The following is a 284,623-nucleotide window of genomic DNA, read 5'->3' as shown; positions in this document are numbered from 1 at the left end:
ACACCGACCGGTTTGCTTTGTTTCGTTTCACCTGGCAATCAGAAAACAGCCTTAGGCGCAATTTGGGATTAGATCCCTAAAGCTTAGAAGCAATATCTTGGGGTGTGTTCCTATAGCTGTTCTCACCTGTGCTCAGCCTTTTCCAGTTTTTCTTCCATGCCAAGACATCAATTGGACAACCCTACTGGCATTGTTGTCCTGCCAGCAGTGACTGAGGGCTAGGTGCTGAGAGATACGGAGTTAGTTTAGTACTAAATGAGCATGCATCCCTGAGGGTCTGGCATCCAGCAGATATCCTAAGTGTTTGCAGGGCTGAGCTGGATCGCATGGGTGCATCCATGAGGGTTCTGCCAGTGGTATTGTGAACCCTTCAGGAATTTTGCATGCCAGTTGTTAGACACAGCCATTGTTACAAATTAAATTATAGTGGCACCTGGATGGCTCGGTTGGTTAAGCATCCTACTCTCAATTTTGGCTCAGGTCATGATCTCACGGTTCAGGGGATCGAGCCCTGCATTGGGCTCCGTGCTGACAGCACAGAGCCTGCTTGGGATTCTCTCCCTCTCTCTCTCTCTCTCTCTCTCTGCCCCTCACTCAGGTGCATGCACGCACGTTATCTCTCTCACAAAATAAATAAATAAAACAAAGGTGATGAGGAGAAGCATTCCAGAATGAAAAGCAATGAGAACACTGACAAAAATGGTCAAAATTGACTTCTGCAGGACTCTAGAAATTAGCCAAAGGCTTGCAACGGCACAAGGAGTAGTTATTAAAGAAAAACAGCCGAATCTCAGTAAAAACTTTGAGCTTTGTGGCATTTTCACTTGCTGTATTCCTACTCTTCTCTACCTGCCCCCCAACCTCCATGGGAGCCTTAAAAACCAGTGGCCTCACAACCAGAGTAGCTGTGAAAACGAGCAGCCTAAAAGCTGCAGGAGGGAACAGGTGTGAAGGTCCCCCCAAAACTGCATCTCCAGAGAACTGACAGTGTTGGACCCATCAGACAGCTCCCTAGAAAGACACCATTCTCAAGAATGGTCTTTATTTGCTATGACTCAGGACTCCCTTAGTGCAAACACCCCTTTCCCCAGTTTGTTGAAAATAATCAATAGTAACTGTTGAGCATCGAGCTTCCTGAGCCGATGATACCTGTTGGCTGATCAAAAACTTGAAAATTTAGAGAACGAGGTATCACTGGGGGCTTCTAAAAGCTCTGATATATTCCTGGAAATCTAGAAAGTTATGTGCATATGCAAAGGCTGTGCACACGCCCAGGAAAGACATGAGAAGGCCTGAATCTCTCCCTGGCTGATCTTGAGGCTCTGTGCAAGCAGGAAGTGGAGGCTGGGGTGGAATTTCAAGCTGGAGAGCATTGAAGTCATGGCTTGATACACACACAGAGACTCTTAGCATAATTGAGGAGACATATTCGTTCAGGGCATCTAAGGAAATCTTCAGGTAATCATTAGCTGACCGTGAAGCTAGCTGAACAGAGACTTCAGTGGCCACACACAAAAAATACAGACTACAGAATCAGTCCAGGAAAGTCACGAAACAAACAGATGGTGGCAGCAGCAGTTGTTGAAACAAAAACAAACAGCGACAACAAAACAAATTCTGGGGAAGGGAGGTATTAGGAAAAACGGGTTTCCAGAGTCGCCATATTACGTGATTTTAAAGGTCCAGTTAAAAAGAAAGAAAGAGAGAAAGGAACAATGGCAAGACACAGAAGGGGACAGGAAAGTATGCTCCATACCCAAGATGAAAAAGCAGTAAGTAAAAACTTCCCATGAGGAGGCTGAAAAGGTGGGCTTGACAGACAAAACATATAAAACAAGAAAAACCTATTAAAATTAATTTTGAAATAAATCAGCTGTCACAAATATGTTCAAGGAACTAAAGGAAGCCGTGTCTAAGTAATTAAAAGTTGATTGAAAGACGTTAAAGAAGACCTGACTAAATAGAAGATATTCCATGTTCATGGATCAGAAGATTTAATTTTTTTTAATGTTTATTTCTTTATTTTGAGAGAGACAGAGCGTGAACAGGGAAGGGGCAGAGAGAGACGGAGACAGAATCCCAAGCAGGCTCCACACTCAGCATGGAGCCCAATGTGGGCTCAAACCCACCAACCGTGAGATCATGACCTGATTCGAAATCAAAAGTCACACACTTAGGGACGCCTGGGCGGCTCAGTCGGTTAAATGGCCGACCTCAGCTCAGGTCATGATCTCACAGCTCCTGAGTTCCAGCCCCGCATCCGGCTCTGTGCTGATAGCTCAGAGCCTGGAGCCTGCTTTGGATTCTGTCTCCTTCTCTCTGCCCCTCCTCCGCTTGTGCTCTGTCTCTCTGTGTCTCTCAAAAAGTGAATAAAAATGTTAAAAAGCATTAAAAAAATTTAAAGAGTTGCACGCTTAAATGACTGTACCACCCAGGTGCCCCAGATTTAATATTGTTAAGAAGGCGGGACACCTGGGTGGTAGAGCCTGTTGGGTGTTCGACTCTTGATTTCAGCTCAGGCCATGATCCCAGGGTTGTGGGATCGAGCCCTGCATCAGTCTCCATGCTGAGTATGGAGCCTGCTTGGGATTCTTTCTCTCCCTCTGCCCCTCTCCTCCACTCATGCTCTCTTCCTCTCTCTCTCTCAAAATAAAAAATAAAATCTTTAAAAAAATATTTGTTAAGAAGGCAACACTCCCCAGTTGACCTACAGATTCAGTGCAATCCCCATCCAATTCCAGCTGGCTTCTTTGCAGAAATTGAAAAGCTTATCCTAATATTCATATTGAAATTCAAGGGACCCAGAATAGTTAAAACAATCTTGAAAAAAACAGCAAAGTTGGAGGACTCATCCTTCCTGATTACAAAGGTCGAGTAATCAAAGTAATGTGATGTTGGCATAAGAACAGACATACAGAGCAAATAATAGAACTGAGAGTCCGTAAGTAAACCTAAATGTTTGTAGTCGATTGCTACTCAGGAAGGGCGCCAATACAACTCAGTGGGGAATACTGGTTTCTCACCAGGCAGTGCTGAAACATTCCACGTGGAAAGCATTAGTATGAGCCCCTTCCTCGTGCCATATACAGAAATTAGCTCGAAGCAAATAGAAGACCTGCTTCTAAGAGGCAAAACTATAAAACTCTCAGAAGAAAATATAGGCATATATCCTCATGATCTTGGCGATGGTTTTGTACCCACGGACACCAAAAGCACAAGTAACAGTAACACCAAAATGATAAGCTGGGCTTCATCAAAATTAAAAACTTTTGTGCTTCAAAGAACACCATTGAGAAAGTGAAAAGAGAACTCATAGAATAGGAGAAAATATCTGTGAAGCATGTATCTGATAAAGTACTTGTCTTTGGAATATATAAAGAACCCTTACAATTCAATGATAAGAGGAGAAATAAATCCAGTCAGAAGTGGGTAAAGGCAGGGTGCCTGGGTGGCTCAGTTTGTTGAGCAACTGACTTTGGCTCAGGTCATGATCTCGCTGCTTGTGGGTTCAAACCTTGCATTGGGCTCTGTACTGACAGCTCAGAGCCTGGAACCTGCTTCGCATTCTGTGTCTCCCTCTCTGTCTGCCCCTCGCCTGCTCACGCTCTGTCTCTCTCTCTCTCTCTCAAAAAGAAATAAACATTTAAAAAAAAAAAAAGCAGGCAAAGGATATGAATAGACATTGCTCCCAAGATATACAGGATGTACAATAAACAAATGGGAAGATGCTCAAAATCATTTGGCATCAGGGAAATGCAAATTAACACCACTTCACTCATTAGATGGCTCTAATCAAAAAGACGGATAACCCTAAGTGTTGGTGAGAATGTATAGAAATTGGAAAACCCTGCATCGCTGATGGGAATATAAAATGGTGCAGCTGCTCTGGAAAATACTCTGACAGTTCCTCAAAATGTTAAACATGGAGTTACCATATGATCCAGTAATTACACTCCTGGATAGAGATCTAATATAATTGAAGACACGTGTCCACAAACATCCTCATTAATCAATGTTCACAGCAGCACTATTCACAACAGCTAAACGGTGGAAACAACCCAAATGCCCATCAACTGACGGGTGGATTAACAGAATACGGTGTATCCTTGTAATGGAATATTATTCAGCAATAAAGGAGTGAGGTACTGATATAGCTACAATGTGGATGAACCTTGAAAACCTAGTGCTAAGTGAAAGAAGCCAGTCATAAAAGATCATCTATTGTATATTCCCATTTTTATCAAATATCCAGAATAAGCAAATCCATAGAAACAGAAAGTAGGTTCGTGATTGCCTAGGGCCAGGGAGTGGCAGGAAGAAATGGGGAATGGCCACAGTCAATTCTCGTGATTTTGCTACCTTTTACTGTTGTCTATGCTTTGAGCTTGGTTCCATATGTTGTAGCTGTAGAAGGGAAACACTATATGGCAGTGCAGCGTTGAACACTTCTTCCCAACTCCAATTTCAAGGGTATCACGTCTGTGGCTTGAAATAAACCATGGCGTAAGTATTTACACCACGGAAATGGGCAAATGATACTAATCAGGGCTGTTTTCCTCCTGGAGGGCCACTTGTCACGCATGCTAATGGTCTTGCCATAGGGTCCTCTCTACAGCGTCTTTATGATTACCCCCTTGCTGGCTTGAATCCTTTACGTGATTGACCTGCTTTCATCCAGCCTTAGGCAAATAAGGAGACCATGCAGATTATAAGTGGGGCTCTCCCTAGTTCTCTGCCTTCAACACAGCCCGCATACCTCATCCCTGACTGTGTGAAGTCCTCACCTTGCATTGCCTTCTAGATCCTCTGTCCAAAGTTGGATGAGTCAAAGACAGCTCACACCTGTGTTTCCCTTTCAGCGTCCCAAGCCACCTCCCATTTTAGGAGCTGCACCCAATATTGTAAAAATGAATGGATCAATCGATCGATCGATCGAAATAAGAAATGCTGAGGAAGAGCTCAAATATATGCTATAGTTTAAGTCTAACAAATTAACCCTTTTCATATACAAAATTTGTAATACGAGGGGCGCCTGGGTGGCGCAGTCGGTTAAGCGTCCGACTTCAGCCAGGTCACGATCTCGCGGTCCGTGAGTTCGAGCCCCACGTCAGGCTCTGGGCTGATGGCTCGGAGCCTGGAGCCTGTTTCCGATTCTGTGTCTCCCTCTCTCTCTGCCCCTCCCCCGTTCATGCTCTGTCTCTCTCTGTCCCAAAAAAAATAAATAAACGTTGAAAAAAAAATTTTTTTTTTTTTAAATTTGTAATACGAGATAACAATGCCATCCACTAGATCGTGGCGACATTTATAAAAAGCACACAACTGACAGGGAGATTCAGGAACATGATACCACTTTAAAATCATATTACAAACATTTTTCCAAGCTCATCAGTATTTATGCCTTTGTTCAGAAGTGAGTTTTCTTTAACGGTGAGTTAAATTTAAAAAAAAATCATTCTCTATGTGTCAGGCACTGCTCTAAACACTTTATAAGTAATAACTCTTTAAACTTTATCAAATTTTAGAATATTTTACCATCCCTGAACTCTGTACCCATTAGCAGTCACTTCCCATTTCTCCCCTCCTCCAGCCCCTGGTAACCACTAATCTCCTTTTTGTCGCTATGGATTTACATAATCTGGATCTTTCCTTTGAATGGAATCACCCAGGGGCGCCTGGGTGGCTCTGTCGGTTAAGCATCCAACTCTTGGTTTCTGCTCGGGTCGTGATCTCACGGCTCATGGGATCAAGCTCCACATCAGGCTCTGCACGGAGCCTGCTTGGGATTTTCTCTCTTCTTCTGTCTCTCTCTGCCCCTCTGCCGTGTGCGCTCACTCTCTCTCAAAATAAATCAACTTTTTTAAATGGAATCATACAGGGGCGCCTGGGTGGCGCAGTCGGTTAAGCGTCCGACTTCAGCCAGGTCACGATCTCGCGGTCCGGGAGTTCGAGCCCCGCGTCGGGCTCTGGGCTGATGGCTCGGAGCCTGGAGCCTGTTTCCGATTCTGTGTCTCCCTCTCTCTCTGCCCCTCCCCCGTTCATGCTCTGTCTCTGTCTGTCCCAAAAATAAATAAACATTGGAAAAAAAAATAAATAAAAATAAATGGAATCATACAATATGTGGCTTTCTGTGACTGACATAAACTATTGTTCCCGTTTTACCGATGAGGAACCTGAAATACACAGAGGTCAGGTACTTCGGCCAAGGTCATGTGGCCGAGGTAGGATCCAAACCCAGGCAGCCTGGCTCCAGAGTCCTCGCTAAGTCTCAAAATCAAAATGAATAATGCCAAAAGCATACATTGAAGGCCTTCTGTGAACACCAGGTGTGGGTATTCTATACTCCCTGAAAGCAGGAAGTTGCTTAATAGAATACATTTGTCCAAAGGGAAAGACAGAACCTCCTCCTGGGATGAACACGTTAGGCTGCCCAGCAGCGAATGCCTTACCGTGTGGAGAAATGAGAAAGTCCCACGATGTGAATCTTGCTGGCAGGAAGGCTTAGGGGCCAGACATGGCCCTGGCATCCTTCCGGGTCCTTGGTGGTGCCAGCAACTTCATCCCCCCTGGCCCACATTTCCCAAGGTGGGGCCTGGTGACTTAACATCGCACGGCCCCCTTTGGTGGCTGCTTATGTCCTGAGCCCAAGTCCGGAGCCCAGACCCAGCTCTTCTGTGGCTGTTCACTGCCCTCCACTCACTTCTCGGCCCCATGCAGGCTCCACGAGGATCAGAAGATCCTCGAAGCCACTTCCAGCTCCTGCAAAGGCCCTGGGCCTCTCCTCCTTATGGGTGCAGCCAGCTCTTTGAGCGCTGCTCCTGAACCAAACCCTCAGGTATCCACGGAGCATCAAATGAGTATCAGTCACTGTTTGGGGCCCTGGAGATACCGTCGTGGACCAGACAAACACAGTCCTTGTGCTCTTGGCGCTCGCACTCTGTCGGGGACAGAAATCACGTAGCTGATCAGACGATTAATTGTCAGCGCACTGTGGTCAGAGTGAGAGGTGGTGAAGACTAGGTATGCAAAGCAGCCTGATCCAGTCCTGGGAATCGAGGAGGGCTTCTGCGAGGAGGTGATACTTGAGCGGCAATCCCAAGGATGAACAGAAGGTAGTTTATTAAGGGAGGAGGGAGATAGAGCTCCAGACGGAGGGAGGACCATGGGTTTTAATGTTTGATCTCCGGTGTGTCAGAGGGGAAGTTGTCACTATCTGGTGGACGGGGAGATAGATTTTGAGGAGGGAAGGGAAGACTCTGGTGTAGACCATGAGGGGTATGGGAATGCCGTGGGAAAATGGCAGGGTCAGGCCCTGATTCCTCCCATTTCTTCCCCCATTTCTGACCACAGGGCACACACACACACACACACGCACGCACGCACACGCACAGTCATGCTTTCTTGGGACACTCAGTTCACTCCTTCTGTGTGTGTGTCTTTTACCTGATTTAGGCTCTGGACATTCCTGAAACACAGGGCGGCTCCCTCCTCAGCGCCCCCTGCTTTGGGCTGTGGCTTCTGCCTGGAATGCACCCCCCATCCCTGCTTTCTGGCTCCCAGATATCCTCAGAGGCGCCTCCCTGGCCACCCAACCTTGTCACTGTGTGACCCCTACTCAAGGTCATTATTCCATGGAGCACTTTTCACTCTCTCTTTCACGTATACATGTTCATCGGTGTATCGCCCGTCACCCTCCACCAGAACGGAAGTCCCCGTATCCCTGCCACTAGGAGGCACTGGTGGGATCTCCATAAGCCACTGTTGAGTGGCTGTGGGTCCGTGGCGTGCCAGAACCCAAGCCTGTCCCCCGAGGCCCCTCTCAGTCTGCCGGGTGGGCCAGCCAGAGGCAGGGCCCAGGTGGCAACATTCACTCCTGCTGGCGGCTTTTTCAGGAAAATCTGACGCAGGATTAGCTTTCCTCCCCTCCCCCAGCCAGACACAGAGCCTATGGTTGACTCCTTCTGTCTCTCCCATGTGCACTCTGTCCCCGTCTGACCACCACTGCCCAGCTGGGTCCCTGGGCTGCTCTCCAGAGACGTAACGCGGGACTTCCCCAGCTTCCCTTGGGGTCACTGCCACTCTCCCTCCCCCGGTCCCCGACCGCCGTCCACCTTGCACAGTGCCATCTTCCTGGATAAAGGTCTAAGGGTCACTCCTCTCCTTAAAGGCATCCCGCGGGCTTTTGTCCTTCAGGCCTTCCGATGCCCTGGGCCAGGAGCCATCCCACAGCCTCCCTAGGCCTCCCCTCCCTCACACCAAACCTGTCACCTCGGAGCCTTTACACCTGCTGTTCCCTTTATCCAGAAGGCCCTTCCTTCTTGCTGCTTTCTGCAACCCCCTCCATCCATCCTCTCCTGATTCCTCCCCGGCCCCCTCCCGTCGCCTCCAGTAGCCCCTCGCTACGGCAGAGCACCCCGCCCAGTGTAGTAATGGGTGGTGTGTGTGCACCCTGGGGCCTCTTCAGGGCAGGGCACGTGTTCTGTTCACATCCGCTCCTCACTGATCACTCCACGGGGATTTTCACAAATCCAAGCGGTGACTGTGATGTGTCCGGTCGTCTTCCAGGCACAGGAATAAACGAGGTGAGCTTCGGGCTCTTGGGAAGGTGGTGTTCTAGGACAAGGAGAGCCAAGACCGCCGTGGAAAGCCCTGCCTCGCTCAGCTTCCCCGCCAGTCATGGGGCCCTTGCCCCAAGCCTACGAACCGCGGCTTCCTGCGCCAGCTCCCACCAGGCCAGCCCGTGTGGTGGGGAGTTTCACCAAGGCAGTGCTGACAGGGGGACCCAGGCGGGCTTGCCCGCACCCATCAGCCCGTGCAACGCCACCCTCTGACTGTGCGTAGGCGCTGGGCCACAAAGGGAGTTCAGGAAGCAGGGCCTGGGAACTTTGAGTCAGAGGGAATCCTAGGGGAGGCTCCTGCGGCCACGTCTCCCCCTCTTGCAATGCCACCCTATCCCATTTGAGGTTCCCCGGGGTGTGTCCCAGCAAGGGACAGCCAGAAGGAGGAATTTCCCTTTTTTTTTTTTTCCTGTCTGCCTCCAAGTAAACACTTCATGTGACCCCAGAGACGACCAGTCAGGGATTGACTCCTCCAGCAGCCGCCCAGAACCTGAGATCAAAGTCACCTGGGTAACCCTTAGGCTGCCGTTTGTGGTTGGTGTCTGATCCTTCCCGCGGCTCCTGCCCAGGTGACTTCCTGCCCCTCCCTTCACCTCACCTGTTTGTGCTCGAAGCCGGTCAGGGTGGTTCCTGCCAACAAGATCCGCCGGAACGCGTGGTTCTTTCTCTAATGCTCGATGGATTTATTATTTAATAGCAGAGGGACGTACGGCTATTGTTTTAATTGCAGGGTTTTATTAGAAACAAGCCTTTCCACTGCTCCTTGTATAGCCGGTTTCAATCATGAACCACGGCTCTTTTAGGATGGCATGCGTGTGTCCCTCTTTTGGACTTTCGGGGACAAGCCACACACAATTCCAGGCTCTGCTCAGGATGCTGTGTCCCGAGTGATATGCAGGCTCTTCCGGTGTGTGGGGTTTTTGTTTTTCAGTATTCACTAGAGTAACCCTCTGGGACGGGCGCTGTGCCCATTTTACAGATGTGTTCTCCCCGAGGATGCTAACGTGTGGGACAGTATTTGATCAGCAGCAGGGCTCCCAGGGAAGTTAACCTCCCGCCAGGGACTTGGGCCCACAGCCATAGTCTCCCTCCTCGTTCCTGTTTCCTGTTGGGGGACACTGGCCCTGTCCCATCTGCTCACCTCTTCGCCTGAAACGCTGCCTGAGCACAGGTAAGGTTCATCCCAGCTCAGGCGGGCTGGTGGAGACCCCAAGGAAGGAAGGAGAGCCAAGGGGGCCTAAGCTGTAGGGACCCACACCAGGTCTGTCCTCGGTCTTGAGAAGGTGAAACACCTCAACTAGCTCTTTAGCTGGAGAATGGGGGCTTTCTTGCCCCTGGGAGGTACGAGGCACAGGTGTGTGGGACATCCCTGGCCACCCCTAAAACCATCCTCTGTCCTCCTCTGCTTGTGCTGAGATTTCTTGGGTCTTACCCGGCCACACCCGACTCCTTTGAGAACAAACCATCTGGGACTTTCTTCTTTTTGAAATGGCTGAGGAATATAAACCATGTAAGCTCATGACTGCTCTGGGGAAATCCCATGGTAAACTTCTTTATACTTCAAAGAAGCATTTCAGGGAAACGACATGGGGCCTCCTGAGCTGTTTACATGGAGGCTCGGTGAGAGAGCCGGTGGGTGGCCAGTGGCCGTGTCTGTAGAGGCTGTCCTGGCTGGCAGGAGGCCTGGCCAGGGACCCGGGGGTCCAGCGGGGCTGGCTGCTGGGTGGCCAGAAGGCCCTGATGGCCCTGGACAGGCCCGGAGCACAGACACTCCAATAGAGAGGGCTGACTATGGAAAATTACATCGCAGGAAGGCTGGATGGGAAAGGGAGGCATAGGGCAGGAGAGATCTCCAGCCAGAAGAGAGACCAAAAGGCCTTAAAAGGCAGGAAAGGGGACGAGACAAACGTGACCAGACCTGGGAGTGACCATGTTGACAAGGGAAAATGCCATGTTGCCATGTTAAGGAAAAGGAGGCAGCATGATCTCATATTCATATGCATATTCAAATTTGTGTTCATACATATTCATAAGAACTAGAAGGAAATCACCAAAACATTGGAATACTAAGGCGGTTATCTCTAAACGGTAGGACTGTGGATGTTTCTTTTCTTTTTCTTTCTTTCTTTTTTTTTTTTTTGGTGGGGCGTGGAGAGGGTATTTTCTCACTGTTCTATAATGAGCCTGAATTATCTTGTTGGGAAAGGGGAAAGGTTTTGTTTTTTTGTTTGTTTTGTTTTGTTTTACCTTTGCGTGTTTATTTTTGTTTTTAAGCTGGTGGATGGCACAGACTCAACTCAGAGCAATATCATGTCAAGGACAGAGACTAAGTCACCAGCATAGCACCCGCATTGTCACCACAATTAGAGAATCATGAGGAATTTTTTTTTTTAATATGCTTTACATCGTGGAAAATATTCCAGATGGCACGAAAACGATAATATCCATTTCTAAACATTTATATTCATGGTGCTAGGGCGCCGCTGCTCCTGGCCAAGCCAGTCCGTGTTTTATTTTACACCTTGGACTCTGGGTGCTTGATTATGCACTGTTATCCCCACCAACTCCGAATCTGCTGCCTGCTGGGAGGTGTTAAAAAAAGCCCTTTTTTAGCGAGATAATTGAATCGGCTGAGGGAAGTGGAGTGTTTTATTTTTGGTGGGGATGTTTGGCTACATTCCATGTATTTCTTTAAATTTTACTTGAAAGATTGTTGCTGTTGGGATGGTGGATAGCTTTTCGATTTGCCACTCTGCATTGTTTCTGAGCAAGGTACAGACCCATGGAGAGGATATTCTATTTGTCGCGTCTTTATTCAAATCTGGGTGGATGTGTCTGTGTTCAGAAGGGAGCTGGAGCCAGCAGCTGGCTTGTTTGGGGACAAGACGATTTGGGAATGCGATTTGGGAATATCTAAGTGGAATCTGCACCTTTCCACAAGTCAGAGGGTCCACGTCTCCAGACGACAGCACATCTTATATAAATAGGTGCTGGCTCCTTTACATAAGAATGGGGAAGAGCTGGCTGGTCGCTGCTTTTCTCTGTATTAATTACAATTATCAGTGAACCGAGTGAGTTCATGGGATGTTTTGGCAATGGGTAACTTCGCTTTAGTCCTGCTAATAAGATCCAGCCAAGGGAATCTTTGAAGACCCTGGGCTCTGAGCAAGCAGGCGTTTTCAAATTATTATTATTATGGCCAAATATACATAACATAAAATGTATCACTTTAACTATTCGTAAGTTACAGCTCGGAGGCATTAAGTACCTTCACACTGCTGTGCAACCATCACCACCGAACGTCTCTGGAAACTTTTCGCCTCCCCAAACTGAATCTCCCCCCAGCCCCCCGCAGCCACCATTTCACTTTCTGTCTGAATTCGACTATTCTAGGTGCCATAACATAAGTGGAATCATATAACATTTGTCATTTCGTGAGTGGCTTCTTTCATCTAGCATGATGTCCTCGAGGCTGGTTCATATGAGAGCAGGTGTCAGAATTTCTTTCCTTTTTAAGGCTGGATAGTATTCCAAGGTACGGATAGATTACATCTTGTTTCTCCATTCATTCGTTGATGGACCCCTGGGTTGTTTCTACCCTCTGGCTGTTGAGAATAAGGCTGCTAGGAGCATGGGCTTACATTACTTGCCCACACCCCTGCTCTCAGTCCTCGTGGGTGTATATCCAGAGGTGGAATTGCTGAGCGAGCCTGCTTTTTAATAGAAATAGAAATAAGGCCAATTATAAAAGTCCTCTGGCTCCTGATTCTAGGTGTCAGCAACACCTGCCTCCTGGAGGGGCCCCAGGAAGTTTGGAAAAGGCAGCAGCACTAAACCCGAGAATATAGGTTTGAGCTGGTCGGGTCTTGAGAAGCATGGAGCCCAAAGCTTCTCTTTGTGGATGAAGAATCGGCACTGAGTCCAAACCAGTTTTTTTAGACTTTAAAAAAAATTTTCTTTAATGTTTATTTATTTTTGAGAGAGAGAGAGAGAGAGAGAGAGAGAGCGTGCGGGAGGGGCGGAGAGAGAGGGAGACGTAGAATCAGAAGCAGGCTCCAGGCTCTGAGCCGTCAGCACAGAGCCCGATGCAGGGCTCATACTCACGGACCAAGAGATCATGACCTGAGCTGAAGCTGGACACTTAACTGGCTGAGCCACCCAGGTGCCCCTAGAATTTTTTTTATAAGTTTATTTATTTATTTTGAGAGAGAGAGAGAGAGGGAGCATGAGAGGAGAAGGAAAGAGAGAAACCCAAGCAGGCTCCTCACTCTCTGCATAGAGCCTGATGTGGGGCTCAAACTCATGAACTTCAAGAGCCTGACCTGAGCCAAAACCAAGAGTTGGACACTTCACCGCCTGAGCCACCCAGGCGCCCCTGGATCGAATCCAGTCTTGCAGTGACACAGTCCCTCCGTCCTGGTCGTGAAGCTTGGGCCCTTGTCCTCTTGGGGATAAAGAAAAAGGAGGAAACCCACAACTCTGGAGTAGGAGTTGCAGGCGGAATTTTCTGCTGGGTCAGGAACTGCCTGCTCCTCATGACAAGCTCATATGCGGATGCATATGCTTCTTTTCAGGACAAACAGGGAATTTCAAGAGGCAACACACAGACTCACCACACCCAAAGCAACAGGCAATATAAAGCATTAAAAGGCGTGGTTGAGTAAGTCCTGGAGATAAGCCATTGCCCATCAGCGATCTCCTTCCCACGGACGTAAGCCCGAGGCTCTGTTCATTAAACAGCCACCTGAGACGCTGCTTTGGCAACAGCTGTGGGGGATGCCAGAGGTGGTTGTAGTGGCCATTTATCATTCCTTCTGGCTGGCCGGCATGGCTGTGGGAGGCTGATGATCATTCTCCCAGCCTCCTTTGAAGCTAGGGCCCTGCCGTGTGACTGTGCTCCACCAATCAGGGGTGCCTGATGCCAATCAGGAATGCATGGGTGCCTAGCCACAGGCTAGAAATGGAAGCGAATACCAGGCATATCCACCCTGAAGGAGGGTGGCCAAAACTGCATATAACGCCTAGACAGAGGGAATCAGAGGGATTGCGATTTGTTTCTAGCGGTGGTGTCTCCATTAAACCTGTCCTGCGGTGTGCTTGGGCCTTGTTCCTGCCCGTGTAGGCTCCAATCCGGGTTCTCCAGCCTTCCCGGGGAGGCTGTGAGTTAGCCATTATCTTTAATGCGTCCCTTTTCTGCCCAAACCAATTAGAGTTAGTTCCTGGGGTTGTGACTAAGAACCCAGATTGATTCATCAGATTACTGGTTATCAGTTAGAATTAGGTTCAGCTGTGAGTATTGGTGACCACCCCCCCCCACCCCGCCCCCTCTCCCCAAATAAGAGAGCCCTTAAACAAGTCACAAGTTTATTCCTTTCTCATTTAAAAGTCTGGGTGAACAGTCTTGGCAACACAAAGGTCTCAGGTGTCCTGGTTCCCTCCAGCTTCCCACGCTGTCATCCCTAGCGTGTGGCCCCATCCTCATGGTCCAAGACAGCAGCTGGAACGCCAGCCAGCACATCCGCACTCCAGGTTGCAAAATGGAAGACAGGACGAAGAAGAAGGGGCAAAGAGTTTACAAGAGCTATCTTTTAAGGAAAGTTCCTGGAAGCTTAAAACTCATGTGCCCTTCTGGAATTCTATGGTGGCGATGGTTGCACGACTTGGTGAATTATATTGAAAAATCGCTGAATTCCCTTTAAAAGGGTGAATTTTATGCTATGTGAATTATATCTCAATTAGGAAGAAAAACTCATTGCTCTGAATGTAGACACATTGCCATGCCTGGGCGCATGGGAGCCTGGGAAATGTAGGCTTTTTTTCTAGCTGGCCATGTAGCCAGCTAAGAATTGGAGCTTTCATTTAGTGGGGAAGCCAGTCCCTGCCGTAGTGAGGGAACACAGAAGAGGGTGCTCAGTTTAGATTTTATCCCTCAACACTCCTATGCTACCCAGAGTCCTGGAATCAGTGCCTTTGTTTTCAAAAAGGGACATCTCCTGGGGGTGCCTGAGTGGCTCAGTTGGTTGAGCGACTGTCTTGATCTTGGCTCAGGTCTCGATCTCACTGTTTGGGGGATCAAGCCCCACATTGGGTTCTGCACTTATGATGCAGAGCCTGCTTTGGATTCTCTCTCTCTCTCTCTCTCTCTCTCTCTCTCTGCCCCTCTCCCCGGCTGTCTGTCTGTCTCCCCCTCAAAATAGATAAACTTCAAAAAAAAGGTGAGAGGGGGTACATCTCCTGGATTCTTATAACTAAGAGTGGGGATTTTTAGCATCCAGAACCCTGACTAGAGAACATGGCCCCAGATGGGATACAAAAGTGAAGGAGGAGATTCATCACTGACAGAGGGCTTACAGGATATGCTCATTTCAAGAGGGCTTCTGTGGACCACTCTTGGGGTTTAGGCATCAGAAGTCAGTGGGATCCCCAGACCAGAAGAAGCAACAGCACCACCAGGGAATGTGTTAGAAATGCACATTTTTAGGGGCGCCTGGGTGGCGCAGTCGGTTAAGCGTCCGACTTCAGCCAGGTCATGATCTCGCGGTCCGTGAGTTCGAGCCCCGCGTCAGGCTCTGGGCTGATGGCTCAGAGCCTGGGGCCTGTTTCCGATTCTGTGTCTCCCTCTCTCTCTGCCCCTCCCCCGTTCATGCTCTGTCTCTCTCTATCCCAAAAATAAATAAACGTTGAAAAAAAAAATTAAAAAAAAAAAAAAAAGAAATGCACATTTTTAGGGGTGCCTGGGTGGCTCAGTCGGTTAAGCGTCCGACTTCAGCTCAGGTCATGATCTTGTGGTCAGCGGGTTCAAGCCCTGCGTTGGGCTCCGTGTTGACAGCTCAGAGCCTGGAGCCTGCTTCGGATTCTGTATCTCCCTCTCTCTCTGCCCCTCCCCCACTCGCGCTCTGTCTCTGTCTCTATCTGTCTCTCAAAACTAAATAAACATTAAAAAAAAAAAAAAAAGAAAGAAATGCACATGTTTAGGCCCCAGCCTGGACTTCGTGAAACAGAAACCGGGGGTGGAGCCCGGTATCTGTGTCTAAAGCAGCCTCCCCAGGGGGATCGGATGCTGAAGTTTGAGAACCACGTTCTAAAGTGCACATACTGGGACACGGCAGCTCAGCCTCTCAGGGAGCTGTCCTCCCCGGGTTACATTTTGTTCGCTAGCGTGATTCCCAGCACCTGGAACGGCCCTGGGCACATAGTAGGAGTTGAATAATCATTTGCTGCATGAATGAATGAGATGTTCTTGGCTCTCGTAAAGGAAACAATTCGTTGAAACTCTTTTCTGCGTTTGCCTTTGCTGTGGGAATGTTGTTCACCACCCCTTAGTCCCTATCCCTATAATGCACTCCACACGAGACATTCATTTTCAAATTTAGGGCAGCAAGAGCTTGCTTCCCATGAGAAATGGATATTGGTTTCAGTGGGGGTCCCATCAGGATCCAGATGGCACACTCAAAATATCATCATTTTAGGAGGGCTTATTTACAATGGAGCTATTTCCAAAGGTGTGGCTAACCACAGCCATGTTGTTATCAACCCCCCCCCGCCCCCCCCCCCCCCCCCCCCCGGCCGGAAGGAGTGGGGAAGGAGCGGGTTACCAGAACCCAGAAGAGGAGAAAGCGAGGTACAGAAGGATGATCTTCAGTTGAGGGAATAGCCAGCCCAAGGCAATTTGACCTTGAAGGGATGAGGCCCTGGGGTGGCGGGGGAGATGAATAACCCAACCTTAATCTCCAGGCTTCCTCTTACCTCGTGCCAGAGCTTTGCATGGGTTAAACCCAACAAGAAGCTGGAGGCCACCGGAACCTGTTAGTATAGTCCCTGCAGCTCTTCCTGGGACAAAGAACGGTGTGGAGAAGGGTTCAGGGTGGATCTGAAGTGACAAAGGGGAGATGTCTGCCACAGACGTGTTTCCTTCCCTGACAGTAAAAAGGACACAACAGATCTTATCTTCCTTTTCGCTTTGCCCACTAGGAAGCTCTGAAGCAAATAGGAGGTTAAAGCAACTCTGTCAGCCTTTGACTTGCCTTTTGACTTCTTCTGTCCCTGGTTGTCCCTCCTTTTTTCATTTAACTGGCCCTGGTTCCTTCTTCCTATCTAGGCTGTGATTACTTTGTTGAATATTTTCCTTTTGTAAGCCATCTCAACTCTTGTGGGAGGAACCCTGGCATAGAGCAATTTTTTTTAAATTAAAAATAAAATTTATCAAACGGCTACCCCGTGCCAGGCATTGTAATAAGTGCTAACAGCATGTAGAAAAATAGATGAGATGCAGCCCTCTGTCCTCAAGGAACCCCAGTATACATAATGAGAAAGACTCCAAAACGAGGGAGAATAGCGTTGGAGTCATACAGAGGGGGATGTACTTGCTTCAGCCTCTCTAAAGGTGGATGGAATCACAGGTCTCTTTTGTCTGCTAAGAGGTGAGCACAGACAGGGCTTCGGGCTCTGCATGTGTGATCGAGTCCAGCTCACTCTCAAATCATCCAGGAGGAGCGTAGGAAAACCCAGAATGCACCACTCCCTTGGCACTAGGCCCCATGGGAAGGCTTCCCGCTCACCCCTTTTGGCTTCATGCCTCGTCCCCGGTGATGATATCAGCGAGGAGGAACCACTGAGGTCCATGGCACCCAGCTCCTCCTCAACTACATCCTGGCGTCACACTGGCCAACAGGATGTTCTGAGATGATGGAAATGTTCTATATCTTCGTGATCCAATATGGTAGCCATCGGCCACATGTTGGGCCTTTGAAACGTGGCTAGTGTGGCTGAGGAAGTAATTTCTCTGCAATTGTGGTAAAATACACATAACATAAAGGCCGCCATTTTCTGGCACCTGAGTGGCTCAGTCAGTCAAGTGGCGACTCATGATTTCAGTTCAGGTCATGCTGTCACGGTTCATGGGTTTGAGCCCTGTGTCGGGCTCTGCACTGGAGGAGTGGAGTCTACTCGGGATTCCGTGTCTCCTTCTCTCTCTCTGCCCCTCCCCCACTTGCGCACGCTCTCTCTCAAAAGTACATATTTTTTTAAGTCGCCATTTTAATAATTTTGAAGTACATCAAGTACATTCATACTGTTGTGCAGCCATCACCACCATCTATCACCAGGCCTTTTTCATCTTCCCAAACTGAAAGTCTGTGCCCACGAGATGCTAACTCCCAATTCCCTCCTCCCCCAATGCCCAGCAACCACCATCCTATTTCGCTCAGCACGGTGACCTCCAGTTTCGTCCATGCTGTAGCAGGTGTCGGAATTTCCTTCCTCTTTAAGCTTGAGTAATATTCCATCGTGCGGATACACTACATCTCATTATCCATTCATCGGCCAACGGGCACCTGGTGAAAGGGAACCCCTGCGCACTTTCAGGAGGACGTAAGCTGGTGTAGCCACCGTGGAAAACGATATGGAGGCTCCTCGGAAAATAAAAAACGGGATTTCCAGATGATCTAGCAATTCTGCTTCTGGGTATTTACCCGAAGGAAATGAAATCACTATCTGGGAGAGCTATCTGGATGGAGAGAGCGTTGTGGACACTCAGGCACAAAGTGATGGACTGAGGCCTCACCACCTCAGGTGGGGATGAGGAGAAATGATAGGATACATTTCAACCAGGTACAACCCAGAGAACATGTTTGGATGTGGGACAGAGGACACACACAGGTGACCTCTGAGATTCTGGCTTGTGCTGTACAGATGCTTTAACCATGGCCCTGGCCTCTGGTCTACATATATTAACTCCTTTTTTTTTTTTTTTTAAGTTTATTTACTTATTTTGAGAGAAAGAGAGAGAGAGAGAGAGAAGCAGAGAGAAAAGGGAGACAGAGAATCCCAAGCAGGCTCCACGCTGCCAGCACAGAGCCTGACATGGGGCTCGATCCCACGAACCGTGAGATCATGACCTGAGCCGAAATCAAGAGTTGGACGCTTAACTGACTGAGCCATCCAGGAGCCCCATGTATTAACTCATTCAATTTTTCACATCAACCCAACAAGGTAGGTACTATTCCAACCTTGATTTTTCAGACAAGGAAACAGAAGCACAGAGAAAGTAAGTAATTCGCCCAGCAAGGACACATCCCAGCAGTCTGGTTCTGGAAGACTGTGGAGTCTTTAAGTTAATCCACGACATTGATTGCAATAAAAATCTGGCTAAGAAAAAGTAAAAACAAAAACAAAAACAAAACAAAACAAAACAAAAAAACAACCCAACACCCGTACCTTCTGGGTCAAACAGGCACAATGCCTGCCACGTTCCCGGTGGCTGGATTAAATGCCCACTGTAAATGGCCAACAAATGTTGATTGACAGATTGGATGAATGAACGAATGAATAGGAGAGATAAGGAGGCAGGTGTTCGAAATACAATACAATTTAGGTTATTTACGAGGTACCAAGCTAGCCTAGGGGTAGCAGGCAAAAAAAAGACGAGTTTAGGGGCTCCTGGGTGGCTCACCTGGCTAAGCGTCTGACTTTGGCTCTGGTCATGATCTCACGCGGTTCAGTAGTTCGAGTCCCGCACCAGGCTCTCCGCTGTCAGCGCAAAGCCCACTTCAATCCTGTCTCCCTCTCGCTCTCTGCCCCTCCCTCAGCCAAACACTATCTCTCTGTCTCTCTCAAAAATAAATAAACATTTAAAAAAAGATGAGTTTAATTTGGGGTGTGTTTTGAGGACAGAGCAAGCACAGGAGGCAAGTGTTAGGGGCTGGTGTGGGGTGAGCTCAGGGCACTCGTTAGTACCTAGAGAGGGCAACTGGGGAGCAGAGAGGAGAGCTGGGGCCAGGTCATGAGGTTAGGAAAGCCAGGTCGAGGGTTTGGACTCTGTCTAGTCCCTGTTGGGGACGCGTGAAGAGACTTTTTCACTGAACTTTGCGCTCGGGACATTTGTTTGAAACATGGACAGCAGAGTATAAGGACAGTCCCCGTACCCGTCACCAGCTTTAGCAAACCTTCAACTCAAGGCCAGTCTGGTCTCACCTCCACCTGTTCCTTTCTCCTCCTATATTATTACGGAGCAAATTCCAGACATCCTACTTTTTCATTTGCAAATATTTCATTCTGCATCTCCAAAAGATAAAGGAACCCTTTTAATTTTTTATTTATGTTTAAGTTTATTTATTTTAAGAGAGAGAGAAAGAGGGCATGCACGTGTGGGGTGGGAGGAGAGCAGAGGGGGAGAAAGGGAGAGGGAGAGGGAAAGACAGAATCCCAAGTAGGCTCCACACGGTCAGTGCAGAGCCCAACGTGGGGCTCAATCCCACAACCATGAGATCATGACCTGAGCCAAAATCAAGAGTCAGACCCTCGGGGCGCCTGGGTGGCTGAGTCAGTTGAGTGTTTGACTTCAGCTCGGGTCGTGAGCTCACAGTCTGGGAGTTCGAGCCCCGTGTCGGGCTCTGTGCTGACAGCTCAGAGCCTGGAACCTGCTTCGGATTCTGGGTCTCCCTCTCTCTCTGCCCCTCCCCTGCTTGCGCTCTCTTTCTTGCTCTCTCTCAAAAATAAATAAAAAATAAAAAAAATAAATAAAAAGTCAGACCCTCAACCAACTGAGCCACCCAGGTGCCCCATTTTATTTTTTTTAATCAGCAATACCACCATTACCAAAAACAGTCAACAATTCCTTAACATCTTCAAATATTCAGTTCCACCAGAGGTTCTGAACGTAGAAATAATATGGTCTGATTGACGTCTCATGAAGATGGCAGGAAGGCGAATAAGAGGAGGTGGGGAGATGGGCTAGGAGGCTGTCGTCCCCCCCCCCCCCCACCACCAAGGAAGAGCTGACGTGGCCTGGGCTTGGCTGAGCAGTAGAGGCGATGGGAAGGCGCAGGTGTGAGAAGCACCGTGGGTACAGTACCCCCTCTGTGATGTGGAAACTGATAGGATGTAGAAGGGTTGGCATGAGAAAGAAGAGGTGGAGCCCGGGACCATCTGACCTTCCAGACCTTTCCAGAGCACCACGGCACATGCACCCACACCTTCCTGCCCCCTTACCTTTGCTCACGCCCGTTCCTCTGCTTAAAAATCCTTTCCTGCTCTCCTCAGCCTCGTGAAATCCTGCTCATCTCTCTTGGTCCAGAGTTTCCTTGTGATCAAAGCTCTTGCACAGTGTGTCATCCACGTCTTTTATTTTCTGTTCTGGTGCTTTCCTGTCTGGGGCCTGTTGACCCTAGAGAGACTGCCCCTCCCAGGATTAGCCAAATCCTAGAAGTAGTAAACCACTGGAATGTACCTTTCATATGCAGACCTACCCTCTAGAGCCCACACTCCACTCCCCTTCTCCCACTCTGGGCCATTACCCCCCTGCCCTGATCCCCCAGGGCCAGGGACCAGCCAGCTAGGGCCAGCCTGTCTGCCCCAGAGCCCACTGGGATTATTCCAACTAGCCAGTCCCAACCCTACGTGGCCTGTTCACCCTGCTTCTCCTGCCTTGGCCATTCCTTCCCACCCAAAAACACAATAAAAGCTCTTACGGGTGTTTTCTCCCTGTTACCTCCGCCTCCTGACCTACGCTGGTGCTTCCTCACGTGGCCCCGCATGGCACGCATGTGAGTGACACGTTAATTTTGCGATGGCGCTCGTCTCCGGATCTGCTGGCCTCACCACACCTCGTATTTTCTATCAGGACTTAAAGCACACAGTTTTGAGCCGGAGCGTGTGGCGCATGGATGGCTCACAGGTTTTCGGGAAAATCCTTTGCCCGGCCTGCAGAACCCTCCTGTCGCTTGGGCGCCCGCTTTTCTATCTCCAAGTTTCGGTGAGGACATCACTGTGCATCTACAACTTCAAAGACATGTTGGTGATGAAAACCTGAGATTTGGGGAGTTTCAACTGCCCCTAACTTCGTTCAGTGCAAACCCAGTTCTGCCACCATCTGGCTTTGCGATGCTGGGTCTGTCACTTAACTTCTGAGAGCCTCAGCTTCCTCATCTATAAACAGATGGGCCCTCGGTCTTTGGATCACCGTAAGGATTAATGCGATATTGTGTGAACTGTGTTCACACAGCTGGTGCTCAAGAAATGCTGAGAGCCATACTTGCTGGGATTCCCGGTGCCCGTGTTTAAACACCCGGCGTGGTCAGAGCCTCGGATATGCCCACTGAGCCCCTGACACACGAGGAGACGGTGGCTGCCATCCAAGGAGAAGCTGGCAGGGACAAGGGCTCGCGTCCCCGGGGCTGGCCGCTCAACCCTGCCTCTTGGTGTGAACACAGCAATTACTGACGTGATTGCAGTAGAATTTTCACCTAATTACAGCAAAACATGAACATCCACCCCTTGGAGACAAAACCCACAATTAACCGGGGGTGGGGGGGGGAGGGGGGAGGGGCGCCAGTCAGTCCCGCACTCGCCGTTCTGTAAGGCGCTTGGACCTGGAGGGGAGAGCCCCCTTCCCCCCACAGTTCTTAATTGACCACTAAACATTCATCTCTGGGAAGGTCCCCTAATCAAGAGGCCCAGAAAGTCACTGATGGCCTAGCTCAAGGAAGGGTGATAAGGGGACCATGAATGTGGCCCCCGCCACTCCCCCAGACGTTCTGGGGGACTCAATTTGGGCTTTTGGGACCTGCCTTCTCTTGCCCCTTCTCGGCTGAAAGGCAGTAGTGATTTCAGAGCCTTCAAAGACAGCTCTTGGCTAAATTATCTGTGCTTAGCAAAGAACAGATGTGACCCAAAGGAAGATCTGGCCTTTGCCTTCAGCTCCCGGGAGGTTATCTCTAAGTCCCGGTATGTCCTGGCTGATAAGAGCCTCTGTTTACCTGGGGACCTTGTGCAATGCCAGACAGCGAACTATGTGATTTATGGTGGAGGCCTGGAGCCACACAGTTTGACCTCTGGGGAGGCTGGTAGCTGAGGTCAGCCATATGGGGAGTCAACCATGTCTATGTGACGGAGCCCCAGTAAAAACTCTGGACGGCAAGACTGGGGCAAGGGCTTTCCCGGTCGGAGATACTCCACTCACATCATCACATGTTTCTTATTGGGAGATGTTAGTATCTCCCGCACTTCCCTTGGGGGGGGGAGGAGGGACAGCAGGAAGACCCACATGTGGAGCCCTCTGCCCTCAGAATCTCTTGCAATGGGTATCCTTCACTGTAATGAAATAAAGTGTAAAATAAAATAAGAATAATCTTGAGTTCGACAGGCTCTCAGTGAGTTCTGTGAGTCCTGGGAAACTACCAAGCCTGAGGGTGGTCTTGGGGACCTCTGAACTTTGCAGTTGGTGCCGGAAGTGAAAATGGTCTTGGGACCCCCCCCTCCATGCCCGGTTTTGCATCCCACATTCCCAGTGACTCTCCTTTCCAAAGGGAAGGCAGGCCAGTGAGGAGCTGGGTGAGGCTCTTGCCTGTGATAAATGGGAAGAGACCAGGCCCGCGTGGGGAGCAGCCCAAGGAAGGCTGGGGTGCAGTACCTTCTTTTCATTGAGGATCTGAAATAAAATGTCCGGGGGGGATACTGCCCAGGTGTGACAGTCCTCAACGTCCTTCCCCACCCTCCTCCTCCTTCCTGGCAGATCCTACTTTTTTTTTTTTTTTTTTTTTTGGTTTATTTATTTTAGAAAGAGAGCAAGCAGGAGAGGGGCAGAGAGAGAGAGGGAGGGAGAGAGAGAGAGGGGGATAGAGAGAATCCCAAACAGGTTCCCCACAGCCAACATAGAGCCTGATGCAGGGCTCGAATTCATGAATCATGAAATCGTGACCTGCGCCGAAATCAAGAGTTGGACGCTTAACCAACTGAGCTAACCAGGCGCCCCAGATCTCACTTTTTATTCAGATATTTATCTGATTCTGGAAGGCCAGGGGAAGGGGCGAGGGGAGCCTCACGCCGCTCACAACTCCATGGGCGGATCCTGATCGGCACCTGCCAGTCATAATAATTTCGGTGCCTCAGCCTTCGTGGGGCTCAAGTGTGGCCGTGTGGTATAATCCTGTTCAATGAGGTGTCTGCTCCCAAGGGATCTTCAGAAGGAAAAATAGACTCTCTGTGGAAGTTCACGTGTCTGGATGTGACACGGAATAGCACAGATATCTTGAAACCACTCAGGGAGGCCTCCTGAGGCCCAGGCGACACTCTGGACAGGCCGTCCCTCCAGAGGCCTGGCGACGTGAGATAACAAATTTCCTCACGGTTGAACCCAGCCTGAGTCCGGGTTTTCATCTCCTTCCGGCAGAAATCATCTTAGGGGCGCCTGGGTGGTTCAGTCGGTTAAGCATCCGGCTCCGGATTTCAGCTCAGGGTCACGATCTCATGGCTTGCGAGTGCGAGCCACGCATCTGGCTCTGTGCTGGGCCTGCTCGGGCTTCTCTCTCTCTGCCCCTGCCCCGCTCGTGCTCCTGCTCCCTCTCCCTCAAAAATAAAGAAATAAACTTAATAAATAAAAAAAGAAATCATCTGGTATGCCAGGCACCGGCAGGTGGAGTGGACATAATCATCCCTCCTTTGTCGTGGGGGAGGCTGAGGGGAGTGCCTTCGGTGAGGACGTTAAGTAACATAAAACACACTGGGGCCTGCTCCAGCAGCTAACGGGGCGCCTGTGACCACTTGAGGACCGTGTGAGTGACCATGAACGGAGGCTCTTCATTCCCAGCTTACCATCCCGAGGGAGTCAGGGGGCATCCTGTGCGATGGGTTGGGGAGCATTCCTGGCTTCTCCCATTGGTCCTGAGTTGGAAAGGGCGGGGAAGGGGTGGGCAGGGAAGGCTGCCCATGCCGTGGGTCAGGGTTCTATTTTAACGTATGGTCTGGCCATTGTTGGTCTGCATTTATATTCAGGGGTGATTCACACCTGCTTCAGTGTTGGTTTGATTCAGGGGCTTGGCATTTCTTTCTTCCCTTTTTTTTAAAATGTTTATTTATTTAATTTTAATGCTTTTTGGTGTTTTTTCCTTAATTTTTTCAAGTTTATTTATTAAGAGAGAGAGGGTGAGCCGTGGAGGGGCAGAGAGAGGTGGGGGGGGAGACAGAGGATTTGAAGCAGGCTCTGTGACAGCAGAGAGCCGGATGTGGGGCTCGAGCCCATGAACCACGATATCACGACCTGAGCCGAAGTCGGGCGCTTAACCTACTGAGCCACCCAGGTGCCCCTTGGCATTTCTTTCTATCTCTTTCGTCTCCCTTGCAGAGTGTAGGCTCCCCTCAATATACGTAAAGACCACCAACAAACACCCGGTCTGTGGCTTCCTCCCCATGTCTGGTGAGGGGCTGGGGAGGCTGCCTCCGGAGTCTTTCCCCCCAAAGCCCCCAGCCAATGGCACACCAAGGGCAGGGCAGGGGGAGCAGACCACCCCAAGCACAGGCAACAAGGAGGTGCATTTTCTGCTGAGCATTTAAAATCGTAAACTCAGCCCGAAATTTGCATGCCTTTTATTATCATTTAGTGTCAGCAATTCTAAACACTAGTGGTAAAATACTCCTCTGGAAAAGAAATTACTGGGTTTAAGTTTTAGACACTAGCTGCAGTCAGTGTTGGGTTTTAATAATATATATGTAAATTTAAATTCAAACGTGCACCTTTTTATTCCTCAAGCTTTAAGAAGCATCGCATTCAGCATGACAGTTAATTTAGAGACCTTGCAGTCAGGCGCCCAGGCCCCGTCATGCGTGGACCCACTTCGTTCCCGGGTCGGTGTTACTGGAACTGACTTTGGGTGCGATTTATGTCTCTCACTCCTGTGAGACAACCACATCTTCCAGAGATAGTGACTGCGAAGACAAGACTCTGAAAGTGAATTTCTTGGGCTCTGTCCTTTCGCACGACCCTCAGGGAATTTTCATCTGGGTTTAAGATTTAAAAGCGTGAGGGGCGCCTGGGTGGTGCAGTCGGTTAAGCGCCCGACTTCAGCCAGGTCACGATCTCGCGGTCCGTGAGTTCGAGCCCCGCGTCAGGCTCTGGGCTGATGGCTCAGAGCCTGGAGCCTGTTTCCGATTCTGTGTCTCCCTCTCTCTCTGACCCTCCCCCATTCATGCTCTGTCTCTCTCTGTCCCAAAAATAAATAAACGTTGAAAAAAAAATTAAAAAAAAAAAGATTTAAAAGCATGAAACAAAGCAAAAACAACAGGTGTGATGTTTTGATTCAGTGTAACTTAAAAAAAAATTTTTTTTTAACGTTTATTTTTATTTTTGAGAGACAGAGAGACAGAGAACACGAGACGGGGAGGGGCAGAGAGAGAGAGAGAGAGACACAGAATCAGAAGCAGGCTCCAGGCTCTGAGCTATCAGCATAAAACCTGATGTGGGACTTGAACTCACGACTGAGATCATGACCTGAGCCAAAGTCAACCAACTCAACTGAGTGAGCCACCTAGGCACCTGGATTAAATGTAACTTCTAATTCCTATGTGAAATATTCTAGTGAATTTGAACAATATCTTTACCAATAAAAATGTATTCTTCTTTCCTAAAATTTTGATTGTTTTAAAACTGAAGAACAAATCTAGGCAATAATCATTTTTGCAGTTACTCCTGAAAACAATGTGGTCTTATAGAGGAGTATTAAAAGTAATCTAACCTGTGTCCTGTATGTTGGGCCCACCATGGCCCAGGATTAATGGCCAGAGGGCTGAGATCTTCCTCTCTTCCTTTCTTTCTAAGTTTATTTATTTAGTGTGTGTGTGTGTGTGTGTGTGTGTGTGTGAGAGAGAGAGAGAGAGAGCAAGTGACCATGAGCCAGGGAAGGGCAGAGAGAGAGGGAAAGAGAGAATCCCAAGCAGGCTCTGTACTGTCCTCACAGAGCCCAACTTGGGGCTTGAACTCACGAACCCTGAGATCATGACCTGAGCTGAAACCAAGAGTCAGACGCTCAACCTACTGAGCCACCCAGGCGCCCCATTTCTTTTTTTCTTTTCTTTTCTTTTCTTTTCTTTTCTTTTCTTTTCTTTTCTTTTCTTTTCTTTTCTTCCTTCCTTCCTTCCTTCCTTCCTTCCTTCCTTCCTTCCTTTTTCTTTCTTTCTTTCTTTCTTTCTTCCTTCCTTCCTTCCTTCCTTCCTTCCTTCCTTCCTTCCTTTCTTTCTTTCTTTCTTAGAAGGCTCCACTCCCAACATGGGGCTCGAACCCATGACCCTGAGATCATGTCTCACTCTCCACGGACTGAGTCATCCAGGCACCCATGGGATTATTCTTTCTTACTTTTTTAGTTTTCATGTCGAGCCAGAGAGAGACAGAAGAGGAAGGCACATCCCTCAAAACACAGGGGCCGTCTGGTGCTTGCCAGGGGCTGGTGGAAGGCGACAGGGGTGAGGGCGGGCATTGGGTGGCGCAATTGCTTAAAGGGTATGGGGTCTTCCTCAGGGTGATGGCAATGTTTTGAAAGTAAACGGAGGTGACCCAACACCACTGAATGTGCTTTGATTTTCCCCAAACGCGTCCATTCCAGGTTGCCCTCCTCCTGTCCCTGCCCACGCCTTTCTCCACCCCTACCCTGACCGCTTGGGATCATTTCCACATCTTCACCCCTGCCTGCCCGCGTGGCCCCCACCCACCGAGAGCCCTAATTGCCACCCTTGAGAGGGTGGGAGCTAGGCTTCCTGCTGGCGGAACCTTCCTTCCTGGAGCCTCAGGCCCCACTCCCGGGGTGTGGGGGAAGGGGCACACCCAGACCACGGTGGGGGGGGGGCGGGGCTTAGGGGCCAGCGATGTCCCATATCCTCCAATAGGACCGGGGAGAGAACAAAAATCTCCATTGACTGAAACCTGATAAACAAGCCCAGCCCTGCGTGGACGATGAGGGCCGTGTGCCTAGGAAACCCAGGGACATTCTTCTGTTTTGCCCTTGGCCCAGAGATAAAGGCTCCTAATCTCTGTTCTTGAAGAAAAATGTTCACGTGAGAGCTTTAGGAGGAAGGCAGGAGCCCGGGACTAAATTGTGCTTTCTCAGAAGCTTCTGAGCGCAGGAGGCCCCGGCACCCTGCAGGAGTGGAGGGGAACCCCAAACCCAGCGCCAGAGGCCAGAAAGGGGGGAAGGGTAGCAGTGGTTCCAGGGAAGCCTCGATGCTGACCCTGTCAGGGCCGACTCCTCCCTGCAATGAGGAGATGCGGGGAGGTGGGGGCAAGCCCTGGGACCCCTGTGCCAAACACGGGCCCGGCAGGTCAAGGTGGGGATGCCTGCTGTGTGAGCCACCCGACACTCCATCTCGTTGGAGCCTCATGGCCCAGGCCCCACCAGTCCTTGCCTGGAGCCACCCTGCCTCCTGCTTGCTTGCTGGGGTGGGCTCAATAGTGTCCCCCGAACCCCAGTCTGAGGTTCACATCCACCCAGAACCTCAGACTGGGACCTTCTTTGGAAACAGGGTCTTTGCAAATGTCCTTGGTTAAGGATCTCCTGCTGAAATCATCCTGGGTTGAGGGGGGCCCTACTTCCAATGACTGGTGACCTCATAAGAAGAGGAGCGGGCGCAGAGAGACACAGGGAAGAGGCATTCGAAGACAGAAAGGAACGCCAAGGAACGTCTGGGGCCGTCAGAAGCTGGAAGGTGCAAGGGAGGATCTTCACCTAGAGCCTTCAAACCCACGGCCCTGCCGACACCTTGAGTTTGGACTCCTGGCCCCCAGAATAGGAGAATTTATTCCTGCTGTTTGTCAGAGCAGCCCCAGGAAACTACACGCTTACCATCTCGCCCCCATGTGTGCCCCTCGCAGCTGGAGAGAAGTTTCAGGTCAGATTGAGTTCCTCCCCCTTCCCACAGCGTCAGGCCATCAGGCGCCCAGTCGCCCGGCCTCTACCTACCTCCCCACTCTCCTCCCTCACTGGGCTCCACCCACGAACCGTCACTTCCTTGAAAACTTTCATTTCTGGAAACTTCTGTTCCCAGAAAACCTGCCCGAGCTTGTTCTCACCTCAGCAGCCTCATGTTTACTGTGCCTTCTTCCCGGAACGCCCTTCCCCTGGACCAGGGGTGACTTCGCCCTGGGGGGGGAGCATTTGGGGCTGTCCGGAGCCATTTTTAGTTTTCACGCTGGGGGAGGGCGGCTGAGGAGACGCTCACTGGCGTCCAGGGAGTAGAAGCCAAGGAGGCTGCTTGCCACCTCACCCCCCCTCTCCGCCCCCCCAGGGCACAAGACGGCCCCCTGCAGCAATGAATTATCCTGGCCAAAATGTCCACAGTGCTGAGGACCAGAAACCCGGTTCTAGATCTTTCCATAACCCTCGTCTTTCAGGCTGCAGCTCGAATGCCACTTCCTCAAAGAGGCGGTGCCCCCCAACCATCCTCTTTGTACAAGGGGTCACCTCCTGCCCCCCCTTGTCACATCACACGGCTTCACTTTCTTCACGGCCGCTGCCATCATGCGAAACCATCTTGCTTGTTAATTTGTACTTCTTGTCTGTCTCCTCTGCGAAGCCATCCCGGCAGATTTTCACAGCCACTACAGATGGAAATTTTTTACTGTCTAGCCGCCTCCCCACCTCCTCTCACCCCACAACCCCCAGGGAGTCGTTAATTGAAGGTTTGTTCCTCTCCACTTAGGCAACAGATATTTTGTTCCCCTCTCCCGGGTCTTTGTGAGGAGGTGAGCCCTGCCGGCCTGGACCTGTCTGAACAATCATCGCTCCATGCGGTTTTACTGGCACTTTCTAGTCTTGCCAAGGCCTGGAGGGCAGCGGCGGAGTCTGACAGCCTGGCCTCACGCGGAACAGGCTGTTCTCCCTGAACGTACCTCACCGATTGGGTGTTTCCTTCTGGTCCGGACACGCAGCCCTAGACCCGGGACAGGCCGAGACCAAGGTCCCAGCACAGACCTTCACCTCCACATGCTTCAGGAACGACAGGAAGGGGGCCGCGATGGGCTGAACCAGGTGCCCCGCCCCCCCGAAATTCACATGCAGAAGTCCCAAACCTCACTCCCTGAGAATGGAGCTGTTTTGTAGTTAGGGTCTTTAAACAGGTGACTAAGTTAAAGAAGGTTGTACGTGCGGGTCCCAATCCATTATGATTCGCGTCCTTCTAGGAAGAGGGGATTAGGGAACAGACACGCACAGAGGGATGACCACGTGAGGACACAGGGAGAAGACCACATCTACAGGCTGAGGAGAAAGGCCTAGAAGGAACCAAACCTGCTGTCACCTTGGTCTCTGACTTCTAACCCCCGGAACTGTGAGAAAATTAACTTCTGTGGGGGTTGTGGCAGCCAGAGCAAGCCGATGCTTTCCAGGCTCTAACCCCTGGCCACTCGTGTTAGCAGGTGGCCCACGCTTCCAAAGTTTCCTTCCCCATCAGTAAAACAGACATAAGTCTGCACTCGCATTGCAGAGCTGATATGAAGAGCAAATGAGATACAGCTAACATTTCTCGAGCACTGAATGTGCACCTCACGTTTGCTCGTGATCTATGCGCATTTACGCTGCTTAGTCCTCACACATCTCTCCGAAAGTGGTTCTGCGAAACCCGTGTTGCGGTTCCAGGAAACGGAGGTCCCACATGATCAAGTAACTTGCCCCAGACCACACGTCTGGTAAGTATGGTGGTACGATTTGAACCCGGGTTTGCCCGACTCCAGAACCCGGGGACTTAACCGTAATGGAGATGATGTGCCTGGCGCAGGGGTGCCCAGTAATCGTTAGTTCAGACCTTCTTGACAGCAGGGTGAGTTTTGTAAGGTCTCTGATTGATGTTGTAACTTTAAGCACTGTGAAAGGATCGAAGATCGCATCTGTAACTTAGAACATTCAAGTCTACAAACGTTTTCTGAGCACCTACTGTGTCCTTAGCAGTGTTTTAGGTGCTGTGGGGAGAGACTTTGCCCTGAAAGCTTATCATTTATTCCTGAAAAGGGGCGTATTCTTTTTCTGCAAGGTAGGAGATCATGTCTGTATTAGTTAGCTATTGCTACATAACAAAAATTACCTCAAAACTTAGTTTTGGGGTTGATTTCTGTGGCTCAGGAATTTCAAGAGGGAAAGTGGGGATGACTCATCTTTGTTTTCCGGGTTTTTTTTTTCCCTTTAATATATTTTTTTTATTGTGGTAAAATACACAGAATGTAAAATTTATCATTTTAAGTGTGCCATTCGAACACATGCATGATGTTGTACGGTCATCACCACTCTCAAAGTCCAGAACTTTTTCATCATCCCAAACAGAAACTTTGCCCTCATCAACAACAATTTCCTGTCCTCCCCGTACCCCGTTATCTTTGCTTCTTAATGTCTGCGTCCTCAGCTGGAATTCTGGAAGGCTAGAAGGCTGAGGCCAGAATCATGTCATTCATTCACATGTCTGACAGTTGATACTGGCCAGAGCACCTACACGTGGCCTCTCCTTGTGGCTTAGGCTTTCTCAAAAGATGGTGGCTGGATTCCAAAGGTAAGGACTGAGAGAGAGAAAGAGAGAGAGAGTCAGGAAGAAGCCATATCCTTTTTATGACCTCATCCCAGAGATCACTTGGCATCACTCTGGTTGTGGTCCATTGGATGGGGCAACCAGAAGGTCCAGACTCACGGGAAGGCACACAGACTCCACTTCTCAGGGAGAGGCAAGTCAGTCGATTTTTTTTAACAAGAGTACGTAGGATGGATAAATGTACTGGTGAGGCCATCATTGGAAAACACAACCTGCCGCCCATGAGGAGGCTGAATACAAATACATAAGTGCTGAGAGATTTCCAAGTATAGATACGACCATGGAGGGAAATGGCGGACCATACAGGAGGCGAGTTTTGGGCTTGACGCTAAACAGCAATAGAAGATTGTCCGTGGTGCAGGAAAGATAGCAAAGACAGTCAACACAGGCTGGGGAAGAGCTGGAGCCTTGGCTCCTCCTGTCTGAAAGTCGTGCCCTGTGCCAAAAGGTTGAGCTCCCCTGGGACTCAACAAAACGATGCCTGTGGCCAATAGCCACACCTGCAGTAGGAGGCAAAACAATGGGCCCAGCAGCCAGCGAGCACGGAGATGAGTTTAGACTCTAATAAGGGTGGTTCAACGAACCAGTGAAGAGTGATTGGATGGAGGAGTGGTCGATGATGCCGGGACAGTGCGTGAGGTTATTGTGAAGGAGAGAACGAGACTTCTTAGCTCTCACTTCACGGCATCGAAATACATTCCAGATGGATTAAAGAACTCAATTAAAAATCTGGAGCCGTAATGGAACTGAACACACTTAGGAAAATGTTTATTTGATCCTGGAGAGGGGAAGGCCTCAATGAATCATCAATGGGGGAAGCAGCTAATGAGGAATCTTCTCTAGAGCACTGCTTATAAAAAGAAAAAAAAAAGGGGGGGGGGGAACGTTTTGAATCCAAAGGTGGAGAGTTGGTTAAATAAGTTATTGGAAACAAAAATAAGTTATTGGATACATTTGCATGTTGAAACATCATGTGATCATTAAGGACCCCATTCTTAGATAATATTTAAGGAGATACACGCACACGCACACACACACACACACACACACACACACACACACAGAGTGAGAGAATAGAAAGTATATACTGGTCTCAGCCCCCCAGTTTCTGGCACTGAACCTCTACTTTATTGAGAACCCCGGGAGCATCTCTGGTCTAATATTTGTCTTTGACCATGTCCCCGACCCAGGGCTCCTAACCCCCTTGCAAATTCCTAACTGATGAGAGCACTGGAGTACTTTTCTGCTCTAACGAGGTGACTCTGGGTGGGCTGGTCACCAGAAAAACCAAGTCATGATGAGAAGCTTGGACTTTTCAGCCCCTCCCCCTCCGCTTCTCCGGAGAGAGGAGAGGAACCAGAAATGGAGTTAATAATTGATCATGCTTGCATGAGGAAGCCTCCACGAAATCCCAACGGTATGGGCTCGGGGAGCTTCGAGGCCCCGGGGAGAATGACATACCCAACTCCACACGGACAGAAGCTCCCAGACCTCGCCTTTAATAATATAATAATATCCATATCCTTTAACAAACTGGTAAATGTAAGTAAGTGTTCCCCCGAGTTCTGTGAGCCACTCTCGCAAATTAATTGAACTCAAGGAGGGGGGGGACGCTGGGATCTCCGATCCGGAGCAGTTGGTCAGAAGCACAGGCCACAGGCAATCTGGATTTGACACAGGCATCTGAAGTGGGGACGGGGGCCGTCTTGCAGACTTAAGGGTGGAGCCCTTAACCTTGCGGGATCTGACACCATCTCCAGGTAGGTAGTGTTGGGATTGAGTTAAATTGCAGGACGCCCACCTGGTGTCATGGGGAGTTGCTTGGCATGGGGATAAACCTCTACACATCTGGTGACCAGAAGTGTCAGCAACGCGGCGTTTTCTGCGAGCAGGAGAGGAGACCCACAGGTAAAAGACATAACATAGTAGAGAAGCAGGGACGCTTCTCCACACAGCAAGGAAAAAACTAGGTTTTTCCTCCACGTGAGGAAAATGCGTATGCTGTGTGTAAGTGGGGAAAGTGGGCTGCAGAATCTTTTAATTATATCACGCTGAGTGCTGCTATAATTTTAGCGATGGCCAAGGTGCGAATCCTTACTATGTATTCGGCACGGTGCTAGATGTTTTATTCGCATTACATCATCGAAAATTTCCAAGTGGCCCTATGAGATGCAGTTAATATTCCCATTTTGCAGGTCGGAAGACTGAGACATAGAGAAGTTCATCCGTTTGCCTGAGGGGACAGTTAAGCAGGGGAGCTGGGCTTATAACCCAGGTCTACCTTTCCTGGTGGAAAATCCCTCTGAGCCTGTGAAGTTCCAATTTTGTAAGAAACCAACCCCTCAAAAATGAATGGAGCAGAGGGATACTAGAAGGATAAAGCCCGAATGTTAGTTCTGGTTATGTGTGGGTGGTGAGATGATTTTCCAAGCTTTCTACAAATGTATGTTACTTTTAGAGTAAAGCAAATTAAAAAAAAAAAAATAGAGAAGAATGGGTTTATGCTCTCTGGAAGTCCACACTGGCATGTTTTAAAGCCTTCTCTCTTGGGGTCTCCAAGAGGCTTTTTAACCGCGAGGTCTGGGGGGGTCCCCATGAAGACACACACCTGCGAATGGCGGGAGCGTTGAGGGACTCCTGGAGACACCCCCAAAACCCCGCGTAGCCAATGGCTGCAGCCGAACTTTAATGAAAGCATTTTCTGGGATGAATCGCCACTGCCCTAAGGACCCGGTGCGACAGGACAACGCTGGTCTTTATTTTTAAGGAGCGCCTCTCAAGGCGGTCCCCTGACCCACTCTTGGGTCACCAGAAAGACCACCAGGTGGCGTCCCGGAGCCTGGCTTGACACCTGGTCCGAGCGAGCTTTGACCCTGGTTGCCTTGGATACCGCTGGGCGGGGGCGGAGCCAAAGTGGATCTGCGAAGGAGACGGTGAGCCTCACCTGCCTGCCCCCCACCGGGCCAGTTTTCATTCCTCACCGCATAGCCCCCATTCCTGTCACCCCACGCCACCCCAGGCCTCGGTTTAAAAGGTGGAGACGGCGGAAGGGTGAGAAACAAAAAGAGAAACTTTCAACACTGCTCTTTTTTTTTTTTTTTTTTTTTTTTTTTTTAATTATGGAGTGGCTCAAATTTCCGGAAGACTGACTATAGGGACGAAACTAAACACTCGTGCGTCCCCCCGCTACACACACCCAGAATTAATATATGTTAACATTGTTGCTCTGCAGGTTTCCAATTCTTATTTTAAGAAATCCCCTTCGCATCCTGGTGGATTTCATTCTCTCTCTTGAAGCAACCTCTCAGCCCTGAGGTTGGCCTGTGTCCTTCCCGTCCGTGCTTTCATACCTTTACTGTCTTGGTTAAGCAGCCGTGAACAATAGAGTATTGCATGTTGTGTCTTCAGATGTACACTTTCACACTGTCCACAGCTTACAAATTGCTTTTTTTTAACCTGACATCCTGTTGAGATTTATTCTTGATAGGTGTTCGTTTTAAAGTCCTTTATTTTAAATTTTTTTTAACATTTATTTATTTTTGAGACAGAGAGAGACAGAGCATGAATGGGGGAGGGGCAGAGAGAGAGGGAGACACAGAATCGGAAGCAGGCTCCAGGCTCTGAGCCATCAGCCCAGAGCCGGACGCGGGGCTCGAACTCACGGACCGTGAGATCGTGACCTGAGCTGAAGACGGAGGCTTAACCGACTGAGCCACCCAGGCGCCCCTTAAAGTCCTTTATTTTAATATTCCGTTTTGGTTGTTAAAAAGTATAGTCATTTCACAATGAGATACCACCTCGAACCTGTCCGAATGGCTAACAGGAACAACTCAGGCAACACCACGTTGGTGAGGATGCGGAGAAGAGGGAACCCTTCTGCGCTGCTGGTGGGAATGCAGACTGGTGCAGCTACTCTGGAAAACAGGATGGAGGTTCCTCAAAGGATTAAAAATGGAACTACCCTCCGACCTGGTAATTGCACTACTAGGTATTTATCCAAAGGATACAAAAATGCTGATTCAAAGGGGCACATGCACCCCAATGCTTACGGCAGTATTATCTACGAGGGAGCAGTACTCCGTACAAAGTATTGAAAGAGCCCGAACGTCCACCGCTTGATGAATGGATAAAGATGTGGTATATACACACAATGGAGTATTACTCCGATCAAAAAGAATGAAATCTTGCCATTTGCAACAACGTGGATGGACCTAGAGGGTATTTTGCCAAGTGAACTAAGTCAGAGGAAGAGACATATTATATGATTTCACTCATATGCAGAATTTAAGAAACGAAACAGATGAACACAGGGAAAGGGAGGGGAAAATAAGATAAAAACAGAGAGGGAGGCAAACCATATGAGACCCTTAAACAAAGAGAAAAAACTGAGGGTCGATGGAGGGGCGGTGCGTGGGGGATGGGCTAAATGGGCGATGGGCGTTAAGGAGGGCACTTGTTGGGATGAGCACTGGGTGTTATATGTAAGTGACAGATCACTGGGTTCTGCTCCTGAAACCAAGACTACAATACATGGTAACTAGCTTAGATTAAAAAAAAAAAAGAACTATGGTCATTTATACTGCTACTAATTTTTTGCTATTACGCTCAGTGCTGCAATGAACACCTTTGCACCTTGCTTCTGGTTCCCCACGTGAGAGATTCTCTCTGGAATGTGTCTAGAAACACAAGTTCTGGGGTATGTGGTGTGAGCAACCTCCAGTCCCCAGGGATTGCCAATTGTTCAAGCGAATGAGGCAGTTTCTACAGCCCCCAGTAGGGGGCGAGTCCCTGTTTCCCCACATCTTCGCCTGCACTGAGCGATGTCACCCTTTCACTTTTTCAGCCCAATGTATTCTTGCCTGCCCTTCTGGGCAGCGAGAGGTGGTTCTTTGCTGTAATGGTGGCTGATCTCTGAACCGAATCCCCAATGGGCATTTTTTTATGTTTTGCAATTTCTCCTTGTGTGCACACCAGTGGGGGAGCAGGATCGGCTCCCACCCCGGGGGCTATCGGTTTTCTGTAAGTGTTCATAGTGCCATCAGAATAAATGCCCTTGACCACAGCCCTTGTCACCTGTGTGTCCTCTCCCTCCCAAACCGTCTCCTTCCTCGCTGCATTCTGAAGCTGCCTACTCCAGGCCAAGTCTACAGACCAGGGGTGGCTTCGTGGGTGAGTGACTGTCAAGGAATGTCATTGAAAAAAAATTTGCCTGCTGAGTGACCCATGGGCTGGACCAGGGTACTCAGAGGCCCCTCACCCCCTGCCCTGTCCTTGGAATGTGGGTTCCACTTGCCTTTCCTGTTCTCAGAAGCTGCTCTGAGGTCATAGTCTTGAGACAGTGATGTGGGGTTGAGAACACCTGCACGGTATACACGACTGAACACAGTTAAGGCTTCTTTATAAACCTCTAAGACTTGTCAGGCAGCCTAGGGACACGTGCTACCCAAGACAACCTCGTACGTGGGTTCCCTTTGCTTATTAAAACTGTCACCTAGGGGCGCCTGGGTGGCTCAGTCGGTTAAGCCTCTGACTTTGGCTCAGGTCGTGATCTCACAGTTCGTGGGTTTGAGCCTCGCATCGGGTTCTGTGCTGACAGCTCCGAGCCTGGAGCCTTCTTCGGATTCTGTGTCTCCCTCTCTCTGTTCCTCCCTTGCTTATGCTCTGTCTCTGTCTCTCAAAAATAAATAAAACTTAATAAAAGAAAATAAAACAAAAAGCAACTGCCCCCTACCTCCTTGGAGTAGCCTGCCTCTTCCTTTGGTCTCTCTCTGCTTCCAAGTATAGGGGCTGACTTCACATCACACCAGGGGAGCTCCCAGGAGGGTTGTGAACCAACAACAGCCTGTGCAGTTGGCCCCACGCTCAGAGGAGTCCCATGTTTGGTTTAATACTCCGTTCTCACCATTTTGAAACTCCTTGTTGTTTTTTTTTAATGTTTTATTTATTTTCGAGAGAGAACCCGTGTGCATGCGAGTGGGGGAGGGGCAGAGAGGCGGGAGTGGGGTGGAACAGAGGATCTGAATGGGCTCTGTGCTGACAGCTTTGAGCCTGATGTGGGGCTCAAACTCCCGAACCACGAGATCACGACCTGAGCCGAAGTTGGACGCTCAGCCAACTGAGCCACCCAGGTGCCCCCATTTTGAAACTCTTTATAATTTTATCTTTGAACTTGTGTTTGTTGAGTGAGGTTTCATGGGGCTTTGAAGCATGCCCGTGAACAAAAGAGGTTCCAGAAACAAGTGCGCTTGTGGTTGTTTGACACCAGTTTGCTTAAGAGCTGGTGCTCCAACAGACCCACAGTGCAGGGCAGTTCCTTGGGATCCAAAGCTAGGGCATGATAAGCATGTGACACAAAATACTTAATAAGTGGGGATCCAGGGGCGCCTGGGTGGCGCAGTCGGTTAAGCGTCCGACTTCAGCCAGGTCACGATCTCGCGGTCTGTGCGTTCGAGCCCCGCATCGGGCTCTGGGCTGATGGCTCAGAGCCTGGAGCCTGTTTCCGATTCTGTGTCTCCCTCCCTCTCTGCCCCTCCCCCATTCATGCTCTGTCTCTCTCTGTCCCAAAAATAAATAAACGTTGAAAAAAAAAAAATAAGTGGGGATCCTGACAGTCTAGAGAGGCCACGCTTTCTATTCACATCGGAGCTTGCTTCACATGCAGAAGGTGGGCAATGGTGGTTTAAGAATCATGAACCACCAAGGAACCCTATCACCTGTTCCTTCCTGTGTGACTTCCCATGTTAGCCACCCACCTGTCTTGCAAATGATGGCATCGAAGGAAAGAGAAAGATCAGGCAACCTCAAGTCCTTTTCCTTTCAATCCTTACTCATCCGTGAGCTGGAGGTAGATTTTTGAGTTTTACTTAGAAAGATGTTAAGTAGCAAATGAAAATCGCTTCTCGGCCTTTTGGCTAAGATCAAGTGAAGTAGCAAATGAAAAACACCATGGTCTCTATGGTCAAGAGAGAGACCATGGAAGGAAGAAAAAAGCTTTGTATTTTAGTTTTTTTTTTAATGTTTATTTTTGAGAGAGAGAGACAGAGACAGAGTACGAGCAGGGGAAGGAGCAGAGAGAGAGGGAGACACAGAATCCGAAGCAGGTTCCTGGCTCTGAGCTGTCAGCACAGAGCCCGATGTGGGACGCAAACTTGTGAACTGCAATATCATGACCTGAGCCAAAGCCGGATGCTCAACGGACGGAGCCACCCAGGCGCCCCTGTATTTTAGTATTTTTTAGCAACATTTCCCAAACGTCCACCCTGCCTTTCTTGTTCTCATTTCTGTTCGTTCTTATCACGTTCTCACATTCTGTGTATTTTACTTATGCTCGTTTGTCTATTGTCTGTCTCTCCTCTTTAGAATGTACATTCCGTGAGGGCAGGTTTTTGGTTTTGTTCACTGATCTGTATCCCCAGGGCTTAGAAGTACTATCGGGCATGTGGTCGTTGCTCACAGACCTCTATTGTGTAACCGAATCAACGCATTAAGTGAATACCTAACTAGGTATATAAAAAACCAAACCCACTTGTCTTGGCGATTCCACTCTGGGTAGGTACCCAAAAGAGTCGAAAGCAGGGACTGAAACAGATATTTGTATACCCATGTTCCCAGCAGCATTATTTACAAGAGCCAAAAGGTGGAAACAATTCAAACATCCATCACAAATGATCGCATACCCAAAATGCAGTATACCCACACAGTGGAATGTTATTCTGCCTTAAAAAGGAGGAAAATTCTGACACGTTACAGCACGGATGTACCTTGAGGGCGGTGTGCCGAGTGCCATAAGTCAGTTACAAAAGGGCAATTTGGGGCGCCTGGGTGGCTCAGTCGGTTAAGCGACCGACTTCGGCTCAGGCCATGATCTCACAGTTCACAGGTTCGAGCCCCGCGTCGGGCTCTGTGCTGACAGCTTGTTACGCCCAGAATTCGTGATCCCCAAAGACCGCCAGGGAGCCGAGTCCGACGTAAAAGCAAAAGAGCCTTTATTCGAGCTAGCTCAAGGTCAATCCCCTACCTGCACCGACGCAGGGGTGAGATAGCAGGGAGAGAGAGCGAGTTTCAAAAGGACAAAGGTTTTATTGGGGCCTAGGGGCAGTTGGTGAGGTAATGGCTGTGGCCTCAGCCAATTGGCTGGGGGAAGGGTCTGAGTCCTGTTAGGCAGGTGGGGGGGGAGGTGGTTACTCAAGGGGAGGAGGCGTGGTCAAGGTGAAGGACACAGAACAAGAGGGAGTTGGCCGGCGTAGGCCTGCCCTTTGAAGCTCAGAGCCCGGAGCCTGCTTGGATTCTGGGTCTCCCGCCCTCTCTGCTCCTCCCCTCCCCCTCGAAAATAAACAGTAAAAAAATTTTTGAGAAGGGCAAATATTGTATGATTCCCCTTAGATGAGGTTCCCAGAGGAGTCAGATCCACAGAGACAGAAAGTAGGATGGCGAGTGCCAGGGCCTGGAGGAAAGGGGTTGGAGGGTTGTTTGGTGGGGACAGAGTTTGGGAAGATGGAAAGGTTCTGCTGGATGGACAGTGGTGATGGTTGCCTGACAATGTGAACATACTTAATGCCACTGAACTGTACTCTTAATAAATGGCGAAAATGGGAAATTTTATGCTGGGTGTATTTTACCATGGTAGAAAATCACCATCACACACACACACACACACACACACACACACACACACACCACTTGTATTGAAATTAGGTGGGACATGTATCACGCTGAGGGAAACACAGGTCCAGATGGCAGCCGTGAACTTGGGTGGACCAGGAAGCACATCGGCATAACCTGCTCCCTGCAAGGTGCCCCGCCCTCCCCACCCGCCCCCCTGCCGAGTGCAGAGTGTTGCAGAAGCCACCAAGCCCCCTCCCTGGCAGCCCTTCAGGGCAGAGGCGTGAGGTCCACAGCCTCTCCCTCCTTGGGGGGCTCTGAACTCATTCTCTCTCTCCATCCGATCAATTGCACCACCACCACCAAAGGACAAAACAAGGGGGAAATCATCCACACCACCCTCTGCTCCGTTCTACGTTCCCTCCGGTTTCTGTTCACCTGCAGGCGCATGTTTATAGGTTCCGGTCGGCACAGATAGAGCTTTGGATTCTGCTTGTTTTAAGCGTTGTGGGCACTTTTTTTTAAATATATTGCTGCGGTCCTCGTGGTTGTTATTTTTAAGAGCTGCGTAACATCCCATCTGGTAGATGTACCATAATTGATTTTGCCGTTCTCCTTTTGGACGTGTGGCCCGTTTTCAGTCATCCACAGCTTTAAGGAGTGGCCTGGCCAGCTGAGCACTTCAGTGCATCGAGATTTTAAGTCTCAAACCAGCTTGGGAAGGTGCTCCCTGGCCACACCCCAGAGGGTCTCCAAGAACCCCATGAGACAGAGCAGGAGCTCAAATTGCTATGGTTGACACAGGACTGGAACCAGTAGAAGGCCCCAAAAGGCAGGCAGAGGGCAACAGACACAGGTGCCTATATGGGCCACCAAACTTTTGCAAGGATAAGTTCAAGTTTGGGGCACCTTGAGACTAACCTCAAGTTCAATGATTTGCCAGAATGACTCAGAGAACTCAGCAAAGCCATGACACTCATGATTATGGTTTATGGCAGCAAAAGGATACATATTAAGGTCAGCCAAGGGCAGAGGCTCCTGGGGCAAGGTCCAAGAGAATTAATTCCAGCTGTCCCCTCCCAGTGGAGTCAAGGAGAGTGCTAACATCTCCCAGCAACGACATGTGGCAACATACACGGAGTACTGCCCACCAAAGAAGCCCCTCCAGGCTTTGGTGTCCAGGGACTTTATTGGGGCTCCAACACACGGACGTGATAGACTCCCCAGGTGGTTGACGGGCAGTCTCCAGCCCCTCCAGAGGCTGAACTGACACTGTGTGGCCAAGTCTAAATCACATTGTTACACTTTCTGGCGTGGTCTGAGGCCCCCAGGTAAAGAAACACACTCTTCTAAGACAGGACATTCCAAGGGCTTAGACCTTGTTCCTGGAAGCAAGAGCAAAGCAACTCAGAGTGATCAACCTCACTCAGAGTGAGAAATACAGGTTAAAACTAGAAGGAAAAAAAAAAATACTTCCCACCTCTCAGGTTAGCAAAGATAAAAGATGGCACATCATTACTTAGGCCGTAGGAAAGTCTACAGTGGTTGGTGGTGATGGAGGGTGGCCAGTGGGGGTCCTGCGGGACCAGCCAATAGGGTGTTGTTGGCTTCGTGCAGGATAGAACTCAAACATAAGCAGAGAGAGAGTGAGAGCAGAGTTTATGGAAGGCGTAGAGAGAACGCAGAAATAGACAGAGCATCTGGAAGACTCAGAAAGGAAAAGAGACAGAGTCTTGCCTTTGCTTGGGGTCTGGGGTTTTTATTGAGGACTGTGGTCCAGTGTGTGTGTCTTCTCAGGCATCCAGGAACTGGTCAAAACAAAAATGAGTGTTGAGGTGTCCTCTATAAGCCACTTATGCCCTGGAGTCAGGAGTCTTGGTGAGTCAGTGCTCTGGGAAAAGGTACATGAGGACCTTGCCCAGTCACTCCTCAGATGTTATACATTGTGCTGGAAAACTCCAAAGAAATCATTAACTCCTTGACCTTTACAAGGAAGACACATTGTCTGTACCACACATACACGTGTGGGTGCCCATCACGGGAGAATCCGAAGCAGGGAAAGGAGGAAAAAAGGCAGTCCTCCGTGAAATCCCTCCAGTTTCTCTGTCTCAGCGGGGTGGTCAGCCATGGGATGGCTGATGCCCCCTTCGGAAGGCAATCTGGCAACATCTAGGAAGCCAAAACATGCACATGCCTTCGAGGCATCAGTTCCATTGGTGAGAAATTTGTCCCACGGGAGAACTCTACCGAGTACCCAAGACCTGGATACAAGGGTATTTGTCGCAACATTGTTGATAATAGCAAAAGACATTATGTAGCACCCACAAGCTGAAATGCTTTGCAGCTCTTTATTGTCTCAACAAATCTTACTTAAGCACCTATGGGGACCAGGCATTCTTTGAGGGGCTGAGAGCTAAAACAAACTCCCTCCTCTCACAGCATTAAGCTCCCAGTTGGAGGAGACAGAGGATTTGGGGTTTTTTTTTAAAACGTTTTTAATATTCAGATGGTGAAATGTGCTGAGAAGAAAATAAAGCAAGATAAAAAGCAGATAGTGACGGGGTTGTGTGTCTGCTATTTTACTGGTTAAGGAAGGTGCCTTAAATGACATTTGGGGAGGGAGATGAAGGAAGTAGGAGTGGACAGTGCAGATACTTGAGGGAAGAGTTCCATGCAGGGGGTAGAGCACGTGCAAAGGCCCTGGGGTAGAGGTGTCCTTGGTACCCTAGAGGAACAGCTAAGTGGCCCAAGTGATTTGAGGAGCAAGTGAAGAATGGGGAGACATTGAGAAGGGCACTGGGGGCAGCAGATCACCAAGGGCCTGGTCAAGTCTAGGATTTCATCCCAGGAGGGCACTGATCCCAGATAAGGTAACCCATTTATGCAAAAAAACAGCTTTACTGAGGTATAATTCATGACCATGCAATTCACTTATTTAAAATGTATAATTTTAAAGGTGTTGGCATGCTATTTATTTGGTACATTATTAATTTTCAAAATTTTTTTTAACTTTTATTCATTTTTGAGAAACAGAGCGCGAGTGGGGGAGGGGCAGAGAGAGAGGGAGACACAGAATCCGAAGCAGGCTCCGGGCTCCGAGCTGTCAGGGCAGAGCCCGACGCGGGGCTCAAACTCAAGACGCGAGATCAGGACCTGAGCCGAAGTCAGACGCTTAACTAACTGACTGAGCCACCCCGGCGCCCTTAGTACATTATTAATTTTCACAAGTGTGGCAAAACAGACACGACATAAAATCTGCCCCGTTAATCATATTCATGTGCACACCGATCAGGGACATTTGTTGCATTCTTGATATCGTACACCCGTCACCACTATCCATGTCCCAAAGCTTTTCATCCCCCCGAACAGAAACCCTGCACCCATTCAGCAACAACTCCCCTACTGCTGTGCCCAACACGGCCCCTGGGAGCCCCTATTCTACCGCCGTCTGCAAATTCATCTACTCTCGAGATTGCACAGGGAAGGGAAATCATACACTGTTTCTCTTTCTGTGTCTGCCTTCTCTCACTTGGCAGAATGTTTCCGAGGCTCTCCCACAGTGTGGCATGAATCAGAACGTTATTCCAAGACTTCCATTTTTAAAAGGACATCTGGCTGCCATGTGAGCTGCTGTGTGACAGAGCCTGGGGAAGACAGAGGCAGGGGAGGGGTGGAAGCAGGGAGACCGGTAAGGACGTGACTGCTGCCTGGCGGCTCAGTCGGGTAAGCGGTTAAGCGTGCGCCTCTGGGTTTCCCCTCAGGTCACGATCTCACAGTTCACGAGTTCGAGCCCTGCGTCGGGCTCTGTGCTGTCAGTGCAGAGCCTGTGTGGGATTCTCTCTCTCTCTCTCTCTCTCTCTCTCTCTCTCTCAAAATAAATAAATAAACTTTAAAAATGAAAAAAGTGATTGCTGTCCTCCAGGAGGGAGGGGACAGAGACCCGCAATGGGGTGCAGGGATGGGGGAGAGTGAGAAGGGTCAGGTGCAGGATGAGTTGTGAAGGTGGGGCTTGTGCCCGGCTGGCTTAGTTGGTAGAGCACACGACTCTTGGTCTCTGGGTTGTGAGTTCAAGCCCCACCTTGGGCATGGAGCCTACTTTAAAAAAAAAAAAAAAAAAGAATTTTCCTTGAAGGCGGAGCCAGCAGGATGAGCAGGTCGATTAGACCTGGGCTGAGAGAGAAGGGGTAGAGATGATGAAGCCTCAGTCACCTCATAAGGTGGGGACAAAGAGTGCCAACTGTGGAGCCCAACTGGCTGGGTTCCAATCCAGCTCCATCGCTCCCTCGCTGTGTGTCTATGGGCCAGTTCCTTGACTTCTCTGTGCCCCACTTTCCCCATCTGAAAAAGCTAGATAACAGCAGTTCCCACTTCATGAGGCTGAAGGATTCAATGAGCTGACATCTCTTTTTGAAATGTCATTTATTTTTTATTGAGATAAAAATAGACATGTAACGAATTAACATTTTTAAAACTCTCAGACTAGCATTTGAGTCACACAAAACACTCTGCATGTGTATTTGTTAAGTAAAAATAAATTAAAAAATAAATCCCTTGTCAAAGGTGGCTTGGCACTTTGATTAGCTGAGCCTAATCAGTCCTCAGAATCAGAGAGGGCGTCTTGAGGGTGGCTGGAAACAGCCAGGGGGTCTCTGGGAAGAGCGAAAGAGTGGGGTCTTTCAGCCAGGTGATCCAGCTCTGAGTCCACTGGGGATGGTCAAACGGATGCAGAAGCCACACATCACACCCCCAAACTAGGCTGCTGTCCATGAACAGACTAAGGATGGACAGATACCACACTCTGCTTTATTCAGGGCGTGGCTCACAAACAGCACCCAAGACAAGGGGCGCAGAGTAAAACGTGAACCTCTCTCTGAAAACTTTTTTTATGAGTTTATTTATTTATTTATTTTGAGAGAGAGAGAGAGAGAGAGAGAGAAAAAAACCACAAGCACAGAGGAACCGACAGAGGGAGAGAGAGGGAATCCCAAGCAGGCTCCGCACTGTCAGCACAGAGCTCAATGCAGGGCTTGAACTCATGACCCGTGAGATCACGACCTGAGCGGAAATCAAGAGTCGGACGCTCAACCGACTGAGCCTCCCAGGCACCCCAATGGGGAACCTCTTAATGGAGATGGATGCTTTTTATTGGGTTGGGGGTTGAACCGTATCCCCCCAAAAGATATGCTAATGTCCTAGCGCCCACCCTCCGTACCTGTTCGTGTGACATTTGGAAGTAGGGTCTTTGCAGATGTAATTAACATGTAAGTTTAAGATGAGGTCATATTGGAGCAGGGTGGGCTCTAATCCAGTGCTGGTGTCCTTAGAAGAGAAGACAGCACACACACACACACACATATATTATAGATACATGTAAAGTAAAAATAGGTGTGTTTGTGTGAAACTACAAACTTCCATGGGGCACCTGGGAGGCTCAGTTGATGGGCGGCCGACTACAGGTCAGGTCATGATCTTGTGGTCTGTGAGTTCGAGCCCCGAGTTGGACTCTGTCCTGAGCACTCAGAGCCTGGAGCCTGCTTCAGATTCTGTGTCTCCCTCATTCTCTGCCCCTCCCCTGCTTGCTGGCTCACTCTCGCTCTCTCTCAAAAAAAATAAACAATAAAAAAAATTTAGAAAAAAGAAACTATAAACTTCCATATGAAAAAAAACAGAGGTTTTAAAAAATATTTTATTTATTTATTTTTAAGTTTATTTATTTATTTTGAGAGAGAGAAAGAGATCACACACACACAAGAGAGCAGGGGAGGGGCAGAGAGAGAGAGAGGGAGAGAGAGAGAATCCCAAGCAGGCTCCACACCGTCAGCACAGAGCCCGACGTGGGACTCAGTCTCACGAACTGTGAGATCATGACCTGAGCTGAAACCAAGAGTCAGACACTTAACCAGGTCGGTTAATCCACACTTGAACCAGGTCAGTTCACCTGGCTGGGCAGTGGTGGTGGAGAGGAGGGATATAAACTCACCAAGGCCTAGGATGGATGGACTCTGAGGTGTTGGGGGGGAGGGGGAGGCGTCGGCCATGACTCTTGGTGACAGGCTGGATGGTGGCTCCATTCCTAAGGAGGGGACAGAACTGGAACCAGACCCAGTTTAAGGGGGACAAGCTCAAGGGGACAATTTGGACAGTTAAATGTGTAATTCCATCGAGATGTGCCACACCAGCTGTGCAGGGCACAGCCAGGTCCGAGAAGGAAGACGCTCAGCCCGTGACTATCAGCTTCTGGGTGTCTAGTCCGTGCTCGTGATTCAGGGAGTCCCTACTTGTGAGTTTGCCTGCTTGCTACTTTGATCTGTCACCCCCTCCCCGCCCCCAACCCTCACAGCGTCTTGCAGTCGTTCACAGACGTCCCAAGAGGGTGAAAAATTGAAGTCTCCCGATGTCCTCATTCGGACAGATGGAACAAGGGGGCTCTGTCTTTTCGCTGCAGCTGGCACTGTTCATAAGGTCCCTCTCAAGGTCTGTGTCATGCCACCGTTTTTTGCATATCTGTGCTTTTTTGTTGGTGACTAGGCTCTTTCAGATGGCCCCACGCATACAGTGCCAAGGTGTTCCCAAGTGCAAGAAACCTGTGGGGCACAGTATGGAGAAAATACGTGTGTTGGTTAGATAATCTTCATTCAGGCAGGAGATACAGTGCGGTCGGTCCCAAGTTCACTGTTAATGAGCCAACAACAGACATGAAACACGGTGTCTTTAAACAGAAACCCACACACAATGAGGTTATGTATTGATCGGTTGGTGAAAATGTGATCCGAGGCTGGAAGGAAGCTCACCTTGTATTTTCCCTGAGAGCAGGGGTTTGGTATCTGCTAATTCAGTGTGCAGTTTCTGTATCGAACATAAGGACCACGAGTCATGGGAATTGACCGTAACCGGTGTCATGGGGCAGGGGTGGGGTGTGCGAGGATATCGAAGACGGTGCCCAGCCCGGTGCAGGAAGAGAGCCTCCAAAGGAGATGCAGAAGAGTAGCTCTAATGAGGCGGGGGCGACTTTGCCAGCTGGGCAAAGAGAACCTTCTGGCGTCTCTCTGGCCAAGAGGACAGGTGAGAAGGGACTGAGATGCCCCCGACTCTAGTGATGCTGAGAAAGTGGGACTCTTCAGAGAGTGGAAGATAGGAGGGAGTAAGTTTAATGTTTGTTTATTTATTTTGAGAAAGAGACAGAGACACATGGCATGAGTGGAGGAGGGGTAGAGAGACCCAGAATCCAAAACACGCTCCAGGCTCCTAGCTGGCAGCACAGAGCCCGACACGGGGCTCGAACTCACGAGCCGTGAGATCATGACCTGAGCCGAAGTCGGAGGCTTAACCGACTAAGCCACCCAGGCGCCCCTGGGAGGAAGTAAGTTTAGATCTTTTGGGGAGTTTGGCTGCAAAAGGAAGACAGAAAGCTGGTGTTAGCTAGAAGGGGTGAGGGGCCCAGGGAGGGCTTTATGGGTTTTGTTTTGGGGAGGATCTTGTGGACACAGGGAAAGTGGTGGGGAGAAGGCTGGGTGGGGAGCAGTCCTGGGTGGGGTGCAGACTCAGCAGAGCAGATATAGCGGAGGGCGGGGCAGGTGAAGGCAGTCTGTGTGTTTGGGGGAGGGGCACTGGGCGTTTCTGGTTGAAGGTTTTACCACCTCTGTGAAGTGGGAGGCAAGGTCCCTGGCTGAGTGGGAGGGAACAGGAATCAGAGGCGGAGTTTAAAATAGTTATTGCAGAGTGTAGGGGAGTGACAAGACCCCAGGGTCCCCCGAAGTGCAGCGGGCCCTCGTGGATGGCCATACAGCAAATACCCTTGAGTCTGGATGACAGTCCAGCTCCCCAGATCCTGCCCCCCTGCCCCCCCCCCCCCCCCCCCCCCCGCACAGCAGTTCAGGACCCGACCCAGAGAGAGCACACGGCTTTTGCTCCGGAAGCCCCTACTCCCACCCCCACCCCCAAATCAGCTGGCCAGAGACCAGCATCACTGAGTGGTAGTGTATAAGAATCCGAATTTGAAGAGACGCCAGTCTACAAGCCACCAAAATCCCAGCCCAGGGAACAGAAAACAACTGTGGGATGTGTTTTCAAGGTCCAGGGCTGCAGGCAAGTGGCTTTGAAAGGAACTTTGTGGTCAGCTCTTTCTGATTTGGAAGGCGGGCCGGGAAGCTGGCCTTGGTCCCACGGTGCAGGTGGAAGGGAACCAGAGTGCTGTCGTCTCCACTGCGGGTGCCATCTGTGCCTGAGAGCAGTTCTCCCCACGTGGCTGGCTGTGTTTCTGAGAATGAGCCAGGGGATGAAGCATCTCTGCCGTGGAGCCCACAGGAGACCCACATATATGAAGCAAGCAGACAAAAAAAGGCAGTTCAAAATAGATTCTGTCTATGGCAGTAAATGATTAAGTGCCAGAATGGAAAAGAATGGCCAGAATGAGCCGTTTTCAAGGCCCCCTGAGGGAATGTGCATGTGGAGAACCGTGAGCCCAGAAGGCAGAAGCGAGAGCCAGCAGAGAAGGATCAAGAGGCCTTTTCTGGAGCTTTCTCTGCCTCTGGTTGGGGCGATATTGGGGGAGCTGAACGTCTGTCCGGGGTTGGTCTTAGTGCTGAGATCATGCCCAGCATTCATGGGAAGCCCACCTCCCAGGACTTCGTGCCTGACGGGGGTCCAAGAGCCGTCCGTGGTCCTAGGAACAGTCTGCCTTTCCCCAAGGGGTCCTAACTCAGAACAGTGATTAATTGGGAGATTTCAGGATCCATGTGGGCCACTGGGTGGGGGGGGGGGGGGTTGCAGGCGAACCGCCACCTTAGTGGGGAAGCTTGTGTATATGGACCGGTCCCTTTGGTGCAGGCCACCAACTCTGTCTCCCAGGATGGACAGAAGGCAGACCCGTGGGAATCACTCGGAAGAAAGACCTTCCTAGGAAAACACAGTGACACAGGTGGCAGAACTTTGCAAAGCACTGCAGGAGAATAACCACGGTGGTTTCTGAGAAAACCGTTTTTGTACAAATCAAGCACGACCACAGACAACGAAGGGAAAAACAGATACATCGGACCACCACAAAACTAAAACTTCTGTGTGCCAGAGTGAAAAGACGACCCACGGAATGGGGGGAAATATTTGCAAACCGTTCATCTGATAAGGGGTTAGTATCCAGAATACATAAAGAACTCCTATACCTCAGTAACCACAAGGGCCAAACCCCCAAACGATCCGATTAAAAATGGACAAGGGACATGAACAGACACTACTCCAAAGAAGACACACAAATGACGGATGCTCAATGTCACTAATCATAGGGAAATGCAAATCAAAACCACAATGAGGGGGTGCCTGGGTGGCTCAGTCGGTTAAGTGTCCAACTTCGGCTCAGGTCATGATCTCATAGTTTGTGAGTTCGAGCCCCGCCTCGGGCTCTGTGCTGACAGCTCAGAGCCTGGAGCCTGCTTCGGATTCTGTGTCTCCCTTTCTCTCTGCCCTTCCCCCCCCCCCACTTGCGCTCTGTGTCTCTCAAAAATAATAAACAAAAAACCCACAATGAGATACTATGTCCAACCCACTAGGAAGGCTACTAAATCAAACACACACACACACACACACACACACACACACACACACACACACACCAGAAAATGACAACTGTTGGCGAGGATGGGGAAAAATTAGAATTCTAGTACACTGTTCATGGGAATGTGGAATGGTGCAGCCGTTGTGGAAAACAGTATGATGGTTCCTCAAAAAATTGAAAATAGAATGGCCACATATGATCCAGGAACTCTACTTCTAGGAATATACTGAAAAAAATTGAAAGCAGGGGCCCCGGGGGCATATTTGTGCACCTGTGTTCATAGCAACACTATTCACGAGGGCTATAGCCTGGAAGCAAGGCAAGCATCCATCCACCAATTAACCCATAAGCAGAGTGTGGCCTATCCATACAACGGGCTATTATTCAGCCTGAAAGGGGAAGGACATCCTGGCACCTGCTCCAGCAGGAGGGACCTTGGGGGCATTATGCTAAGTGAAAAGGGCAGTCACAAAAAGACAAATGTTGTATTATTTCACCTATATGAGGTACCTGGAGAAGTCAGAATCCTAAAGATGGACAGAAGAATGGATGGTGGTTGGTACGGGCTCAGGGGAGGGAAGACTGGGGAGTTATATTTTAACAGGTGCTTTTCAGGTTTCCAAGAGTTATGGGGATGGACAGTGGTGATGGCTGCACAGCCGTGTGAGTGTGGTCAATACCCCTGAACTGTGCTCTTTTATTTTTAAGTTTATTTATTCATTGGTGGCATGGGGGATGGGGTGGGGGGGGGCGCGGGGAGAGTGAGAGAGAGAATCCCAAGCAGGCTCCGCACTGTCAGCACAGAGCCCCATGTGGGGCTCGATCTCATAAACTGCAAGATCATGACCTGAGCTGAAATCAAGAGTCGGACGCTTAACTGACTGAGCCACCCAGGTGCCCCTTAATTTTATTTTACAGAGAGAGCACGTGCATGAGCTGGGGAGAGGGGCAGAGGGAAAGGGAAAGAGAGAGAGAGAGAGAGAGCCCCTGAACTGTGCTCTTAAAAATGATTAAGGGACACCTGGGTGGCTCCTCGGTTGAGTGGTGACTTTTGAGTTTGGCTCAGGTCGTGATGTCAAGGTTTGTGAGAACGAGGCCTGAGTCGGGCTCTGTGCTAATAGCACAGAGCCTGCTTGAGATTCTCTCTCTGTCTCTCTCTCTGTCCCTCCCCCTCTCACACTTTCTCTCTCTCTCTCTCTCTCAAAATACATAAATAAATGTAAAAAAAAATGGTTAAGATGGTACATTTTATAGTCTGTGTGTTTTAAGGCAATATAAAAATTTAAAAAAAATTTAAATTGAAAACAAAGCCAAAGGGACGCCTGGGTGGCTCAGTCGGTTAAGCGGCCGACTTCAGCTCAGGCCATGATCTCGCGGTCCGTGAGTTCGAGCCCCGCGTCGGGCTCTGTGCTGACAGCTCAGAGCCTGGAGCCTGTTTCCGATTCTGTGTCTCCCTCTCTCTGACCCTCCCCCGTTCATGCTCTGTCTCTCTCTGTCTCAAAAATAAATAAACGTTAAAAAAAATTAAAAAAAAAAAAGAAAAGAAAAGAAAGCCAAAAAGCTATCAAACTAAAAAAAAAAAAAAAAAAAAAAAAAAAAATTAAGCACAAGATTCCCTTCATAAATGTGGAGGAAATCTGGAAATCTCCCAACCCAAAAGTCAGGGAGTGGCTCCAGGGGCAGACAGGAGCAGCGACCCCGATTTCTCAGGAGACAGGAACCCTTTCTCTGAGAAGGAGGGAAAAAACAGAGGAGTCCCATCCTCTTTTCCTGGGTCAAACATCTGAGTCAACAGTGTTCCTGTCCCTTTGCTCCAAAACAAAACGAGCTGCGCGGGGCAGGATTGCTTTCTGCCCCAGACGCTGGCCAGGTGGGCCTTGTCAGCGGCACTGTCTGCACCCAGCAGGGACAGGTTAGCACATTTCACTAGCTCTTCCCTCCCTTCTGCCTCCCGCTCGTCAGCTTGGCTCACCCTGCGTCCTAGGGCACAGCCCAGCACTTGTCTTTGTCCTTGGCCCTGGGCTTGAGAAGCTGAAAGAAACGTTCTGCTTAAATCGCAGGAAATTCGATCCGGCCAAGCACCTTCCCCAGATTCAGCCATTTATCTTGTTTCGTGTGCAAATGTCATATGCATTGTCTCAAGACAAAAACAGCAAGAGGTGGCCATTGGGAGGGTCCATCTGACACTGGCCCACGTGGATGCCAGGGCTGGGGTCCGTGCTATATGGACTCAGTTTAGGGTGGATAAAAGTGGGAAATCCAGGGGCGCCTGGGTGGCTCAGGCGGTTAAGTGTCCACTTCGGCTCAGGTCATGATCTCGCTGCTCGTGAGCTCGAGCCCCACATCGGGCTGTGTGCTGTCGGCACAGATCTTCTGTCCCCCTCTCTCTGCCTATCCCCTGCTTACATGCTCACTCTCTCACAAATAAACAGACATTAAAAAAAGTCATTTAAAAAATGAGAAATCCACAGGAGGCAACACCCTGCTTCCTGGACCCCCTGGGGGCCAGGAGTACCCAGGAGCCCCTGGGAGCAGCCCTTTCCTGGAGGGCTCACAAACCCCTTTTGGACAGACCCTAGGGATAAGCAGATAGCAGAGCACCTGCACACACCCTGCACACAGGTCAAACTGCCTCTCTTCTCTCCTCAGCACCACGTGCTCCCCGGGCCATCATCAAGTCCGCCCTGAAAGATCACTAAGTTCCGAGATGTGTCTTTAAGCCCAGCACGCCGGTTTCTGTGACATCATGGCTGGTGGTGAAGAGCCAGACTCTAGAGTCTGTGACTGAGTTTAAACCCTGGCCCCGTGACATCAGGCAGATCATCTCACCTGTGTGGGGCAGAGTGTCCTCATCTGTAAGATGGGGATATATTTCTTTTAATATGTATTTATTTCCGAGAGAGAGAGAGAGAGAGAGAGAGAGAGAGAGAGAGAATCCAAAGCAGGCTCCAGGTTCTGAGCTGTCAGCACAAAGCCGGATATGGGGCTCGAGCCCATGGACCACAAGATCATGACCTGAGCCAGAGTCGGAGGCTTAACTGACAGAGCCACCCACGCCCCCCTTGTAAGATGGGGGATGTTAATGGAATATTCCTTCCTGGCGGGGGGAGGGTCTGTTGTGATATTTAATGGTTTAATTTACATACAAAGCTCTTAAAATGATGCCTGGTGTAGAGTAATGTCTACAGGATGCTATTATGGTTGCATTCTGATAAGTGGAGAGACAGACCTCCCCCAAAAGTAAACCAACACCTAAGAGAATTTCAAAGGCATCATGTTCATGGAGAAAACCAAACAGGGGAGGAAGACCTGAATTTGAGAACAGAATAACACAAAGATCGGGGTGTTTCCAAGCACTGCAGGAGAAAAACCGTGGTGGTTTCCAACAGAGTGGCTTTTTAAAAATTAAAATTTAATTACCCAAATAATACACATAATGCTTTCTCCACATGAAAATTTGAGACATTGCACGTAAGACTTGTCTGAAGTAGTTCCAGAGGGGGTGGGGCACCCCAGTCACCTATTTTAATTTTTTTTTAATGTTTTAGTATTTGTTTTTGAGAGACAGAGACAGAGACAGAGACAGAGACAGAGAGACAGAGTATGCAAGGGGGAGGGGCAGAGAGAGAGGAAGACACAGAATCAAACTCACAAGTGGTGAGATCATGACCTGAGCCAAAGTCAGATGCTTAACCCACTGAGCCACCCAGGCACCCCCCACCCCCCGGACAAGTCACCTATTTTTATTGGTTTCTGCCAACATCTTTCTGCCTCTCTGGAGTATGTGCTTGTTCACGGTAAAGAGAAAGCTTACCCCAGCCAAGTACAGAGGGATTTGTAAGTTCTCTGACGTGCTAATTAGATAGGTCCTTTTGAGTTCCTCAAAAAGACCACACTGAGACCTTCCTCCTGGCGGGGGGGGGGGGGGACCCTGCCATTCCCGGACAGAACCCCTTCCCAGCATGGCTATTTCTGGCTTTCTTTGAAAAGAGTCCCAATGACAAGGCAAAAAGGCTTTTCTTTGCCATCCTCCGTGACTGCAAACCTAACACCTAAACCAAAGCATGAGCTCAGCGTGGAGGCAGTAAGGTCCAGGGATCCACTTTTCCTGATTAGACAGAGCGTGCAGTTGCCAGCCAGAAGTTACGGATTCCAGGCTTGGGGCCGGGCTGGCTTCAGAGTCTGCAGGGCCCCCAGAGCAATCAGCCCCTGGGATGGTGACCAAGAGTGCATTTCCGGTCCCCAGACCATGTGTGTGGATGGGCCAGCACAGAGACAGGCCCAGAACAGGGGACCTCCTTCTCCCCCGTTCCTGTGCCTGTTTCTGAGGACAGATCCCAACCTCTCAGGCTTGGTTTTGGTTTCAAGTGTTAGCAGAGGGAGAGTGGGCACTCCAGGAAAGAGACTTACTCTGGCGTGTTACTTCTTAGCCCAGCCACGGTGACGACCGACTCTGTCTCCCCAAAAGTCATCAACGTTCTTCTTTCCAGCTGCAGAGGTGATGGGCTCTGATCTCTTCCCCAGATGGGGAGAGTCCTGGGGTATCAGAGAGGACCACTCAGTCCCATCCTCTTGCTTTCACATAAGGAAACTGAGGCCGCCATGGATACCACGGCTCTTCCTGTAGCATCGGGATGTAAGGGAACAGAATGCCTCAAGAGACAGCACAAGGTCACGGGTTAAGTGCACAGTCCCTGGGCTCAGACTTCCCAGATTCAGCTTCTGCTTGGCCACTTACCAACTTCAGGATACCAAATGGCCATTTAATGCCCATTTAATAGCCATTTACCTTGAGGCAGTTCATTTATAATACGAAGATAAAAAATGGAAGCCGTTTCATACAATAGATGCCCAGTATCTGACGTGTGGTCAAGCACTCAATAAATTCTAGACATTATTGTTATTAATGTTGACATCTTTAACTGAGGCCTCTTTGTGAATTAGAAATAACTTATAATCGGTGGGCGGAAATGAGGGCATTCCTTTGCTATCTGTGGCCAGGTCTGTAAATCCGAAGTATTGCTTCCTTCAAGCTGCCACTAACATCCCATCGTGCCTGGAGGTAGCATATAAATTTAAAAAGTCTATTTGAGGGGCGCCTGGGTGGTGCAGTCAGTTAAGCATCCAACTTAAGCTCGGGTCATGATCTTGCGGTTCGTGGGTTCGAGCCCTGCATCGGGCTCTGTGCTGATGGCTCAGAGCCTGGAGCCTGGAGCCTGCTTTGGATTCTGTGTCTCCATCTCTCTCTGCCCCTCCCCCACTTGCGCATGCTCTCTCTCTCTCTCTGTCTCTCTCTCTCTAAAATAAATAAACATTAAAAAAATAGTTCTAAGTCTCTTTGTGATAACCACCTCTAACCACAGATGCTTTGAATTCTCTAGAAGAGGCTAGTTGATTTCCTTAATTAAAATATTCCGTATATATCCCATAAAAACCTCAAACCCGGGGGTGTTTGGCTGGGTCAGTCAGTAGAGACTCCTGATCTCGGGGTTGTGAGTTCGAGCCCCACATTGGGCATAGAGTTTACTTAAAGCTAAAAAATAAATAAATAAATAAAACCCCAAATCCCTTCAGACACCACTAGGATGGCCATAACTTAAAAAACAAACAAACAAGCAGGTGTTGGCAAGGATATGGAAATAGGAACCCTCATGCGTTGCTGGTGGAAACGAAACATGGCCCTACCACTGTGGAAAACAGTATGGCAGCTCCTCAAAAAGATAAACATAGAATTACCCTATGACTCAGCAACTCCACTTCTAGGTATATAACCGAAAGAATTGACAACAGATACTCAAACCCCTGTGTGTTTTTTTAATTTTTTTTTAATTTTTTTTTAACATTTATTTATTTTTGAGACAGGGAGAGACAGAGCATGAACAGGGGAGGGGCAGAGAGAGGGAGACACAGAATATGAAGCAGGCTCCAGGCTCTGAGCTGTCAGCCCAGAGCCTGATGCGGGGCTCGAACTCACGGACCACGAGATCATGACCTGAGCCGAAGTTGGCCGCCTAACTGACTGAGCCACCCAGGTGCCCCTTTGTTTTTTTAATTTTTTAATGTTTGTTTTTGAGAGAGAGAGAGAGGCAGAGCACAAGCGGGGGGAGGCACAGAGAGAGAGAGAGAGAGAGAGAGAGAGAGAGAGAGAGAGATGGAGACACAGAATCTGAAGCAGGCTCCAGGCTCTGAGCTGTGAGACCTGGCGGTTGACAGGACAAACAGGGGGAGGTTATCGGGAGCAATGTCTTGGGGAGCAACGGTATGGGGGTTCATTCTGGGGTGACGAACACGTTTTGGAACTAGATAGAGGCAGTGGGTGGTGGTTGTACAACATTGCGAGCGCCTGATGCCGCTGAATTGTTCACTTTAAAATGGTTAATGTCGGGGCGCCTGGGTGGCTTGGTCGGTTAAGCGTCGGACTTCGGCTCAGGTCATGATATCACGGTCCGTGAGTTCAAGCCCCGCGTCGGGCTCTGTGCTGACAGCTCAGAGCCTGGAGCCTGTTTCACATTCTGTGTCTCCCTCTCTCTCTGCCCCTCCCCTGTTCATGCTCTGTCTCTCTCTGTCTCAAAAATAAATAAACGTTAAAAAAAATTAAAAAAAATAAAATGGTTAATGTCAAGTAAATTGCACCTGGTAAACACAAGCCTCGGGCACACACACCTGTAACTCATCTATAAGCAACTTTCAGGCAGAAGGCGGATCAGGGCCCCAGGCACTGATTTAGGTTGGGCTACATCGCCAGTGAAAAACAAGAGAAAAAAAAAAAAAAACCCTTTAGGGGGTCTCTGTGTCTCTCAGAACCTGGCAGTTTCAACCACAAAGCCTTCTCCTCCCAGGTGGGTTTATCCAGAAAAATGTTACCAGGAAAGCGTTTGCAAGCCCAGACCAGGACAGGAATGGCCTCGTTGAAGAAGAGGGTAAGTAAGAATTCTCCAATATTTTAGTTGTGGGGGGAGGCGGGGAGGAGAAAGGATAAACCCAGGGTTAAAGGTCCCTGGAGCTGTGGCTCATGCAGAGATTTGAGGACGGTGCCCAGGGTCAGGTGACCTGATTTTCCAAGCCTCCCTCAGCACCTCTGGGCCTCTCTCCTGGCTCCCAAAAGGCGCCTTGTGCCTATAGGCTGTTCCTGGAGGGCTTTTTTGCAGTCTGCCTGTCTAGGGTGGGAGTTTTCAGTGAGCAGGCTGGGACCCTCTCCTCCTGGGACCCTCTCCTCCACCTGCCCCACCAAACCCAGCCTCCTCCTCCCTTATTATTATTATTGTTGTTGTTGTTGTTATTTATCATTATGGAACCCTCAGTCTGATTTATTACAAGATCTTTAGTTTCTCCAGAGCTAAGCCTGTCTAAGCAGGACTGTGCTTCTCAACCAGGGGTGATGTCCTGTCTAGAGACATTAGTTGTTGTCACAACTTGGGGGATGGGGTGCTATGGGCGTCTAGCGGGCGGAGGCAGAGTTAAACATCCTACAAGGCACAGGACGGCCTCCACAATAAAGAATGATCTTTCCCGAAATGTCAGCGGTGCCGAGGTGCAGAAACCCTGCGGTGGGCTAGTGGCTGTGTATGTTGGCAGAGAGGATCCAGGTCTCCCGGTTCTCCAACCCTGGTACACTTTGAACCATTTTAAAGGGAGAGTGTTCTGCTTCTTGTTTTTTTTTAATGTTTCTTTTTGAAAGACAGAGCATGATCAGGGGAAGTGCAGAGAAGGGGGGGTGGGGTGGACAGGGATCCGAAGCAGGCTCCGTGCTGACAGCAGCCAGCCGGATGCAGGGTTTGAACTCATGAACCCTGAGCTCATGCCCTGAGCCTAAGGAAGTCAGACGCTCCACCAACTGAGCCACCCAGGCTCCCCTCAAAAGAAGAGTCTCGGTCGGGACCCCTGAGAATGTACTCACAGAATCTTACGGCTCCGCAAATACTCTGTTTGAAAAGCCATGACTTCAGAATCTAAACTTTTAGTCAATGAAAATCTATCAATTGTAAAGTACCATTAGAATAGAGGCTGGGTGTCGCAACTGCTAAAAGTAATTGTGTAAGAGACCGAAAAGGGGCCCCAGGGAAGTTTCTGTGGCGATGGAAGTGTTCCACATCTTGATCTGGGGAGTATATGCTGGAAAAAAAATAATTCATCAAATATATGCCTCTCCATTAAAAACCAGCAGCGAAGGAAATGATAGTTGCAGAATAGGATGGGAACTGAATAAGCGTGATCGGGTAGAAATGGTGAGAATTCTTGAGATCTCCAGGACGCTCTGAAATTCCAAGGACTGCCTCCCGTTGGAAGAAGTGGCTCTGGGTTCCACCCACTCCCTGCTCCTCCCCCAGCCCTGCAGGACTCAGTGGGCTCATCCATAGATGGGGTGAATGACATCTACCTCGCTGAATCGCTGTGAGGACTAGCCCATGAGAGGGGATGTGGGAGGCGGGAGATCATGGTTTAGGGGAGGAACAGGGACTGGGATCTGGCTGCTGCGTCCCTGACCCCAGCTCCCTGACTTGACAGCTGTGTGACCAGTGCACCTAACACTCAGAGCTTTGGTTTTCTTGTGGGTAAAACAGAGTTAGCAGTACCCCCTCCCTCATGCGAATGAATAACTTGGCAATCAATATAACCAATTAACAATGTCAAGTGCGGGGCGCCTGGGTGGCGCGGTCGGTTAAGCGTCCGACTTCAGCCAGGTCACGATCTCGCGGTCCGTGAGTTCGAGCCCCGCGTCGGGCTCTGGGCTGATGGCTCAGAGCCTGGAGCCTGTTTCCGATTCTGTGTCTCCCTCTCTCTCTGCCCCTCCCCCGTTCATGCTCTGTCTCTCTCTGTCCCAAAAATAAATAAACGTTGAAAAAAAAAAACAAAAAACAAAAAAAAACAATGTCAAGTGCTTTTCCAAGTGCTTTCTGAGAGTGAGGGCGGCTATCAAGGCCATGAGCCACCCCCCCGCTGGCATTCACGTGCTCCTCCTGACCCTGGAGAGACCTGCCCTTCCTTCCAGCAGCTTCTGCCTTTTGTGTGGGGCACAGAGGCAGACGGGCAGAGGACGGACAGAGACAACACGAACAGGATGGGGGCAGGGAATTGACAACAGAGAAATGCCATAGGCGCAGATATGTGGAGACATAGCAACGTGTCACCAACGTACGAGCCAAGCTGTCGAAGAACTGAGCTTGGAACTTGAGCTCTGAAACTGGGGGTTCCTGTCCTCGTTCTGCCTTTTACAACCGGGTCTCCAAGCCGGACTCGAGGTACCCGTGTGTAAGATGGGCGTCATGGTCGTGCCTCTCTCAGAAGCCTGTCTTGAGGATTCTACCATGCAACCCACATCACGTTTTTATCAGAAAGATTCTGCGTGTGCAGCTCGGGCTGAGATACAGAGCTGTGAGCCCGACACTCTGAAAGATGAAATTTGTGATGCTTTTCTCCCTCCGTCAACCAGAATATCCGTTTATCACCCCAGATTGGAGCTGACCATGCACCTGTGGGGGGGGGAGACATGGCTGCATCCCGGCTGGGAGGAACCTGGAGAATATTACAGTTGTGTTACTGCTCTAGACAAACACTGTGTCCTCATGTAATAGAACTTGGGACTTTGGGCACAGGTGGAGAAATGACACAATGAGCGGGTAGGCATCGCACGCAGGCTCCCGCACACCCCCCTTCCCCGCCTGCCCTTCGTGTCCTGGAGGCTGACAAATGTTTGTCTTAGTGGGATTTTCAGGGACAGACTTCCCGGGAGAGAACACTCAAGTGGCAATTCTGAGCCTGTAATCCAGGGACTCAAATAGGACATCAAATTATATAAATCACCAACAGCCCCTGCTCCCTTCCAGCCCCTGTCGCCTGGTCCCGGCACCCGGAGCTCTGGCCCCCCGTCACGCTGCAGGTGGCTCAGGGCCCAGAGACAAGCAGCCCGGATCTGCTCCCATGGCCTCACTCACAAGGGAGCGCCTTCTGAACTAAAGAACCCCATCCCACCCTGTTCTGAGCTCTGTGATTTTAACGCCACGCAAAGACACTCCAGCTGCCGGAGTCTTTGCCTGGGAATCCCCCAGAAGTGCTCTGCTGGGAGGAAACCCTCTCACGGAGGCGGGTCTAGGGAGCTGCCAGCTGGGGCTCTGGGTCCCCATCTGAGCTCAGGCATGCAAGCCCGGTTGCTCCTTTCTCCTGGGCACATTAGTCACCAGATCTAATCTCGGGTCTTGCCTGGCTTCACACTGATGACTTCCTCCCTGAGGCATCTTTGATGTACCTGCTTCTCTTGCCAGAACTCTAAGATCCCTGAGAGGCTTAGCTGGCTTCCAACCCAAGGACAACCTCCGCATTATCCCTGCGTCTCCTCGTGCGCCTGGGCACAGCTGTCCACTCCTTTCTGTTCTCACTGTGCATGAATCAAGCGACCGGACGCTGTGAGCTGAGCCATTGGGACCGGTTACTAAGTTGGCATTTGCGGTGACACGGCCACGGGTCCCGACAGGGACAGAGCTGGGGAGAGTGTGGCAGGTCACAAGTGACATCTCCACTAGGAGGTTAAAAAAATAAAGCAAAAAGCAGCCTACAAATGCATGGGGTTTTTTTTGTTTTTTTTTGTTTTTTTCTGCATGGACTGTCGCAGCTGCCCGGCTGCCTGTGACTGGATGGGTGTCTTTGTCCGTGGGGTCCAGTGGAGGGTTTGATCTGCCTGGATTGCAATGCTGGGACAAGAAGGCAGCAAAAAAAAAAAAAAAAAAAGCATCAGGGACTTGGCATTAATGCTAGAAAAGGAGAATTTCACTACAAAACAAGACAGTTAAAAAGTGAGATTACCCTGGATGGACCTTGAAGACATTATGCTGAGGGAAATAAGCCAGACACGGAAGTATGTATACCATGTGACTCTACTTGTATGAGGTCCCTGGAGCAGTGCAATGCGTAGGGACAAGGTAGAAAAGAGGTTCCCGGGGCCTGGGGGAGGGAGTGGGGGAGGGGGCCCGTGTTTAATGGGTTGCGGAGGTGAGATGAGAAAGCTCGGGAGATGGGCGGTGGGGACTAGCTGCCCAAGGTGAATGTACCGCTGTGAAGGCCACAGAACTGGAGCCTTAGAACCGGTTAAAATGGTAAACTTCATGTGATCTATATTTTACCTCAATAGAAAAATGATTAAGGCAAAAATAAAACTGGACATGAGCAGGGTATGCAGTAGAGTCAGGATCCTGACCCCGCTTATCATCCAATAAAGGGAAATTTCGCGTCATGAGTCTGGGGGAGCGGGGAGCCACTTGATGGGTCCTGAGGCAAGAAGAGACGTCAGAGGGCACCTGCCACTCTGTTCCAGCCACCTCTGTTCCAGGAGGGCAGAGGCCGGCTCGGCGTCGTTGAGTGCCTAATTTTCAACAACTGGAAATCCTGATTTTTAGGTGAAGTGAGGTGGGAGTGAGTTCAAAAGGTTTAAAAAATACTTTGTAATCTAACACCATGTAGGCCATTAACTAAAACCCATTTGCTGGTTAAAAAAAGAATGTCCGTTGAGGCTTGACCCCTAGATAGGAGCTTGAACTGAAGTTAGGAAGTTATGAATTCTTTTTACTTCTCACAGTATATTTTGTCTACTCTGTTTGAAAATGACACCAAGTTGTCCTCTGTCACAGTTGTTCTTGCAGTGTGTCTGGGGAGGTCTGGTGCTTTCTGCCTGTGTTTTGGGACCTCACCTGCTGTCTCTCTGTCTCTGCGGGGACTCGCCTGTCCTGTGCATGCAGGTGTGAGGATGATCCATTTAGACCTGGCTCAGCCTGAGCTCTGGGCCCATCCCAGTGTACCACGTGTGGCCTTTGCCCCATCACTGAAAGCAGGAATGCATGCATTGATGGATGCATGGATGGATGGATGGATGCATGGATGCATGGATGGATGCATGGATGCATGGATGGATGAATGGGTGGATGCACGGATGGACAGACAGATGGGTGGATGGACGGATGGATGGATGGATGCGTGGATGCATGGGTGGACGCATGCATGGTTGGATGCATAGATGGGTGCATGGAGATGCACGATGCATGGTTGGGTGCATGGGTGGATGCATGCATGCATGCCTGCATGAATGAAGAGGATAAAAGTCCTTTCCCTGCCCATGTGGTGGCAGTCACCTGGGCTCCCAAATAGCCTCATTCTACTCCTGGACCTCTCTCCTCCCTCTGTCTGTACCCACAACCAGATCTTCCCTGCAATTCCCTTCCCCCACGTTCTCTCCTCCCTCCTCTGGCTCCTTAGTCCCCCTGCACAGAACCCCTTCACCCTCCTTAGGCTTTACCCCAAATCAAATGGCTTCATGCATCTCGGGTTCTGCAAACTGAGGCTGGGAAATAGAGGTGTGCCCGATTTGTCCTGCCGGAGCATCAGACATACAGGACGGCCAGCTCATCTATGGAAGAGGAAAGATTTTGAGCTTGAAACCAATGGAATTAGCCATGATAGAAAATAGCAGTTGATAATGAAGCACTAGTAAAAAAAAAAAATGATAAAAAATGAAAAGGCCAATGAGTTGGGGAAGCACTTGCCACAAGCATGACCCACAAAAACTACATGACCTTTGCGGAGCTGGGGGGCTCAGTCAGTTAAGCGTCTGGCTCTTCATTTCAGCCCCACGTCAGGCTCCATGCTGAGTGTGGCGACTGCTTAAGATTCTCTCTTTGCTTCTGTCCCTCCCCACAACTTGTGCACACATTCTCTCTCTAAAGAGAAAAAAAAGAAAAGAAAAAAATTAATTTTTTAAATTTTTTAATTTTATTTTGAGAGAGACAGAGACAGCACAAGTGGGGGAGGGGCAACGAGAGAAGGAGAGAGAATCCCAAGCAGGCTCTGTGCTGCCAGTGCAGAGCCCAACGTGGGGCTTGAACTCATGAAACTGTGAGGTCGTGACCTGAGCCAAAACCAAGAGTCCTAAACTTAACCAACTGAGCCACCCACATATCCCCCCAAAATAGTTTTTCTTAAAAAAAAACATGATATAACCTTAATATAACAGGATATCACACAAATCAAGATGAAAAATACTAAGACATAAAGAAAGTTATAAAAATGTATACGTAGATAATGAATACACACACACAGGATGATGCATACAAACAATAAGATGCCACGCTTTGTCTATTCATTTAACAAAAGAAACAATGATAATATCTAATGAAGGTCTAAGGCAGGAAAACAGTCTTGCACACTGCTGCTGGGGTATAAGTTCGTATACACTTTCCAAAACCTACTTGGCAAATGGGGTAAGACTCTTCAATTAAAAAAAAAAAAAAGTGTGTGTGTGTGCATACTGGGGCACTTGGGTGGCTCAGTTGGTCAAGCGTCGACTTCGGCTTGGGTCATGATTTCGCAGTTCATGAGTTTGAGCCCCCCCATCGATCTCTGTGCTGACAGCTCAGGGCCTGGAGCCTGCTTCACATTCTGTGTCTCCCTCTCTCTCTGCCCCTCCCCCGTGCATACTCTGTCTCTCTCTCTCTCTCTCTCTCAAAAATAAACATTAAAAAAATTAAAAATCTATATATACATATTCCTATATTTTTTGGTCCGTCAGCATGCATGTGTATACAGAAAAACACAGAGAACGAACAGGTGAACATTTATGGTGGGTTTTCTTTGTTGTTAGTGTTGTTTGCAATGAGAACTTTTAAGACCTGCTCCCTTAGAAACTTCCCAATGCGCAATACAGTATTGTTAACTGTAGTTGCCACGCTATGCATTATACCCCCATGACTTACTTGTTTTATAACTAGAAGTTTGTTATAAGCTTTATAGACTACAAAAGTCATTTTATAACCGAAAGCTTGTTATAAAATTTTATAACTGGAAGGTTGTTGCTCCTGTCACTGTCCTTCCTGCCCCCGTCCCCTGCCCTTTGGCAATCAGCAGTCTGTTCTCTGTACCTCTGAGCTAGGTTTTTGTCTTTCTTAGATTCCACGTATAACTGAGATCATACAGTATGTATCTCTGTCTGACCTATTTCCCTAGGGATGATGACCTCGGGCTCCATCCATGTTGCCACAAATGGCACGATTTCATTCTTTTTGAATGGCTGAATGATACCCTATTGTGTATATACACCACCTCTTCTTTATCCATCCATCTGTTGATGGACACTTAGCTTGTTTCCATGTCTTGGCTGTTGCGAATGATCAACAGTGAACATGGGGGTACAGATCTCTTTTCGAGTTAGTGTTTTCAGTTGCTTTGGATAAATCCCTAGAGCTGGAATCGCAGGATCATAGGGTAGTCCTAATTTTTTTTTATTTTTTTGAGAAAACTTCACACAGTTTTCCAGAGTGGCTGCACCAATTGACGTTCCCAGCAGTGCACGAGGGTTCACTTTTCTCCACATCCTCACCAACACTTGTTATTTCTTGTCTTTTTGATGACAGCCATCCTAACAGGTGTGAGGTGATATCTCACTGTGGTTTTGATTTGCATTTCCAGTGGTGAGTGATGTTGAGTGAGAGTGATCTTTTCATGTACCTGTTGGCCATCTGGATATCTTCTTTGGAAAAATGTGTATTCAGATCCTCTGCTCATTTTTTAAAATTTTTTTAAAAAAGTATCTCTTTATTTTGAAAGAGATAGAGCACAAACAGGGAAGGGGCAGAGAGAGAGAGGGAGAGGGAGAGAGAATTCCAAGCAGGCTCTGCATTGTCGGTGCAGAGCCCGACTCAGGGCTTGAACTCACGAACTGTGAGATCATGACCTGAGCCGAAATCAAGAGTCAGAAGTTCAGCTGACTGAGCCCCCCAGGCGCCCCCATTTTTGCTTTTGTTGCCATTGCTTTGGGTGTCATGGGTCCAAAAAATCGTTGCCGAGACTGATGTCCAGGGGCTTGCCATCTATGTTTTCTTCCAGGAGTTTTATCACTTCAGGTGTTTGCATTTGAGTCTTTAATTATTCTGAGTTAATTTTTGTGTGTGGCATAAGATAGGGGTCCAGTTTTGTTCTTTTGCTGGTAACTGTTCAGCTTTCCCAACACCATTTATTGAAGAGACTGTCCTTTTCCCAGTGCATATTCTTGGGTCCTTTGTCATAAATTGATTGACCATATGTGTGTGTCTTTATTTCTGGGCTCTCTACTCTGTTCCGTTGATCCATGTATCTGTTTTTATGTCAGTGCCATACTGTTTTGATTATATAGCTTTGTGGTATAGTTTGAAATCAGGGAGTGTGATGCCTTCTTTCTCAAGATTGCTTTGGCTGTTTAGGGTCTTTTGTGATTCCATAGCCATTTTAGGATTGTTTGTTGTATTTCTGGGAAAAACGCCATGGGAATTTTGAGCGGGATTGCGCCGAATCTGTGTTTATGAATATGTTTTTAAACATATATTAGCAAAATGAATTAAACATATATTAGCAGAATGAATTAAACATATTAGCAAAATTAATTAAACATATTAGCAAAATTAATGAAACATATATTAGCAATATTAATTAACCATATACTGGCAATATTAATTAAACATATATTAGCAAAATTAATTAAACATATATTAGCAATATTAATGAACCATATAGTAGCGATATTAATGAAACATATATTAGCAAAATGAATTAAACATATTTAGCAATATTAATTAAACATATTAGCAAAATTAATGAAACATATATTAGCAATATTAATGAAACATATATTCACAAAATAATGAAACATATTAGCAAAATGAATTAAATGTATATTAGCAATATTAATTAGACATATTAGCAAAATTAATGAAACATATATTAGCAAATTAATTAATTCTTCCACTCCATGAGCACCGTCTCAGTCATTTGTGTCTTCCTTAATTTCTTCCATCAGCGTCTTACGTTTTCACTCTGTAGGTCCTTCATCTCTTTGGTTGAATTTACTCCTAGGTGTTTTACTCTTTGTGATGCAATTGTCTATAGTGGTTTTATCTAGTTGAAGGAATTATAATTATTTTTCTTTTTATGTTTTCCCAGAATTCCCCCCACCAGTCTCCTCAGTAATTAGAAACATATTTTTTAAAGAAAGGGGAGAGAGGGGCACCTGGGTGGCTCAGTTAAGCACCTGACTTCGGCTCAGGTCATGATCTCACAGTGCGTGCGTTCGAGCCCCGCATCCGGGCTCTGTGCTGACAGCTCAGAGCCTGGAGCCTGCTTGGGATTCTGTGTCTCCCTGTCTCTCTGCCCCTCCCCTTCTCACACACACTCTCTCTCTCTCAAAAATAAACATTAAAAAATGTTTAAAGAAAGGAAGGGGAGAGAAAAGAAGGACTATACAAATGTAGGCATGCATAGACACACTTTCATTTACACACCCAGACCAGGACCACAGGGGGAAGGGGAGAGCTGAGGACGAATCGTCCCAAATAATATTGCCCCAAACGCGAAGGTTTACAACTGTGGATACAGCTAGTTCTGTGATTCCGGACAAGTTACTTAATCCCTCAGAGACTTGGTTTCTTTACCTGTAAAATGGGTGAATAACACCAGCACTTCTAAGCTTGTGGCGAAGATCTGAAGTTGTGCCCTCCAGTAGGATAGCCACTAGCCCCATATTGCTATTTAAAGGTAGAGATATTAAAAATAAATTTCAGTTGCACTGGCCACATTTCATGAGCTTAGTAGCCACGTGTGGCTGGTGGCTACTGTGCTGGGCCCCACGGATACAGAACGCGCCCATCACGGCAGAGGGTCTATCGCATGGTGCCCACCTAAGGCACATACTGGGTCCCGCCCATGTACGACCCAAGAAGTCCAGCTGTGATTGTGATTCTTTGGGAACTCTCACAGCTAGGGCCACTGCAGGGGGGAGGGAAGCGAGAAGAGAGCCTCTTGCTAACTTGGAAAAAAGAAGAGGAGAAACGAGACCGGAGTTTTGGCTGATGAGGAGGAGAGAGTGAAGGTCATGACTTCAGCTCCCCTCCGGAACTGCTCCGCTCAGATCCGAGCCTCGCTTCAGCAGAAAGAGACCTCAGTGAAAACTCGGCGTGTTTCTCCCTTCCCAGGAGACACAGGCCACTTCCCACGAGGAGGCTATGCCTCGAACTCTGTGCTTAGCTTCCCCTCTCAGCAGGGGCAAGGGGAAGAGCTTTCTCTTGATTATGCATCAAATTTCTGAACATGGAAAATGTTGCTGTGATAAACCAAGCAACTGTGTGTGTGTGTGTGGCCAGTTCTTTGGGAAGCTACGGAGAGAGAGAACCAGAATTATTTTGCCTTCAGCTGTATCATCTTTGTTAAAATCGGACTTTGTTGCAATCCATAAAGGGTAAGCCTGGGGCAAGGCGTCTGGAAGTACTACATTCAGCATCTCACCCTTTAATGCTTCTCAAATGAGCGAGATAGGTCACCTCCTGTGGAGCTCCATCCAGTTGCCTGATGAGGGTCAAAAACAAGAACGATCTGGAACCTTCACAAGAAGTCTGGTCCCCCGGATACACGAGGCGGGGATGGGGGATGCAGGGAGCAGAGTTTCTGGTTTCTTGTTGCATACAGATATCAGCCCGGCATGTGAAATTCCATTTCAGCACCTTAAGAGGCCCTCTGCCAAGCACATCTATTTCCATCTCGCAGCCGCGATCACACTGGCTGAGTGGGTGTGAAGAGCTGAGCATCAGGACTTTCCAAGCGAACCCCCAGGGCTATTCTCTCCTCCCAGCCCTCGCCTCTGGCTCCCATCATTGGGGCTGCAAGGCAATCCATCCCTCCATTCAGGACCTTTTGCACTGTCCATGGGCATCATGGGGTTGACCTTTCCCGGAAGGGTTGGACCATTCATGTGCAATTAGCAGTAGATATTTCTTGGGGACCTTGGGGAGCTCCCTCTTTGTGTGTACCCAGAAATGCCATCGAGGTGGCAGAGAGAGGAGTATGATGCTCTTTGTCTGTAAGAGCCCAGTGCAGATGCTCTAAGTGGGTTATCAAGGGTCTCTCAGGAGGAGTGAAGCTGGACAGCTCAGGGGAACGGTACCGAACGGGGCTTCTCACATCTCTAGGTCACTGGTTAGCCTTGGGTCCTGGGGCAGACAGCCAAAGGGCACCCCTTTCCACCTCTGCATAGGAGAAGCCAGGAGTCCTGGTTCATCCCTGACCAGTGAGCACCAAAGAGCACCTAGACAGCTTAAAATCTGGTCCCCCCGGTGGACGTCACATGGCATTTACTGACCACGATCTTCAACAAGACTCCATCAGAGACTGCAAAATGGCTCCCACAGACCAAGATTGTCTTGCAGAGTGTTTTGATTGGCTCACGCTGACTTTGGAAAAAAAAAAAAAAAAGATTGTTACTAACTGCCAATACTGAGAATTTTGGAGATTTCGTGTGAAAAAAAGATCTGCATTTTCCGATGCTCTTGAAAAATCAGAATATCTGCCTACACTGAGCCCATGTTAAGGACCAACAAGAGACCTTGAGCTGAGCTTCAGGAGCGGCTGCCCTCGTACAGTTAGCCACGGTGCCCACTGGCCTCTCCCCCAGGCCACATCTGCTGAGGCCCATGAACACTGAAATGTTCCATTCCTGCTCAGAAACTGCAATTATTCCAGAAAGGTGTTCTGACAGGGAGGACTCCTCGGGGCCCCAGGCCCCGAAACCCACTACAGCTGTCCCCAATGTTTATGCGGTGCTTTCCCACACATGACCTGAGCTGACCCTCCTTAAGCAGGACATGGTAATTACCTGCCAGCAGCAGATCGTTTGGGCCTGATAAATATGCCAACATAATGATGTGAAATTCCTGCAGAAGGAACTTCCCCCTGAGGGGTGGAGCACAGTGATCCGGCCTGGGTAATTTGGGAACTTCTTGTTTCTATGTTAGGAAGACAAACGGAACTGTAGAGTTGAGGGACTGGGTGACAGGAGAGAGCTGCGGGCGGAGAGGGGCAAAACAGAGGCGGCTGCTGGAGGGCAGGGGCGGAGGCCAGCATGGTCCAGCCAGGGACTCGGTACCGTGGGCAGTGGCGACCCCTGGTGGACGTGCCAAAGAATGCGCCCCCTGTCTCTGAAATCTACAAACAGCAAAAATGATGGAAAGCTGGGTAGGTACCAGGTCCCAGCCAACGTGCAAAACGTGTGATTCTAGATATCTCTCACGACAACCCCACGATCACTGCCATTATTATCATTATCCCTTTTCTTTAAAACAATTTTTTAATGTTTATTTATTTTTGACAGAGAGAGAGAGAGAGAGAGAGAGAGAGAGACAGTGCAAGCAGGGGAGGGGCAGAGAGGGAGTCACAGAATCTGAAGCAGGCTCCAGGCTCTGAGCTGTCAGCACAGAGCCTGACGTGGGGCTCGAACTCACAGACTGCGAGATCATGACCTGAGCTGAAGTTGGACACTTAGCCAACCGAGTAACCCATGCACCCCTATCATCATCCCTTTTCAAAGTTGAGGAAACCTTTGTACTAAGAGGTAAAGTAACATTTTTTTTAAGTTTATTTATTTTGAGAGAGAGGGCAAGAGCACACAAATGGGGGAGGGGAGGCAGAGAGAGAATCCCGAGCAGGCTCCACGCTGTCAGCGCAGAGCCCGATGAGGGGTTCCATCCGACGAACCATGAGATCATGACCTGAGCTGAAATCAAGAGTCAGACGCTTAGACTGAGCCACCCAGGCGCCCCAAGTAAAGTAACTTCTCGGCCAGGATTAGAGCTGAGGCAGCCTGGTCTTGGGTGCACCACTGACCTACTTGAAAAACCAAAGCAGATCCAACCATTCCACCTCTGGCTACACACCCAAAAGAATTAAAAGCAAAACTCAAACATACTTGTACACCCGTGTTTATAGACCATTATTCACCGTAGCCGAAAGGTGGAAACAGTCATCAATGGATGAGTGGATAAACAAAACGTGGTCCATCCATACGATGCAATATGATCCAGCCTTAAAAAAGAAGGAATCTGGGAGGGCCTGGGTGGCTCTGTCAGTTAAGCGCCCGACTAGGGCTCAGGTCATGATCTTACGATTCGTGAGTTCAAGCACCACATAGGGCACTCTGCTGTTGGCCCAGAGCGTGCTTCGGATCCTCTGTCCCCCTCTCTCTCTGCTCTCTCTCCCTCTCCCTCTCTCTCTCTCTCTCTCTCTCTCTCTCAAAATAAATAAATAAACTTAAAAAAAATTCTGAATACCTGCTACCACGTGGGTGAGCCTTGAGGACATTCTGCTGGATAAGCCAGTTACAAAAAGAAATTCTGTATGATTGCGTTTATATGAGGTACCTAGAGTTGTTAAATTCATAGAGACAGAGAGTAGAAAGTGGTTGCAGGGCTGGTGGAGGGCAATGGGGGTCAGTGTTTAACAGGGACACGGTCTCAGTTTGGGAAGATGGAAAGTTCTGGAGCCGGACGGTGGTGATGGCTGCACCACTGTGAGATATGTGTTCCATGCCCCTGAGCCGTTCGCTTAAAAATCATGAAGGTGGTCAATTTCATATTATATGCATTTGTCACAAATTTTAAAAAGGAAAAAAAAATTAGGATCACCTCTCTCTCCTGGGCCTCTGTCCCTGCCCTCGGCCCCACAGGGGAGGAAGGGGGCGTCTCCTTCAGGAGAGAACCGGCCCTCCCTCTACCCACTTACCTCTCTCAAACCTCCATCACCGTGCCTCAGTCTCACTTGCTGGGTCAGTGGACACACGCTGACCAGGACTTTCACAGTGTCACGCTTCCTTTCTTGACCCTGGCCTCTGGACCTTCTGTGTCACCCTACCTCCCTCTCTTCTGAGTGACTGGCTTTTCAGCCAAAATTGTTTGTTTTCTCTTACTTTACTGAGCAAGTATCACATGCCCAGCCTCTGTCTTCTTTCTCCCTCCCTCAACCTTCCTTGTCCCACGACCTACATAAAGGGAAAGGCTTTTGTTGCCAGGCTGTCTTTTAAAAGGTAGGTTTTAGGGGCCCCTGGGTGGCTCAGTCGGTTAAGCGTCCAACTTCGGCTTGGGTCACGATCTCAGGGTTTGTGGGTTCGAGCCCCGTGTCGGGCTCTGTGCTGACAGCTTGCAGCCTGGAGCCTGCTTCGGATTGTGTCTCCCTGTCTCTCTGCCCCTCCCCCACTTCTCTTCTCTCTCAAAAATAAACAAGCAAACATTTAAAAATAAAGAAAATGTAGGTTTTTTTTTTTCAACGTTTATTTATTTTTGGGACAGAGAGAGACAGAGCATGAACGGGGGAGGGGCAGAGAGAGAGAGAGACACAGAATCGGAAACAGGCTCCAGGCTCTGAGCCATCAGCCCAGAGGCCGACGCGGGGCTCGAACTCACGGACCGCGAGATCGTGACCTGGCTGAAGTCGGACGCTTAACCGACTGCGCCACCCAGGCGCCCCAAGAAAATGTAGGTTTTATCATTCGGGTGTGGGGAGGCCAACCGACTGGGAGAGGATTGCTGTTGTGGAGAGAGTTCATCCCTCGCAGTTCCCAGGAGGAGGGGGTGTCCCCCACCAGGCCACAGCCTGCCAAGCCCAGTCACATGGGGAGGCCCCGAGGTCGGGAGGCAGAAGGAGAGGGGAAGATATGGACAAGAGCCTTTACTGTGGTTTTTGAGAAGGAACAGGTATGGCAGAGGGAGCCTGGATCAGCCGGTTTGAATAATTCCAGCGGGCTCTGGGCCATAGGGGCTGTCTCTAGTTGGTGGGCACCTGGCCCTGGGGGATTAGGGCAGGGGGCTCGTGGCCCAGAGCCCCATAGAGTAGGCGTGGGGGCGGGGGCTCTGGATCGGCTGGTTTGCCTGTGAAAAATGTTACTGCAGACCCGTTGTTTACCATCCCTGGGGATCATCGTCTCTGGAAAGGCAGTGCTTCCCGTATTAGCAAGGCCCCCAGGACGTCAAAGCATCAGGAAAAAACGTAAAATAAGAACGTAGTGAATACAGGTCCCAGTCAAAGGTCATGTTCTAGGCAAGCCTGGGTGGCCGGCCGCCGGCTTCAGGCAGCCCTCTCCCCCGAGCAGAGATCCTACTCTCCCGTGATCCCAGGCTCAGGCTCAGGGAAGCTCAGGCTCAGAAGCCTCCGCCCTGGCTTGTGACCAGAGTCCCACCAATGAAACAGCTTCTCCCTGCTACCACCTTCTCGTCCTCCCCCTCCCCTGAGAGCGGAGGGCCCTTCCAGCCACGTGTGCCTGGGGTTCCACGGCTCCTCTGAGCAGGGAGACGGGGAGACGATCACTGAGCAGTTCCCCAGGCAGCAGGGACCCGGCCCTGGTCCCCGATGCATTCATGACTGAAGAGAATCCACTCTTCACAGCTCCTCTCAACTCCAGCCCCCTAACTTACAGCTTCACGCGAGAACTCTCTGCGGAGTCTATGAAAACACCTCCTCCGTCTTGCCTGCTTCCACTCCAGTCTTGCCTATTCTGGCCTTCACATGCTCCTTCTCAACCTGATTGCGAAGGCCCCCCACGCCGGTGGATTGAGAACCACGTGCAAAGGGCAGCTAGCTACCTTTATTTTGCAAAACAGTAAGGACTAATCGAAATGCCAATTTCTGTCTCGTTCCCGCTGCTGGAGCCAAAAACGGGAGCCGGTCACATGTTTTCCCCATCCTTCACACCCACCCGGAGGCCCGCCTGCCTCTGGGTTCTGACCTTTGCTGGCCTTCCTCCCTCTGTCACTCCCTCGCTGGGATTCCTGGGGGCAGCTCCCGGCTAAACCACTTGCACCCCGTCCTTGTCTCAGGGTCCACCTTGGGGGGTACCCAAATAAAGACGACAGGAGAAAGGTAGAGACCACAGAGGGACATTGAGTGAAAAGGTCTGGCAGGCGGGAGCGTGCCGTTCCTTCCGTCTGTTCCGTTGACGTTCATTGCCCCCTACTCTGTGCTGTCGCTCGAAAGGCTTGAGTTGGCACGTTGAAGCCACACTGTTTAGACTCCAATCCCAGCTCTGCTCCCTCCTGCTGAGTGACCTACCTTGGTTTCCTCATTGCAAAGAGAGGGACAATACCAGCACCTCCTTTTTTAAAATTGCCTTTCTAATTTTTTTGTAAGTTTATTTATTTATTTTGAGGGCTAGAAAGAGAGAGCGCGTGCAGGGGAGGAGCAGGGAGAGAGGGAGAGAGAAAAAGAATCCCAAGTGGGCTCCACACTATCCGTGCACAGCCCGACGTGGGGCTCCAAGTCATGAACCGTGAGGTCATGACCTGAGCTAAAGTCAGACACCCAACTGACCGAGCCACCCGGGCGCCCCAACGGCACCTCCTTTTATGGAGGGTTGCAAAAGTTCATGCAGCTGAAGCGCTCAGAACAGTGCCGGTTAGCAAGAGAAACAGCCGATTAAAGGTAGCGGTTATTACCGTAGCTGGAGGATAGTGACTGCTTCTCTGGGCCTCAGTGGGCTCATCTATAGAATGGGTATATTCAGTGGCCTGGGAATGGACAGAGAGTCGGTGTAGTACCAGCTCTGCCTCCGAGCAGTTGTTAAGGAGTCGCTTCATGGGGCGCCTGGGTGGCGCAGTCGGTTAAGCGTCCGGCTTCAGCCAGGTCACGATCTCACGGTCCGTGAGTTCGAGCCCCGCGTCAGGCTCTGGGCTGATGGCTCGGAGCCTGGAGCCTATTTCCGATTCTGTGTCTCCCTCTCTCTCTGTCCCTCCCCCGTTCATGCTCTGTCTCTCTCTGTCCCAAAAATAAATAAAAACGTTGAAAAAAAAATTTTTTAAAAAAAGGAGTCGCTTCATTGCTTACATGGTAATGGCTCAACCGTATTCAGCAATGGATCCGCGATGTCTTGCACAGTACAGGAAGATAACATAAACCGGAAGTGGAAAAGGAAACCGGAAAACAGAGGCCTAAAACGGACCTAAGGAGGAGGATAACACAGAACTGGATGTAACGTAATCTCTATTCCCCCAGAGTTCAGCTCCAGGTAGAATTTCTCTCGGATTTACTCGCTCTGCCCTTCAGAATCACTGTGCCCCGCGTGTGAACAAGAGGGCAGCGAACCTCTCATTTACATAGAGCATCTGTCTTTTCAAGCGAATCCTAGACGGAAGACGTTCTCCTATTCCTGTTTTCCCAGCCATGTCCTTGTCACCTTTCCGGGCATTCAAGACTCACCAATGTCCTAATACAATCCGCTTTTTCATGGAGCCCCAACCAACCAGTGTGGGCGGCTTTTGGCAAGTCAACGCCCGCTCCTCTGGGGTTCTGTTGCTTGGGGGCACTAACTTCCACGCTCTCCATGGGGGATTTTTCCAGCCACTACTGTGGTGACCAGATTCACCACTGCTCTGCTCTCAACAGGGTGGCCACAGGGCCCACCTACAGGGTGAGGGGAAAATATTCTCTGGGTTGAAGTTACAGACGTTAGAACAATAATTGTTAATCAAAGGGGACTGTAGTGGCCCTTGGGCAGCGATGTCAACCCTCATCCCCCCCAGAAATAACATCTTATTGTACTCTTTTTTAAATTATTTTTTTATTTGATTTATTTTTTAAATTTACATCCAAGTTAGTTAGCATATGTTGCAACAATGATCTCAGGAGTAGATTCCTTAAAGCCCCTTCCCCATTTAGCCCATCCCCCCTCCCACAACCCCTCCAGGAACCCTCAGTTTGTTCTCCATATTTAAGAGTCTCTTCTGTTCTGTCCGCCTCCCTGGTTTTATATTATTTTTGTTTCCCTTCCCTTATGTTCCTTTGTTTTGTCTCTTAAAGTCCTCATATGAGTGAAGTTATATGATTTTTGTCTTTCTCTGACTAATTTCACTTAGCATAATACCCTCCAGTTCCATCCACGTAGTTGCAAATGGCAAGATTTCATTCTTTTTGATTGCCGAGTAATACTCCATTGTATATATAGACCACATCTTCTTTATCCAGTCATCCATCGATGGACATTTGGGCTCTTTCCATCCTTTGGCTATTGTCGATAGTGCTGCTATAAACATTGGGGTGCATGTGCCCTTTTGAAACAGCACACCTGTATCCCTTAGATAGATGCCTAGTAGTGTAATTGCTGGCTCGTAGGGTAGTTCTATATTTTTAATTTTTTGAGGAGCCTCCATACTGTTTTCCGGAGTGGCTGCACCAGTTTGCATTCCCACCAGCAGTGCCAAAGAAATCCTCTTTTTCCGCATCCTCACCAACATCTGTTGTTGCCTGAGTTGTTATTGTTAGCCATTCTGACAGGTATGAGGTGATATCTCACTGTGGTTTTGAGTTGTATTTCCCTGATGATGAGTGATGTTCAACATTTTTTCATGTGTCGGTCGGCCACCGGGATGTCTTCTTTGGACAAGTGTCTATTCATGTCTTTTGCCCATTTCTTCACTGGATTATTTGTTTTTTGGGTGTTGAGTTTGATACGTTCTTTGTAGATTTTGGATACTAACCCTTTATCTGATATGTCGTTTGCAAATGTTTTCTCCCATTCCATTGGTTGCCTGTTAGTTTTGCTGATTGTTTCCTTTGCTATTCAGAAGTTTGTATTTTGATGAGATTCCAATAGTTCATTTTTTGCTTTTGTTTCCCTTGCCTGCAGAGACATATTGAGTAAGAAGTTGCTGCAGCCAAGGTCAAAGAGGTTTTTGCCTGCTTTCTCCTCGAGGATTTTGATGGCTTCCTGTCTTATGTTTAGGTCTTTCATCCATTTTGAGTTGATTTTTGTGTCTGGTGTAAGAAAGTGGTCCAGGTTCATTTTTCTGCATGTCACTGTCCAGTTTTCCCAGCACCACTTGCTAAAGAGACTGTCTTTATTCCATTGGATATTCTTTCCTGCTTTGTCAAAGATTAGTTGGCCATACGTTTGTGGGTCCATTTCTGGATTCTCTATTCTGTTCCATTGAACTGAGTGTCTGTTTTTGTGCCAGTGTCATACTGTCTTGATGATTACAGCTTTGTAATACAGTGTGAAGTCCGAGATTGTGATGCCTCCTGCTTTGGTTTTCTTTTTCAAGATTGCTTTGTCTATTCAGAGTCTTTTCTGGTTCCATACAAATTTTAGGATTGTTTGTTCTAGTTCTGTGAAGAATGGTGGTGTTATTTTGATAGGTATTGCATTGAATATGTAGATTTCTTTGCGCAGTATTGACATTTTAACAATATTTGTTCTTTCTATCCAGGATTATGGAATATTTTTCCATTTTTTTGTGTGTCTTCTTCAATTTTTTTCGTAAGCTTTCTATAGTTTTCTGTGTATAGCTTTTTCACCTGTTTGATTGGATTTATTCCTAGGTATTTTATGGTTTTTGGTGCAATTGTAAATGGGATTGATTCCTTGATTTCTCTTTCTGTTGCTTCATTGTTGGTGTATAGGAATGCAACCAATTTCTGTGCATTGATTTTATACCCTGCAACTTTGCTGAATTCATGGATCAGTTCTAGCAGTTTTTTGGTGAAATCTTTTGGGTTTTCCATATAGAGTATCATGTCATCTGCAAAGAGTGAAAGCTTGACTGCCTCCTGGCCAATTTGGATGCGTTTTATTTCTTTGTGTTGTCTGATTGCTGAGGCTAAGACTTCCAATAGTATGTTGAATAACAGTGGCAAGAGTGGACATCTCTGTCTTGTTCCTGACTTTAGGGGAAAGCTCTCAGTTTTTCCCCATTGAAGATGATATTAGTGGTGGGTCTTTCCCCAAAAGATATGGCTTTTATGATCTCGAGGTATGATCCTTCTATCCCTACTTTCTTGATGCTGTTTATCAAGAAAGGATGCTGTATTTTGTCAAATGTTTTCTCTGCATCTATTGAGAGGATCATGTGGTTCTTGTCTTTTCTTTTATTGATGTGATGAATCACACTGATAGTTTTGCAGATATTGAACCAGCCCTGCATCCCAGGTATAAATCCCACTTGGTTGTGGTGAATAATTTTTTTAAATGTATTTTTGGATCTGGTTGGGTAATATCTTGTTGAGGATTTTTGCATCCATGTTCATCAGGGAAATTGGTCTATAGTTCTCCATTTTAGTGGGGTCTTTGTCTGGTTTTGGAATGAAGGTAATGCTGGCTTCATAGAAAAAAATTTGGAAGTTTTCCTTCCATTTCTATTTTTTGGAACATCTTCAAGAGAATAGATGTTAACTCTTCCTTAAATGTTTGGTAGAATTCCCCTAGAAAGCCATCTGGCCCTGGAGTCTTGTTTTTTGGGAGATTTTTGATTACTAATTTGATTTCCTTACTGGTTATGGGTCTGTTCAAATTTTCTATTTCTTCCTGTTTCAGTTTTGGTAGTTTATATGTTTCTAGAAATTTGTCCATTTCTTCCAGATTGCCCATTTTATTGGCATATAATTGCTCATAATATTCTCTTATTATTGTTTTTATTTCTGCTGTGTTGGTTGTGATCTCTCCTCCTTCATTCTTGATTTTATTTATTTGGGTCCTTTCCTTTTTCTTTTTGATCAAACTGGCTAGTGGTTTATCAATTTTGTTTATCAGTTTTGAAACCAGCTTCTGGTTTCATTGATGTGTTCTACTGGGTTTTTTTTTTGTTTTGTTTTTTTTTTTTTTGGTTTTGGGGGGGTTTTTTGGTTTTGTTTGTTTTTTGTTTTTGTTTTTGTTTTTGTTTTTGTTTTGATAGCATTGATTTCTGCTCTAATCTTTATTATTTCCTGTCTTCTGCTCGTTTGGGGTTTTATTTGCTGTTCTTTTTCCAGCTCTTTAAGGTGTAAGGTTAGGTTGTGTATCTGAGACCTTTCTTCCTTCTTCAGGAAGGCCTGGCTTGCTCTATACTTTCCTCTTATGACTGCCTTTGCTGCGTCCCAGAGGTTTTAGACTGTGGTGTTATCATTTTCATTGGCTTCCATGTACTTTTTAATTTCCTTTTTAACTTCTTGGTTAACCAATTCATTCTTTAGTAGGGTGTTCTTTAGTCTCCAAGTATTCGTTACCTTTCCTAATTTTTTTTTTCTTGTGGTTGATTTCAAGTTTCATAGCGTTGTGGTCTGAGAATATGCATGGTATGATCTTGATCTTTTTGTACTTGTCGAGGGCTGATTTGTGTCCCAGTATGTGATCTATTCGGGAGAAAATTCCATGTGCACCAGAGAAGAATGTATATTCTGCTCCTTTAGGATGAAATGTTCTGAATATACCTGTTAAGTCCATCCAGTCCAGTGTGTCATTCAAAGCCATTGTTTCCTTGTTGATTTTCTGTTTAGATGTCCATTGCTGTAAGTGAGGTGTTGAAGTCCCCTACTATTATGGTACTATTATCAATGAGTTTCTTTATATTTGTGATGAATTGATTTATATATTTGGGTGCTTTCACATTTGGAGCATGAAAGTTTACAATTTTTAGGTCTTCTTGGTGGATAGACCCCTTAATTATGATATAATGGTCTTCTTTATCTCTTGTTACAGCCTGTATTTTAAAGCCTAAATTGTCTGATGTAAGTATGGCAACTCTGGCTTTCTTTTGTCGACCATTAGCATGATGGATGGTTCTCCATCCCCTTACTCTCAATCTGAAGGTGTATTTAGTTTTAAAGTGGGTCTCTTGTAAACAGCATATAGATGGATCTTGTTTTCTTATCCATTCTGTTACCCTATGTCTTTTGATTGGAGCATTTAGTCCATTGATGTTTAGAGTGAATACTGAAAGATATGAATTTATTGCCATTATGTTTCTTGTAGAGTTGGAGTTTCTGGTGGTGTTCTCTGGTCCTTTCTTGTCTTTGTTGCTTTTGGTCTTTTTTTTTTTTTTCCTCATCTTTTCTCTCCTCAGAGAGTCCCCCTTAAAATTTCTTGCAGGCTGGTTTAGTGGTCACGAACTCCTTTAATTTTGGTTTGTCTGGGAAACTTTTAATCTCTCCTTTTATTTTGAATGACAGCCTTGCTTGCTAAAGAATTCTTGGCTGCATATTTTTCTGATTCAGCACATCGAATATATCCTACCACTCCCTTCTGGCCTACCAAGTTTCTGTGGATAAGTCTGCTGCAAACCTGATCTGTCTTCCCTTGTAGGTTAAGGACCTTTTTTCCCTTGCTGCTTTCATGATTCTTTCCTTGCCTGAGTATTTTGTGAATTTGACTATGATATGCCTTGTTGATGGTCGGTTTTTGTTGAATCTAATGGGAGTCCTCTGTGCTTCCTGGATTTTGATGTCTGTGACTTTCCCCAGGTTAGGAGTTTTCCACTATGATTTACTCATATAACCCTTCTACCCTTTTTTCTTTCTCTTCATCTTCTGGGACCCCTATGATTCTGATGTTGTTCCTTTTTTTGCCTTAGTCTCCCTCTTTTTTCCTGCTTCATTATTTTCCATAAGTTTGTTCTCTATATCACTGATTCACCGATCTGTCTCATCCATCCTTGCTGCCATGGCATGCATTCGAGATTGCAGCTCAGCTATAGCATTTTTTATTTCATCCTGACTAGCTTTTACTTCTTTTATCTCCGCAGAAAGGGATTCTAATCTATCTTTGACCCCAGCTAGTATTCTTATTATTGTGATTCTAAATTCTGGTTCAGACATCTTGCTTGTATCTGTGTTGATTAAGTCTCTGGCTGTCGTTTCTTCCTGCTCTTTCTTTTGGGGTGAATTCCTTCGTTTTGTCATTTTGAAGGAAGAAAAGGAATTAATAAGGTCAAAAGAATTAAAATTAAAAAATTAAAAACACCACACACACACACACACACACACACACACACACACACACATCAAATAAATGATGCTAGATCCTAGGTGTGTTTTGGTCTGGATGTTGAAAGGAGCTTGATAGATTAGAGAAAAAGGGGGGAGGGAAGGAAAACATTTGAAAATTTGAAAAAATTAATACAATGAAATAGAATAAAATGAGATGATGGAAGTAAAATATAATTTTAAAAATTCACAAAAATGTGGGGCACCTGGGTGGCTCAGTTGGTTAAGTGTCCGACTTCAGCTCAGGTCATGATCCCATGGTTCATGGGTTCGAGCCCCACATAGGGCTCTGTGCTGACAGTTCAGAGCCTGGACCCTGCTTTGGATTCTGTGTCTTCCTTTCTCTCTGCTCCTTCCCCACTCACACTCTGTCTCTCTCTCTCAAAAATAAATAAACATTAAACAATTTTTTTAATTTACAAAAACATAACAAGTATAGTAGAAAAAAATTAAATAAAAATATTTTTAATAAAAATTGAAAATAAATTTTTTTCTCTTTCTGTATTCAAAAAAAAGAAAAGAAATGAAAAAGAAAAAAAAAGAAAATTGAATAGATGGACCAATGAACAGACTGAAATACGATTGAAATTATATCGTTTTCTCCTAGAAGTCAAACTCTGAAGCACTTTATAGTCTGTAAACTAAGCAGGTGGAGAGACTTGTGTTCCTGAAGAGTGAGGTTGGCCCAGTTGGGCGGGGCTTAGTGTAACAGCTCCATTCTCCACTAGATGGAGCTGCTTGGCTTGCTGGGGTGGATTGTTGTGGTGCTTGTGGGTGCGTATGCGCATGCGTGGGAGTGGTGAAAATGGCGTCACCCAGCTACCCAGTCTGTAGTATCAGAACTCTGTTCTCCCCCATCAGCAATCGTGCAGCCGTCCTTTCTCTCTGGCTTCCATCCACTCCCCGCTTTTACACTGTCCGTGACCAAGCCATCAGGTTGCCAGGTGGCACCTCCCTCCTGAGTTTTATCTCAGATGCGGCTGTGTTTCCTGACCCCTCACTTCTGAGGGACTGCGGCTTTGACCCGCTCTGCCCCTCTGAAAGAGGGTCTCACCGAGCAATGGCCAGTGCTGGCCACACCCAGGAACATCTGTAGGACCGAAACCCAAAGACTGCGGCCAGGTGCCAGCCCGCCCCAGAGAAAGTTCACGTGATCGTGTAGCGGCAGTGTTTCGGGGACTATGGAAAATCACAACACGCATCTGGCACCAGGCTTCAACCCCGATGACCTTGTTCCAGCACCAGCGAATGTGGTTGATCTCCGGGGTCTGCTGTGAGGTTTGCCTGTGGGGTGGCTGCACAGCCTTTACCCGATTTCCTCCCAGCAGGGGAACCACCTCTCCCCATGTGGCCTAAAGACCCCTGGTCCCCACTCTGCTCCTGAGGATTCACCCTTCTCACCAGAGCACCGCCGGGTATTGAGCTGTGGAGTTTCAGACTCTGCACTCCCCCTGTTTATAGAGTCTTAATGGAATTTAAACCCTCTCCTTTCTCCCTTTTTTCTTCAGTCCCTGCAGTTGTTTCCACTTTTCCACCTTCTCTCCAGCTGCTTTTGTGTGTGTGGGGGGGTTGCTTTTCCCGTATTCTATCCAACCCCCGTCCCTGTCCTCTCTCCACAAGCAAAAAACAGCTCCCTCCCCTCCGTGCCTTCTCTCTCCCCCAGTTCACCTCTCTGCACCGCATACTTGCTGAGTTCTGTGGTTCAAGTTGCGCAGATTGTTGTGTTAATCCTCAGATCAGTTTTCTAGTGTGCAGGATGGTTTAATGATTATCTGTAATTATTTTTTTAATGTCTATTTATTTTTGAGAGAGAGAATGGGGGAGGGGCAGAGAGGCAGAGAGAGAGGGAGACACAGAAGCTGAAGCCGACTCCAGGCGGTCAGCATAGAGCCTGATGTGGGGCTCGAACTCACGAACCGCAAGATCATGACCTGAGCCGATGTCAGATGTTTAACTGACTGAGCCACCCAGGCCCCGCCCCCCACCATGAAGGAGGTTCTTAACAGCCTTGGTCCAAACCAAGTCCTTAAGGAACCCTTCACGGCACCCTCTCTCTTCCAGCCCTTTCTGCACTCCCGTGTGCATCATGGAGGCTTCTTTGAGACCCAGGGGGAGCTTTGCAAAGCTTCAGTTTTTAGAAACACATGTTTGTATACTACCCACGTGGTTAATTACCACCATCGGCCTCAAGGGGTTATTAATACTTAGAACCAGATGTAACATTTCATAAATAAATCTTTTACAACTCACAGGTGGCAGATACATGCACATAACAGATCACTGTTTGCACTGAGGCTCGGTGAGATACACAGCACACGTGGCATCCTGTCTCCCCTCAGATCCGAAATGACTGCTTTCTGTGCACACGTGCTGAATCTCAGTTATTCACACTTGCGTGGGTTTTTTTTCCTTTTCTCAATGATTCTGAGACATTTGAACATTTGTTCGGCGGATATTACGATGAATAAGGAGAGAAAATACCTTACTCTTTTTGTGGAATTAAGTTTCAAACGAGGTGGGAGGGGGGTAGAAAGAACATGCAGAACGTCCATAGACCTAGAAATATGGATTTCCATATATATATTTTTTAACAGATTGATGTTCTTGATGACCTTATGTTGACTTGTCTATGTTGTCAGATGTTATGGACAAAAGGGCATCGTATGGAGGAAAGAGTAATGTGGTATTTTTTACAAAATCACGTGAATTTGGTATTTGGAATCCTATATCCTATCCTTAGGAGCCTCTTTTTAGCATGGACTTGGCTCCCAAAACTATGACATTTAGCCCCAGATTGGGGTTTCAGTCCAGATCTATCCACTGGAAATAGAGTGTGGTGAGAGAAGTCAGTAAAAAGAAGAGACCACGGGGAGGAGAGTGGGGGGATGCTGAGCCAGCGGAACTGTCTGGAAGCTGAGCAGCCCCATGTGAAGAGCGAGGCTTCTTCCCCCACAGAGCGGCCGAGGCTTGGAATGTCCGGAGCTTTCTCTATGGGCACCACCGAATCCGTGTCCTTGGGAGAGGCCGGTGTGGGTGAGATGGAGAACAGCAGGATGGGGACCCCCCAAATCCCATCCACAAGACTCACGGACAGCAGCAGCAGGGACCAGTCATTGCTTGTGGTCAGCAGAGCGTGTGTCCAGAGCGGCCAGGTGGTCACCAGGCCCCGGCCTAAGGACCTCGCGGCAGTGACAATGCTCCCAGCCCCACACCCTGCTGGGCGACACCCACAACGCATGACCCAGCGTCGAGGGAACATAAGGCAAGCTGAGGGCCAAGCACAAGCTAGCACGACCCCCTCCCCCCAGGTGGGACATATGTGATGCGCCTCAGGCACTCCTGGCTGCCCCAGAACAAAGGAAAGGACGGAAAACAAATGGTTAAACTGACAGTCTCCATCAGTTTACAAATCAGAAACTCCCTACTGTCTTAATGCTAATGCTTTGCTGGAGGGAAAAACAACCTTAGCTGGACACTACTAGCCCTCCTGTGATCTGTAAACCCTCTCTAGCATATGGAAACCCCTTTAAGAAACTTCCTCTTGACTGTATCTCCTCCACCCCCACAGGATATAACCAGTCACTCTGCACAGCCCCGGCGCAGCTCTTTCTGCCCACGGGTCCTGTTCCCGTGCTTTCATAAAATCCCTTTTTTGCACCAAAGATGTCTTCAAGAATTCTTTCTTGGCTGTCGGCTCCAGACCCCACGAACCCCACCATCACCCCCAAACCCCATCAACAGCACCCACAAAGATGGAGCGCCAGGAGCTTGGCCCACTACAAAGTCACAGGGAAAGGTCCCCGGGACCACCCTCACTTTGGACACCAATTACGAGTCTGAGTGGCTCCCCGAAACCACCCTCAGCTTCTAGATCATTCTCTAGAAGGGTTCACAGGACTCACCGAGAGCTGTCGTACTCACGGTTAGGGTTTATTCTGGCCAAGGAGACAGACTGAAGTCCCCCAAGGGAAATTTCCAAATCTGAGCTTCCACTGTCCCCACTAGGCAGGTTCTCTGAGCCCCACTCTGGACCAGGCCTCAGCCTTGACCTGTGAGAACTGCAAACTTCCCGCACCATCCGTACCGTCAGCCCCCTACCCTCCTCACCCGTTCCCCCTCCCCCTTTCCCTGCCCTGAGAGACTTGGTTTCTAACACTCCCGGGCATGTCCCTAGGATACCAGTGCCCCCCACCCCTTCAAGCTCCCGCCTGGCAAACCTCCAGACTGACAAGGAATTTGCTGCTTGGGGTACACCCTGGGCGAACACCCATCTTACCCCACGGCCATAAAACAGCCCCCACCCACCTTTTGTCATCTTGTGCTTCCAACTTCAGTGACCAGGGTGTCTGACAGGTATGTGATGAGCTAGACAGGTAGGTGGTCCAGGAGACAGAGTCTGAAGAAGGGGCTGGTGAGGCTGCTGGCCCTGGAGAATCAGTGTGCCCTGTGTTGACACGTGTCAGCGAGATGAAACCATCCATCCAATATATCCCATTCACATGAAGTCCGAAAACTCAGCTATGATGTTAGACAGCAGGACAGCGATTATCTTTGGGAGGAGAAAAGAGAGAAGTGGCCAGGAGAGGGGTTGGCCGGTCACAGAGATGTGATCACTTTGCGATTCTTTCAGTAAGTTGTACACGGGACCTGCACACTTCACGTACGCATGGATGTTATGGTTGACTCTTTGTAAAATTTTGTGTAAAAATGAAATCGAGTACTGGGTGTAAAAATAGTGTTAAAGGTTAAAACATCTGTAAACCTTCTTTTTTGAAGGCTTTTGCTTCTAATTTTTTTTTTAAACATTTATTCATTTTTGAGAGAGAGAGAGAGAGAGACAGAGTGCAAGCAGAGGAGAGTCAGAGAGAGAGGGAGACACAGAATCTGAAGCAAGCTCTGGGCTCTGAGCTGTCAGCACAGAGCCCATGTGGGGCTCGAACTCATGAACTGTGACCCGAGCCAAAGTCAGATGCCTAACCGACTGGTCCACCCAGGCGCCCCCCTCCCCACCTTTTCTAATTTATTTAAGTAATCTCTACACCCCACAGGGGGCTCGAACTCACAACCCTACGATCAAGAGTCGCATGCTGGAATCTGGAAACGACCACACCACAAAGAATACCAGTTCATCCTCTTTAAGAACGACAGGCCATTTTGGGAGAGAGGCCCCGTCATCGACCTGCCCCAGGAGTCCTGGCTGAGGCCCCAGAGGTGAGTACGCCCAGCTCACACCACACAGGATCGATGGACCATCCCAGCTGAGGCCCGACCGAATTGCTGACCCACAGAACTGTTAGCAAGGAAAGTGGTTGGAGTTTGAAGCTACTAAGTTTTGGAGTGACTTTTAAAACACTTCCAGCCAGGGCGCCTGGGTGGCTCAGTGGGTTAGGCGTCTGACTATGGCTCAGGTCATGATCTCACAGTTTGTGAGTTCAAGCCCCCCGTCAGGCTCTGTGCTGACAGCCTGGAGCCTGCCTTGGATTCTGTGTCTCCCTCCCCCACTCACACTCCATCTCTTTCTCTCTCGATAATAAATAAGCATTTACAACTTTTCTAAAGAGCCACAGCAAACTCAGAACCCCCAGTGATTTTAGGATAAGGTGCGTTTTGTGGTCTTCACACACCTGTCCTTTCTGTGTGGACCACTCCACCCCCCCCGCCCCCCACAAAGTCTGCCACGCTCCAACAACCTTGCCTGGCTAGCCCCCTACACGTTTTTCAGATCTCAGGTTCAATGCCATATGCTCCACAAACCCCCACCGTTCTTTCCATCAAAAGGCATCTTCTCTAGTTTGCTGTCACTTGTCATGTTTATGCACCTATTTGATGGTTGAAAGTCTGTCTCCCCAGCCAGCCACTGAGCTCTGGGAAGGGAGGCTCCTCGTCTGTGTTGTCTGCCCCTGCATCCCCACCGCTGAGGAAAAAAAAAGCGTGTTGTATGCAGTTGGCGCTCCTCAGATAAATTTAAAAGAATGAATGCCAAATAGTTTGAAGACTCATTCTGCCCATCGAGTAGGGGAGTTTGATTTAATCTTCATCGTGGGTTTTACTTCTTTTTGATTGTGTTAGAATACACAAAGCCACAAAATTTACCTTCGTAACCATTGCTAAGTGTACAATAAGTACATTCCCACGGAGTGCAGCTGCCACGGCCATCCGGCCCCATAAGTCATTCGTCTCATAAATCTGATACTCTGTCCCCGTTCAACACTAGCTCCCAGTCTGGCAACGACCGTTCTGTTCCACCGTCTGTCTTTATGATTTTGACTATTCTAAGTACCTCTTATAGGTAGAATCATACAATGTTTGTCTTTCGGTGCCTGGCTTATTTCACTTTGCATGATGTCCTCAAACTTCGTCAGAGCTGTAGCATACTGCAGATTTTCTTTCTTTCTTTCTTTTTTTATTTTATTTTTTTTAAAAATTTTTTTTTCAACGTTTATTTATTTTTGGGATAGAGAGAGACAGAGCATGAACGGGGGAGGGGCAGAGAGAGAGGGAGACACAGAATGGGAAACAGGCTCCAGGCTCTGAGCATCAGCCCAGAGCCTGACGCGGGGCTCGAACTCACGGACCGCGAGATCGTGACCTGGCTGAAGTCGGACGCTTAACCGACTGCGCCACCCAGGCGCCCCTCTTTCTTTCTTTTTTTAATGTTTATTTATTTTTTTGAAGGAGAGAGAGACAGAGCGCGAGCGGGGGAGGGGCCGAGAGAGAGGGAGACACGGAATCCGAAGCAGGCTCCAGGCTCCGAGCTGTCGGCACAGAGCCCGACGCGGGGCTCGGACTCACAAGCTGTGAGATGGTGACCTGAGCCGAAGTCGGATGCCCAGTCGACTGAGCCCCCCAGGCGCCCTGAATTTCCTTCCTTTTTAAGGCTGAATAATATTGCATTGTATAAATAGACCACATTTTGCTTATCCGTTCATTGGTTGATGGACGCTTGGGCTGCCTCCGTGTTTAACTTTTGTCCACATGGTGTGCAAACATCTGCTATGAACATAGGTGTATAAACATCTCTTCGAGACCTTCATCTTGGTTTTGGTCTGTCAGGAACTACCGGAACATGAAGTCACAGAAATGGGAAACTCATGGACGTTTAATTTCAGTTCAGAAAGTGTAACCTGCTTATTCCTAACGTCGGTTTAGAAGAGAGTCTTATGGAATGTTTTTAAACTTTATTCTGCAAATGGCCAAACATGCGCGAAAGTAGAGAGAATAATCTAACTGCTGTGCACCTGTCACCCATAATTATTTTTCTAGTAGTGTCCTATTCCCACTGCCCCTCCCCCCCTTTTTTTTTGCTGGCAGTAAAGCAAATCCAAGACAGAATATGTCATTTCACCCGTCAGCATGCATATAATGTCCTTCTAATAATACCCAATATCCTTAGAAGTCCCTGAATACAAATCACGAAACCTCAGTGTTATCTGTATGGAAAATTGCAGCCCTGAAATTTTGCACAAATCCATATAATATTCAGGAACAGCCCTTAAACCGCCCTGTAGTTATGGGATTGCTTTAAAATCTTTATCTAAATGGAGCGCAAAAAACCAGACAGCTCGACCATTATTAAAAGATTAGCGTATTTGCCTCACATCTACATGTGTGTATTAGTTTCATTTTCCCAAACTGAGTAAAAGAACTAAAGATTTCAGTATTGCCATTACCTATTTATTTCCACTTATAACTGAACTCACTTTCTCTAAATGCGTAGGGTATGTGTTGTCCAAGTGTTCAATTGTTCTCATTGGACTTCCACGGCACTGCTGAGTATGTTTGGTTCCCTGAATTTAATTTTCTTCTGTCGGCATCACCGTCTTTATTTGGGCAGCAACCGTGAATGGTTAGTAAAGTCTCAACTCCCTTAAGAAGCAAAACCAGCAAGAAAATTCACTGTGTCCCAGTTTTCTAGACAGCATACTGCAAGATCGCACCCGGGTGCTTAATAATTTAGCCTTTTGGACAAAGTTCTCGTTAGAATAGGTCAAAAACATGAATAATTCAGACATTTGCCCATCATACTGCTCAGTTGTGCTGATGCTGGCCAAAAAACACCTTCAGCACTTACAAAGAGGCTCTAGGTGACTAGATCAGGTGACTGGGTCACGATGACACCACATTTGGTTAATGTGAATCCCGGGTCAGATCCAGTTGGTATTAAACTACAGACAGAGCCTGTCACATTCTGCAGGTCCTTGAAGTCTTCAGTGTTTCCTGCAAGTGAGAGTTCCTGCTGGGACATGATGCTCTTTGTCTCTCGTTCTCCCTGTCTCTCCCTCTCTCCCTGTCTCTCTCTCCCGCCCTCTCTCTCCGACACATACCCAGGTCAGTCTTTCCTTCCTCAAACCTCAACACATCTTCATTCTCAGCAGATGGCTTGCTCTCTCCCTACCTGAGTAAATAGAAGCCATCAGAAGAGAGCTTTACTGCCCTCCCCCGGCACCTGCCCCCCCCCCCCAGACACACCTGCCTTCCTGCCTCACCTTTAAGATGAACCAGGTGGCTCTCCAGGTGCATACCGGACCCCGTCCCCTCCCACCCAGTCATGGACATCTCTTCATTTACCGCCCCCTCCCTCTCCTCCATCACCGAATTTTCACCCAAACATGCTGTTAGTGATCTTATCTTGAAATTTTTTTTTAATGTTTATTTCTTTTTGAGAGGGAGGGAGGGAGGGGCAGAGAGAGAGGGAGACCCAGAATCCGAAGCAGGCGCCAGGCTCCGAGCTGTCAGCACAGAGCCCGACGCGGAGCTCGAACCCATGAACCGTGAGATCATGACCTGAGCCCAAGTTGGCTGCTTAACCACCCAGGCGCCCCTTGATCTTATCTTTAAAAGTAATTCTCCATATGGACGGCAGATAAGCTGTCTTATTCGGGTTGCTATAACAGAATGCCACAGACCGGGGGGCTTAAACAACAGAAACTCCTTTCTCCCGGTTGTGGAGGCCAGAAGTCCCAGATCAAGACGCGGGCAGACCTCGTGCCTGTGGAGAGCCCTCTTCCCGGACCGCAGCCAGTGCCTGCTCTCTGCACCCCTGCAAGGCAGAAGGGGGCAGGGGAGCGCTCTGGGGTCTCTTTTATAGGGGCGTTACCCCAGTCATGGGGGCCCCACCCTCACGATCTCATCAATGGCCTCTTGAAGGCCCCACCTCCAAATACCGTGGGGATTCAGTTTCAACATTTGAATTTGAGGAGAGAGACAAACACTCAGTCCACAGCGCAAGCACATGAAAAGATGGGTAAGGTCACTAGTTACTAGAGAGATGCAGATTCAAACCACAACAAGATGCCACTACGTGCCAAGGAGTGTGTCCCAAAGGTGAAAAGACCAGCCACGGGGCGCCTGGGTGGCTCAGTCAGTTGAGCATCTGACTCTTGATCTTGGCTCAGGCCATGATCTCAGGGTTTGTGAGTTCGAGCCCTGCTTAAGCTGCCCATGAGAGCAGGTGGGACCAGCCCCATGGCTCCCACACCTGAGGACTTCTCACCAAGAACTTCCTGAGCGCATTTCACCAAAAATCTGTCCTTGATGTTTTTGCCATCTGGCCAACTCTGTGGTTTATTTGGTCAATTTTTATTTTATCTTATCGATTGTTGACCAAGAGCAAAACAATATTAGGAGAGCCCCAAACTTCTCGGGCACGTATGAAATGTTAGAGGAGAAAAGAAACAAAATGCTTTAGAAGGCTGATTTTTTCATGAACAAGAAATGTGAGCATCTCCGTGTCAACTTACTGTTGGGCTGGAGGTAATGTTTAATGGAGACCAAGTGAGTTAATTAAAAAGAAATCGCAACTAAACCCGACATAATGAGAGAGGGGCCGCGACTCTTCCTCCAGGGAACACACTCTTCTTATCAGTCTCTTTTTCCCTGTGATGCTCTGGGGAGCTTCCTTGGATTGGCCGGACATCGTCCCGGGGAATCACGTCTCCAGGAAAACGAGCCTATAAGACACTTCAAAGAGGGGGCATTGTCATCCAAAGGTGGTAGAGACCTCGGAGGTCAGAGTCAGGTTCAAATTGAGGAGACCATTCTAAGCCTCAAGAGTCCCTTACATGTTCTTATCTAGGCGTGGCCTTGAATAGACAGACAATCAGAAGGCTTGGGAGCCCACCCTCCCCTGACTTTCCCAGCTGTCTGACCTTGGGGTAGTCACCCAAGCTCTTAGACCGTCAGCTTGTTCCTTTACTTGATACATTTTTAGGGAGTTCCTATTATGTGCCTGCTACTAAGAATGTTATCAGTTAACTGATTGGCTAACTAATTAAATAGCTATTAGTGGGGGCGCCTGGGTGGCTCAGTCGGGTGAGCGGCTGACTTCGGCCCAGGTCTGATCTGACGATTTGTAGGTTCAAGCCCCGCCTTGGGTTCTGTGCTGACAGCTCAGAGCCTGGAGCCTGCTTCGGATTCTGTTTCCCTTTCTCTGCCCTTCCCCTGCTCGCACGCTGTCTCTGTCTCTGTTTCTGTCTCTCTCTCAAAAATAAATAAACATTGGGGCGCCTGGGTGGCGCAGTCGGTTGAGCGTCCGACTTCAGCCAGGTCACGATCTCGCGGTTCGTGAGTTCGAGCCCCGCGTCAGGCTCTGGGCTGATGGCTCAGAGCCTGGAGCCTGTTTCCGATTCTGTGTCTCCCTCTCTCTCTGCCCCTCCCCCGTTCATGCTCTGTCTCTCTCTGTCCCAAAAATAAATAAATGTTGAAAAACAAATTAAAAAATAAATAAATAAATAAATAAACATTAAAAAAAAAAAAAGGACTCAAAACTGTGCACTTTCTGCCTATACCTCTCCTCTGAGCTCCAGGGGCACACATCGAACTAGATGCCTCCACATGGATGTTTCCCTTCAACCTGGCCAAACTCCCACAGACCAAGCTGCCTCCCTGGGCGCCCTGCCTCTGTGCGGGGTAACACCAGCACGCCCGGAGCCATCGCTGACGCCTGTGTCCCTCCCTGCCCTCGGCCACGACCAAACTCAGGCTGCTTAACCCCCTAACACCTCTCAAATCTCATTCCTCTTCAGTTCCACGCCCGCCCCTGCTCCAAGCTTTCCTCTCTCCCCTGGACGACAACGGTCATCTTCTCACTCGTCCCCAGTACCGCTCTGGCCCCTGCCAATCCTTCTCCACGCAGCAGCCAGAGGCACTGTTTGAAAATACAAATCTGATTCAGTCGCTCCCTCCATAGGATCTTTCAGTGGATCCCTTTTGCTCTGAACGCCAACTTCTTTTTTAAATTTTTTCAACGTTTTTTATTTATTTTTTGGGACAGAGAGAGACAGAGCATGAACGGGGGAGGGGCAGAGAGAGAGGGAGACACAGAATCGGAAACAGGCTCCAGGCTCCGAGCCGTCAGCCCAGAGCCCGACGCGAGGCTCGAACTCACGGAATGCGAGATCGTGACCTGGCTGAAGTCGGACGCTTAACCGACTGCGCCACCCAGGCGCCCCTCTGAATGCCAACTTCTTAACGTGGCCAACAAAGTCTTGCAAATAATTCCTCATTTTGTAAGTATTCATTCATTAGTGATCAGCATGATTATATTTTGCAGGTCCAGGCACTGGGGTATGGACTTTTGAGGGACGTCCATAGAAATTCTGCCAACCGCACCAACCACTGCACGGGACGTTAGATGAAATTAACTGGGCAATTACTCAATTTCTCATTGTTTAAAAGCCAGCATCTGACACAATGTCTGGCGTGTAGAAGGCATCCAACAGATACTGGCTAAACAAATGAGTATTACAAGATACTTCGGGGAATGCACCCTAAAGAAAAAAAAAAGGACGGACTCACAGATTTTGCTATGGGGATGTTCATCCGTGCACTTCTTTTTTTTTTTAATGGTTACTTTGTTTTTTGAGAGAGGAAGAGAGTGCACAGGTAGAGACAGAGAGAGAGGGAGAGAGAGAATCCCAAGCAGGCTCTGCGCTGTGAGGGCAGAGCCCGATGTGGGACTCAAACTCACAAACCGTGAGATCACAACTTGAGCTGAAGTCGGATGCTTCGCCAACCGAGCCAATCAGGTGCCCCGTGCACTTCTTATAATAGTAAAAATATGAAAAAACCTAGAGGTCCAATAATTGGGGTTGATGACATCAGAGCCCCCCGCCCCGTGCAGGAGAGTTATACACAGCCACTACAAATCAGGGTATATAGATTTATACTCATTGACAGGGGGAAATGTTTACAGTGCATTAAGTGAAAAAGCAAGTTGTTGAGGTCATTATATATATATATATATATATATATATATATATATATATATATGCTCAACTTCCCAAACAGCTGCCAGCTCCCCAACTTGCAATGATGCTTCAGGACCACCTATCGTGACCCTCTCCCAGGGCAGGGGGAGGTAAGGGAATGGATTGGGGTGATGATTCACCTATGCCAGAGAAGCTGTCATTCTTTGTCTAGTGGGCTTGAAAGCAAACCTAAACCCTTTTCTTTCTAGGGGGAAGAAGCGGTTGTGGAAACCCAGAAGCCTGGCTGTCTTGGGAATTTTTCAGCTGACACCAAGGAAAATTCTAAGGATGAGTCCAGGCCCTGCCACTTAAGTAGCTAATTGACCCGGAGTGTCTCTTAACCTCCCCTTCTCCTGCTGGGGATAGTAATATTTCACAGAGTTGTTGGGACGACTAATGACGTGACATGATATTGGCAAATCAGGCAATGTTGAACAAACGTAAGTCATGAGCAGGGTCAGCTCTGTGGGTGCGATCTGCACTTGGAAGGACCTTATGCTCGCTTTCTTTTTATTTTTTTTAAGTTTATTTATTTTGAGAGGTAGAGAGAAAGCGCAAGTGGGGGAGGGGCAGAGAGAGAGAAGAGAGCGAAAATCCCAAGCAGGCTCCATACCAGCAGCCCCGACGTGGGGCTGGAACCCACGAACTGTGAGATCATGACCTGAGCGGAAGTCAGACGCTTAACCGATTGAGCCCTCCAGGCTCCCCGGGAAGGGCCCCACGCTTGATTTAATGCTCTGCTGCTGCCATATTGAAATTCTTAATTTGTGAACAAGGAGCCTTGCATTTAATTTTTCTACCGGGTCCCACAGATTATGGAGCTGGTGTTGGTTACAAACCTCGTTTCGTGGCCACACCCACAGGAGGTCACAGGGATGCATCCTACCCAAGGTTTCATAAAAACTCTAAACCCAGTGGAGGTCAATCCTTACAGGCCCAGACTGTGTCCTCTGAGAAACTACCATACCTTGTTACTCATTTTGTTGTGAAACCTGCAAGCTGTCCTTTCCATTCACCCCTAAGACGTTGTGAGGTTTTTTGTTAGCAAATAGCAGTATCTTCTCACTAAGGAGCTTATTCTAAGCTCCTGGGTGAAAACCTATTTAATAAATGTTTTCCAAGTCTCTTTGGGTGGGTAAAGGAAAGCCTTCACCAGAGAAACATCTCACTTGTAAATAAACTCCAGCAACTAGATGTCTCCCCATATCACTGTACAGATGCATCAGCGAGGTATTAAAATTCAGATTTGGGGGAGGGGGGGTTCTTATCTTGCCAGCCAGAAGTTGCTTTCCCGTGATCCTAGCTTTTTCATCCCTGACATCTCAGCTCTTCGTGTTTTCAAATAATTTGCTGCAGTCTTGTAAGACATTTGAGACTCTTTTGGGATAGGTGGGGAACAACAAAGCATGATGGGTGGTTTTAACCGTCCATTATTTAAGTAAGACTTGAGACTCCCACCAGGTCCACCTTATGACTGTCATTGTCCCTCAGGGGAACCCAGGCCCTCTAGTCTCCACTGCTGGAGTCTTTGATGCGAGTCAATGGCAAGCCCTGGGGATTGAGAGTAAACAGGACACACCCAGTCCCTACCTTCCAGGAGCTTCTGTTTTTGGAGAGGAGATGGACACTGAGCAAGCAAAAGAAACTAGATCATGGTAAATGCTCTGGAGAAAAAACACAAGGTGATGAGACTGATGGGTAGACAGGGAGGCCTCTCTGTGATGGGGCTATAGGGGAGGAAGTAACTTTCCCTCTAATCTCTTATGTTCTGGTACTGGGACATGCTAATTAAACCAACGAAAGACAGATTAACAGGAAAAAAAAAAAGGCACAGTATGATTTTACTTACATGGTGTTCGCAGCAAAGAAGCGAAACTCAAAAGGACAACTAGACCTAGGAGCTTATATATTTTGGAGCGATAAATTTTGGAGAAGTGGCTAAACCAAGGAAAGGGGATTCGGGCTCCTGGGAGTGATAAACCATGGGGAAGTGACTAGGAGATACATGGGGGACTAATGGAAGAGAAGGGGTATTTTAGAAAGGTCTGTTTATGCAGACTTCTCCGGGCATCAACTCTCCATCCCCAGAGATGGGTTGCTCTCCATTCCTGGTACAGGGAAGGAACTTTCCTCTCGGGAAATTTATGCCCTACTTTTAGACAGATAAGCAGAGATCAGAGACCTCCTCTTGTGTTCATTGTTCGTCAACTGCCTTCGGCTCAAAATAGTTCAAGCGGCATATTTTGGGGTGGCAGAGTCTGAGCCCCTTAGGGCCTGAATGGCTTCTCTTTCTGAGTTGTGAGGTCATTTCCCTCAGTCACAGGGCACAGTCACCTAATGGTTCCTGTTAAGCTTCTCTTTCTCAGCCCTGCTGTGGACACAGGAGGCACCACAGCTGAGTGTCTGGGCCTCACTCACTGATGTCCCGAAAGCCCTGTGATCAATCAGCCCAAAGGACAGAGAGAGGTCACAGCTGGCCAATGCCTGGTCCCACAGCCTTCACCCGCCACACTTAAGGGCCAAGATCACAGAGCAGGACCCTCCACTCTTCCATGCTCAACCATTTATTAAAAGTCAACTTTTGGGGCACCTGGTGACTCAATCAATTAAGCGTCCAACTTTGGCTCAAGTCATGATCTCACGGTTCATGAGTTTGAGCCCCACGTCGGAGTCTGTGCTGACAGCTCAGAGCCTGGAACCTGCTTCGGATCTGTGCCTCCCTCTCTCTCTCTGCCCCTCCCTCCCTCTCTCTGTCTCTCTGTCTCTCTCAAAAAATATAAAATAAACATTAAAAAAATTTGTTTTAAGTCAACTTTCTGTGGAAGTAAAACACCCACACAGAAAATACTAAATTTTCATAAAAATGTAACCAGCACCAGGGCACCTGGGGGGCTCGGTCGGATAAGCATCGGACTTTGGCTCAGGTCATGATCTCGTGGTTCGTGAGTTCGGTCCCTGCATTGGGCTCTGCACTGGCAGCGTAGAGCCTGCTTGGGATTCTCTCTCTCTCTCTCTCTCTCTGCCCTCCCCCCCACTCTCTCTCTCAAAATAAATCAAATCAATAAACTTAACAATAAATAAATAAAACAATATCAACACAGCAGAACCTCCTCACCCCCAGTCCCTGCCCTCCCCTCAAGGGTAACTACTGTCCCTTCTAGCACCTTAGATGAGCTTTACCCAGAATATCTTTGTTTTGAAAAGGCTGTAAAGCAAATAACAGCAACAATGGCCACCATTTATTGTTGGCTAACTCTGTGCCTTGCCCAATGTCAAGTGCTTCACCTGTATTCCCTGTCATTAATCCTATAGAGTAGGTTGTATTATTTTTATTTATTTTTTTTTAATTTATTTTGAGGGGGGGAGAGGCAGAGAGAGACAGGGAGCCAGACTCCAAAGCAGGCTCCACGCTGTCAGTGCAGAGCCCGACACGGGGCTTGAACTCATGAACCAACTCATGAACCAACTCATGAACCATGGGATTGTGACCTGGGCTGAAACCAAGAGTCAAACACTTAACCGACTGAGCTACCCGGGCGCCCCCAGCTTCCTTCGTTTTAATTTTTGCTTCCAACTTAGGACCGACCAGAGGAAGCCAAGTATGTCCCCTCACACCGTCACATAGGATGGTCAGCTTTCCCAGGCCAACAGCCTCCTCTCAGGACATATGTGAACCCTCTCTTTTTTCCGCCATAAAGCTTTCCCGCTCCTCTGCGTGCCTTTGAGTCTCTGCTGAATTCAAGGGCTCACTCCCTTGCTCGGGGAGGCTCTGGATTAATAGCCTTTGCCTGTTCTCATTTGGTTGGTCTTCACTTGCATCCACACTGGGGATACAGAGTTGAGCAAACACAGACCTTCAACCTGACGAACTGCATGATCATGACCTGAGCTAAAACCAAGAGTCAGACACTCAACCAACTGAGCCACCCAGGTGCCCCAAAACTCTGCCCCCATTAAACATCTACCCCCTCTCCCCTGTCCCTCACTCTCTGGTACCCACCATTCTTTCTGTCCCTGTGTATTTAATGACTCGAGGGACTTCATAAAAAGGGAGCCATAGGGGCGCCTGGGTGGCGCAGTCGGTTAAGCGTCCGACTTCAACCAGGTCACGATCTCGCGGTCCGTGAGTTCGAGCCCCACGTCGGGCTCTGGGCTGATGGCTCAGAGCCTGGAGCCTGTTTCCGATTCTGTGTCTCCCTCTCTCTCTGCCCCTCCCCCGTTCATGCTCTGTCTCTCTCTGTCCCAAAAATAAATAAACGTTGAAAAAAAAAATTAAAAAAAAAAAAAAAGGGAGCCATACAATATTTGTTCTTTTGCATGAACCAACGTTTTGACCCCCAGATTGCACACACTGGAATTCACATATAATCATGGCTGCCTCGTTGATTCAGAGGATATGTTTACTGGGTCTTTCTTATCTTTACTCCCTATCAGAAAAGTAGCATGAAAATCTAAAGTGTCTTGGTTTAACCTGTATGCTATTTTCATTTAAATGGGAAGATTTTTAAAAATGTTTTTTTATCTGTATGGACAATTGTAAGCCCTTCCACGGAAAGAAACGACTCAGCGAGTTTCTATGGCAACTTAATGTCAGCAACCTACATTCTTGAGACTGATTTTCAGAAACTGCTTTCTTAGGGCTGGGCAAGTTGATGCTGGCTGGTAATCCTGTTTTCAAGCTCTTTTCTCCGATTTCATTTATCCATTCATCAAATAATTACTGAGCACCTAACTAGGTCAGGGACTGTACCAGGCATTGGGGCATATCATGCGGGCAAGACAGAAATAGTGCCGACTTGATGTTTGGTAATTTAAGAAATGCTGTGGGTGTTCCTGAGAGAAAGTTCTCATTGACGACACCAGCAATGCTGGGAGTACGTAGGGGGGTATATTTGGGGACAAACTAAAGGTGACTATCCTGACGGTATTTCCCAGGGAAGAGTCTAACGATCCTGAATTGTCTTCTTCGAAGCCACTGACTATTTCTGATTGCAACATGGGATTGGTTTTTGACTTTAAAAAAACTTGAATTCAGGGGTGCCTGGGTGGCTCAGTCAGTTGAGCATCTTGACTCTTGATTTCAGCTCAAGTCATGATCCCAGGCCCGTGGGATCAAGCCCCACGTCAGGCTCCTGGCTGAGCGTGGAGTCTGCTTGAGATTCTCTCCCTCCCTCTGCCCCTCTCCCCCACTCATGTACTCTAAAATAAAAATTTTTACTTAAAAAAAAATTTGAATTCAGGGGCGCCTGAGTGGCTCAGTCGGTTGAGTGCCCAACCCAACTTCGGCTCAGGTCATGATCTCACAGTTTGTGAGTTCGAGCCCCACCTCGGGCTCTGTGCTGACAGCTCGGAGCCTGGAGCCTGCTTCGGATTCTGTGTCTCCCTCTCTCTCTGCCCACCCCCCCCCCCCCCACCGCTCGCACTCTGTCTCTCTCCGTTCTCCAAAATGAATAAATGTTAAAAAAAATTTTTTTTTAATTTGAATTCAGCCTTAAAACATAAGGAAATCCTGGCATATGTCACTACAGGGATGAACCCACGGATGAAACTTGAGGATATTATGCTAAGGAAATAAGCCAGTCACAAAAAGACAAATGAGGCAAGATCCCACTTACAAGAGGTGTCTAAAGTAGTCTAACTCCCAGAGACAGGAAGGAGAACGGTGGTCGCCAGGGTGTTGGGAGGGGGAAGGGGGACTTCTTGTTCAATGGGCATAGAGGTCAGTTTTACAGGAGGAAAAAGTTCTAGAGATCTCTTGTACAACTGTGAGCATATAGTTAACACTACTCTACCGTACGTATCCTTAAAAACAGCTCAAAGGGCAAATATTATATTACGTATTTTTTACCACGATTAAAGAAAAGAGTCTAACACAGTGCTGGCTACATAGGGATTCAACAAATATTTGCTAAATGCTAAAAACAAACAAAAAAAAAAAACCAAACAAAAAACAAAAAGCAGGGGCGCCTGGGTGGCTCAGTCGGTTGAGTGTCCGACTTTGGCTCAGGCCACGATCTCACGGTTCGTGAGTTCGAGCCCCACGTCAGGCTCTGTGCTGACAGCTCAGAGCCTGGAGCCTGCTTCAGATTCTGTGTCTCCCTTTCTCTCTCTGTCCCTCCCCTGCTCATGCTCTGTCCCTCTCTCTCAAAAATAAAATAAACATTAAAAAAAAAAAAAAACCAAAAGCAAAAAAACCTTGAGGGAGGTCTCAAATGCCGGCCTCATGTTTTTCCTGCAATTTTAGATCTGGGGTTTGGGAATGGTTGGGTGCTTTCCTCCATTTTGCCTTTTTAGTGTGTGCAATGTAGGAGAGAGATGGGAAATATCAGAGTCAAGACTTTTTTGGAAAGTCGTCCATCCAGTGCCATTTGCTGTGATGGACGAGTCTACTGTGTCCATCTGACCCTGACTTGTGTCCATCTGACCCTGACTTGTGTCCATCTGACCCTGACTTGGGGTCAACCCTGGACCGAAGTCAGCCTCGCACGTCCACAGCCTCAGAGGTTAAGAGCAGACCTGCCTCAAACGGCAGCCACTGTCACCCGGGGAGCCCTTTCCAGTTTACAGAGCGCCTCCGTTTGCGTTCACCTCGTTTCAGCCACCGTGTCCTCTTTGCCAGGCTTCTGGCGTCTTCTCCACACCGCCAGTGGGGTTCGTTTGCAGAACTGAAACCCTAGTTAAGGTTTGTTGAGGTTTGTTCTTCAATATTGGCTGTTCCCACCCACATTCCCTTGTGATATAAATAGAAAAAAAAAAAGAGGTTTAATTAGTAAGGCAAGACATTTGAGCTACGTCTACTTGATCCTTGAAAAGGAAATCTAAGAGGTTCTTACTATCACTTTTTCGATCCTATATAAGATAGGTCAGTAAGGCAGCAAAAGCACATCTGTTTTTTGCTCCTTCGACTCTTTTCCCTGATTCTTCTTGGGGGAAAGTCTAAAACGGTAAGTAGCTGGTGGACCTTCGAGACCCCAGACTTTTCTTTCCTAATGCGTTCCTATTAGGCTGGTGCAGGCTGTGCTCGGATGTCTCTTTCCCCGTGGGCTTGACTCCTGGAAGGATTTTGACCTCTGGCAGTTGGCTGTTTCGTGACTCTGATTCGCATCCTTCGGGATAGATGGCACCTTTTCCACCAAAGGTCTCCAAGGAGGCCAAGCTGTGAGAGGAATTGGTAGCACTGTATTTTCAGGCTGGTCTAGGACACTGCCACTGCCCTTGTAACGTGATTTACTTCTGAACGTTTTGTAGACGGCTACATGAATGGTTGACTGTGCAAATACAGTTTTTACAAGAAAACGGTATCGAGTCGTTCTTTAAGTTGTATTGTTTAAAATTTTGTCTTTGAAGAACATTCAGGAGAAGGCACGGAGACAAAGGGGGCTGGGATCCTTCCCGCTTCTGGTTTTTACGGGGGTGTTCTGTCCCATCACTTAACACCACGGCACGCTTATCACGTTTTAAACCTTCCCCACAAAGACAGTTTCAGGGGCCTGGGAAGGGGTCGTGCTCCTGGACGTGCGTGCTCCCGCTTGCCATTTACCACGTCTCATGTGTTCTGTGTGAACAGGTGGAAAATGAACATCACAGACGTCCTTAGTGCTGACGACATTGCCGCAGCCCTGCAGGAGTGCCAAGGTAAAAAGGACAGTGAGGCAGGGGTGCGTATTTCCCACGTAGTCACGCCTCCAGCGAAACCACGGAAATTAAAAATGTGAACATTTGAAAATTCGTGGGATCGGAGAATAAAACGGTCCTCAACCAAAGAACTAAAATTATAGAGATACGAGAGCTGAGCATACGGTTACATTTCCGTAAGGCCAAAGGAATGTACTAAAAGTGAAAAAAAAAAAAAAAAAGAAGAAGAAGAAGCCTGTGGATGCCTGTTGGAACCCAGTGACTGCGTTTCGCCCCACCAGTTAGACCAGTGACTCTTGGCCACACAGCCTGTAGAAAGGGAGGGGGGGGGCGGCCCAGAGGAGAGGGACAAGAGATGGGTAAAAGCAAGTGGAGGGAGGTAAGGTGGGGAGGGACACAGGAGATGCCATCACCAAGCTGCCCAGTCTTGGCTGCCTCGAAATCTTGCACCAGTCATAGCCCCCTCTTTGTCTTTGTTTTTTTATCTATTTGTTTGTTTGTTCCAAGTCTTTATTTCAATTCTAGTCAGTTAACATAGGCTTTGTCTTTTGGTAAAAGTGGAGAGCAGAGCGTCCTTGTAGCTCAATGGTGGCCCGAGGAGGGTTTTTGATGACCTATGTTTTCAGCACCTTGGCCCCGATACAGAAGGTGATCCGCTGAGCCTGAGAATAACCCTCTCTCTGTTCTTCAGACCCAGATACTTTTGAACCCCAAAAATTCTTCCAGACATCGGGCCTCTCCAAGATGTCGGCCAGTCAGGTGAAGGATGTTTTTCGGTTCATAGACAATGACCAGAGTGGGTATCTGGATGAAGAAGAGCTTAAGTAAGTTTTGTCCTAAAGAGAGAGAGAGAGAGAGAGAGAGAGAGAGTGGTGTGTGTGTGTGTGTGTGTGTGTGTGTGTGTGTGTGCAGGGGAGGGGCAGAGAAAGAGGGAGGGAGAGAGAACCCCAAGCGAGCTCCATACAGTCAACACACAACCCAACGAGGGGCTCGAACTCATGAACCCATGAAACTGTGACCTGAGCCGAAATCAAGAGTCAGATGCTTAACCGACTGAGCCCCCCAGGCGCCCCTGGAAAGAAGAAGAAGAAGAAAGAAAAACTTTTAAAAACAAAATGCCCACTGTTAGTTTCTACAAGGAAGGCGAGTTTGGCTTGCAGAGACTTTTGAATATCGCAGTTGCTGGGAACGGATGATTGGCTTCAAGAGGAAAAGAGAGGGTTAGCACAGACGTGTGTGGTCTTTCAGAAAAGTTCCATAATCTTTATTGCCCTGCAGGTTTTTCCTCCAGAAGTTTGAGAGCAGCGCTAGAGAGCTGACAGAGTCAGAAACCAAGTCCTTGATGGCGGCTGCGGATAATGACGGTGACGGGAAAATCGGGGCTGACGGTACGTTCACACCTGTACACGGCACAAAAGAACTTAGCTCCTGAAGCAACCCGGGGGGTTGGGCCATGGGATCGGGCAGATGTGGTTAGTTAAAATCTCTCTTTCTTAACCTTGCTGCACTTCAGTCTTGTCATCTGTAAAATGGGCCTAATGTGAGGATACAAATGATATATGTAGAGACTAGCGTGATGCCTGGGGATGTATCGTAGAAGCTGGTCCTGTGAGTCACTCACTGTCTATGACCCAATAAATAGCCTTCACTTGACCAGGGGACTAGCTATTGCCTGGCTAATGATTTGCAAGATGCCCAATGCAAATTGGAAATAATATAAGGAATTGCCACTGCTGGGATTTGAGCCCCTCTGAATAAGGGAAGGATTGACATTCTCAAGTGTGTCTCATGTCAAAATGTCTATTTTTTTAATGTTTATTTAGTTTTAATGTTTAGTCATTACTAAGAGACAGAGAAAGAGCATGAACACGGGAGGGGCAGAGGGGGAGACACAGAATCCGAAACAGGCTCCAGGCTCCGAGCTGTCAGCACAGAGCCTGACGCGGGGCTCAGACTCACCAACCGCGAGATCATGACCTGAGCTGACGTCAGACGCTTAACCGACTGAGCCACCCAGGCGCCCCCAAAATGTCTATTGACTTGCACAGGAAAGCCTCTTAGCTTTCAGAGGGTTAAACAAACACATTTTCTTGGACAGTAGCCCAAGTGGACAATATTAGAGAATAGATCAAACGTCATGTACAGGGTCTTCTGTGTGCAGAGCCCTATATTCAGAGTTTAGTATAACTACATGGCTGGAGGATTATTTTAATCCGATTCAGTCATGTTGCTTACACGCTTCTTAGCTACATTGTGCATGCCAACTCGGGAGAATTTATGCCTGGTCTTTATGGCGGTACTAATTGGAAATTAAAAACTGCTACTTTGGATTCTCATTTTAAAAACCTGTCCAAATGATACCACTATAACTTACTATGCAGGAGTTAATGTAGCTTCTATAGATAGTTCAGCACAAGAGTTTAGGTAAAAGAAGATGGATTTATTTAAATGTAACCACGGAAAAATTCCAAATAGGCGAAGCGTACCAAGAACTATAAAGCAAATCTCCGGTTTTCGACTCCAACCAGTAGCAGCGACTCATCATTATTGTTACCATCATCATTGTCGTCTTTCTTTTAGTAACCTAAGCTCTTGAGGGTAAGGTTCGGGTTCAACAGAGAAAACGGAGAAAAGGGAGTTCAAAGGCCCACTCTATGAATTGCTTCCTACGTCTGCAGAAAGGAGGAAGAAAAGGAAGAAAACCCTCCTTCTCTATCTTAAAGTAGCCAGACAGAAAGTTGAACGGCCCTAGATTGCGACAGGCCATTATACCAAATCCATGCGTCGTCAGAGAGAAATGGCTGGGCTGACAAATTCTTTTTTTTTTTTTTTTTTAAGTTCACTTATTTATTTTGAGAGAGACAAAGCCAGCACAAGCAGGGGAGGGGCAGAGAGAGAGGGAGAATCTCAAGCAGGCTCCACACTGTCATCTCAGAGCGGGATGTGGGACTCGAACCCGTGAAACCGTGAGATCATCACCTGAGCCAAAATCAAGAGTCGGATGTTTAATCGGCTGAGCCACCCAGGTGCCCCTGGGCTGACAAGTTCTCATACAAGGGGCTCTGCTACAGAGCTAAAGATGTTTGTTAGATTATGCAGGAAGATGGGACGCTCTAGACCTCCCGCACCTGCAGTCAGTGACACGTTTTTCCCCCTCCTTTTGTGCCCTTGAGTGGGGTGCCAAGCCCACCATCTGACAACCTCCTCTTCTGAGCTCTCACTGGCCACACGGCCTGTCTGTAAAATACCAAGCCATCTCCACTGACGTTTTCTCACCCTCTTCTGTTCTAGAATTCCAGGAAATGGTGCATTCTTAAAAGCCGCAGGCTGTGGAGATAGAGACAATCAGCCAGAAGGCCTCCAAAGCCCCTAGAAATGGGAAACCCACTACCTGCCCCTAATTTATGTATTCATTCCCCCGGATGTGCTTCTCCAATTTGCCCCCTGTTTTAGCGAGGTAACAAGGCAGTCACTCGTGAATTTTCGGTGGTCAGTACGCCCTGATGACTCCTGTAAGGCCCTTGGCAGACGATGCCTTTAAAATTCACCCAATAAAGATACGTTTCTCATCATCTGCTGATGTGTGGGTGTGTGTGTGTGTGTGTGTGTGGTGGGTTTTTTTGTTTGTTTTTGTTTTGTTTTGTTTTATTTTTTTGTTTTTTCTCAGCAAGGTAGGGGGATGAAAACAATCTGGGGACCGAGGCTTTTAGAAAGATTTCTGGTCCCATCAAGCCCTCAGCAAGTCACAATGGAGTGGACCAGCCATCAGAGAAAATAGGTTGGGTGGCCGGGGGGGGGGGGTCACAAATGGCACTGTCAGGGCAGGATTTGGGTCAGGGAGTTATCAGAGTCTGAAATTAATACGAAGAGATTTATAAAGAGCGTAAAATCACTCTTGCTTATGTGTTTTCTGCTGCTGGTGTTAGATCACCATAAGACAGCCTTAAAAGCAAATGGGACAGGACAGAAAACCATTGTGCGACTGCAGTGGCCCCAAAGCCAAGGAGACTTGCTGAGCCGGCGGGCACAAGCAGACCCGTTTTCAAGCCTGCCTTTGTCTGTTCTTAGAAAAGCAAGGTATCTGAGACCCGCCCACTCTGACCCAGCCCCCTGCCACCTGCTCCTTGTCTTTCGCAGTCACTACTTTCCTGGCTGACCCTGGGAGCTGAGGACTTCAAGACGGGGGAGCTGAGGCGTTTTCCTGGGAGCCTGCTGAAAGGCTCCCACTTTTCACTGCACCCCCCAAGCTCATAAGGCCCTGGGCTCTCCTGGATTGCTTCCATCACACCACGCAGCTTAGCGAGTTTTGAATCCGTTTTCTCAAGGGCCGCGTTAGGGCAGCTTTTCAAAGTGTGAGGTGTATACGAGGGGGCCTCTAGGTGACTTGAGGGGGCCAGGGGTCAACATTTGTAGTTTCATAACTACGTATTTATTTGCATATGCATTCGGAAAAAAATTCAACCGGCACAAGCACGTGATTTCTATAGCGCTGCGTTAGACTGAGGCTAAAGGGAACATCAGAGATTTCAAAGTGCATCAATTGGAAGAACAATCAAGGAATATTAGAGGTGGTATCTTGAGGGACAAAGCCCTTAAATGGCACTCCTGTTCCCTCTTCACGCCCCAGCCTTCCTGGCAGGAATCTGGCGGGTGAGGCTCTCCCCACCTCAGCTTCCCAGCTTCCCCTCCGTGTGTGCAAATGTCTCCCAGGTGCATCGGGGAATCGCTCAAAAGAGAGACATCAAGAGGGCCTTTTCGACCAATACTGATAAACCGCGGAGCTTTGATTCTTCAAACGATCCACATGGTGCCTTCTTCTCCATGCGACCCCTTCTTTTATTTCACTTGGCTCCATTAACCTTTCCCAGCTAATGGTTCTCTATCCCAGCTACAACTCTAAATACCTCAGAGTGAGCCTGCGACACTCTTCCAGGAGGCTCTGGCCACCATGCGCCTCCGAGAAGCCAGGTACATGATGATGCTTTAAAATAAAGGTTATGAGCTATTAGCTGACTAAGCAATCCATCACCCGCTGGAGCTGTGAAGGCAACATCTCCCTAATCTAGGTGAAGATCCTGGGTTTCTCTTATTTCTTTTCTCTCCCTCAGGAGGGCGTCTGTCTAGGGATAATGACTGGAGGGGCTATATGGAGCACCCAGGGGCCACTGTGCACTGGGTCATGGGGAAGACCCTCAGAAGACGGATGTCTACGGAAGGAAAATTGCCACACATTTTCCACAGATAGAATTATGGTTGGTTATTCATGAATTTTATTCATTCAACTGTTTCAAAGTGACAAGTTCAATTATGCTTTGCCCAATGCAGATACATTGCTCTTCCCTTGTTCCAACTCAGTTTTAGGAGCTTAATTTCAGAGTCGCCATCAAATAGATAGTAAGTAGCAATCATGAGGAGCCATCTCTCTGTATTTAACAACCAAAAAGCGTTGGGTGGTACGCTTAAATAAAACAATCTGGTCTTTACTCGTATCAATTTTTAATTATGTTGTTTGGATTTTGATTAATTACATTGTTGGGAGGAACTCCATCTCTGAATTCAGGTAACAACTCTGGGCATTTGAATGTATTTGTTAATTAGTGATTTTTATTTTCTGAGTTAAAATTTTTTTTAATTTTTATTTATTTTTGAGAGAGAGAGAGAGAGAGAGAGAGCGAGAGAGAGCGGGGGAGGGGCAGAGAGAGAGGGAAACAGAGAGACACAGAATCGGAAGCAGGCTCCAGGCTCTGAGCTGTCAGCACGGAGCCTGATGCGGGGCTCGAACCCACAAACTGTGAGATCATGACCCGAGCCGAAGTCAGATGCCCAACTGACTGAGCCACCAGGCACCCCCAAAGCAATTCATTTTAAAATGAGTCATATTTAATATGCACCTCACCAAAGAAGAGAGAAACGGTACATAGCGAAATGTTAACACTGGTTATCTCCAGCTGGAAGGATTATGCAACAATGCGATAAGACTGAAGCCTTTTAAGAAACGGAGCATAGTAACTAGAGAAATGAAAAACAGATGTAGAATTCACCCAATTTTTGTCACTGAGCCAAAGTAACAAATTTTGATTTTAAAAAACTTTCACGCCAGAGATGTACCCCACACGCGAATGAATGAAAGCCCTGCATACTATTCTGTTCCTGAAATTTCTACTCATTCCTTTGGACTCATTTGTATTTTTACATACTGAGGAAAGATTTTAAATATAGCATACCCGGAGTCGAATCGAAAGTGGAAAAAAAATCCTAAAATTGTAACAATCCAGAAAAGAAATTGACAAGTACGTAAAAAACTTTATTTTTGTGCTTGCTTTCTCGATTTTTAACTAATTTGCAGATGACCACCAACCTACCTCAAGAGAGTAGTAGGATGACGTATTTCGACTTTGAAATGAGTGCATGACAGGTTACAGAAGACCGTTTTTCCTAATTGCTTCTAAAATAGGGCTGCGAAAGTGGTTTTAATTTGGACTATTTTTTTTTTAATGTTTACTCATTTTTGAGAGACAGAGACAGAGCACGAATGGGGGAGGGGCAGAGAGAGAGGGAGACAGAATCCGAAGCAGTCTCCAGGCTCCAGGCTCCAAGCTGTCAGCACAGAGCCTGATGCGGGGCTTGAACTCACGAACCTCCAGATGGCCGAAGTCAGTCACCCAACTGACTGAGCTGCCCAGGTGCCCCTAATTTGGACTACTTTTAACTGTAATTTTGACTTACACTTTGGTGGCGTAGTTTATCATTTGATGGAACATGATCTGAAAGCCAGTCCCCTGAGAGTGCTTAATTGTTGAGGCTAACGATAAGAATTGCCAAAACACTTCAAACATTATTGGGTGTTTTGCTGCAGCATCTGGACATTACAAAATATATTCATTTTTAAGTACACAGGTTTTCACCAAAGTTATCCCCAGCTCAGAAACAAAGCATAGGAAAACAGCAAGGATGTGAAGGCATCGTCTGTTTGTTCAGGTTTGCAAAGCACAGAGTTCGTTCTGTGTGATGCTGCAGTTTGCTTTTGTGTAATGAGCACTCGGGAATCCATTTTCAAGCAAAAACCTATCTTACGTCTCTCCCGCTAATGCGAAGGCATAGTGTTACTTTGCAAACACTTAAGACAACCGATGAAATTGGAATCGCCAGGCTCGTTTCCACCTGGCCTGTGAACTTAGTCACTGGGAGGATTGCTCTTCTTACATGAGGTTTAAACTGGCTTCAAAAAGAGTCCGCTTGGGGCCCCTGGGTGGCGCAGTCGGTTAAGCCAGGTCACGATCTCGCGGTCCGTGAGTTCGAGCCCCGCGTCGGGCTCTGGGCTGACGGCTCAGAGCCTGGAGCCTGTTTCCGATTCTGTGTCTCCCTCTCTCTCTGCCCCTTCCCCGTTCATGCTCTGTCTCTCTCTGTCCCAAAAATAAATAAATGTTGAAAAAAAAATTAAAAAAAAAAAAAGAGTCCGCTTTTCCCGGTAAGGAGCAGATGCTGAATCCCTAGGAGTGCTACAATGAAGGTAAATAAATGGATTCACATCCTTAAATTATTTTTAAATTGTGAAACATTTCAAACATGAAGATGGGAATACGCGACAGCATGATCCGCCTGTGAGCCTCCCCCCTCCCTCGCTTTTTCAAGCGAAGAGGCAGCCATGGTATTTAGGCTCCAGAAGTCAGCACGGGTGGTCATTTATCCGCTGGCCCCTCTCCGTGGTGTGGGGTCTTCCTTTAGCTCCCAGCTCCGGGTGTGTCTTTCCTGCTGTGACAAACTTTACCAGCTTTTCCTGGAGGAGTCCCTGCGGGCATCCCAGCCGGAGGCAGGGAGAGACTGATGCAAGTTCCAGTCTGTTCTCTCGGGGGCCAGCTTGTCCTCGCTCTCCACCATTCTCCCTACCCAGCTTCCTGGCTGCAGACTCCAAACTTCAGCGTCCACGGAGGCAGTCGCCTTACAGAGACTGTTTAACCGGCTCTCGCTAGCACCTGTAGAAGAGACAGGCCTATACAGGTAGTTCCTGCTCCTCAAAAGTTCACGTTACGCCGCCTCCCTTTTACAATAAGACCTGCATTAGTACGTGGTTTCACTAAGTGAAAGAAAGCCAAAGTCGCTTTCGCTTTGACAAAGAAAGGGGAAACCCAAAAAGAGCGTTCTGCGTTGGTTTTGCCGAGAGAGCTATTACAGAGGCAGGACGGATCTTCTGGATACTTCAGCTCAAAGTCTGGACCCTTTAGCAGCCTCTCCCCGTGTCCCTCGCTCCCTAATCCCTGGCTACCACCGTTCTACTCCCTTTCTATGAGGTTTTGTTTGTTTTCTAAGATTCCATATGTAAACGATGGCATGCAGTGTTTGGTTTATTTCACTTAGCATCATGTCCTTCTGGTTCGTCCATGTTGTCCTAAACCACAGGATTTCCTTTCTTTCTCACGGTGGAATAATGTTCTATCGTATGCACCTGTGCCACATTTTGTCTATTCATTCTTCCGTTGGGTTGTTTCTCTACCTTGGCTATTGAGAATAATGTCACAATGAAGACGGAGTGTAGAGATCTCTAGATAAGGATTTCATTTTCCCTGGATATGTTCCCAGAAGTGGGATCGCTGGTTCATATGGTAGTTCTATTTTTAATTTTTCCCAGTACCCTCCAAACTGTTTTCCATAGTGGCTGCACCAATTTACGTTCCCATCATCAGTGTACAAGGGTTCCCTTTTCTCCGTGTTCTGGACAGCTTTTTAAAAATTTTTTGTCCTTTAGAAAAACCGACCTTGGGGTGCCTGGGTGGCTCAGTCAGGTGAGCGTCCGACTTCAGCTCAGGTCATGATCTCACTGTCCGTGAGTCTGAGCCCCGCGTGGGGCTCTGCGCTGACAGCTCAGAGCCTGGAGCCTGTTTCAGATTCTGTGTCTCCCTCTCTCTCTGCCCCTCCCCTGCTCATGGTCTCTGTCTCTGTCTCTCTCTCTCTCTCTGTCAAAAATAAATAAACATTAAAAAAAAAAAAAAAAGAAAAGAAAAGAAAAACTGACCTAACAGGTGTGAGGTGACATCTCTTTGCGGTTTGGATTTGCATTTGCCTGATGATTGATTACTGATGTCGTGCATGTTTTCACGTACCTTTGACCTTTTTCTTTGGACAAATGTCTATTTGGACAAATGTCTATTTGGACACGTCTTGGCCCATTTTTCAATTGGGTTGTTTGAGTCTTTTTGTATTGAGTTGCATGAGTTCCTTGATATTTTTCAGATTCACCCTTATCAGATATGTGGTTTGCAGGTATTTTCTCCACTTGTTTGCTTTTGCTCTGGTTGCTTTTGCTTTCGGTGTCAAATCTAAAAAATCATTGCTGAGACCAATGTCAAGGCGCTTAACCTCTTTTTCTTCTAGGAGTTTTACTGTTCCAGTCTTTACATCCAAGTTAAGTCTTTAATTTTGCATTCAAGTTTTATTTTTTTTAATTTTTTTTAACGTTTATTTATTTTTGAGACAGAGAGAGACAGAGCATGAATGGGGGAGGGTCAGAGAGAGAGGGGGACACAGAATCTGAAACAGGCTCCAGGCTCTGAGCAGTCAGCACAGAGCCCGACATGGGGCTCGAACTCACATACCGCGAGATCATGACCTGAGCCGAAGTCGGACGCTCAACCGACTGAGCCACCTAGGCGCCCCTGCATTCAAGTTTTAACCCATTTTGAGTTGATTTTTGTGTCTGATATTAAATAGATCTAGTTTAATTCTTTTGTGTGGGGCTGTCCTGCTTCCCCATCACTGTTTACTGGAGAGACTGTACTATCCCCATCGTATATTCCTGGCTCCTTTGCTGCAAATTAATTGACCATATATGGGTTTATGTCTGGGCTCTCTGTTCTGTTCCATTTGATCCATGTGTGTTTCATGCCAATACTAGACTGTTTTGATTACTACAGCTTTTTAAAATCGTTTGAAAAAAACTTTGGAATACAGTTTAAATTCTCTAATTGGTCTGTTCAGATTTGCTATTTCTTCATCATTTAGTCTTAGGTTATACGTTTCTAGCAACTTTTCCATTTCTTTTTCTTTTTTTTTTTTCATTTATTTTTGAGAGACAGAGCATGAGTGGGGAGGGGCAGAGAGAGAAGGAGACAGAATCCAAAGCAGGCTCCAGGCTCTGAGCTGCCAGCACAGAGCCCGACACGGGGCTCAAACCCATGAACTGTGAGATCATGACCTGAGCCGAAGTTGGATGCTTAACTGACTGAGCCACCCAGGCGTCCCTTTATTTCCATTTTTATTTCTCCTTTGACCCAGTGGTTCCTCAGGAGCATGTTGTTTAATCACCTATTTGGGAATTTTCCAGTCTTCTTGTAGCTGATTTCTCCTTTCAATGTCCTTTGTGGTCAGAGAAGATGCTTGATAGGATTTTAACCTTTTTAATTTTGTTAAGATTTGTTTTGTGCTCTGGGGCGCCTGGGTGGCTCAGTTGGTTAAGCATCTGAGTCTTGATTTTGGGTCAGGTCATGATCCCGAGGTTTGTGAGGTTGAGCCCCGACTTGGGCTCTGTGCTGACAGCATGTGGCCTGCTTCGGATTCTGGGTCTCCCTCTCTTTGTCTCTCCTCTGTGTGTGCCTCTCTGTCTCTCTCTCTCTCAAAATAAACATTAAAAAGAAAACTTGTTTTGTGCTCTAACGTGATCTATCATGTTAGAAAATGTGTGGGCTTGCGAAGAATGAGAATTCTGCTCTTGGGTGGCATGGTCTATAAATGTTTGTTGGAGATATTTGCTTTAACTTGTGTTTTATGTCCGATCTTTCCTTCTTGATCCTCTGGAGGGGGGATGAGTGAACTCAAAGACGGGCAGTGGAATTCATCCAGAGGAACCAGCTCTCTCTCTGAGCCGAGCCCAGGAGTATAGCCACTGGAGGGCGCCCTTGGCCTATGTTTGCTATGGTGCTGTGGGGCTCATGTGTCTGTTGGCTATCAGAACCAGGTAATTTGGGGGCCTATCTCTTGGGGAGTGCCTGTAAATGTTGGGGCACCATATGTGTGGATAAGCTCCTTCCAGAGAGATACCGGGAGACGTGGTTTTATTCTCGAAGTGAACCAGAGGGAGAAATCCGGTGTGTTACCAACCAGCTATTTTGGGCTCCAGGAAGGATTGCAGCCAGCCCCTAAATGTGTGCTAAATTAGAAGCCAGACCCTCAGGCAGCAGCTTGCAAAGTAACAGCCAAATCCCTTCCAGGGAAAGACTGATAGGCATTTTGCCTGCTCCCCCTGCACTGAGCTTTGGGGGGATAGTCTTGGTGAGTGCTTCCGGGCTCATTAAGATCTGCTTCTTTGTTTCTTATAGTCCTGTTGGTCTAGTAACAGCATGGGCTTTCAAAGTTAGATGTTTTGGGGGTAGGGCTGCAGATGGGAGTCTTAAAAGTTGGGGTGCTAAATGTGCAGTCCAAACCCAGGAAGAGGCTAGGAGTTGAGGGTTCTGTCCGAACTGTGCCGGGGTGGGGGATGTAGCTGGCGAGAGTGTGTCTCAGCCTTTCCTACCCATTTTGACTTGGATATTTCCTCTTTCGACTGGTGTGTGGGAGTCACTCGGCTGGTTACTGGGTTTCTTCTCTCAGAAGGAATTGCTCTGTGTAGCTGTATATTCAGTGTTGTGGGAGGAGAGACGTTCAGGGGCCTCTATGTGGGTTCCTCTCTGTGAGTTCCCCAATTATTTGTGCAAAAGGTCTAATCTTTTTAATGTTTATTTGAGAGAGAGAGAGAGAGAATGAATGAGCTGGGGAGGGGCAGAGAGAGGGAGACACAGAATCCAAAGCAGGCTCCAGGCTCAAAGCTGTCAGCACAGAGCCCGATGTGGGGCTTGAACTCACAAACTATGAGATCATGACCTGAGCCGAAGTCGGATGCTTAACTGACTGAGCCACCCAGGTGCCCCCAAAAGATGTAATCTTCTATTTCTGTAACTGAACTTAGTTTGGACTCCCCATCGTGCAGGTGATAGAATAACCCAGAATTAAGTCAGGCAGTTTGGCCTCCTTCTCTCCCTTCGACCACTAAGTCCTCCTCGTTCCTCTCTAGTCTTGTGGCCTTGACCTACCCCTCTAGATCCACTTGACCTACCCCTCAAGGCCACAGCTACTTCCACTTGGTCCTGACCTTAAGGCCTCTCGGGTCTGGCTTTCTCTGGATTCTGTATATTAGTATTTGGGTACGTCCTGCGCCAAGTACAGCCTACTGCCTGGACGCTCATGAGGATATGGTACAGCCGCAGCACCATGCTTGACGCAGAGGGAAACTCCAAGGCTTGCTACCTCCTCGCTTCACAAGGAAGCAAGGACACACCCTCTCCACTCTGCGGTCTCCAAACATACCTAGGTGTGCATCCTCCCCATTCCACCCCCCTGGCACCCAGGTCTGCCCTCCCGACAGTGAGAGAGGGGGCTGCCAAGGTCTACGCTGTTTTGCTCCCTTGCCTTTTGAAACTGAGAAAGCACTTTGATTTCTGGAGTTTTGTTGGTTTCCTTTTGGTTTTGTATCCTTTCTTTCCCGTGGCAATGATTTCAATGAGTTGAATGCGTGCAGAGGAGGCAAAGCATACAAGGAAGTAGAAGTGTGCTGGGAAGAAAGCTTGACTAACACTGTTAAGTGCCCTCGTGCCACATTTATACAGTCTTTGTACTTTACAAGGTGCTCTCGTTTGTATCGTCCAGTGTTATTCTGCAGTAACCCTGTGAGGCAGGTACCGACCTTATTTTGCCAAGGAGGAAACGGAGATTAAAGAAGTGAGGAGTCAAAGGTCATTCAGCTGGGAAACGGCGAAACCCAGAACTAAAATTCAGGGCTTCCAACTTAAGCCCTGGGCTCTTTCTTTTTTTTTTTTTTAATTTTTTTTTTCAACGTTTTTTTTTATTTATTTTTGGGACAGAGAGAGACAGAGCATGAACGGGGGAGGGGCAGAGAGAGAGAGGGAGACACAGAATCGGAAACAGGCTCCAGGCTCCGAGCCACCAGCCCAGAGCCCGACGCGGGGCTCGAACTCACGGACCGCGAGATCGCGACCTGGCTGAAGTCGGCCGCTTAACCGACTGCGCCACCCAGGCGCCCCAGCCCTGGGCTCCTTCTACTACTTTTCCCAGAAGTATGTACTCAGAGACAAAGGAGGGACTTCTTTCACCTGGAGTATTCAAGGTATTCCTCAAGTCGCAGGGACCTAGGCAGGTGCTTTAGGGTCTCTAAGGGAGATGGGAATGATGGGAAGCAAGTAGAAAAAAAGGTGCTTTTAGGCCTCAGTCATACCCCTGGGGCTCTCATTCAACCATGGAAGCCCTGCATCTAGTTTATGTATTAGAAGTCCCCAGAGACTTGGGGGGACAAAAGGAGGGAGGAAGGGGGTTCTACTATCAAATACTCATAAATTATTGCTTTAGTACCAAAACACTATTATCTAATGGAGAATTTCATCCACTGGAGTAAGCTAGTTGGGAAAGTCTTTCAAGATCAAGTAATGATAACCATTTTGTTGAATAATGATGAAGTGCTGAGTACTATTGGCAAATCCATAGTCGCACTGACTTCTCAAAGCAAAATTCCTATCAGTTAAGCATTTACTATCAGTCATTTTATTTTGTAATTATTTTTTAAAAAGCGTGAGCGAGCAAGGGAGGGGCAGAGAGAGTGAGAGAGGGCGCATCTTAAGCAGTCTCCACACTCAGCAGCGAGCCCCACACGGGGCTCCATCCCCGGACCCTGGGATCATGACCTGAGCGAAATCAAGAGTCCCGGTGCTCAACGGACTGTGCCACCCAGGCGCCCCGTTAGACATTTTACAAATACGAACTAGAGCCTGGAGAAAGGCTAGGTGATCGGTCCAAGGTTTCACACCCTGCGAGCGACGGGGCTAGGATTAAGTACCCAGATCTATCTCACGTCCAAATTCCGATGCATCTCGCTCCTAAACATGAAGATCTATTCTTCCAGACTGAATAAGAGGTCCCGTTTCTAAACTTCATCTGTGACAAATGAAACGACCTTAAAGCAAGGTCTTGAACTTGCAAAGCGGTCCGCTGCGCGGGTTTGAACTCCACATGCCAGAAGCTAGAAGTAACGAGCTGTTCCAATCATGTCCCAGTGCAGAGCTCAAAAGCAGGGGAGTCCTCAAAGCTAAGGCAGGGCGATGCCCTGTTGGCCAAGGTCCGGGATCAGGCACTCCGCGGAGAAGGCCGCGTTCTGGTCCTGCTTGGACCGCACACACTACGCCTCGCGGAGCCCGGCGCCTTCACATCTTCCAAGCCTGAGCCTGGGGAATCTTCCAGGCTCGCAATCTTCCAAGCCTGCGCCTGGGGAATTGGGGTGAGCGCAAACCCCGTCGGGTTGGTTTGACCCAGCGGTCACCTGCGGTCTCTCAAACGGAGATTAAGAAAACCCAGAAATGCCAGGACGGACCCTGTAGATGATGGAAGTGGGCCAGTCGCCCCAGCTGAATGCCCGTCCGCCCCTACACGTGTTTCTTTCACCGCAGAAGCTTCCTTTGCGCCTTCACCTACTTCTAGAAAACTATGCCGGTTCTATTTTTTCTTCAACTACGCGGCCCTCGCCTTCCGCCAGGGCAGACATCTGGGCGCAGTTTCGCCTTCATCTTAACTCAAAAAGAGAGAAACACCTGCCCAGCAAACAAGGGGGAACCAACCCTCGCGGGCGCTCGCCAGAAGGGGCCGTTGGGCGGCGGGTTCTTTTTCCGGGCCGGCGGCGACCACTTCCGGGGCGGCCGCGAGCGAGGCGGAAGTGCGGTCTCCTCGGGGCGGCTGTCGCTGGGCGGGCAGAGGGAGGCTCCCGAGGCTGGGGGGCCGGGCCGGGATGGCGGCAGCGGCGGCCGGGGCCGGGGCCGGGGCGGCCCAGGAGAAGCAGTTCCCGCCGGCGCTGCTGAGCTTCTTCATCTACAACCCGCGCTTCGGGCCGCGTGAGGGCGAGGTACGCGGAGCCGGACCGCGCGTCGGTGTCAGCCGGCGGCCGGAGGAGGGCCCGAGGGCGGGGGCGGCAGGCCGGCGGCGGCCCCGGGAGCCGAGGGGCGCGCCCGGGAGGCGACCCCGGCCGGCACCTGTCACCGCGCTCCTGGAGCGGCTTTTATTGAGGCTGCTTTTGTGCCAAGTGTACGCCCGAGCCGGGGAGTAAACGGGGACCGGACCACGCCGGCAGGGTCTCTTCCGAGTCCTGGATCTAAGCCCGTGTGTCGAATGAAGCTTCAGCAAGCTCGTCACTCCACACGGGTTGAGGCTCTGTTTTTTGCATCATTCCTGGGTGACTAAAATTGAGCTAATGTTTTTGTTACCCCCCCCCCCCCGAAGCGTGGATCGAGAGTGGTGGACTTGTAAACCCGAAAATAACGCAGGCTTGGAGGGCCCTTGGAAAGTTCTTTTCCGAATTGATACTTAAATTCCAGGGGTGGGTTTTGTTTATTTTACAGGTGGGGATGGTGACTTCCTCCAAGGATGTCCGGTTCCGCTGGCAGCAAAATCACGGTAGCTTTAAAGGCTGTCAGTCTCAGTGCCCGTGAACCTGCTGAGTTTGACTCGCCTGGAGGCGTACGTCTGCGCACGTGCGCACACGCTCATTTCTTACAATCGTTGGTTTACAAATGAGCAGGAGGCAAGAAACCGTAAGATCGAGTTTTCAGAATAATTGCCTGAGTGCTCCTTCAGATGACATGTGACTTACTGATTATCACAATTGCCTTCCAGGCTCATGAGCGTTATTTACATAGTGAGGAAAAGATAATTCTGGATTCACTGAAAAGGGTTTTTGTTTTGGTTTTTTGTTAGCACGTGTGACGTCAGACGTTGACTTTGAACCGCTTTTTCAACAGCTGAGATGGGAAAAAATGCTGATACTAATGTGGCGATTCTGTCTCTTCATACTTTAGGAGGAAAATAAAATTTTGTTTTATTACCCAAACGAAGTAGAAAAGAATGAAAAAATTAGAAACGTCGGATTATGTGAAGCTATTGTACAGTTTACCAGGTAATACCTTTTAAAGTGCTTTTGCAGAGCTTAGCGAGTTCTTACAACTTCTACGACTTGGAGAACTGTGCCCAATTATCCTTTTTTTATTACTCTTTTTAGGACCTTTAGTCCATCAAAACCTGCAAAATCTTTACATACGCAGAAGAACAGACAGTTCTTCAATGAGCCCGAAGAAAATTTCTGGATGGTCATGGTATTTACATACACAGTATATCTCTTTGATCTCTTTGAATTTGTGCGGTGAAGTTATGGGTGATCTTTGCTTTGCTCTTAGGACTTGAGGAAAGTCCTCTAGCTGCTGCTGCAAAGTAGGATTACAGTAGGGTGGGTTGCCGTTTTAAGGTCAGACTTCTATTCAGTGTATTTGTTCTTGGGGCTGTTTTCGGAAGGTGTGTTTCTGGTGTTGTGACCTGCTCAAATTTTTTAACTTAAGGGAAGATTAAAAATGTATATGATTGGTTCATTGTGTAACTTCGTTTTATCAAAATTGCATAGGTTGTTCGGAATCCTATCATTGAAAAGCAAAGTAAAGATGGGAAACCAATTGTTGAATATCAAGAGGAGGAGTTGCTGGTAACGTGTCCTTTTTTATTTCTTATTTTTTGAAAGTTTGTTACTGAATATATTGAGTGACTTGGTCAGATTTAAGCCGGGTCACTTTTATGGAAGCTTCTCAGGATACGCATAGTGAAGCTTTATGTTTATCGCTTACGTTAGCACAATTTTATAAAAATGTACATCCCGTCTCACCAGTGCCTCCTAGTCATATGTTCAAGGCCCTCCTAAAATTACTGCTTCATAACTGAATTCAAATACCTTTTATTTTCAGCACACAACTGTTGTGGGACTGAGTCTGTAAGCATTATATTGCTTTGCCAAGAGTCTTTGTACATTTGTTATACAGCGGACTTTTTTTCCCCTAAAATTGACATCTATGTCTTTGTTTGCAGGACAAGGTTTATAGTTCAGTACTACAACAGTGCTACAGCATGTACAAGGTAAGCATGATGCTCTTTCTGAATGGAGTCTAGCCAGTTACCTGTTTCCAGGGATTGTTTAAAAATCTTAATTCTTTAGATGACTGCCTGGTGCCTATGTATCTGTTTTAGGGGAGGAAACAATGGGGCCTTTGAAACAGGGTTGAGGTTTATGTATATACTTATTCATTGAGTAGTCCGTCTTTCTTTGTTCCCAGCCTTGTACTAGCAATGTGTCCCCATTGGTAAACAAGAAACTCCATGTTCTTGAGGGAAGAGACATTCTGGTGATAGAATTTATATAAATGAAACTTAAGTATGAGTTGAGGTTAAAAAAAAAAATGTCCTAAATGATTAGGTGATAACATGGAAATGATATCACTTAATAGTGTGTTGATTTTTTGTGATTTATTTTATAACTCAGGCTTTCTCCTGTACATGTTTTCCCCTTTTAAAAAGAACGGGATGGGGGGGGGGGGATTAAATAAGCCGAATTAGTCAACGTAAAAGGAAAAGAAGAATTTGTTATCTTGGGAAATTGAAGGGCATAAGAAATTGACTTTTTAAAAAATCTTTTACATCATTAGCTTTTTAATGGTACTTTTCTGAGGGCCATGGAAGATGGAGGTGTCAAGCTCCTAAAAGAAAGATTAGAGAAATTCTTCCATCGGGTAAGTACTTGGAATTTTATTTATAATCTTAGTAGTCTTCAAACAGACCCTTAGAAATACACATACATAAGTTCATTACTCATTGACAAAAAAAACTTAGGACTTGAAAGTGGCAGAGAGCCTAAGATCTTTAGTGGCAAAACCAGACCAGTGAGGAAACTTTTTAGATGTGCACTCTTGAATCTCTCTGTCAGCTCTGTGCGGGATCAGAGCATCCTGCCATTTGTGTGCACCCCCACAGCATCCTGGAGACACCCTGTGACTTCATCCTTGCTCTGCCTGGGTTGGCCAGTGTGGGCTTACTGCATGGTGATTGGTTAATTAGCAGAATTTAAACTCTTTGCCTGAGTTGTACATTCTTATGGATTGATGAAACAATACTCTGTTTAGTGAGTAGTAATCTGTGTTGACTCAAGGTAAAATTTTTGGCTATGACACAGACTTTATCCCATTAGTGGTTTTTTTTTTTTTTTTAAGTTTATTAATTTTCAGAGAGAGCATGAGGCGGGGAGGGACAGAGAGGGAGAAAGCGAAACCCAAGCAGGCTCTGCACTGTCAGCACAGAGTGCCGTGTGGGGCTTGAACGCATGAACCGTGAGATCGTGACCTGAGCCAAAAACAAGAGCCAGATGCTTAACCAACTGAGCCACCCAGGCGCCCCCCCCAATAGTGGTTTTTAATGTGATTTTTTCCCTCCCAAATGATGAATGAGTGTCCCTAGTTGCCACTCTGTTTTACGGTAAGTTACATTTTATATACTCTACCTCTGGTAAAAATCAGTTTATTTTAGTGGAATAATTCTCAGTTTTTTTCCCTAAATTATCTTTGATCTGTTTTTTTTTTTTTCTTTTTTTACATTTGTTTATTTTAGAGAGAGAGAGCGCGCGCGTGTGAGCAGGGGAGGGGCAGAGAGAGGGAGACACAGAGTCTGAAGCAGGCTCCAGGCTCTGAGCTGCCAGGACACAGCCCGACGCCGGGCTTGAACTCCCGGACCATAAGATCATGACCTAAGCCGAAGTCAGCTGCTTAATCGACTGAGCCACCCAGGCACCCCTGTTTCTTCACTTTACTGACCATAATTATTTACCCTCCTGCTGCCTCCTGATTCCTGTTCTTGCCTTCTTTACCCTCCTGTCCATCAACAACTGACTACCTGTCCTTTCAACGTTATTTTGGTAGGAGGTGGCAGTGTCTGTCCGCGACGTCACTGTTGACATCCCTAATAAGGTTGATATAACTTGAGGAGCGCTAGCGTAAGGAGTTAGCGCTTCAAAGAGACAAGACACAATCCTGAACAAACATTAACTAGTTATGTTTGAGCTTAATGTCGTGAAATTGGTACTGACTGCACATCTAGTTAGCTGTGGCTCACCCCCTTACTGGTCTTCTCGGCGCAGTAGTATGTAATCGTATCATAAATTGACTAATTACCCTGAACTGTCAGTGCTCTATTCCGTGTACTCTAAGTTTGACGCCTTTTTTTTTTCCTACAGTACTTGCAAACGTTGCATTTGCAGTCATGTGATCTCCTCGACATTTTTGGTGGAATCAGCTTCTTCCCCTTGGATAAAATGACTTATTTGAAAATCCAATCCTTTATTAATAGAATGGAGGAAAGCCTGAGTATAGTCAAATACACCGCCTTCCTCTATAACGATCAGCTGATCTGGTATGTATGCTCCTGAGGCTTGGCCTGTAAAAGAAGAAAATCTTTGAGGATCATAAAAACCGCAGTGACTGGGTTGATAGCAGGCTATTGGACTGGAACAGATAGCAAGGGGGCAAGGGCAAGGTGGGAAGCGTCTTTATAGATCCTGTCAAAATAAAGCAGTGATGACTTAAACCAAAAGTAGGGTGATTTGGGTTAAAACGACCAAGCAGGGGAGCTTAAAACTGGCGCCATGCAAGGTGGAGAAAACGTTTCTGCCGAGCTGAGTTTAAGAAGCCCGTTTTTATTTTGGCGTTCTTCCAAAAACGTCTTTAAAGAAACCGTATAGTAAATGCGGAAAGCATACTTTTCAGACTTTGTTTTAAAGAAGCTAGATGAAAAAAAAAATCCCCGAGAAGTTAAATGTGTTATAAAACCAGGAAGTTACCCACTAGCAACAAACTGTGCAACCTGTAGTGAGAACAAAAACATAATTTCTTTGAGAATGTTAATCCTGGAGAAGAAAAGATAAACTGTAACTAATGCTTTCAACTGCGGCAAGACAGCTCCAGCAAAGCCACGCCAACGTGCATGCGACTGCATAGACCTGCAGGGGGTGTGGAGCCGGCTGTTCATCTGTGTCTGAGATGGGCTGCTGGGGTTCGGGAGCTCTTCGGGTGCTCGCACGCATTCAGTTTTCATGTTTGCTTGTACTAATACCCCCCTTTCTTCAGTTAGGGCTGCGGCCACGTTTGAGCGCTAAACCCGAGTTCAGCTAACAGGGCAGTAACGGTTCCCTGAAACTTTCCACGGTTCCCCGAAACCCGTCCTCTCCCTGCCAAGGTCTTGTAGCCTCATTTTAGGGAGAGAAATTGACTGGAAGAAGTTAAACACATTGTTTATTAAACACATTGATGAGTTTTGATGTAGAGTTTGTTTTCTCCTATGAAAAACAACAAAAGGCCTCTTCTTTTTTGTTTAACAAATTATTTAGCAGGGAACCTGATGCTGTATTAGCTGGCCCTGTTCTAGGTGCTTTTTATGATATGCATGCTGTAGTAGTGAAATGAAATTCTTAATGCTGCCGTGAGAAGGTGAAGGGGAGTTACTTACCTGGGGTTGGAGGGCGTCAGGTCTGGAGAGGGAGTAGCTTTCCAAAGGCAGAAATTAACAGGGAGATGCTGGGAAGGGTGCACGCGGCCACGGTGACGAGATTGAGGGACAAGCTGGAATTGAACAGCAGTCCGTAGCCTTGGTGCCCTTGGCAGAGGAAGGGCAGCTCAGATTCCAGTCGCCAGGCACAGCAGAAGGCCTGACATGGGTATGAGCTCGGGAGGTGAGAAAGGGTTCAGGCCTAGAGCAAGAGGATCCCTTCAAGGTCAGTAGCTCCTGTTGAGAGGCTGTGGGGCCAGCCTGACGAGCAAGCCTGGCTGCGTTCCAGAAACCTAAGCTCACAGGGCTAAATGTTACCCAGCTCCTGGGATCCTCTTGGTATCTTTGTCTTTGTGAAGGATGTCCCGACACCCCCTGGGGTTAAGCAGTGCCCAGCTCTGGTGGTCATACAGAGCTGCTTTGTGGTCCCACGCTAATATGCTGGCAGGGCAGACAGAGCTGGTCCCAGACAGTCACCACAAGAAGGAGCTTCAAGGAAAACAGCACATTTTGAGAAGCGGCTGTTAATCACAAAGCTAGTGTATGAAAATACCTATGAAGTATTTCGTATTTCGTGAGCAGAATATGTATTTGCTCTTATTGCTTACCGTAGATATACATATGTTTTTTAGTTTTGAATGGTTTGTTTTGTCAAGTGGAGCCCAGTGGTGGTGTTGCTGTGTTTAATGTTTTGTTTTTTTCATCATAAGTATACTATTTAATCCCTACACCCCTATTCCTGCCTACCCCCACCTGCCTCCCCTTTGGGAACCATCAGTTTGTTCTCTATAGTTGAGAGTCTGTTTTTTGGTTTGTTTCTCTCTCTCTCTCTCTCTCTCTTTTTTATCTTTTGCTCATTAGTTTCTTAAACTCCACATATGAGTGAAGTCCTATGGTATTTGTCTTTCTCTGACTTATTTCACTTAGCACTGCTCTTGATATTGTTGCAGATGGGAGTATCTCATTTTTTCATGGCTGAATAATGTTTCATTGTATATATACACCATATCTTTTTTTTTAATGTCACTTATTGTCAAATTGGCTAACATACAGCATGTACGGTGTGCTCTCGGTTTTGAGGGTATATTTCCATGATTCATCGCTTACGTATAACACCCTGTGTTCATCTTAAGAAGGGTACACCACATCTTCTTGATCCATTTATCTGTTTATGGGCACTTGGGTTGCCTCTGTAGTCTGACTGTTGAAAATAATGCTGCCATAAACATAGGGGTGCATGTATCCCTTTGAATTAGCGTTTTTGTATATTTTGGGCAAATACCCAGTAGTGTAGTTGCTGGATCATAGGGCGGTTCTATTTTCAATATTTTGAGGAACCTCCATGCTGGTTTCCACTCGGAGGAATCTTGATAATATTTTCCACAGTGGCTGTACCAGTTTGCATTCCAGCCAACAGTGGAAGAAAGTTCCCCTTTCTCCACATCCTCACCAATAGCTGTTGTGTCTTGGGTTGTCGAATGTCGAATTTAGCCATTCTGACAGGAATGAGGTGATCTCCCATTGTAGTTTTGGTGCGCATTTCCCTCATGATGAGTGATGATGAGCATCTTTTCAGGTGTCTGATGGCCATCTGGATGTCTTTGGTGAAATGTCTATCCGTGTCTTCTGCCCATTTTTTGATTGGGTTATTTGTTCTTTGGGTGTTGAGTTGTATCAGTTCTTTATTTATTTTGGATATTAACCCTTTATTGGATTTGCAAGTATCTTCTACCATTCCAGTTTGCCTTTCAGTTTTGTCGATTGTTTCCTTTGCTGTGCAGAAACTTTATTTTGATGAGTCCCAGATGGTTTATTTTTTTATTTCTCTTGCCTCGGGAGAGAAAATGTTGGTACAGCCGATGTCAGAGACGTTACTGCCTGTGCTCCCCTCAAGGGTTTTTATGGTTTCAGGTCTCACATTTAGGTCTTTAATCCATTTTGAGTTTATTTTTGTGTATGGTGTGAGAATGTGGTCCGGTTTCATTCTTCTGCATGTCACTGTCCAGTTTTTCCAATACCCATTTGTTGAAGAGACTTTGCCCCGTTGGATATTCATTCCTCCTTTGTCAAAGATTAATTGACTGCATAATTGTGGGTGTATTTTGGAGTTTTCTGTTCTATTCCATTGATCTGTATGTCTGTTTTTTTTTTTTAATATGAAATTTATTGTCAAATTGGTTTCCATACAACACCCAGTGCTCATCCCAACAGGTGCCCTCCTCAATGCCCATCACCCACCCTCCCCGCCCTCCCACCGCCGATCAACCCTCAGTTTATTCTCAGTTTTTAAGAGTGTCCTATGGTTTGGTTCTCTCCCTCTCTAACTTTTGTTTTCCTTCCCCTCCCCTATGGTCTTCTGCTAAGTTTCTCAGGATCCACATACGAGTGAAACCATATGGTATCTGTCTTTCTCTGTATGGCTTATTTCACTTAGCATCACACTCTCCAGTTCCATCCACGTTGCTACAAAAGGCCACATTTCATTCTTTCTCACTGCCACATAGTAGTCCATTGTATACATAAACCACAATTTCTTTATCCATTCCTTAGTTGATGGACATTTAGGCTCTTTCCATAATTTGGCTATTGTTGAAAGTGCTGCTATAAACATTGGAGTACCAGTGCCCCTGTGCATTAGCACTCCTGTATCCCTTGGGTAAATTCCTAGCAGTGCTACTGCTGGGTCATAGGGTAGATCTATTTTTAATTTTTTGAGGAACCTCCACACTGTCTTCCAGAGCAGCTGAACCAGTTTGCATTCCCACCAGCAGTGCAAGAGGGTTCCCGTTTCTCCACTTCCTCGCCAGCATCTATAGTCTCCTGATTTGTTCATTTTGGCCACTCTGACTGGCGTGAGGTGGTATCTCAGTGTGGTTTTGATTTGTATTTCCCTTATGAGGAGCGACGTTGAGCATCTTTTCATGTGCCTGTTGGCCATCCGGATGTCTTCTTTAGAGAAGTGTCTATTCACGTTTTCTGCCCATTTCTTCACTGGATTATTTGTTTTTCGGGTGAGAAGTTTGGTGAGTTCTTTACAGATTTTGGATACTAGTCCTTTGTCCGATATGTCATTTGCAAATATATTTTCCCATTCCATTGGTTCCCTTTTAGTTTTGTTGATTGTTTCCTTTGCAGAAGCTTTTTATCTTGATGAGGTCCCAATATTTCGTTTTTGCTTTTAATTCCCTTGCCTTTGGAGATGTGTCAAGTAAGAAATTGCTGCGGCTGAGGTCAGAGAGGTTTTTTCCTGCTTTCTCCTCTAGGGTTTTGATGGTTTCCTGTCTCACATTCAGGTCCTTTATCTATTTTAAGTTCATTTTTGTGAATGGTGTGAGAAAGTGGTCTAGTTTCAACCTTCTGCATGTTGCTGTCCACTTCTCCCAGCACCATTTGTCTCTTTTTATGCCAGTACTATACTGTCTTAATTACTGCTTTATAATGTAATTGGAAATCCGGAATTACTTTTTTCAAGATTGCTTTGGCTATTCAAGGTTTTCTGTGATTCCATACAGATTTTAGGATTGTTACAGTTCTGTGAAAAATACTGTTGGTATTTTCACAGAGGTTGCATTCAGTGTGTAAATTGCTTTAAGGTAGTGTAGACCTTTTAACGATATTCTTCAAAATGTCTATTTGTGTTGTCTTGAATTTCTTTCATCAGTGTTTTATAGTTTTCATAGTATAGGTCTTTCACCTCTTTGGTTAAGTTTATTCCTAAATATTTTATTATTTTTAGTGCAGTGTAAATAGGATTGTTTTCTTAATTTCACCTTCTGCTTCGTTACTAGTGTATGGAAATGCGACAGATTTGTGTGCATTGATTTTGTATGCAAGTGTACTGAATTTATTTGTCGGTTCTAGCAGTTTTTTGGTGGAGTCTTTAGAGGTTTTTATACAGAGTATCGTGTCATTTGCAAATCGTGACAGGTTTACTTCCTCCTTACCAATTTGGATGCCTTTTTATTTTTTCTGTTGTCTGATTACTGTGGCTAGGACTTCTAGTTCGATGTTGAGTAAAAGTGGTGAGGATAGGCATCCTTGTCTTGGTCCTGATCTTTGGGGAAAAGCCCTCAATGTTTCCCCTTTTAACTGTGGTGTTTGCTGTGAGTTTTTCATATATGGCCTTTATTATGTTGAGGTATATTCCTTCTAGGCCTACTTTGCAGAGGGTTTTTGTCATGAATGGATATTGTACTTTGTCGAAATTTTTTTTTGCATCTATTGAAATGATTATATGGGTTTTATCCTTTCTCTTATTGATGTGCTGCGTCACATTGATTGTTTCGTGAACATCGAACCACCCTTGCATTCTGAGAATAAATCCCATTTGATCGCGGCATATGATTTTTTTAATGTATTGATGGTTTTGGTTTGCTACTTACTGTATTGTTTTGAAATTAACTGATTGAGAGTAGAAATATCTGTCTGTTCCAGGACATGGCCAGAACCTGGTACACTGTATGTGCTCAGTAAATGTTGGTTGTGAGCTCAAAGCAAATGGTTAGTAGAAAATCTCTTCTGTTTGAACTGTGTTGCATTTCATGGATGGATTTGGTTTTACAGGGGCCATGATAGCATTCGACATTACTGCTCTTTGGTAGGAAGTCATTCGGCTTTCTTGTCCAGAGTTCTTGGCCTGTTTTGTTTTATTTTGCTTTTTCTTGGCCTGGTTTTTTTTTTATTAAAAAAGATTTTTTTTTTTCAACGTTTATTTATTTTTGGGACAGAGAGAGACAGAGCATGAACAGGGGAGGGGCAGAGAGAGAGAGGGAGACACAGAATCGGAAACAGGCTCCAGGCTCTGAGCCATCAGCCCAGAGCCCGACGCGGGGCTCGAACTCACGGACCGCGAGATCGTGACCTGGCTGAAGTCGGACGCTTAACCGACTGCGCCACTCAGGCGCCCCAAGATTTTTTTAATGTGTATTTATTATTGAGAGACAGAGAGACCCAGAGTGTGAGCAGGGGAGGGGTAGAAAGAGGGGGAGACACAGAATCTGAATTAGGCTCCAGGCTCTGAGCTGTCAGCACAGAGCCTGACATGGGGCTCTAATTCAAAAACTGCAAGATCATGACCCTAGCTGAAGTCGGTCGTCTGACCAACTGAGCCACCCAGGCACCCCCCCTTGGCCTATTTTTTGAGAGTATTTTCTTTTTAGTGAACGGATTTAGTTTCCCGAGGTTAATGCTTTTATGAATAACTGCTTTAGATACTTAAGTTAATCAAAGTTGAGCATAATCTGGACTAGATTATTTTACATTTAATACACGACAGTAATGTAGTCCGTATCGTAGACTAAACTGATCCTGATGGAAAGGATTTTGCATTGCACACAAGTGGATCAGTTGACATTTAAGCTGAAGAAAAGTTTGTGTTTTTTTGTTTGTTTTGTTTGTTTTTTTTTAAGAAAAAAAATTATAATGGGATGCCTGAGTGGCTCAGTTGGTTAAGTGTCCACCTCTTGATTTTGGCTCAGGTCATGATCTCACGGTTCGTGAGATCAAGCCCTGTGTTGGGCTCATTGCTGACAGCATTGAGCCTGCTTGGGATTCTCTCTCTCCCTCTCTCTCTTTGATCTTCTCCCACTCATGTTCTCTTTGTCTCTCTCTCAAACAGACTTTAATTTTTTTTAATTATTCATATTAAATAACTATATTTGAGAGACTTTGAAGGAACACCTTTATGTCTGAACATGAGCGGTCTGTTTCCTGTTTGATGTGAGCCATTGATAGAATCCTGAATCATTTGGACCTGCCAGTGCAGGAATTTTTTGCTTTATGTATTATCTGTTTGCTTATTTGTGTTAAGGAAGGAACTTTTTGATTTTTTTTAACTGTTATTTTTTTTCCTAAAAACTGTTCCCCAGTAGTAACATCCTCTATAATTATAATGCATTATTACTTCATTTATTTTTGTATCTGTATTTGTACGTTGCGTTTTATTTCTTAGGGGAGCAGAAGAAGGGCTGGGTGGCAAACACTGGAGAGAGGGTTGCTAACGGAGATCCTACCACTAGGACAGGCCTTAGTGCAGGCAAAGCAGGAATTGTCTGCTTCGGGTTTTGTGCTTGGGACAGCTGGCTGCAACTTAGTATTTTTCTTTTTAAGTTTTCAATCCAGAAAACCACCACCAAAGTATTTAGTGCCTAGCATTGAGTCTTAAGTGATAAAAACCAAGCCCTAACGTGGCACACATAGGAAGCAGTTAAGTAGTGTTTTCTTCCATTTCTTCTTACAGGGTTTTTTCTACTTTGTGCCCTGTGGTCTAGAATAGCACCATCCAGAATGAATAGGGGTCAAGCCACGTGTATTATTTTAAGTTTCCCAGTAGCTATGTTGAAAAAAAAAAAAAAAAAGACTGGTGAAATTAATATTTTAGCCCAGTATTTCTAAGGTTATTTATTTCAACTTGTAAAAACATAAATTATTAATGACTTTTTTTTTTTTTTTTTTTTGGTGCTAAATCTTAAAACTCTAGCATGTATTTTAGCACTTACCGCAACCAGCCACATTTCAAGTGTTCAGTGGTCAGATGGGCCCAGTAGCTGCTGTTACTGGCAGTGCTAGAAATGGCCCAGAACGTAGTACTTCACGTGATGATCTCTTCTACTTGACCGTCGACGACCCTGCCCCACCAGCACTTCTGACTCCTGTCTTGAAAGGATAGTAACATCCAGAATCTGTTTTGTTTTCCTTTTTCTCTTTCTCTCTCCTTACCTGAGTTTTTTTTGTTTTTCTGCAAAACGAAAGAGTAGGTGACTTCACACGTTTGATTTGGAAATTTGGTCTGCCTCGTTTGGCTGCGTGAGAGTTGGAGAGTTAGGGTTGTCCTAGGACAAACCTTAAAGGTTCTGCTTGGTGGAAAACAGAACAAACCTGCTTAAGGGGCCAGAGCCCCCTTACACTTTCAGCTGTGGACCAGACCTTGTGAAAATTGAACCTGGAAAGAAGAGGGTGGCATAGGAAGAGGAAAAGGTGAGACAGCCTCGGAACAGTCTCAGTAAGGGAACAGCATGTATTTGCCAGGACAAGCCAGATTTTTCTAACAGATGGTCTTTCTGGGAAAAGCAGAGCAAGCCTCTGGAATGTGCTGTAGAGGCTTGATTTATATAGAGTTGGATCTTAGCGCAGGATTTTTTTTTTTTTTTTTTTTTCTGTTCTCTTGAAGAGAAAAAACCCCAGACAGACTCCTCATCGTCTGTTTATACCCCTACCTAGACACATGATTTCAGACAGGGTCTGATGCCTGCTAGTGTCTCCGCACCCGTTTCCGCATGCTTATTCTCGCCTCATGTCAGATGAGAGCTGCCTGAAAGTTTCTTTCTCTTGCTCCTTTCTGCCTACACGGAAATCATAGAATTAAAATCCTCGTATGTTTCTGAGACCCGGCGGGAGCACATCCCCCGTCTACAGCATGCCAGTATTTGCCGGGAGGCTGGGCGATGGCATATGCATTTCCGCACAGTCTAGAAAGCGGAGGGAAATCGGCGGCCCAGAGTGGAGCGTTGTGGTCGTTCATGCTCCCTGAAGAATCCTCCATGGGATTCAAGGAGAGAATCAAGTCCCATCAAATCAGACTGGTGGCTTTTTGTTAAAATGGCACGTAGAGGGGTGCCTGGGTGGCGCAGTCGGTTAAGCGTCCGACTTCAGCCAGGTCACGATCTCGCGGTCCGTGAGTTCGAGCCCCGCGTCGGGCTCTGGGCTGATGGCTCAGAGCCTGGAGCCTGTTTCCGATTCTGTGTCTCCCTCTCTCTCTGCCCCTCGCCCGTTCATGCTCTGTCTCTCTCTGTCCCAAAAATAAATAAACGTTGAAAAAAAAAATTAAAAAAAAAAAAAAAATGGCACGTAGAGTACAAGATGGCGCAATAGTAGCCTTCGCCAGGTCAGGATCACTGCCGGGGCCAGACTAGTTGAGTCCATTCCCTTCTGGAACTTGACAAAGAGACGGCGGCATCTTGATAAAATGGAAACGAGGAAAAGAGGCGCTCTGTTACAATCAGAGCCATAGGACGACGGAAGACCAGTTCCAGGCTTTTAACACCGTGCTTTTCTGATGTTTCAGGAGTGGGTTAGAGCAAGATGACATGAGAATTTTATACAAATACCTCACCACATCTCTATTTCCAAGGCATATTGAACCTGAGGTATGGCCGGGTACTAGTCTCTCTCCCCCGCCCCCCCAACCCACCCCCGTCTCTATGTGTGTGTATCCTGTATGTATACATGCACACACCCCTGCACACCTGTGCGCCCGGGCTGGGGGGCTGGGGAGGAGGGCGGAGTAACGCGGTGGTGGGTGGGGCAGTTCTGATCTGTATTTCACGTTGCTGGTATGATAAGTATTTGGTTGTGTTTTCGTTAGCCCAGAAAACCACATATGCCACCTCTTGGTTTTGTTAGGTTCAAATGCAATAGAAAGGTCTGTTCTTAAGAGGAACAATTCATCGAGCAGAGCAAAAGCTGGGATTTTAGGTAGGGTTCTGGGAACTTGAAAACGCCCAGGATCTTTGACAGAACAAAGGTTAATCCTGTAGCCTTGTCATTACAAACGTGAGGTGTCATTGAGTGGATGTTCTGTTGCCTGCCTGGCTTCTCCACTGTGGTGCCGTACTTCCCAGTTTTATGCAGAGACCAGTAAGTAATGCTGCAGCCTTCTCCCCAGAGTGCCCTTCTGCAGCTCTCCTCGGGTTGAAGATGAAAAATACTTGAAGCCCAGAAACCATTTTGGCTCAGGTGCAGATGTGTGCTTGCCCTCTCCTCGCCCTCCCTCTGTTTAAGACTGTGAGTTAAACAACAGGAAGAAAATGACTTTGGTAGGAAATTGATAGGCCCCTGGGGGGCTCAGTCGGTTCAGCGTCCCACTCAATATCCGCTCAGGTCTCGATCTCAGAGTCGTGAGTTCTAGCCCCGTGTTGTGAAGCTTACTTAAGAAAAAAAGGAAAAGAAGAAGAAATTGAAAGGAAGGTTCCGAGAAGGACCTAGTCCTGTACTTAGTCCCTTTCCAGGCGGTTTGAGTGCAGTGACTCGTGTTTCTTGAGAACGTACCACATACCAGACACTGAACCGAGCGACCAGCAAACGTGAACGATCTCCTGTCGTCCTGAGGCCCATCTTACACGTCGGATACTCCGGCTGAGGGGGCTTCGGTGATGTGCCCGGGGTCACTAGCTAGGAAGTGGCAGGGCCAGGACTTGATCTCAGGGTCTGCCTGATGCTAAATTACCTGCTTACATGCACACCGTCGGGAGGCTTTTCCACGTGTGACCGTGCCACTGCTGCAACAGGGAACTCTGTTTGGTGCTTGATGATAAGTCCAAGGAGCCAGGCTTACAAAATAGGAAGCCACAATATACTACGTGGCAACGTGAGTGTGGATGCATGAGGTCTTGTCTCATGACCACCGCACGTGGGAGAGTTGGAGCTATGTTTTTACTGTTGCATTTAGAATGTTTTTCAATCTTTGGGGAGGGGACCTCTATGCTAAAACTTTATATAGACTGAAAGAATGTCAAAACTTTTTAGAGTAACAGGTTTTAGCTAACACGACTTGGAATTTTTTTCCTTTTCCTATGTGTGTTGAAAGCAGTACATCTTCAGAGAAAGAATGTCAGGAGTGTGCTCCATGCTCCACATCCAGATCCACGAGGGGGCGTGACGTCCTGGCCGAGGCAGGGGCTTTGATGTCACAGAGGCTTGCGGTCAATGCCTGGCTCTGCCATGTAGGACCTGTGTGCGTTGGTGAACTTGTACTAACTTGAGTTTCCACGACCAGGAGATAGGAAGAGTGTGTTCTCTCTAGGGATCCTATGAGGTGGTCATCACCTAGCATCTGTTAACCCCGTGGGAGATTCTGGTTATTGGCATAAAAGGAACTAAGTCAGTGTATGGAGTTGAGGTTATGATCAAGTTATGATGGTTCTGTTTCATATCAGTGCCTTCTTTCCCTCTGTAATCCTTCCTGTCTCTTTTTGGTGGGATAAGAGGAGAGAATGATACAGAAAAATGGTCTGGAGCCAACTAGTAGATACGAGTGCTGTTTTCAAAGCTTTAAAAGTAGGAATATCTAAGAAGTCATTTCTAAACATTGTATCTGTTTACAGTTGGCGGGAAGAGATTCTCCAATAAGGGCAGAGATGCCAGGAAATCTTCAACATTATGGAAGGTAAAACTTGTGTTCTCTGAAAAACAGTATTAGATTTTATGATCTCTTTTGGTAAAGATAAAATCATCAACACTGAATTACCTTTGTGCTGTTTATTGGCAATAATCAGCAAAGGAAATTGATGTCTCCAGTGAATTAAAACTTTATCGTATTCTGATTTGGTGTCTTCCCCCCAAAATGAATATATATTAAGTAGGAATATATTCCTGTTTGTACTTTGCCTAATTGAATGGAGTCATTTCCGTGCTTACTTTGCAGATTTCTTACTGGACCCTTGAACCTTAATGATCCAGAAGCAAAATGCAGATTCCCCAAGATTTTTGTAAATACGGACGACACGTATGAAGCCCTGCATTTAATTGTTTATAAGGTAACAACTGTTTTTCCCTCCAGTGTCGCAGATTAACGCGAAAAGTAAATCCTTCTTGCATGTGTACACAAGTGTGTGCACGTACATACCTCTTCGTTGTTTTTCGGAACGAAAGTTGAGAGTTCTAATCACCGTATGACTCACAGTGAGTGCTCCTCTGGAACAGTGGGCTGATTTTCAGCTCCTTTTCAGTACTTTTGTTATTAGCGAAAGAGTGACAGATACTGTATCTGTATTCAAATACTGTTCTGACTCACCAGGGTTTGAAGCCCCGGGCACTCACAAACCAGAGGCCACCGAAGGTTGTGTTACCTCGTAGTCCGGTGCCTTCTGGTGTGGGCCTGGCTACGCCTCAGTGAATTCTGCTTTTGCGGATTTGAAAGCCGAGGACTTGCTGATTCTATAACCTTAGTGTCCGTTTGTTTCAGGGTATCATCTTGTTAGGTTGTTTTTTTGTTTTTTTTAAGTTCATTTCTTTGTTATGAGAGAGAGCGAGAGAAAGAGAGCGAGCGCATGCAAGAGAGCGGGGGAGGGCTAAGGAGAGAGGGGGAGAAAGAGAATTCCCCAGCAGGCTCGCTCTGTCCTGTCAGCGCAGAGCACGACGCAGGGCTCGAACCGATGAACCGCAAGATCATGACCTGAGCTGAAATCAAGAGTCGGAAGCTTAACTAGCTGAGCCACCCAGGTGCCCCATTGTTAGAAGCTGGATTTTTTTAAAGTTTTATTTATTTTTGAGACAGAGAGAGACAGAGCGTGAACGGGGGAGGGTTGCAGAGAGAGGGAGACAGACACAGAATCCGAAACAGGCTCCAGGCTCTGAGCTGTCAGCACAGAGCCCGACGCGGGGCTCGAACTCACGGACCACGAGATTGTGACCTGAGCCGAAGTCGGATGCTTAACCGACTGAGCCACCCAGACGCCCCTATTGCTGTCATTTTATTTTTTAATTTTTTTTTAATTTTTTTTTTCAACGTTTATTTACTTTTGGGACAGAGAGAGACAGAGCATGAACGGGGGAGGGGCAGAGAGAGAGGGAGACACAGAATCGGAAACAGGCTCCAGGCTCTGAGCCATCAGCCCAGAGCCCGACGCGGGGCTCGAACTCACGGACCGCGAGATTGTGACCTGAGCCGAAGTCGGACGCTTAACCGACTGAGCCACCCAGGTGCCCCAGAAGCTGGATTTTTTTAAAGGTGGTTTTGGTTCAAGAAAGAAAGCTAAGCATGTATGTTTATCTTCTTCCCCACCTGAGAGTACAATTATGTTTCAACTTGTAAAGGCCTAGAAATGATGTTGTAAGAGCGCAGGGAGGAGTGCACATCAGAGCACGAGGGGGCTGTCTCTCCCTGGAAGGCAGAAAGGGGGTGTAAGTGTGATGCTGGTGGAGGAAGTCTGGCCGAGGACATGAGTGGAGGGAGTGCGCTCGGGCAGGAGCCTACCCGCCCCCCAGAAGCCCAGAGAAGCTCCCGGCTTGGGGGGGGGACACCTGAGGAGTCGGGAGGGGGACGTGAGCTTGGAAAGAAGGGGAGTAGGTGAAATGTATATAAATCGGCCAGCCACCCCTTTTCCTGTGCTTGCACACAGGCAGCTGACACCTATCCCCGTGTGAAAGTCGAGGGTCCTTTTAAAGAAGAACGATCCAGGGAGCCCTAGAGTGGCCGGTGTGGGTGTGAGCACCTGGGAGCATGTGGCGTCCCCAGGCACCCGTGTGACTGCTGCCCTCGTCCTGTCCCCAGAGCAAAGCCCCCCTCCCTGCTTGGCCACACACTCCCTCATCCTTCAGCATGTTTGGAAAAACAAAACTGTAGGTCCTGAGAGAAACAAAAATGACTCTGGGAACAGAGAGAACTTGAAAAAGTTTGCGTCCAGAGATTAGAGAAGTGTATCTATAAAATAGAACCAGGAAGACACAAAAGAGTCCGGGTGAGCATGAACTAGGCTTAACTGAAAATACAGTTCCTAAGCGTATTGACTGGAGCAAGATGGACGTGGCATGAAATTTGCCATTTTAACCCTCTTCCTTTTAATGTCTATTTTGAGAGAGAAAGTGTGAGCCGGGGAGGGGCAGAGAGAAAGAGAGAGAGGGAGAGAGAGAGAATGCCAGGCAGTCTCCATGCTTAGCACGGAGCCTGATGTGGGGCTTGGTCTCAAACTTGTGAGATCATGACCTCAGCCGAAATCGGTAGTCGGACGCTTAACCGACTCGGCTACCCAGGTACTCCGCCGTTTTAACCATCTTTAAGTGTACAGCTCAGTGACGTCACTACATTCACGCTGTTGTGCAGCCATCATCACCGTTTCCGGAACTTTCCTTCAACACAAATTCTGTACCCATTAAACAACAACCTTTTCAGCCCCTGTCCCCCAAAATTATAATTTTTGACAGAACTTCATTGTAAGGGTTAAAGATGAATTGTCTTGCCTGGAGCATGAGATGAAAGGATATGAGATGAAAATACGGAAGAACAATGGGAGAGGAGGATTTCAACATGTGATTCACAATGTGGAGGAGAGGAGAGCAGCAGAGTGATTATGGAGACACCTCTTGCTTAAGAGGTACACATTTGCTGGACCGAAAAGGCCCACTGAATGTCTTGCACGGTGAACCAAAAAGACATATTTCTACCCATACAATGGGCAGTTTCAGAAGTATAAAGATCATAGAAGCTTCCAGAAGGAAAATCAGGTCATTTGAGAAGTTCTGAGAGAAAATGGTTTTCAGTGTAGAATTCTTTGCTGAGCCAAACTATCCATCATGAATGACATCGAAGAAGGATGTTCTTAAACATGCAAAGTTTCAGGAAGGTTACCCCATGTGTCCTTCCTTCAGTCAGAGGAAAGGGGGCTCTGTCCTGGGTACAGGGGCTCCAGAACAAAAAGGTGTTGAGTTCGTGACCTAGCAGGACTAAGAGATTTGATTAAGTGTTGGGTGTCATAAGGAGGGGCCCAGAAGGAGAGAATTCCAGGGAAGACAGACAAACAGATGTGTCTGAAAATGAACCGAACTGAAGTGTGGCATACGGGGGTAGGGAAGGGCCCGCCTCTCTGTCACACTTAAAATCGTTCTCCTCTGAGTGACTCGGGATAATGACTTTGAACCCTAATGGAAGAAATACCCTGGTACAGTCTCTTATTGGATTTCCATTTTTAGAGTAAAATCAATAGATAGAATTTTAAATGTGGTGAGAGGACGTCACAGTTCCTTCACGGTGTTCTCTTTTCCTCAAAACAGCTTTATCAAGTTGTAGTTCACATACCATATAGTTTGCCTCTTTAATGTATTCGGTTCAGTCGTTTCTAACCGCACAGTGCAGGGGTCCCCAGGACCACCCTCACTTGGGACACACACTGCTGGCTCAGGAGCCCCCAGGACCACCGTCAGGCCAGGAGTTCGCTAGAGGCACTCACAGGACCTGGAGTGGCCGGTGCACTCCCAGTTAAAGTTAATGACAGCAAAGGAGTATGGGTGAAGGACAGCCCGGGGAAGAGGCACACGGGGCAGGATCCAGGAGGCACTGGGCACAAGCTTCCAGTTGTCCTCTCGCGGTGGAACCGTGCAGACAGCGCAGGGCCTGTTAACTGCCAGCGGTGACGTGTGATGTGTGTGCAGAATTGTCATCCAGGGAAGCTTGATGGGCCTCGATGTCCAGAGTGTTTAATGGGCGTTGGCCACGCATATTCAGCTGACCGCCAGAGTCACTGGCCTCCAGAGGTCCACTGATGCCGGGTGGGCTCAGGGCCCGAAGGGATGTTGGCCTGTGGTTTTTCTAAATATCTATTTTATTTTTTTTTCAACGTTTATTTATTTTTGGGACAGAGAGAGACAGAGCATGAACGGGGGAGGGGCAGAGAGAGAGGGAGACACAGAATCGGAAACAGGCTCCAGGCTCTGAGCCATCAGCCCAGAGCCTGACGCGGGGCTCGAACCCACGGACCGCGAGATCGTGACCCGGCTGAAGTCGGACGCTGAACCGACTGCGCCACCCAGGCGCCCCTGGCCTGTGGTTTTTCTTTCCTTTTGAATCGTCGTCTGGCTTTGCTTGCTATCAGGGTAGAATTGGCCTCCGGATAAGCTGGGAAGTGTTTCCTCCTCTCCTGTTTTTTGGAAGACTTTGTGAAAAACTACTGTTGGTTCTTTGAGTATTTGGTCACGGTAGACCATCTACATCTGGGCTTTTCTTTGTTGGAAGTTTTAAAATTATTAGCCTCTGTACTTGTTACAGGTTTTATTGTCTTTCTTCTTGAGTCTGTTTCAGTTGCTTATGTCCTACTAGGAATCTGTTCATGTTGCTTGTTTTTCAGTTGGTTCACATAGAATGTTTCATAGTTTTAAAGCCTTAAAAATCTTATTTTCCCCTATAAGTCAGTAGTGATGTCCCCTCTTCAATTGCTTGTTTAGTGGTTTACACCTTTTCACTTGGTCTAGCTGATCTAGCTGAAGGTTTTTCAGTTTTGCTCATCTTTTCAGAGAACCAACTTTTGGTATTTTCCCTATTATTTTTCTATTCTCTATTTCATTTATTTCTGCTCTAATCTTCATTCTCTTCTTCTGCTTGCTTTAGGTTTACTTTGCTCTTCTTTTTTCCAAAATCTGAGGATGGAGGTTGAAGTTCTTGATTTGAGATCTTTCTTCTTTTTAGTATATGTGTTGACAGTTCTGAAGTTAATACTCGGACTCAGTAGATTTTCTTGAAGAAACAGACCTCCATTTGCCGTTTGCCCTTAGAACACTTTCCCTCTGGAAATTTAAATTACTGTTTTTTATAATTTCCTCCAATTATGGTGTTTGAAGAGAGAGTGTGGACCTCCTCATGCTGCCATTTTGAATGTGCTCCCGAGTCCTGGTCCTCTGTAGATACCTACTGGTCTGTGTCTGGAGTAACTGATGTGGTGTCTGAGATGAACATGTGGCAGGCGGGGAGGGTGGGCAGGACAGTCCGTCAGCTGACAGTTGTTGGGAAAGTGATGGTCTGTTGGGTTCATCGTGCCATTCTCTGTGCTTTTCTGTGTAGTCAAAGTTCAGGTTTTTAAACGGAGTCTTGAAAGGCACTTTTAAAAAGTCAGCCCATGAGGGGTCACACATGCGCATCCCCGCAGGAACCCTGCAGATGGGTCCCATTAGCCCTGAAGCGAACGGGGCTTCAGGATGGAGGGTTCTGTGAAACAGAGTCGTACGTGTCGCAGGGAGGCCAGCGGCCACTCACGTCCGCTAGGTAGCACCTTGGAAATGCACAGCTAGTGGTCCCCGGTTGGCTGATATTTCAGGAGAGGCTGGATGGTGGAATTTTGGTAGAAAACTAGTTTGTATCGAAGTCAGAATTACCCAGAAAGAAACACCCGTTGGATGGAACTCGCCTGTGAGCCCCCAGTTTTGCAGCCTGTTTATAGGCAGGTGATAATTGTGATTCAGTTACAAAGTAGCGCAGACGTTCTCAAGTGTGAGTGTGTGAAAATAAAGTCACAGCTGCTGGAGGTGGGGAAGTGGATGTGGAGAGGGGTGCAGAGAAGGGGGAAGGTTAAGTGTCCTCGTTTAAAAAGCAGCAATCCAGGCGCCTGGGTGGCTCAGTCGGTTAAGCATCAGACTTCAGCTCAGGTCATGATCTAATGGTTCATGAGATTGAGTCCCGTGTCAGGCTCTGTGCTGGCAACATGAATCCTGCTTGGGATTCTCCCTCTCTGTCTGCCCCTTCTCGGCTCATGCTCACCCTCCGCCCCAAATGAACTTTTAAAATGGTAAATGGCAATCTAGGAGCTCATGCCTGGAGCTGTGGTGTGAGAAATGGGCCATTTGGGACCATAAGGTGGCCAGTGGACAAACTGGAGTGGCTCCGAACGACAGGGAAGAAGAGGAAGGCTGATGAAGGGTCACTTGTGTCATGGTACGAGTAGGGAATCAGTGTGGCATCTGAAGGTCACAGTGGTAGAGCCTTGGTATTTAAAACGGTCAGAAGTGGCTGCTTAGAGGAGCGGGCCTCCGGAGAATCTCTGTGGCTTTTTCCCATGAAGCCGTAGGTTCTGTGTACTGTGTATACACTGTATACTGAGAAATGGAAACATTTTGGGTTGATTCCTGGTCTGGCTCCTGCAGCCAACGTCGTAACTGTAACGTTTGCTGTGATCAGAAGGGAGACAAGGAGACATTCATTTGCTAGGGGTTTTTTAACTGTTGGTGAAAATTCTCAAACATGCGCAAAAATAGAGAGACACTGGAATAATGAATCCCCAGGCGCCCATCACACAGCTTAATTGAATGAATGGCATGCTAATCTCTCATCTGTTTCCTCTGTGTGTTTTTTGCTAGAGCATGTTAGAGCATGTCATTTCACTCATAAAGGCTTCAGTTGGCTCTAATAAAGGCGTCTGTTTTCACATAACCACCAGCACAGCTGACAGAATCAACGACACTTCCTTAGCGTCCCCGATAGGCACTCCGTGTCCACATCTCTCCAGTTGACCAAAAAAAAAGAAAAAAGGTGATATAATTACAAATTCAGGCAGGGCCACTGCGTTTGGTTATCAGAGACCTTTTTGGTGCCATTTTGTAATCTTTGGCTTGTTTTCTCTTCCCAGGCCATGAGTGCAGCCGTGTGCTTTATGATCGATGGTAGGTACCCACCTGTATCTGACTTGAGCCTGAGTAGATAAGCCTTTTCTCTTTACAATTTGCCGTGTCCTCTTCCTAAACAATAACCATGCCGTCACAGAGGCCCTTGTGAGCATGGCTCACCTCTGTGATGTCTGCCGTGGTGATGAGCTCTCATTCATATATTTAACATCCTAGCCTCCCTGCTTCCTAACAGCTGGCCCTGGGCACCTTTCTGTGCCTCCCTGCCTGTGAAATGTCACAAGAGGACCTTTTGCAAAGGGGGCTTTGGGGATTCAATGAGGTAATGTTGGTAAAGCACCAGACGGCACCTGGCCTGTGAGAGCCACGTCGTGTTTATTTGACCTTCTTAGGCCTACTTGGGGTAGGCCACCCATTTACAGCCAGCCCCACAGGGTGTGCTTAAATCGATACTCACAGTGAGACAAGTCTTTGACTCTTTCTCTCCTTAAATATAACTGATTTTGACTGTTCTTTTTCTCTTGTTTGGTGGGGGGGGGGGGGGAATCCAGTCATTTAATTGTTTGATTTTCCAGATCAGAAACGTATTCATTGGAATACTATAATTAAGACAGTTAGATGAATATTGACCTTTTCAACGCAAAGAATTATAACACTATTTTTTAAATTACTCGTTAGCCTCTGTACAGCCCACGTTGGATTTTTGCCGAAGACTGGACAGCATTGTTGGGCCCCAGCTCACAGTGCTGGCATCTGACATTTGTGAGCAGTTTAACATCAACAAAAGAATGTCTGGGTTTGTACTTTGCTTCGTGTTTACTTTCTAGCACTTAACTGGTTTGGGAAGAATAAGGGTAGTTTTTATATAAGAATATGGATGGTATTATCAATGGTGTTTTTTCTGAATCCAGAGAAAAAATGTGTGGTTCACTCCTGTCTGAAAAGCTCCCTGGAGAACTGTTCCTGAGTTTTTCTCCTCCACGATGGGGGGTGGGGCGAGTCTTCTGTGGACACGTTCCCTCAACTCTCCCCTGACTGTGGCATAAACTACGGGGTTCGGTGTGTTGGCTGTGCCTGTGGGCTGGACCTCGTGAGGACCCCTCACATCCCCCTTGACCAGCCCAGTTGTGAAATTCACACTGGCAGTGGTAACCAGCAGGGTTCTGCCTCTTGGGGACAGAAGGCACTTTGCCTCTTGTGCAGAAATGTGTGGGGTGAAGGTAGGTGTGATGTGGGCCCTTAGGGCGCTGGGCCTGAGTCTCGTGCCTTGCAGGGCCCTCGCTCGAGTATCGGGAGACTCACATTAAACTCCCGTTGGTTCTGAGAACACTGGAGAGTCCTTGAACCTCCTCCTCCTCTCTTAGTGTAAGGTCAGATTGCTGGAAAGATGAAGTGAGCACAGGGGAAGTACTTTGAGAAATAAAAGCCCTCTTCATATGGGTGTCCGTATTTTGAGAAGTTACTAACATGTGAATTTACGTATAACCTGTGTTTACGGTGATCTCCTGCTGGGTGTGGTCTTACGTAAGCACCAGCCTGTGGAGAGGTCCCAGGCAGGGTGCAGGTGGAGGTGTGCGTGGGCTGCGTGTCTGTGTGTGGATTGTTCCCGGCCGCAGCTTACTGGGCGTGAGAAAAGATAAAGCCGAGAAGTGAGCGCACCTGCCCGCTCCATCTTTCAGTGCTGCTTCGTCGTCTAAGGTTGTCACCACGAAACTGCCAGATGGTCTTTTCTGAAGGAAGCAGGAGTCAGATGTGTTTGGTACCGTGCGAGGACGAACTGTTGAGTGGAGCGAGGCAAAGTGAAGCTCCCTGCTTCCCCAAGACCCGGGGACACTGCTGGGCACGTCTGCCTGTGCTTCCCACGTGCCGTATGTGCAGTAACTCGGTGACAGACGTGGGAGGTGGTCCTGCTGTCAGGCACCTTCTGTCCCACTGCCCTCAGGGTTGTACGGAAATCACACCCATTTTTCCCTTCTTTAACTTTGGTTTTGCTGGGTTTTATAATATACAATTGGAGATTTATATGTAGTTCATTTTATTAGTCATTTCCATTAGATTTCTATCTTGAGTGTCATATCTGAGGCTTTCCACCCCAGTACTGTAAAAACATGCCATTTGTGGGGGGCACCTGGGTGGCTCAGTTGGTTAAGAGTCCAACTTTTGATTTCGGCTCAAGTCATGATCTCATGGTTGATGAATTTGAGTCCCACGTGGGGGCTGTGTGCTGACAGTGTGGAGCCTGCTTGGGATTCATTCTCTCTCTCTCTCTCTCTCTCTCTCTCTCTCTCTCTCTCTCCCCCTCTCCCTCTCTCCCTCTCTCCCCCCCCCCCTCTCCCTCTCTCTCTCTCTGCCCTCTGTTGCTCTCTCTTAAAACATAAACTAAAAAACCCCAAAAAACTGCCACTTTTATCTCCAGAACTTTCATGGTTTTATCTTCTGTGTTTCGATCTTTAATTCACCTGGAATTTTTAAGGGCTAAAGGAAGGAAGATTTTTTTCCCCAAATTGATACAGTTTCAAGAAAGGACAGGGCCTTGGATATTATCTACTTATCTATTTTCATTAGAAACAGTTTTCTCTCTGATATTTTATTAGGAAAATTCCCAGATGTAGGAAGGTGGAAAAATGACTCCGTGAACACACAGCGCCCACGTAGATTCCACGGTTAACACTTTGCCGTGTATGGTTTGGCACAGCTCCGTCTGTCACGGAGGACGGTTTCTGACAGTTACCAGAACCACTGTGTAGCCTCAGCAGTCCCTGAAAGGTGGGGCGCCTGGAAGACTTGATGGTAAAGCATACAATTTAAGGGTGTGCCGAAGCACAGGGACTCAGAGGCGTATTGTTTTTGACTTCGAAAGTTGATTTTGGGGCACCTGGGTGGCTCAGTCGGCTAAGCGTCCGACTTCGGCTCAGGTTGTGATCTCTCGACTCCCGGGTTCCTAAATTTGAGCCCCGCATTGGGCTCTCTGCTGTCAGCGCAGAACCCGCTTCAGATCCTCTGTCTCCCTCTCTCTTCGCCTCCCCTGCTTGTGCTCTCCCTCTCTCTCTCTCAAAAATAAGCGTAAAAAAAAAAATTTTTTTTTTTAAGTTGACCTTAAGGATGCATCTGATATTTTATATGTAAGCTGCTCTCACTTGCCAAACCATAAGTATCAGCTGACTAGAGGGAAATGCTTTTGAGTACAAAAGATACTGTGCTTTTCTCCTGGAAATCCTCCTGACCCAGATCAAACCGTTTTACATGCCAGTCCCAGGACCTGGGAGACACGTCCCAGAGAAATGGGAGGGAGGCCTGAGGGAGGCAAGAGACCCCCACGTCGGCCCCTCCAGACAGTTGCTGAGAGGTGGGGGGCTGCTGCGCTTGGCAGGACGGGTCAGCGCCAGGGCCTCTGTGCCCGCCTGTTGTCTCAGCCCCACCCCCACTGGACAGCACCCGTAGGGCCAGCTCAGGGTGTAATATTTAATGTCGAATCCCTACACATAAGCTACGGCTTTTAATGTTCCTTGTGAAATTGAGGTCACCCCTTTACAGAATGGCATGAAGTGGGTTTGTTTGGTCTTTGGTTTCTTATGTATGATGCCTCAACTTTTTTCTACTCAAGGACTTAGAGTTCAATTATTTTAAACCTTTTCTTTTTTTGAGAGTAATTTATGTCCTTATTTTTATTTTATTTATTTATTTATTTATTTATTTATTTATTTATTTATTAACATTTATTTATTATTGAGAGACAGAGACAGAGCGTGAGCAGGGGAGGGGCAGAGGGAGAGGGAGACGCAGAATCTGAAGCAGGCTCCAGGCTCCGAGCTGTCAGCACAGAGCCCGACGCGGGTCTCGAACTCACGGACTGTGAGATCATGACGTAAGCTGAAGTCGGACGCTCAACCGACTGAGCCACCCAGGCGCCCCGTGGCCGTATTTTTAAATTCAAAAGTGTAAATATTGTATCTTTTTAGACTTGTACATACACATACGTAAACAGTGGTATATATAGTGTTCTTCACTGATGGGTTTTTTAAAAATGTTTGTTTATTTATTTTGAGAGAGAGAATCCCAAGCAGGCTCCATGCTGTCAGCACAGAGCCCAAAGGGGGGCTCGATCCCACAAACCACGAGATCATGACCTGAGCCAAAACCAAGAGTTGGACGCTCAACTGACTGAGCCACCCAGATGCCCCTTTACTGATGGGTTTTTAAAAATAGATCATGCTGTAGATCTGTAGCTTGTAAAAACGATGTGGCATGAACATCATTTTAAACCAACAAATACGGATCTGCCTATTCTGCTCCGTGGCTTCACGGTACTTACTTGGATAGTTTGTTTGTGTTCTGTCTGTGTAGTCGCTGTTCCAGTCGACGGGCAGTCTGCCTCTGGCTGTTAGCATTAACATGGTTCTGCATTAAACAGTCTGGTGCAGACATCTACCCATCCTCTTAGGACCTGTCCCTGGAGTGGAGGTCTGGGGCACAGGGAATGCATAGTGACAGTGTGAGTCCCCTCCCACAGGGACTGCAGCCCTAGTTCTCCGTGTCATGTCTTGATGCCTGATAGGTGACGCCGAGGTTGGTGGTTCTGTCTCTTCCAGAAATTGCCAGTCTGGGTCCATTGGCTCTTCCCACTGAAGTGCTTCGTATCCTTCCTTCTACGTCAGTGCTCTTAACGTAATACCCTTCGGTCATATCATACGTGTTTTTCTAACTTTGGTTTTACTGTTTGTTATAATATGTTTGGGGTTTATACGTAGTCCTTTTTATTAGTCGTTCCCTCTAGGTTTCTGTTTTCACTGTCATGCTTGTGATTTTCCACCCCAGTAGCCTAAGAATGTGCCATTTTTATCTCAGGGGCTTTTATGGTTTTATCTTCTGTGTCTCCATCTAATTCACCTGGAATTTTTTTTAAAATATAGTTTATTATGAAATTGGCTAACATACAGCGTGTACAGTGTGCTCTTGGTTTTGGGAGTACATTCCCGTGGTTCATCGCTTCCCATACAGCACCCAGTGCTCATCCCAGCAAGTGCCCTCGCCAGTGCCCATCACCCATTCCCCCCTCCCTGCTGTCTACCCTCAGTTTGTTTTCTGTATTTAAGAGTCTTTGATGGTTTGTCTTCTTCCCTCTCTGTTTATAACTATTTTTCCCCATTCCCATCCCCCATGGTCTTCTGTTAAGTTTCTCAGGATCCACGTGTGAGTGAAAACATACGGTATCTGTCTTTCTCTGATGGACTTAATTTCACTCAGCATAATACCTTCCAGTTCCATCCACGTTGCTACAAATGGCAGGATTTCATGCTTTCTCATTGCCAAGTAGTATTCCACTGTATATATAAACATGCACAATATATATAAACCACATCTTACTCATCTATTCATCAGTCAAGGGACATTTACATTTAGGCTCTTTCCATAATTTGGCTGTTGTTGAAAGTGCTGCTGTAAACATTGGGGGTACATGTGCCCCTGTGCATCAGCACTCCTGTGTCCCTTGGGTAAATTCCCAGTAGCGCTCTTGCTGGGTCATAGGGTAGATCTATTTTTATTTTTTTGAGGAACCTCCACACTATTCTCCAGAGTGGCTGCACCAGTTTGCATTCCCACCAGCAGTGCAAGAGGGTCCCCGTTTCTCCACATCCTCGCCAGCATCTATAGTCCCCTGATTTGTTCATTTTAGCCACTCTGACTGGCGTGAGGTGGTATCTCAGTGTGGTTTTGATTTGTATTTCCCTGATGAGGAGTGACGTTGAGCATCTTTTCATGTGCCTGTTGGCCATCCGGATGTCTTCTTTAGAGAAGTGTCTATTCATGTTTTCTGCCCATTTCTTCACTGGATTATTTGTTTTTCGGGTGTGGAGTTTGGTGGGCTCTTGATAGATTTTGGATACTAGCCCTTTGTTCCAAATGTCATTTGCAAATATTTTTTCCCGTTCCGTTAGTTGCCTTTTAGTTTTGTTGATTGTTCCCTTTGCATTGCAGAAGCTTTTTATCTTGATGAAGTCCCAGTAGTTCATTTTTGCTTTTAACCCCCTTGCCTTTGGAGACGTGTCAAGCAAAAAATTGCTGCGGCTGAGGTCAGAGAGGTTGTCGCCTGTTTTCTCCTCTAGGGTTTTGATGGTTTTCTGTCTCACATTTAGGTCTTTCATCCATTTCACCTGGAATTTTTAAGGACTAGAGGCAGCGCTCTAACTTAAGAAGTTTTCCCCCAAATTGAGACTTTGCTGAGTCTGAGATGTTCGTTTCTATTTTGCATATGTCTCTTCACTGGCTAGTTGTGATACTGAATTTGAAAAGGTGTGAGGAGGGCGAAGTACAGAGGTATTAGGAAAGGAGACCCTTGGGGCACCTGGATGGTGCAGTCAGGTAAGCTTCCAACTCTTGATCTCAGGGTCGTGATTTCAAGCCCCACGTTGGGCTCTGCACTGAGCGCAAAGCCTACTTTAAAAAGGCTGCCCTCATAGCTGTGGGCAATTATTATAATCCTTTTCATCAGTCTTTTTGAATGAATTTTTGGGGGGAACTCAACCCAGTTGTTCCGGAGGTGAAGACGTTAGGCTTTCTACAAGAAGTGAGGAGTGCAACCGTGGACTGAGTGTTGGTAACGATGAGACCCAGGATGGGATGCCAGGCAGGAAGAAGGCGAGGGCAGTGGGTTGGCCTGGCGGGCGTGCAGAGGCGGTGCCGGGGGAGCGCAGGCAGGGAAGCCTTCCTTCCAGGGCGTGGTTCACGGGCATAGTCCAAGGGCTCAGCTGTGCCTCCCTTCCTAATCCCCCTGGACACGCAGAGGAGCAATAGCTGTAACATGTAACTCCCACATGAAGACCAGTTTTCCTTCTTACAATATCCATATCAGTCAATTCGGAATCTTCCCTTTTTGTTTGGTTTGTTAAGTGTGGAATGGCCATCCTCACTTAGAAACCGTGCGTCTGGCAAACCTTAGCCGCCTGGAACGAGGCCCAGAACAGGTCAAGCCACCAGATGGTCTCGGGGCCCCAGCCAGCTGTTGACGTCCCCAGGGAAACGCTACAAGTGGTCAAACACCTGCTGGACATCTGCTGACCTCCTCCCTTCGTTCAGAGCCTGCAGTGACCTTCCCTGGCACGCCTCTGAGGTTTGGCTAGGTGTTCACGTACCTGGTCCTTAAACGTCTCCTAAAACTGACGCCGTTTACTCATGGGAAATGTCCCTGTGACCCTGCCAATCACAGCTACTTGGGTTTTCTACCAGTAGTAGAAGAAAGGGGCAGAGGGCAGACAGAAAACAGAAAATCTTTTTTAAAAAAATTAGCGGACACTCAGCGTAGAATACAACCACTTAAGACAGGCCCCACCTTCCCGTGTTCTTTGAGGCTGTCATTACTGTGCTCCCGTCTTGTCAGCCTAACCTCCTAACAAACCGTCAGCAAGAATTCTGTAGTATTTCCCCGGGTTCAGTGTGTTTTACATTGATGTCATTAACCGTATGCAGCGTGTTCTTTTTTAAGGCGGCAAGAAATTTGTGTTTCTGTGTTTAGGGGGAAACATGCTTTGGGTGTTTAAGGGGCGTCCGTGGTAGCTCTTGGGAAAAGATACCAGGTGACCGTGGCTGCTCCTTCCAAACCAGCTCACCGTTGGTCACATGGTGCTTTGGATGTAGCTAAGAAGCCTGTAGGGTGGACATTGTCCTGTTTTCACTGTGAGTGGGCCTCTCCTTCTTCAGCGGTGCAAGTTAATAGTGAAAGGGCAAGTAGCAGTTTTTCTGTTTCTCTGTGTTCTCCTCGTGGAAGGCGGTGGAAAGAGGCCACATTGGCCCCTGTCTTAACCACTGAACATTTGCTAATGTAAATCTCCATGAGGGGTACCAAAGAAATAATTTAGATCTTCTAAGAAGGCATTTTACACATTCTGAATGAGGGTAAGAGGGAGGCCACAGAGAGGGTTTTGGGGTTAGAAGACCGGAACTGCAGGCCCGATCAGGGTTGGGTGGAAGTTTGTCTACTCAGACAACTGAATTCACAGCTCTGGCCAAGCGTCTTAAATGTTTCATCTTTCCAGTTTTTCTTGGGGTTATACTTGCTGTTCTTAGTTTTAGGGGCCTACTGAAAACATATTCTGGTTTTGTAAGAATTCTCTTTTCATTTTCCTGGAAACTAAGCCATCCACATTCTTTCTTTGCCTAGATGTAAAGTATTACAGTAGTAACCCACTTTTCCGGAGGTCGGATTTCCGGCACCCTCAGCCCACCAGAACATGGCTGCTAACCCTGAAGTAAGCAGAGAAGGCTTCTGAGCCCCCTCCAGTGGCAGGGCTGCTCAGGCTGTCCCCAGACCCCCGAGCGTCACTTAAGTAAGGGTGCAGTGAGAGGGAGGGCGGGAGGCCCCGGGAGCTGTGGCCTGGCCATCGGAGTGGTTCCCCGAGGGGTCCGGCCTCTGACCCGGGAGGCGGCGGAGTAGCATTGTCCAGCCATTCCAAATAATAAGATGTATTCCAATGAAAATTTTCATCACTGTTCAGCAGAAGCGCCTCAAACGCCTTAGAATGGTCTCCATTTAGGGTGATGAGAGCTTTGTGACTCAGACTAGCCAACTTCAGTTCTGTGGCAGATTAAACACAGGGGGCACGGCACGTTCATCCCCCAGGACGGAGATAAATGAGCTGTCACTCTCCTAAAACAGGTCAGCAAACAACTTCTGCACAGGGCCAAATAATACATATTTCAGATTCTTTCGGCTGTATATGTTGCAGAAAGTGGCCATAGACAATACCCGAACATACGGGGATGGCCACGTTGCAATAAAACTTGATTTAAAAAAAAAAAGGCCACATTTGGTCCCAGGGCCACTAATCTGTTTGCTCAGCCCTCTGCTAGAAGACAGATGGCCTGTATTGAGTTTGCATTTATTTCCAAAAATTCAAAATGCAGCAAATAATCAAGTGATTGCCATTTCCAAAGCACTGTTATTGCAAAGTGGTTATAGTACTGGTTTTTCAAAAGCTAAGCTTCAGCTTTCTGGAAAATTCCATCCTATTGAATACCTCACGGATCTCAAATAAGTTACTAGGGAACAAAGAGCCTGTTACGTCTTCACCGAGATTCTTGATTTGAAGGCCCAGACGTCGAAAATATAAGGCCTTACGTAGCTACATGGATTTAAGGTTTTAACAATGTGGTTGTATCGTTTAGAGAATTATTCTTTGAGAACGTTACCATTTTGATGACATGTTTTCACAGGTCTGAGAAAGAGCCCCAGTTTAAGTTTATCTACTTCAACCATATGAATTTAGCAGAGAAAAGTACAATTCACATGAGGAAAACCCCTAGTGTGTCACTCACATCCGTGCATCCGGATTTGATGAAGATTCTGGGTGACATCAACAGTGACTTTACCAGGTAATTCAAACAACTTCTCGAATTCGGACTTCTCAGATTAGGTGTCCCCCTTTTTTTTTTTTTTAATTTTTTTTTTTTTTAACGTTTATTTATTTTTGAGACAGAGACAGAGCATGAACGGGGGAGGGTCAGAGAGAGAGGGAGACACAGAATCTGAAGCAGGCTCCAGGCTCTGAGCTGTCAGCACAGAGCCCGGCGCGGAGCTCAAACTCACGGACCGTGAGATCATGACCTGAGCCTAAGTCAGACGCTTAACCGACTGAGCCACTCAGGTGCCCCGAGGTGTCCTCTTTCTAACGGGAGAAGAGGCGCTGAAGGAATCCTCATCAAAGCCGAGCGGCCCAGAGCCGCTGCAGAGGGCCCCACTTGCGAACAGAGTAGAGGAGGCCCCCGGGTCACTGGCCACTTGAACGGGACTCCCCAGACTTTTCAGATGGCTAGTTTCTGGTTTCTTTTGTTTTTCTTCAAAGGTTTTTGCTTTAGTTTTTTGTTTGAGAGAGAGAATCAGCCGAGAGCACAGAGCCTGATGCGGGGCTCGGTCTCACAAACCATACCGTGAGATCATGACCTGATCCAAAATCAAGAGTCGACGCTCCGTGAACTAAGCCACCCAGGCGCCCCTAGTTTCCGGTTTCTCGTGAGAGTGTGTGTCGCTCACGCTGCAGCTAAACAGCTAACACACTGTTGCCTGTTGGAACCCTTGTCTTGCAGAGTGGATGAAGACGAGGAGATAATCGTAAAAGCAATGAGCGACTACTGGGTGGTCGGGAAGAAGTCTGACCAGCGGGAGCTGTATGTTATCCTGAATCAAAAAAATGCAAACCTGATCGAAGTAAATGGTAAATAGAAGCTGGGCGTGGTGCAGAACTTCGCCGCTGTCTGTCCTTTCACTGTGGTCGGAAACCCGCTAGAGAGGAGACACGGCTGTTGATGTCAAAGGAAACCGTCCTTTGGTCCATCCTGTGTTCTCCAGAAGCACAGTTCCTTGAAAAAGTTCCTTGAAAAAGTTTTCACGTTTCCTGTGGAAAATGTCCCTGTGTTTCGGAAACTTGGCACCGGCCAAAGGAAATGATTTTCTGTAATGCTAAAAGAAAAAAAAAATCCTGTGGCTTCATACAGTGTGTATACAGATGTCCACTCTGATCCCCGGTGACGAAGACCCACCCCGTGGCAGGGCGGGCCGTTTCACTGGCAGCTTCCAGGCCCCCGTGCGCGCATTGTTCCAGCACCGGCCTTGGCTGATCCTCACAGCTCTTTGTGCTGGCGGAGGGGGGAGCGTGTCCCCTTCACGGCCTCCGCTCCCTTGCTGCACCGCATACGGCCTGGAGCAAGGAGTGGGACGTTTGGGAGAGCGCCGCACGGACAACAGTGAGGTTTGAGGTTTCATTCTCCGCACATGTCTGCTGGGACACGGTTCGTCTCTCCCATCGGTGCCTCTAGTGAGACTTGTGCACATTAGAAACCGCAGGAAACGCGGCCCCGGGTGCAGTGGGAATTGAGTGGCGTCACGATGGCACCGCCTCCGCGGAGCACTTGAACTATGGCCCGGGTGGCAGCTAGGGTTTCTGGGGCATGGCACCCAACATTTTAGACTTGGGCTGCAGCCCCCAGCCTGTGGGTGTCTCAGGCGCTTGCGGGGCTGGGCGTGCACTTCCCGGGCCTGGAGGAGTGGCCTGTGGCTGTGACACGGCACTGAGGTCCCAGGGACAGTAGGCTTTTTCTCCCCATTGTCTTGACTCATGAACGTTTCTTGCCCAGGCCTGAGACTGAAGGTCTGCAAATGCGGCCATTTGCTGGCAGCTGTATTCCAGAAGAGTTTAAGGGACCAGTCTGTGTCATAGAACCTTTCCAGTGAAAACCTCTGTTTCTCACTCCCTGTTTCTGTCTTTTGCAGAAGAGGTGAAGAAACTTTGTGCGACGCAGTTCAATAACATATTCTTCCTGGATTGACGGATAACGGCTCGCCGGGACATCTTTTAAAAAAACAACTCCGCAGGCATTCTGTTTACCACTGCAGGTTCTCGGTCATATTACTGACTGAATTAATGACAATAGTAAAGCAATACTTGCTTTGAAGAATCAAATTTCTACTCAGTCTGATGATCCCCTGGGGTTTTTAGATTTTACATATTTATGTGGAAATAATTAAAGGTAGTCGGCTACATCTCCCATCATTCCATTCTTTTGACATTATGTGAATATTTTACTGGGAAATAAGACTAATAAATTGTTAAGGTTTTTAAAATTCTGGTTTTGCTTGGAGTCTCGCGCCTGCTGTTTGTTTGTAGACCACTCCGCCCAGTGGGCGCTGGCTGTGGCTCATCCTTGGGGATTTTCTAGAGCTGCTAGAGCTCCCAGAATTCGCCCCTCTCCCCCCCCCACCCCCCGCACGGTCACTAGACCTGCAGGGGCGAACTCTGAGGCATTTGCCCAAAGTAATTGCTAGACTTTGGTTTTTCTCTTGAGTACTGATGTGATTTTTAGACCATGTATAATAGAACTTCACGAAAGTGCCCCAGCCATGGTCTAAACATAAAGCGTTCTGCATGTGTCCTGTAGAACCCTGAGGGGTCACAACTGCCTGTGTCTTCACAGCTGAGATGTAGTCTGGCTGGATTTAATTAAAAAAAATTTTTTTTTTAATGTTTATTTATCTTAGCGACAGAGCGCCAGCCGGGGAGGGGCAGAGAGGGAGGGAAGACACAGAATCCGAAGCAGGCTCCAGGCTCCAAGCTGTCAGCACAGAGCCCGACGCGGGGCTCGAACTCACAAACTGTGAGATCATGACTGAGCTGAAGTCGGAAGCTTAACCAACTGAGCCAGCCAGGCGCCCCCAGAGATCCTATTTCTTGCCCTGCACTATGCCAAGCTCTGAGCCAAGGGTTTTTTAATTAATTTTTAAAATACTCCAGGCTCTGAGCTGTCAGGCAGAGAGCCTGATGCAGGGCTTGAACTCATGAACTGTGAGATCATGACCTGAACCAAAGTCGGACGCTTAACTGACTAAACCACCCAGACACCCCTGGATTTTACCTAAGTTAACCTACTGTTGGCCGTCTCGACATCCCAGTTTGGGCAGAAGCGGTCTGGGCAAACTGGTACCACCCCAGCTCCAGGCAGGGCTCCTCACTGTTGGCCCTCAGGCAGCCCGCATGAGCCCGCTGTCAGGGCAGAGGGCGGATGACTTCTCGTCCAGCTGGAGTACTCTTGTCGCTCTCGTGTCTTACGTAATGTACGGTTTCGGTTATGAAATCACAAATCATTCTTAACCCATGAGCTGCTTGAGGTTGTGTTTTATTTGTTTCCAGCGACAGGCTTCCTGTGTTGAGTGTTCATTGCTGACTTAGTAATTGCAGCATAATTACATCATCATCTGGAAATACATCCTTCAAAGTTGTACTTTTGACCATAAAACATAGTCCGTGTTTATCCTCTGTTGCATTCTTGTGTGTTCAAACTTTTTAGTTTGCTTGCTAAAAATATCTATATCCCCCCTAAATAACTCTTTTTGATCTGTTTCTTCTCTGTAATCCTTTAGCTTTTGCAAGGCTAGTATGTAAGATGCTGAGGAATCATGCATCTTTTCGTTGTTGGTCCTTTTATCATTATTTCTAGTTTTATCCCTATTCAGATGTTTCCTTTAAATTCTGTTAATATTGCTCATGATTCCAGTCATTTTGATTAGATTTTCCTGGTCCATCTTTTTCCATCTCTATTTTTATCCTTTGTTATTTGTTCATTTTGAGAGAGAACAGGGGAGGGGCAGAGAGGGAGAGACAGAATCCCAAGCAGGCTCCGCACCGTCAACATGGAGCCCGATGCACAGCTCGAACCCATGAACCGTGAGCCAAGATGGAGTTGGGATGCTTAACCAAGGACCCAGGTGCTCCAAGAGGGTTTTCTTATAAAGAATAACATTGAAATGAGTTTCTATTTTGGTTTTTTGTTTTTGTTTAAATGTTTATTTACAAGAGAGCATGAGCAGGGGAGGGGCAGAGAGAGACAGAATCCGAAGCAGGCCTGATGTGGGGCTTGAACTCATGAGCTGTGGGATCATGACCTGAGCCGAAGTCGAATGCTTAATCAACTGAGCCACCCAAGTGCCCCGAAATGAGTTTCTATTTTGAACCCAGCTAATGATATGGGGGCTTGGGGATTGGGAAGGGAACCTGCTCACACTGGGGAGGTATGTTAGCACTGTCCCACCATCTCTGGCGATTTCGGTTCCCAGCCTCTTTGTTGTTTTCCCATTTCCCCAGTTTCATGTTGAACGATTGTTTCCTTCCCTCTGCTAGTTTGGAAGCCGTAGAGTGTATTTTTATGCTTCGGGTGGTCACTCTTATATTTAACACAAATCATTAGTATAACAGTGTCTGAGACGTAAAGTTTCACTTAGTGCTGAGCACACCTGTTCGTCAGCTTTTCTGCCTTGGTGTTTCGTCCCTGCGGGTCTGCAGTGCTGGGGAAGGCACGGGGCCGGAGAAGAGGCCGCACGTGAGGACAGGTAGGACTTGCACGTGGGTCACTTACAGGGGCAAAGGGGGGGGTGGGGCCGGGCTAGGCAGGGGGCCTGAAGAAATGTTTAAATTTGTACACTACCACCTGTCTCCCGATAAGTTTTATCAGATTCTAAATTTCATCACCGATACTGTACTTGGATTAAAAAAAAATACATTGAACGCATGCTCATTTAATACCCATGTGTGTATTTTCATTCAGCTCTGTTTTCAGGCATGTCCGTGATTTAACTGTGTAAGAAACCTGAATTGCAGTGGGCCCAGGCAGTTATTTCAAAAACACTAAAACAAGGTACAACACGATTTTATTAGGAAACGTGTTACAGAGCTTTGGTTCTAAGCTTTTACATCTCGTTCTTGGGGTTCGTTTACAAACCCAGTAACTGTTACTTTCTCTTCTTCTTGCTTGTGATGGGCTTGCTGGATTGGGACACCACGGTGTCCTCTTTAGGGGGGCTCGATGTGAAACTGGAGGACGGGGCGTCAACCGGCTCCTTGATCACAGTGATGTCCACCTCAGAGTCTTGTTTTTTGGTCTCTTCCTCTCTCAAGCTATTCAGCCTAGGGCAAGAAGCAAACCCAGGAAGGTAGCCTTATTTTTTATTTTGCAATCTCAAAACCTGTTTTATGCTATATTTGGTGTAAAGTAGGCCACACCTAGATTTCAACAGTTTTTGCAAGCAAAACTGCAAACTCTCATCACTTTGCCTGAAATAGAAAGTGATGCCATACCCAGACAGTCCGGAATGACATTTTCACATAGCCGAACAGACTTCTGAACCCCTTTCCTCTGTAGCAACTTAGCCGCTAGTAAGTGGCCTTTAAAAATCTCGGGGTCTTTGCCCTGAAGTATAGTTTAATGCTTTCTTTAGCAACAGGCTCAAGGCATGCTTTGCAAAGAGCAGGCTTCAGCACCCTGGACAGACATGACTGTACGGTTCTCGACCTTGGTTCTAGAAAGGTAGCCAAACAACAGGTAGGGGTTGCTCACCATGTGCCAGGCACTGTTCTTGACACCTTACAGCATGGGCTCACTAAATCCTCACCACAGCCCTATGGGGGTTCGTGTCCACTTACAGATGGGGAAACTGAGGCATGGTGACGGGCCCTGCCCGGGGCCACCTATGTGTCAAGGGGTAGGGTTGGGATCTGAACCCGGCAGCCTAGCCCCGTGGGCCTCTGGGCTGCGTTGGAGCCTTGGGGCCCAGGCATCCTCACCCCCCAAGTGAGCCAATGGCCACAAGCAGGACCCTTCCCTGCCGTCCCATGTTCTCGGTGCCAGGGGAAGAGCTGCCTCCCTCAGGAAGCCACGCACGTGTAAAGACGGGAAAGGAAGGCAAGGCAAGGGAGGCTCCTGCAGGAGGGGGGCTGAAGGGCTCTGGTAGGTCACCTGGCTTCCAGCTCTTCGTTTTCCAGCCTCCGCCGATGGGCCGTGGCCGCGTCCTGTAGCCGGTCTTTGCTGACTTTCTCCTTGAGGGCTTCTACATGTTTGTGTGCTTGGAAAAGCATGTTCACAAAAAAGATATACATACTCGTGATCCAGACGGTGAGTTTTTCCTTTTGTTCGTCCTTAGATTTCTCTTTTCTCTCTGGAAGAAAGTTTAACTGAAATCAGCACGAAGGGCACTTGGGTGGCTCAGGCGGTTAAGCGGCCCACTCTTGGTTTGCGCTCAGGTTATGGTCTCACGGTTGTGGGATCGAGCTCCGAGTCAGGCTCTGCACTGAGTGGAGTCCGCTTGGGACTCTCTCTCTCCCTCTGCCCTTCCCCAACTCGTGCTCACTTTCTCAAAAAAACAAAAAAACAAAACCAAAAAAACTCAAAAAACAAAAATAGAAAAAAATCAGCACGAATACAATTCCAGGTCTTCCACTTCCTACAAGGGCTAAGTGTCCTCATGGCCCGGACGATGGGGTGATGCTGTGCTCCCCACAACCTTGGGAGGGAACCATAAAATTTTTACTGACAACCTGAAACAAGGCGGGGGGCGGTAGACCAGAGCTTTGATCGTCGACATTTTGAGTCTCCTGGTATTTTTCTGTAAATGGTGTATTTTGGTTTTCTAAAATTAAAACTATGGGAAAAAAATTTTTTTAATTAAAACTATGGAAAATTTGCATTTCCCATGTTTCACAGGGGAAAAAAAAAAACCCTCTGTTTTTGCATCCATTGTCTTTAAAGGCACTTTTCACTGAGAAAATAAAGGATTTTTAACTCCGAATTGAATAAGAACGTGGGTAAAATGACTGACTTCGTAGGAGTTGCTTCCCATCCAGTGGGGCCAACAGATGTCTACTTTGGAATGTGTTTCATAGTTGATTCTGGAAAGATCAGGCTTTGGGTAGTTTTACAATATCAGGAAACTCCAGGATCTCTCAAGACAGCAAGTATTTTTAGACTGTGTCTATAGCTTGGGTTTCTGTGCTGTGTGAGGGCGGGCAGGGGTGAGGCAGGTGGGGACAGGTATGACGGAAAGGTAGGGCCTGTCAGCAATTCACTCTCCCGTCCCAAGAGCCACGTGGAGGGCACAGAGTGGGACACTGACAGGAAGAGACTTTATACCACAGCCAGGTCTTACAAAGACCAAGGGAAGCCTTCATCTGCGCTTCCCCAGTGAGTTCCTAGGTTCTCGAACATCCGCGTAACCCGTGGCGTGCCAAGGCGTGGGGGAGTGCTGGGCGTGGAGGTAACTGATGAAGAGCGACTCACTGTGATTGTTGAGCCGGGTCCAGACTCTGGGCACCACGTCAAGGGGCTTGCACGGCCTCTGGCTTCAGCAGCAGAGCACAGCAGTTCAGAGCACGGACGAGACCAGACCAGTCAGAGTCAGGCTCGGCTCTGCCCCTTACTAGTTGTGCCCAAGCTCCCTCATCTGCAATAACGGAACCGTGGGGTACCCTCCTCACAGACGCGTTGGGACAAGTAAGCGCTCAGTGATAGGCTGTGGCTTTTCCACAGGCAAATAATTATGGAATAAGAGGCCACACACTGGGAGAAAATACCTGCAAAACCTACCAGATGATCGCTTCTCGGCCTTTTGGCTAAGATCAAGTGCAAAACCTACCAGATGAAACAATGACTTGTATCCAGGTGACAAAAATAGCTCCTATCTTTGGCCTCAGTGACACAATTCAGTGAAAAAATTTAAAGACACCACTAAGTGTTGGAGGGGACATAGAGAAAGGTCCTCCTAGATCACTGGTGGCATAGAGAACGGCACAGCCAATTTAGGAAAACAGCCTGGCTATTTATTTTAAATGTGTATTTATTTTAAGAGACAGCAAGCAGGGGAGGGATAGAGCGGGAGGGAGTCCCAAGCCGCCAGCACAGAGCCTGAGGCAGGGCTCTATCCCACAACAGTGACATTATGACCTGAGCAGAAATCAAGAGTTGGACGTGCAACCGACAGAGCCACCCAGGCGTCCCAATTTATTTTAAACGTTAAGTATATACTTAGCATATGACACAATTCCACTGCTAGCTAGCTATCCAAGAAAAGTGAAAATATGTCCTCCGAGCCTGTCCTTTTCACTCTTCACGTTAGCCCAACTGTCAACTGATGAACAGATAAAATGTGGTTTATTCAGACAATGAGACGCTACTCAGCTATACAAAGGAACAAAATAAACGTTACAACGTGAATGAATCCCAAAATAACTGTAAGTGAAAGAAGCCAGATGCTGCCGTTCATGTGGAACATCCAAGAACAAATGCGCGAAGAAAGCAAGGTCATTGGGGCCACCTCCCACACTCCACACACGCCACCACATGCCAGTAGTGACAGTGAGCTGGGGAGCACTCACAGAACGTGGGCCAGGGAAAGACCCCAAACCTGCTTGTTAGCACCGGCTTTGGAAAAGCAAAAGGGAGGCTGCCAGCACTCGGCCTGGTACATTGCAGGATCACGAGAACACAGGTGGCCTTATGAATTCTGCCACAAGAGCGACCAAGGAAGGTGGAGCAGGTGTGTCCTTAGGTGGTCTGACAAAGCCTCAACCCCTAGCAAGGCTGGTGGAAAATACTCTTAGTAGACACTAGGGGTGACTGATTCCTGAGATGCAAAGACAGAAACACAAGGCTTCAAGGAACACGAACTATCTAAGAAATGTGACACCATCACGGGATCACGGTCTTCCAGTAACCAGCCCCAGACTGACCTGAACGTTTACAATAGCCATTGGAAGGACACTCTGGGAGCTACAAGCTCACACGGAAAGACGGTGCAGTGAAATCAGGAAGACAGCATACAAACAAAAGCAGTTTATGAAAAGGGCATGGAAAATCACAACCAAACAAATCGTGGGGCTGCATGAAATGGAAGCACAGTAGAGCATCACCCACAGAGTGGATCACGCAGAAGAAAGAGCCTGTGGATTAAAAGGAACTTTTGAATTAGTAATGTCTAGGTTTCATCAACATGGCACCATTTAGGCTCTGGGAATTCAGAGATTATAACCAAGTCCCTGACCTTCCCGCTCCGCTGGGTTCATGCGCACCTCCCCCAACTCTTTCCCAAGGGATAAACAGGAATCTGTTACTTTCATTTTTTTTTACTAAATTTTCAGGTCTTGGGTTATACAGATTTTGTTAAGTGAATTGAAAGGGTTTTTTATGCTTTGGAGTTTTAAAAATAAGAATATAAGAATAATTCTTATATTGGTACTTTAATTTTTTGATCATAAAATTCAATTTAGGAGAGTAATTTTTGGACAGTTTTTTCCCCCATGATCATTCAGGTTTTCTGTATTATCCTGAGTCTATTTTTGTTATTAATAACCTAGAAAATAATTCAAAATTTTCAAATTTATTAAAAAAATTTTAGTATTTTTATTTATTTTTGAAGGAAAGAGAGCATGAGTGGGGGAGGAGCAGAGAGAGGAGACAACAGAATCCGAAACAGGCTCCAGGCTCTGAGCCATCAGCACGCAGCCCAATATGAGGCTCGAACCCAAGAAATTTGAGATGGTGACCTGAGCGGAAGTTGGACACTCAACCAGCTGAGCCACCCAGGCGCCCCCTGATGCTCTCCTGTATCTTACTGCTCCTCCCTTCTACCCTTTTGGGCTGAATGTTCAGGTTTTCTTAATAGTGAAAACATATTAATACTATACATTTTCTTGGGTTATAGTTTGACCATGTCTCTTAGGGAATGTTTACATTATTTCAATTTTCTAATTATTTTCAGAAATGTAATTTCATTTTTCTCTGAGAATTATTTTGAATAAGGGACCTCACATTTAGTTGGGCTTTTTGTTGTCATTGTGGTTTTGCTTCTTTTTCATGTTAGAGAAAAGAGAATCTTAAGCAGGCTCCACGTTCAGCACAGAACCCAACATTGGGCTCAGTCCACAACCCTGGGTTCATGACCTGAGCCAAAATCCAGATGCTCAACCAACTGAGGCGCCCCACTTTGATTTTGCTTTTAATGTTGAAGGGGTTGTATGATACTTTACTTTTTTTTTTTTTTTTAACTACACACACTTGGCCCTTCTTTAATAGGAAGAGTACAGTAGCATTGGACTACCCCAGCAAAAGGAGAGAGGTTAAGTTGGAAGCCAGTGTTAACAGGGCCAAGTAATCACTTGGGAGTTGGAGAAGAGGAGGCAGCAGATAGAATGCTAGAAGTATTTTACCAGGAAAAGAGAGAACATTAGGAGGAATGGCCAACTAATCTTTGACAAAGCAGGGAAGAATATCCAGTGGAAAAAAGACCACTCTCTTCAAGCAAATGGTTGGGAAAATTGGACAGCACCATACCTAAAAATCAAAAGGACAAAAGACCTAAACATAAGACAGGAAGCCATCAAAATAAAATGGGCAACAACCTCTTTGACCTCAAATGCAGCAACTTCTTACTTGATGGGTCTCCAGAGGCAAGGGAAACAAAAGCAAAAATGATCCATTGGGACCTCATCAAGATAAAAACCTTCTGCACAGCAGAGGAAACACTCAGCAAAAGTAAAAGGCAACCAACAAAATGGAAGAAGATATTTGCAAATGACATATCAGATAAAGGGTTAGTATCCAAAATCTATAAAGAGTATATCAAACTCAACACCCCCACCCCCCAAAAAAAAAATCCAGTGAAGAAATGGGCAAAAGACATGAACAGACACTTTTCCAAAGAGGACATCCAGATGGCAAACAGACACATGAAAAGATGCTCAACATCACTCATCATCAGGGAAATACAAATCAAAACCACAATGAGAGGGATGCCTGGGTGTCTCAGTCGGTTAAGCATCCATCTTCAGCTCAGGTTATGATATCGGGGTCCGTGAGTTCAAGCCTGGCATCCAGCTCTGTGCTGACAGCTCAGAGCCTGGAGCCTGTTTCTGATTCTGTCTCTCTGCCTCTCCCCTGCTCACACTCTGTCTGTCTCTCTCTCAAAATAAATAAACATTAAAAAAAAGCAAAATACCACCCCACACCTGTCAGAATGACTAAAATTAACAACTCAGGCAACAACAGATGTTGGTGAGGATGTGGAGAAAGAGGATCTCTTTTGCACTGCTGGTGGGAATGCAAACTGGTGCAGCCACTCTGGAAAACAGTATGGATGTTCCTTAAAAAACTAAAAATAGAACTACCCTATGACCCAGCAATTTGCCCAGGTATTTGCCCAAAAGGATACGAAAATGCTGATTCAAAGAGGCACATATACCCCAATGTTTATAGCAGCGCTATTGACAATAGCCAAAGTATGGAAAGAACCCAACTGTCCATCGACTAACGGACGGATAAAGAAGATTTGGTATCTATGTACAATGGAATGTTACTCGGCGATCGTAAAGAATGACATCTTGCCATCTACAACCACATGGATGGAACTAGAGGGTATTATGCTAAGCAAAATTAGAGAAAGACAAATATACGATTTCACTCGTGTGGAATTTAAGATAAAAAACAGATGAACATAAGGGAAGGGAAGCAAAATTAATATAAAAACAGGGAGACAAACCATAAAAGACTCTTATTAAATACAGAAAACAAACTGAGGGTTGCTGGTGAGGTGTTGGGTGGGGGAAAGGGCTAAAGGGGTGAGGGGCATTAAGGAGGACACTTGTTGGGCTGAGCACTGGGTGGTATATGTAATTGATGAATCACTAAATTCTATTCCTGAAATTATTATTACACTATGTTAACTTGGATTTAATTCTTTTAATGTAAAAAATACATAAGGAATATGAGGCACCAATTCAGAGTTTCATTGTTTTTAACTTGAGCATCTTTAAAAACCATCTCACACTATACACAAAAATAAAACGGATTAAAGACTTAACCAGAAAACTCCTAGAAGAAAACATGTGCAGTATTTTCTCTGACATCAGCTCTAGCAGCATTTTTCTAGATGTGTCTCCTCAGGCAAGAGAAACAGAAGCAAAAATAGGCTATTGAGACTATGCCAAAATAAAAAGCCTTTGCACTGTGAAGGAAACCACCACCAAGACAAAAAAGCAATCTACAAAATGGGAGATGTTTGGAAATGATATATCTGATAAGGGACTAATATCCAAAATATATAAACAACACCAGAAACAAATAATCCTATTGAGAAACAGGCAGAGGACCTGCATACACATTTTTCCAAAGACATTATATAGATGGCCAACAGACAAATGAAGAGGGGAGCCTAGGTGGGTCAGTCGGTTAAGTGTCCGACTTCGGCTCAGGTCATGATCTCACAGTTAGTGGGTTCGAGCCCCGCGTCGGGCTCTGTGCCGACAGCTCAGAGCCTGGACCCTGCTTTGGATTCTGTCTCTCTCTCGCTCTCCTCCTCCCCAACTCACGCTCTGTCTCTCTCTCTCAAAAATAAACATTAAAAAATTTTTAAATAAAAAAAAAGAAAGAAAAGGTGAACATCACTGATCATCCGAAATGGAAATCAAACCACAGGGAGATATCACCTACACTTGTCAGAATGGCTAAAGTCAAAAACACAAACAAGTGTTGGCAGGGATGTGGAGGAAAAGGAGCCCTCGTACCCTGGTGGTGGGAATGCCAACTGGTGCAGCCACTCTGGAGAATAGGATGGAGGTCTCTCAAAACATTGAAATTACCATATGATCCAGGAGTTCCGCTACTGGGTATGTATCCAAAGAAAATGAAAACACTACTTTGAAAAAACATACGCACTATGTTTATCGCAGCAGTATTTACAATAGCCAACGTAGGAAAGCAACCCAAAAGTCCATCCATAGGTGAATGCGTAAAGCTGTGTTCGTATAAATGTTTATACAAAAGTATGTATGTATATACACATATTTATACACATATATACATGCAGTGGAATATTACTCGGCTGTAAAAAAAAATGAGATCTTGCCATTTACAACAACGTGGATGACTGTGAGGGTAGACTGTTAAGCAAAGTCAGACAAATACAATTTGATTTTACTCACATGTGGAATTTAAGAAACAAAACAAATGAGTAAGGAAAAAAGAGACAAACTCGAATACAAAGAATTGGTCGTTGCTGGAAAGGCAAGTGGGCAGATGGGTGAAAGTTTAAAAAGTGGGTTCAAGGGTACACTCATCCTCATGAGCAGAGTAATGTATATACAATTATTGAATCATATTGTACACCTGAAGCTAATACTGTGGTAATTATACTTCAGTTTAAGAAAAAGTGCAGGAGACTCGCGCGAGAGAACTCAACCGTAGAAGGATGTAGTCAGCAGCATCAGGCTCGAGATGTGGACGTGCAGGGCCCATGTGGAGGAACCACCGTCCTGGCAGACTGATGCAACTTGGTAAGATCCTGCTTTTAAAAGGCCACTCCAGGGCTGCCTGGGCGGCTCAGGTCATGATCTCACTGTTCTCGAGTTCGAGCCCCCATCGGGCTCTGTGCTGACAGCTCAGAGCCTGGAGCTGCTTCGGATTCTGTGTCTCCCTCTCTCTCTGCCCCTCCTCCGCTCGCTCTCTCTCTCTCAAATAAATAAACATTTAAAAATAAATAAAAGTCAACTCCAAGAGAAGTGACGTCACCCAGATGGTGACATAGGTCATTCCCCGACTTCACTCCCCTTCCAAAAGAAGAACCACCAACTATTCATGGACAAGACTCCGCCGAGAGAACCCTCAAATACAGGGGTGAAGCTGAAGCACCCCTGCACCACAAAGAGCAAAACAGCCCTGGAAGGGTAAGAGGGATGGCTACATGCCGACCACACTCCACCCCCAGCCCCCGCCCTGGAGGCTGGCACAGCGTCAAACTGAGAGGCCTCCCCTGAGTCTGTGCTTCCTCCAGTGGGAAAAGGGAGTCCAGGGTAGGCATCCAACTCCCCCAACACTGTGGGTCATTTCCTGGGGACCCCTGCTCCAGTCTCACCCCATGGAATTGCTAGGGAATCAGGGCGGGGGGGGGGGGGGCGGCGGGAGGACTTGATTGTGACAGAAGGATGAGGGGCTTGGAACAGCACTGAGATCTTGGCAGACAGTCCCTACCCACAACACCCGAGTGGTCGTCCCCAGACAGCGTCTTTGCCCCCCTACAGAACCAAGTCGACGGTGAAGTCTGACGGGGAAACTCCGTGGGGTACAGGTCAGCCTGATCATGTTCTCAAATGAAGAGCTGCGCCAGCCCTGGAGCTTGGTCGGCCCCCGGCCCAGGCAGGGGAGCGGAGTCAGAGCCTCCCTTACAGCAACCGCCCCCATCTGACCAGGAAGGCAAGGACACCTGCCTTCCCGCTGGCACAGGCCAGCAACACTCAAGCAGAAAGTACGGCAGGCAGAGCCACGTACGGAGGGTTCCACCGCTCTGCCCGAGCAGAGGAGCTGATCACAGCCCCACCCAGGGCCTGAGTAAAGCTCCCAGCCCTGCGCAGCCAGAAAGCCTGGCCAGAACACCTGGAAAGCCGCGTAGCCCAGCCACACTTGAGCAGACTCTGAGCAGGGCAGGGAGTCTGCAGAGCTAATCCAGGGAACATGGGAGCATGGGTTGGCTTGAGCCAAGATCACGAGAGAATAGCCTTGCCCGCCTTGGGGCAGTTTTCCCTCTCCACTCAACCGAGGAAACTAATTGATAACACTGTGTCCAGCAATGTGGAGTGGGGGTGGGAGGAAGCAGTCTTTAGCCCACCCAGCAGATCTGCAATTGAACAGAGAGCACAGCCTAGGACTTTCCGTGTCTACAGAGAAAAACGAGTAACCTGCCTGGCCAGGGAATTCACTGTACGTGCTTGCCTGATTCAGGTACCCAAACAAGCCATGCAGACCCTGGGCCCCGTCCTGCTTCCCCGCCAGGGTAGGGAAGCTAATTCATAGTTCCGCCTACAGCTGAGTATACTCCCCAATCCCAACCAGCTGGTAAGCCTGACCAGAACACCCAGACAACCGGAAAGCCTATCCTATAGCCTCACTTGGCCAGGGAACCACGCCACCAGTCCTGCCCAAAACTGTTCTCAGTCAGTTCTCACTCACCCTCCCTCCGGCCTACCTCAGAGCTCGGGCACTGGCCTCACCAGAAAACAGACCCGAGGGGCGCCTGGGTGGCGCAGTCGGTTAAGCGTCCGACTTCAGCCAGGTCACGATCTCGCGGTCCGTGAGTTCGAGCCCCGCCTCGGGCTCTGTGCTGATGGCTCAGAGCCTGGAGCCTGCTTCCGATTCTGTGTCTCCCTCTCTCTGACCCTCCCCCATTCATGCTCTGTCTCTCTCTGTCTCAAAAATAAATAAACGTTAAAAAAAAATTTTTTTTTAAGAAAACAGACCCGATAACAAGCCCACCTGCCCGGAAAGTACCAGCAGACACATCCCGAAGCCCAAACCGAGCTGATGGGGGAGCCACTGTCTGCTAACGCGAACCTGTAGGGTCTGAAAGAGGAAACCACTTGTTCAAATGCGCAGATACCAAAGTAAGGAATCAAGGATCATGAAAAATCGGGTAAATAAGACACCACCAAAGGGTGGTAGAGCTAATTAGATCTAATAAAGCTCTGATAGCTGACCCTAAAGAGATGGAGATCCACGAACTGTTGAAGCATTCAGAACGATCCTCTTGACGAAGTTCAGTGAACTACAAAGAATGCACAACTACACAAAATTGAGAAAACAGTGAAAGAACAAAACAAGTCCAACAAAGAAGCCATCAAAAAACACAAAACCAGAAATCCTAGAGCTGAAAACTACAACTGAAGAATTCATTAGTGAGCTTTATTTTTTATTACTATTTCTTAATGTTTATTTTTGAGAGAGAGTGTGAGCAGAGGAGGGGCAGAGAGAGAGGGAGACAGAGGATCTGAAGCGGGCTCCACGCTGACAGCAGCAAGTCTCATGTGAGGCTCGAACCCATGAACTGTGAAATCGTGACCTGAGTCGAAGTTGGACACTCAACTGACCAAGCCACTAAAGTGTCCCTATTACTATTTTTTTAATAGTAGGCTTTGAAAGCAGACTTGATCATGCAGAAAAATCAGTGACCCAGAAGACAGGGCATTTGAAGTTAGAAGAACAAACAGAAAAAAAGGTGAAGAAAGATGATGGGACTTATGGGTCACAAAAGAAACAGTATTCCCATTATGGGGATTCCAGGAAGAGAAGAGAAAGGGGTAGAAAGTAGATTTAAAGCAATAAATAATGGCTGGCAACTTCCCAAACCTAAGGAGAGAAAAGGACCAAAGACCCCAAATAGGTTTAGCCCCCATGGGGCTACACTGATGTATACTATAATCATCAAAAGTCAAAGAATTTTGAGAGCAAGTGTGAAGTTAGAGATAAGGGATCCCCTGTATGACAAGTGGCTGATTTTTCAACAGAAACTTTTCAGGTCACGAGGAAATGGAATGAACTATTCAAATACGGAAACAAAAAATGGTCAGCCAAGAATTCTACCCGGCAGAGTTGTCCTTCAGAAATGAAGGAGAGGGACAGACTTTTCTGGGCAAACAAAAGCTGAGGGAGTTCATCACCACTAAGCCTGCCTTATAGGAAACGCTAATGATGGGAACGCAAGCTGATGCAGCCACTCTGGAAAACAGCATGGAGGTTCCTCAAAACACTAAAAATAGAACTACCCTATGACCCAGCAAGTGCACTACCAGGTATTTGTCCAAAGGATATGAAAATGCTGATTCAAAGGGGCACATAAACCCCAATGTTTATAGCAGCACTATTGACAATAACCAAAGTATGGAAAGAGCCCAAATGTCCATCGATGGTTGAATGGATAAAGAAGATTTGGTATACATGTACAATGGAATATTACTCGGCAGTCAAAAAGAATGAAATCTTGCCATTTGCCACTATGTGGATAGAACTGGAGGGTATTATGCTAAGTGAAATTAGTCAATCAGAGAAAGACAAAAATCATATGACTTCACTCATATGAGGACTTTAAGAGACAAAACAGATGAACCTAAGGGAAGGGCAACAAAAATAATACAAAAACAGGGAGGGGGACAAAACAGAAGAGACTCATAAATATGGAGAACAATCTGAGGGTTACTGGAGGGGAGATGGGCTAAATGGGGAAGGGGCACTAAGGAATCTACTCCTGAAATCATTGTTGCACTAGATGCTAATTTGGATGTAAACTTTTTTAAAAAATGCTAAGGAGAGTGCTTTGAGTGGAAATTCAATGACACTAATTTACATCATAAAAACAAGAAGGTGGTGTTAAACCCACTGCTAATGGTGAACACTTCGATTCTGTAATATGGTAATGATGGTGCATAATTCACTGAAACTCTAGTTCAAAAGTTTAAAAACATAATAAAAATAACCATAATTACAATAACATGTTATTAGTTACACAATATTAAAAATATGTAAATGGTAGGTCACATCAGTAACTTAAAATGTGAGGGGGAGAAGAAGTAAAAGTGTAAAGTTTAGGAACTCTAATGAAGTGATCAGTTTAAAATAGGGTGTTATAATTTAAAGACATTTTATGTGAGCCTTATGGTAACCACAAGGGGAAAATCTATAGTAATAACACAGAAGAATGTGATTTTAAAAAGAGCATACTGGGAGGCGCCTGGGTGGCCAGTTGTTTAAGCATCTGAATTCGGGTCAGGTCATGAGCTCGTGGTTCATGAGTTCGAGCCCCACATCAGGCTCTGTGCTGACAGCTCGGATCCTGGAGCCTGCTTTGGATTCTGTGTCTCCCTCTCTTTCTGCCCCTCCCCTGCTCGCACTCTGTCTCTCAAAAAAAAAAGAACATTAAAAAAAATTTTTTTAAGAGTGTACTGATACCAAAGACATAAACACAAGAAAAAGGCACAGCAGGATAAAAAACAAGGAACAGCAGTTCTTTGAAACAATCAGAAAACAATTAGCAAAAGAGCAGTACGTCCTTACCTATCAATAATTAAGGGTAAATAGATTAAATTCTCCAATCAAAAGCACAAAATAGCTAAATGGATAAAAAGACACAATCCAACGATAAGTTGCCTGTAGGAACTCACTTTACCCTTAAAGACACACACACATGGGGCGCCTGGGTGGCTCAGTTGGTTAAGCGTCCGACTTCAGCTCAGGTCACGATCTCGTGGTCTGTGAGTTCGAGCCCCGCATCGGGCTCTGGGCTGATGGCTCAGAGCCTGGAGCCTGTTTCCGATTCTGGGTCTCCCTCTCTCTCTGCCCCTCCCCCATTCATGCTCTGTCTCTGTCTCAAAAATAAATAAAACGTTAAAAAAATTTTTTTTAAAAAAAAGACACACACACAGACTGAGAGTGAAGGCGTAGAAAAGACAGTTCAAGCAAATGGTAACACCACCACCAAAAAGACAGGTAACACAGACTCAAATATAAAAGTGGTAACAAGATGAGTGCCTGGATAGTTCAGTTGGTTAAGTGTCCAACTCCTGATTTCAGCTCAGGTCATGATCTCATGGTTGGTGAGTTTGAGCTCCAAGTCAGGCTCTGCGCAGACAGTGCGGAGCCTGCTTGAGATTGACCGTCTCCCTTTCTTTGCCCTTCCCCCGCTTGCACTGTCTCTCTCCCTCTCTCTCTCAAAATAAAAAAATAAACTGTAAAAAATTAAAATAAAAATGGTAACAAGGGACAGGGAAGGTCATTATATAATGATAAAGCTGTCAATCCATCAAGAAGACATAATAATTGTATTTACACTCCCAACTTCAGAGCACCTAAATAAAACAAAAACTAACAGAGCAAAAAGAAGAAATATGCAATACAAAAATAGTTGGAGACTTTAATACCCCACTCTCAACAGTGGATAGATGATCCAAACAGATAATCAATAAGTAGACAGCAAATTTGATCAACACTATAGACCATATTGGACCTAACAGATATTTATAGAACATTCTGACAGCAGCAGAATAAACATTCTTCTTAAGCACACATGGAACATTTTCTAGCACAGACCATATGTTAGGCCACAAAACAAGTCCTAGCAAATTCAAGAAGATTAAAATCATACCAAGTATCTTCTCTGATCACAGTGATATGAAACTAGGAATCAGTAACAGGAGAAATACTAGAAAATTCACAAACACATGGAAATTAACACTCTCCTGAACAACCAATGGATCAAAAAATCAAAGGGGAAATTTTAAAGTATCTTGAGATAGTTGAAAATAGAAACACAATATACCAAAACTTAAAGGATGTGGCAAAAGGAATTCTAAGAAAGAAGTTCATAGCAATAAACACCTACATTAAAAAACAAGAAAGAATTCAAATAAACTAACTGAACTAAGAGTTGGTTCTTTGAAAAAATAAAATTGACAAATCTTTAGCTAGACTAACCAAGGAAAAAAGAGGAACCAAATCAACAAAATTATAAATGAAAACAAACATTACAACTAATACCACAGAAATATAAGGATCATAAGAGGCTACTATGAATAATTATACACCAACAAATTGGACAAACTAGAAGAAATTGAGAAATTCTCAGGCACATACAACCTACCAACACCAAATTCAAGAAGAAATAGAAAATCTGAACAGACCAATTACCAGTAAGGTTGATTAGTAACCAAAAATCTCCCAGCAAAGAAAAGCCCAGGACCAGATAGCTTCACTGTTGAACTTTGCCAAATATTTGAAAAACAATTAATGCCAATCCTTCTCAAACTCTTCCCAAAAACTGAAGAGGAGGGAACATCCCCAAGCTTATTTTACAGTCAGCCTTAAACTGATGCTGAAGCCAGAAAACGACACTACCAGAAAATTACAGGTCCGTATCCCTGATGAATATAAGCACAAAAATATTCAATAAAATACTGTCACACTGAATTCAGCGCATTAAAAGCATCATTCACCGTGGCCAGCTAGGATTTATCCCTGGGATGCAAGGATGGTTCAACATATGAAAAACATATGAAAAAAACATGAAAATGTGATACATCACATTGATAGAATGAAAGAAAAAAAATTATCTGACCATCTCAGTAAACACAGAAAGAGCATTTGACAAAATTCTACATCCATTCATGATAAAAACTCAATGTTTATTTACTTTTGAGAGAGAGGCAGAGAGACAGAGTACAAGCGGGGAGGGACAGAGAGGGGGAGACACGGAATCCGAAGCAGGCTCCAGGCTCTGAGCTGTGAACACAGAGCCCAACGCAGGTTTTGAACTCATGAACCATGAGATTGTGACCTGAGCTGAAGTCAGACGCTTAACTGAGCCACCCATGCACCCCCATGATAAAAACTCTGAACAATTAGATACAGAAGGAATGAACCTCAACATATATTACAAGCCATCAGTTAATGTCATAATCAAGGGTCAAAGATTGAAAACTTTTCCTCTAAGATCAGGATGCCCACTCTCACCATTTTTATTCAACATAATACTGAAAGGTACTAGCCAGAGCAATTAGGCAAGAAAAAGAATTTTGAAGTATCATGATACAAAAGGAAGAGGTAAAATTGTCTCTATTTACAGATGATATGATTTTATACATAGAAAATCCTAAATACTCTACCAAAAAACTGATAGGTCTCATCAATGAATCCAGTAAAGTAGCAGGATATAAAATTAACATACAAAAATCAATAGGGTTGCTATACACTAACAATGAATTGTCAGGAAAAGAAAGAAAATGATCCCATTTACAATACCATAAAAAACAATAAAATACTTAGGAATAAATTTAACCGAGAGGTGAAAGACCTCTGAGTACTTTGAGACTGGTGAAGGAAACTGAAGACAAAGATAAATGGAAATGTATCCCACATTCATGGATTGGAAAAATTAATACTGTTAAGATGTCAATACTACCAAAAGTCATCTATAGATTCAATGCAATCCCTACCAAGATTCCAAAGGCATTTTTAACAGCAGTAGAAAAAAATAGCTCTAAAATTTAAATTTTTTAATGTTTATTATTTTGAGAGACAGAGCATGAGTGGGGGAGAGCAGAGAGAGACAGGGAGACGGAATCCGAAGCAGGCTTCAGGCTCCAAGCTGTCAGCAGAGAGCCCGACATGGGGCTCAAACCCACGGACCATGATTAGCTCTAAAATGTATTTGGAACCACAAGAGATGCCAAAGCAATCCCAAGAAAGGGAAACTAAGCAGGAGGCATCATACTTCCTGATCTGAAGCTATGCTATACAGTATAGTAATCGTAATAGTATGGTACTGGCATATAAACAGACACATAGACCAATGGAAGAGAATCAAGAGCCCAGAAATAAACCAGTATGTAGAGTCAGTACTTGACAAGGAAGCCAAGAATGTTCAATGAAGAGAAGATAGTCTCTTCAATAAGTGGTGCTGGGAAAATTGGACATTTACATACAAAGAATGAAACTAAATTTTTAATTTCTTTTTAACGTTTATTTATTTCTGAGACAGAGAGAGACAGAGCATGAGCAGGGGAGGGTCAGAGAAAGAGGGAGACACAGAATCCGAAACAGGTTCCAGGCTCTGAGCTGTCAGCCCAGAGCCCGATGCGGGGCTCGAACACATGGACCGCGAGATCATGACCTGAGCTGAAGTCGGACGCCCAACCGACTGAGCCATCCAGGCACCCCATAAACTAAATTTTTTAAAATTATTTAAAAATTTAAATATAATATTAGAAACCATAAAACTGCCAGAAGAAAACACAGGGGAAAAAGTTCCTTGACATGGGTCTTGGCAAGGACTTCTTGGATATGATGCCTAAAGTACAGGCAACATAATGAGAAATAGACCACTAGGATGACATCAAATTCAGCTAATGCACAAAATGAAAAGGCAACCTATGCAATAGGAAAAAAAAATACTTGCAAACCATATATCTGATAAGGGCTTCGAGTCCAAAATATATAAAGAACTCCTACAACTCAACAGAAAAAAAAAAATAGACGAAGCATCTGAATAGACATATTTCCAAAGAAGATGTAGGAGTGGCCAACAGGTACATGAAAAAATGCCCAACATTACTCATCATCAGGGAAATGCAAGTCAAAACCACAGTGAGAAGTCACCTCATACCTGTTAGAATGGCTAGCATCGAAGAGACCAGAGGTAACACATGCTGGCAAGGACGGGTAGAGAGCGGAACCCTTGTACACTGTTGGAGGGAATGTAAATTGGTACAATCACTGGGGAAAACCATACGGAGGTTCCTCATAAAATTCAAAACAGAAGTACCACATAACCCCACAATTCCGCTCCTGGGAATATAGCCAAAGGAAGACACTATGTGGAAGAGATGTCTGCGCCCCCACGCTCACTGCGGCCTCATTTGCAATAGCCAAGACATGGGAACAACCGAAGTGTCCAGTGGAAAAACGGATAAAGAAGCTGTGGTAATAGACACAGTGGAATTTTATTCATTCGTTAAAAAGGAGGAAACCCCGCCATTTGTAACAACCTGGATGGGCCTTGAGGGCATTATGCTCAGTGAAATAAGCCAGCCAGAGAGAAAGACAAATGCTGTATGCTCCTACTTACCCGTAGAATTAAAAACAAAACAAGAAACTCATCGAAAAAGAGACCAGACTTGTGGCTACCAGAGGCTGGGGATGGGGGTAAGGAGGATTGGATGAAGGTGGTCAAAAGGCAGTCAACTTCCGGTTGAAAGGTAAGTACTAAGACGTGATATACATCATGACAACTATAGTCAGCCCTGCCATATGATACAGAAGAAAACTGTTAAGAGAGTAGATCCCAAGAATTCTCATCACAAGGAAAAACAAATTTTTTTTCTTTTTATCAGTTATCCACACGAGGTGACGGATGTTAACAAAACGTACTTTGGCGATCATTTCCCGATATACGTATGTCAAATCGTTACACCGTATACCTGAAATTTTGGCAGCGTCGTAAATCACATCTCAGTCACACAGGAAAAAAATATAAAGGCAAACAGAAAAAACTCAGCAAGATCAGGCCTTGAAAGTAAACTTGGTTAAGCGGGTGTCAGGATTGGAAGTGGCCCTGGCAGCCTAATTACATTCTAAAAAGACGCTTGTATGTTTTTATCAACTTTATATCATTTACGAGTGACAGTTTGCAAACATTAGAGTTCAATAATGAAACTACTCACCATTTTGAGGTAAAGAAAAGGTTAGGCCTTTTCCTGGAGATTTAAAATTCAATTTGGAAATTCTTTCATCACTCAGAGACTTCCTGATCCTGGGCTTTTACATAAAAACAAAAAATCATAAAGCAAAATATGATTTCTGCATCATTGTGGACCCAAACTAATTTTCTGCATTATAAGTAATTAGAAAGTTATTAACAAAGCCATTCTTTTTAAACTAACAAAACTATTTCTGGGGCACTCGGGTGGCTCAGTCGGTTAAGCGTCCAACTCTCAGTTGCGGCTCAGGTCACGATCTCACGGTTTCGTGAGTTTGAGCCCCATATTGGGCTGTGCACTGATGGTACAGAACCTGCTTGGGATTCTCTCTCTCCTCTCTCTGCCCCTCCCCTACTCACGCTGTCTCTGTCTCTCTCAAAATAAACAAACTTAATAGGCTATTTCTAATTTTAACCTGCATAAAACATTGCTACTTATACAATTAAGGAAATGAATAACAGATTTATTGTATCCATTAAAAAGTTCTTCCTAAGAAACCAGACTTCAAAGTCTTCCCTGGGTCTGTTGGGAAGGGGTTTACTATGTACCGTTAACTGTACCTATGTTCAGATATTGACGGTGTTAGTTACCATATATATATATATATATATATATATATATATATATATATATGCTGTTCACACCCACATGTCTGCCTCCACATAGATCTGGCCCTTGAACTCTGGACTTGTGTCTCCATCTGTACCACTTGGACGTCTGCTCCGGCACCTTAAGCCAACATGTCCAAAACCAGCGCCCTAATTTTGCCCCCAAATTCCTGTCCCCCGCCCCAGCCTTGTCCTTCACGGCAAATGGCAACCACATCTTCCAGTCCTTTGGGCCAAAAAGCTTTGAATCATTCTTTCGTCATCTCTCCCTCTCAGACTTCACAGCCTTCCACAGGCCTGCACATAATTCCAAGAGCTTCCTTACTGGTTCGTCAACAGTGAAGCCCCGGCGGGCCTACTGATCCTGTGCCCTGGGGCCCTCCCGTCCCGCTCAGAATGAAAGCTGGGTCCTCACCACGGCCAGTGCCCTCCTGGTCCAGCCTGCTGCCTCGCTGAGCTCACGTGCCCGGACCCCTCCCGTGCAGCTGCACTGACTGCTACGCTTTCCTTTCAAAAACCCAAATATGCTTCCACCTTGGGGCCTCGCCCAGACCAGTCTTCCTCCCGATGATCACACGCTTTGCTTCCTCACTTCCTCGTTGGATGCTCAAATGTCGCTTCATCAGAAGACCCGTCACCACCTCTCCGTGTCACTCAATCTCCACCACATCGCTCACGCCTCATGTGAGGAAGTGTAGCACTGTGGTCCTGGGTGCGCATTCTGGAGGCGGACTGCCTGCATAAAGACTCCCGGCTGCACTCCCTACTGGTTCCGTGGCTGCGGGCAGGTTACCTAACCTTCCAGCACCGGGGCTCCCTCCCAGAGATAGTAAGAGTACCCGACGGGGGTTGGGAGTATTAATTGAGCTCAGACTGGGAAGTGAGCACACCTGGTAAATACCCCAGGAGCCTTGGCCATAACTACCACTCACTTGTCTCCCTCCACTCGCTGGAATGGCAAGTCTACGAGAGTTCAGGCTCTCGCTTCCCGGCAGATCACCAGTGTACAGAGAGTGCTCGTCACACAGGAGGCACACGAAGCTTACGGATACTGCAAGCAGGTAACCGTTGTTATGAGGTTGGTTGTAAATATGAACCTCTGGGGGCGCCTGGGTGGCTCAGTCGGTTAAGCGTCCGACTTTGGCTCAGGTCATGATCCCACAGTTCGTGGGTTCCAGCCCCACATTGGGCTCTGTGCTGACAGCTCAGAGTTTGGAGCCTGCTTCAGATTCTGTGTCTCCCTGTCTCTCTGCTCCTCCCCTTTTCGCTCTCTCTCTCTGTCAAAAATAAACACTTAAAAGAAAACTAAGACAACAACAACAAACCTCTGATTTCATTTTGCTGAGGTCAAGCATGGGTCCTAGCTTGCTTGAAGAGGACGTGGTGCTGCTGTCCTGCAGATCAGATTCCTGGCTTGTTCCTACACTTGAACTCCTGTGCTGGATGTTCTGAGCAAGGACAAACACGTAAGAGGATTTTTGGTTGCCGTGGAGACACGCACGCGATTTTAACAAAGTATAGTTTACAGGTCAGCGACACCCACAGTGTACTACTTGATGATTTTTGACATGTCTACCACCTGTGAAACGCTCCCCTCAGCCAACACAGTGAACATATCCCATCACCCACAAGTGTCCTGTGCCCCTTAGGAATCCAACCCCCCTTCCCTCATCGTCACCGATCTGCTGTCCCTACGGATTACTTTGCACTTTCTAGAATTTTATGTAATTTGAATCACAACAGGATGTACCTTTTTTTTGGTTTGGCTTCTTTCACCCAGCATAATTTTGATTCATCCTTGTTGTATCCTCTATCATGAGTTATTTCATCACCGAGTCATACTCCATCGTGCGGACATAATAGGATTTAGCTTGTTGGACATTTGGAATGACTTACTGAAGACCAGAAGTGAACGTGATCAGATAGTTTCTGAGGACAATCCCTAGACCAGTGTTCGCACTCGTTTACTGGAGTGCGAGTGATGCCATCCATGAAATCATGGACGAAACTAAGGTGGATGTTTGTTTCCCTCAGAGCAGAGCCCCAGACTCAGACTGTGGCCCATGACAAGGCTCCCAGATGACCTGGAGATGCCATCAGTCATATCCTCAAGCCGGAGGAGGAATATCTACTTGGTGGGATGGACTGTGAGGTGGAGTGGAACATGAAGCAAGCTCTTAGCACACGAGGAGTCCGAGATACATCAGGGGATTTCTGAGAAGTCACCCTTTACATGACAAACGATGATCTTGTACGTGTGGCTCTGAAGAGTTACCCGGCTGTGAGGTTCCACTGGCCCCCAAGATTCTCCCTGTGGGTCCAAATGAACGGCTCGAAAATCAGAATCCCTCTAAGCCTACTTGGCCTGACACCCCCACCCAAAACCAGTCTGTGTCAATCTGCCCCAGCAGCTGGACCCTTCGGTAGGTTGCTGGAGCTGCCCTGATCCGCTGAGGTCTTGCGGTTGAGTCTCGTGTCCAGCAGGCCTGACGTGTGAGCTGGCCCCATCCTCAGGGACCCACCTGGTATCTCGTGCACACTCAGGAGATATTTCTTAGTGACTTCACTCTGGGACAGGCTCTCCACTCTTGTAAATGCCAGACTGCATAACAACACACTTCGTAACAAAATACCTCAGGCGTTCTAAGCCTCCTGGTCTGCCCAGTGTTTTATTGGCCACGCTGACCTTCTTGTAGGACATCTCCACTAATGTGGCTAGGAGCCTACGCCCCTGGATCACGACCAGGGAACACGTTTTTCCCTAACTTAAAGAAAAAGGCAATACACATTCTTTCAAAATGTGAAACGGGGTCTTAAGTCTTCTCTTCAGTCTTAACGTTATTTCCTGAAGGGTTACAAAAGCCCAAGATAGTTTTGATGGCACTTTAGCCATTCCGGAATGAAACCATTCCTCGCACTGTAGATTCTAAACTATTATTACCTGACAGGGGCTTCCATGTTTGTTTCCAGGCAAGTCATCATTCAGAAAATTCAAGTAGGATTTAATCATTTGGTCAGTAACAGAGATGAGTGCAAAGCTTAAGAGAGCTTCAAAGAACTCCAGGAAGACCAGCTGAAATATAAGAACATACAAAGGGGCTCACTCATTCTGACCCACCCTGAGGTGGACCAGTGATCCATCTGGCTGTTGGCTTCTGTCTCCAGAGAAAGCCACTTCATTCAGTGCTCAAGTGTCATGGGTGCACACCGAATGGAAATAAAAACTATGATATTTAAAAGGCTATGCATGGGACGCCTGGGTGGCTCAGTCAGTTAAGCACCCAACTTTGGCTCAGGTCATGATCCCACGGTTCGTGAGTTCGAGCCCCGCATCGGGCTCTGTGCTGACAGCTCAGAGCCTGGATCCTGCTTCGGATTCTGTGTCTCCCTCTCACTCTGTCCCTCCCCTGCTCGTGCTCTGTCTCATTCAAAAATAAATTAAATTTAAATTTAAAAGTAAAAGACTGTGTGTTCTATTGGTAGATTTGTTAAGTCACTTTTCTATTAGAAACATTTTATTTTATATTCACTAATCGAGGACGTTTTCTTTATTTTTTAACATTTATTCATTTTTGAGAGACAGAGACAGAGCATAAGTGAGGGAGGGACAAGGAGAGAGGGAGACACAGAATACCAAGCAGGCTCCAGGCTCCGAGCTGTCAGCATAGAGCCTGACGTGGGGCTTGAACCCATCAACTGTGAGGTCATCACCTGAGCCACAGTTGGATGCTCAGCTGACTAAGCCGCCCTGGTGCCCCGAGGACAGTCATTTTCAAAAGGGTTCCTTTTTGTTGAACAAAAATTGAGGGAAGTGGCATCTGGGAACCAAAGTGACAAGGGCAGGTGTAACCCACTTGGCAGCCACACCCACCCCTGCTGTGTGTGCACCTGACACCCGGGCCTGCCCCCACCTGGGCAGCACCTGCCTGCGGGGACGGCTTGCTTGGACTCTGATCGTCCACCGGTCATGTCTGCTGGTCCTGAACCCAGGGCCCTTTGAGTCTGACCCGGAACAGGTCCGCTCATTTGAACAGAGGCGCCAGGCTCAGCAGCAGTGCCCCCTAGGCCAAGAGTGTGCTGACACTTGCCCGAGGATGGGTCAAGCTGGTAAATGAGACATCTGCTTAGTTCAAGGGCTGGATGGACACTTTTAGTCTCTTGTGCCCTAATTTGACTCTTCCTGTGACCCTCCCTACCTTGCCCCTGCTCACCACCTGCCAAATTCCCCAGGTGTCCTACCAACATGTCAACCCCTATTTGCAGAGGCTCTACCATTTTGCTGAGTTGCTGAACCTCACTCAGCTTCAGTCTCTTCACCTAGAAGACGGGGTCGATACCATATGCTTTGTCGCAAGGATGGGAGGAGATAATCGGCGTGAAGGGCCTGTCTCAAGTGCTGAATCATTAGTGGCTGGGATTTGTAGCTGTTATCTTTTTATTTTTTTTACTGTTGTTTACTTATTTTTCAGAGAGTGGTCACAAGTAGGGGAGGGGCAGAGAGAGACACACACACAGAATCCAAAGCAGGCTCCGGGCTCCGAGCCGTCAGCACAGAGCCTGACGCGGGGCTCGAACTCACGAACTGCAAGTTCACGACTTGAGCCAAAGTCGGACGCTTAACTGACTGGGCCACCCAGGCGCCCCTGTAACTGTTAAGCAAAAGCACAGGCCAGCAGGTCCTTGCCCTACCCAGGCACCTACTGTCACCAGGGTCTTGAGGTGACACCAAACATCCACCTTGGAAGCAGGACCTACAAGAAGGGGTCTGCGTTCTTATTAGCTGTTCTGCTCATGCTACTCCACATCTTTCCCAGCAGAGAGCAAACTCTGAAGACAACACCATGCCACCTGGCTGTTCCGTAAAACATCAGACAGATAAAATCTTGCCTTAGATTTGCAATCCTAGCCAACTCTGTGGGTCCCGGCTTATGTGTTTGCTTGTCAGTTTGTAGAAAACAGCCTAAAGGTTTTGTTCAAGATGAAGTTATTCTCATAGGTTGGATAAGATCCAAAGGCAACTCACAAGCATCACAAGGTAGAAGTAACACAGAGGCAGGTGAGAGGTTCACACAGCATTGATGCTGGAATGACAAAGCCCTCTGGAGATGCTGGGATGTGGTGAGTGTATTTTATACATAAGAGGACATGAATTTCAAGGAATGGGGCGGGGGAGGCAAGAAGGAAGACTCTTTTGGGCTGAACTGTGTCTCCCAAAAAAAGAGTGGGGAGTCCTAACCCCCAAAACCTCAGAATGTGACCTTACTTGGTAATAATGCCTTTTTAAAATTTTTATTTTTATCAAAAAAAATTTTATGTTTATTTTTGAGAGAGACAGAGTGCAAGCAGGGGAGGGGCAGAGAGAGAGGGAGACACAGAATCCGAAGCAGGCTCCAGGCTCTGAGCCGTCAGCACAGAGCCTGACGCGGGGCTCAAACCCACAAGCCATGAGATCAAAACCTGAGCCGAAGTTGGACACTCAACCGACTAAGCCACCTAAGCATCCCTGGTGATGATGTCTTTACAGATCAAGTTAAAATGAGGTCGTGAGGGTGGGGGACCCAATCCAGCATGGCCACTGTCCTTATAAGAGGGAGATTTGGACACCGAGACAGACCCATAGCGGGAAGACAACGTGAAGAGACACGGGGAGAAGATGGCCGTCTACGAGCCAAGGGGAGAGGCCTTTCCCACAGCCCCAGATGGAACCAGCTCTACCTTATTTCTGACGACTCGCTTTCAGAGCTGCAGGCAGTACTTTCCTGTGATTCAAGCCCCCCCGAAACGGTGGGGTGGGGGTTAGCAAGTTCAAACGTTCTGAGGTAGGAGCCTGACAGGTGTGTTCAGGGGACAGCACAGAGGCAGCTGGGACTCAGCGGTCAGACAAGGACTCGGAAAGTTGGCGCCATCAGCGTCTTGAGGGCCTTTACTCCGCGTCAGATGGGAAGCCTGGGGGTGTGAGCAGAGGAGGGACGTGACCTGATTGCTGCCCCGGGAGGTAGGAAGGTAAGAGACAAACGCAAAAGATGAGTTAGGAGCCACTGCAGCTTTCCAGGGGACCGTCGGTGGCTCAGCCAGCGCGGAAGGTGCCACATTCTGGATCCATTCTTCAGGTGGATCTCCTAAAGATGTGAATGTGGGGTAGGAGAGGAAGGAGTCGTTGTGGCAATGCCCTGACAACGGAAGGGCTGAGGCCATCAGCGCCCCACTCACGGGAGGCTGAGGTACGCTGGTGGAAGACGGAGGTCACACGTTTGGGGTGTGGGACATTCTGGGCTGTGGGGACCGTGAGGGGCCACTCCGACCCAGGCCGTCTGGGGCTAGGGAGCGTGGTTTGGGTTGGAGACAGCAACGGTGGCCTTGTCTTCAGAAAGGTGGCACTTAAGATCATGAGATGAGAGGACCCCGGACTGAGTCCAGGGCACTCGGTCTTGAGTGTGGCAGAAGAGGAGGAACCTGCGAAGAAGCTGGAAAGGAGCCGGCGGTGAGGGAAGGGGAAGACGTGGGACATGGAGGGAAGAACGTGTTGGAGGTGGGAGAGACGGCGTTGCGGGGGCCATGGCAGGGCCATGGACTGGTGTACTGGGCAGGACCCCTAGGCGGGCCATCATGGGGACCCTGGTGACCTGAACACAAATGGTTACAGCCGAGTGGAGGGACCCACACGGACCCCACCTTTAGGACGTGTCCACGAGACACAAATGCACGGAGTAGACACTCCTGGCGGGAGGTATGGCGTATACCGAAAACACATCAACTAGTTGCCCCACTTCCGTTTGCAGAAGCAAAGACCGAGCCTGGGGAGGGAGACTTGCCCCTCGGCAAGGAGCGCTGAAAACCAAAGATACACCTAATTCACTGGAGGAGACACATGGCCCGCCAGAGAAACATACACGTGTATTAAATCGCTAAATTCTCCAAGAAATAGCATCGTACAGCTGACCCTTGAACGACACAGGTTTGAACCCCGTGGGACCGCTTACACATACATCTTTTCCGACACATACAGGACAGCGGTGTAAAATGTATTCTCTCTTCCTTGATGATTTTCTTAGCGTTTTCTTTTCTCTGGCTTACTTTATTGTAAGAATACAGTGTATAATACAAAATATGTATTAATCGCCTGTGTATGTGATCGGTAAGGCTTCCAGTCCACGGCAGGCAGGTTAAGTTCTGGGGGAGTCTGAAGTTATCCCTGAATTTCTGACTGCGTGGGGGTGTCAGCATCCCCAACTCTGGTGCTGTTCAAGGATCAACTATAGTTTTATATTCTTTTGATTTCACTTCCTGATATCTGAAATATTCTTTTTTATATTAACTCTAGTTTTCTAATATAATCAAGGAGATATAGCTACATAGATACACATGAATATACATACATGTATGTATATATACACATGTGTAGAGCCCTACACATATTTACGTATTGGGGTCAGAATGCCTTTCAGTCTAATCTTGGTTCTTGGATTGTATCTGCTCTATTTGTGACACCTCTTGACAAACCTCAAGTTCAAAGTTGCTGTCAATGCCATCATGCATGAAAGGATTATCCTCTGCGATGACCTCCACAAATTTGGCTGGTGTCAATTCTTTATTTATCATTTTAAAGTCCTGTAAAAGAAACAACCAATTCAACTATAATTGCCTGTAATTACAGATAGTTACATATTAAAAAAAATTTTTTTTAACGTTTATTTATTATTGAGAGACAGAGAGAGAGAGACAGAGCATGAACGGGGAAGGGACAGAGAGAGGGAGACACGGAATCTGAAGCAGGCTCCAGGCTCTGAGCTGTCGGCACAGAGCCTGACGCGGGGCTCGAACACACAGACCGTGAGATCATGACCTGAGCCGAAGTCAGACCCTTAAACTGACTGAGCCACCCAGGCACCTGATAGTTACATATTTTTAATGTCAATTTATATCCATATAACATTTTAAGGAGGTGTTCTAGAAATGAGTATCTTTGAAACCGACCCTTTTGAAAAGCATTCTAGATTAACATTGATATTTACCTCTCTAGACCTACCCTAATCCCTCTGCAAGGAAAGTGTTTTTAGAAGCATAAACACAGGGGTGCCCAGGTAGCACAGTTGGTTAAGTGTTCGACTCTTGATCTTGGCTGAGGTCATGACCTCACTGTTTGAGGGATCAAACCCAGCGCTGACAGCGCAGAGCCTGCTCGGGATTCTCTCTCTCCCTTTCTCTCTGCCCCTCCCCGACTTGCACTGTCTCTGTCTCTCTCAAAATAAATAAATAAACTTAAAAAAAAAAAAAAAAAGCATAAACACAGGATGGAGGGTATGATGATCCGGACATGAGATATCAACCCAGCTACACAGGTGGGGAAATGCTGGACGGGGGACCGAGGAACCCCGGATGCCGTGGGCACTCAGGACGGAGACCCCTCTGGAAGTAACACTCCAGGTAGGGCTGAACACACGAAGTCTCGCTGAAAGTCTAGGTGAAGACCCTATCCGCGTCAAAGCTGAAAACAGGTTTGCTTTCTGAGATACTGAACCAGAGAGCATTCAGCCCAGAAAACACCATTTTCACTAAGGTCAGTGCTGCTTTTCAGGATTAGGAGAACGTGCACCTCATAAGGCCTGGCTCCATGCTGGCCCTCCCTCCACTCCGTCCTAAGCACCATGCAAACCAGGTTCCACGTTCTTTTTTTTTTTTTTTTTTTTTTTTTTTTTTTAATGTTTATTTATCTTTGAGAGAGAGAAACAGAGTGTGAGGGAGACACACACTCAAAAGCAGGCTCCAGGTTCTGAGCTGTCAGCACAGGGCCCCACGCGGGGCTTGAACTCATGAACCACGAGATCATGACCTAGGCTGAAGTCGGACGCTTAACAGACTGAGCCACCCAGGCGCCCCAAGGCTCCTAGGTTTTAATGGAAGGATCGTGCTGACACCACTGGTCTGTCTGAACATCGCTAAAAGGGAACATTCCTGAGGCAAGGCGATAGGAAGTACACAGAACCACCTGTGGCTTTTGTCCGGGCAAGAAAAAAACCCGAATCCATACAAGCCTCTAACTGTCCTGCTTTAGTGGAAATACGGGGAAAAGTAGAACAGGGTAATCAACTCTGATAGGATGCAGCCAGCCCGAAGCGGATGTGTGACCAATCCAGAGGGACAGCTGACCTCATGTCTTCAGTAAGGGGCCATGACGAAAGGGGGGAGTGAACGAACAGCTGGTACGATACCCCCCAAAGCTCACCTATTCCCAAAAGCTGTTTTCCTGTGTTAGACACCAGGCTGCTGTCAGGTTTTCGTATACATACGACACTGTTAGACTTTTCCCTATTCCCTGTTAGTATTCGACCCTTCCCGTTTTATCGTTTAACTTCCCACAGGCGTGAATTCAGACAAAAATTACCAAAAGTTGGCATGAGAATACTGTTAAACTAGGTGTTCTCGCTAACTTTTAAACTAATAACTTCTTTGGGGCGCCTGGGTGGCGCAGTCGGTTAAGCGTCCGACTTCAGCCAGGTCACGATCTCACGGTCTGTGAGTTCGAGCCCCGCGTCGGGCTCTGGGCTGATGGCTCAGAGCCTGGAGCCTGTTTCCAATTCTGTGTCTCCCTCTCTCTCTGCCCCTCCCCCGTTCATGCTCTGTCTCTCTCTGTCCCAAAAATAAATAAACGTTGGAAAAAAAAAATTTAAACTAATAACTTCTTTAAGTTACTTTCTGATGAATAATAATTTTTGTCAATGACACTGGCGTCCCTCCCCACCCCGTCTTCTCTTACACGGCAAGGTCTGCGTTAGCAAACACACTGTGGCCCTGTCGCCTGGGCCCTTCCCTCACTGGGAAGGAAGCACGTGGGGCCAGTGTTCCCAGACCCCGGAATTACTCGCTTCTGCCCAAAGAGGCCCAGTAAACATTTGTTGGTTATGGAAACCCATCCTGGATCTCACGATGTGTGTGTCGTTGTTAGAACACATTGCCTTTCTTTAATGAAAACCCAAATGCCTGTTAATATGAAACCAGTCTTGGGGCGCCTGCGTGGCTCAGTCAGTGGAGCGGTCGACTTCGGCTCAGGTCATGATCTCACAGTCCATGAGTTCGAGCCCCGCGTCGGGCTCCGTGCTGACAGCTCAGAGCCTGGAGCCTGTTTCAGACTCTGTGTCTCCCTCTCTCTCTGCCCCTCCCCTGTTCATGCTCTGTCTGTCTCTGTCTCAAAAATAAATAAAAACGTTAAAAAAAATTAAAAAAAATATATATATGCGAAACCAGTCTCGGTCACGAGCGCTTACTTTCAACATCCAGAGGAAGTGTCGCACCTTCATGGACGGCTCGTGGGGAGGAGCCGCGTGCGGTCTGCAGTAAACCGTGTAAATCTCCCAGCTCTTGTTGATGTGGCTGATGGAATAGAGCGTCCGCTGTTGCCCACTGAATAAATTGCCTAAAAACATAATGCAACGATAAACTGTCAAAAAAGGATTACAAAGCTACATTTTGGAAAAAGAAGCGACAGTCAATATAATGCTGCTGGTTTTGTATTTACCTTTTACGCGGCCGGCATTTGGGTGAATGTTCTCAGTCATCAGTTTGGTAAAACACAGAAAGAGTGATGGGCTTCTGTTTCTGACGAGAAAGATCTAGTCACCTCTCTGTCCAGCAGGTAGAACCTAATTCCTCTCTCCCTGAGTGTGGGGTGGATTTAGTCATTTGCTTCGAACCACGAAGGTACAGAAGGGGAGACACAGTAGGTTTATGGTAGAGCGTCGTGCCTCCCGCCACCTTCACTGAGTGATCGGGACTAACGTCACCAGTACCAAGACAGATCAACACCACATCCCCCTGATGTGATGGGCTGCCAAGGGCATTTCACCTCCGCGCCATTCTTGCCCCAAACCCAAGCCTCAGTGCAATGATGAAAAATGTATCAGCAGACCAAAATCAAGGGACATTTTACAAGATAACTGACCAAGAGTTTTCCAAAGCGTCAAGGCCATAAAAGACAAAGTCTGAGAAATTATCACAGGTTGTAGGGACTAAGGAGATAGGAGACAACTAAACGCAAAGAACGTGGATCAGAAAAGGGACATTATTGGGAAAACCCAGGAAACCCTAATAGTGTCCATGACTTAGTTAATGGTATTATACCAACGTTAATTTCTTAACTTCCACAGGTGCATCATGGTCGTGTACAATGTCATTGTTAAGGGGAGCTGAGTGCAGGGTGTGTAGGAACTCAAGTACTAACATGGCAACACTCCTGGAAAACTTATTTCCAAATAAAAAAAGACAGGGGATCAATTTTCTCTGACAGGGGATGAATCAATTTATTATTCCCCATCTGAGAAGATGGGGAAATTCGGGCCTGAGGAAGGACTAGTGTTGAATATTTCCGATCAAAACCCTGAGAGCAAGTTCAACATTGAAACACGACTCACCTCGGAAGGGGCTTCAGAAGTGTAATCTGGCATCCGATGGTTTTGTGGTTAATATTTGTGAAACGCTCTTGTTTCTGGCCCTTCCCTTTGGGAGTATGTAAAAGTAGTCACGCACGTCAAAGAAAAGTGGGCACCACTGTAGCTCAGGACTGATTAGGTCTGCCTGCCCTCTCCGAGCTTCAGAAGTGGTACTTACTGGAATTCTTTGTGATGGATGTGGTAAGCCAATTGCAGGAGGTAATTCAGAAATGTTCTCAAAAGTATTGTTGTAAATGGAGAATGAATTTCTTCAACCGGAATGTCATTATTGGCTACAATAAAGGAAATTGGAAAGGATGCCTAGTACTTTGTTTTTAATCGAGGTAGAACTGACGTATAACGTTGCATTAGTTTCCCGTGCACGACGCCATTCACTAGGTGCTGCAACATGACCGCCACAGTAAGACTGGTTGACACCCTTTGCCTACGTAGTTACAAAAATTTCTCCTTTATTCTGGCAGTGAGGACTTTTAAGATTGACCTTCTTAGCAACTTTTAAATAACCGTTATTTTTAACTATAGTCACCATGCCGCACGTTGCATCCCCATGACTTACTTATTTTGTAGCTGGAAGTTTATACCTTTTGACCCCCTTCACCCATCTCTTTGATCCCTCCCCTCTGGCAACCACTACTCTGTTCTCTGTATCTGTGAGCTTGTTTCTTTGTTCTGTAATTTTTATTTAATTATTTTTAATATTTCATTATTTACTTTGAGAGAGCTTCAAGTGGAAGAGGAGCAGAGAGAGAGAGAGAGGGAGAGGGAGAATCCCAAGCCAGATCTGAGCTGTCTGCACAGAGCCCCACGAGGAACTCAGTCCCACGAACCATGAGGTCATGACCTGACCCGGAATCAAGAGGTGGATGCTTAAACCACTGGGCCACCCAGGTGCCCCTTCTTTGTTTATTTAGATTTGACATACAAGCGAGATCCTATGCTATTTGTCTCTGTCTTATTTCACTTAGCATAACACCCTCAAGGTCCATCTGCGTTGGTTGCAAATGTCAAGACTGCATTCTTGACGCCTCGTATTTTCTAAAACCTTCTATTTTATTTGCTCCTGGTATACAAGTCAAAGAAGTGAGTGTGACAGAGTACCTTTTCTCGTAGTGAATACTATGAACAGCGTAAACGCACCCACCTAAAACTTAAGTACCGCACGAAAGACCTAGTCACTTATCAGGAAAGTTGCAAGAGACTTTGTCCCAGTGTCTTTCGGAGTTCGGCGTGGTCTGAGCCACGTTTGATTCTAATGGCGACTCTGACTCTAAATGGACTCAAAATCTGTGTCCGACACTTACGTTTCAAGTAAGTAAGTATCAGTCCTGACATTTTGTTTTCCCAGTAGATAATTTGAGGTTGACAAGGCCTGCTTCCCAGAATCCGGCTGAAAGGAATAGAACCTTCAAAGTTGTTAAATCTATTGCCATGAACTTTCTAATTTGAAATCAAGCCCAAGCCCACCTCAAGTGTTTTCTCGGCTACTGGCCCTCCCTAATCCTCTCTGCTTCGGACCTCACAATTTACTGGGTTGTTTTAAACTATAGATCAGAGGCAGGCAAACTTTTCTGCCAAGAGACACACAGTAAATATCTTTAGGCTTTGTGGGCCACAACCCCTCAGTTCTGACATGACAGGACAAAAACAGCCACAGACAATGCATGAGGAAATGGACATGGCTGTGTTCCAATAAAACTTTATTTATAAGAACAGGCAGGGGGCTGACCTTGGCTCACAGGCCCTGATGTAGATGGTCTTTTACTGTTGCCATTATTTCACGAGAGTGTCTCAGGTACATTTTAAGCACCTTGAGAAGACGGTATGTTGATTTCTGGAACGTCTCTCCCGGGATTTGCCTTCGTCACTCCCTCCACATTTCCTGACTGGTTTCATGGAGACATGTCACGCCAATCTTTAACCCAAAAGACCTGAAGGACCGGGACACTCACCGCTTAATATCCTGTCCATATCAGCAAGAGTTATATTATGGTGATGAAATTTGCAATCTTTTAGAAACCTCCAGAAGTGAAGCTTTGTCATCAGAAAGGTGTTATCCAGAGAGCGATCACATCCTAGGCTGCTGTAGAAGCTATAGATTCTTCTTAATTCTGTAATATTTCTTAAGACAGCATATTCCACCTACAAAGAGAAAGCCATGCACGTCTTAATCTTACCTAATAAGAACAAAAGAGAGACAACACCTGCTTTATAAATTAAATGAGATAATACAAGTGAAGTAATAGCATTTACCGTTGACCACTATAAGGGCTCAGCAAATGTTGTATTTTCCCTGCTCATCCCCAGGTCAATAAAATGCAATTTCTGTATAACATTAAAAAATGTGCTGTTATCAGGAGAGACCGGGTGGCTCAGTCAGTTAAGCATCCAAGTCTTGGTTTTGGCTCAGGTCATGATCTTGTGGCTTTGGGTTCAAGCCCCATTGGCAATCTACGCTGGGCGGGGAGTCTAAGATTCTCTCCCTCCCTCTCCCTCCAACCCCTCTCCCCCGCTCACACTCTCTAAAAATAAAAAAAAACAAAAAAACTATAAGAAAACACTTTTGGAGGCATTTCTAAGAACTGAGTTACAGAATTTTTTCACTTTCTAGATCTGATACTTCTTTTGTAATTATGAGGTAAGATAGACTTTAAATCCATATTTTTTTCACTTAGTGTTTACTTATTTTTGAGAGAGAGACAGAGACAGAGTATGAGCAAGGGAGGGGCAGAGAGAGAGAGGGAGATACAGAATCCAAAGCAGGCTCCAGGCTCTGAGCTGTCAGCACAGAGCCCGATGTGGGGCTTGAACTCACAGATTGTGAGATCATGACCTGAGTCGAAGTCGGGAGCTTAAGTGACTAAGCCACCCAGGCAACCCCAAATCTGTACTTTTTAAAAGACCTACCTGTGTTGACATGGAAAGAACTCCAAAGTGGAAAGTGAATGATATGTACATAAAACAAAAAAAAAAAAAAAAGAAAATCTCTCCTTTTTGGGTGTATCAATGGATGTTTATTCATCTAAAAATGATATTGTAGGAGAACACTGAATGGCTATTATTAAATACACATGAGCAGACATTATAGGAGCAGAATTCTCCCAATTCTAGTTACGTTTGCTCAGAACAAAACTGGAAAGGTGGTCACCACATTTGTCTGGGTGAAGATTCTGTTTTACCTTTTCTTATCTGCATTTTCTAAATTTTCTACAGGTGTGGTGTACCATTTTTGTAACTCGAGAAAGTCACAGAAGTTCTTGTTTTTAATGACAGTCTGACAGCAGATGAAGCGAGTAATACCAGGAGACCGAATTACGACGCTGGCCGGGAGAAGAAAGGAGGATGGGAGTGGACAGTCACCACTTTGAGACCCACAGAACCGGGACCAGAGGAGGCCAGAACGAGGCAGGGCAAAGGGGCAAGGATGCCTTGCAATTTTGAGGCACCAGTGGTGCGCGTGTTGCAAACATCTTCATCCATGGTTTCACGGAAGACCCATACCAAGCCCCAGCCAAAGCAGGAATCACGATGCTAACGTGTCATTTGGTGGATGTGATTTTCCAGATGTTAATCAAATGAGGTCTGGGAACACAGAATTTTCTCTGGCTCTGTGGATTTCTAGAGTTGTAATGATTTCTAAGGGTTTCGAGTTCTTTTGAATCCCAGCAGCCCATAATGACGCACAGCAGAATTCATGTCCTGTGGAGTGGGGTGGCCACAGCCTTGGCCTTCAGACCAAGCTGGGGGTGAGGGCTAACTTTAGCCTTGTGGGCTCTGAGGCAGTAGTTTACTCACTGAGTCCCTCTATCTGGCCTTCTGTTTTCTCACAAAGCCTGTTCACTAAGTCTGCCGTGCAAATTAAATGGGACGGTACACGAAGCATCTATCAGGCCTGTAAAAGACACTCGACACAGGAGATCCACCGTCAGCTGTATGTTTCCAAGACTCTGGAGACTATTAATATTTAAGCCTAAAACGTAAATGCATAACAATACAAAAGGCTTTTACCTGCTTCTTTTCCTCTGCTTGGTGTTCCTTGGGGTACATATTCAGCAAAAAACTTAGGTTCAGCTCAATGCTCGACCCTAACACAGAATTACTTTCACTGCCATCAAGCTTTCTGATAATTTCTAGCAAATAAAGGCAGACAGAGGGGATAATTGTGAAAAGCAAGGTTAAAAGTTTTCAATGTTATTTCAACTAGTAAATTTAAATGCTTTTGGAGGGGCGCCTGGGTGGCGCAGTCGGTTAAGCGTCCGACTTCAGCCAGGTCACGATCTCGCGGTCCGTGAGTTTGAGCCCCGCGTCAGGCTCTGGGCTGATGGCTCAGAGCCTGGAGCCTGTTTCCGATTCTGTGTCTCCCTCTCTCTCTGCCCCTCGCCCGTTCATGCTCTGTCTCTCTCTGTCCCAAAAATAAATAAACGTTGAAAAAAAAAATTAAAAAAAAAAATAAATGCTTTTGGAAAAAAAAATTATTTTGGAAGTTAAAAACAATTTTTTCTTTTTTTTTTTTAACATTTATTTATTTTTGAGACAGAGAGAGACAGAGCATGAATGGGGGGAGGGCCAGAGAGAGAGGGAGACACAGAATCCGAAGCAGGCTCCAGGTTCCGAGCTGTCAGCATAGAGCCCGATGCGGGGCTCGAACTCACAGACCGTGAGATCGTGACCTGAGCGAAGTCGGACGCTCAACCGACTGAGCCACCCAGGCGCCCCCCAAAAAATTTTTCAATGTTATGTCAAAATGATTTTCCACCTGGGCACCTGGGTGCGTCAGTCAATTGAGCATCTGACTCTTGACTTCGGCTCGGGTCATGATCTCAGGGTCATGGGATCGAGCCCTGTGTCAGGGTTCACACTGAGCGTGGAGCCTGCTTAATATTCTCTCTCCTTCTGCCCCTCTCCCCTACTCACACATCTGCTCTCTCGAATATTAAAAAAAAATTTAAAAAAAAAAGATTTTCCATCAAAGTAGGATACAAGAGTATTCAAAAAACCTATTAAGAAAACAGTTTTGGGGTGTCTGGGTGGCTCAGTCGGTTGAGCATCTGACTTCAGTTCAGGTCATGATCTCATGGTTCATGGGTTTGAGCCCCGTGTTAGGCTCTGTGCTGACAACTCAGAGCCTGGTGCCTGCTTGGGATTCTGTGTCTCCTCTCTCTGTCTCTCCCCTGCTCACACTCTGTCTCTCTCTGTCTCTCAAAAATAAATAAATGTAAAAAAAATACCTAAAAAATTTTTTTTAACGTTTATTTATTTTTGAGACAGGGAGAGACAGCATGAAAGGGGGAGGGTCAGAGAGAGAGGGAGACACAGAATCCGAAGCAGGCTCCAGGCTCTGAGCTGTCGGCACAGAGCCCGACATGGGGCTCAAACTCACGGACCGTGAGATCCTGACCTGAGCCGAAGTCGGACGCTCAACCGACTGAGCCACCCAGGCGCCCCGAAACTTGTTTTCTAAAGTAGTGGGTGTATTTCGATGAGTGGATTCCGTAGATAATACAGGTTAATTTGTGTGCAGCTGACAGGAGAACACCCCTACCAGCACTGATGGAGGGTCCCTGGCACCAGCTCCTGAAGGAAGATTCTGAGGACCCATCCAGGTGACTTAAGAACTCAACTTCAAGATTTGGAAACTCCACTATGTGGTCGTTGGAAAATAGGCCATCATACACACGCCCATTCTTGAACGTTAATCGGCCCTGTAGACAGAGAGATTGACAGTTCAGGAAAACCACTGGTAATGTGTATCTGTATCTTTTTCAAAGGTTTGAAGTTTTTTTGTTTGTTTTTAAGATATGCCCTTAGCCCAGGGTACCTGGGTGGCCCAGTCAGCTTCTGACTTCGGCTCAGGTCATGATCTCGTGGTTTGTGGGTTCGAGCCCCGCGTCAGGCTCTGTGTTGACAGCTCAGAGCCTGGAGCCTGCTTTGGATTCTGTGTCTCCCTTTCTCTCTGCCCCTTCCCCTCTCACACTCTGTCTCTCTCTCTTTCAAAAATAAATAAGTATTAAAAAAATTTTTTTTTAATATGTACTTAGCCCACGTAGAATCAGGCTCCTAGAGTCTCACATCACTGTAAGTCCTCTCTCTTCCTTCTCTTCCTTTCCCATCTGTCCCAAGAGCTCTCTCCAATTACCCCTAGGTCACAGAAGGTATCTTATCAAACCATGCTAGTGACCAGCAGAGTGTCTATCACCAAAGAGGGGCTCTCTTGGGATCTGTCCAACCCAGGCCAATAGTCAGTCTGATTGAGAGGTAAGCACATGACCCAAGTCAGCTCAGCCAAATAAAGACATCTGTGGAAAGCTTCCTGGGAAAGAGTTTCTTCTCTCCTTCTACTTAGTGTGTATGTGGACATGAAGCCTGGAGCCACAGCAACTTATGGTCATGAGGGAGGGGCAGCATAAGAGTGAAGCTGACAGCATGGCAGGAGACATCTCCTGGGGAGAGGAAGAACACCCTCAACATCGCTGAGTTGCTGGAGCAAAGCAACCTTGCAACCCACTCCTTTTTTAAAAAAATATATTTATTTTGAAAGAGAGAGAGAGAGCGCGCATGCGCATGGGGGAGGGGGAGAGGGAGAGAGAGAATCCCAAGCAGGCTCCACACCATCAGCGCAGAGCCCGAGGTAGGGCTCAATGCCACGAACCGTGAGATCATGACCTGAGCCGAAACCAAGACTCGGACGCTTAACCAACTGAGCCCCCCAGGTGTCCCCAAATCCACTTATTCCTTAACGCTTACAGATTATTAAGCTAGGTATTCCATTACTTGTGACCAAAACCACCCTCACACACACACATGTACATAACATAAACTAAACAACTTCTAAATACACTTTTAGATATTGATGATATGTTGGAAATTATTCTAAAATTTGTATAGTTATCTTAATAAGACAGTAGGTTATCCTCTGCAAAAATGGATGATGCACTTTACCAGAGAATGACACTCCATGTACTGTAATTTAGTTGCTTTACAAACTCTTTAAAATGTACTCTTCACACATCTGCACTCACCATGCCGTGTTTTTTATTGGAGACCCATTGTCCCTCATACATGGCTCCGCTGGCATAGTAAAATTTTCCATGGCCATGACGATATCCATTTACAAACTCTCCTATGTATTCATTTCTCAAAGGGTACTGGGAGTTGGGGATTCTCTTTAGAAACCATGAATGTGTTCCAAAGCCATTCTGAAAAGAAAGCAAATTTCCATGAGGAATGCTCAAAATATTTTCTCTTTTTACCTGAATCCATTTAAAATTCAGATAATAGATCATAACAATAACTCGTTTGAAGGGACAAAGAGCCCCCTGCCTCTGTCACCCACCATCTATTTTTGGTCCCTTTGAATCTGACTCCTTTAGGTACCTCATATAAGTGGAATTATATAGTATTTGTCCTTTTGCAACTGGCTTATTTCACTTAGCATAATGTCTTCAAGTTTCATCCATCTTATAGTATGTGTCAGAATGTCCTTCTTTTAAAAAAATTTTTAATTTACATTTATTTCTTTTTGAGAGACAGAGTGCGAGCAGGGGAGGGGCAGAGAGAGAAGGAGACACATAATCCGAAGCAGGCTCCAGGCTCCGAGCTGTCAGCACAGAGCCCGACTTAGGGCTTGAACCCGCGAACCGCAAGATCATGACCTGAGCCGAAGTCGGACACTTAACCAACTGAACCACCCAGGCACCTCATAGAATGTCCTGCCTTTTAAAGACTAAATTATATTCCATTGTATGTTTATATCATCATCCATTTGTTTATTCATTCATCCCATTGTGTCTGTTGAAGACATTATGCTAAGTGATATAAGCCAGTGGCGGGGTGGGGGAAGGGGTTATGGGGAGTGAGTGTTTAATGGGGACAGAGTCTCAGTTTGGGAAGATGAAGAGTTCTGGAGATGGATGGAGGTGATTCACAACAGTGTGAATGTGCTTAATGCCCCTGAATTGGACACTTAAGAATGGTTAAGATGGTAAATTTTGTGTTATGTGTGTTTTACCACAATTAAAAACTAAAAACTAAAAAGAAACCTGGGGTAGCTTTATTCCTATCAGAAAAGACTTCAGAGGAATAGAAATTATCAGGGCTAAAGAGGGACATTACAACATGATAAAAAGGGTCAACTCACCAAGAAGACATAACAATCCTACACGTAACAACAGAGCCTTAAAATATATAAAACAAAAATTGATAGATTTGGAAGAAATAGACAAATCTACAATTACATTTGGACACTTCAACACTCTCCTCTGAGAAATGGGTAGAAAAAGTAGACAGAAGAGAGTAATGTGCTATAGAAGAAATGTGATAAAGAACAACACTACCAACCAACTTGATCTAATTGGCATCCACAGAATACTCCATTCAACAAAAGCAGAAATGCACATAACATTCACTGAAAAAGACCATATTCTGGGCCATAAAATAAACCACAACATATTTAAAAGAAATGTAATAAGTGTGTAAAGAACACAAAGTATGTTCTCTGATCACAATAGAATTAAACAAAAAATCAACAACAGAAAGAAATCTGGAAAAAGTCTCCAAACATTTGGAAATTAAGCAATATACATCAAAATAATTTATATTCAAAAGAGGAAGTCATAGGGAAATTAGAAAATATTTGAACTGAACAAAAGTTAAAAGCATATCAGAATTAATGGAATACAGATAAAGCAGTGTTAGGAGAAAAAATTTTAGTATTAAATGTTTGTATTAGAAAAGAAGAAATGTCTCAAATCAATAAAACTTCCATAGTACAACTGAAGGAGAAGAGCATAGTAAACCTGAAGCACGTAGAAGGAAAATAATAACAAAGAGCAGGTATCAAATTAAAAACTCAAAACCATCAAGAGAAAATAAATAGCACGAAAACTGGCTCTTACAGAATTTTCATGACATGGCTACATCTCTAGCCAGGACTGAAGAAAAAAGAGAAAACACAAAGTACTGATGCCAGAAGAAACAGGGAACATCACTATAGATCTCCTATAATATGGATTAAAAGAATAACAAGAGAACGTTATGCACAGCCATATGCTAATAAATTTCTATGAAATGGACAAATTCCTTCAATAACACAAACTTCCAAAATTTACTCAAGAAGAAACAGATAACCTGAATAGTGCATTATCTATTTTTTAAGTGTTATTTTATAGTTAATATACAGTTAACTTATTGTTAATCTTGTCACAAAGATAGCTCCAGTCCCAGAAATCTTCACTGGCATCTTCAGGTAAATGGCTCCAGAAGAGAGAATACCAATTCTACAAACTCAGGAAATTAAAGAGAACACTTTCCAACTCATTTTATGTGGCAACATTACCCTGGTTACTAAAATCTGGCAAAGATATTAAATGGAAAGAATACTAAAGATCAAAATCTCTCATGATCATAGACACAAAAATTTTCAACAAAGTATTAGGACATTGAATCTAGCAACATATAAAAAGGATAATATAATCATGGTCACGTCAGGTTGATATCACTGGAATACAAGGTTCATTCAACATCTGAAAATCAATCAATGTATTGAAAGTGATGGGATGGAGAAACATCTATCACGCAAATTGATGGCAAAAGAAAGCCAGAGTAACAATATTTACATCAGATAAAATAGACTTTAAAAAAAAGGCTGTGGGAGCACCTGGGTGGCTTAGTCGGTTAAGCATCTGACTTCTGCTCAGGTCATGATCTCACAGCTTGTGAGTCTGAGCCCCACATCAGGCTCTGTGCTGACAGCTTAGGACCTGGAGCTTTCTTTGGATTCTGTGTCTCCCTCTCTCTCTGCCCCTTCCCTGCTCTCTCTCTCTCAAAAATACAAACACTTAAAAAAATAAAAATAAAACAAAGACTGTAGCAAAAGACAAAGGAGGATACTGTATCATCATAAAGAGGACAATCCAACAAGATCTAACAATTGTAAATATTTATGCACCCAACATGAAAGCACCCAAATACATAAAACAGTTAATAACAAACATAAAGGAACTAATTGATAATAATACAATAATAGCAGGGGACTTTAACACCCCACTGACATCAATGGACAGATCATCTAAACAGAATCAACAAGGAAATAATGGCTTTGAATGACATGCTGAACCAGATGGACTTAACAGATACATTCAGAACATTCCATTGTAAAACAGTAGAATACTCATTTGAGTGCACATGGAACATTCTCCAGAATGGATCATGTATTAGCCCACAAAACAAACCTCAACAAATTCAAGAAGATTGAAATCATACCATGCATATGACCACAATGTTATGAAACTAGAAGTCAACCCCAAGAAAAAAAATTGGAAAGACCACAAATACATGGAAGTTAAAGAACATCCTACTGAAGCATGAATGGGTTAACCAGTAACTCAAAGAAGAAATTAAAAAGTACATGGAAATAAATGAAAATGAAAACACGATGGCTCAAAACCTTTGGGATGCAGCAAAAGCAGACCTAAGAAGAAAGTATACAGCAATATAGGCCTACCTCAAGAAGCCAGAAAAATCTCAAATAAACAACCTAAATTTGCACCTAAAGGAGCTAGAAAAAGAAAAACAGACAAAACTTAAAATCAGCAGAAGGAAGGAAATGATAAAGGTTAGAGCAAAAATAAATGATATAGAAACTAAAAATAATAATAGAACAGATCAATGAAACCAGGAGCTAGTTCTTTGAAAAACAATCAACAAAATTGATAAACTTCCAGCCAGAATTATCAAGAAAAAAAGAGAAAAGCCTCGAACAAATAAAATCACAAATGAGAGAGGAGAAATAACAACCAACACCTCAAAAATATGAACAATCCTAAGAGAATGTTATGAAAAACTATAGGCTAACGAAGTAGAACAACCTGGAAGAAATGGATACATTCCTAGAAACATATAAACTATCAAAACCAAAATAGGAGGAAATAGAACATTTGAATAGACCAATAACCAGCAAAGAAATTGACTCAGTAAAAAAAAAACACAAAAAAAACCTCCCAACAAACAGAAGTCCAGGACCAGATTCTACCAAACATTTAAAGAAGAGTTAATGCCTATTCTTCTCAAGCTATTCCAAAACATAGAAAAGGAAAACTTCCAAATTAATTCTATGAGGCCAGTATTACCCTAATACCAAAACCAGATAAAACATCCACTAACAAAGAGAACCAGAGGGGTGCCTGGGTGGCTCAGTCAGTTGCATCTGGCTCCTGATTTCGGCTCAGGTCATGATCCCAGGGTAGTGGGATTGAGCTCCGTACTGGGCTCCATTCTTAGCATGGAACCTGCTTAAGATTCATTCATTCATATTCATGTTCTCTCTCTGTCTCTCTTTCTCTCTCTCTCCCCCTCTGTCCATCCCCTCCCCCTCTAAAATAAAAAATAAATGTTAAAAAAAAAGAGAGAACCACAGGCCAGTATCCCTGAGGAACATGGATGCAAAAATTCTTAATAAAATACTAGCAAACCAAATCCAACAATACATTAAAAAAAATCATTCACCACAATCAAGTGGTGAATTTATTCCTGGGTTATGAGGGTGGTTCAATATTCACTAATCAATCAATGTGACACATCACATCGATAGGAGAAAGGACAAGAACCACATGATCATTTCAATAGAGGCAGAAAAGGCATTTGACAAAGTATAACATCCATTCAATGATAAACACCCTCAACAAAGGAGATTTAGAACATACCCCAATGTAATAAAGGCCACATATGAAAAACCCACAGCTAATACCATCCTCAATGGGGAAAAACTGAGAGCTTTTCCAATATGATCAGGAGCAAGACAAAAAATATCCATTCTCACCATTGTTATTCAACATAGTACTAGAAGTCCTACTCACAGCAATCAGACAACAAAAAGAAATAAAAGGCACCCGAATCAGCAAAGAAGCAGCCAAACTTTCACTATTTGCAGATGACATGATATTCAGTATAGAAAACCTGTAAGACTTCACCAAAATACTACTAGAACTGAACAACGAATCCAGTAAGGTTACAGGATACAAAAGCAACATACAGAAATCTGTTGGATTTCTATAGATCAATAAGGAAACAGCAGAAACAGAAACTAAGAAAACCCATTTACAATTGCACCCAAAAATAATAAGATACCTAGGAATGAAACTAATCAAAAAGGTGAAAGACCTATACTCTGAAAACTATAAAACACTGATGAAAGAAACTGAAGAAGACACAAAGAAATGAAAAGACACTCCATACTCATGGATTAGAAGAACAAATACTGCTAAAATGTCTATACTACCCACAGCAATCCACAGATTTAACACAAATTCTATCAAAGTATCATCAGCTTTTCTCACAGAATTAAAAAAAAAACAATCCTAAAATCTGTATGGAAACACAAAAGATCCCAAATAGCCAAAGCAATCTTGAAAAAGAAAAGCAAAACTGGAGGCATCATGATTCTGGACTTCAAGTTCTATTATAAAGCTGTAGTAATTAAAACAGTATGGTATCAGCACAAAAATAGACACATAAATCAATAGAACAGAATAGAAAATCCAGAAATAAAACCACAATTATATGGGCAATTAATCTTCGACAAAACAGGAAAGAGTATCCAATGGGAAAAAGACAGTCTCAGGGCACCTGGGTGGCTCAGTCAGTTGAGTGTCCAACTCTTGATTTCGGCTCAGGTATGATCTCACAGTTTCGTGAGTTTGAGCTCTGCATCGGGCTCTGTGCCAACCGTGCACAGAGCCTGCTTGGATGTCTCCCTGTCTTTCTGCCCCTCTCCTGCTCACATTCTGTCTCTCTCAAAAGAAATAAAAAAACTAAACAACAACAACAACAACAACAACAACAACAACAACAACAACAACACAGGGGCACCTGGGTGGCTCAGTTGGTTAAGCACCCGACTCGGTTTCAGCTCAGGTCATGATCTCACAGTTTCCTGAGTCTGAGTCCCATATTGGGCTCTGCCCTGGCAGCATGGAGCCTGCTTGACATACTCTCATTCTCTCTCTCATTCTCTCTTTCTCTCTCTCTCCCCCCTTCCCCACTTGTGCTGTCTCAAAAAATAAACTTAAAAAAATAACTATTTTTAAAGAAAAGACTGTCTTTTCAACATATGCTAATGGGAAAACTGGAGAGGCACATACGAAAGAATGAAACTGGACTGCTTTCTTACACTATATAGAGAAAAAAAATTCAAAATGGACTAAGGACCTAAACGTGAGACCTGAAACCATAAAAATCCTAGAAAAGAGCATATGCAGCAATTTCTCTGACATCGGCTGTAGCAGTTTTTTTCTAGATCTGTCTCCTGAAGCAAGAGAAACAAAAGCAAAAATAAACTATTGGGACCTCATCAAGACAAAAAGCTTCTGCACAGTGAAGGAAACAATCAACAAAACCAAAACGCAACCAACAGAATGGGAGAAGATGTCTGCAAATAACATATCCAATAAAGGGCTAGAATCCAAAATATATACAGAACTCAGAAATCTCAACACCCAAAAAACAATCCAATTAAAAAATGGGCAAAAGACACGAACAGACATTTCTCCAAAGAAGATATACAGATGGCCAAGAGACACGTGAAAAGATACTCGTGACCACTCATCGTCAGGGAAATGCAAATCAAAAGTATGATGAGGTATCACCTCACACCTGTCAGAATGGCTAAAATCGACACCACAAGAAACAACAGGTGTTGGTGAGGATGTGGAGAAAAGGGAACCCTCTTGCACTGTTGGTGGGAATGCAAACTGGTGCAGGCACTGTGGAGAACAGTATGGAGGTTCCTCAAAACACTGAAAATAGAACTATCTTAGAATCCAGCAATCACACTACTATTTACCCAAAGAATAGAAAAACACTAATTGAGAGATACATGCACCCCCATGTTTATAGCGGCATTCTTTTCTTTTTTTTTTTTTAAACTTTTTTTTTCAACGTTTATTTATTTTTGGGACAGAGAGAGACAGAGCATGAATGGGCGAGGGGCAGAGAGAGAGGGAGACACAGATTCGGAAACAGGCTCCAGGCTCTGAGCCATCTGCCCAGAGCCCGACGTGGGGCTCGAACTCACGGACCGCGAGATCGTGACCTGGCTGAAGTCGGACACTTAACCGACTGCGCCACCCAGGCGCCCCTATAGCAGCATTATTTTCAACAGCCCAGATATGGAAGGAGCTGTGTCCACTGACTGATGAATGGGTAAAGAAGATGTGGTACATGCACACACACACACACACACACACACACACACACGCATGATGGAATATTACTCAGCCATCGAAAAGATTATGTGGCCATTTGCAATGACATGGATGGAGCTAGAGACGCTAATGCTAAACAAAATGAATCAGAGAAAGACAAATACAAGCAAAGTTAAGAAGCAAAACAAGAAAAGGGAAAAAAAAACGGAGAGAGAGCCAGAGAGAGTCGAGGCAGGAAACAGATTCTTAACTACAGAGAACAAAGTGATGGTTGCCAGAGGGGAGGTGGGCAGGAGGGTGGAAGAAACAGGTGCTGGGATGAAGGCACTTGTCATGATGAGCACAGGGTGATGTATACAACTGTTGAATCACTAAATTGCACACCTGAAACTAATACAATACTGTACGTTAACTGGAATTAAAATTAAAAACTTAATTTTAGTTTAATAGTAAAATAATTTTTTTAAGAAAATAAATCAATGTAATTCAACATGATCAACAGACTAGAGAAGAAAAACCACACAGATCCTCCCACTGGAGGCAGAAAAGCACTGGACAAACTTCACATCCATTCATGATAAAAACTGTAAGCAAATGAAGAATTAGAGCACTTCCTCCTAATAAATGATGGCTCTTCCTGATAAAGAGCATCCCTGAAAAACCCACAGCAAACATCGCCCATGATGAAAGACTGAATGCTTTCCCACTAGGCTCAGGCCCAATGCGAGGCTGTCTGCCCCTGCACCCGTGCTCGGGACTGTCTATATTTTTCAACATTTTTTTTTGTTTTTGTTTTTTGTTTTTTTTTATTTTATTTTATTTTTGGGACAGAGAGAGACAGAGCATGAATGGGCGAGGGGCAGAGAGAGAGGGAGACACAGAATCGGAAACAGGCTCCAGGCTCTGAGCCATCAGCCCAGAGCCCGACGCGGGGCTCGAACTCACGGACCGCGAGATCGTGACCTGGCTGAAGTCGGACGCTTAACCGACTGCGCCACCCAGGCGCCCCCGGGATTGTCTATATTAAAAAATCCCAAAGAACCTACAAAATACTGACCAGAACTATTATGTGAGTTCAGCAAGGCCCCTAATTACCATATTAATATGCAGATATTATCAGAAAACCCAAGCTTGTATAAACCATATAAAACTAACTGTATGAAGCCTTTCTTTTCTGTGTGGGAAATACACAGCTCCTAAGGCATAGATAATAGTCTTGGTCTACACACGAGCCATGGGAATTGAGATCTGCTTGCTTGGGGGCGCCTAGGTGGATCAGTAGGTGCAGGGTCTGACTCTTGGTTTTGGCTCAGGTCATGATCTCATGGCTTGTGGGGCCGAGCCCACAAATTGCACTGACCATGTGGAGGCTGCTTGGGGTTCTCTCTCTGCCTCTCTTTCTCTGCTCCCCCCCGCGACTCACACACTCTTTCCCTCTCAAAATAAATATTAAAAAAAAAAAAAAACCATTTTGTTGCTCACCCGTGTGTAAGACCTTTAGAGAAACCTAAAAAATGAAATGGCACTAAAAAAAGATGGTCTGGACCAGCAAATCACACTTTGGGTTTCTAAATTTAGCAGTGCTGAAGTTTCAGGTGACCGGATGCTATACCAAGTGACGCGTGTGCAGGGCATCAGCAGCGTCCCCGTCTGGGTGCATGCGGGTCACACCCACGGGCGCCGTACCTGGACGCCCTTCTCCCACTGCCCCGTGTACTCTTCGTTGGTCGTCAGCCACCTCATCCTGCCTTCCCCGTGACTCATGTTGTCCTGCCACTGCCCTTCATATATGTTTCCAGACTTGTAACTGGGACCGAGAAAAATGAAAAACAATCGGTTATTTTATGTACAACACTTATCTTTAGGAAGACTTTCTTTTACATTTCTTAAAATGTTTACCTATTTTTCTGAAACAGAAAGAGACAGAGCGCGAGCAGGGGAGGGGCAGAGAGAGAGGGAGACACAGAATCCGAGGCAGGCTCCAGGCTCCGAGCTGTCAGCACAGGGCCCGACGTCGGGCTCAAATTCATGAACCTCGAGATCATGACCTGAGCCGACGTCTGAAGCTAAACCAACTGAGTCACCCAGGCGCCCCTAAGAAGACTGTCCTTTAAACTTTTTCTCTAAACACCTTTGAAGAAATCCAACCCTTGTGCCCATACAGTCTCCTCAAATGGACAGGCGGTAAAAATCATCATCTTAGGGATAAGACAACCCACTTTATTAAATCCTCTGATCATTTAATTAAGGTGATAAGGAGGATAAGAGCAGGGATTTTAAATCTTTTAAAAACAACTCCATATAGTAGTATGATTAGTTAACATTTTTGCTCCCTTTTTGTTAAAAAATGTTTAACATTTATTTTTGAGAGACAGAGAAACAGAGTGCAAATAGGAGAGGGGCAGAGGCAGAGAGAGAGAGAGAGAGAGAGAGAGAGAGAGAGAGAGAGAATCCAAAGCAGGCTCCTGGCTCTGAGCTGTCAGCACAGAGCCTAATGTGGGGCTTGAACCCACGAACCATGAGATCATGACCTGAGATGAAGTCAGATGCTTAACTGACTGAGCCACCCATGCACCCCTCACCCCCAAATATTTCTTTTTTATTAAAATTTTTTTTTCAACGTTTTTTATTTATTTTTTGGGACAGAGAGAGACAGAGCATGAACGGGGGAGGGGCAGAGAGAGAGGGAGACACAGAATCCGAAACAGGCTCCAGGCTCCGAGCCATCAGCCCAGAGCCCGACGCGGGGCTCGAACTCACGGAGCGCGAGATCGTGACCTGGCTGAAGTCGGACGCTTAACCGACTGCGCCACCCAGGCGCCCCCACCCCCAAATATTTCAATCCTTAACATATATGACTCCATCAGCTCGATCTAAAATCAAGCAAACATGTCAAGAGTCTTCTGAAAACATACGAGATATCCATGAACGAGAGAACAAAGTTTCTACGTGTGATAAAGTACGGTTGTATCATTAGATCTCATTTAATATAACGTTCCTTTAAATTCTCTGTAGAATATTTTCATCACTATGGAGATTCCATTGGGGTGAATTGAAATATTCCGCCCTTATATAGAAAATGTGTTCTCGGGGCGCCTGGGTGGCGCAGTCGGTTAAGCGTCCGACTTCAGCTCAGGTCACGATCTCGCGGTCCGTGAGTTTGAGCCCCGCGTCGGGCTCTGGGCTGATGGCTCAGAGCCTGGAGCCTGTTTCCGATTCTGTGTCTCCCTCTCTCTCTGCCCCTCCCCCGTTCATGCTCTGTCTCTCTCTGTCCCCAAAAATAAATAAACGTTGAAAAAAAAAATTAAAAAAAAAAGAAAATGTGTTCTCCAAAATTTCTGCACCTTATCTTTTTTTTTTCAAAGTTTATTTATTTTGAGAAAGAGAAGAGAGAGAACAAGCAGGGAGGGGAAGAGAGAGGGAGAGAGAATCCCAAGCAGGCTCTGTGCTGTCGGCATGGAGTCCAATACGAGGCTCGAACCCACGAACCTTGAGATCATGACCTGAGCCAAAATCAAGAGTCGGACGCTTAATCAACTGAGCCACCCAGGTGCCCCTCTGCACCTTATCTTTAAGCACCTAAGTGAAAATCATTTGGGCCCCCACACCCTTTCCCCCCCACACCCCGAGAGCGGCCGTGGTAATACCTACCACCTTATCCCCCAGCCGTTTTTGATGTTGTATACCCAGTCCCCCTCGTACCAAGAGGTACCTTCTTGGTTGTAATAAATAGAGCCCTAAAACAAATAATATCATTTTAACAAAGCAAGGCATACAGCAAACGTTTATTAAAGGCAAAGATAAATTAAAGGAGTCCAAACTATGTGGAAGTCAATGTCCTATGAAGGCAAGACATTTAATCCATGATATGTTTCTGTCTTGTAATCGAGAAAATGGAGAAGTATCCACCAAGTAAGAAAGAGATGCCACCAATCAATGACTCCTTAATAGTGAGGCATCATATTAGGGCTAATCATTATATTATATATATTATATTCGATAACTGTGAGTCAAGTAAGTACCTGAATAATCCCGTTGTGTTGTTACCTAAACCGAGTAGTAGCACCTTCTGTGTAACTGAAGGCCAGTCCCTTTTATGTCCCTAAACCACTTTCGTTTTACCCATTTGTCACCTTATTTGACTTCCTCCGAGTTTAACATTTATTTATTTTTTTTTCTAAATTTTTTTTTTCAACGTTTGTTTATTTTTGGGACAGAGAGAGACAGAGCATGAACGGGGGAGGGGCAGAGAGAGAGGGAGACACAGAATCGAAACAGGCTCCAGGCTCTGAGCCATCAGCCCAGAGCCCGACGCCGGGCTCGAACTCACGGACCGCGAGATCATGACCTGGCTGAAGTCGGACGCTCAACCGACTGCGCCACCCAGGCGCCCCTAACATTTATTTATTTTTGAGAGACAGAGAGAGACAGAGCAGGAGCAGGGGAGGGGCAGAGAGAGAGGGAGACACAGAATCCAAAACAGGCTCCAGGCTTTGATCCGTCAGCAGAGAGCCCAACGCGGGGCTCAAACTCACGAACCATGAGATCGTGACCTGAGCCAAAGTCAGACGCTTAACCAGCTGAGCCACCCAGGCACCCCAAGACTGCCTCCAAGTTTAAGTGAACGTGGTGTAACCTTTCTTCAGTGACTCCTCTGAGGAATAGTACTAGTCACCATGCATGTATGAGGACCTTTACTGAATGGCCTCAGGTTGCTTCTTTATTCGGTGGTTTATTTCTTTGTGTGTGTGTGTGTGTGTGTGTGATTTTTCTATCTTCTTCTCCACTACCAAGCTGGCTTGTTCCTTCATGCAGCCATCCAGGGGCCGTTGTCTAGAAGCTGCCACCACCCCCAGTCTGAATTGATCCACTAAGAGCTGAACAAGGGAAGGGAAAGGAAGGGAAGCCAATGGACAGAATTGTCTATATTCGAGTCGAATGATGATTATAATGGTAGACTGTTTCTTTTCTTATAACATTTTATGAAAACACTGCTGCGGTATTTTATCATCCGATACAAAAGCAAATAGTGCCAGAAACAGCAACCTTGCTTAAAAGTATCACCTGTGGTAGTGGTGAGACTGTAAATTGGGCCAGATGCTGTGGAAAACAGTTGGGAGGTTCCTCAAAGCGTTAAACATTGAGTTACCATATTCCACTCCTAGGTTTATACGCCAGAGAACTGAAGACAAGGACCCAAATAATCCTTACACATGCGTTCATAGTGGTGCTATTCACAGAAGCCAAAAGATGGAAAGAGCCCAAGTGCCCATCAATGGATGAACAGATAAACAAAATGTGGTCCATCCATATGGTGGACTATTAGCCACAAAAAAGAATTAAGTACCTACAACATGGATGGGTCTCAAAAACGTGATGCTGAATAAAAAAAGCCAGATCCAAAAGGCCACATAACATAGGGTTCCATTCACATGAAACATCCAGAGTAGGTAAACCCATAGAGACAGGAAGCAGAATGGTGGCCACCGGGGGGTCCGGGTGGGAAATAACTGCCTGGTGGGTACAGGGCTGTACTTTGGAGGGTCGATGAAAATGTTCTGGGACTAGACAGAGGTGGTAGTCTCACAGCACTGAGAATGCACTGAATGCCGCTGAATTGCAGACTGTGAAATGGTGAGTTTCGTGTGATGTGGATTTCACGTCAATAAACAAGAAGGGACCATAGTTGTAGGACAGCCCCCTACCTCCCACACCTCTATTTGTTCATCCTATCTATGGACGGGAGTCAAGTGGCCGCCTCACCCACCTTCCCGTGTCTCTTGCCGTGACACCATTGGCCGATGTAGGACACGGGGTGCGTGCCACATACGAACATACCAAATCCGTGCCTCATGCCGTGTAGCACTTCTCCTTCATAGGTGCTGCCATCCGGCCACGTGTACACGCCATGCTTCATGGGCATGTTCTTCACAAACTCCCCCTAGGGCAAAACGACCCTGAGAGTGAGAGAAAGAAGGCAGTAGAGAGACCCCTCTCCTATGGGCAGACTGAGATGCCTCCTTGACTACTGGATACTATTCCTGTCTCTCCTCCACGGAAACAGTGGAGTATCCGCCCCCCTCCCCCAGCCTCCACCCTCCTCCCTCCTTCTCTACACACTCCATCCTCCCTCACCTCCCCTCTCCTGGGCAGAAGCACCAGCAGGATAAAATAGCTGAGTGCAGAGAAGCCTCCAAGAAGCAAACAGGTGACGTGGAACAGTGGTGGTTTGCGATCCCGGCCTCGGGAACTTTAGAGTCTTGGAACCCACCTCGAAGGAGGCCCAACGCCCTGGGATCCTGTGTTCTCTCCAGGGGACTCTGGTGATTAGCCCGGCTTAGTGATCAACTCACGGAAACCCTTCTTTCTGCCTGTGGTCCATCAAAATATTCTGTAGACACACCAGCCAACCGCCCGCCCTGTGGGTGACTTCCAGAGAATCCGCTTTGCTTGGGGCCAGGACGTCAGCTGAGTGGGCAGCGCGCAGTTCCATGCACCACAGCCCTGAGCCACTGGATTCTCTCTCAGGAAGGAGACCTGGCTGGAGGCGGCCAGCCAAGGGAGAAAAGAGGACAGGGCAGCCTGGCCTGATCCCATGAGGCCAGCTGACCTCCCTGAAGATACTTCTGTGACAGCCCAAATCCCACCCATAAACCCTCCTGTCTAGGCTGGCGTGGGAGGGTCTGTGCCTCCTAGGAGTCCCGCCTTCGAACTTCCAGAGACCATAAACCAAGGGCCACAGGCTAGAAGCCAGGGTGTTGCAGGGGAAGAATGTCCCTGGAAAGGCTGGCCCCAAACCACCAGATCTTCAGGGGCCCCTCCACCTCTGTGGCTTGTCTCCTGCTCTCAGGCCCAGTGAACTGCCCACCTGGCCGGCACTTGTCTCTGCTTCCCTCACCTGGCTGCCATTTGAATATGAGCACATGTGCATAGGTTTTAAAGGTCGCCACTACCACTTATAAACCCCATCACTAGCAACCCTGCAATTGCGAGTTTGAGAACAGCCTTCTAGCAATCGATTTAAAAAATACATAGTCCCTTTAAACCGGCAAGATGGGTTAAGTGAAACCCACATCATAGAATAAAAGCAGCCAGTAACACTAGGTGGATCTGGACGAACGGCTATGGTGTGATCTCCAAAAACTAAAGGGACAGAAGAGAGTGTACAATAAACTCTACTTGTGTTTGTGAAGAGTAAGACAGGCCAAATAAATGCACGGGTGCTGTGCCTGCCCAGGAGACATCTAGAGTGTAAGGATGAACGCAGTACTGACTGCCAGAGGGTCCCGTGCAGTTAACAAGTTACTTTTCACCTGTATTCTTTGGTTCTGGGGTCTTTTTTTTAAGTTTATTTTTTTATTTTGAGAGAGAGAGAGTAGGGGAGGGGCAGAGAGAGAGGGAGAGACAGAATCTCAAGGAGGCTCTGAGCTGTCAGCGCAGAGCCCAACTCAGGGCTCAATCTCACGAACCGCGAGATCGTGACCTGAGCTGAAATCAAGAGTCAGATGCTTAAGCTACTGAGTCGCCCAGGCGCCTGGGTTCTGTGGACTTTTTTAGACCCGTGAGCTGAATTACTCTTGTGACAGTAGTAGGATTGATTGTGGGAAGCTGACCGTTACATTGTGTTATTTACAGTGTAAAACTATAACACAGGACATACTTTACCTCATATTTCAGTCCATCAGCCCAAACATAAGTCCCTTGTCCGTGCATAAGTCCTTCTGAAAACATACCCTTTAAAACAGAACAACAACAAACCATTAGGACCATTGATTCTACGTAACAGCTGGTTTTAGTTCTCAGAATGGAGCCTTATCCCACTTTCTTTTTTTTTTAATTTTTTAAACTGTTTATTCATTTTTGAGGGGGGAGGGTCACTAAGAGAGGGAGACACAGAATCCGAATCAGGCTCCAGGCTCCGAGCTGTCAGCACAGAGCCTGATGTGGGGCTCAAACTCATGAACCGTGAGATCACAGCCTGAGCCGAAGTCGGACGTTTAACCGACTGAGCCACCCAGGCGCCCCATCCCACTTCCATCTGCATGAATACGCTTATCCAAATTCCCCAAAACCTACACCAAGCAGTCCTGTGTGACACTTAAACGTGAGTTTTAAGCTCGGTCTGTGTCTTCCTCTCCTAATTAAGCTAGGTAAAAATTCCACAGTCTAAAAGAATTCATATGCTTTTGGTTTTGCATTTCAAAGTTTAAGGATTTTTTAAAAATTATTTAAACTAGGTAGACCTGGTTAAAACCGTTATCTGGATGTTAGAAAGTACCCCATTTGTAAATTTCACGCTCGTCTGTTTTCCACTTACTGGGACTTATCCGTATAGGTGCGCCCGTGCCCCCTGAATATTCCTCTATGTAGACAATATACAGTTGTCAGGAGGGTCCACTTATATTGAGTGTCTGTTGTTAACACATAGGAACTAGTCACCGAAAACTTTGCACGCCTGAATGCCTAAATGTAATCAGGGAAAACGAGGCTGAAAAGTACTCCCAGTTTGGGCCACCTGGGGGGCTCAGTCATTAAGCGTCTGACTCTAGATCTCAGCTCAGGTCATGATCTCACGGATTGTGGGATCGAGTCCCACGTCTGGCTCTGTGCTGATAGCACGGAACCTGCTTGGGATTCTCTCTCTCTGCCCCTCCCCAGCTTGTGCATACTCTCTCTGTGTCTCTCAAAATAAGTATATAATAAACCCAGAAAAAAAAAGAGTACTCCTAGTTGTTCCTTAGAATCACCTTGTTAGAGTCAGTGGGCGAAGGAGGAATATGTAACAGTGCCCTAATTCAGTGGTTCTGACTCTTGAATGCTTCAGAAATCATCTGGGGATTGCTGGGCCCACCCTGAAGATTCTAATTCATCAGCAGGTCTGGGCTGTTGCCCAAGAATGAGCATTTTGAAAAAAAAAAAATACCCAGGTAATGCTGCTGGTCCCCAGGACCGCACTCAGGAACCACGGCCCTAACTCACTAGCAAGAAGACACATTTTGTTAGGCGTCCAGGTTAGCCTGGGCTCACAGGAGACTGGCTGGCATTGAGGAAAACCACGGGGCAACCAGGGGCTTTCCAGCCGCAGGCCGGCTGTTGTTTGTATTATGGAATCAATTACGGTCGCAACAACTGGTGCTTTAATTAACAAACTACACTAGAAAAGATCATGCTGTGTCTACATGGTAAGGGCAAATGTTCCATGAAATGTTTGGCTTTATTGTCTATCTTTAGGGGATTGTGATCTAAACATGTGACATACCCACGGTCTGACTCGGGGCCTGGGGCCACAGTAGAGTCATTCTGCTGGGTCTGCCGCTCTCGCAATTTAAAGGAGAGCCGAATGATGATTATTTAAAACAAATTTTTTTTTAACATTTATTCACTTTTGAGAGAGAGAGACAGACAGAGACAGAGCACAAGTGGGAGAGGGGCAGAGAGAGAGGGAGACACAGAATCCGAAGCAGCCTCCAGGCTCCAAGCTGTCAGCACAGAGCCTGACTCAGGGCTTGAACTCATGAACCGGGAGATCATGACCTGAGCCAAAGTCAGATGCTTAACTGACTGAGCCACCCAGGCGCCCCAACAGATGATTATTTTTAATCAAAATAATTTGAGTCTGAGGAAAATACGGAAAGTTTACCCAGCAAGCAGCAGGCAGTGGTGGGGAGGAGATCTCAGAAATGGAGGGGTATTTGCCCCCACATCAACAGTTAAGGCAAGGCCACTGGGCCAGGCTGGAGCTACCGGGTCACTGTGGACCGAAGGCCACCGGAGACAAGACCCTCTGGGGTAATAGGAGCCGATACTGTGTCCTCAGCAGCCTGGGAGAGGTCGATCTTGTGTAATCGAGAACTGGGTGTCGCTGGTTGATTTTTTAATTTTTTTTTATTTTAGACTGAGCACCAGGCAGGGGAGAGAGGCAGGCAGGGGGTGGGGGGAGAGAGAGGATCTCAAGCAGCCTCCACACTCGGTCCTATTCACACAGCAGTGCACTTAGCGCCCCGACTGGTGAAAGGAGACTGATCAGCATGAACGCAACAGCTGATTCCAAAACTGGCCGAGGCCAGACGGGACGGCCACATTCATGACTATTATTCACCCACGCTAATGGCGTTTTTAGGAGTTTACATGACGCAGGAATAAGAACATGTTGTATGTTTAGTGGGGGGAAAAAAAAATCAGGGGACTGAAACCCCTGCTTTCTGACCCCAACCACAAAAATTTGTTCTTATTGAAAACACACGTTTCTACCCCAATGTTTATATAGCAGCACTTTCAACAACAGCCAAATTATGGAAAGAGCCTAAATGTCCATCGACTGACGAATGGATAAGGAAGATGTGGTTTATAGATACAATGGAATACTACTTGGCAACGAGAAAGAACGAAATCATGCCATTTGCAGCAACCTGGATGGAACTGGAAGGTATCATGCTGAGCAAAAATAAGTCAGAGAAGGACAGATACCTTATGTGTTCACTCATATGCGGAACTTGAGAAACTTAATGGAAGAACATGGGAGGGGGGGAGGGGAAAAATAGTTACAGAGAGGGAGAGAGGCAAACCCTAAGAGGCTCTTAAATACAGAGAACTGAGGGCTGATGGGGGAGTGGGGGGGAGAGGGGAAAGTGAGTGATGGGCATGGAGGAGGGCACCTGTTGGGATGAGCACTGGGTGTTGTATGGAAGCCAATTTGACAATAAATTATATTTTTAATTTTTATTTATTATTTATTTTTTAAATGAAATTTTTCTTTATTTTTGAGACAGAGAAAGAGCATGAACGGGGGAGGGTCAGAGAGAGGGGGACACAGAACCCGAAGCAGGCTCCAGGCTCCGAGCTGTCAGCACAGAACCCGATGCGGGGCTTGAACTCATGGATGGCGAGATCATGACCTGAGCTGAAGTCCGATGCTTAACCAACTGAGCCACCCAGGCGCCCTGGTAAATTATATTGTTTCAAAAAAGCACACGTTTCTTTGATAATCTGAATGATCTACTGTGCCATTGCTAATGATGGGGAAAAAAATGAAAACACTTCAAAAGTGATCTAATAATTATGGTGTAGTCATGAACAGTAAATCAGAGAGCTATGCAGTATTTTAAATATTACGGAGGAAGACACGGGGGTGGCTGGTGTTTAACTGGGGCCAGAGTCTCGGTTTGGGAGGATGAAGGTTTCTGGAGGTGGAGGCTGGGGAGGGTCCTGTGCTTAATGCCCCTGACTGTACACTCAAAAATGGTTACAATGGTAGGTTTTATGTATATTTTGCCGCAAAATATTTAAGTTACGAAAAGCATGCAGCAAGGCAGCAAATTATTCATAAGTGAAAAAAGTTTCAAGATGTTATCTGCGAAATCAGTAGGCCCTATAAATGCTGATACATCCATTCAAGGAATTAAAGGGATGCGGCGTGTCCAAAGCATTTAATGGCAAAGGGGTGACAACACTGGGATTTGACTCTTTGATATTTGCTCCAGTCGCCTTCAGGTTGTTTGGACAATAAATGAAAATCAAGAAAAGGGGGCGCCGTCGGTTAAGCATCCGACTTCGGCTGAGGTCATGATCTCGTGGTTCACGAGTTCGAGCCCCACATTGGGCTCTGTGCTGACAGCTCAGAGCCTGGAGCCTGCTTCGGATTCTGTGTCTCCCTCTCTCTCTGCCCCTCCCCTGCTCATGCTCTGTCTCTCTCTCTAACATAAACATTTATTAAAAATCAGGAAAAGGGGCGCCTGGGTGGCGCAGTCGGTTGAGCGTCCGACTTCAGCCAGGTCACGATCTCGCGGTCCGTGAGTTCGAGCCCCGCGTCGGGCTCTGGGCTGATGGCTCAGAGCCTGGAGCCTGCTTTCCATTCTGTGTCTCCCTCTCTCTCTGCCCCTTCCCCGTTCATGCTCTGTCTCTCTCTGTCCCAAAAATAAATAAAAAACGTTGAAAAAAAAATTAAAAAAAAAAAATCAGGAAAAGAAAACAATCTAAAATGATGACTTCTGAGGTGTGGATCCATGGTTTTACCTTAAAAGAGGTAACGGGGTTCAAAGTCAAATCAGCAGTAAGTACTTCCAATTTCTTTTGAAGACTCAACAGACTTTTCTGGAGATACGAATCTCAGACTCTCCCGCAATGTTCTCACCGTCCTCCCCTCCCTGCCCGTCCCCGAGACGTGTAACTCACGTGGTAGGTACAGCCTCCTTGAAAGACCGCAAAGCCTTCTCCCTCATACAGTCCATGGACTTTTCCCCCTTCATAGCTGCAAAGAAATAAAGCTCAAGGTAATGAGTGGTGTGAACAACCACAAGCGATGGTGGGTTAAAGTCATAATTAACATCAATGAAGAAGTACAAACAATATTTCACATTTGTTCATTCAACATATGTTCCCCGAGGGCCACTGTGAACAAGACTGGAAAGTTCCTGCCCTCGGGTGACCCTAGCTGACTGCGGAGAGACAGGCAGCAAAGAGGAAACAAACAAACAAGAGGATTCCAGATCATGTTCAACTTTTATGACAGACATGATTGGGGAGTGATGCTGAGAATAAGGAGGAGGCAGCTGCTGTGCACAGGCGGTCAGGGCCTCTTGAAGGACACAGAAGTTGTAGTGAGATGTGCAGGTCATAAAACAAACAGCCTTAAGAAGAACTCTGGGAAGAGGATGCAGCAAGTGCAAAGGCCCTGTGGCAGGAAGGAGCCAACAGCTCAAGTTCAGCCAACAGAAAGGAGGGCAGCCCAGCTGGAGAACAGGAAGGAGAGAGAAAGAGAAGAGGAGAGGAGACAGACGCTGGGGTGGGGGGTGGGGTTCCTCTAGGAGGAATCAGGAGAAGGTTCTAAGAGGGGAGCTGGCCACGGTCAGATTTATGTCATAAAAAGAGCATCTGGATGGCCACTGTGTGGAGAAGAGATTGTAGGCAGAGCCAACAGCCAGGAGGAAATAGTGAAAAGGGGCAGAGATGGAAGGTGAGGGTTTGTTCTGGGCAGTTTCGGTCTGGGATGATGAAAAAGTTCTGGAAATTGATAGTGGTGATGGTTGTACAACAGGATGAGGGTACTTAGTGCCCCTGAATTGTACATTTAAAATGGTGAAAATAGGAAGTTCTACGCTATGTGTCTTTTATGATGATAATTTTTAAAAATCTTTTTAAGTTTGTTTATTTTGAGAGAGAGAGAGAGAGAGAGAGAGAGAGAGAGAGAATGCGAGCAGGGGAGGGGCAGAGAGAGAGGGAGAGAGAATCCGAAGCCAGGCTCCATGCTCAGTGCAGAGAGCTCAATCCTATGACCCTGGGATCACGACCTGAGCCAAAACCAAAAATCAGACACTTAACCAACTGAACCATCCAGGCGCCCCTCGGTTGCACTTCTATACATTAATAGAATACAGAAATACAAGGAATACAGAATACATGGAATACAGAAATATATGGAATACACTAATACACTAATAAAATAAGAGAGAAATTAAGAAAACAATTCCATTTACGATTGCATCAAAAACAATACCTAGGAACAAATTTAACCCAGGTGGTGAAAGACCTGACCTACACTCTGAAAACTATAAAACACAGATGAAAGAAACTGAAGGCAACACGAATGAAACGATATTCCATGCTCGTGGATTAAGAATTAATGTCGTTAAGATGTCCATCCTACCCAAAGCAATCTACAGATTCAATGAAATCCCTATCAGAATGCCAACAGCATTTTTCACAGGACTAGAACAAATAACACTAAGATTTGTATGGAACCACAAAAGGCCCTGAATAGCCATCTTGAAGAACAGAAATAAAGCTGGAGGCATCACAATCCCAGATTTCAAGATCTACTACAAAGCTGTAGTTATCGAAAGAGTATGGTGCTGGGAGAAGAACAGACATATAGATCTATGGAACAGAACAGACAGTCCATTAAAGCCACACTTCCATGGTCAGTTAATCTACAACAAAGGAGGCAAGAATACACAAAGGGGGAAAGACAGCCTCTCAGTAGATGGTGGTGGGAAGACTGGACAGATACATGCCAAAGAGTGAATTGAGACCACTTTCTCATACCATGTACAAAACAAGACTCAAAATGGATTGCAAATCTGGGGCACCCGGGTGGCTCAGTCATTTAAGCATCCGACTTCAGCTCAGGTCATCATCTTGAGGATCGTGAGTTCAAGCCCCACGTCAGGGTCCGTGCTGACAGCTCAGAGCCTGGAGCCTGCTTGGGTTTCTGTGTCTCCCTTTCTCTCTACCCCTCCCCCGCTCACACTCTGTGTCTCTCTCTCTCTCAAAAGTAAACAAACATTAAAAAAAATTTTTTTAATGGATTAAAGATCTAACTGTGAGACCAGAAAGCATAAAACTCCTAGAATAAAACATAGGCAGTAATTTCTCTGACATCAGCTGTAACAACATTTTTCTAGATATGATTCCTCAGCAAGGAAAACAGAAGCAGAAAGAAATTATTGGGACTACATCCACGTGAAAGGTTTTGCATAGCAAAGGAAACCACCGACAAAACAAGGCAACCTCTTGAATAGGAGAAGATATTTGCAAAGGATATGTCCACTAAGGGGTTAATGCATAAAATATATAAAAGACTTATACAACTCAACACCAAGATACAAATGATCCAATTAAAAAATGGGCAGGGGACCCGAATACACATTTTTTCCAAAGAAGATACACAGGAAGCCAACAGACGCGTGAACAGATGCTCAACATCACTCGCCATGAGGGAAATGCAAATCAAAACCATAATGAGATATGACCTCACACCTGTTAGAAGGGCTAGACTTAAAAAGGCAAGAAATAAGTGTTGGCGAGGACGTGGAGAGAAAGGAACGCTCATGCACTGTTGGTGGGAATGTAAATTGGTACAGCCACTCTGGAAAACCATATGAAGGTACCTCAAAAAATTGAAAATAAAAAAACCATATGATCCAGTAATCCCCCCACCGGGTATTTGCCCAAAGAAAATGAAAACACGAATTCAAAAACATAAATGCACCCCTGTGTATGGTGGCATCGTGTATAACAGCCAAGATTTGGAAGCAGCCCAAGTGTACGTCCATGGATGAATGGAAAAAGAAGATGTGGTGTATATATAGGCACTGGAATATTACTCGGCTACAAAAGAGAATGAGATCTTGCCTTTTGCAACAATATGGATGGAGCTAGAGAGGATTATACATGAAATAAGTCAGAGAAAGACACATATACAATTGCACTTATATGTGGAATCTCAAAAACAAACAAAATGCAAAAACAGACCCATAAATACAGAGAGCTGGTGGATGCCAGAGCAGAAGAGGGTGGGGGGATCGGCCAAATGGGCGAGGGGGAGAGGGAGAGGTAGGCTTCCAGTTGTGGAGTAAGTCCCGGGGAATAAAGGGTACAACATAGGGAATACCGCCAGTGGTATTGCAATAGTGTTGTGTGATGACAGATGGTTTCAATTAAGAAATGAAAAGATGGGGTGCCTGGGTGGCTCAGTCGGTTAGGTGTCCGACTTTGGCTCAGGTCACCATCTCATGGTTCGTGAGTTCGAGCCCCATATCGGGCTCTCTGCTGTCTGCCTGTCGGCACGGAGCCCGCTTTGGATCCTCTGTCCCCCTCTCTCTGCCCCTCCCCCATTTGTGCTCTCCCCCAAAACAATCAATATTTAGAAAAAAATAAAAAGAAATGAAAAGAAAAATGGCCACTGATAACCATTCAAACCGTAAATCTTGACTGAGCATCCCCTATGCCTAAGGTCTGGTGTTTGATACTCTGGGCGTGTCTGTGCTAGGACAGAATTTTCCACCTGGTAGAGAAGTTGAAACTTGGAAACAAATTATGGTAATTCATCCATATTACACATGCATGTAATAGAAAGTAGTACATACTATGTATATAGTAAAACATGATAGAAAGTGATAAGCATGATAAAAAAAGTTTTGGGCAAAATGACTTCCTATTGGGAAGAATCCATAGAAAAGATTTGGACCAGAAGAGTAGGTTGGAATTTGACCATTCAGAAACGAAGCAAAGCCATCTTTGCAAGCAAAGATAAAAATGAGATTGTGGGGGAAAGTCTAACTGGGCTCTTGAGTTTGAGAGGAGAGAGGCAGGCTGCGGTCAGAGTATCAGGCTCAGGGGTTTTATTCTGTAGACAATGTTAAGAAATCAAAAGTTTTTAAGAATGTGGCAGCCAGCCTCAAAATGGCCCCAGAGCAATTCTCACCTCCTAGGAGTCACAGCCTTGTGGAATCCTCTCTCACACTGAAGAGGGCTGACCTGTGAGACCACTAGGGTATTGCAGAAATGACAGAGGTATGGGCGCCTGGGTGGCTCAGTTGGTTAAACTTCAGCTCAGGTCATGGTCTCGAGGTCTGTGAGTTCGAGCCCCATGTCAGTCTCTATGCTGATGGCTCAGAACCTGGAGCCTGCTTCTGATTCTGTGTCTCCCTCTCTCTCTGCCCCTCCCTGGCTTGCGCTCCGTCTCTCTCTCAAAAATAAACAAACATTAAAAATTTTAAAGAAAGACAGAAGGAAAGGGCAGAGGGTGATGACAGAGCAGGTCCTAAAAGACACACGGCTTCTGCCCTAGCTCTCTCTTGGATTACTCTCTGAGGAAGCCAGCTGCTAGGTGGTGGGGACACCAAAGGACATACTGCTGTGTGATGAGGAACTGAGGCCTCCTGCCAGGGAGCCCCTTTGAAAGCCGACTGTGCAGCCGGCCAAGCCTTCAGATGATGGCAGTCTAGACTCACATCTTGGCTGGACCTCCAGAGATCCTAACCCAATACCAACCAGCTAGGCTGCTCCCAGATTTTTGACCCCCATAAACTATGTGAGATATTTGTTTTAATTACCACGCCCTGGGGTGACTTGTTACACAGACAAGTAAGTAACTAATCCCGGGAGTGATGTATGTAAACAATTAGGAGGGCAAATCCATACAGGAGGCCTGGAAGAGCCTAGAAGCAGGGAAATATTCAGGAAGTGAGTCCAATAGCCCAGTCAAGAGGGAATGAAGAAGCTAAGCAGAGAGAAAGGGTTAATGAGAGAAGCACAGAGGAAAAAGAAATACAAAAGGGCAGGGCAGGAGGAGGGCAGCCCCAATAGGGAGGGAAATGGTGGTGCCCGTACAGAAATAGGGACCAACGGATGGGGCGCCTGGGTGGGTCAGTCGGTTGAGCGACCGACTTCAGCTCAGGTCACGATCTCACGGTTTGTGAGTTCGAGCCCCACGTCGGGCTCTGTGCTGACAACTCGGAGCCTGGAGCCTGCTTCGGATTCTGTCTCCCTCTCTCTGCCCTTCCCCCACTCATGCTCTGTCTCTGTCTCAGAAATAAACAAACATAAAAATTTTTAAAAAAAGAAAAAGAAATAGGCACCAATGGAGAAGCCCAGGGCTGGGGGGGGGGGGGGCATGGCAGCACCCAGAGGAACCATCTATGGGGTGTGTTTTTCCCAGTGAAGAATCTGGGGCTCAGAAAGGTTCAAGGATGGGGTTGATGTCATAGAGCCAGGACTCCGATCCAGATCTTATTTCAAGTCCTGCAGTCTTTGCTTTTGGACACAGGGGGCTTGAAGTCGGGTTGGATGATGTTCAGGAGGGAGTTATAAATTTGAATATAAAACTCCAGGAGAGAGACCAGGGCTGAAGACACAGACTTTTACAGTCACCTAGGAGAGTGACAGGGAAAGCCACAATAAGAGATTGCAGAGAGAGAGAGAACAGAGCATGAAAACACTAGAAAGGGGAACACGGAAGACGCAACACATCAAATTCACCTTTCAACTATGAGTTTGGTGAGAATGGGCTCTTCGTACTGAGTGGCGTCTTCATTCAGCTGGGCATCGTCATTGGACTCTTTTCTGAGCCCTGATTCACTGAGATGCGTTTCCAATGGTGGGGCAGCCCTGGGGGACAGTTCTTGTCTAGCAGCGTTGCTGTCTGGTGTGGAAAAGTCTGGATTATCAGTGGAGGGAGAGCGGGAAAACTTATCCGCCCGTTTGTCCCCTCTTTTCTTTTCTTTCACCATTGTCTTTAGAAGTCCTAAAGTTTATATATGTAAGTATCAAATGATTCCTTCGGTTGGGAGCTGTTTGTTTCAAAGTGTTGATCGGTTTTATCTGAAAAAGAAAAATCGTAGCTCTACATACTTGCGGGTTTCATCCGTAGCTAAAATTTTAGCTTTACAACCCAATGTCATTATCATTCTCCTCTTTAAAGCTTGAAAAATTATGATTATCCAGTATCACCAGTTTATAAAAATATCGCATTGGTTGTTCCTAAATTTTTTTTGTTTTATTTTTAATGTTTATGTATTTGAGAGAGAGAGAGAGAAACAGAGCCTGAGCAGGGGAGAGGCAGAGAGACAGGGAGACACAGAATCCGAAGCAGGCTCCAGGCTCTGAGCTGTCAGCACAGAGCCCGACTCAGGGCTGGAACCCACGAACTGCGAGATCATGATCAGAGCCGAAGTCGGTCGTTTGACTGAGCCACCCAGGCACCCCATTCCTAAAATTTTAAAAACTGGAAACACTGCCTACCATTTCTTTTCAAATAGTGTTCCAGCAAGAAGGGAACCCGATACATTAAAAAATGGCTACTTAACCCTTAATGTCTTACATGCTGGCAATGCCTACTTTGAAAGCCCATCTCTTAATACGTCTGCATGGAGGGGCGATTGGGTGGCTTAATCAGTTAAGCATCTGACTCTTGATTTCTGCTTGGGTCATGACCTTGTGGTTCATGGGTTCGAGCCCCACGTCTGGCTCTGTGCTGATAGTTGGGGAGCCTGCTTGGGATTCTCTCCCTCTCTGAAAAAATAGGTAAACTAATATCTATATCTATATCTGCATGGTAAAGTGCTCAAGAGCTGTGTTCAGGTTCCTGCACTGCTCCTCACCAGCTGTGTGTCCTTAAGCAGGTTAAATTCCATCTGCTTCAGATACCAAACAGAAAAAACAGGGCCTTGACTCATTTGTAAGAATTATATGAAATGATGCACAGAAAACCTCTGAAGTGTGGGATACAGCACACTATCAATGATGTTGTGATTATTGTGTCACTTCCCTGTGTTTGAACTTGAAATCTTGGGCTGCCCACTCCATATGCCAGACTGAGTGCCTCCCATGCCAGAAAAGGAGCCGTGTGACGTTTGCCCAAGGTCACGGAGCTGACGGGCAGGTCCCCAAAGCCACAGTTTTCATGGCCTCCCAAACTGGCCTCATTGAAAACATCCCAGTGCAACAAACAATATACCCAGATGAGTCCTGGGGTGCGGGGCAAGGTCTGGTCCCTCCTCACACCCTGAGGGATCCAAGGGGACACCCCCACATCCTCTGCTTGGATGGCATCCTCTGGACACCCCACCTGCCAGTCACCGACACCCCTAGGCTTTGCTCTCACCAACATGATCCCGCTTTTCTTGCCCTTCAAACCCCATTACTCCCTCCAGCCCCTAGCCCAGGGAAGCCCAGGTGAGCCTTTGCTACAGATAGGTTTGCGGTCTCTGGGTGAAATCTTCACTACAACTAAGGCCCATCTCCTTCCTCGAGACCTGTTTCCCAGTAACTTTTGTTTATATTCTGGTCCCCCTGGCTTGAGGCCCTTTTACCCTGGCGATTTATTCCTTCCTGAGGCAGCACAAAAGGGGCGCGCATTCTCTGAGCTTGGGGCTCCCCGCAACTCCTGCCCACCGCACCTGCTCAGGTCCTGGGGGCCGCGTCCGCCCGGCGGAGGAAGAGCCGGACCTGACCGGGAAGTCGGCCGCGGCGCACGCAGGACCACCGGCGGGGCGCCCACCCGGCTCCGGTCTCCGGAGGGGCGCAGCCAGGAGGAGGCAGAGATCGTGCGGCGACTGCGGAGCGTCCCGACCGAGGCTGGTCTCCAGGCAACCACAGGCCCCGCCCCGCCCTTAAAGGGACCGCCGGCCGAGAAGCCGCTGAGCCACAAGGCTCGGCCCCTCTGGTCCAGAAGTCCAGGTGGCAACCTGGAGCTGGACGCACCTGACGCAGGTTTTCCCAGCTCTGTTAATTGCCGCGTGGCCTCGCAGCGTTTATCTTCACCATAACACAGGAATCCAGGCGGCTCCCACTGCCGTAAACAAATTACTCCAAACTTAGTGGCTTAAAGCAACACGAGTTTATCATCTTACGATTTTAAGTTAGGAGTCCAGCAGGACTGGTTCCTTCGGTGGCTCCAGAGGAGAATCTCTTTGTTTTTCCAGTTTCTCGACGCGGCCTTCCTACATCCTCGGTATCAGCTGAGAAAGGTTCTCCAATTTTTAAGTCACGGGGTAGATTGGGCCCACCCGGCCAATCCAGGATCGTGCCCCGCTTCATGACCCTCCCCTCAACCACATCTTCAGAGCCCCTCTGGCCACTTGGGTCACGTATTTGAGGGCTCTCGGATTAGGACACAGCGGTGAGGGAAGGGGGGTTGCCTAAGACCCCCATTTGTAGAGTTCCTGCAACTATTAAATGAGATCCTGTAGGAGGGCACCACAGCATAGGCACTTAGGACAATAATTACTCGATTATTTCAATACGTCTAAGGAATTCTAAGTTTGCAAATAGAAGCTGAGTAGGGGGGGAGGCCACACTGGTCACTGTACAGCCCACAGCCGTCTGGGTCCACAGGGGCTTGCTTTCGTCTCCGGCAGGACGAGATTCCACGAAAAGTTATCTGACAACAGGGCTTCTGCTCTCAGGACCAGTAACAGGAACATCTTGCGATTCCCACCCCAAAAAACCACATCACAGCATTAAAGTTACAGAAAAGTCAATCTTTTATTTCCCCTTGCCTACGAACGTTTGCCGGGGAACATTTAAAAATAGTGACCCCAGGCCCCACTTGGCCATTTTCCTCCAGCTGGGCAGAGAATCTCTCTTGGTTTTTTTTTTTTTTTTTTTAATTTAATGTGCATTCGGGTGGACAACCCCGAACCCAAAAGGACCGTAATTATATGAAATAAAGCCATTATGAATTTAATCATACTACGGGCTGAAAGTTGCTGACTAAGATACCTCAGGCCACAGCAGCAGAGGCCCAGGTGGCTTTCGAAGCGTTCGTCCTGTTTCTGTAAGACATGCTCTTCTTGCCTGTACGTGCGCACACACATTCTGGTGCGGGACAAAAGCCGGTGCAAGCACTGCTCCGCGTGGTTTGACAAGGTTTTCAAGATCATTTCTAGTGGATCTGGTCATTTTCTTTTTTTTTCAAACAGGTTTATTTGGCAACAAGCTGACTCGTTAAAACCCTGCTTTGGAAAAGGAAAAATCTGCAATAAAACGTACAATTCTAGAAAGCGAGAGATGTTGTCACTTTTGAGAAATGAAATCCAGGTTGGCAATGTGTCTCATGGTCGGCCTTCCGTGGGGACAGTTCCAGGGATGGTCCATCTCACCCATGTGGGTGATCAGTTTCTTCATCTCACTTGTGTTTAGGGCGGTTCCAATCATCACCTGAGTAGGAGACACAACGGTTCCAAGTTTTACAAAGGCTTTGGGTACAAGAGCACCTCTCCAGCAACATTTTTCTCTGGAACGAGGATGGACACGATGACTATTCAAAACAGCGGTCCCTGAAAAATCTTCCTCTGAGGAACCCTACCCGCTGATATCTCAGGCCCCCTCCGCTTTGTGAAATCCAGCCCTTCCGTGGCTCCTTTACGGCAACACACCTCTGTTACAGACATTGACCACACCTGTCCAGGATGCAACCAGTCTCAGCGGCCCTCCCACCGCCCAGACCTGTCACCTTGGCAATCACAGGGCCTCTGAAGACCTCCCCGCTTTCCCCCTCCACCTGTTCTCCACTCAGCGGCCAGGGATTCCTTTCAAAAGCTGTCAGATCACATTGCCAGCGCTCGCTGATCACCTGGGTAAAAGCCCACGTGCATCGGTGGATTTGGCCCCTCATTGGCCTTGTGCCTGCGTCTGCTAGAGCGCATCCCTCCCTGCCCCTCTCCAGCACACCGGCACCCCCTTTCCTTTTTTAATTTTTTTAATGTTTCTATTTTATTTTTGAGAGGAGAGGGAGAGGGAGAGGGAGAGGGAGAGAGAGAGAGAGAGAGAGAGAGAGAGAGAGAGAGACAGTGCGAGCAGGGGAGGGGCAGAGAGAGAGGGAGACACAGAATCTGAAGGAGGATCCAGGCTCTGAGCTGTCAGCACAGAGCCTGACGTGGGGCTCGAACCCACAAACTGTGAGATCATGACCTCAGCCGAAGGGGGACGCTTAACCGACTGACTGAGCCACAGGCAGCCAAGGCACCTGCCCCTTTCCTCTCGCACAGGTGCACTACACAAGCACCTACCTTGGGACCTTGGTGCTGGCCATGCCCTCTGCCTGGGTCCTCCCTCCCCAGATACTGCCCGTCTCACTCGCCCTCCCTTCAGGCTCCTGTCCCTGCCTCCTCTTGATGAAACAGCACTCAGCTCATCTCTAGCTGAACTCTCCGTGCAGGTGAGCGGGCCCCCCAGCAAGCACTGGAAATCAGTGCCCCTGAGAAACCAGGAGAGGTGGTGTGAGACAACAAACCTGAGACGTGTGTCACCTTCCTTCTTCCTTGTGCCACGCATAGCCCCAGAGGCAGCGTGCGTGGGGTGCTCCACCTCACTGGGGCGGACAGACCCCAGACAAGTCAACAGAGAAACAGGTGTCACCCAGGGAGGGCGGGGGGATGGCGCCCGGGAAAGCCCACTTCCGTGGGGGACCTGGGAGAGCCCAGGGCTGGAGGGAGTTGGGCGGGTGTGTGAAGGCGGCATGCGAGGCGGGCAAGCGCAAAGGGCTTCGGGTGGGAGGAAGGCTGGTGTGGCTGGGGACGTGGCACGTGGCCGTGTGGCAGGAGCCAAGCGAGCAGAAGGGGCTGAGGGGCTGGCAGGGCACAGGCCCACGGGGTGCGGCAGAGGATCACCCACAACGGTCAGCAGCTGTGCTGACGGGAGGACGAAGAGCCACAGTGCGGCGGCCCCGCCAGGGTGGGGAGGGCAGGGCAGCCTGTGGCTCCCCGAGTCCGTGTGGCACCTTAAGGCAGGACACTCTAAACCGCCTGGCCACCGGCCCAGGCCAGTCTGCCCTGCCTCTTGCTCACCGACCCCGGGGTGGGGGCACCAACACTGTCTTCATCAAAGAAATACCTGTGGCCGGAAGTCAGATCCTCCCCTCACCCCTCCCCGAACTTCATCCAATCCCCAGGCTGCACAGTGCCCCTGAACTTTGCTCCCCGACTGACATTTCCCCGAGCTCGGATTCATTAACCTGACCGTTTTCCAGACCCCTGCACTTACAGCCTCATGGGGCCTCAAATACCACACGTCCAAATCAGCTTTTATGCCTCCCACCCCCCCCAACTGCGAGCAAGCTGCTGCTTCCCCGCCGCCTTGTTCTGGAAGTTCGGGTGCCCCCACGACAGCCTGCGCCTCAGCCCTTCCAGCCCTCCGCACGAGCTCCCCGGTTCCCACCAGGATCGCAAGACCCCGTGTGGGTCCCGACGCTGCTCGGCTCACATCCGGGACCCCCTCCAGGACAGGCCGCCTCTGGCTTGGCTCACACGCTCCCCCCTGCCCCGTCTGTGCACCTGCTGTTTCTTCTACTAGGAGAGCTCTTCCCCGAGGGGCTCCATGCCCCTTCCAGGCGTCAGCCCAGATGCGTCCTCCTCACATGGCCCTTCCCTGCCTCCCAATCTCAGCTGCTCGACCGGGAGCCGAGGCCACTCCCTGTCCCCATACTGTTTTAACTTCTTTTCTGGGCCTACTGGTATCAGAAGTTACTACTTTGACTTAAGTCTCTTCCTCCCCACGAAACCTTAAACTCCACAAAGAGGGGGGGACCTCATCTGCCTTGTCCCCTCTGTGTCTTGGGCGGCACCTGGGTGGAGCCTCTGATGAAGGAAGGGCATCCCAGCTGCTCCCAGGGGTCAGGTGATCCAGATGCACCTGCTTCGCTCTGACATCAGGCTGATGACCCACCACCGCCACCACCTCCAGGACAGGCTGAGCGGCGGCGGGGAAACGTCACAGCGATTACGGGTTAGAGGCCAGAGATAAGGCAGACTCGCCCAGCTCGCACATCACACTGGCAGAGTAGGATGTGGCCGTATTACACACGATGACCCGTGGCAGTCGCGGCCACAGTCGACGGCGCTGCCTGGTCAGCAGCTGGCCTGTAGAACTCGTGCCACCACCGGCCCGAACAGACCCTCCGGGCCCTGGAAGAAGAGCGTCGTTGACTTACAGACTTTCGACAGGCTCTGGAGGCAAACATCTGTCTGACACGGGAAGGCCGACACATGACCCCAGGGCTGTCACTGAGCATGAAGATCAGTTCATCGATGTCCTGAGGTCCGAAGGTCCAGTTTTTACTGGTTGGCAAGGAAATCAACTTCGCCCTTTCAGTGACTGGAGCTGGAAGAATAAAATTTGGGGAAGGGTCCACGATTCGAAAAGTACGTTTCATTTGACGCCTGTGTGTAACAAACACTGAAACACAGGGCAGAGGCAAAATCCTTTCTGGGGGAACCGTGTCCATCTCTGATAAAATATACTTATCTAGGGCACCTCAAAGACCGTTCCCGGCTCTGACAGGACAATCCCGTCATCGTCGTCACTCACCCCCTTCGTCGATAACAAAATCGAAGCCATTCTTTCTGAATATTTCCAGATTTTCTATTAGGATAGCTTCATTGACAGCAGTTAAGTGGAGAGTCTGGGGTCTGAAAAAACAGAGAAGAGATTCAAACCCAGTCTCGAAGTCAAACATTTAGCCGTAAAGCAGAAATGAAACAAAGCCAATAAGGGGCGCCTGGGTGGCACAGTCGGTTAAGCGTCCGACTTCAGCCAGGTCACGATCTCGCGGTCCGTGAGTTCGAGCCCCGCGTCGGGCTCTGGGCTGATGGCTCAGAGCCTGGAGCCTGTTTCTGATTCTGTGTCTCCCTCTCTCTCTGCCCCTTGCCCGTTCATGCTCTGTCTCTCTCTGTCCCAAAAATAAATAAAAAAAAGTTGAAAAAAAAAAATTAAAAAAAAAAAAAAAAAAAGCCAATAAGTGCTTCTTTGAATTCCTTTCAAAAAGCCAGGTCAGCGACAACGCTTTGTTCAGCCGTGTGCCTTTCCTGTCACGTAACTGCCTGAGAATTTCCCGTTAATTTTCTTTTTTTTTTTTTTTTAAGTTCAAATGACCACCAAAGCAGCTGGCTTTTCCTCAGCCTGCCACCCCATCCCAGTGACCCCATGTTTCTCTCAATCCACTCCTTAAAGACAACAATACAACATAAAAATGCTATTTTTCCTTCCTGCGACACAGACCGTGTGAAAAGCTCGGCTGGGTCATCACAGGCATCGGAAAGCAGAACACAGAGCATCTGTTTTGCTATCCCGCCCCTTCCGAGCCTGCATCATTGACCGCGCCATCTGTCCACGTAGCAATCTGTCCACCGGTCCTCCTGGTTCAGCGAGTGCTTAAGCAGTCGGAACTGATAAGGGCAGGAGAAAGGATGGACATGGAGTAAGAGACCAGTGGGGAAGAACGACACTGAACAGGCAGTCACACAAACTGTAATTACAAAGTACACTGCCAATCAGGAGGCAGAGGCGCCCAGCGCCGTAAGAGCTAGAGCAAGTCAGATGGGCCTGGAGATAGGAGTCAAGGACGGTGTCCCTGAGGAAGGGACCTCTGAGCTGAGAGCTGGGGTGAGCGCCCGTTATCAGCCAATGGATGGATGGGTGAGCACAGGGACAAGCATTCTAGGCAGGGACAAGTCTGTGCAAAGGCCCGAGGATGGCCCACTGATGTTCCCAGAGCCACGTACAAAAGATCTACTTCATTCTCCTTAATGACCAGGTAGGAATTCATCAGGTCTGTCAACGGCCTGAGAAGGAGATGGCCAGGTGGCTCAAGCATGGAGAACCAAGAGGAAGGACCGAGGGAGGGCCAGACCACGCAGGGCCTGGTAGGAAAGGAAGGACCTGTGGTCTTTATCCTTGGAGCATGGGCCACCTGGGACCCCAAGTGATCTGTGACTACCTGGGGCAACCTGAAATGTCACAAGCGAGACCCTATTTATGCAAAATGGCTAAAAAATAAAAGACCTCTGTGAAAGAGGCAGGAAGAATCCAGTATGAGAAAGTAGCTTATTAAATGTCTTTACACTGGGCACCTGAGTGGCTCAGTCAGTCAAGTGTCCAACTTCAGCTCAGGTCATGAATTCACAGTTCATGAGGTCGAGCCCCACCTAGGGCTCTGTGCTGGCAGCTCAGAGCCTGGAGCCTGCTTCAGATTCTGTGTCTCCCTCTCTTTCTGCCCTTCCCCACTCACGTTCTGTCTCTCTCTCTCTCTCTCAAAAATAAACAAACGTTAAAAAAACTAAAAAATAAATGTCTTTTCCATTACCATTAATACCTACTGAAAGTAAGTGAATTCAACCATTCCATAGGAAAGAGACTACTTCGTAAACTCGGTGCTTCCTCCCAAGCTGAGTGACTGTTTGTTCGTGCCAGGATTTACTCCTACTGGGATCTCAGTGTATTTCTCTATGTCGCTGAACTTCCCAAATGAAAATCCATGACCTCTTCCTATCACTTGGCTTAAGAAAAGACTTCTGGTCTACATGATACACCATCCCACCACCTTGTAAAGCGGTCAGCCTAAAACAGGCATTGGCAAAGGAGAGACAAATACCAAGCTCTGTCGTGACCAATCACTGAACTTGATCTATGCTAGCTGAGGACAGACACACAGGCAGCGCCACCCTTCTGCACACCTAAGTTCTATGTGCTATAAACAGACACGTTACGTACTATAAACTGGCCTTCGTCAGATTTTCTGGCCAACCGGAAGAGGTAAAGGGCTTGATAAATAAAGAACATTAGCTGTGTGAACTTGGGAAAGTCACCTAACCTCTGCGTCCGGGAGCCTCCATTTTATCACCTGTGAAGTGCTGATGGTAACTGCAGCCACTTTGTAGGTTTGGGAAGACTAAATGAATTAACGCGTGCCAATGGTTTCAACAGTGCCTGGCACAGAGTAAGGACTCAAGAGATGGCAGTGACGACTGCTATGTGACATGCATAAGAATCGGCCACAGGGACGCTTGTGGATAAAAAAGAGACACACACACACACGTACGTATACACTCTCGGGTCTTAAGCTTTAGGGGTGCAAGAACACGGAAGATTCTGAACACCAGAAAGAACTTACGCGATAAGCCTTTGACCCTGGAGGGCCGTGTGCTGCTGGAGCATCTCAAAGTTGTACTTCTCATCCGTGGCATGCTGGTCCACTATGAAGATATCTGCATTGAGTTTGGTGATTATAAATCCCAAGTTAAACTGACCAATGATCTCCATGTCTGCAAACATCGTTTTACTGCATGTGGAAAATGTTCGTTATGAGACATTGTGATTTTTAAAAGATTACTTTTCTGATTATAAAAGAGACTGTAACAGGAAAATGAACAATACAGAAACATAAACTAGAGAAAGTCCCTAATAATCCCGCTTTTAAAGGTAACATTAGTTATTCATTCGTTCATCCAGCTCCCCAGAGATGGCATCAGTAACTACTGTTCATTTGGTGTGTATGTTCCCCGACCTTTGTTTACATATTAAAAACAAAACAAAAAAAACCGGGCGTGCCTGGGTGGCTGGGTCACTTAAGCGTCCAACTCTTGATTTAGGCTCAGGTCATGATCTCAGGGTTCGTGAGTTCAAGACCCGCATCGGGCTCTGCGCTGACATTGTGGGGCCCGCTTTGGCATTCTGGGTCTCCCTCCCTCTGCCCCTCTCCCGCTTGCTATCTCTCTCTCATAATAAATATAAAAAAACCCAAAAATGGAATCATTCTTCAGGCCGTTCTACGCCCCTCCCTTAACAAGGCATCTTCAGTGCTTTTTCAGACCCATTCATGTAGATCTCCTTCATTCTTTCTAGTGGCCGTACGGGAGCTCACTGCGAGCACGTACCATAACCTGTCCGACAAATCCTCTACTGAACGACTTTCGGATGTTTTCATTTTGAGTAACGCAAACGATGCTGCAGCAAACGTTCATGGACAGAAATCCACTCTATTCTAGGGGTATTTCTGTACGATAAATCCCTGGATTTGTTAAGTGTGTAAAAGTGCCTTTTCACTAATCCTGGGTATCAATCCTTCTAACATCTGCCAAGCTCACGGACGGGTCCTTTGGTGGGTGGCTTCAAAATCCAATTCCATTCAGGACTATGTGCGTCAGTGCAGACAAGACAGATACCGCCACAGATCTTCACGTGAGAAAACAACATTGCCATTCTGTACCCCACACAACCAAATTTTGTGAAAATGGGTTTTCATGAGGATCAGCCCTGTGGTGTTCAGACGGGACTCGAGCTGAGACCTGAGATGGTCCTTTCTTTCTGTGAGTGCTCCAGAGCAGCGAGGAAGATCCCTTCCACACCACAGCACCCACCTGGGCTCCCGTGGGACTTGCTCTGCTTGGAGCTCTGCCACAGTCAACCGCGGGTGATGGTCTGACAGCAACACCTCCGTGTGCCATGGATTACTAAGCTCCCATTTTCTATTGGCAAGGAGCTCACACTGAGCTCAAGTCCAAGGTCAGGACCAAACGAATCCCCAAACCCTGTCTGTGAGGATGCGTCTCCTGGGACCATTCCCTGGTAGTAATTTCGTGTCAGAGTCCAATCAAGACACAAAAACCACACCAGCGATTTGAACAGAGGAAATTCATAACCAGGTATGGTAAACTAGTAGAAGGTAATTAACTACTTAGCTAAGAAACACAGGGGTAGCAAACAGAGTGAGCAATGCTGGGCCTCCTGCTGGCAGCTGCCTTGTAGGAGGAAAAGACCTGGGCAGCCAGAAGGAAGGAGAGGCCGGGCTCCTGTGCTTTCTCGCGGCGTCCCTCTACCTCCCCCTACTGACAAAGTCTAGAAGTGCACCAGCAGAGATGCTCACATGGTCCAGCCTCAGAGATTGCAAAGTAAGGAGCCTACAGTGGATTCCAACTGAGACGCAACACACCTGTAAGCAGCACCAACACCAAGTCCCTGGCTCTGGTTCCCCAGATAGAGTCCCCGTGGGAAGAACTTGTACCGGCCTGAAGACACAAGCATTCTGTCTCTGCAGGTGTACCTCCCACCGTAAACTTAAAAAGTAGCATCAGGCTCAAACAACGAAGAAGAAACCAAACTGTACGACTTGCTCTCTTTGGTTATAACTCAAAATAGAAACACAAAAGCTGGTAAATGCTACCACGGTATTTCAATTACTGCCTCATCTTCCGCTCTGGACATGTCTCAGGAAAATCATCGGCAGGATAGCTCAGAACAAAAGGCGTTTCAGCAGCCGTGCACCGAAGGCCAGATGCCAATGCCAGGCCCACTGTAGATCAGCGTTTCTCAAAGGGAGCACTTGGGGTACCTGGCAAAAATGCAGATTCCTGGGCTCCACACCCACGATCTACCGCATCTACTGAAATAGAATCTCCAGAGGCTGACCACGGGTTCTGCTTTCTGAACAAGCATCCTAAGCGGTTTTTTTGTGTTCCCCAAATTCGAGAACTACCATAACATGGGATCGATGAATATTTGTTGAATTAAAATCACTGCTTTTAAAAATTACAGTTGATTTCACTCGCTGAGAAGGCTAAAAGCATCCAGAGTCAGATGCCTGGGGGGGCTCAGTCAGTTGAGCGTCCGACTACTGATATCAGTTCAGGTCATGATCTGACGGTCTGTGAGATCGAGCCCCGAGTCAGACTCTGTGCTGAGCCTGGAGCCTGCTTGCAATTCTATCTCTTTCTTTCTGCCCCCTCCCCACCCTCCATTCATGTGTGCTCTCTCTCTCTCTCTCTCAAAAAAAAAAAAAAAAAAAAAAGAACCCAAAGAGAAAGCATAATTACTTTGCCTTTTGGGCACCTTACAGGTCTTTCTCCATCAAGCACGTGTTCCATGATCGTGCATGTAAGCCAGGAGCCCAGCTCTTCACTGTGTCCCTGAGCGTTCACAGGCCCCAGACCCCACCCAAAGATGTTCACCCCCCCCTTTATCACACACAATTTAAAGGAACTATTTCCTATGGTGCCTGAGTGGCTCAGTCAGTTAAGCACCCAACTAGTGATTTTCGATTCAGGTCATGATCTTCAGGCCCCGCAACAGGCTCCACACCATCAGTGCTTGGGACTCTCTCTCTCTCTCTCTCTCTGCTCCTCCCCTGCTTGTGCTCTCTTTCTCTGTCTCTCAAAATAAGTAAACTTTTGGAAAAAGTAAATAAATGAACTATTTCCTAAAAACCTTACCCAATGTTAGGCACCATGAATATCAAGGGAATTATCTAATGTAACGCTTGCTGTTGAAGAACTGATTATCAAAATCAGGCAAAGCCTGTGCAGTCCAAACCAAAAGTGCCATAAAATTTCAACATAATTACTGGTGCTCTGTGTATAGGACACAGCACATTTCAGTATCTACTGAGACAAAACATATACAATGCTTTAAAAAGATCAAAGTTAAGGGGCGCCTGGGTGGCTCAGTCGGTTGAGCCTCGACTTCGGCTCAGGTCAGGATCTCGCAAACTGTGAGTTCGAGCCCTGTGTCAGGCTCTGTGCTGACAGCTCAGAGCCCGGAGCCTGTTTCAGATTCTGTGTCTCCCTCTCTCTGCCCCTTCCCCGCTCATGCTCTGTCTCTGTCTCAAAAATGAATAACCATTAAAAAAATTTTTAAAAAAATCAAAGTTAAATATTTCTTTTTTTTTTTTTTTTTAACGTTTATTTATTTTTGGGACAGAGAGAGACAGAGCATGAATGGGGGAGGGGCAGAGAGAGAGGGAGACACAGAATCGGAAACAGGCTCCAGGCTCTGAGCCATCAGCCCAGAGCCTGACGCGGGGCTTGAACTCACGGACCGCGAGATCGTGACCTGGCTGAAGTCGGACGCTTAACCGACTGCGCCACCCAGGCGCCCCTCAAAGTTAAATATTTCAAGAGAAGTCATCGTTTTTAGAAGTTACAATGTTGTACGTGATTACTGTCAAGAAAGTGGTGGTGACCAGTGTTTTCTGTTATCAGTATTAACAGTTTTCTTGAAATTGACTTTCTTTTTTCCTTAACCCTACCCTACACAATCTTCTGGAAATCGCAAGTTTGATAATAAATTATAATTTTTCCTAATATGCATTAAAATGAATCATGGGAGGGGTCCCTAGGTGGCTCAGTCAGTTAAGCGTCCAACTTCAGCTCAGGTCACGATCTCACTGTTCATGGGTTTGAGCCCCATGTCGGGCTCTGTGCTGACAGCTCGGAGCCTGGAGCCTGCTTCAGATTCTGTGTCCCCCTCTCTGGCCCTCCCCTGCTCGTACTCTGTGTCTCTCTCTCTCAAAAATAAATAAACATTAAAAAAAAATTTTTTTAATGAATCATGGGAAATAGTAATGTCCACTAAAACCTCCATGGATTCAGTGCAGGGAGGAGTCACTGTGAAACCTGGGGGAAGAGGAATGAGATCGGGGTTGAGGAGGCCCTGATTAATTTGAACTCAATGGACAGGATGTGCTAAGAAAATCTAAGGAAACAATTCTTGAAAGGTTTCACCGAGAAAGAGCTCTTTAAAGAAAATTAATTTGATGCATATGAGGGGCAATGAAAACGTAGCGAGTGGAAACAGCATCACCAAGGATGCACCGGTAGGGCTAATGAGCAATCCACAGAGTGGAAACAGACTCCCAAATTAGAATCTTCGAGGAGCACAGAGAAGGCAGAGAGAAAGGGGGGCTGGGAGAGGGGGAGACAGAAGCTTGGGAAAGTGTGACATCAGGAGATGTCACGTCTGTGGTGCAGAGAAGGCCCCCAGGGAGGACCGTCCTGACAGCCAGAGGAGCAAAACCAGGGCCTGGAAGGACCAGCCTCGTCCCCTCCCAGCAGCTCATCCTATGAAAGAACGTTACCTTATCTCCTTTCTCAGTTCATCTTCGGCGGCTTGGTTTTCTCCGGGGCAGATCTTTGCCCTGAACTTCCTGTAATTCTGTTCGCCTTCTTGTGGCCTTTCTTGGTGACGTAACTGCTTTATTCGTGCCGCTAAAGACCGCATGGAAAAGGCCAGGGGCACTACTTTCTTACTGATTTTAACAGCCACGTCGACCTGAGACGCTGACGCGTTCTGCGCAGTCACCAACCCTTGGGGGACGTCAGGATTCAAAGGAATGCCGTCTTTTTTGAAACGCCGTGTGCTTGGGGAGGACGCATCTACGGGCGGAGGCGAGACCCTATGTTGACGTCCACCGTCCTCGTGATTGGAACTGCGCTCCGTGTCTGCAGGGCGACGGTCAAGTTCAGGCAACTTCTCAGAAGCTTCCGCATTTCCCTGTGAAAACCTGTCCTCAGGGGAGTTTGCTGCACAGACACCACCGGACCGACCGCCCGTTGCTGGGGTGCCGGGCCCTTCCCGCGGGCCGGCCGAAGTGCGGCTGTGCCCCGAGTCCTGCTCCGTCTCCGCTCCGTCCCTGCGGTCACAGGGGCCCCCGCGCGAACGCATCGCCTCCCCGCCAGGGCCGGACGAGCCTGCGCCCGAGGCGCACTTCTGGAAACACGGGGAGTCTGGAGCTCCAGAACACTGGACGTGTCTCTTCTGTCTCGGAGAAATCCGTCTCGGTTCGGTGGTGTTTGGGCCCTGAGACGTGGTCTTTGTCGTGTGCTGAAGAGAAAAGGTCTCTCTCAGTCTGGAAATGGTCACTGCCCTCTTCGCTTCTCCTCCAGTCCTTAACGAAGCGGGATCATCCTGTTTGTCTGGCACGGGCTTCTCCATTTCTGCCGAATGCTTTTTTATTAAGTTACCTGAGTAGATAGGAGCAGAGGAGAGTATCAGGGGCTGCACTGAAGTGGAGAAAGAGCTGGGGACACCTGGGGGGCTCAGTCAGTTAAGCAGGCGACTTCGGCTCAGGGCATGATCTCGTGGTTCATGAGTTCGAGCCCCGCGTCGGCCTCTGTGCTGACAGCTCAGAGCCTGGAGCCTGCTTTGGATTCTGTGTCTCCCTCTCTCTCTCTGCCCCTCCCTCACTCGTGCTCTGTCGTTCTCTCTCTCTCTCAAAAATAAACAAACGTTAAAAAAAATTTTTTTTAAAAAGAGGATACGTTTTACACAAGTAGGGATCCAGAGATGGCTAACAGAACATACAACAATGGTTAATCGTAAGGGACATACAAATTGAAACCACACTTCAATGTTACTGTACGATCACCAGAATGGGCAAAAAGTTAACAATCGACAAAAGTTCGCAAAGATGAGGCTTAAAAGGAAGGTGTAAATACTGCTGGTGGTAGTGAAATCGGTACAGTCGCTTTGGGAAACCTTCTGGGAGTAGCTCCTAAATCTAAACACGACGCATCTGCAGGTGGAGGCCTGTGGCCTGGCATCGCGCTCCTGGCACACCCACACCCGCCAGAGCCACAGACAGGGGTGTCCGCGGCCGCCGCTCTGGCCATAACAACCCAACCGTCCACAAAGAAATCATGCCATTAAGAACTACAACAGAGGGGCGCCTGGGTGGCTCAGTCGGTTGAGCGTCCGACTTCGGCCCAGGTCATGATCTCGCGGTCCGTGAGTTAGAGCCTCGCGTCGGGCTCTGGGCTGATGGCTCAGAGCCTGGAGCCTGTTTCGGATTCTGTGTCTCCCTCTTTCTCTGACCCTCCCCTGTTCACGCTCGCGCTCTGTCTCAAAAATAAAAATAAAAAAATTAAAAAAAAAAAAGAACTACAACGGAATGCCACACAGCAATGAGAACGAATGAATGAGTTGCCATGTGACATGGACGGATCCCACAAGGTAATGGAGAAAGAAACAAGACGCAAAAAAGCAGAAGCTAAAAGCAGATAAAATGAATCTGTGGTGTCAGAAGTGAGCAAGATGGTTACCACGGGGGGTCGGCGCAGGCAGAAGGGGTAGCAGGGTGGTTCTACGGCTGCCATCTCTTGACCTCAGGGCTGATACACTCGTGTTTGTTTGTTTTCAATACAATGGCCGAAAGGGGCATCGGTTCAACCGGGCTTCGAGAGGCACAGGTATTTTGAGCAGTTTCTCCTTAGAGGGTAGCGTCTGGTGAAGCGTGTCTGTGAGTGGCCCCCTCCACAGAGATTTATATACAGCGGAGCAGCCTCCACTCCATCCCCACGCATATCCACATCCACGCCACCCCACGCCGAGGACGGCCAGGGCTCACGGGCGCCCACCGCGTCCAAAGCGAAGCTCTGCCACTCAACTGCCCGGATTTCTGCGCTCCTGTTCCACTCCACCCCTCGGGAGCTTCGCCTCCACCTTATGCCCTGATTATCAAAACCAGAGCCTGCTTGCTCTCTTCCAAATCGACCTCTCCCCGCCCCTGGGGTGTAAGGAATGTTAGGACAGAGCGGCTCAGGATCCCTGCCAACAACCCCCCCACCCCCACCCCCTCCCCCACCCCCTTGCCAAGCCCCTTCCAGCTCCTCCTCGCACCCTCAGCTCACAAAGTCATCCCACAACCTCTCCTCTCACTGGGAGCCACACCCGTCTGTCACCTTAGGCTTCTGCCACACTCTAGTTTCAGCTTCCTCAGCAGCTCTGGTCTTCCCCCCTCGGAAGACGCACTGATGGGCGCCCACCATCTCTGCACATACAGACATGGAGATCAGGGCAGGCTGGCCAACAGAAGAGAGTGTGCACCCCAAGGAGATGTGGCCATGGGGGGCGGGGGTAATGGCCAACTCTTCCCTCTGCCAAAGAAGGCGGCTGGAGCTCAACACTGGGCCCCCTCCCAGAAGTCCCAGCTGCTCTTGGTTTGGATAAAAAAAAAAAGAAAACCACTTAAATATCTGATCGCGTAGGGCCAGGCAATAAAATAATGACTGTACCTATCACTACTACACATCCTGAATCAGCTTTGTGGGGACGCTCATTCCCATACGCCACTCAGCGAAGAAGGCACCGGGGTGACGGGTGGGAAAATGGCAGCGCGAGGGCCCCCAGAAATTCCCCACTCCATAAAGAAATGAGAAAAATGGGCAAAAATGGTCAGAATCGACTTTTCTCAGAACTCTGGAAATTAACAAAAGGTTGGCAGCCATCAGGAGTGTTTATTAAAGGAAAACGGTTGAGGGGCGCCTGGGTGGCGCAGTCGGTTGAGCGTCCGACTTCAGCCAGGTCATGATCTCGCGGTCCGTGAGTTCGAGCCCCGCGTCGGGCTCTGGGCTGACGGCTCAGAGCCTGGAGTCTGTTTCCGATTCTGTGTCTCCCTCTCTCTCTGCCCCTCCCCCGTTCATGCTCTGTCTCTCTCTGTCCCAAAAATAAATAAACGTTCAAAAAAAAAGAAAATTAAAAAAAAAAAAAAAATGGGGCGCCTGGGTGGCGCAGTCGGTTGAGCCTCCGACTTCAGCCAGGTCACGATCTTGCGGTCCGTGAGTTCGAGCCCCGAGTCGGGCTCTGGGCTGATGGCTCAGAGCCTGGAGCCTGTTTCCGATTCTGTGTCTCCCTCTCTCTCTGCCCCTCCCCCATTCATGCTCTGTCTCTCTCTGTCCCAAAAATAAATAAAAAACGTTGAAAAAAAAAATTAAAAAAAAAAAAGTTATGAAGCCTTTTTATGATTTCTTTTTAAAAGGTACCTGCTTTAGGGGCGCCTGGGTGGCGCAGTCGGTTAAGCGTCCGACTTCAGCCAGGTCACGATCTCGCGGTCCATGAGTTCGAGCCCCGCGTCGGGCTCTGGGCTGACGGCTCGGAGCCTGGAGCCTGTTTCCGATTCTGTGTCTCCCTCTCTCTCTGCCCCTCCCCCGTTCATGCTCTGTCTCTCTCTGTCCCAAAAATAAATAAACGTTGAAAAAAAAAAAAATTAAAAAAAAAAAAAAGGAAAACGGTTGAGTCCTGGTAAGAACACATCCCTGGATGTGCCAAATGCGCCTTCCATTTCTCTTGTTACCTGATTTCCTTACATCTGCAGCTCTACACTGCCTAGTGTGACACATCCTCTCAGAGATTTTGGGGGCGCCTGGGTGGCTCAGTCGTTTGAGTGTTCGAATCTTGAATTCAGCTCGGGTCATGATCTCACGGTTCATGAGATGGAGCCCCACACTGGGCTTCATGCTATCAGTGCAGACCCTGCCTGAGATCCTCTCTTCTAAATAAAAATTAAATAAAAAATTTAAAAAAATTTTTTTAAATTTAAAAAAATTAAAAAAAAAAAGGATACTGAGTTTCAGAAGCTGTCCATACACCTGTGTATTTTCTTACCTTCAATACCCAACAACGGCTGCTGACTGACATTAAGTTTGTTGAGATCACCATCAAACATTCCTATCAAAGATGTTTTTAAAACTGCCAACAAAAGCTTCTCCTCTTGCAGTAAAATTTGCCTTTTATCGGGAGTAACATTGACGTCAACACATTCTAAGGCCAAAAAAAAAAAAGACACTTATGTTTAAAATCACCTTTAACAGAAATTTCCCCATCTATTTTATTCTCTTGCGCTTACCAAAAGTACTGTTAAAAACACTGCGGTGTCCGGACTAATATTCATAAACTGTAAAATCAGCACTTTCAGAGAAACAAGGAAAAGATGAACCGTTTATTAAACGGATAGAATATGCAAGTATCTGAACAGTTAATTTGCAAAAATAAAGAAAGAGCAAATAAACACATGAAAACATAGGATAGAAGACCGCACGCCAAAATAAGGTCCTTCTAGTATCGCCCACTGAGTTTGGTTAAAAATGACACTACCCAATACACGGCTCTAGATGTGTAAATGAGTACAGCCCGATCCTAGTCATGGACACACTAATTCTAGTACTAGGAATGTATCTTAAGGAAATTACCAATGATATAGGTAACAATTTAATATAAGGATAGTATTTAAATTTCTAAAAACTGAAGACAGCTAAATTAAGGCTAAGAATTTAAAAAGTTTAAGATACATCTGTACCTTGGAATATAATGAGCACAGATGTTAAAATCATGTTTCTGAATAATTTTTAGGACATGGAAAAAAAAAAAAACATTTATGTCAAAGGATAAAGAGCTTGATACAAACTTACCCAAACTTATTTTCTCCCTTTTATAAAGGATATGAGTAGGGATATATATATAGCATTACGTATTTTAAGGTGTGCACATATTTCTAAGTACCTAAGAAAAAATCCTAGATAACAATAAAGCAGAATTTTCCCAATCAGAAGAAAAACAGCATTATTTTTAAAATCAGGGGGAACATTTGGTTTGCTTTCTCCCTTATGTGCCATGAAAAAGTCCTATTTTTCTAATAATACCATTAACCTGGTCTCAAGCAGAAAGCAAGAAAGCCTGTATAAAAAATAAAAGTCTATACAATATAATTAAAAGTCTGTAAACAAAAAATACACTGCCATTAACTGTTGCCACAAAAATCCTTTCTGGTCATATCATGGCTTTATGATTTCATTTTTTTCTTTTAGGGGTAAGTCACCAACATGACGGAAAGCTCAGTGGAACTTACCTGAATCAACAGAAATGTTAAGAACAACAAATGGATACTGATGGCGATTATACATATGATAGACCTCGTTCACAAGTCTGGAAACCTACGTACAAAACAAAGGTTAAAAAAGAACAAACATTCCTGTGTGTCCCCCAACACGCTGCTCTAATCAGCCACTACACGGCTATATCTTAAAAGATTGACTGAGGTAGAGCGGGCCTGCAATAAACTACATGTATTTTAAGTATACAGTTTGAGGGGTGCCTGCGTGGCTCAGTCGGTTAAGCATCCGACTTCTGCCCAGGTCACGATCTCAGAGTTGGTGAGTTCAAGCCCCGCATCGGGCTCACTGCTATCAGCATGAAGCTGGCTTCAGATCCTCTCTCTCCCTCTTTCTCTGCCCCTCCCTGACTTGCATGCACACGCTGTCTCCCTCTCTCTCTCAAAAATAAATAAACACTTAAAAAAATGTTTAAAAAATAAACTATACAGTTTGACAAGTTTACAATCAAAATCAGTAAGATTATAATCAAGATAATCAATATATCTATCCATTGCCCAAAAAAGTTTCATCATGCCCCTCAAAGGGATATTTTTAGTCATCAATCCTTAAACCTGAATCTTTTTCCAATCCAAAGCTGCTTTTGAAGACATGTCAAAAGATGTAGGTGCAGCCTATTTATTTATCTGTTTCTTATGTTATTTTAACTTCAGTGCCAACATGCTGCAGGTGCAATTTAAATGCTCATTAAACACACTCCAACGTACAGAGAAATGTATTTATGTGATTCTGTAATAATTGTTACAAGTGTTGGAGATAAACTATAAAACTGCACCATGCACAATACTGAACCATATCCAACAGACAGAAGTCACTTTCAAGTGCCACAAGAAAACAGAATCTATGACCGAGGTACAATATTGCTGAAAACGCAAAATCAAAACCGAAACACTAAAACCCTATCAAGATGACCAGTCTAGGGGCGCCTGGGTGGCTTAGTCAGTTGAGCGTCTGTCTGACTCTTGATTTTGGCTCAGGTCATGATCCCAGAGATGCGGGACTGAGCCTCGCATTAGGCTCTGTGCTGACAAGGGCTGAGCCTGCTGGGATTCTCTCTCTCTCCACCCCCTCCATCGCTCCCCTGTTTGTGTTCCCTCAGTTTCTCTCAAAAAAAAACAAAAAAAAAACAACCATAAAAAAAAAAAAATACCTTTGCCGGGTCACAAGGCCGCCGATTGATAAAGAAAAACTGTCTGTCTGTTGAGCTTCTTCCAACACCATGAGCACAGTGAGAAATGAAACCAGAGATGCTGTACAATGTTCACACGGTAAGGACAGGATTCCAGAATGGAAACAGTAACATGTCAGAGGGCACATTCATAAAGTAAAAATGAAATAAAATATAACCCCTGGTTACACACTGATAAGTATTAACATTTCAGTTGATGCGTGTCGTGTCCGTGTTCCACTCTGATAAATCATAAAAAGGACACAGACCTTCTGGCATGTTCTACAGCTCCTACGGTCAATGAATCCACCACAGGAAATGCAGTGGGTTCAAAACAGATTTGCTTCAGCTCTTCTCTCACTTGCCCTATTAAATTCTTGGCCTCTATGCAAGGAAGGAGTCTCACCCAAAACTCACATTCTAGAATCTTCAAGCTGTCCCCACCAGCTGCCCAGGGAGCTCAACTACTTGTATTCAGGATTTCTGCACGCACTCCCTGCCCTTTTAGAACGTGTTCTCCTTGGGGCGCCTGGGTGGCTCGGTGGGTTAAGCGTCTCTTGATTTCAGCTCAGGTCAAGAGCTCATGGTTAGTGGGTTCAAGCCCTGCATCGGGCTCTGCACTGAGTGCGGAGCCTGCTTGGGATTTGATGTCTCCCTCTCTCTCTCTCTCTCTGCCCCTTCCCCATTCACTTTCTTGGTCTCTCTAAATAAACTTCAAAAAAATTTTTAAAGTAAAAAAAGACAAGACAAGACAATCTGTTCTCCATCAGCAAACTCCTATCTCCTAAGGTATTGTTAAAGAGATTCCTCAGGGCACCCGGTGGCTCAGTCAGTTGAGCACCCAACTCTTGATTTAGGCTCCAGTCACGATCCCAGGGTTGTGGGATGGAGCCCCGACTCAGGCTCTGCGCTGGGGCACTGTGCTCTCTCCCTCAGCCCCTCACCCCAACTCACTCACTCTCTCTTTCTCTCTAAAATAAAAAAAATTACAGTGCTCCCTCTGCCTGTGATCTACCCGGGGTATGTGCCCTCTGCACTCTGTAAGAATGGTGTGCACACAAAAGAAATGAATCTCTGCATGTGAGCCAGGGGCACGTAGACAGTGAGCAGGCGTGGGCCATCACAAGGCCAATCCCAAGTAGGGGCAATGCCAATTTTTCTTACCCTGAGAGTAGTGACAGTGGACAAGATATTGGGTAAGGCATGAATGAAAGGAAACACTATTCCGCTCTGTCAAATCCCCATAAGGCAAAACATATACGTAAATTAAAAATTATTTTAATTTGTCACTAAGCAGTTTCCTTACTACAAAGGTTTCAATAGGAAATCAATAGGAAACCAAAGAATTCAATAGGAAATCCCCTCAAGTGCACCAGGGACCCAGGATATTGAACGAATTAAGTAACGGACCCCTTTATAAAAATCCTCTTTCTCTGCAATAATAATGCCTATAACTTTACAACGAATATAAAAACTATAAACCTTAAAATCACGATCTTTAAAAACAAAAGCCTCCAGGGGCACCTGGGTGGCTCAGTCGGTTGGTTGAGTGTCTAACTCTTGATTTCGGCTCAGGTCGTGATCCTCATGGGTTCATGAGTTCGAGCCCTGCTTCAGACTTCGCGCTGACAGCACAGAGCCTGCTGGGGATTCCCTCTCTCTCTCTCTCTGCCCCTCCCCTGCTTGTGCTATCTTTCTCTCAAAACAAATACATACATACATACATACATACATACGTACCCAGACAAAATGTTTGATTGTAATTTTCCCAGCAGCAATCTACTCACCGAAACAGAGTCTGCAAAGCATCACCGTGGCTCAGCCCGTACTCTTCACACACAGAGTCACTAGGGGGCAGCTGAACAAAAGGAATGAGGCTTTGCAGCTAAAAGAGACAAGACTCACAGTTAATTCCTAACAAAATTAGGATGAACCTAATTTCAGAAAGGAAGGGTTTTGTGTGTTTGCTTTTCCTGGTCAGGCCACTCAGGGTAAGAGCACAAGGAATCTCGGTGGGTGATTCTGGCAGCTATCATAACTGAAATTTTGATTTATCAGAAGGATGGACCACTTGAGCGCATACTTATCCATAATCAATACATTGCCCACAACACCCTTTTTCAGATGCAGAGTAAAAGGAGGGTTTTATTCTCTGGAAGAATAAAATAAAAAAATCTTTCAGCTCTCAGCATTAACTCTTGTGGTAAGTACCTAATTAAGAAATCAATTATTGGGGGCTCCTGGTTGGCTCAGTCGACAGAGCAGTCGACTCTTGATCTCAGGGTTTTAAGTTCGAGTCCCACGTTGGGGATAAAGCTTACTTAAAAATTAAAATCTTTAGGGGTGCCTGGGTGGTTCAGTCAGTTAAGCGTCCTTCTTGATTTCAGCTCAGGTCACGATCTCATGGTCATGGGATCGAACCCCATGTCAGGCTCAGTGCTGAGTGTACAGCCTGCTTAAGAGTCTCTTTCTCTCTACCTCTGCTCTCCGCCCCCCATCTGTCTCTCTCTCTTTAAAAAAATAAAAAATAAAATAAAATAAAAATCCTAAAAAAAAAAAATCAATTATTGGATTTCCTTCTCTCGTCTTTGGAAAGGACAAGAGAAACCTGCCATAATTACTAGAGGAATAAAATGTTTTTTAAATAACTGGCCACCACTACCTGTTTCTGCCCAAACACAGATCCAATATTCTCCTTTATGCTGGAGCTTCCGCTTGTGCAAACCACAGGCTGGCGTTTTCCTTGTCCAACCTGATTGCTGCAACTTACACGGATGCCTGCTGCAATGATACAGTATGCTTGTAAGACTTGGACCATTCTGGCATACTCCTGTTTAAAAAACACAAATACGAGACTCGACGTTACTTTAATCCTACAAAAACTACATGGTTCAAGTTAAAACATCCAACTCAAGGTTCTCATATCGGCGCACAAAGAAGAAAAACTGTTCCTGACAGAAGGAGCTGTGAATACCTTTATGCATGTATACCTTTGTATTCAACGTATACCCTCACACGTAGTATAAGAGAGAGCTCAAGAGGCTTAGGTTCCTAACCACACTTCTCTTGTGTCCACGATGTCCACGCCCACTGCTATAAAAATCAAAAAGTGCATTCCACTGGACCTGGTAATCCTTCCTTTATAAATTTATCCTTGTAGAATGACTGGCACAAATAATCAAAGATATATTACAAAAATGTTCACTGAAACAATCTGTAATTGTGAAAAAAAGTTTATTTAAAAGTTATTTCATCAGACAGTGAGTCAATTAGGTCAAACTGTTTTTTCTCTCATTAAAAAATGTTTTTATGTTTATTTTTTGAGAGAGAGAGAGAGAAAGAGAGGGAGAGAAAGAGAGAGAGAGAGAGAGAGAGAGAGAGAAAATCCCAATCAGGCTCCACACCATCAGTGCAGAGCCCAATGCAGGGCTTGAACTCACAAACTGTGAGATCATGACCTGAGCTGAAACCAAGAGTCAGACGTTTAACTCACTAAGCCACCCAGGTGCCCCTGTAATTGTGAAAAATTAAAAAGAACCTAAGCTACCATCAACAAGGAGTTAATAAATTATGGTATATCCATATAATGGCAGAATGATAGAGAATAAAGTAACGAGTCAACCAAAAAAGACACACGATCAAAGAAGATACCTACGACATACTATAGAAATGGTCAAGTTATAGAACCGTAACGTATAATGTGATCCTAATTGTTAAGAAAAAAATAAAATGTATGCATTAAAAAAATAAATAAAAACCTTTACAAAAGAAAATCAAAGATCGGATTTTATTCTCCATTCTATGGAATAAAGGTTCCACCTGTATATCAGTCTAAAGGATATACACCAAACTCTGGGAGGCAGACAGACACAATCTCAACTTTCTTTTTTTTTTTTTTTTAATTTTTTTTTTAACGTTTATTTATTTTTGAGACAGAGAGAGACAGAGCATGAACAGGGGAGGGGCAGAGAGAGAGGGAGACACAGAATCTGAAACAGGCTCCAGGCTCTGAGCGGTCAGCACAGAGCCCGACACGGGGCTCGAACTCACGGACCGCGAGATCGTGACCTGAGCTGAAGTCAGGCGCTTAGCCGACTGAGCCACCCAGGCGCCCCTCAATCTCAACTTTCTACTACATATAATCCTGTATTACTTACATCTTTATATTCTGTATTGTTTCATTTCATTATATTAATTTATCTTGAATTTTTTTTCTCAAGATTTGTAAATACATGAAATTAAAAAGGAGCCTGGAAACACATATATCACACTATTAACAAGGGTCTTTTCCAGCAAGTAGAAGTTCTTTATTCCTATAGTTTTTGAGGCACTGATTTTTTTTTACCATGAGATATAAAAAATGAATAATAATTTTTTTCTATACAAAAAATTTTTAATTTTTTTTGGTTTTTAAAAATTTTTTTAATGTTCATTTATTTTTGAGAGAGAAAGAGAGCACGAGCAGGGGAGGGGCAGAGAGAGAGGGAGACACAGAATCCGAAGCAGGCTCCAGGCTCTGAGCTGTCAGCACAGAACCTGATGTGGGGCTCGAACTCATGAACTGAGAGATCATGACCTGAGCCAAAGTCAGATGCTTAAACAACTGAACCACCCAGGCACCCCCAAATTTTTAATTTTTAAATAAAAATGAAAAAATGGTTTTATCCACAGGAAATATACATTCTTGTAAAATTTGCACTATAACTTGTGCAAATTGCTGTACAAGAAAGTGTTTAGCTGCATCCATTTAAATAACTTTTTGATTACAAAAAGATAGATACACAAAAGAGAAAAGTGCAAGGAAGACAGCAAAAAGCACCTGTGATCACACATGCGTCAATAACCACTGGTAACAATCACACGTCTTCCCTTCCAGCCTTCTTCCTATGCATATTTCGGCTAACTGCTTTGCTTTTACAAAACTATATGATTACATGTATATACGCAGACACACATAAATACACGTAGGCACAGTTTAGAACTGCTTTCTTTTTGATGTTTATTTATTTTTGAAAGAGAGAGCGAGAGAGCAAGCAAGTGGGGGAGCGGCAGAGAGAGGCAGACACACAGAATCCGCAGTAGGCTCCAGGCTCTGAGCTGTCGGCACAGAGCCCGACGCGGGGCTCAAACTTATGGGCCTTGAATTTATGGGCTGTGAGATCATGACCTGAGCCGAAGTCGGACGCCTAACCCATTGAACCACCCAGGTGCCCCTAGAACTGCTTTTTAAGCACAACTGATATATTTATTTCATTTCCATTCAAATTCATAAAAGTTGTAACACTTCATTTTTCAGGAAACCAAGAAAAACATCTTATTAAAAACTACGGACAGAATGAAAAAGGTTACTTCTTAAAGAATTCATTCCCATGTTAGAACACCTAATAAATATGATTTAATGACTTTTTTGTTCCCCCCAAGAAAAAAAGAGAGGATACATCAACCTCAAGCTCAGTCTTTGGTCAGGAAAAGACAAACTAAGCACGCCCCAAAAAAGTCAGGGAAGAGAATCATCTGAAGAGTTAATTTCAGTGCACATTACTGTGGTATATCTCTCACTACATGTGTATCAATGCTCTCAGAGGCTGGAGTTCTGAATTTACTGTACATTTTTCTTTTTTTAATGTTCATCTATCTTTGAGAGAAAGAGAAAGAGAGTGCGAACAAGGGAGGGGCAGAAAGAGAGGGAGACACAGAATCCAAAGCAGGCTCCAGGCTCCAAGCTGTCAGCACAGAGCTTGACTTGGGGCTCGAACTCATGAACCGCGAGAGTGTGACCTGAGCCCAAGTCAGACACTTAACCGAGACTGAGCCACCCAGATGCCCCTAACGTACCTTTTTAATATTCCTTTGAAACTCCTTATGGCGCACAGGGAGTGTATAAAATAGCTGCTGCACACTGACCGTTGTCCCTCTGGGTCGCGGGTGGGGGGTTTTCTGGACGATTTTCCCATTGTGATCAAACACAAGCCGAGTCCCGACCTTCGCGGATGCGTGGCAGGTAGAAATAGTCACATCGCTGTGAGAGAGAGCAGATGCGACACGGTCAGACACGGACAGGTGCTGGACATCACATGCTCATTCTCCCACTTCTGTTCTCTAAAACCTCTCCTGAAAAAATGCTGATCCCTCTGAGATAATCGAGAAAGTTTACATGGGTGAGGGGTCATCATAGAATCTAAATCTTGGCGCCTAATAGTAAGACAGAGAGTTCTATAAATGCTTTGTTTCGATGAAAGCTTTGATACTTGTTTTTATGGTTAAACGGCAAAATAAAAGGTCTCACAGCTTACATATTAACAAATAAAGATTTATTTCTCAGTTTTATTCCTACTGATTTAACAAAACTTTTAACAAGGATCCAAAAAATATTATAGTTCCAATGCGTAAGTAATTATTCATAAAAACCTAGACTCTGTTAATATATGATAAGCATTTCGGTTAAATTTTTTCCTAAACACTGAAATGAATCAAAACCAACACATCTGTAACTTATTATCTACGTGCCATTTTAAAATTGAGAAGTTACTGCTTTAACAAGGGTAATAATTCTTTTACAATACTATTTCATTTCATTGCTTACATTTCGGAAGTATTACCACTTAGATTGGCAGTAAGATAAAACAGAATGTGGAAGTTTGAAGTTGAGACACTCAGCATGGAGAAGTATAAACAACAATGATTCTAACCCCACGTTTTCAGGTTCAGAGAGATTTTCGTAAGGGGTCAAGTTAGTGGATAAAAATATTGTTATCACCTCAGTGCACAAAGTGAACTCAGAGCTTCCCCCCGAAAGCCAAAAGTTTCAACCTGAGTTAGGTCACCAAAGTCTTGAATCTTAGAAGTGTGATGTTTCAGAGCTGAAAGAGAGGTACACAGTAAGACCAAAAATATTTCAAGGGATATACCCCTGAATAAATACCACACCTACCAAAGCAACTGGTTTTAAAAAGCTGTTTTTGTGTTTCCTAAGACAGTGTTACTCAAAGTTTGGAAACATTTTGCTCAAATATTTAAAAATAGGACTAGAGGCACCTGGGTGCCTGTCCGTTAAGCATCAAACTCCAGCTCAGGTCATGATCTCACGGCTCATGAGTTCGAGCCCCGCGTCGGGCTCTGTGCTGACAGCTTGGAGCCAGGAGCTTGCTTTGATTCTGTGTCTCCCTCTCTCTCTCTGCCCCTCCCCACTCGTACTCTGTCTCTCTCTCAAAACATAAGTAAAACACTAAAAAAAAAAAAAAAAAAAGGATTAGAGAAACTCCACTTACTTAAGCCTTCAAAGTTTTCTTCTTCTACCCCACATCCATTGTCTGAAACTTCAATGAGATCCACCCCATAGTCTTTGAGCCTTAGATCTAAAAAGTTTAACAAATTAATTTATTTGATCCATGTAAAAAAGCCTTTACACTCACATTACTTATAACTTATGTAATACAAATTAGAGTCATAATTACACTTACTTAAATGTACTACTGTCATTTTGTGTATTTCATTTTCTTTAAAAGGACTTCTTGGCAATTTACTAACCCAGATAAAATAGTTTTCTCTTTTCTCTCTTTCCTTCCTTTCTACCTTTCTTTCAAAAGGATAATTTCAAGAGTCATTACGGAAAAAAGGCTCTGCAATCAGACTTCCTGGAATCACATTTTCCTAGCTCTATGACCTCAAAGTAAATTCCCGTGCCTTCATTTTCTGTTCTATAAAATGAATATAGTAGTGATAATAATTCCTATCTCATACAGTTATTCAGCAGATTAGAAACAGCTGTGTGGCACTAGTAAGAACACAATAAAAGTTAATTGCTTTTATTATTACTACCTACCTAGGCACATAAAAGACGCTAAATTTAAGTTTAAAACATAGTAGTTTCTCAGTATATCAACATCTGGTTGTCTTATTACAATCACAAATGTTTCTTGAATAATACAGTATAAACTGATTATTTCCTGTGGCTTAAAACTCTTCTAAACTTACCAATATTAGTGGCACCGGCATCCACACTATTTTCTACCAACTCCTTCACAGCAGTACTTAGACTCAGTACTACTTGTCCAGAACAAATCTGATGGACTGACCTCCGATCGATAGGCTTGATGGCCTTAGCAAGTTCTGTACTAAAGACACCAGTTACAAGAAACAAAGCAAGTATGCATTTATGTATTTTCATCCTGGCTTTAGCTGCGGGAAATGATTCATCTCTGTTAATAGTCAATGTATCTAACACGTTCATTTATTATATTAACATATCCCTTGAGCATATTCTTAAATATAAACATTGTTCTACGATCCTTACACATTTGTCAAAAAATCTGAATAGATACTTCAAATGTAATGGGTATTTAGAAATTTAGGGGCGCCTGGGTGGCGCAGTCGGTTAAGCGTCCGACTTCAGCCAGGTCACGATCTCGCGGTCCGTGAGTTTGAGCCCCGCATCAGGCTCTGGGCTGATGGCTCAGAGCCTGGAGCCTGTTTCCGATTCTGTGTCTCCCTCTCTCTCTGCTCCTCCCCCGTTCATGCTCTGTCTCTCTCTGTCCCAAAAATAAATAAACGTTGAAAAAAAAAAATTTAGAAATTTATTATACTAGGATCTACACGGAGGAGACACATGTACCCTTAAACCTACAGGTCAATAATCTTTGGCAACAATGGGATCTTCTTCCGAAAAGTGAAAACAACATTTCTCACACGATTTGAAAAACCACAAGTATGGTGGGCAATACACAGTGTTTATGTTAAAATCAAAACCATCTTAGAAACTGGGTACTGGTTCTATCACTACTCCCAAAGAAGCCTTTGAATCTCCACTCCCATTCCAGGCTGCTGGCTGCTGCCGTAGCAAAGACTCCCCCAAAGTTCTTGCTATACCTGCTTTAAGAGTTTCCCAACCAATCTGTTTCCACTTTCTCCCTACTCCGATCCACCTTCCATGAAACCATCAGTTTAAAAATCATTAATCTGGCCAAATAATTTCTCTGCTGAAAAATCTACTACTGTTGGGGCACCTGGCTGGCTCAGTCGGAGGTGCATGGGACTTCTGATCTTGTGGTCCTGGGTTCAAGTCCCACCTTGGGCATACAGATTGCTAAAAAAAATACATAAACTTTAGGAAAAAATTTTTTTGAAAAATCTACTAGCGTCCCACTGTCTCCTATATTAAGTTTAAAATCTCGTCCTAACTGGACCCCAGTCTACTTTTCTCTCATTCTCTCCAATCCTCTCCCTTCACCAACTCCCTTACATTCTAGTAATAGCAAACTGTTTCCTGAATATCACAAGCTGTTTTAGACACACATACAAATCTTTTGGTCTAGACTGCTCCCCTCTTCCTCCTCTGCCTGGCAAACTCCTGTCATCCCAAGAACGTATTCCTTATGTTCGTTGATTTAGCAATTTCTTGTAAGCAGTTTAATTGATAATGTGGATGTAACAGAACCCAGAAGCCTCCATGGGAGAGAAATCTTTGGGTCTTCTCCCACAGCATCTAACACACAGCAGACCTTCGATAAACTCTTATAAGATAAAGGGAACAAACATCTTTACTCTTCATTCTACCTTGAAAAAAATTTCGCTCAGGTTTCTCTTAAATGTGGAAACTGCAGATGACAATATAAAATGGAAAGAAGTATCTCTTAAACTTATTTATTTGGCTAACAAGTCCACTTCTGATACTTATTTTAAGGACTGGGGATGAAACATTTAAACACAGACCGCGAATCTGGGTTCAGGAAGCTGACACTGAATTCAACAGTGCTAGCTGAAGATTCGCCGCTCTGAACTGCATGCAGTTTACTAACCAGCAATGACATACTCGAAGAGATACAAAAGTTCTGCATTTTCAAAAACGGTGCGGCTATGCAAATTAGCATTTGCCTTGAAGCCTCCCCAAAATAACCTCAATTTTCAAAAAAAGAAAAGAAAGAAACCAGGCAGAGAAAAAATGAATTCAGTCTCCAGGCACTTCGTGCTCCGGCTTCCAGTCCATGGACGTGTGGCGGCGTCAGAGCAGAGTCTGCAGGGAGCCGACCGGATGCTCCCGCCGAGCCCAAAGGGCAGCAGGTAGGGGGGCTCGCTCCGGGGCCTCCGCGCCGGCTCGCCCAACGCTGCGTCCTCCTTCCATTCCATTCCAGGAATCTGGAACGCCGTGGACCTCAGGGAGAGCGACCGCGAGGGGACACTGCAAGCACCTCTCACCTTGGCCCTTCGGCTAGCTCCATGGATCCAGAATGTGACCCACCTCCGGGACTCGGGACAGTTCCCGCCGCCGCCGCTCCCACGGAGGCTCGGCCTCCCGGCTGCCCATTGGCCGCTTCCGACACTGTGCCCCGCCCCTTCCGGATGGGGCAGCCGACGATTCCCACACCTCCTTCTTGCTGATTGGTTGTGTAAAAGGTCGAGGCCGTGAGGTAAGAGGGCGCGGGCCAATTAGACCATACGGACTGCGCTTTCCCGAAAGGCCGCAGCCGGATCGGAAAGGACGTGGCCGCAGTGTGTCGTCGTCTCGGACGGTTTCTCAGCGTTCGTGTCCCTCATCTGCCACTTTCCGTCCTTTGGTTCCCACGATGCCGATGTACCAGGTAAAGCCCTATCACGAGGGCAGCGCATCTCTCCGTGTAGAGCTTCCCACCTGCATGTACCGGCTCCCCAACGTGCACGCCAGAACCGGCAGTCCAGCGCCGGACTCAGGCCACGTGCAGGTAGGAGCGCGCGTGTCCCTCCCCGCCCCCACCCGCCCTGTGCGTACGTTTTCCACCCTTTTGCAGTGCGCAAGCGCGAAGTCACATCCCCGGGTCTTCCGCCCAGTGCGCAGGCGCCTTGGCCGGGTCAGTCGGGGGTGAGGGGCTGAGGGTCGCGTCTCCTCCGGCTGGAGCCCTGAGATCCGACAAGCTGCAGTGGGGAGTGGTGGAGGCCCGGCTTCACGCTCCCGCCAGTTCTCTGTACCTGCTTTTGTCTATTAAAAGCTCTAATCCTCTTGTATCTCTTTTTCCCGCTTATGGTTACTTAAGGTTTTTTGTTACCAAATTTTGGCCACAGCAAAGTGAGGAGCACGTAAATGTTAATTTTGAGGAATCCTTAGGCGAACCCCGGTGTCCCCGCCACCCTGGTTAACGTTGTCAGCGCCCCCAGGGCCCGACTTCCGCGGTCCCTGCGCCCTAAGCCTGCGTCCCCAAGCCGCCGCGTCGCTGTCGTGCCGCCTCCCGCAGGCTTGCCTCGGGATCGCGGGCAGCGGGTCCGCAGCGGCCGCTGTCGCGCGCGAGCAGGCCTAGGGTGTGCGTGCTCGCCCTGGGACTGGACCGCCTGCACCTGCACCGGGTGCACCGCCTCCCTAAGCGGCGTGTGCGCCCCGGCGGTGGGCCCGGAGCTCCTGGCGCTGGCACCCTCCCCAGCGCGGGCGGGTGGACCGGGGGAGCCTGGTGTCCTTTCAGTTCGGGTTTTCCAGATTTCTGGGCCAGTGGAGCGCTTTTTCCTGAGGGCTGGCCATTCTAGTGGTCTCTTTTCCAAAGCCTCTGCCCAAGCCTTTCGTGTTTTTTGTTTCGTTTTTTATGGGCCGCAGATACACTTCTTAGGTTTCCAACAGGAGACACCTTCCCTCCATTCTGACTGAAGATGAGTGAACAGGTAACTTTTGTTCTCCCGGGGAGAGTTATCCTTCAATTTGTTTTAATAGCCTTCTGCCTAGATTGGAAGGCGGGTGGTTAGGTTAGCTGGAAAATGGTGACACAGTTGTCTCACTAGGGAGCTAGGACAGAAATAGCACCATGATCCAATGCCCGTCACTGGACACAGGACAGTTGCAGGGAATTAAAAACAAAACCCAGACCCAGAGTTGGGAGTGCCACTGTCTCATTTGAGACCAAGTCTTTTTTTTTTTTTTTTTTTTTCTTCTTGGTGTGCTGCTTAACTTCCTTGGACTTTTAACTGTGAACCTCTAACTTAGAAGCCAGCCAGCCCCACTTCTTAAGCTCAGGACAACAGTGTAGACAGAGAATTAGAAATCAAGCATCTCCAAGGTAAACGGGAGCAACACAAAGAATAAACCGCTTCTAAAATACATCTAAAATAAAACGGATAGGGGCGCCTGGGTGGCGCAGTCGGTTAAGCGTCCGACTTCAGCCAGGTCACAATCTCGCGGTCCATGAGTTCGAGCCCCGCGTCAGGCTCTGGGCTGATGGCTCAGAGCCTGGAGCCTGTTTCCTATTCTGTGTCTCCCTCTTTCTCTGCCCCTCCCCCGTTCATGCTGTCTCTCTCTGTCCCAAAAATAAATAAATGTTGGAAAAAAAAAATTTTTTTTAATAAAATAAAACGGATAAACACGACATGCCGAGTCACAGGCTAATCCGAGCGGGAAAACAAGCCACAGGCCAGCAAAATGGCATAGGTAAAGCAGATTGTGAGCACTTCCTCATTCCTCACCCCAGGAGGCGTGAAATCAAGCTGAGTGGGGCTCCCAGTCAGTCTTCGGACCGTCTTCGGTGTGTTGACTGGCGCGGTGAACACAATAGGTGCTTCTCTGCCCTGGCTCGTCAGGGACACCCTGCTGCCGTGTGTAGAAAGGAGCACGATTGTGCACACACAGTGCACCAATAAGGCTGATTAAAAGAAACTGGGAGAGCACTCGAGGACTATCATTGAAGAACACAAGGACGTTACACAGGAGTTGCCGTGCCTGTCACACATCTTGAATTCAGACTTCTTTCTAGTCAGCCCCTAATTATTTAATTGGCACACTGAAGTCTTTGTTCTTCTTTGCTCCACCCGCAAGCCAATTATCTTACGTTTCTTTGCTTTTGGAGCTTAAACCAGAGTGGCAGGCTAGGGGAGGCGAGAAAGTGCAGATTAAGGTCTAGGAGAAGAGAGAGGAGTGTTGCAGATAGAGGGAACAGAATAAATAAGAGCCCTGTGGTAGGTGGGGACATGGTGTGTTTTAGGGACCCGAAGGGCAGCATAGGTAGAGCACAGCTCCAGGGGGAGCGATATGTGAGAAGTACCCAGAGGACAAGTCAGACAGGCTGGCTGGCTGGCTTGCTTTCTCTCTCTGTCTCTTTCTTTCTTAATGTTTATTTTTGAGAGAGAGGGACAGAGGTTCCAAAGTGGGCTCTTCACTGATGGCAGTAAGCCTGATGCAGGTCTCGAACTCATGAAGCCTGAGACCGTGACCTGAGCTGGAGTCGGACGCTCAACCCACTGACCCACCCAGGTGCTCCAATGCAGACTATTTCTTAAGGGCTTTGTTTTTTAGGCAAAGAGCCTAAGAGGTTAACATGGAGGTGGGGTGACTGGATCAACATTTGTTTTAATCTCTCTGCCATCTTAGGGACGGATTGGAAGGGTGACCCCAATGGGAGCAAGGTGACCAGCGGAAGCAGGCTAGGTGAGAAGTGGTGTCTTCAACTTGGGCAGTGACAGCTGAGGAAAGCTTAGAAGCCGATGAACTCCAGGAAATGGACCTCACCTGGTGATGAACTAGATCTGTGCGAGGGCAGTGTTATGAGTGGCTGTGCGAGGAAGAAAAGTTCCTGAGAACATCAGGCTTACCAGCACACAAAATACAGTGCATCGTGAGTGCACGTTTACAGTCACGTCAAGGTCACTGCCGTATTGACTATTCTTTCTAGTTACGAGCATTTTCTTCTTGCTTAACATACTCTTCTCTCAGCTCAAAATGGATTATCCGTTATGAGAGCTCGTGAATCTGGAAATAGGTTGTACGATGTGACTTTATTGAGAGGGTTGTTAGTGCTTTTTAAAGTAAGCCTGTAGAGGTTTGAGACTTATTCCTCAGTGAATGTTATTGGTTACTCACTGTATAGCAGTGACTATACCAGGCAAGAAGAATGCAGAGATTCAGTGAGTAAAGGATGTTAGTGTGAAAAAGTTCTGGATGACTCTAAGAGAGTGCCAGCATTGCCTTAAGAACGATGTGGGGAATAGATCATCTGACTCCATGGACATACCTTTCCAAGCCAATGACACTTTGTGTTGAGCCTGCTTCTGCTCCATTTTCTCTCCTATTTGTATAAATTTCTCAGTTACATTCTCATTGCCCTCCCCCCCATCTTTTTCTGTTTGTTGAAGCAAAGTATTTTGAACTAATTTGATACTGAGAATAAAGAAATAAGATTTATGTTCATCCATCATTCTCCTCTGTTCTTAAATTACCTGAAATAGTCCTACAATTTCAGAATGGCTTTCAGTCACATTCTTTATTTGTTCTGAAACATTTGTGGATCGATTTGCAGGACCTATTGGAAAATGAGATGATTCTGCTACTTCATTTTAATTCTTTTCAGAGGTGGGGGGGTATTGATGAATTCATGGAACTCAGCAGAAGACAAAGGATCAAATGTAAATGCTTCTGTGACGTTAGAGGAGATGAACGTGTTGATGTTGGTTTGTTTAGGAAGAGTCCGACCCATCTCTTCAAGCCCTTGAGTCCCGCCAAGATGATATTTTAAAACGTCTCTATGAATTGAAAGCTGCGGTTGACGGCCTCTCGAAGATGATTCAGACACCAGACGCAGACGTGGACGTAACCAACATAATCCAAGCTGACGAGCCCGCTGCTTTCTCGACCAGCGCGTTGGACTTAAACTCAGTGCTTGGAAAGGTAAGTTCACCTGGAGAGCTAAAGAACATCAGCACGCTCGGCTGCTGTGAGTGCCAGAAAGTTGTGCTCGCGTGATTCAAGCTTTGGTTTTCCAGTTCTCAGAGGTGGGTACGAGGAGCATGTTCTTTTTTTTCTCCCCTCAACGATTGTGCCTGTGCACAAAACAAGATTCGTGAGCTATGAGCAAAGCCAGAGCAAGCACTAAAGCTGCTTGACTTCTCAGACCTGGTGGAGAAGAGCTGGGAACACCCTTAGGCAAGGAAAGGAGTCCGGTCACAGCTCCCGCCATTCCATGCCACGTGTGACGCAGGCCGGAGGTGGGTGTCATTCACAGCCTCCGAGCCTGGAGAAACAGACCTTAGGTCACCTGAGCATTTCTCTGGTTCACGTAAGTCCATCCTGACCCTGACAGCAGCCTGGACTTCAGAGCGTTGGCTGCCCAGCTACAGTCTCACATGTCAAGTGTCTTTTGTTACATTCAGTTTGCGGTCTTAGAATTAAGTTGCGCGCACCGCCTTTAGTGATCAGTCTGCAGGATTTAGCTAGCTTAGGTGACAGTCTGATATGCAGAGAAAGAATCTCATTTCAAAGTGGTGTTTATTGAGGGCACAAAAGGGGGGTCCCAAGAACCTCTGCTAATCCCGTCCTCTGGAATCGGTGATGGACGTGGAGCTCTCGGGGAAGCGTGAACACGTGGAGGTGTGGTCGCAGCGCGTCCCGGTAACTCAGGACCTCTGCGCTTGGGTTCTTTCCTCATCCGGTATGTCTGCCTGCACTGAGCACCCAGAGACCCAGCCAGGCTCCTCAGGGAGCCAGTCGGGTTGATGAGTGGGCGATCACACACAGCTGTGCCAGTGTGTCAGGGTGCTGGGAAGGCTTCCCAGGGCACATGGTGCATAAGATGAATTTTGTTACCTCAGAAGGCACAGCGTCGAGTGATGCTGTTCAGAGAATTGCAGCGTATTCACCGTAGGTTGACCTGACAGGCTTCGGTCAGGAGGGGCAAGACTCTTGGCCAGATTGTGGCAGGCTGTGTACAGAAAGCCGAGGAACTTGGCCTCCAGAGTGTTGTAAGAGTTCATTTATTATAACATGGGCCTCCTAGGTGCTTCAGTCTGTTGAGTGTGCAGCTTGAGTTTGGCTCAGGTTATGATCCCAGGGTCATGGGATCGAGCCCTGCATTTGGCTCTGTGCTGTGTGGAGCCTGCTTAAGAATATCTCTCTCTCTCCCTCTGCCCTGCTTGTGCCCACTCTCTCTAAAATAAAAAAGGAGGGAGGGGCGTCTGGGTGGCTCAGTTGCTTAAGCTTCTGACCCTTGATTTCAGCTCAGCTCATGATCTCACGATCATGAAATCGAGCCCCATTTAGGGCTCCAAGGCACTGGGTGTGGAGCCTGCTTGGGATTCCCTCTCCCTCTCTCTGCCCCTCCTGCACACGTGCCCATTCTCTCTCAAAAAGAAAATTAAAATGAATGCATAAAGTCTGCATCTAAAAGAGCAGTACATTTTAGCACTTCATAGCACTTCAGTTAACACCTAGTTTTTTAGACTTTGCCCACTTGCCATCACCAAGGACATTTGGAACTGTGCCCTTTTTCAGGGGACTTGGTATTGACACGTAACTCACACACAAATTGACATAGAAACTGTCCTGTTAGGTGGTCTGGTGTTGGAAAGATTCAGTGAATGGAGTAATTGCGTGTGTGGGGTTTTTTTTTTCTTCAATAACTTAGGAACAAATAGTAGTGCCATTATTTTTTTTACCTGTATTTATTTTGAGAGTACGCCCACAGGCAGGGCAGGGGCAGAGAGAGGGAGAGAGGGAATCCCAAGCAGGCTCCACACAGTCAGCGCAGAGCCTGATGTGGGACTCAGTCCCACCAACTGCAAGATCACAACCTGAGCCAAAATCATGAGCCACGTGCTCAACCGGCGGAGCCACCCTGCTGCCCCAGTGGTGTCATTCTTCATGTGTCGTTTTCCTGATTTCACGGTGTCGAGGGCCAACAGCGCAGAGGTGAAGGGGCTGCAGTCGGCTCCCGTCCCCGCTCCACTTCTTACCAAGCTGTGGGCCTGGCGGGTCATCTGCCCCCCAGAACTAGCTTCCTCAGCTGTGAGATGGGGTGAGAGCAGGACCTTCTTCGTGGGCGTCGAGGACCCAGTTAAATAACCCTGGTCAGGCCCTAAGAACGGCACCTGGTACAATTACATACAATCGAGTTGCTGTTAACGTTCCTCATGTTTGGGTTTCTCCCGCAGGATTACGGGGCGCTGAAAGACATCGTGATCAACGCAAACCCTGCCTCCCCTCCCCTGTCCCTGCTCGTGCTGCACAGGCTCCTGTGTGACCACTACAGGGTCCTGTCCACCGTTCACACGCACTCTGCAGTTAAGAGTGTGCCAGAAAACCTCCTCAAGTGCTTTGGCGACCAGACCAAAAAACAGCCCCGTCACGAGTATCAGCTGGGTTTTACTCTAATTTGGAAGAATGGTAAGCAGACGGCCCTGGGCTGGGCTCATGTGCCCTTGACTGAGCCGTGCACCGTGCCTTTCCTAAGGGGCCAGGACCATGACTTACTATCAGGTCAAATTCTCTCAAAGTCTAGGAAGCATGTCAGGTAGTTCTAGAAAAGGAGCACAGATGAACCTTGAGGCAAAGATGTCCTCCTTCCTCTAGGAAGGTTAGCGTCTCTGACAGCGGTTTTAGGGAGGATCCTGTCTGACCAGCTAGAGCAGGAGAGAAAGGGCAGTCTTGGCCACCTTGACCTCCCATTTCCAGACGTATTACAGGGACATCAGCGTTATCTTTTCAAATAGCCTGGAAAGGGTGGCAGGCTGTCCTTTCTTCGCCGTCCCTCTGACGTATGCCTCTCCTGGTTACGTTTATATGGTAGTGGAGTGAGCAGAACCCCCTCGTTCATCCAGAGCGAGGTTCATCCAGAACCCCCTCGCCGCCTCAGCAACCCGTAAGGAGCCCTCGTGAAAGTAGACGGAGCTCCCAGCATGGCACGTGGGACTCCTGGTGACCAGTCCTCATCCTGCAAATTGTTAGGCACAGGGCTTGGAGTAGATGGTCTGAGGGCCTTTCTAGCTTGAAAACCATCATAATCAAATACCAGAAACGCTTACTCTTTCAACAGAGTTTACGTTCTCCACCCATCCGGTTTAAACTCTCTTGAAAAGTGCACTTTTTGGAGACAGGCTAAAATCGTGATCTTGAAACCCCTTTCCCTTGCCACCGGTTCACAACTGGCAAATCCCCTTCCCCATCGTTCAGGCACTTCCTTCTGAGGGCTGCTCTCATGGCCATTACATGGTGTGCTTTTCTCCCTTCAGTGCCGAAGACGCAGATGAAGTTCAGCGTCCAAACGATGTGTCCCATCGAAGGAGAAGGGAACATCGCCCGGTTTCTGTTCTCTCTGTTTGGCCAGAAGCAGAATGCTGTGAATTTAACCCTCATAGATAGCTGGGTAGATATAGCGGTTTTTCAGCTAAAAGAGGGAAGCAGTAAAGAAAAAGCCGCTGTGTTCCGCTCCATGAACTCCGCTCTTGGCAAGAGCCCCTGGCTGGTTGGGAATGAACTCACTGTGGCAGATGTGGTGCTGTGGTCCGTGCTCCAGCAAACGGGAGGCGGCAGCATGACAGTGCCGGCCAACGTGCAGAAGTGGATGAGGGCGTGTGAGAACCTGGCCCCCTTCAACACTGCCCTCAAGCTCCTTCAGTGAATTTCGGTACCTGTAAAAGGCTGACTTCATGAATGGTGCTGTTTCCTGCCTGTTGGGGGTAAAGGACTTGTACTAAAATCAAAGTCTGCTTAGCTCAGTTGTCTAGAATGAATAAAGGTATCACAATTTATGGTTTTCCTTTATTTAAAACTCAGCAACATTGTGTGCAATATACCAGGATGGCTGCAGGCTACGTGGCAGACGTTTCTGAGATGCAGTGAACATCTCCCATGGCTGCCTTTGGGGAACATAGGTTGGCCGGGAGCCGGCCCTGTGGGAGCAAAGGCGCGCCCCGTGGGAACAGGGCGGGGAGAACAGGTACACACATCCCAGAGCTACCGTGAGATCATTCAGATCATCTGGGGGAAGAGGCACAAAGCTCAAGAAGGGCGTGGTTTTGGAAGGACGCCGAGCTGAAGGTGAAGGGAACAGAAAGGCTGGATGATGCACACTGTAATGCTAAGAAGCTGAAGCTGTATCTCAGAGGCGGCAGACAGCCAGCAGGAGCTTCTGAGCCAGGGAGTGATCTGCACAGATGTCTTCCTGGTAATGAACTGGCAGCAATGGCACGGAAGGGGGAGGAAGACGGGCAGTGATCCAGTCCGGCGAGCGTGCAGGCCTGGGCGTGGGCAGTGATGGGATGGGCACAAACCCAGATCTGTGCAGAATGTTCCAGAGGAGGGCTTGGTGGTCGACAGGCAGAGCTCAAAGGAGAACAAATTGAGCCCGGTGTCTAAATCTCTGCTTTCAGAGACGGCAGAGACCGTGATATTAAAAATCAGGAACTCATAGACAAGGACAAGGGCAAAAAAATAGGTTTAGTTTAGAGAAGGCTTCAGTCCAGAATGCTGGCTTGTGGAAGAATGCCTGAAGGAAAAGCAGTTTGGGGGAACTTCTACAACTTTAATAAGTCTTGTACAGGTTCACTAAATACAAGTATACCATCCATACCCTAATAAAGACTAAAAATTTACATTCCAGTTGACTGAAGGATTAGAAGTCCAAGGTCACATTTACAGAGCCTGATGAAGGCGAGACGGGCACACTCCCGTCCTTCGTGTCGTCCTTAGCCCTTCTGTCCTGAGAAAGGAGACTCAGCTGCTTCTTCAGTTCTTCAATTTCTTTTTCTTGCTCTACTATTTTCATCTGTAGAGTGAGGTTAACCTGTAAGAAGAACATTTTAAGCTCCATTAAAACGGCTTCCTCCATTTTAAACATCCAGGCATTCCTCCCTCCGCATGCTTCCGGTGGGCCTGAATTCCAGTTACCGCGGCTAGGGAAGCAGCGCCAGGCACCCAGCAATGTGTTCGAGGGGGAGGTTCCCACTGTTGCATAACCGCAACTGTCAGCACCTCAGTCCACGATGTACGACCAGGGGCCAAGCATCACTCTGACTGTCAGTGCTTGGTCACTGCGTCAGTACTGCCAATGTGTGTGGTTGTGTTGCCTACTCGTCCCCAGTGACAAACCCATGAGACAGTTTTTAAAAATGAATAACTGGGTCCCCTGGTGGCTCAGCTGGTTAAGCGTCCGACTTCAGCTTGTGTCATCTCACATCTCACAGTTCATGGGGTCCGGTCCCGCATCAGGCTCTGTGCTGACAGATCTGAGCCTGGAACCTGCTTTAGATTCTGTGTCTCCCCGACTCTCTGCCCTTCCCCCACTTGCAGTCTGTCTCTCTCTCAAAAATAGGTAAACATTAAAAAAAATTAAGATCTTTTTAAATAAATAAATTAATAAATAAATAAATAACTGAAATAAAATGAATAACTGAAAACGGAACCAGCCAACCAAGACAGAAGTGCCCCAAGCTAATGAGAAGCGATGATGCTGGAGGGGAAACCATATCACACCTAAGTGATGTTCGAGAAGAAACAGCTGACTGTGGGGCTGCTGCTCCTGCCGCCACCAGACAGATGGGATGCGCAGCCCCAGGGCCCAGGAAGATGACTTAACATAAATGAGGAAAAGGATGAAGATGTCCCAGAGAAAGTAACAGCAAAATTCATGTTGAAAAACCCTTGGGAGATATTTCACAACACTGGAAGTGCAAAGGATAAAATGTTGGGAGCCAATCCAAACTTAGGAGTGTACAGTTAGGGGTACCTGGGTGGCTTAGTCGGTTAAGCGTCCGACTTCAGCTTGGGTAGGATCTCACGGTTCACGAGTTCAAGCCCAGCATCAGGCTCTCTGCTGTCAGCACAGAGCCCACTTCAGAAACTCTGTCCCCAACTCCCCCTGCTCCTTCCCCACTTGTGTGTGTGCACTCTTTCAAAAATACATAAAACACTGGGGCACCTGGATGGCTCAGTCGGTTAGGTGTCCGACTTCAGCTCAGGTCACGATCTCACGGTCTGTGAGTTCAAGCCCTGCATCGGGCTCTATGCTCACAGCTCACAGCTCAGAGCCTGCTTCGGAATCTGTGTCTCCCTCTCTCTGTGCCCCTGCCCCCCCCCCTCGTGCTCTGTCTCTCTCAAAAATAAATATTAAAAAAATTTTTTTTAAATACATACATGTTAAAGAAAAAAAAGAAAAGGAATACACAAGGCACCAAGGCATAGAAAAGACGTTCATTCTGTATCCTAAATTCTACTTAGGAGATGGAAGCAGGCGCTGTTCACGCCACTCCTGAACACTTTCTTAATCACAGTGCACTAAATACTAGTTTTACAACTGGCTTCGTTTCCATGTACATCTGAAACTGACAAGTTTTAATGTCTGGAGAAACATTTTTATTTAAAAACAATTTTTTACTATTTTTGAGAAAGAGTGAGTGAGAGAACATGAGCAGGGGAGGGACAGAGAGAGAGGGAGACACAGAATCTGAAGCAGGCTCCGAGCTGTCAGCACAGAGCCGGATGCGGGGCTCAAACTTACCACAAGATCATGACCTGAGCCAAAGTCAGATGCTTAACAGACTGGGCCATGTGGGTGCCTCTCTGAGAAACATTTTTAAAGGTCACGGGACAACTGTAACTTCCCATTGACTACTAACATCCATTTGCATGGTTTGAGCTCAGCATGGTCATTTTCAGTCTGTATGACCACGCAAAGCAATGACTGCCTGTATGTACAAATTTTATCTCTATAGGCATGTGTAGGCTATATCATAAAGAATTCCAGGCTCTGAGCTGTCAGCACAGAGCCCGATGCGGGGCTCAAACCCACGAACTGTGAGATCATGACCCGAGCTGAAGGTAGACGCTTAACTGACTGAGCCACCCAGGCGCCCCATCTAATATCTGACTTAAATGGGAGGAGGAGATAAATTTAATAACCACATCTGCTATTTTCAAAGACTCGGCAAAGTACTACACCCACCTGTTTATCATTCAAGCCAGTGAAATTCACGGTTTTACTTGAAAATTAGTAAGCCTTAAGTAGGAAACAGATCCACTAAACAGATGGCACAAATAGTTCCCAGACTAGCGTGCATCAGAGCCACTTCAGGTGTGTGTTAAGCACAGACCGCTGCTCCCTCACCCTCCCCGGGACTTCTCTCGGACTAGGTCAGGGCACCAGAGAGGGCCTGAGAATTCTAGCAGGTTCCTGAGGATTTTATGCTGCTTGCCTGGAGACTGCACCGTGAGGACCAGGGCAGTGAATGCAATACTGCTCCAGCACAGGGTGTGCAACTCACTCGGGGTGTCTTGTTAAATGCGGATTCTGACTCGGCACGTCTGGGGTGGAGCCCAAGACCCTGTGCATTCTCATCAGCCCTCCCCCACACTTGGAGGAGCAAATCGCTAGAGGATCTGCGAATGTATCTTTGAATCAAGCTTTCGTTAAACCTCAGAAAGTTTCTAGAGAAACAGAATGGATGTTTCTCCGGTACATGCAGACCAGGGACGGTGCTTGGCTCTGTAACACGTCTGGAAGGAGGAAAGGAAGGGGGGTGTCCTGGGGCGATCACAGGACTGAGAACCAGACACACACCTGCATGCGGAAGGATCGCAGACGGGCTAAGGCGGTCTCTGCCACCGTCCCTCCACCTCCCCCCACGAATTCCTGCTTTCACCCTTTGCCAGGTGCTCCTTTTTACTAGTAGGTGTGTTATAATCATTTAGAAAAGGTTATACATCACGGTTGGAAAGAAAAAGAAAGCCTTCTGACTTAGCAAGATGGGGCTAAAAAGCACAGCCTACAATTACATGTTTACGGTAGACGGTCGGCAGTGGTCACCTCGCTTCTTGGACTATGAAAAGTGTGTTACTGGGAACTCTGGGAAGGAGTTTAAATGTCTGGCTCCCACAAACTTTATTCTAAGCTCAACTGTTCCTCGTGAAATCAGATTCACAATTCAAATTCTATTTTAAGCTTCATATTTTCCCCAGTATTAAAAATCCATATACAAGGGGCACCTGGCTGGCTCAGTCAGTGGAGCGCGTGACTCTTCATCTTGGGGTTGTGAGTTTGAGTCCCACGTTGGGCAGTTTACTTTAAAAAAAAAGAATGAAGAAAATACATATATACATACGTTTGCAGAATTCTGGAAAAGTTCGCTTTGCAGCAGCTGAACAGCAGACGGTCTCTGAGATGCGTTCTTTCTAGTTAAGAGCTGGATATACTTGGCTTGTACAGGACACCTCTTACTGAGGGATTCAGGTATCTGACCAGTTCTTAAACCTGTTAAAACTTGCACTCGCTCCATTTCTGTTCCAAACGGCTGAAAGAGCTCCAGCAGGATCACACCCAAGCTATACATATCTGACTGGAGAAAGCGGAGGAAAGGGAATTTAGTGGTGAAACACACAGGGAGAGAGTACCCTTTCCTTTGTAAGGAAGGATGGTTCACAGACCTCACGAGGAAGAAAACCTAGTGGGCGGACTCACCCCTCACAGCAGCATGTGTCTGCCACCTGCAGCAATGGCCCTGAGGGAGAGGTGACTGGTACTGTCACAATCCCTGTCTCTAAACAGCAAAAAGGGGCATCCACGGGCACAAAGGATGGACAGCCAGGCGAGCGGCAGGGTAACCCCCAGCACCCACAATCACTACCACACTATCACTTCCCTGCAAATCCAGGCTTGGAGCAGCCAGAGCGAGAGGTGTGAGCCCACAAGGGCTGGTCCCAACTAAGGGGGTCACAGTGTCCCTGCGGCCTGCTCCGGTGGGGCCCCCTCTGCCTCTAGACATGGGTAAGCATTCTGGGGAAGTTCAACAAGCTGCAGAAAATGTGTTACTTTGCCTGAAAGAGTTTTTCTAGAGAAAAGCCTTTGCCAGATAGGATTTTAGGAACCGCCATGGTTTTTTCTGACAGTTTATTCCTAGTCACTAAAAAGCTGAATGATTCATCAAAAGAAAGAAAATCTATTAGGCTGTTATTCTGAGAAATGGATTTACTTCGACATTCCTTCAAGGAACAAAACGGACTAAAACTCTTCAGTATCTTCATTCTACTTCAAAGGGAATCAAGAACCACAGTTTCCTGTAGCGTTATTTAGCATTTTTTTAAGAAAACAGAAGAAAGGCAGGCTAAAACAGGCTTCTATGAATTCTAGCATCCCGAGGTTAACAGTGACCTTCTAAAGGGAAGGCTCATTTCAAAAATAATTTATGACGCCCACGGATTTATGAGCGGTAAAATAGCCTAAAAGTCAGTGCCGTCAGACTCTGCTGAAAAGCTAGCTTTCCTGTTCTGACAGTTTGATGTAACAGACAAGGTACCCTGCTCAGTTATCTCCCCAGTTCCTCTGCACGAGACCGGCCATCGCATTTATCTGCGCTTCTGCTACTCATGACCGCAGACTCCGTCTAACAAAAGGGAGAAAGGCAGCGAATACTACCTTGGCATCATACTCGGATCCTTCCAACTGCTCAGGGGAGGCGTACAGACAGGTACCCACTCTGGAAGTGTGCGTGGGCATTCCTACGATTGGAAAAGCCAGACATTTAAACACTGCGGAGTTCACACTGTCTACAATAAAGAACACGGACTCTGAGCAGGGCACTGTAGCCCCCGAAGGAACGATGGTTGCTTTTTGTTTTTATCTTACTTTTGCTATTATATTAAGTCTTTGTGATTCTCTTTAAGCACAGGGGCACCTGGGTGGCTCAGGCGGTTAAGTGTCCGACTTCGGCTCAGGTCATGATCTCGTGGTTTGTGGGCTCGAGCCCCGCGTCGGGCTCTGTGCTGACAGCTCGGAGCCTTGGAGCCTGCTTTGGATTCTGTGTCTCCTCCTCTCTCTGCCCCTCCCCCACCTGCACTGTATGTCTCTAACATTTGTGAAAATATATCCACAAGTTCAATCATGCCTCTTTTTTCCTTAATGCCAAAAAAAAAAAAAAAAGATAGAAAAGAACACAACCAAAATAAACTTACTCTTCCCATCTCTATTGATCCAGTCTGTGTTCTTCTGTATGATGTCCGTGCAGGCCAGACCAAAGTCACCTATTTTTACTTGCTGATCAGGGCCATGAAGAAAAATATTTCTAGGCTGTAAACAAACAGAACAATTCCTTGGTGTTCTCAAACAAATTGTAAAAATGCATAGACATTAAGAGTTTTCAACTCAGGAGCAGGGAGCCCCTCAAAAATGAAAAATTAGAGCAGTGGTTCTAAAACTCAAGTGCACATTAGAATCACCAAGGAGCTTTAAAAAAAAATCCCAATATCCAAGCCATTCCACAGACCAATAAAATCAGAATTCTTGGGGGTGCACGCAGGCAGCAGTATTATTTAAAGTTCTCCGTGTTGGGGTGCCTTGGTGGCTCAGTTGGTTAAGTGTCCAGCTCTTGATTTCAGCTCAGGTCATGATCTCACGGTTCATGAGTTCGAGCCCTGCACTGGGCTCCAGGCTGGCAGCACAGAGCCTGCTTGGGATTCGCTCTCTCTGCCCCTCCCCCTGCCCCACACTCTCTCTAGATAAATAAACAAAAAAATAGTAATAGAAGTCCCCACGTTATTCCAAGTTTGAGAACCACTAACAGAGCACACTTTGTTCACAACTGGTCAGCCGAGCGTCAGAATTCCCTGAGAAGCTTTTAAAAACTATCATCTTCTCCAACAAGCCAAAGACTGATTTTCTTTTTAAGTTTATTTTTTTATTTTGAGAGAGAGAGAGCAAGAGCAAGCAGGGGAGGGGCAGAGAGAGAAAGAGAGAGAACGAATCCCAAGCAGACCCTGTGCTGTCAGCACAGAGCCCCATGCAGGGCTCGAACTCACAGACCGCAAGATCATGACCTGAGCCGAAGTTGGACGCTCAACCAATTGAGCCACCCAGGCGCCCCAGATTTCTTTTTTTAATGAGAACATTTTGATATTTGTAAAAAGCTCCTGGATGATTCTTTTCTGTTAGCCAGGGCTGCGACTGTGAAGGGACACATTCAGCTCTATTTAAGCAACCGGTGCAGACCCAAAACTTCTCCCAATGTAACTAGTCCTGTGCCAGCACAGACCTGCGCCCACACTGAGGGGAAGAGGCCTTCTACTCAAAACAAAAAACGTATTTAGGTTAAAAGTTGGCTTTTCTTACTTTAAATGTAATAATTTTAATTTTTTATTTGCACCTATAAATTCCTGTTTTAGCTTTGTTCTTTTTTTTTTAACTATCGCCGAATGGAGAATAACACAGAAATGATCTCATGCACACGATAATTTGGCTGTTTTTGTGACTGAAAAAAGTCCCCAAACCATGTTTCTATCTGCCACTGTATGACCTAACAACAAAGCTTTAAAAAGTTGAGCCTGATAGAAAAGTGAACCTTGTTCACAGATACAAGCCTTCACAGAACTTCACAGTTCTAGAATGGAACTGAAGGGGTCATAATGAGACTAAAATTGACCAATTCTGTCACAAGTGTCCCCTGAACTTCCAAGTCCCTACTCTTTGAAGTTTTGCTCATGGGAAACATAACCAAGAGAGGCAGCAGGGAGCTGGTGGCCGACGGGGCCAAGCCCCTGGAAGAAGGCCCAGCCGCGGCCCTCCACATCAGGCTCTACGAGGCCATCATGAGGCAGGACTGTGCGGCCATCCGGGTGCTCCTGAGAAGCCACCCCGTCAACCAGCCCATGACCATTCTGGCCAACTCCGACTCCAGCTACCGACTCCTCCTGAACCAGGTACCCCCCCCCCGGCCCCACTTTCTGCTCAGCCACCTGTAGAGAAAAGACACGCTGCTCCAAAGGCCCACCACCTAATCCGCGCGGGCTCCTCGAGGCCCCACCACACCCGCAGCCCCACGGGTCACCCCCAGCGCACCGCATGGCCAGAGCAGGCCCTCCTAAGTCGACGTCCCCCCCCCCCCCCACCAGTTACCACACACACACACGGACACGCGAAAGGACTAGAACGCGTTTAGTTCTAGTTTAGTTGGCACAATGCTGATGCCATCCTCTCAGATATGGTGATGACAGCTGTGTGAAGGGATTACTTTTCCCCTTTTTACATATGCTTTATCATTTTCTACATTTTTATACAATTACCTTTATAGTTATTTTTTCAAAAAGTCACCCTCTCCCTTACCCCACCTTCTTCCCTCATCCTGCTGTCACACTGTGAAGCCACTGATTACATACATATGCATTTTAAGAACCGGCATAAACAGCTCGGCGAGTCACAGGACACACGCCACGTTCTCTCTGAGACCCCGGAAATGTGGGTGTTACTCCTGAGACTATAACTCTGGCAAAGTAGGAAAAAACACAAAACCGCACTTGTCAATCACCCTGCAGGTTAATTTAAGGACAAAGTGACTTAGTAGCAATTACCGTTAACTTTCCCCTATGAGCTCCCCACAAGAATCAACTTCCAAAGCTTTCAGTAAGTGATTTCTGTTGCCTTGGTAAATCTGCATTTATGTAAAACACAGGTTTTATAATGAGAAACTCACTGGTTTGGGGTCCTTTAAAACAGTCAAAAGGAAGGAAAATTTCCATGCACATACCAGAAAAAATACCGAACTGAGATACTAAATACACGTATTTCCTCCAAAACAGCTGGCTGACACAATGGCCACTTCTCCCTGCACAGGGCTCCTTGTAACGTATTTCGGTTTCTCCCCCGAAGCAGACGCAGTCCATCATCCCCATTCATCTGGCTGCCAAACACCGCAAGGCGCAAAGTTTGCTCTGTTTGCTAGAACATGGCGCTGACCCCGAAGTAAGGTAACTCGACGGGGATCACTTCTAAGTGAGGAGATGCATGACTTAGGTTACCCTTCCCGGTCACGTCCGGACTCACCCATCCTTCGGTGTCATGGACTACAAAATCCTAGGTCTCGAATGAGCCCGTTTCCTTACTGACTAGATGAGAGCCTCTGAAAAACTGGCCGAAACGCAGGAATACACACCAGGCAGCCCACTGAAAGCATCCTGAGAATTAAGCGCTCAGCAATGATGCTGTGGAAAATGCGTTAAGTCCTGGTCGCAGCCCTCAAGGAGTTTAACACCCTAAGCTAGGGTGAAAAATAAGTAAACAGAAACAGACAACGGATTATCTTTTTATCACCCACCCCTAGAAAGTACGCTTCACAAAAGAGAAGCTTGTGTGGCTCCTCAACCTGTCTTCACCACCTAGACCAATGCCAGGCACTAAGTGCCCGATAAATACTACCTAGTGAAGCAACATCTTCTTGGCCCCATAACATTACAGCAAAGTAAAGCCCCAAATCCTCACTATGCTCCAGAAAAGCCCCCCAACCTGTGTGGCTCCCCCCTCACCCCTGCCCAGCTCTGCAGACCCTCGCGCTGTCCTTCCACGACTGGACATCACCAACGCGCCCCCTCCTCCACAGCGGCCCCTCGGTGCACCCTTTCCGACCCTTCCACCACAGGCCGCCCCCGTGGGCCCTCATAACTCTTAGAACTCTCCCCACAGGTAATTCTGGCCTAGCTACTGAAACACCTTTCGTGCCAGACTGTCAGGCCTGCAAGGGCAGAGACTGTTTTACCCTATCCCTCCCTAGCCTGGGGCCTTACGCTACATAAATACACGCGAACTGAAAGTCATTTCCAAATCTCAGCAGATCGGTCAGCTATTCATAATAAGCCTTCCCTTTTCTCTGCCAAATAAAGCAAGTTTGGAGGCCACCCGGAGAGACCTCAGCAGAGGGGCGCACGGGGGCCGCTGTAAAACCCTGGCTGCACCTGAGTTGGCGCAGGGAGTGAAGACCAACTGGTTTCACTAACTGGGGGCTGTGGGTCTCCAGATTCGACTCTGTCTTCTGTTCCACCTCCCCACACGCGGGGAGCAGATGCAGGGCCATGAAGAGCCACGTCGGCGGGGGTTCTGGCCCGGTTCGGCTCAGCTCTGCGGTAAGACCAGGTCACACCCAGGCCCACGGAACTCTCCCGCGTGGCTGCTAAACCACAGCACCGTGTGAGGTGCTGGGGCACAGGATTAACTAACATACAGCCTCGGAGAGGCCAGTCCCAGCAGGGGTAACAAAACTGAAACTGCTGTAGGAAGCTAGGCCCCTCCAATGCTGTGATGCACAGCACCCTGTCCCCCCAAAACGCCGTGATACCCCGAGGACTAAACGGCCATGCAGATTTCCAAACGCTTCTTCCAACTAGTTGAGGAGAATTACTTCAAATAGACATTCCCTTCTTGAGCACTAATTCTTCGTGTAGATACAATGTAGGTATTCATGGATATAGCGTAGACATTCGTTGATACAGCATAGATATTCGTGGATACAGTGTAGATACTTGTGGATATAGCGCAGACATTTGTGGGTACAGTATAATCTGTGATGAATAACTATTTTAGGGACACAAGAGGCCTTACCACACTTCACCTGATGCTGCTGCACTGGCCGATCATTTCTACCACGTGGACAAAACCGGGGAACAGAATACGAAGGATCCTGACAGACATTCAGAACGATGCCATAACATGTCTCCGCATTTTGTGCGAACACGGAGCCCAAGTCAACGCTCGGGTAGACAACAGCAACAAACACTCTCCCCTCCACCTGGCCATAACCTATGGGACCTATCCAGTGCTCTCCATTTTAGCCCAAAATGGTGCCCACATCAATGCTGTTAATGAATCCAGCATGACGCCCCTTCACACGGCTGCAGACATGCTCAACAAGGAGATGATGGAAACATTAATTGCCTGTGGAGCAGATGTTAACTGCGTCATCTCCTCCACTGGGAACACGGCCCTTAAGCTGGCGGTGTGCACGGCGTCGAGCAAAGCAGGCCGAACGCTGGCCGCGGGCGTGAACTGCATCCGTTTACTGCTAATTCACGGAGCCCAAGTGAATGCCCGGGACCACGAAGGTCAAACGGCTATCCATGAGGCGTGTTTTGGAGGCAGAGAGGCAATTATCAATCTCTTGCTCGAATTTGAAGCAAATGTCAACCTATTAACAAGAAACGGGGAGTCTCCCATCTACATGTACCTTCAGCGCGGTTCCAACATAAGGGACACGGAGCTTCTGGCCAGGCTACTTCATCGCTCTTATCCTTTGAGACTGACCAATAACCACGGAATTCTACCTGCGGGAATCATGCTGCCAGAATTCCACCTCTTAAGGGAAACCCTCATAAAGCTATCTCAAAGACCCTTATCCCTACAGGACATCTGCAAAAGGAACCTCAGGAATATTTATGGTGAGAAGTACAAAGGGCACTTGAAGCGACTTCTCCCCGCGAAGATGTGGCATTCTGTATATGGCTTTCATGACTTAGCTTACCTCCTGAAATAGCACCCCCAAGTGGCACTGGCCATGGAATTTCAGTAACTCACCGCGCGGTTTCTGGCTAAGACACATACCCGGGCAACACTGAACCCATCAGCTTGCACATCCCGGATGTACAAACCATTTGGTTCCTAAACTTTTTTCAAAAAATAAAATGATCTGCACGTTAACTTTTTTGTTCCCAAATACTCTTTTAAATACATTTTCCACAATTCAACTTTTTGTTCAAAAATAAGCCACTTAAGGGGCGCCTGGGTGGCTCAGTCGGTTAAGCGGCCGACTTCGGCTCAGGTCATGATCTCGCGGTCCGTGAGTTCGAGCCCCGCGTCGGGCTCTGGGCTGACAGCTCGGAGCCTGGAGCCTATTTCAGATTCTGTGTCTCCCTCTCTCTGACCCTTCCCCATTCATGCTCTGTCTCTGTCTCAAAAATAAATAAACGTTAAAAAAATTAAAAAAAAAAAAAAGCCACTTAAAACTCTTCTGCCAAAGAGGTAAACGTGTTCTTTCTTGATAGCCTGTTGTGATTAAAAATCAGGATAAGCACAGATTTTTTAAACAGCAGAAAAAAATTGGCCATATTAAATTCCCTTGAAGATACACAATTATAGAAACAGATTTTACCTCTAAGGCTGCAATAACCTATGAGGATTTTTGTCCGCATTAAATACATTTAATGTCCTCAATTATATTAGTACTCCGCACACTTACTACCTGGAAAACCAGTACTAATCCTCCAGGGAGAATTTTCAAATGCCCAAAGATCACTGCCTTTAAATTCAATCTAAAGTTCGGGACCTATAGGATGATAATTTACATAAAAATAATGATAATCCTCTAGATAAATGAAAGAGGATACATAATTCCATCTAATTCAAAGAACCAATGCCACGTCCTCCCTGATACGAAATTACTGCTGCTTTCAATGACTCAGCCTCTCCACTTACCTTCAGATCTCTGTGTACAATTCCCATGTTGTGTATGTAAAACACACCTTCCACCAGTTCTTGAAAAATTTTTGTTGCAACACTGGCCATAACATAGGGACCTTCAAGTAAAAGAGGAAGTTTTATTTCTCTAATTGTCTTTTTACTCATTACATTACCATCTCAATGTTACATAGTTCTAAATACATTAAACACATTAACATCGTTCAGATTTTCAACAAAATCAACATTCCAAAATGGCTAGAAATTAGACAAGAAGGGCTCCTCAGGTGGCTCAGAAACCACCACAAACCAGCACCCTAGTGAACAGAATTGGTGTCACTAATTTCACTCAAGAGCCCCTGTAATAATTACCTTGCAAACCATTCTTCGGGCATCAGGTGGCTAGATTAAATTAGGTTTAAATCTTCTTCGACCCCTGACATCCCTCACAGCTAATAAATTTGGTGTCCTAAACCCACTGTGGATTAGAGACACTGTTACAAATAATGGAATAAAAAAACAGATACATTAGGCTAGCTTGAGGAGTGAGCTTCCATTACGTGGACGTTTGCAATGCTGCAGTTTCCAAAATTGACTAACAAATGAAAAATGAAGTATAGGGAAAAGTAAATAATTTAATTCATCTATTACCATGATGATATAACACCTAACTTTAGAGGGCGGGAAAGTTCTGTAGGACTAAAACAGAAATTGATAAAGACAAAAATCCTGGAGTTTTCCAGCTAAGCTATTTCGGTGAACATCGTAACGAGAACTTAATAGCTTTTCTGTTGTCAGCCACTGTAAACCTTAAACAGACTGCTTACTTTCAAGCACAACACGAGACAGGCTCCTTTCTCCTGGATGAGCCTACGTCGTTACGCAGCTCACCTACCCCACGCTCCCCTTTTGCACCAGCTGGCATGTACCTCAGGAAACTCAAGTCCTTAGCCCAGTGCTTGAGAAGACAGAACACTGTGTGCGTGGGTGTGTACACAAGGGTACCACTCACAAGCACCTCTACTACCAGCGCCCCTCACACCGAGGCCACGACCCCCTGTCCGCAGGGATGAAGGAGGGCTTTGGGGCTTTCACAGCCTTGGAACAACTACCTTCCTTGGGTCTGTCGGTAAGAGGTGCCCATCTCGGGCCCCAGCTAGAGGGTTCGGTGCCGCACACGGGCCCGATCCAGGGAGAACACTTTCCGTTCCCTCAGCACCGCACCCTTCACACCGACTGCTTCACTCCTCAAACCCGATCACATGGGCCGATCCACATTTCACAGGGGAGGAAACAGGCAGAGAACAGCCCCCTGACTTGACCCAAGCCTTATGGCCAGTGAGTGCTAGAGGCAGGATACAAACCGGGGTCTATTGCTTCTGGACTGTTGGGAATGGCTCCTGTAAAACTACACGCGACAGGAAGGAACGCACACGGTGCCGGAGTACTACAAAGTAAAACCTTTGTATTTTAAAGTATTTTTAGAAGAAAAATATGTATCGTTCTAGCTAGCTACATCATACACGGTCTTGCCCTGTTTTCATTGTCCTGGATGGTGGCTTACTGTCCTGGATGGTGTAAATCGGAGACATCCCATACATCATGAGGGACGCGTTACTTATTTTCCAAACGGAAGTTGAAAGATCAACAACTCCATACAGACTTTAATAAGCCATTCTTCTTGTAGAAACATCTGCGTATAGCACTACGATGCCTGTGCAGCAACGGATACAACCCAACAGGGCACTGAAAATACCCTGCCTATTCCTTGCCACGACTGAACTGAGAAAAGCGTGCCAGGTTCTGATTACACGGTAAACCAAAGAAGCGGCGAACGTCGAGTTCGCCGTCGAGTTCGAATGTTTGAGGGAGGCATTATGTTTCTGCCTTCACTGGAAGCTAATCTAAGATTCTGGGTGGGTTAAATGACCTGTATTTTAGACCAAATAAAGGGTGACAGTGTCATCAGGAGTGAACAGCAAATGATTAATACTCAGTATTTAGCTGAGGCTTTACTTAAAACCCAGTCTCTTGTGTCCCCAATTTTGGTAACGGAATATACATTAGAATCGACAAGAGAATTTTCGAATAAATACCAAAGGCCAAACCCTATCCCAATACCAATTATGTAAAAATTACTGTGTGGTCTCAGACAACAGCCTTTTTAAAAAAACAGACTTTACTTGTTAAAACAATGTTAGATCTACAGAGAAATGGAGATGATAGTATGGCTCCCACTTACCCCACACCCAGTTTCCCTTTAATAACACCTACATTAGTATGGTACATTTGTCACAATAATGCACAAATACTGATACAAGCCCACAAACTATTCAGACTTCCTTAGTTCTTACTGAATGTCCCTTCTCTGTTCCAGGACTCCGTCCAGGACACCATATTACATTTAGTTGTCATGTCTCACGAGGCTCCTCGGGTCTGTGACAGTTCCTTAGACTTTTCCTATTTATGACGACCACGACAGTTTTGAGAAGTACTGGTCAGACACTTCGTAGAACATGCTCAGACAGAGATTTGTCTGATGTTTTCTTACAACTAGATGGCATTATGGGTTTTGGGGAGAAAGACTCCAGACACACAATGCCCCTCTCATCACCCCTTCTCAAGGGCACACACTATGAATAGGAGTTTTCACTGCAGATGCTGACCTTGAACACCAGCCAAAGTCATGTTGGTCGGCTTACTCCACCTTAAAGTTATTCTTTCTCATCAACGACACCTTTTTGAAAGCTCCCTAGGTGATTCTAATGTGCGGCACAAGTTGAGAACCAGTGTGATGGTAATTTTAGAAATTACTAACCTGACGGAGTATTTCTAGAGGATATCTAACTACAGAGGAAGGAAGGGGATCTGGATCTTCAGAGAGACAAACTTTTCACCCCCTACCCTTCTGTAACGATTTCTTTAAGGGTGTAATTTTGCAAGAGTATCACAGTGTCATGTTCCAAAAAATAACACAAATATTTAAATTTCCTTGCAAAAATTCTAAAAGACCTTTTTTGCCCAAAAGCATTAACCTGAATTCTAGCGTCTTACTGCTTAGGTGTCAACAAACCACGTCTCTCTTTTTATAGACCTCCATTCTTAAAAAATGTTGAAATAAGCACCATTGTTTCTTTATGTTAAAAAGGTGATGTTTTTCCCCTAAAGCACCTGGAGGTAGTTCCCCTAAAGCACACGGAGATAGTTCCTACAGTGGAAGACCGCCCATGTCTTGATTTCCCAGCCCAATGTTTCCAGATATATACGGTACTCACATGCAGATTCGTCCACGTACTCCTGGCCCCGCTGGTTTCTCTCGACTATCCAGTCCCACAGCGAGAGCTGGCACAGCTGCATCTGGATGTGCAGCATCAGGTGGTACTGCACCTGGGGGGCGACACAGCTGGCTCCCACCTGTGCATGATTTGCTCCTATCATTCAGTCAACAGATACTCGCCTGCCTACTCTAGGCCAAGCACGGGGGCTAAGTGCTCAGGAAAGAGACGACAAGCACGTGTCTACCCAAGAAGCCCCAGGGTCTAGTGAAGGAGACAGGGAAATAAAGGAATACCGAAAACGGTGTGTCATAACCCAAGGGGGCAGGGGTAGGCCCGGTAGGAGCATGGGAGCAGCTCCTGAATGGGACACGGAGGCACGGGGGCTGAGGCTATGTGGTCTGCTCGCAACACAAACGGTTTCCAAAGCTAAGCACCATGTCAAAGAAGGGCTGTGTGGTATTCTACTCTCTGTATACCTCAAGGTATATGCACTGTGGTGGCTTCACCGGGTCCATAAACAACTTATTCAAGGAAAAGGTGAGCAAAAATTAAGCTTGCTAGAGCCCATTTAGGTGCCGAGGAAAATCCCCCAAATGTAATACAGGGAAATGAAATGGTTTTGATGAACAGTCCTTCACACGCAACTCCTTTGGATCTGGAGGACTCTGCTCAAAGTTTTGTGTTTCGTGAAAAGCACATGCACAGAGCCACATGGTCCTGGACAACGAGAATTAATTCTGCATACATACAGATGGCATACAGCTCTGTAATCCCAGCATGCGGACTGTATATAGATTCTGTTAATGTTTAAGATTTATTTTGTTTTTTTTAAACACAAATTCCCAACACCAGGGAGAGTATGCAGGAGTCTCACCGACATGTAAGTGTGACCCTAATGAGTGTCGTGAAAATGGACTTGGGGATCTCTCCTCTCCTCTCTCCTAAAGTCACGTTCCAAAATACAGAAAACCTTTATGCATAAACATATGTGTACAGCATGATGCTAACACACAACACAAAAAGTGTGAATGATGTTTCCAGCTCCAGGGGGCACAAATGAGAAGATCTAGAGAAGACCAGAAAAGGAGTGGTAGGAGCTAACTAAGCAAAGGAGAGAAGACCTAACACAAGGGCCACAGGCGGGGGAACGTGGAGGGGAGAGGCTGACCAAAGCAGATGAAGGGCGAGAGGGGAGACGGGGGAGGGCAAGGTGAGCAGTCAGCGGGGGCAGGGAGAGGCCACAGCTAGTCACGGTCCTTGACATAATTGCTATGGCTGAGCATCAAATCATCGGTAGGTTCTGGGAAAGTTACCTACCTCCGTCTGCCCCAACAAACTTAAGTTTTCCGAAGATTCCTCAGTGGATGCGAAATTCTCTTCTAAGTCGGAATGATGCCTAAGTGGCAGCTGATGTTCGACGATCGATCTGGAAGGCAAATCGGCCAAACCATTTCCCTGGAGTAAACCGGATGATTCAAATTCACTGGCATCTCTTGTAACTGCATTGGTGGTGTAATTCACCAATCTGTTATTCTGATTTTCAATGCCAGATTCTTCTAAGGACTTCTCTTTCTCTGAGGTGAGCTCGGCGAAGATAATGGATGAGCTGTTACTTTCATCAGTTTTAACATACTGATTTCTGGAAGGGAAAAAAAAAACAGTAAAGCTAAAAACCGACGTAAAAAAAAGATAAAGAGTAACTCAGCTGTCCCCTCGAGCCCTCAGAATCTCGACTGGTAAACTCCTGAAGCAAATGGCATCAAATCTCTCTAGGAGCAACATTTACTGAAAACACTGACAAGAAATGGCTGAGAGGAGGAAACAATTTAACATTTTGTAATGAAAATGAGGAAAAAGACAAACACAACCCAGGGCAGGTTATACCTTAACCGGCCAAACTAAACACCAGTGCACACACCTGTCGTCGTCCTCGTCGGAGATCACTTCCAAAGATGGCAACTGAATAGAAATTCTATCTGTCAGACAAAAACAAAAACATATCTTCAAGCAGCCTAGTTTTCTAAGTCATAGTCAAAGGCAGAGCTAAAATAACACCAAATGAGGGGCACCTGGGTGGCTCAGTCGGTTGCGTGTCCGACTTCGGCTCAGATCATGATCTCGCAGCTCGTGGGTTCGAGCCCCATGTAGAGCTCCGTGTTGACAGCTCAGACCCTGGAGCCTGCTTGAGATACTGTGTCTCCCTCTCTCTCTCTGCCCCTCCCCTGCTTGCCCTCTCTCTCTCTCTCTCTCTCTCTATCTCTCTCTCTCAAAAACAAATAAACATTTAAAAAAAAAGTTTTTTAAATTTTTTTTTTTTTTTCAACGTTTTATTTATTTTTGGGACAGAGAGAGACAGAGCATGAACGGGGGAGGGGCAGAGAGAGAGGGAGACACAGAATCAGAAACAGGCTCCAGTCTCCGAGCCATCAGCCCAGAGCCTGACGCGGGGCTCGAACTCACGGACCGCGAGATCGTGACCTGGCTGAAGTCGGACGCTTAACCGACTGCGCCACCCAGGCGCCCCAAAAAAAAAGTTTTTTAATAAATAACAGCAAATGGGACCACAAGTCTAAAAATGTCAATACCTTCTGGCAAAATATAATAAGCGTATTCAAATGCCTGGCTCATTTTAGGAATTGTAGAAACAGAGCTATTCAACTATGCCCAAAAAGGGTAGCGGGGAGCAAACTTCCTGCAGAAGACCCGAGAGTTACTGCTGTAGGTTCTGTGGGTCTTCCAAGGACTCGGTCCCAACTACTGGGCTATGCTGTTGTGGTGCAAAAGCAGCCACAGACAATACACAAATGAATGAGCCGGTGACCTAGCAAACTTTGCTCATTGATGTGAAATCTGAATTTCAGGTAACTTTCACAAAATAGTCGTCTTTTGATAGCTTTTAAACTATTTAAAGGGGCGCCTGGGTGGCTCAGTCAGTTAAGCGTCCGACTTCAGCTCAGGTCATGATCTCACAGTCCATGAGTTCGAGCCCCGCGTCGGGCTCTGTGCTGACAGCTCAGAGCCTGGAGCCTGTTTCAGATTCTGTGTCTCCCTCTCTCTCTGCCCCTCCCCTGTTCATGCTCTGTCTCTCTCTGTCTCAAAAATAAATAAATAAATAAAAAATAAACTATTTAAAAATGTAAGAAAACACCCTCCGCTCAGGGGATGCACAAAAATGGGGGTGGGCCAGGTCTGGCCCACGGGCCGAAGTTTGCCAACCCTTCAGCTACACCGTGTGTACCTGCTTACCTTGTGTTTGGGCCACGTGAACATGTTCTATCCAAGCAGTGTGGTAGCCCACTATACTAGGATGCTGAAGGCCGGCCAGGACCTTCACTTCCCGCAGTACCTACAGAGGAAACACACTTAGATCTGGCTTTCACGGACAGCTGACTAACTGTCCATCGTACCAAAATACCACTTGTTTCAGAGCAAAACAACCGAAATCCATCTGAACAGGAAATCTAAACTACGTTAAGATAATCGTAATATTATTGAGACAAATGGAATTGTCACAGCAACAAAATAACGTACATGTACCGAGTGCTTCACACTTTACCGAGCCCGTTTATATTTGTTCTCTCATTTTACTACTACCAGTAAGTCCAGTGCTTGCTTCGGCAGCACATATACTATGAGTAAATCCAGTCCCTGAAGGTAAATAAAACCACTGCAGTCACTACGTCAAGGACAGGAGACACAAGTGGCTTAGAGGACTATGTCATTTGCCCAGGACCATACAACATGTCGGGGGGAAGACCAGAACCTGAACTGAACTCAAATTTTCATAACAACCTATGCTGTATATGAATGATTTACTTTAAAAATTAATTTCCCCAGCAATGCTCCTGAAATGTGGTCAGTCAGGAGCGTCTATAAAAAATTATGTCAGGGACGCCTGGGTGGCTCAGTCGGTTGAGAGTCTGACTCTTAGTTTGGGCTCAGGTCATGGTCTCACAGTTGGTAAGATCGAGCCCTGCACTGGGCTCTGCCCTGACAGTGCAGAGCTTGCTTGGGATTTTCTCCTTCTCTCTCTCTCTCTCTCTCTCTCCTCCCCCCCACTCTCTCTGCCCTTCCCTCACTCGCACTTTCTCCCTCTCTCTCTCTCTCTCAAAATAAACCTAAAAGAGGGGCGCCTGGGTGGCGCAGTCGGTTAAGCATCCGACTTTAGCCAGGTCACGATCTCGTGGTCCGGGAGTTCGAGCCCCGCGTCGGGCTCTGGGCTGATGGCTCAGAGCCTGGAGCCTGTTTCCGATTCTGTGTCTCCCTCTCTCTCTGCCCCTCCCCCGTTCATGCTCTGTCTCTCTCTGTCCCAAAAATAAATAAACGTTGAAAAAAAAAAAAATTAAAAAAAAATAAAAAAAATAAACCTAAAAGAAAATTAAGTCAAATAAAAATTTAGTTTTGATGTTTGTTTTACTGTAACCCACTCAGTAAATTCGGCAATCCACAACACCTAGTATTAATTTAAAAAAATTTTTTTAATAAAAAATAACTATCAGAGCCTAATGAGCACCAGGCGATGCATGGGACTGTGGAACCACTATATTGTACTAATATAACACTGTATGTTAACTGGAATTTAAATAACTTAAACCCCTCCCCCCCAAAAGCCCCCATATCATCTAGTATTTGCCAAACACACACACACACATAACTCTTTCAAAAGGACTTAAACACTCAACTATTCAAAACAAATACACTTAAAAAACCATACCTTCATACAATCTGTTTTAGTTGCACCATTAATCAGGATTTTTTTAATTGCATAATACTGACCATCTAATTTATTCCTGACCTAAAAAGTAGAGGGAAAGAGAAAGTACGTTGTGCCATTAAATTCCAACAGAGAAAGTTATTGTAACCTGAGCTCAGGATCCAAACTAGCTAAAGAGATAAAATTAAGCGAAAGACAAGCCTCCTCTTTAATAGTAAAGAGTTCAGGGAAGTCGGCCATAGCCAGCCAGACTAGAAGCTTCCAAACTGCAGTGAGACTCCAACTCCTAGAGACTCTAGGTCTGAAAAATGGGAATGTTAGCAAAAAAAAACTATGTAAGGCCCAAAATACAATACCAATACCACGACTTTCTTCAATGATACGTTTTCAAGAAAATTAATATAGTTTCCAGAATCTGCCTAAACCACCAGTATGGTTAGGAAAAGGTTAAAACCTGCTGACTTCCCCGTAAATGACAGATCTCAACGAAGAGTAAGCCTACATGATTTCTAGGAATTTCCTTTGAGCGCTTTAAATAATAATCACGAGAACAACTTCTCAAAATGCACTTATTCAGAGTAGGAGGTCAAAACAAGGATGTGGGAAGCAACCTTGTACACTCTTCCGTATCCACCTTTTCCTAAGACAGCAAGCTCTTCAAATTCATTTAGGTAACGTGAAGTCTGTGCTTCGAAGGCTACTTCCCTTGATCTAAAAGCAAAATACAAACAACCAATCAATATCAAAACAGGAGAGATTCAAGAATCTAGGATATTTCACGTTCATTGCATTATTAACCTACCAAACCTTACTTATCACTAAATTATGATGGTTTGAAAAGATGAGCCAAAATGACACTTTTCACTCTCTAGGAAGAAAATATTTGCTAAGCAAATCAACATGTAATACAGACGGCGAGTGGGGAAAAAATAAAGACAGGAAAGGGATCATTAATCAAGTAATCAAGTATGTTACCAGTAATTAGCATTCCAATTAGAAATTATCAATGTTTTAAAGCAGGAATCCTAAGGATAACTAACAAGCAGCAGTTGATTAGCTGAGCTCAGTAACAAACCTATTTAAATTTCTTAATGAGACCAATTACGGATTTTAAACTAGCATTTCCTACATACAACCAAAATTCAATGTTGTTCTGCTGACAGAGACCGGGTGTCAGTGCCCTCAATAAAGGGTGGGGCTTATGGAATCCACACAGAAAAAGGAGTGGAGGGGGGACAAAAGAGGGAGTGGGAATGAGAAGTGATACAAATCTTGGAGCAGCAACTATTTTCCCAGAACAAAGATTTTAATTTTCATAAATTACCCGAACTACATTATTTTTAATCCGCAAACTGATTTCTGATTAATTCAGGATAAGTTCTTAATTTCTTTTGGAGAGCTTACTCTTTGCACAATCACAGAAGTATTTAACACATACCTGATCTTCTGGATATGAGAATTATCCTCACGAGGATCCTAAAATTAGAAAACTGCTTTTAAAAGCATTTTGAAAAGTTCATGGAATGAGGAATCTCACAAAATTCATGTGAGAGTCATGTCACATTAACAGTCTCAAATGCTCAAACGACATTCCAAGAAAGAAAAACACTCTGGCGTTTTCAATGTCACCTAGGGGTTTACGGTTGAAAACACTTCTCTCTTCACCAAAAGATCACTACTTGAAAAGCTATAGTCTTGCCATCCACTGCCAAAGATGAGAACTGACCAAGGAGTTCTATCAGCAAATAACTCTAGCTTTGCCTTCAAAATACATGCAGAAACAGACCACCTCTCACATCTCCACTGCTACCACCCATTCCAAGCCACCATCACTTCCTGTCCCTGTATGACCACCTGTCTCCCTGCTTCTACCCTTGGCTCCCTCCATTTATTCTCAACACGGCAGCTGGGGGGGCAGGGGGGCGTCCATTAAAACGAAAGTCAGATCATGTCACTCCTTGGCTCAAAATCCTGTAATGCTTCCCATTTTACTCGGAGTAAAAAAAAAACCAAAGATGTTAAAACGGTCTCAAGATCCTACCCCATCTGTCCATCTCGCTGCCATCCTTCCCTACCTCTTCCATACTCTCCCCTTGCCTATACTCCAGCCACATGGCTGCCGGTGAGCCAAGCACACTGCCACCTCGGGAATCACTGTTTCTCTGCCTGGACACTCTTCCCCCAGACAGGTGCACGGCTCATACTCAACTTGGGCTCCTCACCTAAATAACTGGCCACTCTGTATATAACTCACATTTTCTAAGCCCTTTCACTGCTTTGTTTCTCCTTAACACTTACCACCATGTAGCACCCTATTTATTTTTATACATTTTTATGTTGCTGTTGCTGACTGCCCTCATCAGAACATAATCTCAAAAGAAAAAAAAGAACATAAGCTCCATGAGGGCAGGTGTTTTTGTCTATTTGGTTTGCTGCCTGAATCCCAGCCTAACACATAGTAGTCACTCAATAAATATTTGTTGGATAAATTAAGGTTAACGTTTTCATAAACCCGTATTATAATCAGGACTTCATAATGCTTTACAACACAGTTCTCTTGAAATTAAAATGTTTTTGTCATATATGAAGTGTATTTCAGCGCTTACCTGACGAACTCTCTCTTTGGCGGACCTCATCAAATGGGTAATAGCTCTGTTGTGATGTAGTCTCAGTGAGCTAAACTCATCACTACAGGTAAAAGAAGACAGCAGTCCCATTTTGATAAAGGTCTGACAAAGCACTACAAAGAACATGGAAAACTATTATTAGAAAGGCCATCAATAAGATGACAATTTTAAGGAGACTAAAGAGTATTAATAGCCTCTATTAAAAAAAAACCACAAAACCTCTGTAAGAAAAAAGTTATCTTCATACACATTACAATTTGGATATTGAGCCTCTAACAGAGAAGGAACAACCATCACTCATCGATCAGGAACACATCTACATTTGCTTATTAGATACTGAGCACTTGCTTGTTTACCATGCCTGGATGGTTGGTAAAGTACTAAGCTGTTTTTAAAAAGGCAAGAAAAAAATGTAAATTTACTAGTCTTCTGACATTCAAACACATCACATCTCCTTTTGCTGACAGGCAATGAGGTCCGAACAGAGGCAAAGTGAAAACGTTATTAGAACAAAAGTTGTTCTCAATTATGGACCCTCTCTAACCCACAAAGAGTACATGTGCATCAAGACCAAATACCAGGGGGAAAGTCAAGTCTGAAGTCACAATACCAGGCTCCTCAGAAAAAGAAGTTTCTACAGAAGTGCTTGGCTTTTATTTTTTCATAAACACACACACACACACACACCCCATAGAGAATATTCTTTCTATATGGGTAATTTCATTAGATTATTAACTAACTGAATAACATCAAAAACATTTTAAATATATTTTATTTAAAAGTTCAGTCACCTGGGGAAGTGAGGGTGCCTGGGTGGCTCAGTCAGTTAAGCATCCGACTTCGGCTCAGGTCATGATCTCACGGTTTGTGAGTTCAAGCCCCACATCAGGCTCTGTGCTGACGGCTCGGAGCCTGGAGCCTGCTTCGGATCCTGTGTCTCCCTCTCTCTCTCTCTCTCTCTCTCTCTCTCTCTCTCTCCCCCTCCCCCACTCATGCTCTGTCTCTCTCTGTCTCAAAAATAAACATTTAAAAAATATATAAATAAATAATAAATAAAAATAAAAGTTCAGTCACCTAAAAGAGAATTCAAAAATATCTTAAAATCAGCAAGATTCAGATTTGCTTTAATTAGGAAGAATATTACTACTTAAAGGTAGTTATAACCTGCTTTTCTATTCAATGAGCTCAATATAATAATCCCCAGCTACCACTGTTCCGGAGCCTACAGAACACGTGCTTTTGTATAACCCATCTCCCCATCACTCATTCAAAAAAATAAGTGTACACGCGTACATTTTTCATGTCCCACCGAGCTCATCAAAATAATAATCTGCCTTTAACTAAGAACATTCCGTTCTAAGACGGCATAAAGGTATCTGTAAGTCTGAGGATTCCTAACACTAAACAAGACTTAGACTTTTTCAGTAGAAAAGATCCTCAGAATCTGTGGCTGGTTGGAGCTATTAAAGAGGCCACAGTGCTCTCAGTGAGCTGGACCAGAAACATCATAACCCGTAATTCTGCTCACTTCTGGGCTCAAGTTTCTTTTTTTATTTTTTTTTTTAATTTTTGGGGGAGTTCAAGTTTCTCACACACATAACCTATGGCAGCAATAAAAATAAACATTTCAACCACTGTGGTATAATAAGAAACATGCTTGGTCTTATCTCCTAAAATTCACACAGCTCCTAAAATTCTTGTGATTTCCCAAGTGCTGAGGGGGCGAGGAGCATCTTTTGTTCTAATATTTGGTCTTCAACCTCAGTTCCTGACACAAGAGCTTCTAACACCCTTGGAATCTCCAGAGTGATGAGTGTCTTTGTTACGCTGATGAGACGACTGAGGGTCCCCCAGAGAGCTTCAAATGGGGAATGGTCACCACAAAGACCAAGCCATGATTAGAAGCTTGGAACTTTCAGCTCCACCCCTCCATTCTCCAGGGAGAGAAGAGCAGGAGATTGAGTTCATTGATCATGCCACCATGATGAAGCCTCCATACAAATCCCTCAGGTACAGGATCCAGGGAGCTTCTGGGTGAACACATCCACCTACCAGCAGAGTGATGCACCCCATCGCCATGGAGAAAGAGGCTCCCATACGCTGGATCCTACTGGTCCTCATCCTATGTGCCTCTTCATCTGGCTGTTCACCTGTATTGTTATCATACCCTCTACTGTATAATCAACCAGTAAGCAGAAGTGTCTCCCCGACTACTGTGAGCCATTATAGCAAATTATCAAACCTGAGAGGTCGACCCTTTATAGTGAACAATTTACAGCCAAGTTGGACACAAGTACGGGTAACCTGAGGACACTGGGGACCCACTACTTGCCAACTGGCATCCAAAATGAAGGCAGTCTGGGACTGAGCCCTTAACCTGTGGGAACTGACAATAACTCCAAGTAGTATCAGAACTGAATTGAATGGTAGGACACCCAGCTGGTTTCAGAGAACTGGTCAGCACGGGAAAATACCCACACACTGGGTGTCAGAAGTATCCAGCACGTAGAGGAAAACAGTTTCCTGTTCAACAACACGGCATGCAGCTCTTCCAGGGCTCTGGTTAAGAACTACTTCAGAATGAGTAGCTGTGATTTTCATTTACCTGCTCACCAACCAAACCATGACAGATCTTCAAAAATTACATGAAGGAACATGTTATAGAAACAAAAAAACTATCTTTCATTTGTTTAAATACACACGATCATATGGTTATTAATCTTTTGGGCTCCTCAATGACAATATTCATTAGCAATTACCCAAAGAAGAATATAAAACACATTCAAGAAATAGAAACTATTAATACCTATTTCAAATGTTTATATACCAGCTGCTTCTCAGACCCACAACATCAAACAACATAGTATTTCTACAAGGCTTATTTAGCAAGATTTACTAACATTTAAACACCTGTCTTGAACGAAGAGGGTTTGGTTCATGCACATGGCTCAAGTGTTCCAGCAAAGAAACAAGCAACAGTTGGTTTGCAACCGCAAAAGGGAAAGTCGGCTGTTGTAGGGGTCCTTTTAACACTTGGAGTTCTGCTGGGACATCAGATTCTAAAAATTAAGAGGAAAAAATGTTAACAGTACACATATCTCATAATGACAAAACAGCAGAATCTAATTAATGCAACACAAACTATTTACATTTAAGGAAATAAAACACAAAACAATAGTTATGCCCAGTGGGGTAAATCAAGACAGACTTACCGGAACTGAGTTTTGAGTTGAATTCTGGAAGTTGGAAGACTAGCAGAAGGATGCCATTGGGGGGTTGGGGGTTGGGGGGTGGGAGGTGGGGAGTTTGGTAGTAATGAGGTGTGCAAAGGCAGAAATAGGTAGATGAATAACTCAACACTCAAGCAAATGAGAGGGAACGAGATGGCTTCAAGATGTCCTTCGAGAGGACAGCCGAGGCCTAGTCATAAAGAAGGGAGTTTGGCAGCAGAAAGAGGGCAAGGGAGAAAGGACGGAAACCACCTGGGGCACGCACTACGTCTACACCAGGTGTTTCATGTGCACAAGCTCATTCAATCCTCACAAAACAGTGGGAGGGAAGTGTTACCGTTCTCACTTTACAGATCTCAGAGGTTAAGGAACTTATAAGCAGACAGGTCAGAATAACTCCCAAGCCCATCCTCTTTCCCTTTTCTTTTTTTTTTTAAAGTTCATTTATTTTGAGAGATAGCGAGTGAGAAGGTGAGGGGCAGAGAGAGAGAGAGAGAGAGAGAGGGAGAGAGAGAGAGAGAGAGGGAGAGAGAGAGAATCCCAAGCAGGCTCCATGGTCTCAGCACAGAGCCAAACACGGAGCTCGAATTCACCAACTGTGAGATCATGACCTTGAGCTGAAACCAAGAGTCGGACGCTCAACCGACTGAGCCACCCAGGGGCCCAAAGCCCATCCTCTTTCCACTACACAAGACCAAGCAGATGAACGAGTTGGCACTTGAAGTTGAGGGTTGTAAGTTCTCACTTACTCTTTATTTAATATGTTACTGAACAGGCCAAAAGCAGTCAGAAGGAAAAATGTTTGAGGAAACTGCTCTGGAAACACGCGATATGTAGACGGAAAGGGGTGTGCAACAGTCAAGAGCCCAGTAAAGGAGTAAATGAAAGAAAAAACATGGAGGAAAGAACAGGTCCCAGAAATGTCAAGAAAGAAATGGATTGACCAACTATACAACACCAGGAAAAGGAGGATGGAGGCGTTAATGGGAGTGAAAACTCTAAGACGGGGCGTTAGAGAAAAGATGAGACCTCTCAAACCCTCAAGAGCTGTGGACCCATTCAATTGGAAATGCCCTGCAGAAAGAGACCATACATCCTACACCTGCTAAAAATCCTCCCCATTTCAAATATTCCATTCCACCCTCCTCTATAATCTATTAAGGTCCTCGAGAAGTCAGTTTCCAAGTCCAGGCTTCATCACCAATCTCCTCTCTGACTTGTAAGGAGACCAAAAGAACACCTGTGGCATACACAGATGTGCTATTCGTTTTAAAAGAAAACTTAACCAAGTATGGGGGCGGGGAAAGAATGAAAAATGTGCCCATGTAAAAACTTCTCTATGTAAAGACATCTTAAAGTTAAAACTTGAATAACACATTCAGATACAATACACAGATCTGTACTATACATGACAAGAAAAAGAAAAGATAATAAATGTATATAAAGCTCTTATAAGCTAGTAAGAAAATGAAGCACAGATAAAATTCAAATAGGTTTAAGCTAACTAGTAACTAATGACATACATATTAAAATAACTATGGTACCAGAATTTGCCATCAGATTGGTAACTATTTTTAAAGTCTGAAGAGGCGCCTGGGCAGCTCAGTCGGTTAAACGTCCAACTTTGGCTCAGGTCATGATCTCGCAGTTTGTGAGTTTGAGCCCTGCGTCAGGCTCTGTGCTGACAGCTCAGACCCGGAAGCCTGCTTCAGATTCTGTGTCTCACTCTCTCTCTGACCCTCCCCCACTTGTGCTCGCTCGCGCTCTCTCTCTCTCTCTCTCTCTCTCTCAAAAATAAACAAACATTAAAAAAAACTTAAAGCATGGTATTGTTATGGATACAGAAAAGCAAACACTTTCAATCACAAGGGGGTAAAAGTGCTTGCAACTTCTAGCAATAAATACAGAATTCAAAATGTGCAAACATTTGGCCTCACGCTTCTAGTTTTTGGAAATATCTACCAAGAAAATAAGTAAACAAGGCACAATGTATAAGATGTTTAGCATACCACTGTTTAGAATACTGAAAACCTGCTAGGTAAGTTATATATATATATAACAATATTATGCAGCTGTTGGAAACGATGGTGTATAAAAAGATAATCATGACTAGTCCATTATCCAGTCAAAGGAGCAAGCTATAAAACACTAATACTAATGAAGGTGAGACAAGATAGCTCCATAGGAACTAACACAACCTCTCTGGTCATCATTTTATCAAAATGTATCAAAACTTTTTTTTTTAACCTATTTTTTTAACCCAACAAATCCTACTTCTGTACATGTAGTCTAAGGAAATAATCAGGTATCAATAAAGACTTTTGTTGGGCGCCTGGGTGGCTCAGTTGGTTAAGCGTCCGACTCTTGATTTCGGCTCAGGTCATGATCTCATGGTTGGTGAGATCGCACCCAGAGTCAGGCTCCGTGCTGACAGCAAGGAGCCTGCTTGGGATTCTCTCCCTCCCACTCTCTGCCCTTTCCCTGCTCTAAGAAATAAGCATTAAAAAAAAAAAAAATAGATAAAAAGCAGAATGTAAAAGGTTTACCATACTATGATCATAATTTAAAAATGCATTTATTTCAGGGCGCCTGGGTGGCTCAGTCGGTTGAGCAACCAACTTCGGCTCAGGTCGTGATCTCACAGTTTGTGAGTTTGAGCCTCACATCAGGCTCTGTGCTGACAGCTCAGAGCCTGGAGCCCGCTTTGGATTCTATATCCCTCTCTCTCTGCCCCTCCCCACTCATGCTCTGTCTCTGTCTCAGAAATAACCATTAAAAATTAAAAAAAAAATAAAAATGCATTTATTTCATAGCTATATAAATATATATATACAACAGAAAGAACAAAACAGACAAAATCTCTGCCCCTTCTGTTTTCAACCATACATCAATAGAATTTGTACAAGAAATGAAATTACAGTGAACACGCTGTTTTATAGTCTGCCTGTTTGATCCTTAGTATCTAGGATCTTACTATCTAGGAATCCACCTGGCTTACAGTAGCCCTCATTAATATTTGCAAACGAACACACTAAATTGTTAGCAGTGAGTTCTCTGGGATGAGAGTACAGATGACTTTCTCCTTTTTCCTTGATTTCCTTAAATTTTTCTGAATTATTTCTCTAAATGTTTATTTGGACAAACTCAGAAATCTTTAACCCGTTCATGAGATCTTTGACAATACTTTTTGAGAGAGAAAGAGACAGCACATGCACACAAGAGAGGGGCAGAGGGAGAGAAATCTTAGGTAGGCTCCGTGCTCAGCGCAGAGCCTGACACAGGGCTCAATCCCACGAACCCTGAGATCATGACCTGAGCCGAAATCAGGAGTCGGACAATAAACCAACTGAGCCACCCAGGTGCCGACCAACAATAGTTTTAAATGTAAGTCATCGAATAAATTGTCTCTAGCTTTGCCAAAATGTAAACAGTAATCTCTGGGTGATCAGATTGTGGTTTTTAAATTTTCTTCTTTAGGTTTTTCTAGAATTTTAAAACACACTGTAATGTGAAAAAAAAATTTTTTTTAATATACCAAATTGTCAACAATGGTGAAATGATGGTTAGGAGAGTTTTCTGCTTCTCTATACTCATACTTTCCTATTTTCTACAATAATGAAATTCTACTTTTTTTTTTAACATTTATTCATTTTTGAGAGACAGAGAGAGAACGTGAGCGGGGGAGGGGCAGACAGGGAGGTAGACACAGAATCCAAAGCAGGATCCAGGCTCTGAGCTGTCAGCACAGAGCCCTAAGCGGGGCTCAAACTCATGAACCACGAGATCACGACCCTAGCCGAAGTCAGACGCTCAACCAACTGAGCCACCCAGGTGCCCCAAGTTCTACTTTTTAATAAGAAAAAAGCAAAACAAAAAAAAAAAAAAAAAATGACTGATCAGTGGAGTCAAATGAACTAACTAAATCAAGAAAATAGCAACTATAAAAAAGACCAGTGGACAAATACTCAGACGCAGGAAGGAGTAAAACTGAAAGGCAATGAAGGCTGACACTGAATGCTTCCCGCTTCAATCCTGGTTAAGTAGAAGAGGAAGATCTAAGTGGGTAATAGGAAAGATGAGGTCGGGTCCTCTTATAAAAAAGAATAAGAAATAGTATGAGCTCCTAGGTGAATTAGAGTTCTAGAATTCTGCCAAGTAGGAGGTGAGTAGACAAACAGAAAAAAGGATCACCTACTTCAGGCTCCTCAGACAAGTATGATCTTAATAAATGGTCCATTATTAAATGAAGGAGGAAACTGGAGGATTAATCTGAGCCAAAAATTCTGGAAAACTTGTGTCAGATGAAAGAAGAAAACCAGTGAGTCTGACAATGGGCTTACTGTTGCTCTCCTTCTAGGGCATGCTGGGGCAGGGGAGTGGGGGGGGGGCATGCAGTAACTGATCAAAGTCGGTCCCCACATAACAGATGGCTGAAGAACACAGGTTATAGAGTTACATCTAGGTTCTGAATTTTCTGACTCTACCATCAACTGGCAGAGTGACCACCTCACATCATATAGATGACCTTCAAGAAATTCTGTTAACAGTTCTGTTTCTAAGTCTACTAAAAAATGAAACTATTTTCCATAGACCTTACTTTTCACGTAAAATGATAAATCATGTCTGGATATTCTGGGCCTCTTTGGAAGAAAAGGCAATATGTAAACACAACAGTACTGTTAGTAACCTAGTAGAAGTTTTCCAAAGCTTATCTAAGATCACTCCCTTCAAAAATAATCTCTCCTTTGCAGAAAACCTTATCACAATGTTACAGATAACACAGACCTGCATGTTTACAGCTGGGACTTTTCCTCTGACATAACACTTCACCTAATATTGTGCTGCCTTAGTAGACCAGGTTTCATGTGAAAAAATCGGTTCATTAAAAAATAGTTCTCTTAAAACTACTCTGTCAAGGACCTACTAAAATTACCACCGCAGTCTGCTTTTGTCTCCCATTAGGGTCAAGAATTATAGACAGTATTTGGGTGAAGTTCGAAGGACTTTAGAAACAAATGAATCTTTTCAACTTGACTTGCACCTTCAAATCCACTGCAACATGTTAATACTTGCTTCATGCTTAAACTGAGCAAGTATTCCCTGTAATCATCCTAACTACCGTAAACTAAAAACCTCCCTGAATCAATGTATTCATTCCTGATAGCACAATTTAATTTTAAAAACTGCCAAAACAACAGGTAGTAATTAAAGACCCTAAGAACCTTCAATAAAATAGTGGATACTTTGAAGTGGTTAGAGTCAATGTTTTAAGTACCTCTCACTATAACATAACTTGCCTGGCTTAACCCTGTATCTCCTAGTAACCAAAGGTCCTTCACCCCCCAAAAACCTTGAGGCATTGTTTTTCTTTAAACCGAAAAGGGTGATTTCCATACGGCCCCACTATAAGTCTTCAGCTCCCCTATCAGTGAGAAACTACAAATTAAAACGCTTAACCCAAACTGTTAAGCGTATAAGGTCCGCAAAATCTCCGTCTAGTCGTTCACAAAGCTCACTCTCAACGTCTGACCAAACCACAGGGCTCGAAAGCTGGAAAGCAGCCTGAGCGAAGCCTTACCAAGGACTTCGAGTCCGCAAAGAGGAAACCACGGAACAGAAACGTAAACAAACCAGTGGGTCGGGGACGCTCGTTTCAATAAATGTTTACCTTACCCATGCCGCCCGCCCGCCGCCCCCCGTCGCTGGGCCGGGGTCCAGCCGAATTCGCCCCAGGGCTGCGGCGAAGCTCGGGGCTGCTCGCAGCAGCCCTGCCCGCTCGGGAATGAAGGTGGATGGGTGCAAGAAGAGGGCCGCCGCAGCATTCCGGGTCGCTCACCATCATACTTGGGGTCCGAGCCGTCGGCCGGGAACTCAATGGCAGGCGGCGCAGGAACAGCCTCCGCCCCGTCGCCCTCCGCCTCGCGCTCCCGGGCCCCGGAGCCGCCTCCCAGCATCGCCCGCAGCGCGCGGGCAGCTGCCCAGCCCGCCCGCCAGCCAGCTAGCACCACACCGCCTCACTCCGCACCAGCCTCCGCCACCGGATCCGGAAGTAGCCCCTCGCACGACGGAAGACCCGCCCCGGCCTCCCGCGCGCCGCCAGTGCGGGGGGGGGGGGGGGTCCTACCTCAGGCTCCGCCCTTCCCCTTTTCCTGGGGGAAAGGATGGGCTGGTCCTCGCGCGGAGGTCCATAGGTTGTGGGTGCTGGGTTCTCGCTACGCCGGGGGTCCTCCACCTGTGTTCCCGTCCGCCCTGGAGACCTTAGTACCCGCACACAAGTCAGGGTGTTGACATCTCACGCCAAGACTCGGATGCTAGTGTAAGAATCCTGTGTCTGCAGATTCTAATCCAAATACATACTTAATGCGGATGCAATACTATTTGTCATGTGTTTAAAAAAAAAAAAAAATCAAAAGCATCTACAAGACCTATCTCAACAAGAACTGAACCTATTTTGGTCAACCGTTAGACCAACAACAAAAAAGGGAAATGCCAAACTGAATCCAACCTAGCAAAAATTTCGCTGCTTTTGAGACTGAACTTTCA

At 46.6% G+C, this 284,623-nt stretch overlaps 7 protein-coding genes, 1 long non-coding RNA gene and 1 pseudogene across 18 annotated transcripts; 5 read left to right on the top strand and 4 right to left on the bottom strand.

Moving 5' to 3' along the window:
* Positions 1-37,835: 37,835 nt before the first annotated feature.
* LOC112860181 (U2 spliceosomal RNA) lies at positions 37,836-37,964 on the top strand (annotated as a pseudogene).
* A 59,728-nt stretch (positions 37,965-97,692) lies between these two features.
* OCM2 (oncomodulin 2) lies at positions 97,693-99,954 on the top strand. Its single transcript, XM_025923141.2, has 4 exons — positions 97,693-97,831; positions 98,455-98,522; positions 99,214-99,346; positions 99,801-99,954. The coding sequence occupies exons 2-4, from the start codon at positions 98,462-98,464 to the stop codon at positions 99,952-99,954; spliced, it is 348 nt and encodes a 115-aa protein (XP_025778926.2). The 5' UTR covers positions 97,693-97,831; positions 98,455-98,461.
* A 12,126-nt stretch (positions 99,955-112,080) lies between these two features.
* On the bottom strand, positions 112,081-113,304 carry LOC147572896 (uncharacterized). Its single transcript, XR_015245715.1, has 2 exons — positions 112,821-113,304; positions 112,081-112,780 (listed from the first exon to the last, which is right to left on the bottom strand). It is a non-coding gene; the product is annotated as an uncharacterized LOC147572896 (long non-coding RNA).
* CCZ1 (CCZ1 vacuolar protein trafficking and biogenesis associated) lies at positions 113,256-147,657 on the top strand. The gene is made up of 15 exons (XM_086692989.1): positions 113,256-113,451; positions 114,401-114,498; positions 114,601-114,694; positions 114,997-115,074; positions 115,452-115,499; positions 116,066-116,149; positions 117,643-117,818; positions 127,012-127,093; positions 129,050-129,111; positions 129,370-129,481; positions 136,052-136,085; positions 136,725-136,842; positions 145,254-145,412; positions 146,124-146,251; positions 147,307-147,657. The coding sequence occupies exons 1-15, from the start codon at positions 113,338-113,340 to the stop codon at positions 147,360-147,362; spliced, it is 1,443 nt and encodes a 480-aa protein (XP_086549115.1). The 5' UTR covers positions 113,256-113,337; the 3' UTR covers positions 147,363-147,657.
* A 2,560-nt stretch (positions 147,658-150,217) lies between these two features.
* Positions 150,218-214,520, bottom strand: RSPH10B (radial spoke head 10 homolog B). Of its 3 annotated transcripts, XM_086692986.1 has the most exons (20): positions 214,342-214,520; positions 212,423-212,764; positions 206,837-206,912; positions 202,331-202,399; positions 200,433-200,606; positions 198,317-198,402; positions 196,352-196,472; positions 187,487-187,663; positions 186,010-186,169; positions 184,476-184,597; positions 182,420-182,609; positions 180,628-180,742; positions 179,540-179,619; positions 179,289-179,437; positions 176,527-176,634; positions 171,968-172,099; positions 170,352-170,474; positions 168,383-168,476; positions 151,320-151,518; positions 150,218-150,490 (listed from the first exon to the last, which is right to left on the bottom strand). In XM_086692986.1, the coding sequence occupies exons 2-20, from the start codon at positions 212,671-212,673 to the stop codon at positions 150,316-150,318; spliced, it is 2,601 nt and encodes an 866-aa protein (XP_086549112.1). In that variant the 5' UTR covers positions 212,674-212,764; positions 214,342-214,520; the 3' UTR covers positions 150,218-150,315. The 3 variants fall into 3 exon arrangements, with proteins under 3 accessions (XP_086549112.1, XP_086549110.1, XP_086549111.1); XM_086692984.1 differs by lacking the exons at positions 150,218-150,490; positions 151,320-151,518; positions 168,383-168,476 and having other exon boundaries at positions 170,292-170,474; positions 179,540-179,613; XM_086692985.1 differs by lacking the exons at positions 150,218-150,490; positions 151,320-151,518; positions 168,383-168,476 and having other exon boundaries at positions 170,292-170,474; positions 179,316-179,437; positions 214,342-214,519.
* Positions 214,521-215,409: 889 nt separating this feature from the next.
* Positions 215,410-243,733, bottom strand: PMS2 (PMS1 homolog 2, mismatch repair system component). Of its 4 annotated transcripts, XM_086692981.1 has the most exons (15): positions 243,515-243,733; positions 241,298-241,437; positions 240,592-240,678; positions 240,081-240,183; positions 239,159-239,342; positions 235,986-236,153; positions 235,111-235,208; positions 233,306-233,405; positions 232,113-232,197; positions 230,873-231,028; positions 226,569-227,454; positions 221,832-221,999; positions 219,251-219,351; positions 218,874-219,043; positions 215,410-216,103 (listed from the first exon to the last, which is right to left on the bottom strand). In XM_086692981.1, the coding sequence occupies exons 1-15, from the start codon at positions 243,535-243,537 to the stop codon at positions 215,960-215,962; spliced, it is 2,613 nt and encodes an 870-aa protein (XP_086549107.1). In that variant the 5' UTR covers positions 243,538-243,733; the 3' UTR covers positions 215,410-215,959. The 4 variants fall into 4 exon arrangements, with proteins under 4 accessions (XP_086549107.1, XP_086549106.1, XP_086549109.1 ...); XM_086692980.1 differs by lacking the exon at positions 243,515-243,733 and having other exon boundaries at positions 241,298-241,667; XM_086692983.1 differs by lacking the exons at positions 241,298-241,437; positions 243,515-243,733 and adding an exon at positions 240,784-241,240.
* Positions 243,734-243,751: 18 nt separating this feature from the next.
* AIMP2 (aminoacyl tRNA synthetase complex interacting multifunctional protein 2) lies at positions 243,752-251,782 on the top strand. Of its 4 annotated transcripts, none has more exons than XM_025923319.2 (4): positions 243,752-243,897; positions 247,722-247,928; positions 250,187-250,418; positions 251,264-251,782. In XM_025923319.2, the coding sequence occupies exons 1-4, from the start codon at positions 243,883-243,885 to the stop codon at positions 251,650-251,652; spliced, it is 843 nt and encodes a 280-aa protein (XP_025779104.1). In that variant the 5' UTR covers positions 243,752-243,882; the 3' UTR covers positions 251,653-251,782. The 4 variants fall into 4 exon arrangements, with proteins under 4 accessions (XP_025779104.1, XP_025779101.1, XP_086549117.1 ...); XM_025923316.2 differs by having other exon boundaries at positions 243,752-244,017; XM_086692991.1 differs by lacking the exon at positions 243,752-243,897 and adding an exon at positions 244,210-244,939.
* A 670-nt stretch (positions 251,783-252,452) lies between these two features.
* EIF2AK1 (eukaryotic translation initiation factor 2 alpha kinase 1) lies at positions 252,453-284,124 on the bottom strand. Of its 2 annotated transcripts, XM_086692987.1 has the most exons (15): positions 283,917-284,124; positions 277,751-277,909; positions 274,830-274,963; positions 273,662-273,699; positions 272,835-272,934; positions 272,224-272,304; positions 270,756-270,855; positions 269,428-269,485; positions 268,827-269,148; positions 267,507-267,618; positions 264,250-264,350; positions 257,976-258,090; positions 257,440-257,522; positions 256,130-256,363; positions 252,453-252,816 (listed from the first exon to the last, which is right to left on the bottom strand). In XM_086692987.1, exons 1-15 carry the CDS (start codon positions 284,032-284,034, stop codon positions 252,646-252,648), a joined length of 1,926 nt encoding a protein of 641 aa, XP_086549113.1. In that variant the 5' UTR covers positions 284,035-284,124; the 3' UTR covers positions 252,453-252,645. The 2 variants fall into 2 exon arrangements, with proteins under 2 accessions (XP_086549113.1, XP_086549114.1); XM_086692988.1 differs by lacking the exon at positions 283,917-284,124 and having other exon boundaries at positions 277,761-277,899.
* ANKRD61 (ankyrin repeat domain 61) lies at positions 259,433-263,475 on the top strand. 2 transcript variants are annotated; one of them, XM_086692990.1, is made up of 3 exons: positions 259,433-259,715; positions 260,665-260,759; positions 262,366-263,475. In XM_086692990.1, the coding sequence occupies exons 1-3, from the start codon at positions 259,497-259,499 to the stop codon at positions 263,309-263,311; spliced, it is 1,260 nt and encodes a 419-aa protein (XP_086549116.1). In that variant the 5' UTR covers positions 259,433-259,496; the 3' UTR covers positions 263,312-263,475. The 2 variants fall into 2 exon arrangements, with proteins under 2 accessions (XP_086549116.1, XP_025779057.1); XM_025923272.2 differs by having other exon boundaries at positions 259,434-259,715; positions 260,662-260,759.
* Positions 284,125-284,623: the final 499 nt, after the last annotated feature.

The sequence above is a fragment of the Puma concolor genome, chromosome E3, assembly GCF_028749965.1.
Source record: "Puma concolor isolate L17-30 chromosome E3, mPumCon1.1.hap2, whole genome shotgun sequence".
Classification (NCBI taxonomy): Eukaryota; Metazoa; Chordata; class Mammalia; order Carnivora; family Felidae; genus Puma; species Puma concolor.
Note: the sequence above shows the minus strand (reverse complement) of the source record. Positions and strands in the feature narration are given on the sequence as shown.

What these genes read in the sequence shown, in the direction of transcription:
- OCM2 (XM_025923141.2), top strand. Translation starts at nt 98,462, where the DNA reads ATGAACATCACAGACGTCCTTAGTGCTGACGACATTGCCGCAGCCCTG. An exon ending in AGCCCTGCAGGAGTGCCAAG is followed by an intron (nt 98,523 to 99,213) that starts GTAAAAAGGACA and finishes TCTGTTCTTCAG; the next exon opens with ACCCAGATACTTTTGAACCC. An exon ending in CTGGATGAAGAAGAGCTTAA is followed by an intron (nt 99,347 to 99,800) that starts GTAAGTTTTGTC and finishes ATTGCCCTGCAG; the next exon opens with GTTTTTCCTCCAGAAGTTTG.
- CCZ1 (XM_086692989.1), top strand. Translation starts at nt 113,338, where the DNA reads ATGGCGGCAGCGGCGGCCGGGGCCGGGGCCGGGGCGGCCCAGGAGAAG. An exon ending in AGTGCTACAGCATGTACAAG is followed by an intron (nt 115,500 to 116,065) that starts GTAAGCATGATG and finishes TTACATCATTAG; the next exon opens with CTTTTTAATGGTACTTTTCT. An exon ending in AATCTTCAACATTATGGAAG is followed by an intron (nt 129,112 to 129,369) that starts GTAAAACTTGTG and finishes CTTACTTTGCAG; the next exon opens with ATTTCTTACTGGACCCTTGA.
- RSPH10B (XM_086692986.1), bottom strand. Translation starts at nt 212,673, where the DNA reads ATGGTGAAAGAAAAGAAAAGAGGGGACAAACGGGCGGATAAGTTTTCC. An exon ending in ACGGCAAGAGACACGGGAAG is followed by an intron (nt 198,403 to 200,432) that starts GTGGGTGAGGCG and finishes TATTTGTTTTAG; the next exon opens with GGCTCTATTTATTACAACCA. An exon ending in GGGACCCTCCATCAGTGCTG is followed by an intron (nt 184,598 to 186,009) that starts GTAGGGGTGTTC and finishes TTTATTTGCTAG; the next exon opens with AAATTATCAGAAAGCTTGAT.
- PMS2 (XM_086692980.1), bottom strand. Translation starts at nt 241,553, where the DNA reads ATGAACGTGTTAGATACATTGACTATTAACAGAGATGAATCATTTCCC. An exon ending in TTCAAAGGAATATTAAAAAG is followed by an intron (nt 236,154 to 239,158) that starts GTACGTTAGGGG and finishes TTTTTTAAACAG; the next exon opens with GAGTATGCCAGAATGGTCCA. An exon ending in CCAGAGCCTGTCGAAAGTCT is followed by an intron (nt 216,104 to 218,873) that starts GTAAGTCAACGA and finishes TCTCCTACTCAG; the next exon opens with GTGATGATTGGAACCGCCCT.
- AIMP2 (XM_025923316.2), top strand. Translation starts at nt 243,883, where the DNA reads ATGCCGATGTACCAGGTAAAGCCCTATCACGAGGGCAGCGCATCTCTC. An exon ending in TAAACTCAGTGCTTGGAAAG is followed by an intron (nt 247,929 to 250,186) that starts GTAAGTTCACCT and finishes TTTCTCCCGCAG; the next exon opens with GATTACGGGGCGCTGAAAGA. An exon ending in TACTCTAATTTGGAAGAATG is followed by an intron (nt 250,419 to 251,263) that starts GTAAGCAGACGG and finishes TTCTCCCTTCAG; the next exon opens with TGCCGAAGACGCAGATGAAG.
- ANKRD61 (XM_025923272.2), top strand. Translation starts at nt 259,497, where the DNA reads ATGGGAAACATAACCAAGAGAGGCAGCAGGGAGCTGGTGGCCGACGGG. An exon ending in ACCGACTCCTCCTGAACCAG is followed by an intron (nt 259,716 to 260,661) that starts GTACCCCCCCCC and finishes TCTCCCCCGAAG; the next exon opens with CAGACGCAGTCCATCATCCC. An exon ending in GGCGCTGACCCCGAAGTAAG is followed by an intron (nt 260,760 to 262,365) that starts GTAACTCGACGG and finishes TAACTATTTTAG; the next exon opens with GGACACAAGAGGCCTTACCA.
- EIF2AK1 (XM_086692987.1), bottom strand. Translation starts at nt 284,034, where the DNA reads ATGCTGGGAGGCGGCTCCGGGGCCCGGGAGCGCGAGGCGGAGGGCGAC. An exon ending in TTCAAGACAGGTGTTTAAAT is followed by an intron (nt 274,964 to 277,750) that starts GTTAGTAAATCT and finishes TGTTCTTTGTAG; the next exon opens with TGCTTTGTCAGACCTTTATC. An exon ending in GATACGGAAGAGTGTACAAG is followed by an intron (nt 272,305 to 272,834) that starts GTTGCTTCCCAC and finishes TCTACTTTTTAG; the next exon opens with GTCAGGAATAAATTAGATGG.